We start from the raw sequence: 244347 nt of genomic DNA on the forward strand, positions 1-244347 counted from the left end.
AAATGGATGTGTGTAACATCCAGAAGGAATCGTTTCCGACCCCATAGCCGAATTTCCCGAAGGGATTGCGTGCGACTACCATGAGAAAATCGATCGCTCTAAATATTATACCAACACTATGGTCAAGCGTTGGGGAGGTGCTGGCAAAAACAAATCTTTCGAATAAACCGCTCTATTTTCCATTGGAATTTTAAGTCTACCGTGGTCAAATGCCGTGATTGAACGGGTAGTCAGTCAAATGAATATCGTTAAGATCAAACTTAATATTAAATATATGGTTTGTTTTAGAAATATTTACTTGTTTGATGTATACAACTAGAATTCTTTTGAAATTTAACGAATATGGATTGCGCTGTCATACCAAATGTTGCCACAACCACCAATCACCGGGAAATATTTAAATTCATCACGTTCCAGCGATAAATATACCGATTCGAGTAATAGCGTTTTAGATGAAATAATAACACAATTAGAAATCTATATATCTATTTGTAGCTTGTTCTAGCTTGTATTTTTGTAAGATATAGCATATTTTGACGCTCAGAATCTGGAATCACTATCCCAGAGACCACAGTGTTCCGGAGGGGCCCTTAATAACGATGCAGAATTCACCAGCCTGGGTGGCGGCTGCCGCCGTCGCAACCGTCGCAACCGCCGCAACCGGCGCCGCCAGATAATAATTTTATTTCAATTTAAGCAAATACTTCCGACATGGCCGTAGCACTCTGCTAAAGAATGCCATTAGTATTAGAAAAATAACAATAAGTAAGAGGAAAAGGAAGTGGTCCGAGCAGGTCAAAAATATGCATATAATGGACCGAGAGCGCTTGGTGCCGGCCTTTTTATAGGAAAAGCAGCAGTCGGCGACATAGCCGCGTCAAAATGGCGGAGCCTCTGCTTTGCCGTAATGTATGTATATGTGTGTGTGTATGGGAATGGGCTATGGGCAGCACACATACATATATATGTACTAGAGATGGGCAAGGACTGAAATAGTTTGGCACGACTCATCGTGGCACTGAAGTAAAAAGTTCCAGCACGCACTAACCCGCACCGTTAAAATATTCAAAGCACGGTTCAACACGTTTTTCATGATTTATTTGAACACATGTATGTCCGCTCATTATATTCATATATATTTTTTATTAAACAAAATAAGCATATAAAGCATTAAAATAAAATGATTTTACTGATATATAAATATTTAAATTTTATGCAGCCATTAATAATTTTTCTTCAACATTTGTATACCCGATACTCAAAATGAGTATGGGGAAATATTAGATTTTTGGTGAAAATGGATGTGTGTAATATCCAGAAGGAATCGTTTCCGACCCCATAGCCGAATTTACCGAAGGGATTGCGTGCGACTACCATGAGAAAATCGATCGCTCTAAATATTATACCAACACTATGGTCAAGCGTTGGGGAGGTGCTGGCAAAAACAAATCTTTCGAATAAATCGCTCTATGTTCGATTGGAATTTTAAGTCTACCGTGGTCAAATGCCGTGATTGAACGGGTATTCAGTCAAATGAATATCGTTAAGATCAAACTTAATATTAAATATATGGTTTGTTTTAGAAATATTTACTTGTTTGATGTATACGTCTAGAATTCTTTTGAAATTTAACGAATATGGATTGCGCTGTCATACCAAATGTTGCCACAACCACCAATCACCGGGAAATATTTAAATTCAACACGTTCCAGCGATAAATATACCGATTCGAGTAATAGCGAATTAGATGAAATAATAACACAATTAGAAATCTATATATCTATTTGTAGCTTGTTCTAGCTTGTATTTTTGTAAGATATAGCATATTTTGACGCTCAGAATCTGGAATCACTGTCCCAGAGACCACAGTGTTCCGGAGGGGCCCTTAATAACGATGCAGAATTCACCAGCCTGGGTGGCGGCTGCCGCCGTCGCAACCGCCGCAACCGTCGCAACCGCCGCAACCAGATAATATTTTTATTTCAATTTAAGCAAATACTTCCGACATGGCCGTAGCACTCTGCTAAAGAATGCCATTAGTATTAGAAAAATAACAATAAGTAAGAGGAAAAGGAAGTGGTCCGAGCAGGTCAAAAATATGCATATAATGGACCGAGAGCGCTTGGTGCCGGCCTTTTTATAGGAAAAGCAGCAGTCGGCGACGTAGCCGCGTCAAAATGGCGGAGCCTCTGCTTTGCCGTAATGTATGTATATGTGTGTGTGTATGGGAATGGCCCTGCAGTACCAGCAGTCTGCGATGACGAATGTCATCTACAATGTCATCGAGGCGTTGACGCCAGCCAAATCGAACCCTTTGTTTTTTCTTTTGTTTCTTTCTTTTCCGCGCGTGCCGAACGTAATTCGGTTCTGCCGACCGTGCGCAGTAGCAGAGAACTTCGTTTTATCTTTTCGTCTTCTTTGCGCCTGCGTCGACAGAACTTTTTTGCTTTGTTCTTTGCTATTTGCAATCGTCACACGGAGTTTTAATAAGTGAAAATAAGCAATCTGTGATTATTATTATTATCAGGTAAGTGCAGTTATTAAATAATTAATAATATGTGTTGTACGCGTGTTAAATAAAAAATTATTTCAGCGGCGGTGAAGATGAAAATACCCGACGAGCCAGCAGAAAAAGTGATTCGGAAGGCTATTCACAACATTAAGAATAGTCATTTTCAGAAGACCTCAAGAGAAAAAAAATACAAAGCAGACAATAATGAATAGTAATAAATAAAAATAATTGGAAAAATAAACAATTACAATGTATTACTTTTTATATTAAATGCATGATTTTTCGTGAAAAATCATCACTTATTAAGTGCATGATATTTAGGTAAAAATCATCACCTATAAGATGCATGATTTTTAGGTAAAAATCATCGCTTATTATGTGCATGATCTTTAGGCAAAAATCATGCATTTAATAAGCGATGATTTAGGCCTTTTCATCAGCGAGCGAGACCGGTCGTGTTTTTTCTTAACAGTCTGAAAAGTGACTTTTTCCAAGCAACAAAGGCTTAATTAAAAGTGATTGTAAAAATTGGATCATTGTTTATTTCATACAAATCTTCATCAATATATAAATTATTCCTCTTTTCATTTCCCAAAGGAGAGGTAAGTCTTTGGCAATCTGGTTAAACCAGCAAGTATGGCGGACGCCGGTCACTCGGTGTCTGCCAAATTGAAACCCCCTGATCAGGTGGCAAAAAGCAGCAAAATTCAAACCCAAAAAACAATAGCAAAAAACTTCAGTGCTTTGTGTTCAAGTGTGAAAGAGGACATATGCGACAGCTTGACTAACGAAAAGTACCCAGCAAAAAAGATGCGCAAGGAACAAAAAAGCGACAACACCAATACAGACATAAATAACAAAATGCTGATATACGATGACAGTAAGAAAATGGTGGAGGCTTCTGACGGTGTGACCGTTCACAATTCTCACACAAATGCCATAAATGGTTTTACTGGAAATACTGAAATGACTAAAACACTGAATAAAAATACTAATCCGATTATAAACCCATCAAATGTAGGTATCGAAAGAGAAACAGTGTTGTATAGTGAGTGCCACATCGGCACCAAAACACCAAAAATGGCTTATTCTTTTTTGAAAAAATAAGACACCTTAAAATCAAAGGAATTAAAGAAATCGTAGCTCTTGCGCCTACACTATACAAGATTTATTTTAAGGTTTTCAGCGAAGCAAATGATTTAGTTTTAAATGAGGAGTTAAAAAAAATGAATTTAGTGGTATTTATACCAAAAGACTATGTGGAATCCTATGGAGTAATTAAAGGGGTGCCCCTCGGTTTTTCTGAGAATGAAATTATGGATAATATTACTTCTAACATAAAAATTAAGTCAATTGAAAGATTAGCAAGAAGGCAGAAAATTACAACCGATGACAACAACGAAACATTCAAGCTCATACCATTAGAAACAGTCAAAATTGGTTTTGAGGGTTCAGACATCCCAGAAAAGGTATCTCTTTTTGGGATATGTGGGATGAAAGTAAGCATATATGTTCCCAGAGTAAGGCAGACTTGGTCACACTTCGACCAGATGCAAATCAGCTAGGAGGTGCTATAAATGCGGAGTCGAGGAGTGCACTGGTCTCAAGTGTATCCTTTGCAATGGGAAAAATCACTCAGCTAGGGACAGACTGATGTGCCCAGTATGGGAAAAGGAGATGGACATTAACAAAATAATGACAATCAAAAAAATCGCGCTTAAGGAAGTGCTTAGCACTTACTCAATCCATCAAAACTTTTCGCTGTTAGATAATTATGAAAAAAACTCAGAATCTGGAATCACTGTCCCAGAGACCACAGTGTTCCGGAGGGGCCCTTAATAACGATGCAGAATTCACCAGCCTGGGTGGCGGCTGCCGCCGTCGCAACCGCCGCAACCCTTCCAGGTAACACGCGCAGCGCGGATGCTAAAAACGGAAAATCAGGAGCCCGTGATTCAAAACAACCGCACTTGAAAACGCTCAACTCTGTCCAACAACGCCTTGCGCCCTGAAATCGTATGCAAAATTCAATTTTGTTTTGGAGAAAGAAGAGCATGAAGATGGAAGAGAGAAAGTTGAACTAAAAGACCATCCTATACCCCCCAAGTAGATGCAAATTGTTAATGCATTTTATACCCCCCTAAAGGTGTTACGTTTCATTGAAAAAGTTAATTAAATTTCGGTTTTTATTTGTATTTTTGTGATTTTTTTGTTTGTTTCTCGAATGTTTTCTGTAATTCTAATTTTTCTTGTGACGGCAAGATATGCACACACATATACATACCTTGCCGTAATGTATGTATATGTGTGTGTGTATGGGAATGGGCTATGGGCAGCACACATACATATATATGTACTAGAGATGGGCAAGGACTGAAATAGTTTGGCACGACTCATCGTGGCACTGAAGTAAAAAGTTCCAGCACGCACTAACCCGCACCGTTAAAATATTCAAAGCACGGTTCAACACGTTTTTCATGATTTATTTGAACACATGTATGTCCGCTCATTATATTCATATATATTTTTTATTAAACAAAATAAGCATATAAAGCATTTAAATAAAATGATTTTACTGATATATAAATATTTAAATTTTATGCAGCCATTAATAATTTTTCTTCAACATTTGTATACCCGATACTCAAAATGAGTATGGGGAAATATTAGATTTTTGGTGAAAATGGATGTGTGTAATATCCAGAAGGAATCGTTTCCGACCCCATAGCCGAATTTACCGAAGGGATTGCGTGCGACTACCATGAGAAAATCGATCGCTCTAAATATTATACCAACACTATGGTCAAGCGTTGGGGAGGTGCTGGCAAAAACAAATCTTTCGAATAAATCGCTCTATTTTCCATTGGAATTTTAAGTCTACCGTGGTCAAATGCCGTGATTGAACGGGTATTCAGTCAAATGAATATCGTTAAGATCAAACTTAATATTAAATATATGGTTTGTTTTAGAAATATTTACTTGTTTGATGTATACGACTAGAATTCTTTTGAAATTTAACGAATATGGATTGCGCTGTCATACCAAATGTTGCCACAACCACCAATCACCGGGAAATATTTAAATTCAACACGTTCCAGCGATAAATATACCGATTCGAGTAATAGCGAATTAGATGAAATAATAACACAATTATAAATCTATATATCTATTTGTAGCTTGTTCTAGCTTGTATTTTTGTAAGATATAGCATATTTTGACGCTCAGAATCTGGAATCACTGTCCCAGAGACCACAGTGTTCCGGAGGGGCCCTTAATAACGATGCAGAACTCACCAGCCTGGGTGGCGGCTGCCGCCGTCGCAACCGCCGCAACCGTCGCAACCGCCGCAACCAGAAAATAATTTTATTTCAATTTAAGCAAATACTTCCGACATGGCCGTAGCACTCTGCTAAAGAATGCCATTAGTATTAGAAAAATAACAATAAGTAAGAGGAAAAGGAAGTGGTCCGAGCAGGTCAAAAATATGGATATAATGGACCGAGAGCGCTTGGTGCCGGCCTTTTTATAGGAAAAGCAGCAGTCGGCGACGTAGCCGCGTCAAAATGGCGGAGCCTCTGCTTTGCCGTAATGTATGTATATGTGTGTGTGTATGGGAATGGCCCTGCAGTACCAGCAGTGAGCGATGACGAATGTCATCTACAATGTCATCGAGGCGTTGACGCCAGCCAAATCGAACCCTTTGTTTTTTCTTTTGTTTCTTTCTTTTCCGCGCGTGCCGAACGTAATTCGGTTCTGCCGACCGTGCGCAGTAGCAGAGAACTTCGTTTTATCTTTTCGTCTTCTTTGCGCCTGCGTCGACAGAACTTTTTTGCTTTATTCTTTGCTATTTGCAATCGTCACACGGAGTTTTAATAAGTGAAAATAAGTAATCTGTGATTATTATTATTATCAGGTAAGTGCAGTTTTTAAATAATTAATAATATGTGTTGTACGCGTGTTAAATAAAAAATTATTTCAGCGGCGGTGAAGATGAAAATACCCGACGAGCCAGCAGAAAAAGTGATTCGGAAGGCTATTCACAACATTAAGAATAGTCATTTTCAGAAGACCTCAAGAGAAAAAAAATACAAAGCAGACAATAATGAATAATAATAAATAAAAATAATTGGAAAAATAAACAATTACAATGTATTACTTTTTATATTAAATGCATGATTTTTCGTGAAAAATCATCACTTATTAAGTGCATGATATTTAGGTAAAAATCATCACCTATAAGATGCATGATTTTTAGGTAAAAATCATCGCTTATTATGTGCATGATCTTTAGGCAAAAATCATGCATTTAATAAGCGATGATTTAGGCCTTTTCATCAGCGAGCGAGACCGGTCGTGTTTTTTCTTAACAGTCTGAAAAGTGACTTTTTCCAAGCAACAAAGGCTTAATTAAAAGTGATTGTAAAAATTGGATCATTGTTTATTTCATACAAATCTTCATCAATATATAAATTATTCCTCTTTTCATTTCCCAAAGGAGAGGTAAGTCTTTGGCAATCTGGTTAAACCAGCAAGTATGGCGGACGCCGGTCACTCGGTGTCTGCCAAATTGAAACCCCCTGATCAGGTGGCAAAAAGCAGCAAAATTCAAACCCAAAAAACAATAGCAAAAAACTTCAGTGCTTTGTGTTCAAGTGTGAAAGAGGACATATGCGACAGCTTGACTAACGAAAAGTACCCAGCAAAAAAGATGCGCAAGGAACAAAAAAGCGACAACACCAATACAGACATAAATAACAAAATGCTGATATACGATGACAGTAAGAAAATGGTGGAGGCTTCTGACGGTGTGACCGTTCACAATTCTCACACAAATGCCATAAATGGTTTTACTGGAAATACTGAAATGACTAAAACACTGAATAAAAATACTAATCCGATTATAAACCCATCAAATGTAGGTATCGAAAGAGAAACAGTGTTGTATAGTGAGTGCCACATCGGCACCAAAACACCAAAAATGGCTTATTCTTTTTTGAAAAAATAAGACACCTTAAAATCAAAGGAATTAAAGAAATCGTAGCTCTTGCGCCTACACTATACAAGATTTATTTTAAGGTTTTCAGCGAAGCAAATGATTTAGTTTTAAATGAGGAGTTAAAAAAAATGAATTTAGTGGTATTTATACCAAAAGACTATGTGGAATCCTATGGAGTAATTAAAGGGGTGCCCCTCGGTTTTTCTGAGAATGAAATTATGGATAATATTACTTCTAACATAAAAATTAAGTCAATTGAAAGATTAGCAAGAAGGCAGAAAATTACAACCGATGACAACAACGAAACATTCAAGCTCATACCATTAGAAACAGTCAAAATTGGTTTTGAGGGTTCAGACATCCCAGAAAAGGTATCTCTTTTTGGGATATGTGGGATGAAAGTAAGCATATATGTTCCCAGAGTAAGGCAATGTTATAATTGTGGCAGACTTGGTCACACTTCGACCAGAAGCAAATCAGCTAGGAGGTGCTATAAATGCGGAGTCGAGGAGTGCACTGGTCTCAAGTGTATCCTTTGCAATGGGAAAAATCACTCAGCTAGGGACAGACTGATGTGCCCAGTATGGGAAAAGGAGATGGACATTAACAAAATAATGACAATCAAAAAAATCGCGCGTAAGGAAGTGCTTAGCACTTACTCAATCCATCAAAACTTTTCGCTGTTAGATAATTATGAAAAAAACTCAGAATCTGGAATCACTGTCCCAGAGACCACAGTGTTCCGGAGGGGCCCTTAATAACGATGCAGAATTCACCAGCATGGGTGGCGGCTGCCGCCTTCGCAACCGCCGCAACCCTTCCAGGTAACACGCGCAGCGCGGATGCTAAAAACGGAAAATCAGGAGCCCGTGATTCAAAACAACCGCACTTGAAAACGCTCAACTCTGTCCAACAACGCCTTGCGCCCTGAAATCGTATGCAAAATTCAATTTTGTTTTGGAGAAAGAAGAGCATGAAGATGGAAGACAGAAAGTTGAACTAAAAGACCATCCTATACCCCCCAAGTAGATGCACCTAAAGGTGTTACGTTTCATTGAAAAAGTTAATTAAATTTCGGTTTTTATTTGTATTTTTGTGATTTTTTTGTTTGTTTCTCGAATGTTTTCTGTAATTCTAATTTTTCTTGTGACGGCAAGGTATGCACACACATATACATACCTTGCCGTAATGTATGTATATGTGTGTGTGTATGGGAATGGGCTATGGGCAGCACACATACATATATATGTACTAGAGATGGGCAAGGACTGAAATAGTTTGGCACGACTCATCGTGGCACTGAAGTAAAAAGTTCCAGCACGCACTAACCCGCACCGTTAAAATATTCAAAGCACGGTTCAACACGTTTTTCATAATTTATTTGAACACATGTATGTCCGCTCATTATATTCATATATATGTTTTATTAAACAAAATAAGCATATAAAGCATTAAAATAAAATAAAATCCGACCCCATAGCCGAATTTCCCGAAGGGATTGCGTGCGACTACCATGAGAAAATCGATCGCTCTAAATATTATACCAACACTATGGTCAAGCGTTGGGGAGGTGCTGGCAAAAACAAATCTTTCGAATAAATCGCTCTATTTTCCATTGGAATTTTAAGTCTACCGTGGTCAAATGCCGTGATTGAACGGGTATTCAGTCAAATGAATATCGTTAAGATCAAACTTAATATTAAATATATGGTTTGTTTTAGAAATATTTACTTGTTTGATGTATACGACTAGAATTCTTTTGAAATTTAACGAATATGGATTGCGCTGTCATACCAAATGTTGCCACAACCACCAATCACCGGGAAATATTTAAATTCAACACGTTCCAGCGATAAATATACCGATTCGAGTAATAGCGAATTAGATGAAATAATAACACAATTAGAAATCTATATATCTATTTGTAGCTTGTTCTAGCTTGTATTTTTGTAAGATATAGCATATTTTGACGCTCAGAATCTGGAATCACTGTCCCAGAGACCACAGTGTTCCGGAGGGGCCCTTAATAACGATGCAGAATTCACCAGCCTGGGTGGCGGCTGCCGCCGTCGCAACCGTCGCAACCGCCGCAACCGGCGCCGCCAGATAATAATTTTATTTCAATTTAAGCAAATACTTCCGACATGGCCGTAGCACTCTGCTAAAGAATGCCATTAGTATTAGAAAAATAACAATAAGTAAGAGGAAAAGGAAGTGGTCCGAGCAGGTCAAAAATATGGATATAATGGACCGAGAGCGCTTGGTGCCGGCCTTTTTATAGGAAAAGCAGCAGTCGGCGACGTAGCCACGTCAAAATGGCAGAGCCTCTGCTTTGCCGTAATGTATGTATATGTGTGTGTGTATGGGAATGGGCTATGGGCAGCACACATACATATATATGTACTAGAGATGGGCAAGGACTGAAATAGTTTGGCACGACTCATCGTGGCACTGAAGTAAAAAGTTCCAGCACGCACTAACCCGCACCGTTAAAATATTCAAAGCACGGTTCAACACGTTTTTCATAATTTATTTGAACACATGTATGTCCGCTCATTATATTCATATATATGTTTTATTAAACAAAATAAGCATATAAAGCATTAAAATAAAATAAAATCCGACCCCATAGCCGAATTTCCCGAAGGGATTGCGTGCGACTACCATGAGAAAATCGATCGCTCTAAATATTATACCAACACTATGGTCAAGCGTTGGGGAGGTGCTGGCAAAAACAAATCTTTCGAATAAATCGCTCTATTTTCCATTGGAATTTTAAGTCTACCGTGGTCAAATGCCGTGATTGAACGGGTATTCAGTCAAATGAATATCGTTAAGATCAAACTTAATATTAAATATATGGTTTGTTTTAGAAATATTTACTTGTTTGATGTATACGACTAGAATTCTTTTGAAATTTAACGAATATGGATTGCGCTGTCATACCAAATGTTGCCACAACCACCAATCACCGGGAAATATTTAAATTCAACACGTTCCAGCGATAAATATACCGATTCGAGTAATAGCGAATTAGATGAAATAATAACACAATTAGAAATCTATATATCTATTTGTAGCTTGTTCTAGCTTGTATTTTTGTAAGATATAGCATATTTTGACGCTCAGAATCTGGAATCACTGTCCCAGAGACCACAGTGTTCCGGAGGGGCCCTTAATAACGATGCAGAATTCACCAGCCTGGGTGGCGGCTGCCGCCGTCGCAACCGTCGCAACCGCCGCAACCGGCGCCGCCAGATAATAATTTTATTTCAATTTAAGCAAATACTTCCGACATGGCCGTAGCACTCTGCTAAAGAATGCCATTAGTATTAGAAAAATAACAATAAGTAAGAGGAAAAGGAAGTGGTCCGAGCAGGTCAAAAATATGGATATAATGGACCGAGAGCGCTTGGTGCCGGCCTTTTTATAGGAAAAGCAGCAGTCGGCGACGTAGCCACGTCAAAATGGCAGAGCCTCTGCTTTGCCGTAATGTATGTATATGTGTGTGTGTATGGGAATGGGCTATGGGCAGCACACATACATATATATGTACTAGAGATGGGCAAGGACTGAAATAGTTTGGCACGACTCATCGTGGCACTGAAGTAAAAAGTTCCAGCACGCACTAACCCGCACCGTTAAAATATTCAAAGCACGGTTCAACACGTTTTTCATGATTTATTTGAACACATGTATGTCCGCTCATTATATTCATATATATGTTTTATTAAACAAAATAAGCATATAAAGCATTAAAATAAAATAAAATCCGACCCCATAGCCGAATTTCCCGAAGGGATTGCGTGCGACTACCATGAGAAAATCGATCGCTCTAAATATTATACCAACACTATGGTCAAGCGTTGGGGAGGTGCTGGCAAAAACAAATCTTTCGAATAAACCGCTCTATTTTCCATTGGAATTTTAAGTCTACCGTGGTCAAATGCCGTGATTGAACGGGTATTCAGTCAAATGAATATCGTTAAGATCAAACTTAATATTAAATATATGGTTTGTTTTAGAACTATTTACTTGTTTGATGTATACGACTAGAATTCTTTTGAAATTTAACGAATATGGATTGCGCTGTCATACCAAATGTTGCCACAACCACCAATCACCGGGAAATATTTAAATTCAACACGTTCCAGCGATAAATATACCGATTCGAGTAATAGCGAATTAGATGAAATAATAACACAATTAGAAATCTATATATCTATTTGTAGCTTGTTCTAGCTTGTATTTTTGTAAGATATAGCATATTTTGACGCTCAGAATCTGGAATCACTGTCCCAGAGACCACAGTGTTCCGGAGGGGCCCTTAATAACGATGCAGAATTCACCAGCCTGGGTGGCGGCTGCCGCCGTCGCAACCGCCGCAACCGTCGCAACCGCCGCAACCAGAAAATAATTTTATTTCAATTTAAGCAAATATTTCCGACATGGCCGTAGCACTCTGCTAAAGAATGCCATTAGTATTAGAAAAATAACAATAAGTAAGAGGAAAAGGAAGTGGTCCGAGCAGGTCAAAAATATGGATATAATGGACCGAGAGCGCTTGGTGCCGGCCTTTTTATAGGAAAAGCAGCAGTCGGCGACGTAGCCACGTCAAAATGGCAGAGCCTCTGCTTTGCCGTAATGTATGTATATGTGTGTGTGTATGGGAATGGGCTATGGGCAGCACACATACATATATATGTACTAGAGATGGGCAAGGACTGAAATAGTTTGGCACGACTCATCGTGGCACTGAAGTAAAAAGTTCCAGCACGCACTAACCCGCACCGTTAAAATATTCAAAGCACGGTTCAACACGTTTTTCATGATTTATTTGAACACATGTATGTCCGCTCATTATATTCATATATATGTTTTATTAAACAAAATAAGCATATAAAGCATTAAAATAAAATAAAATCCGACCCCATAGCCGAATTTCCCGAAGGGATTGCGTGCGACTACCATGAGAAAATCGATCGCTCTAAATATTATACCAACACTATGGTCAAGCGTTGGGGAGGTGCTGGCAAAAACAAATCTTTCGAATAAACCGCTCTATTTTCCATTGGAATTTTAAGTCTACCGTGGTCAAATGCCGTGATTGAACGGGTATTCAGTCAAATGAATATCGTTAAGATCAAACTTAATATTAAATATATGGTTTGTTTTAGAAATATTTACTTGTTTGATGTATACGACTAGAATTCTTTTGAAATTTAACGAATATGGATTGCGCTGTCATACAAAATGTTGCCACAACCACCAATCACCGGGAAATATTTAAATTCAACACGTTCCAGCGATAAATATACCGATTCGAGTAATAGCGAATTAGATGAAATAATAACACAATTAGAAATCTATATATCTATTTGTAGCTTGTTCTAGCTTGTATTTTTGTAAGATATAGCATATTTTGACGCTCAGAATCTGGAATCACTGTCCCAGAGACCACAGTGTTCCGGAGGGGCCCTTAATAACGATGCAGAATTCACCAGCCTGGGTGGCGGCTGCCGCCGTCGCAACCGTCGCAATCGCCGCAACCGCCGCAACCGGCGCCGCCAGATAATAATTTTATTTCAATTTAAGCAAATACTTCCGACATGGCCGTAGCACTCTGCTAAAGAATGCCATTAGTATTAGAAAAATAACAATAAGTAAGAGGAAAAGGAAGTGGTCCGAGCAGGTCAAAAATATGGATATAATGGACCGAGAGCGCTTGGTGCCGGCCTTTTTATAGGAAAAGCAGCAGTCGGCGACGTAGCCGCGTCAAAATGGCGGAGCCTCTGCTTTGCCGTAATGTATGTATATGTGTGTGTGTATGGGAATGGGCTATGGGCAGCACACATACATATATATGTACTAGAGATGGGCAAGGACTGAAATAGTTTGGCACGACTCATCGTGGCACTGAAGTAAAAAGTTCCAGCACGCACTAACCCGCACCGTTAAAATATTCAAAGCACGGTTCAACACGTTTTTCATGATTTATTTGAACACATGTATGTCCGCTCATTATATTCATATATATGTTTTATTAAACAAAATAAGCATATAAAGCATTAAAATAAAATGATTTTACTGATATATAAATATTTAAATTTTATGCAGCCATTAATCCTTCTTCTGCTGCGTTTGTTTTGTTTACAAGGGGAGGCGCGCTTTATACAATTTTACAATGAATCCGACGGAATTACTTGATTCTTCCATTGAATCAGACGAGGATAAGATTCGAAAGAGCTACGATCATGAGGACTTGAAAACATTCCTGGCCAAATCGACTATAAAGGATTACTTTCAACGTGCACTGCAAATATCAGATTACTATCAGCTGCTAAGCTAGTTGCAGGCGACTTTGTCCAGATATGTTTGGGCAGATTTTGATCTGGAAGAGAAGCTTGATTTATATATTCTGGCCATAATGATGATGACATACGAACAGGATAATTTTATAGTCATTAATAAACGCTTCACGCTGTTAGATACTGTCTCCAATTTAGTATCTATTCTTTATCCAGACCAGATTGATTTTATTGCCAATGGCTTGTATAAGAACTTTGTGCAAGGCGTGGGAGCCAAGCGTTTGGAAAATTTCTTGAATATGCAGGCGGCCTTTCCCCGTTTAATGCTCTCATCTGGATCTGGCAGTGACATTGCCCTGGCCCTGCTTCTGACCATCTTGAGCAGATACACCAAAGTCCCAGCAAGACTGCAAATTACTGGAAATGCGCGTAATGCATTCGAAATGGCAAAGTTGGTCAGCTGGCAGCAGCTGGCGAACTCTGATCAATACCATGACATGTTCATTCTGATGCGCTCGTTTTTCCTCGTCATAAATATGTGGATTAATCGTCACGAGTTTCTCGAAAGTGATCTTGGAGAGAAAATGCGCACATACTTCCTAACCGTGTGCAAGGTATTGTGTAAAAAAACCGACATCGAATCAGACTTTGCCATGACGCTGGAGCGATTCATTGCTCTCTGCGTTGTACGTGCAGCAAGGATACATGAACCCTAATGGTCCCTAATGCTAAGAGATTACCATAAGTGTATTTTTTTTTATTTGTCGGTCCATATGGAGAATATCCAAGGGGCTGAGTACCAATCCAGCTGCAGATGCATCCGCAATAAATGTTTTTATAAAATTTAAAAAAAAAAAAATTAAAAAAAAAAAAATAATTTTGCTTCAACATTTTGGTGAAAATGGATGTGTGTAACATCCAGAAGGAATCGTTTCCGACCCCATAGCCGAATTTCCCGAAGGGATTGCGTGCGACTACCATGAGAAAATCGATCGCTCTAAATATTATACCAACACTATGGTCAAGCGTTGGGGAGGTGCTGGCAAAAACAAATCTTTCGAATAAACCGCTCTATTTTCCATTGGAATTTTAAGTCTACCGTGGTCAAATGCCGTGATTGAACGGGTATTCAGTCAAATGAATATCGTTAAGATCAAACTTAATATTAAATATATGGTTTGTTTTAGAAATATTTACTTGTTTGATGTATACGACTAGAATTCTTTTGAAATTTAACGAATATGGATTGCGCTGTCATACCAAATGTTGCCACAACCACCAATCACCGGGAAATATTTAAATTCAACACGTTCCAGCGATAAATATACCGATTCGAGTAATAGCGAATTAGATGAAATAATAACACAATTAGAAATCTATATATCTATTTGTAGCTTGTTCTAGCTTGTATTTTTGTAAGATATAGCATATTTTGACGCTCAGAATCTGGAATCACTGTCCCAGAGACCACAGTGTTCCGGAGGGGCCCTTAATAACGATGCAGAATTCACCAGCCTGGGTGGCGGCTGCCGCCGTCGCAACCGCCGCAACCCTTCCAGGTAACACGCGCAGCGCGGATGCTAAAAACGGAAAATCAGGAGCCCGTGATTAAAAACAACCGCACTTGAAAACGCTCAACTCTGTCCAACAACGCCTTGCTCCCTGAAATCGTATCAAAATTCAATTTTGTTTTTTAGAAAGAAGAGCATGAAGATGGAAGAGAGAAAGTTGAACTAAAAGACCATCCTATACCCCCCAAGTAGATGCAAATTGTTAATGCATTTTATACCCCCCTAAAGGTGTTACGTTTCATTGAAAAAGTTAATTAAATTTCGGTTTTTATTTGTATTTTTGTGATTTTTTTGTTTGTTTCTCGATTGTTTTCTGTAATTCTAATTTTTCTTGTGACGGCAAGGTATGCACACACATATACATACCTTGCCGTAATGTATGTATATGTGTGTGTGTATGGGAATGGGCTATGGGCAGCACACATACATATATATGTACTAGAGATGGGCAAGGACTGAAATAGTTTGGCACGACTCATCGTGGCACTGAAGTAAAAAGTTCCAGCACGCACTAACCCGCACCGTTAAAATATTCAAAGCACGGTTCAACACGTTTTTCATGATTTATTTGAACACATGTATGTCCGCTCATTATATTCATATATATTTTTTATTAAACAAAATAAGCATATAAAGCATTTAAATAAAATGATTTTACTGATATATAAATATTTAAATTTTATGCAGCCATTAATAATTTTTCTTCAACATTTGTATACCCGATACTCAAAATGAGTATGGGGAAATATTAGATTTTTGGTGAAAATGGATGTGTGTATTATCCAGAAGGAATCGTTTCCGACCCCATAACCGAATTTCCCGAAGGGATTGCGTGCGACTACCATGAGAAAATCGATCGCTCTAAATATTATACCAACACTATGGTCAAGCGTTGGGGAGGTGCTGGCAAAAACAAATCTTTCGAATAAACCGCTCTATTTTCCATTGGAATTTTAAGTCTACCGTGGTCAAATGCCGTGATTGAACGGGTATTCAGTCAAATGAATATCGTTAAGATCAAACTTAATATTAAATATATGGTTTGTTTTAGAAATATTTACTTGTTTGATGTATACGACTAGAATTCTTTTGAAATTTAACGAATATGGATTGCGCTGTCATACCAAATGTTGCCACAACCACCAATCACCGGGAAATATTTAAATTCAACACGTTCCAGCGATAAATATACCGATTCGAGTAATAGCGAATTAGATGAAATAATAACACAATTAGAAATCTATATATCTATTTGTAGCTTGTTCTAGCTTGTATTTTTGTAAGATATAGCATATTTTGACGCTCAGAATCTGGAATCACTGTCCCAGAGACCACAGTGTTCCGGAGGGGCCCTTAATAACGATGCAGAATTCACCAGCCTGGGTGGCGGCTGCCGCCGTCGCAACCGCCGCAACCGTCGCAACCGTCGCAACCGCCGCAACCCTTCCAGGTAACACGCGCAGCGCGGATGCTAAAAACGGAAAATCAGGAGCCCGTGATTCAAAACAACCGCACTTGAAAACGCTCAACTCTGTCCAACAACGCCTTGCGCCCTGAAATCGTATGCAAAATTCAATTTTGTTTTGGAGAAAGAAGAGCATGAAGATGGAAGAGAGAAAGTTTAACTAAAAGACCATCCTATACCCCCCAAGTAGATGCAAATTGTTAATGCATTTTTTACCCCCCTAAAGGTGTTACGTTTCATTGAAAAAGTTAATTAAATTTCGGTTTTTATTTGTATTTTTGTGATTTTTTTGTTTGTTTCTCGAATGTTTTCTGTAATTCTAATTTTTCTTGTGACGGCAAGGTATGCACACACATATACATACCTTGCCGTAATGTATGTATATGTGTGTGTGTATGGGAATGGGCTATGGGCAGCACACATACATATATATGTACTAGAGATGGGCAAGGACTGAAATAGTTTGGCACGACTCATCGTGGCACTGAAGTAAAAAGTTCCAGCACGCACTAACCCGCACCGTTAAAATATTCAAAGCACGGTTCAACACGTTTTTCATGATTTATTTGAACACATGTATGTCCGCTCATTATATTCATATATATTTTTTATTAAACAAAATAAGCATATAAAGCATTAAAATAAAATGATTTTACTGATATATAAATATTTAAATTTTATGCAGCCATTAATAATTTTTCTTCAACATTTGTATACCCGATACTCAAAATGAGTATGGGGAAATATTAGATTTTTGGTGAAAATGGATGTGTGTAATATCCAGAAGGAATCGTTTCCGACCCAATAGCCGAATTTCCCGAAGGGATTGCGTGCGACTACCATGAGAAAATCGATCGCTCTAAATATTATACCAACACTATGGTCAAGCGTTGGGGAGGTGCTGGCAAAAACAAATCTTTCGAATAAACCGCTCTATTTTCCATTGGAATTTTAAGTCTACCGTGGTCAAATGCCGTGATTGAACGGGTATTCAGTCAAATGAATATCGTTAAGATCAAACTTAATATTAAATATATGGTTTGTTTTAGAAATATTTACTTGTTTGATGTATACGACTAGAATTCTTTTGAAATTTAACGAATATGGATTGCGCTGTCATACCAAATGTTGCCACAACCACCAATCACCAGGAAATATTTAAATTCAACACGTTCCAGCGATAAATATACGGATTCGAGTAATAGCGAATTAGATGAAATAATAACACAATTAAAAATCTATATATCTATTTGTAGCTTGTTCTAGCTTGTATTTTTGTAAGATATAGCATATTTTGACGCTCAGAATCTGGAATCACTGTCCCAGAGACCACAGTGTTCCGGAGGGGCCCTTAATAACGATGCAGAATTCACCAGCCTGGGTGGCGGCTGCCGCCGTCGCAACCGCCGCAACCGTCGCAACCGCCGCAACCGGCGCCGCCAGATAATAATTTTATTTCAATTTAAGCAAATACTTCCGACATGGCCGTAGCACTCTGCTAAAGAATGCCATTAGTATTAGAAAAATAACAATAAGTAAGAGGAAAAGGAAGTGGTCCGAGCAGGTCAAAAATATGGATATAATGGACCGAGAGCGCTTGGTGCCGGCCTTTTTATAGGAAAAGCAGCAGTCGGCGACGTAGCCGCGTCAAAAGGCGGAGCCTCTGCTTTGCCGTAATGTATGTATATGTGTGTGTGTATGGGAATGGCCCTGCAGTACCAGCAGTGAGCGATGACGAATGTCATCTACAATGTCATCGAGGCGTTGACGCCAGCCAAATCGAACCCTTTGTTTTTTCTTTTGTTTCTTTCTTTTCCGCGCGTGCCGAACGTAATTCGGTTCTGCCGACCGTGCGCAGTAGCAGAGAACTTCGTTTTATCTTTTCGTCTTCTTTGCGCCTGCGTCGACAGAACTTTTTTGCTTTGTTCTTTGCTATTTGCAATCGTCCCACGGAGTTTTAATAAGTGAAAATAAGTAATCTGTGATTATTATTATTATCAGGTAAGTGCAGTTTTTAAATAATTAATAATATGTGTTGTACGCGTGTTAAATAAAAAATTATTTCAGCGGCGGTGAAGATGAAAATACCCGACGAGCCAGCAGAAAAAGTGATTCGGAAGGCTATTCACAACATTAAGAATAGTCATTTTCAGAAGACCTCAAGAGAAAAAAAATACAAAGCAGACAATAATGAATAATAATAAATAAAAATAATTGGAAAAATAAACAATTACAATGTATTACTTTTTATATTAAATGCATGATTTTTCGTGAAAAATCATCACTTATTAAGTGCATGATATTTAGGTAAAAATCATCACCTATAAGATGCATGATTTTTAGGTAAAAATCATCGCTTATTATGTGCATGATCTTTAGGCAAAAATCATGCATTTAATAAGCGATGATTTAGGCCTTTTCATCAGCGAGCGAGACCGGTCGTGTTTTTTCTTAACAGTCTGAAAAGTGACTTTTTCCAAGCAACAAAGGCTTAATTAAAAGTGATTGTAAAAATTGGATCATTGTTTATTTCATACAAATCTTCATCAATATATAAATTATTCCTCTTTTCATTTCCCAAAGGAGAGGTAAGTCTTTGGCAATCTGGTTAAACCAGCAAGTATGGCGGACGCCGGTCACTCGGTGTCTGCCAAATTGAAACCCCCTGATCAGGTGGCAAAAAGCAGCAAAATTCAAACCCAAAAAACAATAGCAAAAAACTTCAGTGCTTTGTGTTCAAGTGTGAAAGAGGACATATGCGACAGCTTGACTAACGAAAAGTACCCAGCAAAAAAGATGCGCAAGGAACAAAAAAGCGACAACACCAATACAGACATAAATAACAAAATGCTGATATACGATGACAGTAAGAAAATGGTGGAGGCTTCTGACGGTGTGACCGTTCACAATTCTCACACAAATGCCATAAATGGTTTTACTGGAAATACTGAAATGACTAAAACACTGAATAAAAATACTAATCCGATTATAAACCCATCAAATGTAGGTATCGAAAGAGAAACAGTGTTGTATAGTGAGTGCCACATCGGCACCAAAACACCAAAAATGGCTTATTCTTTTTTGAAAAAATAAGACACCTTAAAATCAAAGGAATTAAAGAAATCGTAGCTCTTGCGCCCACACTATACAAGATTTATTTTAAGGTTTTCAGCGAAGCAAATGATTTAGTTTTAAATGAGGAGTTAAAAAAAATGAATTTAGTGGTATTTATACCAAAAGACTATGTGGAATCCTATGGAGTAATTAAAGGGGTGCCCCTCGGTTTTTCTGAGAATGAAATTATGGATAATATTACTTCTAACATAAAAATTAAGTCAATTGAAAGATTAGCAAGAAGGCAGAAAATTACAACCGATGACAACAACGAAACATTCAAGCTCATAACATTAGAAACAGTCAAAATTGGTTTTGAGGGTTCAGACATCCCAGAAAAGGTATCTCTTTTTGGGATATGTGGGATGAAAGTAAGCATATATGTTCCCAGAGTAAGGCAATGTTATAATTGTGGCAGACTTGGTCACACTTCGACCAGATGCAAATCAGCTAGGAGGTGCTATAAATGCGGAGTCGAGGAGTGCACTGGTCTCAAGTGTATCCTTTGCAATGGGAAAAATCACTCAGCTAGGGACAGACTGATGTGCCCAGTATGGGAAAAGGAGATGGACATTAACAAAATAATGACAATCAAAAAAATCGCGCGTAAGGAAGTGCTTAGCACTTACTCAATCCATCAAAACTTTTCGCTGTTAGATAATTATGAAAAAAACTCAGAATCTGGAATCACTGTCCCAGAGACCACAGTGTTCCGGAGGGGCCCTTAATAACGATGCAGAATTCACCAGCCTGGGTGGCGGCTGCCGCCGTCGCAACTGCCGCAACCGCCGCAACCGTCGCAACCGTCGCAACCGTCGCAACCGCCGCAACCCTTCCAGGTAACACGCGCAGCGCGGATGCTAAAAACGGAAAATCAGGAGCCCGTGATTCAAAACAACCGCACTTGAAAACGCTCAACTCTGTCCAACAACGCCTTGCGCCCTGAAATCGTATGCAAAATTCAATTTTGTTTTGGAGAAAGAAGAGCATGAAGATGGAAGAGAGAAAGTTGAACTAAAAGACCATCCTATACCCCCAAGTAGATGCAAATTGTTAATGCATTTTATACCCCCCTAAAGGTGTTACGTTTCATTGAAAAAGTTAATTAAATTTCGGTTTTTATTTGTATTTTTGTGATTTTTTTGTTTGTTTCTCGAATGTTTTCTGTAATTCTAATTTTTCTTGTGACGGCAAGGTATGCACACACATATACATACCTTGCCGTAATGTATGTATATGTGTGTGTGTATGGGAATGGGCTATGGGCAGCACACATACATATATATGTACTAGAGATGGGCAAGGACTGAAATAGTTTGGCACGACTCATAGTGGCACTGAAGTAAAAAGTTCCAGCACGCACTAACCCGCACCGTTAAAATATTCAAAGCACGGTTCAACACGTTTTTCATGATTTATTTGAACACATGTATGTCCGCTCATTATATTCATATATATGTTTTATTAAACAAAATAAGCATATAAAGCATTAAAATAAAATAAAATCCGACCCCATAGCCGAATTTCCCGAAGGGATTGCGTGCGACTACCATGAGAAAATCGATCGCTCTAAATATTATACCAACACTATGGTCAAGCGTTGGGGAGGTGCTGGCAAAAACAAATCTTTCGAATAAATCGCTCTATGTTCGATTGGAATTTTAAGTCTACCGTGGTCAAATGCCGTGATTGAACGGGTATTCAGTCAAATGAATATCGTTAAGATCAAACTTAATATTAAATATATGGTTTGTTTTAGAAATATTTACTTGTTTGATGTATACGACTAGAATTCTTTTGAAATTTAACGAATATGGATTGCGCTGTCATACCAAATGTTGCCACAACCACCAATCACCGGGAAATATTTAAATTCAACACGTTCCAGCGATAAATATACCGATTCGAGTAATAGCGAATTAGATGAAATAATAACACAATTAGAAATCTATATATCTATTTGTAGCTTGTTCTAGCTTGTATTTTTGTAAGATATAGCATATTTTGACGCTCAGAATCTGGAATCACTGTCCCAGAGACCACAGTGTTCCGGAGGGGCCCTTAATAACGATGCAGAATTCACCAGCCTAGGTGGCGGCTGCCGCCGTCGCAACCGCCGCAACCAGAAATTAATTTTATTTCAATTTAAGCAAATACTTCCGACATGGCCGTAGCACTCTGCTAAAGAATGCCATTAGTATTAGAAAAATAACAATAAGTAAGAGGAAAAGGAAGTGGTCCGAGCAGGTCAAAAATATGGATATAATGGACCGAGAGCGCTTGGTGCCGGCCTTTTTATAGGAAAAGCAGCAGTCGGCGACGTAGCCGCGTCAAAATGGCGGAGCCTCTGCTTTGCCGTAATGTATGTATATGTGTGTGTGTATGGGAATGGGCTATGGGCAGCACACATACATATATATGTACTAGAGATGGGCAAGGACTGAAATAGTTTGGCACGACTCATCGTGGCACTGAAGTAAAAAGTTCCAGCACGCACTAACCCGCACCGTTAAAATATTCAAAGCACGGTTCAACACGTTTTTTATGATTTATTTGAACACATGTATGTCCGCTCATTATATTCATATATATTTTTTATTAAACAAAATAAGCATATAAAGCATTAAAATAAAATGATTTTACTGATATATAAATATTTAAATTTTATGCAGCCATTAATAATTTTTCTTCAACATTTGTATACCCGATACTCAAAATGAGTATGGGGAAATATTAGATTTTTGGTGAAAATGGATGTGTGTAATATCCAGAAGGAATCGTTTCCGACCCCATAGCCGAATTTCCCGAAGGGATTGCGTGCGACTACCATGAGAAAATCGATCGCTCTAAATATTATACCAACACTATGGTCAAGCGTTGGGGAGGTGCTGGCAAAAACAAATCTTTCGAATAAACCGCTCTATTTTCCATTGGAATTTTAAGTCTACCGTGGTCAAATGCCGTGATTGAACGGGTATTCAGTCAAATGAATATCGTTAAGATCAAACTTAATATTAAATATATGGTTTGTTTTAGAAATATTTACTTGTTTGATGTATACGACTAGAATTCTTTTGAAATTTAACGAATATGGATTGCGCTGTCATACCAAATGTTGCCACAACCACCAATCACCGGGAAATATTTAAATTCAACACGTTCCAGCGATAAATATACCGATTCGAGTAATAGCGAATTAGATGAAATAATAACACAATTATAAATCTATATATCTATTTGTAGCTTGTTCTAGCTTGTATTTTTGTAAGATATAGCATATTTTGACGCTCAGAATCTGGAATCACTGTCCCAGAGACCACAGTGTTCCGGAGGGGCCCTTAATAACGATGCAGAATTCACCAGCCTGGGTGGCGGCTGCCGCCGCCGCAACCGTCGCAACCGCCGCAACCCTTCCAGGTAACACGCGCAGCGCGGATGCTAAAAACGGAAAATCAGGAGCCCGTGATTCAAAACAACCGCACTTGAAAACGCTCAACTCTGTCCAACAACGCCTTGCGCCCTGAAATCGTATGCAAAATTCAATTTTGTTTTGGAGAAAGAAGAGCATGAAGATGGAAGAGAGAAAGTTGAACTAAAAGACCATCCTATACCCCCCAAGTAGATGCAAATTGTTAATGCATTTTATACCCCCCTAAAGGTGTTACGTTTCATTGAAAAAGTTAATTAAATTTCGGTTTTTATTTGTATTTTTGTGATTTTTTTGTTTGTTTCTCGAATGTTTTCTGTAATTCTAATTTTTCTTGTGACGGCAAGGTATGCACACACATATACATACCTTGCCGTAATGTATGTATATGTGTGTGTATATGGGAATGGGCTATGGGCAGCACACATACATATATATGTACTAGAGATGGGCAAGGACTGAAATAGTTTGGCACGACTCATCGTGGCACTGAAGTAAAAAGTTCCAGCACGCACTAACCCGCACCGTTAAAATATTCAAAGCACGGTTCAACACGTTTTTCATGATTTATTTGAACACATGTATGTCCGCTCATTATATTCAAATATATGTTTTATTAAACAAAATAAGCATATAAAGCATTAAAATAAAATGATTTTACTGATATATAAATATTTTAATTTTATGCAGCCATTAATCCTTCTTCTGCTGCGTTTGTTTTGTTTACAAGGGGAGGCGCGCTTTATACAATTTTACAATGAATCCGACGGAATTACTTGATTCTTCCATTGAATCAGACGAGGATAAGATTCGAAAGAGCTACGATCATGAGGACTTGAAAACATTCCTGGCCAAATCGACTATAAAGGATTACTTTCAACGTGCACTGCAAATATCAGATTGCTATCAGCTGCTAAGCTATTTGCAGGCGACTTTGTCCAGATATGTTTGGGCAGATTTTGATCTGGAAGAGAAGCTTGATTTATATATTCTGGCCATAATGATGATGACATACGAACAGGATAATTTTATAGTCATTAATAAACGCTTCACGCTGTTAGATACTGTCTCCAATTTAGTATATATTCTTTATCCAGACCAGATTGAATTTATTGCCAATGGCTTGTATAAGAACTTTGTGCAAGGCGTGGGAGCCAAGCGTTTGGAAAATTTCTTGAATATGCAGGCGGCCTTTCCCCGTTTAATGCTCTCATCTGGATCTGGCAGTGACATTGCCCTGGCCCTGCTTCTGACCATCTTGAGCAGATACACCAAAGTCCCAGCAAGACTGCAAATGACTGGAAATGCGCGTAATGCATTCGAAATGGCAAAGTTGGTCAGCTGGCAGCAGCTGGCGAACTCTGATCAATACCATGACATGTTCATTCTGATGCGCTCGTTTTTCCTCGTCATAATTATGTGGATTAATCGTCACGAGTTTCTCGAAAGTGATCTTGGAGAGAAAATGCGCACATACTTCCTAACCGTGTGCAAGGTATTGTGTAAAAAAACCGACATCGAATCAGACTTTGCCATGACGCTGGAGCGATTCATTGCCCTCTGCGTTGTACGTGCAGCAAGGATACATGAACCCTAATGGTCCCTAATGCTAAGAGATTACCATAAGTGTATTTTTTTTTATTTGTCGGTCCATATGGAGAATATCCAAGGGGCTGAGTACCAATCCAGCTGCAGATGCATCCGCAAAAAATGTTTTTATAAAGTTAAAAAAAAAAAAAATAAAAAAAAAATAATAATTTTTCTTCAACATTTGTATACCCGATACTCAAAATGAGTATGGGGAAATATTAGATTTTTGGTGAAAATGGATGTGTTTAACATCCAGAAGGAATCGTTTCCGACCCCATAGCCGAATTTCCCGATTCAATTTTGTTTTGGAGAAAGAAGAGCATGAAGATGGAAGAGAGAAAGTTGAACTAAAAGACCATCCTATACCCCCCAAGTAGATGCAAATTGTTAATGCATTTTTTACCCCCCTAAAGGTGTTACGTTTCATTGAAAAAGTTAATTAAATTTCGGTTTTTATTTGTATTTTTGTGATTTTTTTGTTTGTTTCTCGAATGTTTTCTGTAATTCTAATTTTTCTTGTGACGGCAAGGTATGCACACACATATACATACCTTGCCGTAATGTATGTATATGTGTGTGTGTATGGGAATGGGCTATGGGCAGCACACATACATATATATGTACTAGAGATGGGCAAGGACTGAAATAGTTTGGCACGACTCATCGTGGCACTGAAGTAAAAAGTTCCAGCACGCACTAACCCGCACCGTTAAAATATTCAAAGCACGGTTCAACACGTTTTTCATGATTTATTTGAACACATGTATGTCCGCGCTTTTTTATTAAACAAAATAAGCATATAAAGCATTAAAATAAAATGATTTTACTGATATATAAATATTTAAATTTTATGCAGCCATTAATAATTTTTCTTCAACATTTGTATACCCGATACTCAAAATGAGTATGGGGAAATATTAGATTTTTGGTGAAAATGGATGTGTGTAATATCCAGAAGGAATCGTTTCCGACCCCATAGCCGAATTTACCGAAGGGATTGCGTGCGACTACCATGAGAAAATCGATCGCTCTAAATATTATACCAACACTATGGTCAAGCGTTGGGGAGGTGCTGGCAAAAACAAATCTTTCGAATAAATCGCTCTATGTTCGATTGGAATTTTAAGTCTACCGTGGTCAAATGCCGTGATTGAACGGGTATTCAGTCAAATGAATATCGTTAAGATCAAACTTAATATTAAATATATGGTTTGTTTTAGAAATATTTACTTGTTTGATGTATACGACTAGAATTCCTTTGAAATTTAACGAATATGGATTGCGCTGTCATACCAAATGTTGCCACAACCACCAATCACCGGGAAATATTTAAATTCAACACGTTCCAGCGATAAATATACCGATTCGAGTAATAGCGAATTAGATGAAATAATAACACAATTAGAAATCAATATATCTATTTGTAGCTTGTTCTAGCTTGTATTTTTGTAAGATATAGCATATTTTGACGCTCAGAATCTGGAATCACTGTCCCAGAGACCACAGTGTTCCGGAGGGGCCCTTAATAACGATGCAGAATTCACCAGCCTGGGTGGCGGCTGCCGCCGTCGCAACCGTCGCAACCGCCGCAACCAGAAAATAATTTTATTTCAATTTAAGCAAATACTTCCGACATGGCCGTAGCACTCTGCTAAAGAATGCCATTAGTATTAGAAAAATAACAATAAGTAAGAGGAAAAGGAAGTGGTCCGAGCAGGTCAAAAATATGGATATAATGGACCGAGAGCGCTTGGTGCCGGCCTTTTTATAGGAAAAGCAGCAGTCGGCGACGTAGCCGCGTCAAAATGGCGGAGCCTCTGCTTTGCCGTAATGTATGTATATGTGTGTGTGTATGGGAATGGCCCTGCAGTACCAGCAGTGAGCGATGACGAATGTCATCTACTATGTCATCGAGGCGTTGACGCCAGCCAAATCGAACCCTTTGTTTTTTCTTTTGTTTCTTTCTTTTCCGCGCGTGCCGAACGTAATTCGGTTCTGCCGACCGTGCGCAGTAGCAGAGAACTTCGTTTTATCTTTTCGTCTTCTTTGCGCCTGCGTCGACAGAACTTTTTTGCTTTGTTCTTTGCTATTTGCAATCGTCACACGGAGTTTTAATAAGTGAAAATAAGTAATCTGTGATTATTATTATTATCAGGTAAGTGCAGTTTTTAAATAATTAATAATATGTGTTGTACGCGTGTTAAATAAAAAATTATTTCAGCGGCGGTGAAGATGAAAATACCCGACGAGCCAGCAGAAAAAGTGATTCGGAAGGCTATTCACAACATTAAGAATAGTCATTTTCAGAAGACCTCAAGAGAAAAAAAATACAAAGCAGACAATAATGAATAATAATAAATAAAAATAATTGGAAAAATAAACAATTACAATGTATTACTTTTTATATTAAATGCATGATTTTTCGTGAAAAATCATCACTTATTAAGTGCATGATATTTAGGTAAAAATCATCACCTATAAGATGCATGATTTTTAGGTAAAAATCATCGCTTATTATGTGCATGATCTTTAGGCAAAAATCATGCATTTAATAAGCGATGATTTAGGCCTTTTCATCAGCGAGCGAGACCGGTCGTGTTTTTTCTTAACAGTCTGAAAAGTGACTTTTTCCAAGCAACAAAGGCTTAATTAAAAGTGATTGTAAAAATTGGATCATTGTTTATTTCATACAAATCTTCATCAATATATAAATTATTCCTCTTTTCATTTCCCAAAGGAGAGGTAAGTCTTTGGCAATCTGGTTAAACCAGCAAGTATGGCGGACGCCGGTCACTCGGTGTCTGCCAAATTGAAACCCCCTGATCAGGTGGCAAAAAGCAGCAAAATTCAAACCCAAAAAACAATAGCAAAAAACTTCAGTGCTTTGTGTTCAAGTGTGAAAGAGGACATATGCGACAGCTTGACTAACGAAAAGTACCCAGCAAAAAAGATGCGCAAGGAACAAAAAAGCGACAACACCAATACAGACATAAATAACAAAATGCTGATATACGATGACAGTAAGAAAATGGTGGAGGCTTCTGACGGTGTGACCGTTCACAATTCTCACACAAATGCCATAAATGGTTTTACTGGAAATACTGAAATGACTAAAACACTGAATAAAAATACTAATCCGATTATAAACCCATCAAATGTAGGTATCGAAAGAGAAACAGTGCTGTATAGTGAGTGCCACATCGGCACCAAAACACCAAAAATGGCTTATTCTTTTTTGAAAAAATAAGACACCTTAAAATCAAAGGAATTAAAGAAATCGTAGCTCTTGCGCCTACACTATACAAGATTTATTTTAAGGTTTTCAGGAGTTAAAAAAAATGAATTTAGTGGTATTTATACCAAAAGACTATGTGGAATCCTATGGAGTAATTAAAGGGGTGCCCCTCGGTTTTTCTGAGAATGAAATTATGGATAATATTACTTCTAACATAAAAATTAAGTCAATTGAAAGATTAGCAAGAAGGCAGAAAATTACAACCGATGACAACAACGAAACATTCAAGCTCATACCATTAGAAACAGTCAAAATTGGTTTTGAGGGTTCAGACATCCCAGAAAAGGTATCTCTTTTTGGGATATGTGGGATGAAAGTAAGCATATATGTTCCCAGAGTAAGGCAATGTTATAATTGTGGCAGACTTGGTCACACTTCGACCAGATGCAAATCAGCTAGGAGGTGCTATAAATGCGGAGTCGAGGAGTGCACTGGTCCCAAGTGTATCCTTTGCAATGGGAAAAATCACTCAGCTAGGGACAGACTGATGTGCCCAGTATGGGAAAAGGAGATGGACATTAACAAAATAATGACAATCAAAAAAATCGCGCGTAAGGAAGTGCTTAGCACTTACTCAATCCATCAAAACTTTTCGCTGTTAGATAATTATGAAAAAAAACTCAGAATCTGGAATCACTGTCCCAGAGACCACAGTGTTCCGGAGGGGCCCTTAATAACGATGCAGAATTCACCAGCCTGGGTGGCGGCTGCCGCCGTCGCAACCGCCGCAACCCTTCCAGGTAACACGCGCAGCGCGGATGCTAAAAACGGAAAATCAGGAGCCCGTGATTCAAAACAACCGCACTTAAAAACGCTCAACTCTGTCCAACAACGCCTTGCGCCCTGAAATCGTATGCAAAATTCAATTTTGTTTTGGAGAAAGAAGAGCATGAAGATGGAAGAGAGAAAGTTGAACTAAAAGACCATCCTATACCCCCCAAGTAGATGCAAATTGTTAATGCATTTTATACCCCCCTAAAGGTGTTACGTTTCATTGAAAAAGTTAATTAAATTTCGGTTTTTATTTGTATTTTTGTGATTTTTTTGTTTGTTTCTCGAATGTTTTCTGTAATTCTAATTTTTCTTGTGACGGCAAGGTATGCACACACATATACATACCTTGCCGTAATGTATGTATATGTGTGTGTGTATGGGAATGGGCTATGGGCAGCACACATACATATATATGTACTAGAGATGGGCAAGGACTGAAATAGTTTGGCACGACTCATAGTGGCACTGAAGTAAAAAGTTCCAGCACGCACTAACCCGCACCGTTAAAATATTCAAAGCACGGTTCAACACGTTTTTCATGATTTATTTGAACACATGTATGTCCGCTCATTATATTCATATATATGTTTTATTAAACAAAATAAGCATATAAAGCATTAAAATAAAATAAAATCCGACCCCATAGCCGAATTTCCCGAAGGGATTGCGTGCGACTACCATGAGAAAATCGATCGCTCTAAATATTATACCAACACTATGGTCAAGCGTTGGGGAGGTGCTGGCAAAAACAAATCTTTCGAATAAATCGCTCTATGTTCGATTGGAATTTTAAGTCTACCGTGGTCAAATGCCGTGATTGAACGGGTATTCAGTCAAATGAATATCGTTAAGATCAAACTTAATATTAAATATATGGTTTGTTTTAGAAATATTTACTTGTTTGATGTATACGACTAGAATTCTTTTGAAATTTAACGAATATGGATTGCGCTGTCATACCAAATGTTGCCACAACCACCAATCACCGGGAAATATTTAAATTCAACACGTTCCAGCGATAAATATACCGATTCGAGTAATAGCGAATTAGATGAAATAATAACACAATTAGAAATATATATATCTATTTGTAGCTTGTTCTAGCTTGTATTTTTGTAAGATATAGCATATTTTGACGCTCAGAATCTGGAATCACTGTCCCAGAGACCACAGTGTTCCGGAGGGGCCCTTAATAACGATGCAGAATTCACCAGCCTGGGTGGCGGCTGCCGCCGTCGCAACCGCCGCAACCAGAAAATAATTTTATTTCAATTTAAGCAAATACTTCCGACATGGCCGTAGCACTCTGCTAAAGAATGCCATTAGTATTAGAAAAATAACAATAAGTAAAAGGAAAAGGAAGTGGTCCGAGCAGGTCAAAAATATGGATATAATGGACCGAGAGCGCTTGGTGCCGGCCTTTTTATAGGAAAAGCAGCAATCGGCGACGTAGCCGCGTCAAAATGGCGGAGCCTCTGCTTTGCCGTAATGTATGTATATGTGTGTGTGTATGGGAATGAGCTATGGGCAGCACACATACATATATATGTACTAGAGATGGGCAAGGACTGAAATAGTTTGGCACGACTCATCGTGGCACTGAAGTAAAAAGTTCCAGCACGCACTAACCCGCACCGTTAAAATATTCAAGGCACGGTTCAACACGTTTTTCATGATTTATTTGAACACATGTATGTCCGCTCATTATATTCATATATATGTTTTATTAAACAAAATAAGCATATAAAGCATTAAAATAAAATGATTTTACTGATATATAAATATTTAAATTTTATGCAGCCATTAATCCTTCTTCTGCTGCGTTTGTTTTGTTTACAAGGGGAGGCGCGCTTTATACAATTTTACAATGAATCCGACGGAATTACTTGATTCTTCCATTGAATCAGACGAGGATAAGATTCGAAAGAGCTACGATCATGAGGACTTGAAAACATTCCTGGCCAAATCGACTATAAAGGATTACTTTCAACGTGCACTGCAAATATCAGATTGCTATCAGCTGCTAAGCTATTTGCAGGCGACTTTGTCCAGATATGTTTGGGCAGATTTTGATCTGGAAGAGAAGCTTGATTTATATATTCTGGCCATAATGATGATGACATACGAACAGGATAATTTTATAGTCATTAATAAACGCTTCACGCTGTTAGATACTGTCTCCAATTTAGTATCTATTCTTTATCCAGACCAGATTGAATTTATTGCCAATGGCTTGTATAAGAACTTTGTGCAAGGCGTGGGAGCCAAGCGTTTGGAAAATTTCTTGAATATGCAGGCGGCCTTTCCCCGTTTAATGCTCTCATCTGGATCTGGCAGTGACATTGCCCTGGCCCTGCTTCTGACCATCTTGAGCAGATACACCAAAGTCTCAGCAAGACTGCAAATGACTGGAAATGCGCGTAATGCATTCGAAATGGCAAAGTTGGTCAGCTGGCAGCAGCTGGCGAACTCTGATCAATACCATGACATGTTCATTCTGATGCGCTCGTTTTTCCTCGTCATAAATATGTGGATTAATCGTCACGAGTTTCTCGAAAGTGATCTTGGAGAGAAAATGCGCACATACTTCCTAACCGTGTGCAAGGTATTGTGTAAAAAAACCGACATCGAATCAGACTTTGCCATGACGCTGGAGCGATTCATTGCCCTCTGCGTTGTACGTGCAGCAAGGATACATGAACCCTAATGGTCCCTAATGCTAAGAGATTACCATAAGTGTATTTTTTTTTATTTGTCGGTCCATATGGAGAATATCCAAGGGGCTGAGTACCAATCCAGCTGCAGATGCATCCGCAATAAATGTTTTTATAAAGTTAAAAAAAAAAAAAAAAAAAAAAAAAAAAATAATTTTTCTTCAACATTTGTATACCCGATACTCAAAATGAGTATGGGGAAATATTAGATTTTTGGTGAAAATGGATGTATGTAACATCCAGAAGGAATCGTTTCCGACCCCATAGCCGAATTTCCCGAAGGGATTGCGTGCGACTACCATGAGAAAATCGATCGCTCTAAATATTATACCAACACTATGGTCAAGCGTTGGGGTGGTGCTGGCAAAAACAAATCTTTCGAATAAACCGCTCTATTTTCCATTGGAATTTTAAGTCTACCGTGGTCAAATGCCGTGATTGAACGGGTATTCAGTCAAATGAATATCGTTAAGATCAAACTTAATATTAAATATATGGTTTGTTTTAGAAATATTTACTTGTTTGATGTATACGACTAGAATTCTTTTGAAATTTAACGAATATGGATTGCGCTGTCATACCAAATGTTGCCACAACCACCAATCCCCGGGAAATATTTAAATTCAACACGTTCCAGCGATAAATATACCGATTCGAGTAATAGCGAATTAGATGAAATAATAACACAATTAGAAATCTATATATCTATTTGTAGCTTGTTCTAGCTTGTATTTTTGAAAGATATAGCATATTTTGACGCTCAGAATCTGGAATCACTGTCCCAGAGACCACAGTGTTCCGGAGGGGCCCTTAATAACGATGCAGAATTCACCAGCCTGGGTGGCGGCTGCCGCCGTCGCAACCGCCGCAACCGCCGCAACCGCCGCAACCGCCGCAACCAGATAATAATTTTATTTCAATTTAAGCAAATACTTCTGACATGGCCGTAGCACTCTGCTAAAGAATGCCATTAGTATTAGAAAAATAACAATAAGTAAGAGGAAAAGGAAGTGGTCCGAGCAGGTCAAAAATATGGATATAATGGACCGAGAGCGCTTGGTGCCGGCCTTTTTATAGGAAAAGCAGCAGTCGGCGACGTAGCCGCGTCAAAATGGCGGAGCCTCTGCTTTGCCGTAATGTATGTATATGTGTGTGTGTATGGGAATGGGCTATGGGCAGCACACATACATATATATGTACTAGAGATGGGCAAGGACTGAAATAGTTTGGCACGACTCATCGTGGCACTGAAGTAAAAAGTTCCAGCACGCACTAACCCGCACCGTTAAAATATTCAAAGCACGGTTCAACACGTTTTTCATGATTTATTTGAACACATGTATGTCCGCTCATTATATTCATATATATGTTTTATTAAACAAAATAAGCATATAAAGCATTAAAATAAAATGATTTTACTGATATATAAATATTTAAATTTTATGCAGCCATTAATCCTTCTTCTGCTGCGTTTGTTTTGTTTACAAGGGGAGGCGCGCTTTATACAATTTTACAATGAATCCGACGGAATTACTTGATTCTTCCATTGAATCAGACGAGGATAAGATTCGAAAGAGCTACGATCATGAGGACTTGAAAACATTCCTGGCCAAATCGACTATAAAGGATTACTTTCAACGTGCACTGCAAATATCAGATTGCTATCAGCTGCTAAGCTATTTGCAGGCGACTTTGTCCAGATATGTTTGGGCAGACTTTGATCTGGAAGAGAAGCTTGATTTATATATTCTGGCCATAATGATGATGACATACGAACAGGATAATTTTATAGTCATTAATAAACGCTTCACGCTGTTAGATACTGTCTCCAATTTAGTATCTATTCTTTATCCAGACCAGATTGAATTTATTGCCAATGGCTTGTATAAGAACTTTGTGCAAGGCGTGGGAGCCAAGCGTTTGGAAAATTTCTTGAATATGCAGGCGGCCTTTCCCCGTTTAATGCTCTCATCTGGATCTGGCAGTGACATTGCCCTGGCCCTGCTTCTGACCATCTTGAGCAGATACACCAAAGTCCCAGCAAGACTGCAAATGACTGGAAATGCGCGTAATGCATTCGAAATGGCAAAGTTGGTCAGCTGGCAGCAGCTGGCGAACTCTGATCAATACCATGACATGTTCATTCTGATGCGCTCGTTTTTCCTCGTCATAAATATGTGGATTAATCGTCACGAGTTTCTCGAAAGTGATCTTGGAGAGAAAATGCGCACATACTTCCTAACAGTGTGCAAGGTATTGTGTAAAAAAACCGACATCGAATCAGACTTTGCCATCACGCTGGAGCGATTCATTGCCCTCTGCGTTGTACGTGCAGCAAGGATACATGAACCCTAATGGTCCCTAATGCTAAGAGATTACCATAAGTGTATTTTTTTTTATTTGTCGGTCCATATGGAGAATATCCAAGGGGCTGAGTACCAATCCAGCTGCAGATGCATCCGCAATAAATGTTTTTATAAAGTTAAAAAATAAAAAAAAAAAAATTATTTTTCTTTAACATTTGTATACCCGATACTCAAAATGAGTATGGGGAAATATTAGATTTTTGGTGAAAATGGATGTGTGTAACATCCAGAAGGAATCGTTTCCGACCCCATAGCCGAATTTCCCGAAGGGATTGCGTGCGACTACCATGAGAAAATCGATCGCTCTAAATATTATACCAACACTATGGTCAAGCGTTGGGGAGGTGCTGGCAAAAACAAATCTTTCGAATAAACCGCTCTATTTTCCATTGGAATTTTAAGTCTACCGTGGTCAAATGCCGTGATTGAACGGGTATTCAGTCAAATGAATATCGTTAAGATCAAACTTAATATTAAATATATGGTTTGTTTTAGAAATATTTACTTGTTTGATGTATACGACTAGAATTCTTTTGAAATTTAACGAATATGGATTGCGCTGTCATACCAAATGTTGCCACAACCACCAATCACCGGGAAATATTTAAATTCAACACGTTCCAGCGATAAATATACCGATTCGAGTAATAGCGAATTAGATGAAATAATAACACAATTAGAAATCTATATATCTATTTGTAGCTTGTTCTAGCTTGTATTTTTGTAAGATATAGCATATTTTGACGCTCAGAATCTGGAATCACTGTCCCAGAGACCACAGTGTTCCGGAGGGGCCCTTAATAACGATGCAGAATTCACCAGCCTGGGTGGCGGCTGCCGCCGTCGCAACCGCCGCAACCGTCGCAACCGCCGCAACCGTCGCAACCGCCGCAACCGCTGCAACCAGATAATAATTTTATTTCAATTTAAGCAAATACTTCCGACATGGCCGTAGCACTCTGCTAAAGAATGCCATTAGTATTAGAAAAATAACAATAAGTAAGAGGAAAAGGAAGTGGTCCGAGCAGGTCAAAAATATGGATATAATGGACCGAGAGCGCTTGGTGCCGGCCTTTTTATAGGAAAAGCAGCAGTCGGCGACATAGCCGCGTCAAAATGGCGGAGCCTCTGCTTTGCCGTAATGTATGTATATGTGTGTGTGTATGGGAATGGGCTATGGGCAGCACACATACATATATATGTACTAGAGATGGGCAAGGACTGAAATAGTTTGGCACGACTCATCGTGGCACTGAAGTAAAAAGTTCCAGCACGCACTAACCCGCACCGTTAAAATATTCAAAGCACGGTTCAACACGTTTTTCATGATTTATTTGAACACATGTATGTCCGCTCATTATATTCATATATATGTTTTATTAAAAAAAATAAGCATATAAAGCATTAAAATAAAATGATTTTACTGATATATAAATATTTTAATTTTATGCAGCCATTAATCCTTCTTCTGCTGCGTTTGTTTTGTTTACAAGGGGAGGCGCGCTTTATACAATTTACAATGAATCCGACGGAATTACTTGATTCTTCCATTGAATCAGACGAGGATAAGATTCGAAAGAGCTACGATCATGAGGACTTGAAAACATTCCTGGCCAAATCGACTATAAGGGATTACTTTCAACGTGCACTGCAAATATCAGATTGCTATCAGCTGCTAAGCTATTTGCAGGCGACTTTGTCCAGATATGTTTGGGCAGATTTTGATCTGGAAGAGAAGCTTGATTTATATATTCTGGCCATAATGATGATGACATACGAACAGGATAATTTTATAGTCATTAATAAACGCTTCACGCTGTTAGATACTGCCTCCAATTTAGTATCTATTCTTTATCCAGATCAGATTGAATTTATTGCCAATGGCTTGTATAAGAACTTTGTGCAAGGCGTGGGAGCCAAGCGTTTGGAAAATTTCTTGAATATGCAGGCGGCCTTTCCCCGTTTAATGCTCTCATCTGGATCTGGCAGTGCCGTTGCCCTGGCCCTGCTTCTGACCATCTTGAGCAGATACACCAAAGTCCCAGCAAGACTGCAAATGACTGGAAATGCGCGTAATGCATTCGAAATGGCAAAGTTGGTCAGCTGGCAGCAGCTGGCGAACTCTGATCAATACCATGACATGTTCATTCTGATGCGCTAGTTTTTCCTCGTCATAAATATGTGGATTAATCGTCACGAGTTTCTCGAAAGTGATCTTGGAGAGAAAATGCGCACATACTTCCTAACCGTGTGCAAGGTATTGTGTAAAAAAACCGACATCGAATCAGACTTTGCCATGACGCTGGAGCGATTCATTGCCCTCTGCGTTGTACGTGCAGCAAGGATACATGAACCCTAATGGTCCCTAATGCTAAGAGATTACCATAAGTGTATTTTTTTTTATTTGTCGGTCCATATGGAGAATATCCAAGGGGCTGAGTACCAATCCAGCTGCAGATGCATCCGCAATAAATGTTTTTATAAAGTTAAAAAAAAAATATATAAAAAAAAAAAATACTCAAAATACCGATACTCAAAATGAGTATGGGGAAATATTAGATTTTTGGTGAAAATGGATGTGTGTAACATCCAGAAGGAATCGTTTCCGACCCCATAGCCGAATTTACCGAAGGGATTGCGTGCGACTACCATGAGAAAATCGATCGCTCTAAATATTATTCCAACACTATGGTCAAGCGTTGGGGAGGTGCTGGCAAAAACAAATCTTTCGAATAAATCGCTCTATTTTCCATTGGAATTTTAGGTCTACCGTGGTCAAATGCCGTGATTGAACGGGTATTCAGTCAAATGAATATCGTTAAGATCAAACTTAATATTAAATGTTCAAAGTGACCGCCACGATAATTAGATATTGATCTCTAACAACACTGCGCATGTGCCCTGCTGCATATCGATGTTCTCATAACGATATTCTTCTTTCGGCGTCTGTCTCTTGCGTATGTTACTCGGAAGCACATATAATTCTGTATACTGATCTTCTGCTGTCTTACAAATAAAATAACTTTAACAGGTTATGGGCCCAGACACCAATTCACCCAGAAACAGTATAAAACAGAAACAGTGAGAAACAATAAACATTGTTTGGTGCTTAGTGAAAAGCAGTGCTAAAAAAATGGCATAGACTCATTAGTGTATGTGTGTACATAGAAAGGCAAAAGAACAAGTTGAACAAATTCAACGGAGATTCGCATTGTGTTTTTTTGATTAGAATTTTGCAGCGAATCGGACCGTTGCCGTGGTTTAAAGTCCAAAATAAAGCAGTCCCAACGGATCAAGAAACACAAAAGCGAACGGAGACTCAAGTGTGTATACCAAAAAGTGCGTATGCCAAGTCGCACAAAACCGCGAGTGTGTATACCCAAAAGTGTGTATACCAAGGCATAGAAAATCGCGAGTGTGTGTGTGTAAATAGCAACTCGGAGGGATACTTAAAAGAAAACGAAAAAACAAAAGAAAGACACGGACAACAGTATTGTCGTCGTAGTTGCTTTGTGCATGAGACGATCGACAGTTACAAATTTTGCACTGTGGGACAATAAGTATAAAAAATGAGTGGAAATATGAATTTCAATATTGACAAACTGGACGAAAACAATTATAGCACATGGGAAGTTTTGATGAGAAGTGTTCTCATACAAAATGATTTGTGGCCAATCGTCAGTGGTAAAATTGAGCTTAGTGAAAGTGCAACAAATGAGCAACGTGCAGCTTTTGAACTAAAGGATCAAAAGGCGTTGGCGTCAATTTTACTTTGTGTTAAATCGACCCAACTAAACAATATTAAAAATTGTGTATCGTCGTCGCAGGCATGGCAAAACCTAAATAAAATTCACAGGCCAAGCGGACCAGCAAGGGTAGTGCTTTTAATTAAACAATTGTTGACGTTAAAAATGTCGGATAGTATAAGTGCACAGGAATATTTGCGGAAATTCCAGGTGGTACACGAGGCTTTAGCAGAGGTCAACATAAAGGTTGATGAAAAGATCTTATCAGTTGTGTTGCTAAATGGTTTGCCTAAATCGTATGAAAGTTTTGTTGTTGCGATTGAGACGCGAGATGATTTGCCGAGCTTGAGCATGCTAAAAATAAAAATTTCTGAAGAAGCGAATAGGCGGAACTACACGTCAGTTATGACAAAAACAATTTTAAGAAAAACTTTAAGAAGGGCAAAAAGTGTTTTAAGTGCGGAAAGGAAGGGCATTTTAAATCGGAATGCCGTGCTAAAAGCAAGCAGGAAGGAGCAAACAACAAGGGCGCAAACAGTAAAAGCGGGGAAAGATTGGGTACAATGCTTTGCGTAACCGAATATGCCAAAGTGGAACCAGAAAAATATGTACCAATCCTAAGTTTAGCTAAGCCAAATGACCAGATGTTAAATGCATGGTGCATAGACAGTGGCGCAACGGCGCATCTATGTTGTGACAAGGAACGCTTTGTGTCGTTCACGGAAGATAATCAAAAAGTATTTTTAGCCGGCGGTAAATCACTTATTGCTGAAGGGCATGGAACTGTTCAAGTAAAGTTCGGTGATAGATCCGTTACGCTGGAAAAGGTTATCTTGGTACCAGATTTGCAGTACAATTTTATATCGGTCACAAAACTATTAAAACATGGAAAAAAAGTTGTGTTTGAGAAAAATCAAGCGATGATTTTTGAAAACGGAAAAATAGTTATAAAGGCACATCTGGAAAATGGATTGTTTATGGTTCAGGACAATCAGGAAAAGTGTATGAACATTGTAAATGTTGAGGCAGATGCATTCAAATGGCACAATAGGTTCGGCCATGTACATTTTGACGCACTAAAGGAAATGGTTAACAAGGAGATGGTAATAGGTCTCAAGGGCATATACAAGCCAAAACAAGTGTGTGCAACATGCGCAAAAAGTAAAATTTGCGTGCAACCATTTCAATCGAGCACAAACAGGTCAAAGGGCGTTCTAGACTTAATACATACTGATGTATGCGGTCCAATGCAAAAGCAGTCAATGGGAGGCAATCGATATTTCGCCACATTTATTGATGATTGTTCAAGATATGTATCAGTAAGTTTCCTAAAAACCAAAGATCAGGTTTTCGAGGCTTTTAAAGAATTTAAAAGTCAAGTTGAGTGCCAAACTGGGAGAAAAGTCAAGGTTTTACGAAGCGACAATGGCCGAGAATACATATCAAACGTTTTTGATAATTACCTAAACCAAAATGGAATAAAGCGAAACTTAACAGTGCCATATACACCTCAACAAAACGGAGTTGCAGAAAGGGCCAACAGAACATTGGTAGAAATGGCAAGAAGTATGCTGCTGCATGCTGGGTTAAGTGAATGCTATTGGGCAGAAGCGATTCGAACTGCCACGTATTTGCGAAATAGAGTGGCAAGCAGCTGCTTGAGCGGGGTGACACCTTTTGAAATATGGACAGGTAGAAAGCCAGTGGTATCGCATTTAAGAGTTTTTGGCTCAGTAGCGATAGCTCTAGATAAAACAAAGAAATCAAAGTTCGCACAGAAAGGCTTAGAGTATGGTGGGCTACTCGGATACAGCCAAAGCATACCGTTTGGTCAGTAAAGAAACCAGGAAACTCGTAGAGAGTAGGGATGTCATTTTTGTAGAACCTGAAGGGGGCAAACTAGATGCATCATGTTCCAATGACATGGCATCAATTGAGGTTCAACAAAACCAGGACTCTGAACCCGAAATGGATAGCGAGCAATTTAAAGATCCAGAAAATGAGCCAGAAAATCAGGAGGAGATTAGGTCTAGTAATGACATTCTTGTAATTCCAGAACCAATAAGAGGACCAGGACGCCCAACCATAGTACGGACGGGCAAACCAGGACGACCAAGGAAGCAGTATCATATGCTCAATGCGATACTGGCAGCAGACGTACAAGTTCCACAAAACTACGCACAAGCTGAACGGTCTACTGAAGGCGAGATATGGAAAGCATCAATGAAGGACGAGTACGAATCTCTCGTGAAGAACGGCACGTGGTCGCTTACTAAATTGCCTAGCGGGAAAAAGTCCATTGGATGCAGATGGGTTTATGCAGTTAAGTCCAATCCGGATGGAAGCGTGAACAGGCTCAAATCACGTCTGGTGGCGAAAGGTTGTAGCCAACGCTACGGGATCGACTACAAGGAAACATTTGCACCAGTTGTACGCCACGCAACTATCAGGTTGATAATTGCACTTGCAGTCGAACATGGTCTCCACCTACATCAAATGGATGTTGTCACGGCGTATCTCAACGGCGAATTGGAAGATCAGGTTTTTATGAGACAACCTGAGGGCTTCATCAGCGAAGTTCTCCCAAATCAACTTTTGAGGCTTTACAAAAGTATATATGGCCTAAAACAATCAGGAAGAGTGTGGAACTCTACGTTGGATGCAACGCTGAGACGCATTGGTTTTATACCGACTGTCAACGAACCCTGTCTGTATTGTAAGCCAGGTAAAAATATGTGTCTAATAGCTGTCTACGTAGATGACATTATTTTGGCGTGTAAGGACCTAGATGATATATCTGATATCAAGATAAAGATCGCAGCAGAATTTGATGTGGTTGACATCGGGCCTATGCAATACTTTTTAGGTATTGAGGTGAAACGTGAAGGCAGTACGGGTGCGATTTCAATCAGCCAACGGAAGTATATTAGAGAGTTGCTCGAACAGTACAATTTGAAAGATTGTCGACAGACGTCCACGCCTCTTGAAGCTGGTTACCAGGTGGCATGCAACAAAGAGGACTGCCGCAGGGTCGACATCACATCGTTCCAAAAGCTAATTGGAGAGTTATCTTATCTTGCTGCTATGACTCGTCCGGACATTGCGCATTCGGTGAACAAATTAGCACAACGTAACAAGGATCCTCATTCCGAGCATGAAGCGGCAGCCAAGCACATCCTTCGATATTTGGCAAAAACTATCGACTGGGAGATATGCTACACAAAGCAAGGAAAGGCAATTGAGTGTTTTGTTGATGCAGATTGGGCAAGTGATATGACGAACCGAAAGTCATTCACTGGCTATGTATGCATGTTGGCAGGAGGAGCGGTTTCTTGGGAGTCAAGAAAGCAATCGACGGTTGCCCTCAGTTCCACGGAGGCAGAGTACATAGCCTTATCATCTGCAGCAAAAGAGGCGATATACTTTCGCAGCCTACTGATTGACTTGAAGCTGATGTCCAAGGAGTCAGCTATTCAGATGTACGGCGACAACATTGGAGCACAGCAGCTTGCTAGAAACCCCATGTTTCATACACGTACAAAGCACATCGACGTCAAGATACATCATATTCGAGAGGTTCTCAAGAGAGGTGAAGTCAACATTGCGTATCTGCGAACCGATGAGATGATAGCAGATGTCCTCACAAAGAACTTAGCCAAGGTTAAGCACCATAAATTTGTATTCGCATTTGGTTTAAAAGATCGTTTATAAGTGCTTGACATGTTATTGAATATTAGTTAAGTATATTTAAAGTTTGTAAACATGCGTTGTGTTGAGGAGGAGTGTTCAAAGTGACCGCCACGATAATTAGATATTGATCTCTAACAACACTGCGCATGTGCCCTGCTGCATATCGATGTTCTCATATCGATATTCTTCTTTCGGCGTCTGTCTCTTGCGTATGTTACTCGGAAGCACATATAATTCTGTATACTGATCTTCTGCTGTCTTACAAATAAAATAACTTTAACAATTTCTTCCAAAGGTGTTGGAGAGCTGCGCATTTTCAATGGCATTATGACAAAAGAATTTTATTTGGACATTTTAAAGAATGAATTGACAAAAAGTGCGCAGAATTTTGGCTTCGTTGATCCACAGAACACCAGCAAACTTAAATACAAGCTGTACCAGGACAATGATCCAAAGCACAAATCATTCATTTGCCGCACTTGGCTACTTTACAATTGCAACAAAGTGATTGACACGCCCCCCCAGAGTCCGGATCTTAATCCTATCGAGAATTTGTGGGCCTTGTTAAAGAAAAGGGTGGCCAAACGACGCCCCACCTCAAAAAGTAATTTGATTCTGTGTATAAACGAGGAGTGGCTAAAAATACCCGAATATTACGACATAAATGTCCTAATATCATCGATGTCGCGACGTCTCAGAGAAGTATTGGATGCTAATGGAGGACACACAAAATATTAGCCAAATAGAGCTGCATCATTTAAAGATATACCTTTTTTAAAATTACTGTTTTCATTTTGCAAAGATTTAATAGACACACGATATTTGCTGTTTTTGTTTTTTTTTTATGAATTGTTTATGTTTTTGTTTCTTTTTCATTTTCTTTTGTTAAGAATACACTAAAGAAAACCATTGTATAGGACTGAACATGAAAACAAGTGCCTTTTCTAATAAATAATTATGTTTAAGTTGAACTTTCGTGACTTTTTTCATTTTGCAAACAATTAATAGACATACTGTATTTACAGAATATTTATGGTAAACTACAGCCCTAATAATTTGTATTTAAAATGCTAGAATAGTATCTGTACAATAAAGTCCCCATGGCGTAACGTAACACTGGCTCCCCTATCCTGCTGGAACAGGCGAAGGCTCGAGCTGGGTTACGTTGCGCTATGCTAATTACGTATTGCCGCCGTTGCATACGAAAGACAAAAAGAAAACGCCAGCGCGCACCGCTGACGCCACAGCGACGGCGGCTGCAGCCGAGCTACACAAACACCAACACAAACCACCGCAAATCCCCACAAAAAGGCGCCAAACCCAAAAGGGAACGCCGAACCGACGCCACTCTCACGTCAAAACGGGTGAGGGAGAAGGCGGAGGAGACCGATCAAGCCAACGCCCAGGCGCGGCATGCCATGGAAGCTGACACAAGCCAACCAACAGCCAGAAATAATCCCACACACACACACACACACACACACAAACGCTACTTCGTCTGTGTAAAGTGCGGTGGTTTCGTCCACCACTCCCAGCTAAATGCGAAAATTGCGGCTGCTTAACAACTTCTGTCAACGCGGCTTCGTCTGTGTAAAGTGCGGTGGTTTCGTCCACCGCACCCAGCTAAATGCGAAAATTGCGGCGGTCCGCACCCAGCTAAATGCTAAAGTTGCGGCGGTTCGCACCCAGCCAACGTGATGCTGACAATCAGCCCTGCGCCGCCACTTATATGGAGCCCGCTCCGAGGACAGGAACGGACTGAGAAAACGCAATCCATTGTAAAAGAGAGCACATGTTAATATTAAGTCTAGTGTTACCTTACATTTCTTTACTCAAAATACTTGCATGAAAAAATACCGAATACCTACAACTAGTGTTACCTTCCTATTGTTCAGCTAAAAACACTGCAACTACATGTAAAATGTAAAATATGACATGTATTATTTGAATTTAGTACGGCATAGCGTCATATCTCCGACGACATATCTCCGCCCAGTACATTTTGCCGGCGGAATTATGTCGCTTTTTTTCTGGCGGACTTATGTCGTTTGAAAGCGTCATATCTCCGCTCGGAGATATGACGTTTTGAGACGACATAGCTCCGCCGTGTCACAAACGACATATCTCCGCGCGGAGCTATGACGCTTAGAAGCGACATATATCCGCGCAGCGATTTTGAGCAAATTATGCCGATACACCATCAAAAAATACAAAAAAAAAACAAAACAAAAGGAACAAATAAATTTGCAGTGGCTACGCAGCGCTCGACGACATGTTCTGACTGATTTTCTGTCCCTCTCGCACATACTCTTTATCTTCAGCTGGTTACCTAACTGTAAATGCACCGTAAAAAATATTGTCTTAATTGAGCAAATATAGCTACTGCATAATTTATGAACAGCGTTTTTATTAGGAAGTTAATTTCATTAAACAAAAATTGTTAAAGAATGCCGTGTTGTATTTAATGTAATATAAACGTATTATTTAATATGTAATATGTAGATAATTTATTGTTTTTAAACATGTGCATAGAATAGAATGTTATAAAATATTTTTTTCTGTGCAATAGGCAAAGCGTGCGAGGCGCGCGCAAAAAATATGCCGCATTATTCTGCTGCATTCATTCCGATTCGGTTGCTCAGACAGTAAGAACATGGACTACGAAAATATTAAATTTTAATTCAGAGAAGGAAGCCGAGCGGGCTGCTCGTTACTGTTGTTTTCATTATGCGAGCAACAAATTTATGTAAAAAACAAACAATTAAAACTAAGCGAAACCACATACATATGCCGGGTTAAACTCTGTAAAGCTAGAGTTTATTTAAGTGCAGACAAATCTAGAGTTTACTTAAATCCTGAATATGTTGTGCATAGCCATGGCCCTCAGAGTGATGAAATGGAAAAAATCAGTGCTCTTAGTGAAATAAAACTGAAGTGCGAAAATAATAGCAATTTCGACACCAAAAAAGTATTCAATGATGTTCTTGCTGAGTAAGTTAATATATTAATTAAAATTTTAATAATACATACTGCCTTGCTACATATGTATGTATGTATGTTTGTACAGTGGCTCACAGCTTAAATGAACCAAAGCACGTTAAAAATTTAAAATTTTCATAACTTCTAAACCATCAAACTTACCAATGAAAATCAAATGACAAACAAAACGAACTTCTTATATTTTTTAACATTTTTCTAAGACGTTTTAAATAATAAATAACAAAAATACTGCCTTTTTCCACCCCACAGCTTATTTTGTTCAAAGAGAATTTGAACCAAATAGGCTGTGGGGGTGTTTTCTAGTGCGCATTTTGTTTTTTTCCTTTTTGCGGGGTAACGGAGAAGAATATCGAACTTTTTTTTTTTGGTTGGTAAGATAAGTAAAATTAAAGACTATACAATACCAAGATGTTGCATGAGGAACAAATTCTTTTTCAATTTTTGTTTGACGCTTCATGGTACGGGCGCGCGGGGCTATTACTTGAATTCTCTTTTACGCTACTCGGCTTCGTCAATGCCTCGGTCAGCGTCGAGTCGGTGTGTCTCGAGAGAAAGAATACAAAAACAAAATATGAATCGTCTGCGTGCCGAAACCGTGATCGCTGATGTCTTTGGCGCGGCACAGTGGGGACTCAGCCGAAATAGTAAAAAAAATTGTATGAGTGCTTTAGATAAATTTAATGTACGCATCTAATAGAGAATTTTCCAATCGAATTTTCAAGATTGTTTTAGTTTAAAGTTTAACATTTTTTCAGTGTGCAAATATTTATTGAACTCATATTCACTAACTAATTTAGCAAGCTGAGACGGCCATAGGTCCCACTGTGCCGCTCCAAAGACATCGGCGATCCGCGACCACCGATTCGACGGTGCTGAGGCTCGAGGGTCTAGAATTGCCGAACAGACGAAACCGATGGGCAGCGGGGTCGCGGTAGAGACGAAGTACAGTCGAAAAGGGAATTGAAACCCCGCGCGCTCCCTCGTGCCATTTGGGTTCTAATGTTAGGACCCGCCATAGAACAGCTTTTTGGTCGCTCATGCAACATCTTGGTATTGTATAGTCTTTGGTAAAATCTTAACAGAATTGTATTACAATTTTTTTTATAGGACTGCTCAATTGATTTTTACAGGGGTTTGAAGTTTGAAAAGTGCTCTGGTTCATTTAAGCTGTGAGGCACATACATATGTATGTACATATGTATGTACATATGTACATATATACTTCAGCGGTCGGCACGCACACATTACATTGCGTTTGTGTGCGTTGACAGAAGTCAAACTAAAACAAAAAGTATTATTGTGTTGCTGCCGACCACTGTTACAAACGCGTTGTGCCGGGTCGCAGTTTGACATGATCGTTCATGTTCTATTACGTGATCCGTTGTTTCTTGCGAATCATGCCCCTTTAAGTCCGTTTGCGAGACTTTGGTCGTCGCTCGGTTTTTGACCGGTAAATGCTCGTTTCGAAGTCCGTCTGCGCGCATTGGCCGTGCCGTCCCCTGATGTACATACATACATATGTATGTACATAGGTGTACATGTGTGTACATACATATGTGCATGCGAGCAGACAAGAAATGCACACAGACTGATGTATTATTTTTCTATTCAATTAATTAGGAAAACAAAAGGTGAAGCGGAGATTTAAATAAATTATGACTCTGTCAAACGCACTTTGCAAAGAAAAAGACAGCCTTTCTTGCCAAAGCCTCCATCTTCTGCAGAGAATGTTCTGGAAGCTTTTCAAGACGAAAATATTATGAACCGTTTTGGAATAACCAAGGGAAATACTGCAAATCAGTTCTATAAAAAAGTGTACGCATCGAGCTCGTTTGCTTATTGCATATTTTCATCAGACAAGGTAATCACCTTGATGCAAGCCAACATTCCGGAGCATAATAGGCATTATTTAATTGATGCTACATTTAAAGTGTGCCCTTTTGGAGATTTTAAGCAACTTTTAATAATTTATATTAAATATTTGCAGAAGGTAAATTTCTTCTTATGCTACACTTTATTTACTAACTCTAATCAAAAATTTTTTGTAATTAGATAACCCCTTTTGTTTTTGTTTTGATGACTCGCAAAACGGAGCTGTGTTATCAGCACTTATTCACATATATAGACTCGAACATTTGCTGCCTTAAAGGAGCATCCTTTATATCAGATTACGAAAAGGCAATGCGTAACGCGTTAAAAGGTCTGCATCCCAACATGAATTTTTACGCCTGTTGGTTTCATTTTACTCAAGCATGCAAGAAAAATGCCAAGCAATCGAGTGGTTTTGAAAATACGCTGAAATGCAATAAGAAAGCTTACATGCTATTTATGAAATTTTTGCACTTGCCGCTTTTACCAGAAAGCAAAATTGTCGAAGCATTTAACCTTCTAAAAGGCGAAGCAATAAACTTAAAGAAGCTGTTTTCTCCATTTTTTAAATATTTTAATAGACAGTGGCTTAAAAAGGTATATTTTATTTATTGTTTAATAATTGAGTTGTATTTTACTTATCAATTTTTAACCCTAATTTTATAGGAGGGACCAAAAAGCATATCCGTGTTTAAGAGGTCAACTAGAACCACGAGCTCAGTAGAAGCTTATAATTTGAATTTGGGAAATAAAATTCGAGCAAATGGGCACTTTTGTAAATTTGTTCAATGTCTTATTGATGCAGAAAATGAAAAAAGTCGCGAGTTTGCTTTACTCTTTCAAAATGGTGGTAATGGAAATCAGACACAGAAGAAGAAATTACGTGTAAGTTGAATAAATTTTAAGTTAATCGTTCAAAATAATATGTTAGCTTAATTATTTTTGTTCTCAGGATCGCTCAAAAAAAATAATGGACGCAATGGATCTTTTTGAAAGTTGCAAAGTTGGTCAGCTGGCAGCAGCTGGCGAACTCTGATCAATACCATGACATGTTCATTCTGATGCGCTCGTTTTTCCTCGTCATAATTATGTGGATTAATCGTCACGAGTTTCTCGAAAGTGATCTTGGAGAGAAAATGCGCACATACTTCCTAACCGTGTGCAAGGTATTGTGTAAAAAAACCGACATCGAATCAGACTTTGCCATGACGCTGGAGCGATTCATTGCCCTCTGCGTTGTACGTGCAGCAAGGATACATGAACCCTAATGGTCCCTAATGCTAAGAGATTACCATAAGTGTATTTTTTTTTATTTGTCGGTCCATATGGAGAATATCCAAGGGGCTGAGTACCAATCCAGCTGCAGATGCATCCGCAATAAATGTTTTTATAAAGTTAAAAAAAAAAATAATAATTTTTCTTCAACATTTGTATACCCGATACTCAAAATGAGTATGGGGAAATATTAGATTTTTGGTGAAAATGGATGTGTGTAACATCCAGAAGGAATCGTTTCCGACCCCATAGCCGAATTTCCCGAAGGGATTGCGTGCGACTACCATGAGAAAATCGATCGCTCTAAATATTATACCAACACTATGGTCAAGCGTTGGGGAGGTGCTGGCAAAAACAAATCTTTCGAATAAATCGCTCTATTTTCCATTGGAATTTTAAGTCTACCGTGGTCAAATGCCGTGATTGAACGGGTATTCAGTCAAATGAATATCGTTAAGATCAAACTTAATATTAAATATATGGTTTGTTTTAGAAATATTTACTTGTTTGATGTATACGACTAGAATTCTTTTGAAATTTAACGAATATGGATTGCGCTGTCATACCAAATGTTGCCACGACCACCAATCACCGGGAAATATTTAAATTCAACACGTTCCAGCGATAAATATACCGATTCGAGTAATAGCGAATTAGATGAAATAATAACACAATTAGAAATCTATATATCTATTTGTAGCTTGTTCTAGCTTGTATTTTTGTAAGATATAGCATATTTTGACGCTCAGATTCTGGAATCACTGTCCCAGAGACCACAGTGTTCCGGAGGGGCCCTTAATAACGATGCAGAATTCACCAGCCTGGGTGGCGGCTGCCGCCGTCGCAACCGCCGCAACCAGATAATAATTTTATTTCAATTTAAGCAAATACTTCCGACATGGCCGTAGCACTCTGCTAAAGAATGCCATTAGTATTAGAAAAATAACAATAAGTAAGAGGAAAAGGAAGTGGTCCGAGCAGGTCAAAAATATGGATATAATGGACCGAGAGCGCTTGGTGCCGGCCTTCTTATAGGAAAAGCAGCAGTCGGCGACGTAGCCGCGTCAAAATGGCGGAGCCTCTGCTTTGCCGTAATGTATGTATATGTGTGTGTGTATGGGAATGGGCTATGGGCAGCACACATACATATATATGTACTAGAGATGGGCAAGGACTGAAATAGTTTGGCACGACTCATCGTGGCACTGAAGTAAAAAGTTCCAGCACGCACTAACCCGCACCGTTAAAATATTCAAAGCACGGTTCAACACGTTTTTCATGATTTATTTGAACACATGTATGTCCGCGCTTTTTTATTAAACAAAATAAGCATATAAAGCATTAAAATAAAATGATTTTACTGATATATAAATATTTAAATTTTATGCAGCCATTAATAATTTTTCTTCAACATTTGTATACCCGATACTCAAAATGAGTATGGGGAAATATTAGATTTTTGGTGAAAATGGATGTGTGTAATATCCAGAAGGAATCGTTTCCGACCCCATAGCCGAATTTACCGAAGGGATTGCGTGCGACTACCATGAGAAAATCGATCGCTCTAAATATTATACCAACACTATGGTCAAGCGTTGGGGAGGTGCTGGCAAAAACAAATCTTTCGAATAAATCGCTCTATGTTCGATTGGAATTTTAAGTCTACCGTGGTCAAATGCCGTGATTGAACGGGTATTCAGTCAAATGAATATCGTTAAGATCAAACTTAATATTAAATATATGGTTTGTTTTAGAAATATTTACTTGTTTGATGTATACAACTAGAATTCTTTTGAAATTTAACGAATATGGATTGCGCTGTCATACCAAATGTTGCCACAACCACCAATCACCGGGAAATATTTAAATTCATCACGTTCCAGCGATAAATATACCGATTCGAGTAATAGCGTATTAGATGAAATAATAACACAATTAGAAATCTATATATCTATTTGTAGCTTGTTCTAGCTTGTATTTTTGTAAGATATAGCATATTTTGACGCTCAGAATCTGGAATCACTATCCCAGAGACCACAGTGTTCCGGAGGGGCCCTTAATAACGATGCAGAATTCACCAGCCTGGGTGGCGGCTGCCGCCGTCGCAACCGTCGCAACCGCCGCAACCGGCGCCGCCAGATAATAATTTTATTTCAATTTAAGCAAATACTTCCGACATGGCCGTAGCACTCTGCTAAAGAATGCCATTAGTATTAGAAAAATAACAATAAGTAAGAGGAAAAGGAAGTGGTCCGAGCAGGTCAAAAATATGGATATAATGGACCGAGAGCGCTTGGTGCCGGCCTTTTTATAGGAAAAGCAGCAGTCGGCGACGTAGCCGCGTCAAAATGGCGGAGCCTCTGCTTTGCAGTAATGTATGTATATGTGTGTGTGTATGGGAATGGGCTATGGGCAGCACACATACATATATATGTACTAGAGATGGGCAAGGACTGAAATAGTTTTGCACGACTCATCGTGGCACTGAAGTAAAAAGTTCCAGCACGCACTAGCCCGCACCGTTAAAATATTCAAAGCACGGTTCAACACGTTTTTCATGATTTATTTGAACACATGTAGGTCCGCTCATTATATTCATATATATGTTTTATTAAACAAAATAAGCATATAAAGCATTAAAATAAAATGATTTTACTGATATATAAATATTTAAATTTTATGCAGCCATTAATAATTTTTCTTCAACATTTGTATACCCGATACTCAAAATGAGTATGGGGAAATATTAGATTTTTGGTGAAAATGGATGTGTGTAATATCCAGAAGGAATCGTTTCCGACCCCATAGCCGAATTTCCCGAAGGGATTGCGTGCGACTACCATGAGAAAATCGATCGCTCTAAATATTATACCAACACTATGGTCAAGCGTTGGGGAGGTGCTGGCAAAAACAAATCTTTCGAATAAACCGCTCTATTTTCCATTGGAATTTTAAGTCTACCGTGGTCAAATGCCGTGATTGAACGGGTATTCAGTCAAATGAATATCGTTAAGATCAAACTTAATATTAAATATATGGTTTGTTTTAGAAATATTTATTTGTTTGATGTATACGACTAGTATTCTTTTGAAATTTAACGAATATGGATTGCGCTGTCATACCAAATGTTGCCACAACCACCAATCACCGGGAAATATTTAAATTCAACACGTTCCAGCGATAAATATACCGATTCGAGTAATAGCGAATTAGATGAAATAATAACACAATTAGAAATCTATGTATCTATTTGTAGCTTGTTCTAGCTTGTATTTTTGTAAGATATAGCATATTTTGACGCTCAGAATCTGGAATCACTATCCCAGAGACCACAGTGTTCCGGAGGGGCCCTTAATAACGATGCAGAATTCACCAGCCTGGGTGGCGGCTGCCGCCGTCGCAACCGCCGCAACCAGATAATAATTTTATTTCAATTTAAGCAAATACTTCCGACATGGCCGTAGCACTCTGCTAAAGAATGCCATTAGTATTAGAAAAATAACAATAAGTAAGAGGAAAAGGAAGTGGTCCGAGCAGGTCAAAAATATGGATATAATGGACCAAGAGCGCTTGGTGCCGGCCTTTTTATAGGAAAAGCAGCAGTCGGCGACGTAGCCGCGTCAAAATGGCGGAGCCTCTGCTTTGCCGTAATGTATGTATATGTGTGTGTGTATGGGAATGGGCTATGGGCAGCACACATACATATATATGTACTAGAGATGGGCAAGGACTGAAATAGTTTGGCACGACTCATCGTGGCACTGAAGTAAAAAGTTCCAGCACGCACTAACCCGCACCGTTAAAATATTCAAAGCACGGTTCAACACGTTTTTCATGATATATTTGAACACATGTATGTCCGCTCATTATATTCATATATATGTTTTATTAAACAAAATAAGCATATAAAGCTATAAAATAAAATAAAATCCGACCCCATAGCCGAATTTCCCGAAGGGATTGCGTGCGACTACCATGAGAAAATCGATCGCTCTAAATATTATACCAACACTATGGTCAAGCGTTGGGGAGGTGCTGGCAAAAACAAATCTTTCGAATAAATCGCTCTATTTTCCATTGGAATTTTAAGTCTACCGTGGTCAAATGCCGTGATTGAACGGGTATTCAGTCAAATGAATATCGTTAAGATCAAACTTAATATTAAATATATGGTTTGTTTTAGAAATATTTACTTGTTTGATGTATACGACTAGAATTCTTTTGAAATTTAACGAATATGGATTGCGCTGTCATACCAAATGTTGCCACAACCACCAATCACCGGGAAATATTTAAATTCAACACGTTCCAGCGATAAATATACCGATTCGAGTAATAGCGAATTAGATGAAATAATAACACAATTAGAAATCTATATATCTATTTGTAGCTTGTTCTAGCTTGTATTTTTGTAAGATATAGCATATTTTGACGCTCAGAATCTGGAATCACTGTCCCAGAGACCACATTGTTCCGGAGGGGCCCTTAATAACGATGCAGAATTCACCAGCCTGGGTGGCGGCTGCCGCCGTCGCAACCGCCGCAACCCTTCCAGGTAACACGCGCAGCGCGGATGCTAAAAACGGAAAATCAGGAGCCCGTGATTCAAAACAACCGCACTTGAAAACGCTCAACTCTGTCCAACAACGCCTTGCGCCCTGAAATCGTATGCAAAATTCAATTTTGTTTTGGAGAAAGAAGAGCATGAAGATGGAAGAGAGAAAGTTGAACTAAAAGACCATCCTATACCCCCCAAGTAGATGCAAATTGTTAATGCATTTTATACCCCCCTAAAGGTGTTACGTTTCATTGAAAAAGTTAATTAAATTTCGGTTTTTATTTGTATTTTTTTGATTTTTTTGTTTGTTTCTCGAATGTTTTCTGTAATTCTAATTTTTCTTGTGACGGCAAGGTATGCACAAACATATACATACCTTGCCGTAATGTATGTATATGTGTGTGTGTATGGGAATGGGCTATGGGCAGCACACATACATATATATGTACTAGAGATGGGCAAGGACTGAAATAGTTTGGCACGACTCATCGTGGCACTGAAGTAAAAAGTTCCAGCACGCACTAACCCGCACCGTTAAAATATTCAAAGCACGGTTCAACACGTTTTTCATGATTTATTTGAACACATGTATGTCCGCTCATTATATTCATATATATGTTTTATTAAACAAAATAAGCATATAAAGCATTAAAATAAAATAAAATCCGACCCCATAGCCGAATTTCCCGAAGGGATTGCGTGCGACTACCATGAGAAAATCGATCGCTCTAAATATTATACCAACACTATGGTCAAGCGTTGGGGAGGTGCTGGCAAAAACAAATCTTTCGAATAAATCGCTCTATTTTCCATTGGAATTTTAAGTCTACCGTGGTCAAATGCCGTGATTGAACGGGTATTCAGTCAAATGAATATCGTTAAGATCAAACTTAATATTAAATATATGGTTTGTTTTAGAAATATTTACTTGTTTGATGTATACGACTAGAATTCTTTTGAAATTTAACGAATATGGATTGCGCTGTCATACCAAATGTTGCCACGACCACCAATCACCGGGAAATATTTAAATTCAACACGTTCCAGCGATAAATATACCGATTCGAGTAATAGCCAATTAGATGAAATAATAACACAATTAGAAATCTATATATCTATTTGTAGCTTGTTCTAGCTTGTATTTTTGTAAGATATAGCATATTTTGACGCTCAGAATCTGGAATCACTGTCCCAGAGACCACAGTGTTCCGGAGGGGCCCTTAATAACGATGCAGAACTCACCAGCCATATAAATATTTAAATTTTATGCAGCCATTAATCCTTCTTCTGCTGCGTTTGTTTTGTTTACAAGGGGAGGCGCGCTTTATACAATTTTACAATGAATCCGACGGAATTACTTGATTCTTCCATTGAATCAGACGAGGATAAGATTCGAAAGAGCTACGATCATGAGGACTTGAAAACATTCCTGGCCAAATCGACTATAAAGGATTACTTTCAACGTGCACTGCAAATATCAGATTGCTATCAGCTGCTAAGCTATTTGCAGGCGACTTTGTCCAGATATGTTTGGGCAGATTTTGATCTGGAAGAGAAGCTTGATTTATATATTCTGGCCATAATGATGATGACATACGAACAGGATAATTTTATAGTCATTAATAAACGCTTCACGCTGTTAGATACTGTCTCCAATTTAGTATATATTCTTTATCCAGACCAGATTGAATTTATTGCCAATGGCTTGTATAAGAACTTTGTGCAAGGCGTGGGAGCCAAGCGTTTGGAAAATTTCTTGAATATGCAGGCGGCCTTTCCCCGTTTAATGCTCTCATCTGGATCTGGCAGTGACATTGCCCTGGCCCTGCTTCTGACCATCTTGAGCAGATACACCAAAGTCCCAGCAAGACTGCAAATGACTGGAAATGCGCGTAATGCATTCGAAATGGCAAAGTTGGTCAGCTGGCAGCAGCTGGCGAACTCTGATCAATACCATGACATGTTCATTCTGATGCGCTCGTTTTTCCTCGTCATAAATATGTGGATTAATCGTCACGAGTTTCTCGAAAGTGATCTTGGAGAGAAAATGCGCACATACTTCCTAACCGTGTGCAAGGTATTGTGTAAAAAAACCGACATCGAATCACCATGACGCTGGAGCGATTCATTGCCCTCTGCGTTGTACGTGCAGCAAGGATACATGAACCCTAATGGTCCCTAATGCTAAGAGATTACCATAAGTGTATTTTTTTTTATTTGTCGGTCCATATGGAGAATATCCAAGGGGCTGAGTACCAATCCAGCTGCAGATGCATCCGCAATAAATGTTTTTATAAAGTTAAAAAATAAAAAAAAAAAAATTATTTTTCTTCAACATTTGTATACCCGATACTCAAAATGAGTATGGGGAAATATTAGATTTTTGGTGAAAATGGATGTGTGTAATATCCAGAAGGAATCGTTTCCGACCCCATAGCCGAATTTCCCGAAGGTATTGCGTGCGACTACCATGAGAAAATCGATCGCTCTAAATATTATACCAACACTATGGTCAAGCGTTGGGGAGGTGCTGGCAAAAACAAATCTTTCGAATAAACCGCTCTATTTTCCATTGGAATTTTAAGTCTACCGTGGTCAAATGCCGTGATTGAACGGGTATTCAGTCAAATAAATATCGTTAAGATCAAACTTAATATTAAATATATGGTTTGTTTTAGAAATATTTACTTGTTTGATGTATACGACTAGAATTCTTTTGAAATTTAACGAATATGGATTGCGCTGTCATACCAAATGTTGCCACAACCACCAATCACCGGGAAATATTTAAATTCAACACGTTCCAGCGATAAATATACCGATTCGAGTAATAGCGAATTAGATGAAATAATAACACAATTAGAAATCTATATGTCTATTTGTAGCTTGTTCTAGCTTGTATTTTTGTAAGATATAGCATATTTTGACGCTCAGAATCTGGAATCACTATCCCAGAGACCACAGTGTTCCGGAGGGGCCCTTAATAACGATGCAGAATTCACCAGCCTGGGTGGCGGCTGCCGCCGTCGCAACCGCCGCAACCGCCGCCGCCAGATAATAATTTTATTTCAATTTAAGCAAATACTTCCGACATGGCCGTAGCACTCTGCTAAAGAATGCCATTAGTATTAGAAAAATAACAATAAGTAAGAGGAAAAGGAAGTGGTCCGAGCAGGTCAAAAATATGGATATAATGGACCGAGAGCGCTTGGTGCCGGCCTTTTTATAGGAAAAGCAGCAGTCGGCGACGTAGCCGCGTCAAAATGGCGGAGCCTCTGCTTTGCCGTAATGTATGTATATGTGTGTGTGTATGGGAATGGGCTATGGGCAGCACGCAAACATATATATGTACTAGAGATGGGCAAGGACTGAAATAGTTTGGCACGACTCATCGTGGCACTGAAGTAAAAAGTTCCAGCACGCACTAACGCGCACCGTTAAAATATTCAAAGCACGGTTCAACACGTTTTTCATGATTTATTTGAACACATGTATGTCCGCTCATTATATTCATATATATGTTTTATTAAACAAAATAAGCATATAAAGCATTAAAATAAAATGATTTTACTGATATATAAATATTTAAATTTTATGCAGCCATTAATCCTTCTTCTGCTGCGTTTGTTTTGTTTACAAGGGGAGGCGCGCTTTATACAATTTTACAATGAATCCGACGGAATTACTTGATTCTTCCATTGAATCAGACGAGGATAAGATTCGAAAGAGCTACGATCATGAGGACTTGAAAACATTCCTGGCCAAATCGACTATAAAGGATTACTTTCAACGTGCACTGCAAATATCAGATTGCTATCAGCTGCTAAGCTATTTGCAGGCGACTTTGTCCAGATATGTTTGGGCAGATTTTGATCTGGAAGAGAAGCTTGATTTATATATTCTGGCCATAATGATGATGACATACGAACAGGATAATTTTATAGTCATTAATAAACGCTTCACGCTGTTAGATACTGTCTCCAATTTAGTATATATTCTTTATCCAGACCAGATTGAATTTATTGCCAATGGCTTGTATAAGAACTTTGTGCAAGGCGTGGGAGCCAAGCGTTTGGAAAATTTCTTGAATATGCAGGCGGCCTTTCCCCGTTTAATGCTCTCATCTGGATCTGGCAGTGACGTTGCCCTGGCCCTGCTTCTGACCATCTTGAGCAGATACACCAAAGTCCCAGCAAGACTGCAAATGACTGGAAATGCGCGTAATGCATTCGAAATGGCAAAGTTGGTCAGCTGGCAGCAGCTGGCGAACTCTGATCAATACCATGACATGTTCATTCTGATGCGCTCGTTTTTCCTCGTCATAAATATGTGGATTAATCGTCACGACTTTCTCGAAAGTGATCTTGGAGAGAAAATGCGCACATACTTCCTAACCGTGTGCAAGGTATTGTGTAAAAAAACCGACATCGAATCAAACTTTGCCATGACGCTGGAGCGATTCATTGCCCTCTGCGTTGTACGTGCAGCAAGGATACATGAACCCTAATGGTCCCTAATGCTAAGAGATTACCATAAGTGTATTTTTTTTATTTGTCGGTCCATATGGAGAATATCCAAGGGGCTGAGTACCAATCCAGCTGCAGATGCATCCGCAATAAATGTTTTTATAAAGTTAAAAAAATAAAAATAAAAAAAATAAAAAAAATTTTTCTTCAACATTTGTATACCCGATACTCAAAATGAGTATGGGGAAATATTAGATTTTTGGTGAAAATGGATGTGTGTAACATCCAGAAGGAATCGTTTCCGACCCCATAGCCGAATTTCCCGAAGGGATTGCGTGCGACTACCATAAGAAAATCGATCGCTCTAAATATTATACCAACACTATGGTCAAGCGTTGGGGAGTTGCTGGCAAAAACAAATCTTTCGAATAAACCGCTCTATTTTCCATTGGAATTTTAGGTCTACCGTGGTCAAATGCCGTGATTGAACGGGTATTCAGTCAAATGAATATCGTTAAGATCAAACTTAATATTAAATATATGGTTTGTTTTAGAAATATTTACTTGTTTGATGTATACGACTAGAATTCTTTTGAAATTTAACGAATGTGGATTGCGCTGTCATACCAAATGTTGCCACAACCACCAATCACCGGGAAATATTTAAATTCAACACGTTCCAGCGATAAATATACCGATTCGAGTAATAGCGAATTAGATGAAATAATAACACAATTATAAATCTATATATCTATTTGTAGCTTGTTCTAGCTTGTATTTTTGTAAGATATAGCATATTTTGACGCTCAGAGTCTGGAATCACTGTCCCAGAGACCACAGTGTTCCGGAGGGGCCCTTAATAACGATGCAGAATTCACCAGCCTGGGTGGCGGCTGCCGCCGTCGCAACCGCCGCAACCCTTCCAGGTAACACGCGCAGCGCGGATGCTAAAAACGGAAAATCAGGAGCCCGTGATTCAAAACAACCGCACTTGAAAGCGCTCAACTCTGTCCAACAATGCCTTGTGCCCTGAAATCGTATGCAAAATTCAATTTTGTTTTGGAGAAAGAAGAGCATGAAGATGGAAGAGAGAAAGTTGAACTAAAAGACCATCCTATACCCCCCAAGTAGATTCAAATTGTTAATGCATTTTATACCCCCCTAAAGGTGTTACGTTTCATTGAAAAAGTTAATTAAATTTCGGTTTTTATTTGTATTTTTTTGATTTTTTTGTTTGTTTCTCGAATGTTTTCTGTAATTCTAATTTTTCTTGTGACGGCAAGGTATGCACACACATATACATACCTTGCCGTAATGTATGTATATGTGTGTGTGTATGGGAATGGGCTATGGGCAGCACACATACATATATATGTACTAGAGATGGGCAACGACTGAAATAGTTTGGCACGACTCATCGTGGCACTGAAGTAAAAAGTTCCAGCACGCACTAACCCGCACCGTTAAAATATTCAAAGCACGGTTCAACACGTTTTTCATGATTTATTTGAACACATGTATGTCCGCTCATTATATTCATATATATGTTTTATTAAACAAAATAAGCATATAAAGCATTAAAATAAAATAAAATCCGACCCCATAGCCGAATTTCCCGAAGGGATTGCGTGCGACTACCATGAGAAAATCGATCGCTCTAAATATTATACCAAGCGTTGGGGAGGTGCTGGCAAAAACAAATCTTTCGAATAAATCGCTCTATTTTCCATTGGAATTTTAAGTCTACCGTGGTCAAATGCCGTGATTGAACGGGTATTCAGTCAAATGAATATTGTTAAGATCAAACTTAATATTAAATATATGGTTTGTTTTAGAAATATTTACTTGTTTGATGTATACGACTAGAATTCTTTTGAAATTTAACGAATATGGATTGCGCTGTCATACCAAATGTTGCCACAACCACCAATCACCGGGAAATATTTAAATTCAACACGTTCAAGCGATAAATATACCGATTCGAGTAATAGCGAATTAGATGAAATAATAACACAATTAGAAATCTATATATCTATTTGTAGCTTGTTCTAGCTTGTATTTTTGTAAGATATAGCATATTTTGACGCTCAGAATCTGGAATCACTGTCCCAGAGACCACAGTGTTCCGGAGGGGCCCTTAATAACGATGCAGAACTCACCAGCCATATAAATATTTAAATTTTATGCAGCCATTAATCCTTCTTCTGCTGCGTTTGTTTTGTTTACAAGGGGAGGCGCGCTTTATACAATTTTACAATGAATCCGACGGAATTACTTGATTCTTCCATTGAATCAGACGAGGATAAGATTCGAAAGAGCTACGATCATGAGGACTTGAAAACATTCCTGGCCAAATCGACTATAAAGGATTACTTTCAACGTGCACTGCAAATATCAGATTGCTATCAGCTGCTAAGCTATTTGCAGGCGACTTTGTCCAGATATGTTTGGGCAGATTTTGATCTGGAAGAGATGCTTGATTTATATATTCTGGCCATAATGATGATGACATACGAGCAGGATAATTTTATAGTCATTAATAAACGCTTCACGCTGTTAGATACTGTCTCCAATTTAGTATATATTCTTTATCCAGACCAGATTGAATTTATTGCCAATGGCTTGTATAAGAACTTTGTGCAAGGCGTGGGAGCCAAGCGTTTGGAAAATTTCTTGAATATGCAGGCGGCCTTTCCCCGTTTAATGCTCTCATCTGGATCTGGCAGTGACATTGCCCTGGCCCTGCTTCTGACCATCTTGAGCAGATACACAAAAGTCCCAGCAAGACTGCAAATGACTGGAAATGCGCGTAATGCATTCGAAATGGCAAAGTTGGTCAGCTGGCAGCAGCTGGCGAACTCTGATCAATACCATGACATGTTCATTCTGATGCGCTCGTTTTTCCTCGTCATAAATATGTGGATTAATCGTCACGAGTTTCTCGAAAGTGATCTTGGAGAGAAAATGCGCACATACTTCCTAACCGTGTGCAAGGTATTGTGTAAAAAAACCGACATCGAATCAGACTTTGCCATGACGCTGGAGCGATTCATTGCCCTCTGCGTTGTACGTGCAGCAAGGATACATGAACCCTAATGGTCCCTAATGCTAAGAGATTACCATAAGTGTATTTTTTTTTATTTGTCGGTCCATATGGAGAATATCCAAGGGGCTGAGTACCAATCCAGCTGCAGATGCATCCGCAATAAATGTTTTTATAAAGTTAAAAAAAAAAAAAATAATTTTTCTTCAACATTTGTATACCCGATACTCAAAATGAGTATGGGGAAATATTAGATTTTTGGGGCCCTTAATAACGATGCAGAATTCACCAGCCTGGGTGGCGGCTGCCGCCGTCGCAACCGTCGCAACCGCCGCAACCGGCGCCGCCAGATAATAATTTTATTTCAATTTAAGCAAATACTTCCGACATGGCCGTAGCACTCTGCTAAAGAATGCCATTAGTATTAGAAAAATAACAATAAGTAAGAGGAAAAGGAAGTGGTCCGAGCAGGTCAAAAATATGGATATAATGGACCGAGAGCGCTTGGTGCCGGCCTTTTTATAGGAAAAGCAGCAGTCGGCGACGTAGCCGCGTCAAAATGGCGGAGCCTCTGCTTTGCCGTAATGTATGTATATGTGTGTGTGTATGGGAATGGGCTATGGGCAGCACACATACATATATATGTACTAGAGATGGGCAAGGACTGAAATAGTTTGGCACGACTCATCGTGGCACTGAAGTAAAAAGTTCCAGCACGCACTAACGCGCACCGTTAAAATATTCAAAGCACGGTTCAACACGTTTTTCATGATTTATTTGAGCACATGTATGTCCGCTCATTATATTCATATATATGTTTTATTAAACAAAATAAGCATATAAAGCATTAAAATAAAATGATTTTACTGATATATAAATATTTAAATTTTATGCAGCCATTAATAATTTTTCTTCAACATTTGTATACCCGATACTCAAAATGAGTATGGGGAAATATTAGATTTTTGGTGAAAATGGATGTGTGTAATATCTAGAAGGAATCGTTTCCGACCCCATAGCCGAATTTACCGAAGGGATTGCGTGCGACTACCATGAGAAAATCGATCGCTCTAAATATTATACCAACACTATGGTCATGCGTTGGGGAGGTGCTGGCAAAAACAAATCTTTCGAATAAATCGCTCTATTTTCCATTGGAATTTTAAGTCTACCGTGGTCAAATGCCGTGATTGAACGGGTATTCAGTCAAATGAATATCGCTAAGATCAAACTTAATATTAAATATATGGTTTGTTTTAGAAATATTTACTTGTTTGATGTATACGACTAGAATTCTTTTGAAATTTAACGAATATGGATTGCGCTGTCATACCAAATGTTGCCACAACCACCAATCACCGGGAAATATTTAAATTCAACACGTTCCAGCGATAAATATACCGATTCGAGTAATAGCGAATTAGATGAAATAATAACACAATTAGAAATCTATATATATATTTGTAGCTTGTTCTAGCTTGTATTTTTGTAAGATATAGCATATTTTGACGCTCAGAATCTGGAATCACTATCCCAGAGACCACAGTGTTCCGGAGGGGCCCTTAATAACGATGCAGAATTCACCAGCCTGGGTGGCGGCTGCCGCCGTCGCAACCGCCGCAACCGCCGCCGCCAGATAATAATTTTATTTCAATTTAAGCAAATACTTCCGACATGGCCGTAGCACTCTGCTAAAGAATGCCATTAGTATTAGAAAAATAACAATAAGTAAGAGGAAAAGGAAGTGGTCCGAGCAGATCAAAAATATGGATATAATGGACCGAGAGCGCTTGGTGCCGGCCTTTTTATAGGAAAAGCAGCAGTCGGCGACGTAGCCGCGTCAAAATGGCGGAGCCTCTGCTTTGCCGTAATGTATGTATATGTGTGTGTGTATGGGAATGGGCATGGGCAGCACACATACATATATATGTACTAGAGATGGGCAAGGACTGAAATAGTTTGGCACGACTCATCGTGGCACTGAAGTAAAAAGTTCCAGCACGCACTAACCCGCACCGTTAAAATATTCAAAGCACGGTTCAACACGTTTTTCATGATTTATTTGAACACATGTATGTCCGCTCATTATATTCATATACATGTTTTATTAAACAAAATAAGCATATAAAGCATTAAAATAAAATGATTTTATGCAGCCATTAATCCTTCTTCTGCTGCGTTTGTTTTGTTTACAAGGGGAGGCGCGCTTTATACAATTTTACAATGAATCCGACGGAATTACTTGATTCTTCCATTGAATCAGACGAGGATAAGATTCGAAAGAGCTACGATCATGAGGACTTGAAAACATTCCTGGCCAAATCGACTATAAAGGATTACTTTCAACGTGCACTGCAAATATCAGATTGCTATCAGCTGCTAAGCTATTTGCAGGCGACTTTGTCCAGATATGTTTGGGCAGATTTTGATCTGGAAGAGAAGCTTGATTTATATATTCTGGCCATAATGATGATGACATACGAACAGGATAATTTTATAGTCATTAATAAACGCTTCACGCTGTTAGATACTGTCTCCAATTTAGTATATATTCTTTATCCAGACCAGATTGAATTTATTGCCAATGGCTTGTATAAGAACTTTGTGCAAGGCGTGGGAGCCAAGCGTTTGGAAAATTTCTTGAATATGCAGGCGGCCTTTCCCCGTTTAATGCTCTCATCTGGATCTGGCAGTGACGTTGCCCTGGCCCTGCTTCTGACCATCTTGAGCAGATACACCAAAGTCCCAGCAAGACTGCAAATGACTGGAAATGCGCGTAATGCATTCGAAATGGCAAAGTTGGTCAGCTGGCAGCAGCTGGCGAACTCTGATCAATACCATGACATGTTCATTAATTCATTGGATTAATCGTCACGAGTTTCTCGAAAGTGATCTTGGAGAGAAAATGCGCACATACTTCCTAACCGTGTGCAAGGTATTGTGTAAAAAAACCGACATCGAATCAGACTTTGCCATGACGCTGGAGCGATTCATTGCCCTCTGCGTTGTACGTGCAGCAAGGATACATGAACCCTAATGGTCCCTAATGCTAAGAGATTACCATAAGTGTATTTTTTTTTATTTGTCGGTCCATATGGAGAATATCCAAGGGGCTGAGTACCAATCCAGCTGCAGATGCATCCGCAATAAATGTTTTTATAAAGTTAAAAAAAAAATATATAAAAAAAAAAAAATAATTTTTCTTCAACATTTGTATACCCGATACTCAAAATGAGTATGGGGAAATATTAGATTTTTGGTGAAAATGGATGTGTGTAACATCCAGAAGGAATCGTTTCCGACCCCATAGCCGAATTTACCGAAGGGATTGCGTGCGACTACCATGAGAAAATCGATCGCTCTAAATATTATACCAACACTATGGTCAAGCGTTGGGGAGGAGCTGGCAAAAACAAATCTTTCGAATAAATCGCTCTATTTTCCATTGGAATTTTAAGTCTACCGTGGTCAAATGCCGTGATTGAACGGGTATTCAGTCAAATGAATATCGTTAAGATCAAACTTAATATTAAATTTTCAAAGTGACCGCCACGATAATTAGATATTGATCTCTAACAACACTGCGCATGTGCCCTGCTGCATATCGATGTTCTCATATCGATATTCTTCTTTCGGCGTCTGTCTCTTGCGTATGTTACTCGGAAGCACATATAATTCTGTATACTGATCTTCTGCTGTCTTACAAATAAAATAACTTTAACAGGTTATGGGCCCAGACACCAATTCACCCAGAAACAGTATAAAACAGAAACAGTGAGAAACAATAAACATTGTTTGGTGCTTAGTGAAAAGCAGTGCTAAAAAAATGGCATAGACTCATTAGTGTATGTGTGTACATAGAAAGGCAAAAGAACAAGTTGAACAAATTCAACGGAGATTCGCATTGTGTTTTTTTGATTAGAATTTTGCAGCGAATCGGACCGTTGCCGTGGTTTAAAGTCCAAAATAAAGCAGTCCCAACGGATCAAGAAACACAAAAGCGAACGGAGACTCAAGTGTGTATACCAAAAAGTGCGTATGCCAAGCCGCACAAAACCGCGAGTGTGTATACCCAAAAGTGTGTATACCAAGGCATAGAAAATCGCGAGTGTGTGTGTGTAAATAGCAACTCGGAGGGATACTTAAAAGAAAACGAAAAAACAAAAGAAAGACACGGACAACAGTATTGTCGTCGTAGTTGCTTTGTGCATGAGACGATCGACAGTTACAAATTTTACACTGTGGGACAATAAGTATAAAAAATGAGTGGAAATATGAATTTCAATATTGAGAAACTGGACGAAAACAATTATAGCACATGGGAAGTTTTGATGAGAAGTGTTCTCATACAAAATGATTTGTGGCCAATCGTCAGTGGTAAAATTGAGCTTAGTGAAAGTGCAACAAATGAGCAACGTGCAGCTTTTGAACTAAAGGATCAAAAGGCGTTGGCGTCAATTTTACTTTGTGTTAAATCGACCCAACTAAACAATATTAAAAATTGTGTATCGTCGTCACAGGCATGACAAAAGCTAAATAAAATTCACAGGCCAAGCGGACCAGCAAGGGTAGTGCTTTTAATTAAACAATTGTTGACGTTAAAAATGTCGGATAGTATAAGTGCACAGGAATATTTGCGGAAATTCCAGGTGGTACACGAGGCTTTAGCAGAGGTCAACATAAAGGTTGATGAAAAGATCTTATCAGTTGTGTTGCTAAATGGTTTGCCTAAATCGTATGAAAGTTTTGTTGTTGCGATTGAGACGCGAGATGATTTGCCGAGCTTGAGCATGCTAAAAATAAAAATTTCTGAAGAAGCGAATAGGCGGAACTACACGTCAGTTATGACAACAACAATTTTAAGAAAAACTTTAAGAAGGGCAAAAAGTGTTTTAAGTGCGGAAAGGAAGGGCATTTTAAATCGGAATGCCGTGCTAAAAGCAAGCAGGAAGGAGCAAACAACAAGGGCGCAAACAGTAAAAGCGGGGAAAGATTGGGTACAATGCTTTGCGTAACCGAATATGCCAAAGTGGAACCAGAAAAATATGTACCAATCCTAAGTTTAGCTAAGCCAAATGACCAGATGTTAAATGCATGGTGCATAGACAGTGGCGCAACGGCGCATCTATGTTGTGACAAGGAACGCTTTGTGTCGCTCACGGAAGATAATCAAAAAGTATTTTTAGCCGGCGGTAAATCACTTATTGCTGAAGGGCATGGAACTGTTCAAGTAAAGTTCGGTGATAGATCCGTTACGCTGGAAAAGGTTATCTTGGTACCAGATTTGCAGTACAATTTTATATCGGTCACAAAACTATTAAAACATGGAAAAAAAGTTGTGTTTGAGAAAAATCAAGCGATGATTTTTGAAAACGGAAAAATAGTTATAAAGGCACATCTGGAAAATGGATTGTTTATGGTTCAGGACAATCAGGAAAAGTGTATGAACATTGTAAATGTTGAGGCAGATGCATTCAAATGGCACAATAGGTTCGGCCATGTACATTTTGACGCATTAAAGGAAATGGTTAACAAGGAGATGGTAATAGGTCTCAAGGGCATATACAAGCCAAAACAAGTGTGTGCAACATGCGCAAAAAGTAAAATTTGCGTGCAACCATTCAATCGAGCACAAACAGGTCAAAGGGCGTTCTAGACTTAATACATACTGATGTATGCGGTCCAATGCAAAAGCAGTCAATGGGAGGCAATCGATATTTCGCCACATTTATTGATGATTGTTCAAGATATGTATCAGTAAGTTTCCTAAAAACCAAAGATCAGGTTTTCGAGGCTTTTAAAGAATTTAAAAGTCAAGTTGAGTGCCAAACTGGGAAAAAGTCAAGGTTTTACGAAGCGACAATGGCCGAGAATACATATTAAACGTTTTTGATAATTACCTAAACCAAAATGGAATAAAGCGAAACTTAACAGTGCCATATACACCTCAACAAAACGGAGTTGCAGAAAGGGCCAACAGAACATTGGTAGAAATGGCAAGAAGTATGCTGCTGCATGCTGGGTTAAGTGAATGCTATTGGGCAGAAGCGATTCGAACTGCCACGTATTTGCGAAATAGAGTGGCAAGCAGCTGCTTGAGCGGGGTGACACCTTTTGAAATATGGACAGGTAGAAAGCCAGTGGTATCGCATTTAAGAGTTTTTGGCTCAGTAGCGATAGCTCTAGATAAAACAAAGAAATCAAAGTTCGCACAGAAAGGCTTTGAGTATATAATGGTGGGCTACTCGGATACAGCCAAAGCATACCGTTTGGTCAGTAAAGAAACCAGGAAACTCGTAGAGAGTAGGGATGTCATTTTTGTAGAACCTGAAGGGGCAAACTAGATGCATCATGTTCCAATGACATGGCATCAATTGAGGTTCAACAAAACCAGGACTCTGAACCCGAAATGGATAGCAAGCAATTTAAAGATCCAGAAAATGAGCCAGAAAATCAGGAGGAGATTAGGTCTAGTAATGACATTCTTGTAATTCCAGAACCAATAAGAGGACCAGGACGCCCAACCATAGTACGGACGGGCAAACCAGGACGACCAAGGAAGCAGTATCATATGCTCAATGCGATACTGGCAGCAGACGTACAAGTTCCACAAAACTACGCACAAGCTGAACGGTCTACTGAAGGCGAGATATGGAAAGCATCAATGAAGGACGAGTACGAATCTCTCGTGAAGAACGGCACGTGGTCGCTTACTAAATTGCCTAGCGGGAAAAAGTCCATTGGATGCAGATGGGTTTATGCAGTTAAGTCCAATCCGGATGGAAGCGTGAACAGGCTCAAATCACGTCTGGTGGCGAAAGGTTGTAGCCAACGCTACGGGATCGACTACAAGGAAACATTTGCACCAGTTGTACGCCACGCAACTATCAGGTTGATAATTGCACTTGCAGTCGAACATGGTCTCCACCTACATCAAATGGATGTTGTCACGGCGTATCTCAACGGCGAATTGGAAGATGAGGTTTTTATGAGACAACCTGAGGGCTTCATCAGCGAAGTTCACCCAAATCACGTTTTGAGGCTTCACAAAAGTATATATGGCCTAAAACAATCAGGAAGAGTGTGGAACTCTACGTTGGATGCAACGCTGAGACGCATTGGTTTTATACCGACTGTCAACGAACCCTGTCTGTATTGTAAGCCAGGTAAAAATATGTGTCTAATAGCTGTCTACGTAGATGACATTATTTTGGCGTGTAAGGACCTAGATGATATATCTGATATCAAGATAAAGATCGCAGCAGAATTTGATGTGGTTGACATCGGGCCTATGCAATACTTTTTAGGTATTGAGGTGAAACGTGGAGGCAGTACGGGTGCGATTTCAATCAGCCAACGGAAGTATATTAGAGAGTTGCTCGAACGGTACAATTTGAAAGATTGTCGACAGACGTCCACGCCTCTTGAAGCTGGTTACCAGGTGGCATGCAACAAAGAGGACTGCCGCAGGGTCGACATCACATCGTTCCAAAAGCTAATTGGAGAGTTATCTTATCTTGCTGCTATGACTCGTCCGGACATTGCGCATTCGGTGAACAAATTAGCACAACGTAACAAGGATCCTCATTCCGAGCATGAAGCGGCAGCCAAGCACATCCTTCGATATTTGGCAAAAACTATCGACTGGGAGATATGCTACACAAAGCAAGGAAAGGCAATTGAGTGTTTTGTTGATGCAGATTGGGCAAGTGATATGACGAACCGAAAGTCATTCACTGGCTATGTATGCATGTTGGCAGGAGGAGCGGTTTCTTGGGAGTCAAGAAAGCAATCGACGGTTGCCCTCAGTTCCACGGAGGCAGAGTACATAGCCTTATCATCTGCAGCAAAAGAGGCGATATACTTTCGCAGCCTACTGATTGACTTGAAGCTGATGTTCAAGGAGTCAGCTATTCAGATGTACGGCGACAACATTGGAGCACAGCAGCTTGCTAGAAACCCCATGTTTCATACACGTACAAAGCACATCGACGTCAAGATACATCATATTCGAGAGGTTCTCAAGAGAGGTGAAGTCAACATTGCGTATCTGCCAACCGATGAGATGATAGCAGATGTCCTCACAAAGAACTTAGCCAAGGTTAAGCACCATAAATTTGTATTCGCATTTGGTTTAAAAGATCGTTTATAAGTGCTTGACATGTTATTGAATATTAGTTAAGTATATTTAAAGTTTGTAAACATGCGTTGTGTTGAGGAGGAGTGTTCAAAGTGACCGCCACGATAATTAGATATTGATCTCTAACAACACTGCGCATGTGCCCTGCTGCATATCGATGTTCTCATATCGATATTCTTCTTTCGGCGTCTGTCTCTTGCGTATGTTACTCGGAAGCACATATAATTCTGTATACTGATCTTCTGCTGTCTTACAAATAAAATAACTTTAACAATTTCTTCCAAAGGTGTTGGAGAGCTGCGCATTTTCAATGGCATTATGACAAAAGAATTTTATTTGGACATTTTAAAGAATGAATTGACAAAAAGTGCGCAGAATTTTGGCTTCGTTGATCCACAGAACACCAGCAAACTTAAATACAAGCTGTACCAGGACAATGATCCAAAGCACAAATCATTCATTTGCCGCACTTGGCTACTTTACAATTGCAACAAAGTGATTGACACGCCCCCCAGAGTCCGGATCTTAATCCTATCGAGAATTTGTGGGCCTTGTTAAAGAAAAGGGTGGCCAAACGACGCCCCACCTCAAAAAGTAATTTGATTCTGTGTATAAACGAGGAGTGGCTAAAAATACCCGAATATTACGACATAAATGTCCTAATATCATCGATGTCGCGACGTCTCAGAGAAGTATTGGATGCTAATGGAGGACACACAAAATATTAGCCAAATAGAGCTGCATCATTTAAAGATATACCTTTTTTAAAATTACTGTTTTCATTTTGCAAAGATTTAATAGACACACGATATTTGCTGTTTTTGTTTTTTTTTTTATGAATTGTTTATGTTTTTGTTTCTTTTTCATTTTCTTTTGTTAAGAATACACTAAAGAAAACCATTGTATAGGACTGAACATGAAAACAAGTGCCTTTTCTAATAAATAATTATGTTTAAGTTGAACTTTCGTGACTTTTTTCATTTTGCAAACAATTAATAGACATACTGTATTTACAGAATATTTATGGTAAACTACAGCCCTAATAATTTGTATTTAAAATGCTAGAATAGTATCTGTACAATAAAGTCCCCATGGCGTAACGTAACACTGGCTCCCCTATCCTGCTGGAACAGGCGAAGGCTCGAGCTGGGTTACGTTGCGCTATGCTAATTACGTATTGCCGCCGTTGCATACGAAAGACAAAAAGAAAACGCCAGCGCGCACCGCTGACGCCACAGCGACGGCGGCTGCAGCCGAGCTACACAAACACCAACACAAACCACCGCAAATCCCCACAAAAAGGCGCCAAACCCAAAAGGGAACGCCGAACCGACGCCACTCTCACGTCAAAACGGGTGAGGGAGAAGGCGGAGGAGACCGATCAAGCCAACGCCCAGGCGCGGCATGCCATGGAAGCTGACACAAGCCAACCAACAGCCAGAAATAATCCCACACACACACACACACACAAACGCTACTTCGTCTGTGTAAAGTGCGGTGGTTTCGTCCACCACTCCCAGCTAAATGCGAAAATTGCGGCTGCTTAACAACTTCTGTCAACGCGGCTTCGTCTGTGTAAAGTGCGGTGGTTTCGTCCACCGCACCCAGCTAAATGCGAAAATTGCGGCGGTCCGCACCCAGCTAAATGCTAAAGTTGCGGCGGTTCGCACCCAGCCAACGTGATGCTGACAATCAGCCCTGCGCCGCCACTTATATGGAGCCCGCTCCGAGGACAGGAACGGACTGAGAAAACGCAATCCATTGTAAAAGAGAGCACATGTTAATATTAAGTCTAGTGTTACCTTACATTTCTTTACTCAAAATACTTGCATGAAAAAATACCGAATACCTACAACTAGTGTTACCTTCCTATTGTTCAGCTAAAAACACTGCAACTACATGTAAAATGTAAAATATGACATGTATTATTTGAATTTAGTACGGCATAGCGTCATATCTCCGACGACATATCTCCGCCCAGTACATTTTGCCGGCGGAATTATGTCGCTTTTTTTCTGGCGGACTTATGTCGTTTGAAAGCGTCATATCTCCGCTCGGAGATATGACGTTTTGAGACGACATAGCTCCGCCGTGTCACAAACGACATATCTCCGCGCGGAGCTATGACGCTTAGAAGCGACATATATCCGCGCAGCGATTTTGAGCAAATTATGCCGATACACCATCAAAAAATACAAAAAAAAAAACAAAACAAAAGGAACAAATAAATTTGCAGTGGCTACGCAGCGCTCGACGACATGTTCTGACTGATTTTCTGTCCCTCTCGCACATACTCTTTATCTTCAGCTGGTTACCTAACTGTAAATGCACCGTAAAAAATATTGTCTTAATTGAGCAAATATAGCTACTGCATAATTTATGAACAGCGTTTTTATTAGGAAGTTAATTTCATTAAACAAAAATTGTTAAAGAATGCCGTGTTGTATTTAATGTAATATAAACGTATTATTTAATATGTAATATGTAGATAATTTATTGTTTTTAAACATGTGCATAGAATAGAATGTTATAAAATATTTTTTTCTGTGCAATAGGCAAAGCGTGCGAGGCGCGCGCAAAAAATATGCCGCATTATTCTGCTGCATTCATTCCGATTCGGTTGCTCAGACAGTAAGAACATGGACTACGAAAATATTAAATTTGAATTCAGAGAAGGAAGCCGAGCGGGCTGCTCGTTACTGTTGTTTTCATTATGCGAGCAACAAATTTATGTAAAAAACAAACAATTAAAACTAAGCGAAACCACATACATATGCCGGGTTAAACTCTGTAAAGCTAGAGTTTATTTAAGTGCAGACAAATCTAGAGTTTACTCAAATCCTGAATATGTTGTGCATAGCCATGGCCCTCAGAGTGATGAAATGGAAAAAATCAGTGCTCTTAGTGAAATAAAACTGAAGTGCGAAAATAATAGCAATTTCGACACCAAAAAAGTATTCAATGATGTTCTTGCTGAGTAAGTTAATATATTAATTAAAATTTTAATAATACATACTGCCTTGCTACATATGTATGTATGTATGTTTGTACAGTGGCTCACAGCTTAAATGAACCAAAGCACGTTAAAAATTTAAAATTTTCATAACTTCTAAACCATCAAACTTACCAATGAAAATCAAATGACAAACAAAACGAACTTCTTATATTTTTTAACATTTTTCTAAGACGTTTTAAATAATAAATAACAAAAATACTGCCTTTTTCCACCCCACAGCTTATTTTGTTCAAAGAGAATTTGAACCAAATAGGCTGTGGGGGTGTTTTCTAGTGCGCATTTTGTTTTTTTCCTTTTTGCGGGGTAACGGAGAAGAATATCGAACTTTTTTTTTTTGGTTGGTAAGATAAGTAAAATTAAAGACTATACAATACCAAGATGTTGCATGAGGAACAAATTCTTTTTCAATTTTTGTTTGACGCTTCATGGTACGGGCGCGCGGGGCTATTACTTGAATTCTCTTTTACGCTACTCGGCTTCGTCAATGCCTCGGTCAGCGTCGAGTCGGTGTGTCTCGAGAGAAAGAATACAAAAACAAAATATGAATCGTCTGCGTGCCGAAACCGTGATCGCTGATGTCTTTGGCGCGGCACAGTGGGGACTCAGCCGAAATAGTAAAAAAAATTGTATGAGTGCTTTAGATAAATTTAATGTACGCATCTAATAGAGAATTTTCCAATCGAATTTTCAAGATTGTTTTAGTTTAAAGTTTAACATTTTTTCAGTGTGCAAATATTTATTGAACTCATATTCACTAACTAATTTAGCAAGCTGAGACGGCCATAGGTCCCACTGTGCCGCTCCAAAGACATCGGCGATCCGCGACCACCGATTCGACGGTGCTGAGGCTCGAGGGTCTAGAATTGCCGAACAGACGAAACCGATGGGCAGCGGGGTCGCGGTAGAGACGAAGTACAGTCGAAAAGGGAATTGAAACCCCGCGCGCTCCCTCGTGCCATTTGGGTTCTAATGTTAGGACCCGCCATAGAACAGCTTTTTGGTCGCTCATGCAACATCTTGGTATTGTATAGTCTTTGGTAAAATCTTAACAGAATTGTATTACAATTTTTTTTATAGGACTGCTCAATTGATTTTTACAGGGGTTTGAAGTTTGAAAAGTGCTCTGGTTCATTTAAGCTGTGAGGCACATACATATGTATGTACATATGTATGTACATATGTACATATATACTTCAGCGGTCGGCACGCACACATTACATTGCGTTTGTGTGCGTTGACAGAAGTCAAACTAAAACAAAAAGTATTATTGTGTTGCTGCCGACCACTGTTACAAACGCGTTGTGCCGGGTCGCAGTTTGACATGATCGTTCATGTTCTATTACGTGATCCGTTGTTTCTTGCGAATCATGCCCCTTTAAGTCCGTTTGCGAGACTTTGGTCGTCGCTCGGTTTTTGACCGGTAAATGCTCGTTTCGAAGTCCGTCTGCGCGCATTGGCCGTGCCGTCCCCTGATGTACATACATACATATGTATGTACATAGGTGTACATGTGTGTACATACATATGTGCATGCGAGCAGACAAGAAATGCACACAGACTGATGTATTATTTTTCTATTCAATTAATTAGGAAAACAAAAGGTGAAGCGGAGATTGAAATAAATTATGACTCTGTCAAACGCACTTTGCAAAGAAAAAGACAGCCTTTCTTGCCAAAGCCTCCATCTTCTGCAGAGAATGTTCTGGAAGCTTTTCAAGACGAAAATATTATGAACCGTTTTGGAATAACCAAGGGAAATACTGCAAATCAGTTCTATAAAAAAGTGTACGCATCGAGCTCGTTTGCTTATTGCATATTTTCATCAGACAAGGTAATCACCTTGATGCAAGCCAACATTCCGGAGCATAATAGGCATTATTTAATTGATGCTACATTTTAAAGTGTGCCCTTTTGGAGATTTTAAGCAACTTTTAATAATTTATATTAAATATTTGCAGAAGGTAAATTTCTTCTTATGCTACACTTTATTTACTAACTCTAATCAAAAATTTTTTGTAATTAGATAACCCCTTTTGTTTTTGTTTTGATGACTCGCAAAACGGAGCTGTGTTATCAGCACTTATTCACATATATAGACTCGAACATTTGCTGCCTTAAAGGAGCATCCTTTATATCAGATTACGAAAAGGCAATGCGTAACGCGTTAAAAGGTCTGCATCCCAACATGAATTTTTACGCCTGTTGGTTTCATTTTACTCAAGCATGCAAGAAAAATGCCAAGCAATCGAGTGGTTTTGAAAATACGCTGAAATGCAATAAGAAAGCTTACATGCTATTTATGAAATTTTTGCACTTGCCGCTTTTACCAGAAAGCAAAATTGTCGAAGCATTTAACCTTCTAAAAGGCGAAGCAATAAACTTAAATAAGAAGCTGTTTTCTCCATTTTTAAAATATTTTAATAGACAGTGGCTTAAAAAGGTATATTTTATTTATTGTTTAATAATTGAGTTGTATTTTACTTATCAATTTTTAACCCTAATTTTATAGGAGGGACCAAAAAGCATATCCGTGTTTAAGAGGTCAACTAGAACCACGAGCTCAGTAGAAGCTTATAATTTGAATTTGGGAAATAAAATTCGAGCAAATGGGCACTTTTGTAAATTTGTTCAATGTCTTATTGATGCAGAAAATGAAAAAAGTCGCGAGTTTGCTTTACTCTTTCAAAATGGTGGTAATGGAAATCAGACACAGAAGAAGAAATTACGTGTAAGTTGAATAAATTTTAAGTTAATCGTTCAAAATAATATGTTAGCTTAATTATTTTTGTTCTCAGGATCGCTCAAAAAAAATAATGGACAAAATGGATCTTTTTTAAAGTTGGTCAGCTGGCAGCAGCTGGCGAACTCTGATCAATACCATGACATGTTCATTCTGATGCGCTCGTTTTTCCTCGTCATAAATATGTGGATTAATCGTCACGAGTTTCTCGAAAGTGATCTTGGAGAGAAAATGCGCACATACTTCCTAACCGTGTGCAAGGTATTGTGTAAAAAAACCGACATCGAATCAGACTTTGCCATGACGCTGGAGCGATTCATTGCCCTCTGCGTTGTACGTGCAGCAAGGATACATGAACCCTAATGGTCCCTAATGCTAAGAGATTACCATAAGTGTATTTTTTTTTCCATATCGGTCGGTCCATATGGAGAATATTCAAGGGGCTGAGTACCAATCCAGCTGCAGATGCATCCGCAATAAATGTTTTTATAAAGTTAAAAAAAAAAAAAATTAAAAAAAAAAAAAAATAATTTTTCTTCAACATTTGTATACCCGATACTCAAAATGAGTATGGGGAAATATTAGATTTTTGGTGAAAATGGATGTGTGTAACATCCAGAAAGAATCGTTTCCGACCCCATAGCCGAATTTCCCGAAGGGATTGCGTGCGACTACCATGAGAAAATCGATCGCTCTAAATATTATACCAACACTATGGTCAAGCGTTGGGGAGGTGCTGGCAAAAACAAATCTTTCGAATAAATCGCTCTATTTTCCATTGGAATTTTAAGTCTACCGTGGTCAAATGCCGTGATTGAACGGGTATTCAGTCAAATGAATATCGTTAAGATCAAACTTAATATTAAATATATGGTTTGTTTTAGAAATATTTACTTGTTTGATGTATACGACTAGAATTCTTTTGAAATTTAACGAATATGGATTGCGCTGTCATACCAAATGTTGCCACAACCACCAATCACCGGGAAATATTTAAATTCAACACGTTCCAGCGATAAATATACCGATTCGAGTAATAGCGAATTAGATGAAATAATAACACAATTATAAATCTATATATCTATTTGTAGCTTGTTCTAGCTTGTATTTTTGTAAGATATAGCATATTTTGACGCTCAGAATCTGGAATCACTGTCCCAGAGACCACAGTGTTCCGGAGGGGCCCTTAATAACGATGCAGAATTCACCAGCCTGGGTGGCGGCTGCCGCCGTCGCAACCGCCGCAACCCTTCCAGGTAACACGCGCAGCGCGGATGCTAAAAACGGAAAATCAGGAGCCCGTGATTCAAAACAACCGCACTTGAAAACGCTCAACTCTGTCCAACAACGCCTTGCGCCCTGAAATCGTATGCAAAATTCAATTTTGTTTTGGAGAAAGAAGAGCATGAAGATGGAAGAGAGAAAGTTGAACTAAAAGACCATCCTATACCCCCCAAGTAGATGCAAATTGTTAATGCATTTTATACCCCCCTAAAGGTGTTACGTTTCATTGAAAAAGTTAATTAAATTTCGGTTTTTATTTGTATTTTTGTGATTTTTTTGTTTGTTTCTCGAATGTTTTCTGTAATTCTAATTTTTCTTGTGACGGCAAGGTATGTATATGTGTGTGCATACCTTGCCGTCACAAGAAAAATTAGAATTACAGAAAACATTCGAGAAACAAACAAAAAAATCACAATGTTTTTTTTTTTTCTTTTTTTTTTTTTCCATGGATACGCCACGGCGGGTGAGAATCTCTAAGAGACGCGACCGGCCCGTACCAGTCAACGAACTGGACTACCCCTTCGGGGCTTCCCAGCTAAACTCACCACCACGCACAGCTGCACACCTCATTCCCCGCGGGATCACCGCAAAGTATTACTTCGCGGGGATGGGTTGCCTACGTTAGGCACTCTCCTCTACGCGTCGCTCCCTTTCTCATCTTCTCAGATCGCTCTGGATGGCTATTAGGGTGTTGCTAACGCGCTGCCAGTTCTCGTCGGACTCCGTCATGAACGCCATTAGCTCCTCTGGTCGTGGGAAATACTCTGCACTTGAGCGGTACCTCGTGCAGTGGTAGATCACATGCTCCGGATCCTCGCTCTCATTCGAACACTCAGGACACTCGGGAGTATCCTCGTGTTTGAACCTATGTAGATACTTCCTGTATCCTCCGTGACCCGTCAGGAATTGGGTGAGTATTATTATTATCAGGTAAGTGCAGTTTTTAAATAATTAATAATATGTGTTGTACGCGTGTTAAATAAAAAATTATTTCAGCGGCGGTGAAGATGAAAATACCCGACGAGCCAGCAGAAAAAGTGATTCGGAAGGCTATTCACAACATTAAGAATAGTCATTTTCAGAAGACCTCAAGAGAAAAAAAATACAAAGCAGACAATAATGAATAATAATAAATAAAAATAATTGGAAAAATAAACAATTACAATGTATTACTTTTTATATTAAATGCATGATTTTTCGTGAAAAATCATCACTTATTAAGTGCATGATATTTAGGTAAAAATCATCACCTATAAAATGCATGATTTTTAGGTAAAAATCATCGCTTATTATGTGCATGATCTTTAGGCAAAAATCATGCATTTAATAAGCGATGATTTAAGCCAAAAAATCATCACTTATAAAATGCATGATTTTTCGGCAATGCTCGATGACAATGTCATCGATTATGCCCTAGGACATCTCCATGTTAATGTCATCAGCTCAGCGTATGGCCGGTCATCGACTATGTCATCGGTAGTGACGCGGTCATCGACGTGTCAGCAGCTGAGTCATTAATGACCCGTACTACAGGGCGGCTATGGGCAGCACACATACATATATATGTACTAGAGATGGGCAAGGACTGAAATAGTTTGGCACGACTCATCGTGGCACTGAAGTAAAAAGTTCCAGCACGCACTAACCCGCACCGTTAAAATATTCAAAGCACGGTTCAACACGTTTTTCATGATTTATTTGAACACATGTATGTCCGCTCATTATATTCATATATATTTTTTATTAAACAAAATAAGCATATAAAGCATTAAAATAAAATGATAGTACTGATATATAAATATTTAAATTTTATGCAGCCATTAATCCTTCTTCTGCTGCGTTTGTTTTGTTTACAAGGGGAGGCGCGCTTTATACAATTTTACAATGAATCCGACGGAATTACTTGATTCTTCCATTGAATCAGACGAGGATAAGATTCGAAAGAGCTACGATCATGAGGACTTGAAAACATTCCTGGCCAAATCGACTATAAAGGATTACTTTCAACGTGCACTGCAAATATCAGATTGCTATCAGCTGCTAAGCTATTTGCAGGCGACTTTGTCCAGATATGTTTGTCCTGGCCCTGCTTCTGACCATCTTGAGCAGATACACCAAAGTCCCAGCAAGACTGCAAATGACTGGAAATGCGCGTAATGCATTCGAAATGGCAAAGTTGGTCAGCTGGCAGCAGCTGGCGAACTCTGATCAATACCATGACATGTTCATTCTGATGCGCTCGTTTTTCCTCGTCATAAATATGTGGATTAATCGTCACGAGTTTCTCGAAAGTGATCTTGGAGAGAAAATGCGCACATACTTCCTAACCGTGTGCAAGGTATTGTGTAAAAAAACCGACATCGAATCAGACTTTGCCATGACGCTGGAGCGATTCATTGCCCTCTGCGTTGTACGTGCAGCAAGGATACATGAACCCTAATGGTCCCTAATGCTAAGAGATTACCATAAGTGTATTTTTTTTTATTTGTCGGTCCATATGGAGAATATCCAAGGGGCTGAGTACCAATCCAGCTGCAGATGCATCCGCAATAAATGTTTTTATAAAGTTAAAAAAAATAATAATAATTTTTCTTCAACATTTGTATACCCGATACTCAAAATGAGTATGGGGAAATATTAGATTTTTGGTGAAAATGGATGTGTGTAACATCCAGAAGGAATCGTTTCCGACCCCATAGCCGAATTTCCCGAAGGGATTGCGTGCGACTACCATGAGAAAATCGATCGCTCTAAATATTATACCAACACTATGGTCAAGCGTTGGGGAGGTGCTGGCAAAAACAAATCTTTCGAATAAATCGCTCTATTTTCCATTGGAATTTTAAGTCTACCGTGGTCAAATGCCGTGATTGAACGGGTATTCAGTCAAATGAATATCGTTAAGATCAAACTTAATATTAAATATATGGTTTGTTTTAGAAATATTTACTTGTTTGATGTATACGACTAGAATTCTTTTGAAATTTAACGAATATGGATTGCGCTGTCATACCAAATGTTGCCACAACCACCAATCACCGGGAAATATTTAAATTCAACACGTTCCAGCGATAAATATACCGATTCGAGTAATAGCGAATTAGATGAAATAATAACACAATTAGAAATCTATATATCTATTTGTAGCTTGTTCTAGCTTGTATTTTTGTAAGATATAGCATATTTTGACGCTCAGAATCTGGAATCACTGTCCCAGAGACCACAGTGTTCCGGAGGGGCCCTTAATAACGATGCAGAATTCACCAGCCTGGGTGGCGGCTGCCGCCGTCGCAACCGCCGCAACCCTTCCAGGTAACACGCGCAGCGCGGATGCTAAAAACGGAAAATCAGGAGCCCGTGATTCAAAACAACCGCACTTGAAAACGCTCAACTCTGTCCAACAACGCCTTGCGCCCTGAAATCGTATGCAAAATTCAATTTTGTTTTGGAGAAAGAAGAGCATGAAGATGGAAGAGAGAAAGTTGAACTAAAAGACCATCCTATACCCCCCAAGTAGATGCAAATTGTTAATGCATTTTATACCCCCCTAAAGGTGTTACGTTTCATTGAAAAAGTTAATTAAATTTCGGTTTTTATTTGTATTTTTTTGATTTTTTTGTTTGTTTCTCGAATGTTTTCTGTAATTCTAATTTTTCTTGTGACGGCAAGGTATGCACACACATATACATACCTTGCCGTAATGTATGTATATGTGTGTGTGTATGGGAATGGGCTATGGGCAGCACACATACATATATATGTACTAGAGATGGGCAAGGACTGAAATAGTTTGGCACGACTCATCGTGGCACTGAAGTAAAAAGTTCCAGCACGCACTAACCCGCACCGTTAAAATATTCAAAGCACGGTTCAACAGGTTTTTCATGATTTATTTGAACACATGTATGTCCGCTCATTATATTCATATATATTTTTTATTAAACAAAATAAGCATATAAAGCATTAAAATAAAATGATTTTACTGATATATAAATATTTAAATTTTATGCAGCCATTAATCCTTCTTCTGCTGCGTTTGTTTTGTTTACAAGGGGAGGCGCGCTTTATACAATTTTACAATGAATCCGACGGAATTACTTGATTCTTCCATTGAATCAGACGAGGATAAGATTCGAAAGAGCTACGATCATGAGGACTTGAAAACATTCCTGGCCAAATCGACTATAAAGGATTACTTTCAACGTGCACTGCAAATATCAGATTGCTATCAGCTGCTAAGCTATTTGCAGGCGACTTTGTCCAGATATGTTTGGGCAGATTTTGATCTGGAAGAGAAGCTTGATTTATATATTCTGGCCATAATGATGATGACATACGAACAGGATAATTTTATAGTCATTAATAAACGCTTCACGCTGTTAGATACTGTCTCCAATTTAGAATCTATTCTTTATCCAGACCAGATTGAATTTATTGCCAATGGCTTGTATAAGAACTTTGTGCAAGGCGTGGGAGCCAAGCGTTTGGAATATTTCTTGAATATGCAGGCGGCCTTTCCCCGTTTAATGCTCTCATCTGGATCTGGCAGTGACATTGCCCTGGCCCTGCTTCTGACCATCTTGAGCAGATACACCAAAGTCCCAGCAAGACTGCAAATGACTGGAAATGCGCGTAATGCATTCGAAATGGCAAAGTTGGTCAGCTGGCAGCAGCTGGCGAACTCTGATCAATACCATGACATGTTCATTCTGATGCGCTAGTTTTTCCTCGTCATAAATATGTGGATTAATCGTCACGAGTTTCTCGAAAGTGATCTTGGAGAGAAAATGCGCACATACTTCCTAACCGTGTGCAAGGTATTGTGTAAAAAAACCGACATCGAATCAGACTTTGCCATGACGCTGGAGCGATTCATTGCCCTCTGCGTTGTACGTGCAGCAAGGATACATGAACCCTAATGGTCCCTAATGCTAAGAGATTACCATAAGTGTATTTTTTTTTCCATATCGGTCGGTCCATATGGAGAATATCCAAGGTGCTGAGTACCAATCCAGCTGCAGATGCATCCGCAATAAATGTTTTTATAAAGTTAAAAAAAAAAATAATAATTTTTCTTCAACATTTGTATACCCGATACTCAAAATGAGTATGGGGAAATATTAGATTTTTGGTGAAAATGGATGTGTGTAACATCCAGAAGGAATCGTTTCCGACCCCATAGCCGAATTTCCCGAAGGGATTGCGTGCGACTACCATGAGAAAATCGATCGCTCTAAATATTATACCAACACTATGGTCAAGCGTTGGGGAGGTGCTGGCAAAAACAAATCTTTCGAATAAATCGCTCTATTTTCCATTGGAATTTTAAGTCTACCGTGGTCAAATGCCGTGATTGAACGGGTATTCAGTCAAATGAATATCGTTAAGATCAAACTTAATATTAAATATATGGTTTGTTTTAGAAATATTTACTTGTTTGATGTATACGACTAGAATTCTTTTGAAATTTAACGAATATGGATTGCGCTGTCATACCAAATGTTGCCACAACCACCAATCACCGGGAAATATTTAAATTCAACACGTTCCAGCGATAAATATACCGATTCGAGTAATAGCGAATTAGATGAAATAATAACACAATTATAAATCTATATATCTATTTGTAGCTTGTTCTAGCTTGTATTTTTGTAAGATATAGCATATTTTGACGCTCAGAATCTGGAGTCACTGTCCCAGAGACCACAGTGTTCCGGAGGGGCCCTTAATAACGATGCAGAATTCACCAGCCTGGGTGGCGGCTGCCGCCGTCGCAACCGCCGCAACCCTTCCAGGTAACACGCGCAGCGCGGATGCTAAAAACGGAAAATCAGGAGCCCGTGATTCAAAACAACCGCACTTGAAAACGCTCAACTCTGTCCAACAACGCCTTGCGCCCTGAAATCGTATGCAAAATTCAATTTTGTTTTGGAGAAAGAAGAGCATGAAGATGGAAGAGAGAAAGTTGAACTAAAAGACCATCCTATACCCCCCAAGTAGATGCAAATTGTTAATGCATTTTATACCCCCCTAAAGGTGTTACGTTTCATTGAAAAAGTTAATTAAATTTCGGTTTTTATTTGTATTTTTTTGATTTTTTTGTTTGTTTCTCGAATGTTTTCTGTAATTCTAATTTTTCTTGTGACGGCAAGGTATGCACACACATATACATACCTTGCCGTAATGTATGTATATGTGTGTGTGTATGGGAATGGGCTATGGGCAGCACACATACATATATATGTACTAGAGATGGGCAAGGACTGAAATAGTTTGGCACGACTCATCGTGGCACTGAAGTAAAAAGTTCCAGCACGCACTAACCCGCACCGTTAAAATATTCAAAGCACGGTTCAACACGTTTTTCATGATTTATTTGAACACATGTATGTCCGCTCATTATATTCATATATATTTTTTATTAAACAAAATAAGCATATAAAGCATTAAAATAAAATGATTTTACTGATATATAAAAATTTAAATTTTATGCAGCCATTAATAATTTTTCTTCAACATTTGTATACCCGATACTCAAAATGAGTATGGGGAAATATTAGATTTTTGGTGAAAATGGATGTGTGTAACATCCAGAAGGAATCGTTTCCGACCCCATAGCCGAATTTCCCGAAGGGATTGCGTGCGACTACCATGAGAAAATCGATCGCTCTAAATATTATACCAACACTATGGTCAAGCGTTGGGGAGGTGCTGGCAAAAACAAATCTTTCGAATAAACCGCTCTATTTTCCATTGGAATTTTAAGTCTACCGTGGTCAAATGTCGTGATTGAACGGGTATTCAGTCAAATGAATATCGTTAAGATCAAACTTAATATTAAATATATGGTTTGTTTTAGAAATATTTACTTGTTTGATGTATACGACTAGAATTCTTTTGAAATTTAACGAATATGGATTGCGCTGTCATACCAAATGTTGCCACAACCACCAATCACCGGGAAATATTTAAATTCAACACGTTCCAGCGATAAATATACCGATTCGAGTAATAGCGAATTACATAGATGAAATAATAACACAATTAGAAATCTATATATCTATTTGTAGCTTGTTCTAGCTTGTATTTTTGTAAGATATAGCATATTTTGACGCTCAGAATCTGGAATCACTGTCCCAGAGACCACAGTGTTCCGGAGGGGCCCTTAATAACGATGCAGAATTCACCAGCCTGGGTGGCGGCTGCCGCCGTCGCAACCGCCGCAACCGCCGCAACCAGATAATAATTTTATTTCAATTTAAGCAAATACTTCCGACATGGCCGTAGCACTCTGCTAAAGAATGCCATTAGTATTAGAAAAATAACAATAAGTAAGAGGAAAATTATGTGGTCCGAGCAGGTCAAAAATATGGATATAATGGACCGAGAGCGCTTGGTGCCGGCCTTTTGATAGGAAAAGCAGCAGTCGGCGACGTAGCCGCGTCAAAATGGCGGAGCCTCTGCTTTGCCGTAATGTATGTATATGTGTGTGTGTATGGGAATGGCCCTGCAGTACCAGCAGTGAGCGATGACGAATGTCATCTACAATGTCATCGAGGCGTTGACGCCAGCCAAATCGAACCCTTTGTTTTTTCTTTTGTTTCTTTCTTTTCCGCGCGTGCCGAACGTAATTCGGCTCTGCCGACCGTGCGCAGTAGCAGAGAACTTCGTTTTATCTTTTCGTCTTCTTTGCGCCTGCGTCGACAGAACTCTTTTGCTTTGTTCTTTGCTATTTGCAATCGTCCCACGGAGTTTTAATAAGTGAAAATAAGTAATCTGTGATTATTATTATTATCAGGTAAGTGCAGTTTTTAAATAATTAATAATATGTGTTGTACGCGTGTTAAATAAAAAATTATTTCAGCGGCGGTGAAGATGAAAATACCCGACGAGCCAGCAGAAAAAGTGATGCGGAAGGCTATTCACAACATTAAGAATAGTCATTTTCAGAAGACCTCAAGAGAAAAAAAATACAAAGCAGACAATAATGAATAATAATAAATAAAAATAATTGGAAAAATAAACAATTACAATGTATTACTTTTTATATTAAATGCATGATTTTTCGTGAAAAACCATCACTTATTAAGTGCATGATATTTAGGTAAAAATCATCACCTATAAAATGCATGATTTTTAGGTAAAAATCATCGCTTATTATGTGCATGATCTTTAGGCAAAAATCATGCATTTAATAAGCGATGATTTAGGCCTTTTCATCAGCGAGCGAGACCGGTCGTGTTTTTTCTTAACAGTCTGAAAAGTGACTTTTTCCAAGCAACAAAGGCTTAATTAAAAGTGATTGTAAAAATTGGATCATTGTTTATTTCATACAAATCTTCATCAATATATAAATTATTCCTCTTTTCATTTCCCAAAGGAGAGGTAAGTCTTTGGCAATCTGGTTAAACCAGCAAGTATGGCGGACGCCGGTCACTCGGTGTCTGCCAAATTGAAACCCCCTGATCAGGTGGCAAAAAGCAGCAAAATTCAAACCCAAAAAACAATAGCAAAAAACTTCAGTGCTTTGTGTTCAAGTGTGAAAGAGGACATATGCGACAGCTTGACTAACGAAAAGTACCCAGCAAAAAAGATGCGCAAGGAACAAAAAAGCGACAACACCAATACAGACATAAATAACAAAATGCTGATATACGATGACAGTAAGAAAATGGTGGAGGCTTCTGACGGTGTGACCGTTCACAATTCTCACACAAATGCCATAAATGGTTTTACTGGAAATACTGAAATGACTAAAACACTGAATAAAAATACTAATCCGATTATAAACCCATCAAATGTAGGTATCGAAAGAGAAACAGTGTTGTATAGTGAGTGCCACATCGGTGATGCGGCTGTACTAGTATCGACTAAGAACAGTACCATCTTCGAAAACAAAAACACCAAAAATGGCTTATTCTTTTTTGAAAAAATAAGACACCTTAAAATCAAAGGAATTAAAGAAATCGTAGCTCTTGCGCCTACACTATACAAGATTTATTTTAAGGTTTTCAGCGAAGCAAATGATTTAGTTTTAAATGAGGAGTTAAAAAAAATGAATTTAGTGGTATTTATACCAAAAGACTATGTGGAATCCTATGGAGTAATTAAAGGGGTGCCCCTCGGTTTTTCTGAGAATGAAATTATGGATAATATTACTTCTAACATAAAAATTAAGTCAATTGAAAGATTAGCAAGAAGGCAGAAAATTACAACCGATGACAACAACGAAACATTCAAGCTCATACCATTAGGAACAGTCAAAATTGGTTTTGAGGGTTTAGACATCCCAGAAAAGGTATCTCTTTTTGGGATATGTGGGATGAAAGTAAGCATATATGTTCCCAGAGTAAGGCAATGTTATAATTGTGGCAGACTTGGTCACACTTCGACCAGATGCAAATCAGCTAGGAGGTGCTATAAATGCGGAGTCGAGGAGTGCACTGGTCTCAAGTGTATCCTTTGCAATGGGAAAAATCACTCAGCTAGGGACAGACTGATGTGCCCAGTATGGGAAAAGGAGATGGACATTAACAAAATAATGACAATCAAAAAAATCGCGCGTAAGGAAGTGCTTAGCACTTACTCAATCCATCAAAACTTTTCGCTGTTAGATAATTATGAAAAAAACTCAGAATCTGGAATCACTGTCCCAGAGACCACAGTGTTCCGGAGGGGCCTTTAATAACGATGCAGAATTCACCAGCCTGGGTGGCGGCTGCCGCCGTCGCAACCGCCGCAACCCTTCCAGGTAACACGCGCAGCGCGGATGCTAAAAACGGAAAATCAGGAGCCCGTGATTCAAAACAACCGCACTTGAAAACGCTCAACTCTGTCCAACAACGCCTTGCGCCCTGAAATCGTATGCAAAATTCAATTTTGTTTTGGAGAAAGAAGAGCATGAAGATGGAAGAGAGAAAGTTGAACTAAAAGACCATCCTATACCCCCCAAGTAGATGCAAATTGTTAATGCATTTTATACCCCCCTAAAGGTGTTACGTTTCATTGAAAAAGTTAATTAAATTTCGGTTTTTATTTGTATTTTTGTGATTTTTTTGTTTGTTTCTCGAATGTTTTCTGTAATTCTAATTTTTCTTGTGACGGCAAGGTATGCACACACATATACATACCTTGCCGTAATGTATGTATATGTGTGTGTGTATGGGAATGGGCTATGGGCAGCACACATACATATATATGTACTAGAGATGGGCAAGGACTGAAATAGTTTGGCACGACTCATCGTGGCACTGAAGTAAAAAGTTCCAGCACGCACTAACCCGCATCGTTAAAATATTCAAAGCACGGTTCAACACGTTTTTCATGATTTATTTGAACACATGTATGTCCGCTCATTATATTCATATATATGTTTTATTAAACAAAATAAGCATATAAAGCATTAAAATAAAATGATTTTACTGATATATAAATATTTAAATTTTATGCAGCCATTAATAATTTTTCTTCAACATTTGTATACCCGATACTCAAAATGAGTATGGGGAAATATTAGATTTTTGGTGAAAATGGATGTGTGTAACATCCAGAAGGAATCGTTTCCAACCCCATAGCCGAATTTCCCGAAGGTATTGCGTGCGACTTCCATGAGAAAATCGATCGCTCTAAATATTATACCAACACTATGGTCAAGCGTTGGGGAGGTGCTGGCAAAAACAAATCTTTCGAATAAACCGCTCTATTTTCCATTGGAATTTTAAGTCTACCGTGGTCAAATGCCGTGATTGAACGGGTATTCAGTCAAATAAACATCGTTAAGATCAAACTTAATATTAAATATATGGTTTGTTTTAGAAATATTTACTTGTTTGATGTATACGACTAGAATTCTTTTGAAATTTAACGAATATGGATTGCGCTGTCATACCAAATGTTGCCACAACCACCAATCACCGGGAAATATTTAAATTCAACACGTTCCAGCGATAAATATACCGATTCGAGTAATAGCGAATTAGATGAAATAATAACACAATTAGAAATCTATATATCTATTTGTAGCTTGTTCTAGCTTGTATTTTTGTAAGATATAGCATATTTTGACGCTCAGAATCTGGAATCACTATCCCAGAGACCACAGTGTTCCGGAGGGGCCCTTAATAACGATGCAGAATTCACCAGCCTGGGTGGCGGCTGCCGCCGTCGCAACCGCCGCAACCGCCGCCGCCAGATAATAATTTTATTTCAATTTAAGCAAATACTTCCGACATGGCCGTAGCACTCTGCCAAAGAATGCCATTAGTATTAGAAAAATAACAATAAGTAAGAGGAAAAGGAAGTGGTCCGAGCAGGTCAAAAATATGGATATAATGGACCGAGAGCGCTTGGTGCCGGCCTTTTTATAGGAAAAGCAGCAGTCGGCGACGTATCCGCGTCAAAATGGCGGAGCCTCTGCTTTGCCGTAATGTATGTATATGTGTGTGTGTATGGGAATGGGCTATGGGCAGCACACATACATATATATGTACTAGAGATGGGCAAGGACTGAAATAGTTTGGCACGACTCATCGTGGCACTGAAGTAAAAAGTTCCAGCACGCACTAACCCGCACCGTTAAAATATTCAAAGCACGGTTCAACACGTTTTTCATGATTTATTTGAACACATGTATGTCCGCTCATTATATTCATATATATGTTTTATTAAACAAAATAAGCATATTAAGCATTAAAATAAAATGATTTTACTGATATATAAATATTTAAATTTTATGCAGCCATTAATCCTTCTTCTGCTGCGTTTGTTTTGTTTACAAGGGGAGGCGCGCTTTATACAATTTTACAATGAATCCGACGGAATTACTTGATTCTTCCATTGAATCAGACGAGGATAAGATTCGAAAGAGCTACGATCATGAGGACTTGAAAACATTCCTGGCCAAATCGACTATAAAGGATTACTTTCAACGTGCACTGCAAATATCAGATTGCTATCAGCTGCTAAGCTATTTGCAGGCGACTTTGTCCAGATATGTTTGGGCAGATTTTGATCTGGAAGAGAAGCTTGATTTATATATTCTGGCCATAATGATGATGACATACGAACAGGATAATTTTATAGTCATTAATAAACGCTTCACGCTGTTAGATACTGTCTTCAATTTAGTATCTATTCTTTATCCAGACCAGATTGAATTTATTGCCAATGGCTTGTATAAGAACTTTGTGCAAGGCGTGGGAGCCAAGCGTTTGGAAAATTTCTTGAATATGCAGGCGGCCTTTCCCCGTTTAATGCTCTCATCTGGATCTGGCAGTGACGTTGCCCTGGCCCTGCTTCTGACCATCTTGAGCAGATACACCAAAGTCCCAGCAAGACTGCAAATGACTGGAAATGCGCGTAATGCATTCGAAATGGCAAAGTTGGTCAGCTGGCAGCAGCTGGCGAACTCTGATCAATACCATGACATGTTCATTCTGATGCGCTCGTTTTTCCTCGTCATAAATATGTGGATTAATCGTCACGAGTTTCTCGAAAGTGATCTTGGAGAGAAAATGCGCACATACTTCCTAACCGTGTGCAAGGTATTGTGTAAAAAAACCGACATCGAATCAAACTTTGCCATGACGCTGGAGCGATTCATTGCCCTCTGCGTTGTACGTGCAGCAAGGATACATGAACCCTAATGGTCCCTAATGCTAAGAGATTACCATAAGTGTATTTTTTTTTATTTGTCGGTCCATATGGAGAATATCCAAGGGGCTGAGTACCAATCCAGCTGCAGATGCATCCGCAATAAATGTTTTTATAAAGCTAAAAAAAAAAAAAATAAAAAAAAAAAAAAAAATTTTCTTCAACATTTGTATACCCGATACTTAAAATGAGTATGGGGAAATATTAGATTTTTGGTGAAAATGGTTGTGTGTAATATCCAGAAGGAATCGTTTCCGACCCCATAGCCGAATTTCCCGAAGGGATTACGTGCGACTACCATGAGAAAATCGATCGCTCTAAATATTATACCAACACTATGGTCAAGCGTTGGGGAGGTGCTGGCAAAAACAAATCTTTCGAATAAACCGCTCTATTTTCCATTGGAATTTTAAGTCTACCGTGGTCAAATGCCGTGATTGAACGGGTATTCAGTCAAATGAATATCGTTAAGATCAAACTTAATATTAAATATATGGTTTGTTTTAGAAATATTTATTTGTTTGATGTATACGACTAGTATTCTTTTGAAATTTAACGAATATGGATTGCGCTGTCATACCAAATGTTGCCACAACCACCAATCACCGGGAAATATTTAAATTCAACACGTTCCAGCGATAAATATACCGATTCGAGTAATAGCGAATTAGATGAAATAATAACACAATTAGAAATCTATATATCTATTTGTAGCTTGTTCTAGCTTGTATTTTTGTAAGATATAGCATATTTTGACGCTCAGAATCTGGAATCACTATCCCAGAGACCACAGTGTTCCGGAGGGGCCCTTAATAACGATGCAGAATTCACCAGCCTGGGTGGCGGCTGCCGCCGTCGCAACCGCCGCAACCGCCGCCGCCAGATAATAATTTTATTTCAATTTAAGCAAATACTTCCGACATGGCCGTAGCACTCTGCTAAAGAATGCCATTAGTATTAGAAAAATAACAATAAGTAAGAGGAAAAGGAAGTGGTCCGAGCAGGTCAAAAATATGGATATAATGGACCGAGAGCGCTTGGTGCCGGCCTTTTTATAGGAAAAGCAGCAGTCGGCGACGTAGCCGCGTCAAAATGGCGGAGCCTCTGCTTTGCCGTAATGTATGTATATGTGTGTGTGTATGGGAATGGGCATGGGCAGCACACATACATATATATGTACTAGAGATGGGCAAGGACTGAAATAGTTTGGCACGACTCATCGTGGCACTGAAGTAAAAAGTTCCAGCACGCACTAACCCGCACCGTTAAAATATTCAAAGCACGGTTCAACACGTTTTTCATGATTTATTTGAACACATGTATGTCCGCTCATTATATTCATATATATGTTTTATTAAACAAAATAAGCATATAAAGCATTAAAATAAAATGATTTTACTGATATATAAATATTTAAATTTTATGCAGCCATTAATCCTTCTTCTGCTGCGTTTGTTTTGTTTACAAGGGGAGGCGCGCTTTATACAATTTTACAATGAATCCGACGGAATTACTTGATTCTTCCATTGAATCAGACGAGGATAAGATTCGAAAGAGCTACGATCATGAGGACTTGAAAACATTCCTGGCCAAATCGACTATAAAGGATTACTTTCAACGTGCACTGCAAATATCAGATTGCTATCAGCTGCTAAGCTATTTGCAGGCGACTTTGTCCAGATATGTTTGGGCAGATTTTGATCTGGAAGAGAAGCTTGATTTATATATTCTGGCCATAATGATGATGACATACGAACAGGATAATTTTATAGTCATTAATAAACGCTTCACGCTGTTAGATACTGTCTCCAATTTAGTATCTATTCTTTATCCAGACCAGATTGAATTTATTGCCAATGGCTTGTATAAGAACTTTGTGCAAGGCGTGGGAGCCAAGCGTTTGGAAAATTTCTTGAATATGCAGGCGGCCTTTCCCCGTTTAATGCTCTCATCTGGATCTGGCAGTGACATTGCCCTGGCCCTGCTTCTGACCATCTTGAGCAGATACACCAAAGTCCCAGCAAGACTGCAAATGACTGGAAATGCGCGTAATGCATTCGAAATGGCAAAGTTGGTCAGCTGGCAGCCTCTGATCAATACCATGACATGTTCATTCTGATGCGCTCGTTTTTCCTCGTCATAAATATGTGGATTAATCGTCACGAGTTTCTCGAAAGTGATCTTGGAGAGAAAATGCGCACATACTTCCTAACCGTGTGCAAGGTATTGTGTAAAAAAACCGACATCGAATCAGACTTTGCCATGACGCTGGAGCGATTCATTGCCCTCTGCGTTGTACGTGCAGCAAGGATACATGAACCCTAATGGTCCCTAATGCTAAGAGATTACCATAAGTGTATTTTTTTTTTTATTTGTCGGTCCATATGGAGAATATCCAAGGGGCTGAGTACCAATCCAGCTGCAGATGCATCCGCAATAAATGTTTTTATAAAGTTAAAAAAAAATAAAATAAAAAAAAAAAAATAATTTTTCTTTAACATTTGTATACCCGATACTCAAAATGAGTATGGGGAAATATTAGATTTTTGGTGAAAATGGATGTGTGTAACATCCAGAAGGAATCGTTTCCGACCCCATAGCCGAATTTACCGAGGGGATTGCGTGCGACTACCATGAGAAAATCGATCGCTCTAAATATTATACCAACACTATGGTCAAGCGTTGGGGAGGAGCTGGCAAAATCAAATCTTTCGAATAAATCGCTCTATTTTCCATTGGAATTTTAAGTCTACCGTGGTCAAATGCCGTGATTGAACGGGTATTCAGTCAAATGAATATCGTTAAGATCAAACTTAATATTAAATTTTCAAAGTGACCGCCACGATAATTAGATATTGATCTCTAACAACACTGCGCATGTGCCCTGCTGCATATCGATGTTCTCATATCGATATTCTTCTTTCGGCGTCTGTCTCTTGCGTATGTTACTCGGAAGCACATATAATTCTGTATACTGATCTTCTGCTGTCTTACAAATAAAATAACTTTAACAGGTTATGGGCCCAGACACCAATTCACCCAGAAACAGTATAAAACAGAAACAGTGAGAAACAATAAACATTGTTTGGTGCTTAGTGAAAAGCAGTGCTAAAAAAATGGCATAGACTCATTAGTGTATGTGTGTACATAGAAAGGCAAAAGAACAAGTTGAACAAATTCAACGGAGATTCGCATTGTGTTTTTTTGATTAGAATTTTGCAGCGAATCGGACCGTTGCCGTGGTTTAAAGTCCAAAATAAAGCAGTCCCAACGGATCAAGAAACACAAAAGCGAACGGAGACTCAAGTGTGTATACCAAAAAGTGCGTATGCCAAGCCGCACAAAACCGCGAGTGTGTATACCCAAAAGTGTGTATACCAAGGCATAGAAAATCGCGAGTGTGTGTGTGTAAATAGCAACTCGGAGGGATACTTAAAAGAAAACGAAAAAACAAAAGAAAGACACGGACAACAGTATTGTCGTCGTAGTTGCTTTGTGCATGAGACGATCGACAGTTACAAATTTTGCACTGTGGGACAATAAGTATAAAAAATGAGTGGAAATATGAATTTCAATATTGAGAAACTGGACGAAAACAATTATAGCACATGGGAAGTTTTGATGAGAAGTGTTCTCATACAAAATGATTTGTGGCCAATCGTCAGTGGTAAAATTGAGCTTAGTGAAAGTGCAACAAATGAGCAACGTGCAGCTTTTGAACTAAAGGATCAAAAGGCGTTGGCGTCAATTTTACTTTGTGTTAAATCGACCCAACTAAACAATATTAAAAATTGTGTATCGTCGTCGCAGGCATGGCAAAACCTAAATAAAATTCACAGGCCAAGCGAGGGTAGTGCTTTTAATTAAACAATTGTTGACGTTAAAAATGTCGGATAGTATAAGTGCACAGGAATATTTGCGGAAATTCCAGGTGGTACACGAGGCTTTAGCAGAGGTCAACATAAAGGTTGATGAAAAGATCTTATCAGTTGTGTTGCTAAATGGTTTGCCTAAATCGTATGAAAGTTTTGTTGTTGCGATTGAGACGCGAGATGATTTGCCGAGCTTGAGCATGCTAAAAATAAAAATTTCTGAAGAAGCGAATAGGCAGGAAGATAGCATTAGCAAGGAAATTACAAGTAGCGCGGAACTACACGTCAGTTATGACAACAACAATTTTAAGAAAAACTTTAAGAAGGGCAAAAAGTGTTTTAAGTGCGGAAAGGAAGGGCATTTTAAATCGGAATGCCGTGCTAAAAGCAAGCAGGAAGGAGCAAACAACAAGGGCGCAAACAGTAAAAGCGGGGAAAGATTGGGTACAATGCTTTGCGTAACCGAATATGCCAAAGTGGAACCAGAAAAATATGTACCAATCCTAAGTTTAGCTAAGCCAAATGACCAGATGTTAAATGCATGGTGCATAGACAGTGGCGCAACGGCGCATCTATGTTGTGACAAGGAACGCTTTGTGTCGCTCACGGAAAATAATCAAAAAGTATTTTTAGCCGGCGGTAAATCACTTATTGCTGAAGGGCATGGAACTGTTCAAGTAAAGTTCGGTGATAGATCCGTTACGCTGGAAAAGGTTATCTTGGTACCAGATTTGCAGTACAATTTTATATCGGTCACAAAACTATTAAAACATGGAAAAAAAGTTGTGTTTGAGAAAAATCAAGCGATGATTTTTGAAAACGGAAAAATAGTTATAAAGGCACATCTGGAAAATGGATTGTTTATGGTTCAGGACAATCAGGAAAAGTGTATGAACATTGTAAATGTTGAGGCAGATGCATTCAAATGGCACAATAGGTTCGGCCATGTACATTTTGACGCATTAAAGGAAATGGTTAACAAGGAGATGGTAATAGGTCTCAAGGGCATATACAAGCCAAAACAAGTGTGTGCAACATGCGCAAAAAGTAAAATTTGCGTGCAACCATTTCAATCGAGCACAAACAGGTCAAAGGGCGTTCTAGACTTAATACATACTGATGTATGCGGTCCAATGCAAAAGCAGTCAATGGGAGGCAATCGATATTTCGCCACATTTATTGATGATTGTTCAAGATATGTATCAGTAAGTTTCCTAAAAACCAAAGATCAGGTTTTCGAGGCTTTTAAAGAATTTAAAAGTCAAGTTGAGTGCCAAACTGGGAAAAAGTCAAGGTTTTACGAAGCGACAATGGCCGAGAATACATATTAAACGTTTTTGATAATTACCTAAACCAAAATGGAATAAAGCGAAACTTAACAGTGCCATATACACCTCAACAAAACGGAGTTGCAGAAAGGGCCAACAGAACATTGGTAGAAATGGCAAGAAGTATGCTGCTGCATGCTGGGTTAAGTGAATGCTATTGGGCAGAAGCGATTCGAACTGCCACGTATTTGCGAAATAGAGTGGCAAGCAGCTGCTTGAGCGGGGTGACACCTTTTGAAATATGGACAGGTAGAAAGCCAGTGGTATCGCATTTAAGAGTTTTTGGCTCAGTAGCGATAGCTCTAGATAAAACAAAGAAATCAAAGTTCGCACAGAAAGGCTTTGAGTATATAATGGTGGGCTACTCGGATACAGCCAAAGCATACCGTTTGGTCAGTAAAGAAACCAGGAAACTCGTAGAGAGTAGGGATGTCATTTTTGTAGAACCTGAAGGGGCAAACTAGATGCATCATGTTCCAATGACATGGCATCAATTGAGGTTCAACAAAACCAGGACTCTGAACCCGAAATGGATAGCAAGCAATTTAAAGATCCAGAAAATGAGCCAGAAAATCAGGAGGAGATTAGGTCTAGTAATGACATTCTTGTAATTCCAGAACCAATAAGAGGACCAGGACGCCCAACCATAGTACGGACGGGCAAACCAGGACGACCAAGGAAGCAGTATCATATGCTCAATGCGATACTGGCAGCAGACGTACAAGTTCCACAAAACTACGCACAAGCTGAACGGTCTACTGAAGGCGAGATATGGAAAGCATCAATGAAGGACGAGTACGAATCTCTCGTGAAGAACGGCACGTGGTCGCTTACTAAATTGCCTAGCGGGAAAAAGTCCATTGGATGCAGATGGGTTTATGCAGTTAAGTCCAATCCGGATGGAAGCGTGAACAGGCTCAAATCACGTCTGGTGGCGAAAGGTTGTAGCCAACGCTACGGGATCGACTACAAGGAAACATTTGCACCAGTTGTACGCCACGCAACTATCAGGTTGATAATTGCACTTGCAGTCGAACATGGTCTCCACCTACATCAAATGGATGTTGTCACGGCGTATCTCAACGGCGAATTGGAAGATGAGGTTTTTATGAGACAACCTGAGGGCTTCATCAGCGAAGTTCACCCAAATCACGTTTTGAGGCTTCACAAAAGTATATATGGCCTAAAACAATCAGGAAGAGTGTGGAACTCTACGTTGGATGCAACGCTGAGACGCATTGGTTTTATACCGACTGTCAACGAACCCTGTCTGTATTGTAAGCCAGGTAAAAATATGTGTCTAATAGCTGTCTACGTAGATGACATTATTTTGGCGTGTAAGGACCTAGATGATATATCTGATATCAAGATAAAGATCGCAGCAGAATTTGATGTGGTTGACATCGGGCCTATGCAATACTTTTTAGGTATTGAGGTGAAACGTGGAGGCAGTACGGGTGCGATTTCAATCAGCCAACGGAAGTATATTAGAGAGTTGCTCGAACGGTACAATTTGAAAGATTGTCGACAGACGTCCACGCCTCTTGAAGCTGGTTACCAGGTGGCATGCAACAAAGAGGACTGCCGCAGGGTCGACATCACATCGTTCCAAAAGCTAATTGGAGAGTTATCTTATCTTGCTGCTATGACTCGTCCGGACATTGCGCATTCGGTGAACAAATTAGCACAACGTAACAAGGATCCTCATTCCGAGCATGAAGCGGCAGCCAAGCACATCCTTCGATATTTGGCAAAAACTATCGACTGGGAGATATGCTACACAAAGCAAGGAAAGGCAATTGAGTGTTTTGTTGATGCAGATTGGGCAAGTGATATGACGAACCGAAAGTCATTCACTGGCTATGTATGCATGTTGGCAGGAGGAGCGGTTTCTTGGGAGTCAAGAAAGCAATCGACGGTTGCCCTCAGTTCCACGGAGGCAGAGTACATAGCCTTATCATCTGCAGCAAAAGAGGCGATATACTTTCGCAGCCTACTGATTGACTTGAAGCTGATGTTCAAGGAGTCAGCTATTCAGATGTACGGCGACAACATTGGAGCACAGCAGCTTGCTAGAAACCCCATGTTTCATACACGTACAAAGCACATCGACGTCAAGATACATCATATTCGAGAGGTTCTCAAGAGAGGTGAAGTCAACATTGCGTATCTGCCAACCGATGAGATGATAGCAGATGTCCTCACAAAGAACTTAGCCAAGGTTAAGCACCATAAATTTGTATTCGCATTTGGTTTAAAAGATCGTTTATAAGTGCTTGACATGTTATTGAACATTAGTTAAGTATATTTAAAGTTTGTAAACATGCGTTGTGTTGAGGAGGAGTGTTCAAAGTGACCGCCACGATAATTAGATATTGATCTCTAACAACACTGCGCATGTGCCCTGCTGCATATCGATGTTCTCATATCGATATTCTTCTTTCGGCGTCTGTCTCTTGCGTATGTTACTCGGAAGCACATATAATTCTGTATACTGATCTTCTGCTGTCTTACAAATAAAATAACTTTAACAATTTCTTCCAAAGGTGTTGGAGAGCTGCGCATTTTCAATGACATTATGACAAAAGAATTTTATTTGGACATTTTAAAGAATGAATTGACAAAAAGTGCGCAGAATTTTGGCTTCGTTGATTGACAGAACACCAGCAAACTTAAATACAAGCTGTACCAGGACAATGATCCAAAGCACAAATCATTCATTTGCCGCACTTGGCTACTTTACAATTGCAACAAAGTGATTGACACGCCCCCCCAGAGTCCGGATCTTAATCCTATCGAGAATTTGTGGGCCTTGTTAAAGAAAAGGGTGGCCAAACGACGCCCCACCTCAAAAAGTAATTTGATTCTGTGTATAAACGAGGAGTGGCTAAAAATACCCGAATATTACGACATAAATGTCCTAATATCATCGATGTCGCGACGTCTCAGAGAAGTATTGGATGCTAATGGAGGACACACAAAATATTAGCCAAATAGAGCTGCATCATTTAAAGATATACCTTTTTTAAAATTACTGTTTTCATTTTGCAAAGATTTAATAGACACACGATATTTGCTGTTTTTGTTTTTTTTTTATGAATTGTTTATGTTTTTGTTTCTTTTTCATTTTCTTTTGTTAAGAATACACTAAAGAAAACCATTGTATAGGACTGAACATGAAAACAAGTGCCTTTTCTAATAAATAATTATGTTTAAGTTGAACTTTCGTGACTTTTTTCATTTTGCAAACAATTAATAGACATACTGTATTTACAGAATATTTATGGTAAACTACAGCCCTAATAATTTGTATTTAAAATGCTAGAATAGTATCTGTACAATAAAGTCCCCATGGCGTAACGTAACACTGGCTCCCCTATCCTGCTGGAACAGGCGAAGGCTCGAGCTGGGTTACGTTGCGCTATGCTAATTACGTATTGCCGCCGTTGCATACGAAAGACAAAAAGAAAACGCCAGCGCGCACCGCTGACGCCACAGCGACGGCGGCTGCAGCCGAGCTACACAAACACCAACACAAACCACCGCAAATCCCCACAAAAAGGCGCCAAACCCAAAAGGGAACGCCGAACCGACGCCACTCTCACGTCAAAACGGGTGAGGGAGAAGGCGGAGGAGACCGATCAAGCCAACGCCCAGGCGCGGCATGCCATGGAAGCTGACACAAGCCAACCAACAGCCAGAAATAATCCCACACACACACACACACACAAACGCTACTTCGTCTGTGTAAAGTGCGGTGGTTTCGTCCACCACTCCCAGCTAAATGCGAAAATTGCGGCTGCTTAACAACTTCTGTCAACGCGGCTTCGTCTGTGTAAAGTGCGGTGGTTTCGTCCACCGCACCCAGCTAAATGCGAAAATTGCGGCGGTCCGCACCCAGCTAAATGCTAAAGTTGCGGCGGTTCGCACCCAGCCAACGTGATGCTGACAATCAGCCTTGCGCCGCCACTTATATGGAGCCCGCTCCGAGGACAGGAACGGACTGAGAAAACGCAATCCATTGTAAAAGAGAACACATGTTAATATTAAGTCTAGTGTTACCTTAACTTTCTTTACTCAAAATACTTGCATGAAAAAATACCGAATACCTACAACTAGTGTTACCTTCCTATTGTTCAGCTAAAAACACTGCAACTACATGTAAAATGTAAAATATGACATGTATTATTTGAATTTAGTACGGCATAGCGTCATATCTCCGACGACATATCTCCGCCCAGTACATTTTGCCGGCGGAATTATGTCGCTTTTTTTCTGGCGGACTTATGTCGTTTGAAAGCGTCATATCTCCGCTCGGAGGATGAAACTATCGTCTGTAAGGCAACACAATAGCCCTTACAAAAAACATGTTAATGTTAAGTCTAGTGTTACCTTAACTTTCTTTACTCAAAATACTTGCATGAAAATATACCGAATACCTACAACTAGTGTTACCTTCCAATCGCTAAGCCAAAAACATTGCAACTACATGTAAAATGTAAAATATGGCATGTATTATTTGAATTTATTACATATACAGATAAGTAGATGGCGTATTGGAGTGGTGGCGCTGGAGTTCCTCATGTGGCGCCAAATGTATCATGTAAAAACTGTTAAGGATGAAACTATCGTCTGTAAGGCAACACAATAGCCCTTACAAAAAACATGTTAATGTTAAGTCTAGTGTTACCTTAACTTTCTTTACTCAAAATACTTGCATGAAAAAATACCGAATACCTACAACTAGTGTTACCTTCCAATCGCTAAGCTAAAAACATTGCAACTACATGTAAAATGTAAAATATGACATGTATTATTTGAATTTAGTACATATACAAATATGTAAATGGCGTATAGCCATCCATTTTCACCAAAAATCTAATATTTCCCCATACTCATTTTGAGTATCGGGTATACAAATGTTGAAGAAAAATTATTATTTTTTTTTTTTATTTTTTTTTTTTTTACTTTATAAAAACATTTATTGCGGATGCATCTGCAGCTGGATTGGTACTCAGCCCCTTGGATATTCTCCATATGGACCGACAAATAAAAAAAAATACACTTATGGTAATCTCTTAGCATTAGGGACCATTAGGGTTCATGTATCCTTGCTGCACGTACAACGCAGAGGGCAATGAATCGCTCCAGCGTCATGGCAAAGTCTGATTCGATGTCGGTTTTTTTACACAATACCTTGCACACGGTTAGGAAGTATGTGCGCATTTTCTCTCCAAGATCACTTTCGAGAAACTCGTGACGATTAATCCACATATTTATGACGAGGAAAAACGAGCGCATCAGAATGAACATGTCATGGTATTGATCAGAGTTCGCCAGCTGCTGCCAGCTGACCAACTTTGCCATTTCGAATGCATTACGCGCATTTCCAGTCATTTGCAGTCTTGCTGGGACTTTGGTGTATCTGCTCAAGATGGTCAGAAGCAGGGCCAGGGCAATGTCACTGCCAGATCCAGATGAGAGCATTAAACGGGGAAAGGCCGCCTGCATATTCAAGAAATTTTCCAAACGCTTGGCTCCCACGCCTTGCACAAAGTTCTTATACAAGCCATTGGCAATAAATTCAATCTGGTCTGGATAAAGAATAGATACTAAATTGGAGACAGTATCTAACAGCGTGAAGCGTTTATTAATGACTATAAAATTATCCTGTTCGTATGTCATCATCATTATGGCCAGAATATATAAATCAAGCTTCTCTTCCAGATCAAAATCTGCCCAAACATATCTGGACAAAGTCGCCTGCAAATAGCTTAGCAGCTGATAGCAATCTGATATTTGCAGTGCACGTTGAAAGTAATCCTTTATAGTCGATTTGGCCAGGAATGTTTTCAAGTCCTCATGATCGTAGCTCTTTCGAATCTTATCCTCGTCTGATTCAATGGAAGAATCAAGTAATTCCGTCGGATTCATTGTAAAATTGTATAAAGCGCGCCTCCCCTTGTAAACAAAACAAACGCAGCAGAAGAAGGATTAATGGCTGCATAAAATTTAAATATTTATATATCAGTAAAATCATTTTATTTTAATGCTTTATATGCTTATTTTGTTTAATAAAACATATATATGAATATAATGAGCGGACATACATGTGTTCAAATAAATCATGAAAAACGTGTTGAACCGTGCTTTGAATATTTTAACGGTGCGGGTTAGTGCGTGCTGGAACTTTTTACTTCAGTGCCACGATGAGTCGTGCCAAACTATTTCAGTCCTTGCCCATCTCTAGTACATATATATGTATGTGTGCTGCCCATAGCCCATTCCCATACACACACACATATACATACATTACGGCAAAGCAGAGGCTCCGCCATTTTGACGCGGCTACGTCGCCGACTGCTGCTTTTCCTATAAAAAGGCCGGCACCAAGCGCTCTCGGTCCATTATATCCATATTTTTGACCTGCTCGGACCACTTCCTTTTCCTCTTACTTATTGTTATTTTTCTAATACTAATGGCATTCTTTAGCAGAGTGCTACGGCCATGTCGGAAGTGTTTGCTTAAATTGAAATAAAATTATTATCTGGTTGCGGCGGTTGCGGCGGTTGCGGCGGTTGCGACGGTTGCGGCGGTTGCGACGGTTGCGGCGGTTGCGACGGCGGCAGCCGCCACCCAGGCTGGTGAATTCTGCATCGTTATTAAGCGCCCCTCCGGAACACTGTGGTCTCTGGGACAGTGATTCCAGATTCTGAGCGTCAAAATATGCTATATCTTACAAAAATACAAGCTAGAACAAGCTACAAATATATATAGATTTCTAATTGTGTTATTATTTCATCTAATTCGCTATTACTCGAATCGGTATATTTATCGCTGGAACGTGTTGAATTTAAATATTTCCCGGTGATTGGTGGTTGTGGCAACATTTGGTATGACAGCGCAATCCATATTCGTTAAATTTCAAAAGAATTCTAGTCGTATACATCAAACAAGTAAATATTTCTAAAACAAACCATATATTTAATATTAAGTTTGATCTTAACGATATTCATTTGACTGAATACCCGTTCAATCACGGCATTTGACCACGGTAGACTTAAAATTCCAATGGAAAATAGAGCGGTTTATTCGAAAGATTTGTTTTTGCCAGCACCTCCCCAACGCTTGACCATAGTGTTGGTATAATATTTAGAGCGATCGATTTTCTCATGGTAGTCGCACGCAATCCCTTCGGGAAATTCGGCTATGGGGTCGGAAACGATTCCTTCTGGATGTTACACACATCCATTTTCACCAAAAATCTAATATTTCCCCATACTCATTTTGAGTATCGGGTATACAAATGTTGAAGAAAAATTATTATTTTTTTTTTTAACTTTATAAAAACATTTATTGCGGATGCATCTGCAGCTGGATTGGTACTCAGCCCCTTGGATATTCTCCATATGGACCGACCGATATGGAAAAAAAAATACACTTATGGTAATCTCTTAGCATTAGGGACCATTAGGGTTCATGTATCCTTGCTGCACGTACAACGCAGAGGGCAATGAATCGCTCCAGCGTCATGGCAAAGTCTGATTCGATGTCGGTTTTTTTACACAATACCTTGCACACGGTTAGGAAGTATGTGCGCATTTTCTCTCCAAGATCACTTTCGAGAAACTCGTGACGATTAATCCACATATTTATGACGAGGAAAAACGAGCGCATCAGAATGAACATTTCATGGTATTGATCAGAGTTCGCCAGCTGCTGCCAGCTGACCAACTTTGCCATTTCGAATGCATTACGCGCATTTCCAGTCATTTGCAGTCTTGCTGGGACTTTGGTGTATCTGCTCAAGATGGTCAGAAGCAGGGCCAGGGCAATGTCACTGCCAGATCCAGATGAGAGCATTAAACGGGGAAAGGCCGCCTGCATATTCAAGAAATTTTCCAAACGCTTGGCTCCCACGCCTTGCACAAAGTTCTTATACAAGCCATTGGCAATAAATTCAATCTGGTCTGGATAAAGAATAGATACTAAATTGGAGACAGTATCTAACAGCGTGAAGCGTTTATTAATGACTATAAAATTATCCTGTTCGTATGTCATCATCATTATGGCCAGAATATATAAATCAAGCTTCTCTTCCAGATCAAAATCTGCCCAAACATATCTGGACAAAGTCGCCTGCAAATAGCTTAGCAGCTGATAGCAATCTGATATTTGCAGTGCACGTTGAAAGTAATCCTTTATAGTCGATTTGGCCAGGAATGTTTTCAAGTCCTCATGATCGTAGCTCTTTCGAATCTTATCCTCGTCTGATTCAATGGAAGAATCAAGTAATTCCGTCGGATTCATTGTAAAATTGTATAAAGCGCGCCTCCCCTTGTAAACAAAACAAACGCAGCAGAAGAAGGATTAATGGCTGCATAAAATTTAAATATTTATATATCAGTAAAATCATTTTATTTTAATGCTTTATATGCTTATTTTGTTTAATAAAACATATATATGAATATAATGAGCGGACGTACATGTGTTCAAATAAATCATGAAAAACGTGTTGAGCCGTGCTTTGAATATTTTAACGGTGCGGGTTAGTGCGTGCTGGAACTTTTTACTTCAGTGCCACGATGAGTCGTGCCAAACTATTTCAGTCCTTGCCCATCTCTAGTACATATATATGTATGTGTGCTGCCCATAGCCCATTCCCATACACACTCACATATACATACATTACGGCAAGGTATGTATATGTGTGTGCATACCTTGCCGTCACAAGAAAAATTAGAATTACAGAAAACATTCGAGAAACAAACAAAAAAATCACAAAAATACAAATAAAAACCGAAATTTAATTAACTTTTTCAATGAAACGTAACACCTTTAGGGGGGTATAAAATGCATTAACAATTTGCATCTACTTGGGGGGTATAGGATGGTCTTTTAGTTCAACTTTCTCTCTTCCATCTTCATGCTCTTCTTTCTCCAAAACAAAATTGAATTTTGCATACGATTTCAGGGCGCAAGGCGTTGTTGGACAGAGTTGAGCGTTTTCAAGTGCGGTTGTTTTGAATCACGGGCTCCTGATTTTCCGTTTTTAGCATCCGCGCTGCGCGTGTTACCTGGAAGGGTTGCGGCGGTTGCGACGGTTGCGGCGGTTGCGACGGCGGCAGCCGCTACCCAGGCTGGTGAATTCTGCATCGTTATTAAGGGCCCCTCCGGAACACTGTGGTCTCTGGGACAGTGATTCCAGATTCTGAGCGTCAAAATATGCTATATCTTACAAAAATACAAGCTAGAACAAGCTACAAATATATATATAGATTTCTAATTGTGTTATTATTTCATCTAATTCGCTATTACTCGAATCGGTATATTTATCGCTGGAACGTGTTGAATTTAAATATTTCCCGGTGATTGGTGGTTGTGGCAACATTTGGTATGACAGCGCAATCCATATTCGTTAAATTTCAAAAGAATTCTAGTCGTATACATCAAACAAGTAAATATTTCTAAAACAAACCATATATTTAATATTAAGTTTGATCTTAACGATATTCATTTGACTGAATACCCGTTCAATCACGGCATTTGACCACGGTAGACTTAAAATTCCAATGGAAAATAGAGCGATTTATTCGAAAGATTTGTTTTTGCCAGCACCTCCCCAACGCTTGACCATAGTGTTGGTATAATATTTAGAGCGATCGATTTTCTCATGGTAGTCGCACGCAATCCCTTCGGGAAATTCGGCTATGGGGTCGGAAACGATTCCTTCTGGATGTTACACACATCCATTTTCACCAAAAATCTAATATTTCCCCATACTCATTTTGAGTATCGGGTATACAAATGTTGAAGAAAAATTATTATTTTTTTTTTTAACTTTATAAAAACATTTATTGCGGATGCATCTGCAGCTGGATTGGTACTCAGCCCCTTGGATATTCTCCATATGGACCGACCGATATGGAAAAAAAAATACACTTATGGTAATCTCTTAGCATTAGGGACCATTAGGGTTCATGTATCCTTGCTGCACGTACAACGCAGAGGGCAATGAATCGCTCCAGCGTCATGGCAAAGTCTGATTCGATGTCGGTTTTTTTACACAATACCTTGCACACGGTTAGGAAGTATGTGCGCATTTTCTCTCCAAGATCACTTTCGAGAAACTCGTGACGATTAATCCATATAATTATGACGAGGAAAAACGAGCGCATCAGAATGAACATGTCATGGTATTGATCAGAGTTCGCCAGCTGCTGCCAGCTGACCAACTTTGCCATTTCGAATGCATTACGCGCATTTCCAGTCATTTGCAGTCTTGCTGGGACTTTGGTGTATCTGCTCAAGATGGTCAGAAGCAGGGCCAGGGCAATGTCACTGCCAGATCCAGATGAGAGCTTTAAACGGGGAAAGGCCGCCTGCATATTCAAGAAATTTTCCAAACGCTTGGCTCCCACGCCTTGCACAAAGTTCTTATACAAGCCATTGGCAATAAATTCAATCTGGTCTCGATAAAGAATAGATACTAAATTGGAGACAGTATCTAACAGCGTGAAGCGTTTATTAATGACTATAAAATTATCCTGTTCGTATGTCATCATCATTATGGCCAGAATATATAAATCAAGCTTCTCTTCCAGATCAAAATCTGCCCAAACATATCTGGACAAAGTCGCCTGCAAATAGCTTAGCAGCTGATAGCAATCTGATATTTGCAGTGCACGTTGAAAGTAATCCTTTATAGTCGATTTGGCCAGGAATGTTTTCAAGTCCTCATGATCGTAGCTCTTTCGAATCTTATCCTCGTCTGATTCAATGGAAGAATCAAGTAATTCCGTCGGATTCATTGTAAAATTGTATAAAGCGCGCCTCCCCTTGTAAACAAAACAAACGCAGCAGAAGAAGGATTAATGGCTGCATAAAATTTAAATATTTATATATCAGTAAAATCATTTTATTTTAATGCTTTATATGCTTATTTTGTTTAATAAAACATATATATGAATATAATGAGCGGACATACATGTGTTCAAATAAATCATGAAAAACGTGTTGAACCGTGCTTTGAATATTTTAACGGTGCGGGTTAGTGCGTGCTGGAACTTTTTACTTCAGTGCCACGATGAGTCGTGCCAAACTATTTCAGTCATTGCCCATCTCTAGTACATATATATGTATGTGTGCTGCCCATAGCCCATTCCCATACACACACACATATACATACATTACGGCAAAGCAGAGGCTCCGCCATTTTGACGCGGCTACGTCGCCGACTGCTGCTTTTCCTATAAAAAGGCCGGCACCAAGCGCTCTCGGTCCATTATATCCATATTTTTGACCTGCTCGGACCACTTCCTTTTCCTCTTACTTATTGTTATTTTTCTAATACTAATGGCATTCTTTAGCAGAGTGCTACGGCCATGTCGGAAGTATTTGCTTAAATTGAAATAAAATTATTATCTGGCGGCGGTGGTTGCGGCGGTTGCGACGGCGGCAGCCGCCACCCAGGCTGGTGAATTCTGCATCGTTATTAAGGGCCCCTCCGGAACACTGTGGTCTCTGGGATAGTGATTCCAGATTCTGAGCGTCAAAATATGCTATATCTTACAAAAATACAAGCTAGAACAAGCTACAAATAGATATATAGATTTCTAATTGTGTTATTATTTCATCTAATTCGCTATTACTCGAATCGGTATATTTATCGCTGGAACGTGTTGAATTTAAATATTTCCCGGTGATTGGTGGTTGTGGCAACATTTGGTATGACAGCGCAATCCATATTCGTTAAATTTCAAAAGAATTCTAGTCGTATACATCAAACAAGTAAATATTTCTAAAACAAACCATATATTTAATATTAAGTTTGATCTTAACGATATTCATTTGACTGAATACCCGTTCAATCACGGCATTTGACCACGGTAGACTTAAAATTCCAATGGAAAATAGAGCGATTTATTCGAAAGATTTGTTTTTGCCAGCACCTCCCCAACGCTTGACCATAGTGTTGGTATAATATTTAGAGCGATCGATTTTCTCATGGTAGTCGCACGCAATCCCTTCGGGAAATTCGGCTATGGGGTCGGAAACGATTCCTTCTGGATATTACACACATCCATTTTCACCAAAAATCTAATATTTCCCCATACTCATTTTGAGTATCGGGTATCCAAATGTTGAAGAAAAATTATTAATGGCTGCATAAAATTTAAATATTTATATATCAGTAAAATCATTTTATTTTAATGCTTTATATGCTTATTTTGTTTAATAAAAAATATATATGAATATAATGAGCGGACATACATGTGTTCAAATAAATCATGAAAAACCTGTTGAACCGTGCTTTGAATATTTTAACGGTGCGGGTTAGTGCGTGCTGGAACTTTTTACTTCAGTGCCACGATGAGTCGTGCCAAACTATTTCAGTCCTTGCCCATCTCTAGTACATATATATGTATGTGTGCTGCCCATAGCCCATTCCCATACACACACACATATACATACATTACGGCAAGGTATGTATATGTGTGTGCATACCTTGCCGTCACAAGAAAAATTAGAATTACAGAAAACATTCGAGAAACAAACAAAAAAATCACAAAAATACAAATAAAAACCGAAATTTAATTAACTTTTTCAATGAAACGTAACACCTTTAGGGGGGTATAAAATGCATTAACAATTTGCATCTACTTGGGGGGTATAGGATGGTCTTTTAGTTCAACTTTCTCTCTTCCATCTTCATGCTCTTCTTTCTCCAAAACAAAATTGAATTTTGCATACGATTTCAGGGCGCAAGGCGTTGTTGGACAGAGTTGAGCGTTTTCAAGTGCGGTTGTTTTGAATCACGGGCTCCTGATTTTCCGTTTTTAGCATCCGCGCTGCGCGTGTTACCTGGAAGGGTTGCGGCGGTTGCGACGGTTGCGGCGGTTGCGACGGCGGCAGCCGCTACCCAGGCTGGTGAATTCTGCATCGTTATTAAGGGCCGCTCCGGAACACTGTGGTCTCTGGGAAAGTGATTCCAGATTCTGAGCGTCAAAATATGCTATATCTTACAAAAATACAAGCTAGAACAAGCTACAAATATATATATAGATTTCTAATTGTGTTATTATTTCATCTAATTCGCTATTACTCGAATCGGTATATTTATCGCTGGAACGTGTTGAATTTAAATATTTCCCGGTGATTGGTGGTTGTGGCAACATTTGGTATGACAGCGCAATCCATATTCGTTCAATTTCAAAAGAATTCTAGTCGTATACATCAAACAAGTAAATATTTCTAAAACAAACCATATATTTAATATTAAGTTTGATCTTAACGATATTCATTTGACTGAATACCCGTTCAATCACGACATTTGACCACGGTAGACTTAAAATTCCAATGGAAAATAGAGCGGTTTATTCGAAAGATTTGTTTTTGCCAGCACCTCCCCAACGCTTGACCATAGTGTTGGTATAATATTTAGAGCGATCGATTTTCTCATGGTAGTCGCACGCAATCCCTTCGGGAAATTCGGCTATGGGGTCGGAAACGATTCCTTCTGGATGTTACACACATCCATTTTCACCAAAAATCTAATATTTCCCCATACTCATTTTGAGTATCGGGTATACAAATGTTGAAGAAAAATTATTATTTTTTTTTTAAACTTTATAAAAACATTTATTGCGGATGCATCTGCAGCTGGATTGGTACTCAGCCCCTTGGATATTCTCCATATGGACCGACCGATATGGAAAAAAAAATACACTTATGGTAATCTCTTAGCATTAGGGACCATTAGGGTTCATGTATCCTTGCTGCACGTACAACGCAGAGGGCAATGAATCGCTCCAGCGTCATGGCAAAGTCTGATTCGATGTCGGTTTTTTTACACAATACCTTGCACACGGTTAGGAAGTATGTGCGCATTTTCTCTCCAAGATCACTTTCGAGAAACTCGTGACGATTAATCCACATATTTATGACGAGGAAAAACGAGCGCATCAGAATGAACATGTCATGGTATTGATCAGAGTTCGCCAGCTGCTGCCAGCTGACCAACTTTGCCATTTCGAATGCATTACGCGCATTTCCAGTCATTTGCAGTCTTGCTGGGACTTTGGTGTATCTGCTCAAGATGGTCAGAAGCAGGGCCAGGGCAACGCCACTGCCAGATCCAGATGAGAGCATTAAACGGGGAAAGGCCGCCTTCATATTCAAGAAATTTTCCAAACGCTTGGCTCCCACGCCTTGCACAAAGTTCTTATACAAGCCATTGGCAATAAATTCAATCTGGTCTGGATAAAGAATAGATACTAAATTGGAGACAGTATCTAACAGCGTGAAGCGTTTATTAATGACTATAAAATTATCCTGTTCGTATGTCATCATCATTATGGCCAGAATATATAAATCAAGCTTCTCTTCCAGATCAAAATCTGCCCAAACATATCTGGACAAAGTCGCCTGCAAATAGCTTAGCAGCTGATAGCAATCTGATATTTGCAGTGCACGTTGAAAGTAATCCTTTATAGTCGATTTGGCCAGGAATGTTTTCAAGTCCTCATGATCGTAGCTCTTTCGAATCTTATCCTCGTCTGATTCAATGGAAGAATCAAGTAATTCCGTCGGATTCATTGTAAAATTGTATAAAGCGCGCCTCCCCTTGTAAACAAAACAAACGCAGCAGAAGAAGGATTAATGGCTGCATAAAATTTAAATATTTATATATCAGTAAAAACATTTTATTTTAATGCTTTATATGCTTATTTTGTTTAATAAAACATATATATGAATATAGTAAGCGGACATACATGTGTTCAAATAAATCATGAAAAACGTGTTGAACCGTGCTTTGAATATTTTAACGGTGCGGGTTAGTGCGTGCTGGAACTTTTTACTTCAGTGCCACGATGAGTCGTGCCAAACTATTTCAGTCCTTGCCCATCTCTAGTACATATATATGCATGTGTGCTGCCCATAGCCCATTCCCATACACACACACATATACATACATTACAGCAAAGCAGAGGCTCCGCCATTTTGACGCGGCTACGTCGCCGACTGCTGCTTTTCCTATAAAAAGGCCGGCACCAAGCGCTCTCGGTCCATTATATCCATATTTTTCACCTGCTCGGACCACTTCGTTTTCCTTTTCCTCTTACTTATTGTTATTTTTCTAATACTGGTTCTTATTTCTATTGACTGAACTGAATCCTCCTCAGGTTGCCCGTTGTATTTGTACGTTGTACGTTTTTGATTAAGTATGAGTATGAGAATAAGTATTTTTTTTAGGCGAAACTTTGGACGCTAAAATATTAAGCTAATTTGCAAATTTGCTGTTAAAAGTACAGCGGACCTTCTTGGATCCGTGGTGGTTGCGCGCGCAACGGACCAAGTGAATGGCCATGCGACTTCTTAATAGCACCAAAGACTATACAATACCAAGATGTCGCATGAGGAACAAATGCTTTTTCAATTTTCGTTTGACGCTTCATGGTACGGGCGCGCGGGGCTAGTACTTCAATTCTCTTTTACGCTACCTTCGCCTCCGAAGTGCTACTCGGCTTCGGTCAGCACGAGCTCGAGCCAACCCAGAAATATGCTTGTAGTTGTGTATATGTGTGTATGTCCTAGGTCGGCACAGCCATAAACCGGTTTCGCCCGCAGCATATACGGCTTTTAGCTTCACACACAAGCGCACTGAAAGCATGTCAGTGTCTGCGTGCCGAAACCGTAGGGCAGCGTGGTCGCTGATGTCTTTGGCGCGGCACAGTGGGGACTCAGCCGAAATAGTCAAAAAATTGTATGAGTACTTTAGATAAATTTAATGTACGCATCTAATAGAGAATTTGCCAATCGAATTTTCAAGATAGTTTTAGTTTAGGAGATATAAGCACTCAAAGTTTAACATTTTTTCAGTGTGCAAATATTTATTGACTAACTAACTAATTTAGCAAGCTGAGACGGCCAAAGGTCCCACTGTGCCGCTCCAAAGACATCGGCGATCCGCGACCACCGCTTCGACGGTGAAGGCATTTCCGAAGAGACGAAACCGATGGGCAGCGGGGTCGCGGTAGAGACGAAGTACAGGCGAAAAGGGAATTGAAACCCCGCGCGCTCCCTCGTGCCTTTTGGGTCCTAATGTTAGGACCCGCCATAGAACAGCTTTTTGGTCGCTCATGCAACATCTTGGTATTGTATAGTCTTTGATAGCACTAACCATACAGTATACTAATTGGTTAGTGGTAATAGTCTATGCCTTTTGTCAAATGGACAAATGGTCGCTTGTATTACACTTTATTATCTAAACTGAACAAAACTATAACTACATATATCCCTATTTTGTATATGCGAACATGGGATGTTTCGGTCGTAGTTCATGCCAGGTTCATGCCAGTAGAATTTAGAATGAAATGTAGAACGGCATGTAGATAATGGTAGACTTGCCAAATTCGCCGCCGGGTGTCGCCACCGAAGCATTTAGCGGGGCCGAAAATATTTTCTTGCTAAATGAGAAAATTTGTACATTTTTATACCCGATACCCAAGAGGTATATTAGATTTGTGGTGAAAATGGATGTGTGTAACGTCAAGAAGGAATCGTTTCCGACCCCATAAATTATATATATTCTCGATCAGCATCAATAGCCGAGTCGATTTAGCCATGTCTGCGGTTCCTCGCGAGGAGCGCCTAGATTGCAGAGACTATAAGAGCTAAAGCAACCAAATTTTGTATACAGACTCCTGTGATGTCACAAGATATTACAAGTTTTTTTCCAAATTTCGCCCCGCCCCCAGAAAGGATGAAAATGTATGGCAGCGACAATTTTGAAATTGTCTATATATTGTCTAATATACAATACGGTTTTAGAGAAATGCGCTCGGCAAAGTTGCGTTTGTTTGCCTTAAAAATTGTATATATAGTGACATATCCATAATTCCCCACATCCCATACACATTATGTTTATGTACAATTCATCCACCCCATCCACACAAGTAACAGGACCCCACTCAAGAATCAATAACTGTTTCTTCCCATACTCCAAGCTAGGGCCCCCCATAATATAAACAATGGACCACATTGTTTCATCAACATTAGAATCACGCCACTCTCGAGAAATCGATTCTTTAGAATCACGCCACTCATGAGGACCAATCAAAGCTAGACATAAAACCAAGGAGTATCACATTCCTAGCTCCGTCATGTAATGCAACACCGATCGCCAGCAGTGGATGCCTTTCATCAAAGCCGACGCATCCCCAAATATCGATCCAGGCACGTACGCCACCGACACGAAGATGCAGTCGAGGAAAGCAACGCCCGAAGCCAGAGTCGGGAGTTCCAAGAGAAGGGCTCATGGAAACTAGCCAGCAGCAGAGAGATCAGTTCCGTTTGAGACAAGCAGACCCAAAGTCAAGTCGGGGAATTCATTTAAATCTTGTGACATAAAGATATTTAAGTTGTAAAATAAAAGTCTTTTAAAAAACTTAAAATCGAGTTGCGGATATTTAACTGGCGCAGTCGGTAGGATTTCGTTTAAAATTAACTCCTATATTTCGGTAATGGTCAGCTTGTGTAATTTCTAATTACTGTGATCACGTAAGCCCGGAATCGTTAATAAAATTGTGAAATCCGCCAAAGAACCTATGTGTTACGAGCACATACGATTTGCAAAACTAAAATTAAGTGAACTGAAGTAAGCGGAGATAGTGATCCACCAAGAACAGTGAAACACTAAATACAAAATCAAAAAACTTACAAGTGAACCAAAATAAAGTTAAAAACTATTGAAAACAAAACAAAACCCAATCAACACCAACAACATGGCGTTACCACCACCATCATTGAGCGAAATCCACTTGAACCAGGCACTGCTGTCGATCAGACAAATACCTGCCTATGACGGTTCATCTGGACAGCTAAGCTCATTTATCAAACGAATCGAATATGTATGCGGATTATATCCAACTGAAGATCTTCGCCAACAAAGGATCCTATTTGGAGCGACCGAGATCCAACTGTCAGGAGAGGCACAACGCATATCGCAAATGATACAACCCAACACGTGGCTCGAACTGAAGACGGCGCTGATCAACGAGTTCAAAAATCACACACCATATGAAGAACTCTTACGACAACTATACACCACCAGATTCAACGGCAGTCTTCGTAAGTTTATAGAAGAATTTGAGATAAAAGCATTATTAATAAACAATAAGCTAAACTTAGAAAACATACCAGAAAATAATGTCATTTATAAAAACGCTTTGAACAACACAATTAAAGATGTCATTACTCGAAAACTTCCTGACAGAATGTTCATCACCTTAGCAAGAAAAGATATTACCACATTGTCTAATCTTAAGAAGGCAGCACAAGAAGAAGGATTGTACGAAGCTAGTACAACAGATTCAGGTACAAATAAAGATCAATCGAAATCGTCTCAATCAAATCGAAAGAATGTTGGAAACTATTATCCAAATTATAATACTACTAACTATCACAATCAAACTCAGAGTTCATCTGGAACAGGTCAGACTAATCGAACAAATCAAAATCAAAATTCCCAAAATCCTGGATTATACAATGAGTTCAAAAATTCCTTGAATCAAGGTAGGGCTCAGAATCCATTCAATCAGCAAATATCTCAAAACCAAGCTAGTGGGAGTGGACCCAACCAACCTACTAAAAGAGGGAGGGAGAGCCAGAGTGGCCAAACGAAGATGGACGTAAATTTTCATCAAGCCGCCTCGGAAGAAACCGAGGAGGACCCTATATAAACATTACCATTAATAAAAGAATATTAAGGTGTATCGCTGACTCGGGATCATCGATCAACATCATGAAAGAAAATAATACAGATTCCGAGATAAAAGACGATAACCTTACGGTCCATACCATCAATGGACCTGTCCGTTTAACTAAGAGTATAATGAGGAATGCGAACAAAACATGTCCGTCCGAACAAAAGTTCTACATACATAACTTTTCCGAAAATTATGATATTTTGTTAGGAAGAGAATACTTGATGGCAAGTAAAGCCGTCATCGATTACAGAAATGACACTGTAACACTAGGAGCTAGGTCGTACCCAATCATTCAGAGTGGAGAAACTATTGAAGCCGGCAAGACCGCACAGAAGTGCACTGATCCCTCTACAAAAGAAGAGAAGATCGCACCTAAGTGCCTTGACCCATCTCCAGAGGGAGATCAATACTTCGCTTCCGCTCTAGACAGTGAATTAAGGGAATGTAATCAATTAAGATTGGAACACTTAAACGACGAAGAGAGGGAAGAGTTAAAGAAGGTCTTATATGAGTTTAAGGATGTGCAGTACAGAGAAGGTGACAATTTGACTTTCACAAGTACAATCAAGCACGAGATCAAAACTCAACATGAAGACCCGGTCTACAGACGACCATACAAATATGCCCAGATACATGATCAGGAGGTAAACCAGCAAATCAAAGATATGATCAGGCAGGGAATAATTCGAAAGTCGAATTCTCCTTACTGCTCGCCCATATCTATGGTTCCGAAGAAGATAGATGCTTCAGGAAAGCAAAAATATCGAATGGTAGTAGACAATAGAAGTCTAAATGAAATAACAGTTAAGGACAAATTCCCAACTCCACGAATGGATGAAATCCTAGACAAACTAGGTAAATGTCAGTATTTTACGACAATCGATTTAGCAAAAGGTTTCCATCAAATACCCATGGAACCTAGTTCAATCCCCAAAACTGCGTTCTCCACTAAGCATGGACATTACGAGTTCACTCGTATGCCCTTTGGGCTAACCACTGCCCCAGCTACCTTCCAAAGATGTATGAACAATCTGCTAGAAGAGTTAATCTTCAAAGATTGCTTTGTATACTTAGATGACATCATTATATTTTCCACTTCATTGGAAGAACACTTGTTGTCACTAAGGAGAGTATTTGGAAAGTTGAGAGACGCCAACTTGAAGCTACAAATGGATAAATGTGAATTCATGAAAAAGGAAACTGAATTCCTAGGTCATGTAGTCACTACTGAAGGAATAGTACCAAATCCAGGCAAAATCTCTGCCATTGTCAAATTTCCAATACCAGAAACGACTAAACAAATAAAGTCATTCTTAGGTCTGTGCGGGTTCTACAGGAAATTCATTCCTAATTTTGCAAACATAGCAAAACCCATGACACTCAAACTAAAGAAAGGAGCTGTCATAGACCCCAAGGAAGAAAAGTACGTCGAGGCATTTGAGAGACTAAAAGTACTCATCACCTCAGACCCTATCCTTGCGTTCCCAGACTTTGACAAAATTTTCACGGTAACAACCGACGCTAGTAACATAGCATTGGGAGCGGTTTTGTCACAAGAACACAAACCGATCTGCTACGCTAGCAGAACCCTAAATGAACATGAAATAAACTATTCAGCCATCGAAAAGGAATTATTAGCGATCGTATGGGCAACCAAGTATTTCCGTTCATACCTGTTCGGTAGAACATTCGAGATACAAAGCGATCATAAACCCTTGATTTGGTTGAACAACCTCAAGGAGCCAAATATGAAATTACAAAGGTGGAAAATAAAACTGAATGAGTTTGATTTTAAAATGAAATATCTACCAGGCAAAGAAAATCATGTAGCTGATGCCTTATCAAGGGTAAAGATTAATGAAAATCTCCTTGGAGAAGCTTCCAATAGCGTTGGTGCAACTGTACATAGCGCACAGGAAGACAATCTAAATCACATTGCTATCACGGAAAGACCAATTAACTATTACAATCGGCAAATTGAGCTAATAAAAGGCAATGAAGATAAGGTAGAAACAATTCGTTATTTTCACAAGCTAATCATCAAGATCACGTATAAGGAAATGACTAACACCTTAGCGAAGGATATAATAAAGGAATATCTATGCACCAAAAAGAGCGCATTACATTTCCATAACGAAATAGATTTTCCTCCATTCCAAAAAGCCTATTTAGAAATCATTAATTCTAACAATATAACCAAAGCTATTAAATCAAGCACGAAACTCCTAGATATTCAGAATTACGCTGAATTTAAAGAAACCATATTAAAGAATCATAAAGGCTTACTCCATCCAGGGATAGAGAAAACCGTCAATTGGTTTAGGGGAAAATACTATTACCCGGATTATCAAAAACTAATCCAAAACATCATAAACGAATGTCCTACTTGTAATATTGCCAAAACAGAGCATAGAAATACGAAGTTGGCATTCGAAACTACACCGGAAATACTGAACATCAGAGAGAAATACGTCATAGATTTCTATATGGTTGGTAAACAACAGTTCCTATCATGTATTGACGTATACTCGAAGTTTGCCACTCTTGTAGAAGTAAAAAGTCGTGACTGGTTAGAAGCAAAAAGAGCCATCATGAAAGTTTTTAACGAGATGGGCAAACCAATTGAAATCAAAGCCGATAAAGATTCAGCTTTTATGTGCACAGCATTGCAAGCATGGCTGAATGCGGAAAACGTCAAAATAGAGATCACTTCCAGCAAAAATGGAATATCTGACGTAGAAAGATTTCATAAAACAGTAAATGAAAAATTAAGAATAATATCTAGCGAGGATAACCCAGAAGATAGATTCACGAAGTTTGAATTAATTCTTTATACTTATAATCATAAAACCAAACATAATACCACAAATAGGACACCAGCTGATATATTCATTTATGCAGGCTCACCTGATTATGACACCCAACTAAATAAAGTGAATAAAATCACTCAATTAAATAAAAACCGCATAGAGTATGAAGTAGATACCCGCTATAAACTATCACCTCTAGTTAAATCTAAGGTAACAAATCCTTTCAAAAGGACGGGCGAAATTAGACAGGTAGACGAAAAACATTATGAAGAAAAGAATAGGGGTTGGAAAATAACTCATTATAAATCAAAATTCAAGAAAAAGAAGAAATCTAATAGAAGCAAATATAATAGTTCCAGAGAAGCCGAGGAAGTTAATGGAATCGGCGAACTTCAACACAATTAAAATCCTCATCTTCCTCATAATTACCATCGTAATGGCACAGGGCCAAAACATAGAAATAAATCCTATAAAATCCCAAAACGGATATATGATATTCAAAACTGGATCGATTAACATACCTATCAATTACGAATACCATTATCTAACTGTTAATGTAACTAAAACCGAAGAACTATACCAAAATTTATTAATGCAAGCCACTAAATTCCAGGACATAATCCAAATAAAATATCTAGTAGACAAATTGCAAAGAGAAATGAACGGGCTAAAAATAACCAAAAGAAATAAAAGAGGCCTAATCAATATAGTAGGAACAGCCTACAAATATCTCTTTGGAACACTAGATCAGAAAGATAAAGTCGACTTGGAACAAAAAATAGAAAATTTAGCCAGCCATAGCATTCAAATGAATGAACTAAATTTGGTAATAGATGCAGTTAATAGCGGAATAAACGTTATAAGCCAACTAAATGATGAAAAAGACAGGAATCAACAAATAGAAATTTTGATATTCAATCTACAACATTTCACAGAATATATCGAAGATATAGAACTAGGTATGCAATTAACTAGGCTCGGTATATTTAATCCAAAATTATTAAAACAAGACTACCTATAACAAATAAATTCTGAGAAAATACTAAATATAAAAAACTCCACATGGCTAAAATCCGATACCAACGAAATTCTAATAATTTCCAACATTCCCAAAGACATTACAAAAGTACCAATCTATAAAATCGTTCCGTATCCAGACGAATTAAATAACATGTTAACAGATATGACATACGACAAGTACTACATAAAAAATGAAAAAGTATTTGTTAAAGAAACTAGATTGAAAACCAATGACAATTGTATAATAGGAATTTTAATGCAAATTCCCACTAAATGTCCATATTCCAAACCTTTTCAAAACTTTCAAATAAACTTTATTGAACCCAATATACTAATCACATGGAATCTTCCAAAAACAACGCTAAACCAGAATTGTGTAAACCAAGAAATCATAGCGGAAGGAAATACCATTATAAAAATCTACAACTGTTCAATCCAATTAAATGAATTTACAATATCAAACACAATGTTAGATTTTGCCCAGAATGTTTATGTCAACAACACCATAACTAAAATAAAACCACTGTCGTATGTCCAAACTAATGAAATAATTATGGAATACACCAAATATTACAAATAAGTCTACTAATTTCATTTGTCATAATTATATTAGTACTACTAAGTTATGTAGCTGTTAAATTTAAGAAAACTTCTAAAAGAGTCACGGTTAAATGTATTAACCCTATAATAGAAGCAGAAGAGGAACCAACCTCAGCCACCGCACTTGACACCCCGTCACTATACCCGAGGGTAATCGCCTAGGGACAGGCTAATAACAAACGTTGGGGGAGTGACATATCCATAATTCCCCACATCCCATACACATTATGTTTATGTACAATTCATCCACCCCATCCACACAAGTAACAGGACCCCACTCAAGAATCAATAACTGTTTCTTCCCATACTCCAAGCTAGGGCCCCCCATAATATAAACAATGGACCACATTGTTTCATCAACATTAGAATCACGCCACTCTCGAGAAATCGATTCTTTAGAATCACGCCACTCATGAGGACCAATCAAAGCTAGACATAAAACCAAGGAGTATCACATTCCTAGCTCCGTCATGTAATGCAACACCGATCGCCAGCAGTGGATGCCTTTCATCAAAGCCGACGCATCCCCAAATATCGATCCAGGCACGTACGCCACCGACACGAAGATGCAGTCGAGGAAAGCAACGCCCGAAGCCAGAGTCGGGAGTTCCAAGAGAAGGGCTCATGGAAACTAGCCAGCAGCAGAGAGATCAGTTCCGTTTGAGACAAGCAGACCCAAAGTCAAGTCGGGGAATTCATTTAAATCTTGTGACATAAAGATATTTAAGTTGTAAAATAAAAGTCTTTTTTAAAAAACTTAAAATCGAGTTGCGGATATTTAACTATATGTATATCCGTTCTATGCAAATAATGTGAGGAAAAGCTGCAGGTATTGCTATTGATATTTTTCCATTGGAGCTGCATGAATACAATTTACCAAATACCTTCTAATCTCTTAATACAACTCTTACGAGTACTAATCATACTGGAGCCAAAGACAATATAAATAGTAGGATGAGTAACGACCATTCATATTTTTTTGCACGACTTTTGAAAGTGGACGCAGGCGCTCCAAAATTTGGTTTTTTTAAGCAACAAAACAGCGCTTGGAACCTGAGGCTGAGCTTTGCCTGCTTGTATGGGCTTTATATGACCGCGCTATTGAAAAATGCCCTTTACTTTAAAGTTTTTTGGAGCGCTGTTGAGATTGCTAAAATGTATGGGCGCTACTCAGCTTACTATTACATTGTCTTTGCTGGAACCGCGTATCTTTTGCTCAGGAGAGAATTTTCTACATTGAAAAGATCGCAGACCATTGTCTGTTGGGCCTTTGTAGTTTACATTTTGATGAGAAATTTTACCATTGGAGATTGCTCGAAAATAAAAAATGCGAATATGTATATATTTTTTTTTTTTTTACTATTTTTAATACATTTTCTTTGTTTTTTGCATGCATAAATATGTAACTCGTATAATATTGTTGTTGTTAATACACAGAGAAAGCAATTGATGTTCCGTCTTGCTGATAATTATGCCATCTATATACGTATACGATGTTTCCCGTTGTCGATCGGGGTAAATCCAATACAATATTTGTTGTGTAGATATTTAGGTAAATATATTTCGCGTATACGCGTATATTGATGTAGATGTTTTACTATGCATGTAAGGGAGGGTGCGTTAACGCGTTAACGCACATATGTATGTGTGTGTGATATCAAAAAAGTTACATAATTTCATTATGCTTGACTTACATACATATATCCAAAAGATATCCACCGAAAAAAAAAACAAAAAATATGATTGATTAAACGGATTCATTTCGATTCGATTCGATTCGACCCTCGTTTGTTTTGTGGTTTTTCGCTTTTTGTTGTTCTTTTTCTTTTATCAGATGAATATGTTTTTATTAAACACTCATGTATATTTTTCATATAAGTATTGTATATATATATGTAAATCGTATATAAGTATTGTATATGTGTTGTATATATTTAAGATATTCCTCCTTCTGTTTTCCGTTTTGTGTTTCAGTTGTATATTATTACCAAGTGCCTTAGTTGAAAAAAATCATTTGTTTTACTTGTTTGTTGTAAACGTTTACAAATATTCGTGGACACATAGAGTTCTATAAATTGTTGCCGTTTCCGTGGTTCGTGTGCACATCCAATGCATATAAGAGTATGTGTCCCATAACCCCATAATGGTGGGGGGACAAAGATTCGACTAATTTCGTTATGAAATCGTATGAGGAAATGCCTCCGAATATGTATGTATGTATATTCAATTCAACAAAATTACGACACTGACGACAAGAGGACAAAAGCACGGTACAGTGCGCTACACAACAATATAGAGTATTTAGTATGTGATCCAAAAAATTAACTCTTTCTGAGGCATATAAATACAAATGTACATACATATGTATGTTTGATCCTCCTGCCAGTTCAATAATAATCAGTTCAACAAACACTTTCATCCATATATCTTATAGCACTGTTCCCTCGTTCACACAATCCGGCCAGTCCGTACTCATATGTGTCGCATATGTATATTGTATAGAAACTCTCTTCTCATCCACGCTTCCTATTTATCATTTTCTTTTTCGGTTTCATTCTGTTTCAGCTACTACCTTAACAACAAATGGTTTGTACAGACAACATTTCTCATTTCCCTTAGCTTTGTTGGCTTTGCCGCTCCCTTTTCTTAGCCTAGATCTGTAGATCATAGATATATCCATATCAATATCAATATATATGTATATAGATATAAATGTATATGTATCTGTATATGTATTTGTATATTCCTTAGCACTCTATATAGTTGCTATATAACATGTAGATCTTAAACGACTATCGACAAAAAAAACACGCGTGTATATTTGGATATTCAGTTATTTACTAAATATATAAAAACTAAAAAAAAAACACATTTTCGTATGGCTACTTTAGATATTAAAGAATAAGAATAAGCGAGAAGGAAACAAATGGATAATGTTGATAATGCAGATAGTGCACATAATGGAGTTAATGCATAATGGATCGAGTGTGGGATGGGGCTGGGATGCTGTTTTGTTCAGAACGATTCGCTATATATTGTAATAAATATATTCGATATTTTGGGGAATCCCAAAGCTTCATGGGGAAACCCTTCAAAAAACTACTACACAAGTAATATGTGGCCGCGGACTTTGTGCCTTAAATATTGGCCTAAATTTTACACCAAAAGTGGTTATGTTTATGGGTTATGTTTATGGTTGTGGTTTGTGGTTGTGGTTGCAGGACTCTGTCCCGTTCCATTCCATCCTGCCATTTTAAAACTCCTTCAAGCTGCCGCCCCGCTTTAGCTTCGTGAGCCGCTTCAAGCTGGAGCTCAGTATGCCTCCAGATCCACCGCCGGTGCTGGTGCTGGGACGAAGGGCCCCGCCCTCGTTGCCGGCACTGCGATCGCGCTGCATAAACGATCCGCGGAAGCGGACACGTGCGCGTCCCCGCCGCTGCTGCTGCAGCTGCTGTTGCTGCTGCTCTCCCATGCGGCGCCACAGCTCCGAGAGGGGCGGATGGTGCTGGTGGGGTTGCTGCTGAAGGGTGCAGCAGCACACCAACTCCTGATTTTATAATTTCTTCTCCCACACCACTATGTGGGCATCATTGGAGTTGGCCGTCAGTGACGGACTCGACGGCGATGATCCCCCACTGCCGCCAGCATTCCCCGAGCCGCTCGGTCCGCAGCCGGAGCCAGAGGCCTCGTTTTTGCCACCACTGCCACCCTTGTGGCTGGGCGATGAGTTTGGGCTTTGCCACAAGTGGCGCCAGTAGCCGCGTCCCCCCATCAGGGTGATCACGGTGCGCGGCCCGTCGGCGCTCTGCTGCTGCTGCTGCTTGGTGTTCTGCTTCTGCTTGCGCTTCAGTGTGGCCACGGCAGCCGCTGGCTTGTCCGACGACTGTCCAGCAGCTCCTGCACCTCCTGCTGCTGCTGCTAAGGTTCCTGCTCCCAAGGTGTTCTCCGTTTTATTGGGAGTGCTGTGCTGGGTCTGGGTCTGGGTCTGCTGCTGATGATGATGGATGTCGGCGGTGGTCATGAGGCCGTTCTCGGAGATGTTTCCCAGGTCGCTGCCAGTGCCGGATGTCTTGTGGCTGGCGCTGCTGCTGTTGCGCGAGACGGATCGGCCGCCAAAGAGACGGATGCCCATGCTCTCCTCGCTGCCCGACGACGTGTATAGGCTGGAGGACTTGGAGTCCACGGACCAATTGGAGAGATCGAGGGAACGCGGCCTAGAGGCCTTCATGCGCAGGCGCCGATCCAGGGTGCACACCTTGCCGGGTATTGCCGCCAGTTCGGGATCGGATCGACGCATTCCCTCGTACATCATGTCCATGAGATTGCCCTGCGTCCCCTCCTCGGCATCGTAGTCCTCCTTCACGAAGATCAGCTTGCCATAGAGTCCGTATACATCGCAGTAGCCCTGCTCACTGCCATGCTGGGAGCCCGAGCCGGAACCCCCTCCAGCACTCCCAGAAGCGCCTGATGCGCCTCCTCCAGCCGCTCCACCCGTCGAGCCATGTCCCCGTGGTAGAGTTTTGGACATTCTGGCATCCTGGGCTGCGCCCAGATCTCGGAACCGCTTGCGATGGAACGCCGGCGAATTTGCCAGCGAAGCCCGGATCTTGGCCGTGAAACTCTGGTCCAGCGATCCCTGCTTGTCCAGCTTGGAGCTGCGCGGCGAGGAAGCGGCCGAGGGAACGGCCGAGTCACCGCTGGCGGCTGGGACCTCCGTGCTGAGGTCTCGGATCATGACGGAGCCAGAGGGAATCGAGGAGCTATCCGCCGACTTGTTTAGATCGCGGCGCAAAACAACAGAGCAATCGTCGATCTCCAGCTTCGGATCGGCGTCGATGGCCGGCAGCTGGAGGTCGTCGCCCATACTGGGTACTGTCGGTACAGTAAGCCCGGTCAGCGGCGGCTTGTAGGTGGGATAGACCTTCGGGATGAGTGGTAGCAAGAAGGTGATCGGCCCGAAGTGCGCGTGACACGACATGTTGATGCCGCCGCTGATTATGGGCACCCCCTCGAGGCGGGGCAGCGGAATGGTGACAGCGATGCCCACATTGGTGCCCACCCAGAGGAGGCCCTTGCAGGCCATCAGGGCGGTCACATAGACAGAGGTGTTATTGAGCGGCTGCTCCTTTCGGCCATCGTGGCGCAACACGCTGGACGCGATATTGATATCCTGCAGGTGCTTGAACGTCTCTGTGTGGTAGAGACAGAGCACCGTGGAGTTCTTCAGCGAGATCCACAGGCCGATGCCCGAGTGGGCCATCAGGTTCACCTCCTGGGTGGCCCCGTGCTGCACCTCGAAGCTCCGCTGGATCTCCCCGTTGAGGGCGTTCAGCACGTACACCCGATTCGAGCACGAGGCATAGATATTCATGTTGATCGGCAGCAGACTGGGCACGGGGAAACCCGTTTCGCTCAGCGCAATCAGCTGCGGATCGCGCATCTGCCAGACCCCGTCGAAGGCCCGCCGATAGATCAGGACGCTGGCATTCGAGAGGGCCACATAGATGGCATCAAAATGGTAGAGGATCCGCTTCACGGCACCCGGCACCGCGTAGCTGCCGAGCTGCTCCTCCTGCTCCGGATTGCGGGCCGAAAAGATCAACAGCTTGCGGCTGTCGGTGCCCATCCAAATGAGATCGCCCAGCAGGCTCGCTGCCGGCTCCTCGCGCTGGATCTTCCACTGATCCAGTCCCTTGATAAACTCCAGTGCCGACACCTGTGTCTCCTGCAGATCGAATCCGCCGGCCTCCCTCAAATTGCCCGCCTGCTGCGGATGCTGGGCAAAGATTGCGACGTGCGAGGAGGTACCATCGCTGCTGCACATCCACAGGTAGTTCAGCTGCTTGTGCCGCCGTCGAGCATTGCCGCTCTGCTTCGTGTCGTTGGCAATGCTGTAATAGCATCCACAGCGCACCTGCAATCAAACAAAACAAAGGATATAAAATGGGTAAAATATGAGCATTCCAAGTGCGTTCTTTGGGGTCTTTCGGGAATGCTTCAAAGCAATATCTATGTGTACAGAAATGTGTAACAGATGTGTACAGAACCTGACCAATAGAATCCTTAAAGATGTTCTAACGAAAGGCATTGGATTGGATTGGTTTATTATCGTTGTATCGTGTGAAGTAGTACTCATTTGAAGTCTCATTTGAATTAATTTTGCTATGGCGTGTGCCGCAGCAAAGACGCATCTCTGAGAGAGATACTACGAGTATGTCCATCGTATATTAGGGTATAGATCAGGCTCATTTATTGATGCCTTAAAGAGGTGGACACAAGATTAGCTTATTCTTTGAAAAAAGGAGGGACGGAGGGAGAGTGGAGAGAGGAAGAGTGTGCTGCCATTCTGCCTGCAAAGTCTTCCATTTCCCCACGAGCCCCTCTTAGTGGCTCCCCGCTGGTGGCTCGTGATTCCACGAGATGTACGCACCTCGGATTGATGCTGTGACTTGAAGATGGGCATTGCCTTGACAAAGAGCGGCATCTTGCGCGACTGCTTCTGCTGTATAGCCTCCTGGAGCTGCAACTGCTCGGGTGTGTGATGCGGCACCTGCCGATCGGCGGACTGCATGGCCGGGTGGCCCGGCTGGGAGCCACTACGCTCCCAGGCGGGAGAGTTGTTCGGATCGAGGGCCAGCTGGGCCAGGCGCAGCTCCGTGATCCACTCTTTCTTCACGTGCGGACTCTGCGTCTGGAATGTGAAGGTCTCCTCCTTGCCGGACTTGTGGCGGCCGACCACCTGCAGACAGCACGAGTCCACCCAGGCCATTTCCTCGTCCTTGCGCTGAATAGAGCCCTGTATGGCATTCAGGACGGTGCGCGTCGTGTTGGCATTCAGATCCTTGTAGCTGCCCTTGAGGCTCCCCACCAGATCGTGGATGCGCGAGATCACCTCGTAGTCGTACATCAGAGTGCTCATCTCGCTGCACAGGTTGTCGGCACCGCTTGTCAAAGCCGCGGCCGGCGAGCTGCTGTCCGCTCCGCCATGGCCAGGAAGAGTGCCGTGGGCGTAGGGGCTGCCGGTGGCGTGGCCAGTGCTGCCGTTGGACTTGAGACTGCCGCCGCGATTGAGACCTGCAAGACGATGCAAGATGCAAGATGCAAGATGCAAGAGTTGAGGATTAAGGACTTCGAAAATATAGATTCGATGTACGATCTATTCACCTGCTGTGAGGATTCGCGACAGCGTCGCCGATGTGCTGTTGTCCACAATCTCGACATCGTTGACAGGGAACATCCACTTGAAGGTGAGCTTCTCGGTGGCCCCAAAGTCGTGCGACTGCTTGGGAGCCACGGACACGCAGATGACCTTGTCGTTGAGCAGCAGCAGCCGTCGCTGCTTGCACTTGACCATGAGCCCGGCCTGGTTAAACTCCATGTGGGTGACATTGTCCTCGCGCAGAAGGTACCGGGGACGGGGACCGCTGCCGTCGGCGCTGACGCTGACGCTGCTGAGGGCGCGCGTGTTGAAGGTGCCCGAGATGTGGCCGAGCATCTCCTTGAAGGCCTGATACTGCTCCGCCTCGCGCTTGCTCTCGTTGAGCAGTTCGGCGAGCAGCTCCAGCTGCGAGAGGGCCAGCTGCAGGGACATGCGGTCGTGGTGGCCCTGGGGCGTGTACTTGAGCAGGTCCTGCAGGAACAGTATGAACTGGGGAAAGCGCTGCACGGGCTTCACCATCAGCCCGAAGAACGACAGACGGTCGTGGGCGCTGATCTGCTTCACCTTGAAGAAGTCAGCCAGCGCGGACTTGCGCTTCTCCTCCATCTTGGCCAGCTCCATGGCCGCCGAGAAGTTGTTAATGAAGCCCGAGTAGATCTCCAGCAGCTGCGGCTTCCCAAAGGCGCTCACGAAACAGTCGCCGATCTTCTCGTCCCTGTCCCAATTGCGTACGCACTCAGCCAGCGAGATGCGGAACAGCTTGTGCGAGTGCAGGATGTCCGGCAGGCAATGGAACAGGGTGGCGATCTTCACTGGATTCAGAACGGGTGGGTTGCACTCCTCCAAGGGTTTCTTGTAATCCTAAACATATCCAAAGGACAAAGAACAAAGAACAAAGAACAGAAGAGAGATTCTCATTAGTTGCGTGTTGGGTTCCCCTTCGAGACATTCGACATTCGAGATGATGTGTTGGTTTACCAAAAAAGCTACCTCCGTGGGGATTGTATCTGTTCAAGGACCTGCTCTGGGCTTGTGCTTTGATTTTCGGTTCGATTTTGTGTGTGGTATTCGGGTTATTGTCTTTTGTTTGGTTCTAATTTTGCAACTACTTTGTGTGTACGAGTACGAGTGTAGATACAGATTCAATGTGTGTGTGTGTGTGTGTGTGTGCACGTGTTGGTTAGTGTTAGGTGTTTAGTGTTTAGATTAGGATTACGATTAGTTATGAAGATTCAGCATATGGCATATGGCATATTTAATGCATGGGAACAGGATGGATGGCATGTAAAGAGATCAAATGATTTGACATGAGATTAATGGTTAATGGTTAATCACAGGCGGTTTACACTACAGGTGCTACAGAGGTTACGATAGTTACGATATATCGGTGGGCTCTAGCTATGAGTAATACGGGGAAGGAGTGGGTGTCATGCATTCATGGATCTGGATCTAGAGTCTCGTTTAGCGGTGGGCAGGCCTTTGAAACGAACCTTTGAACCTGGACATGCCGCGTCAAGGACATGCCCACCGCTTCCTTCCTGTAGGTCTAGGGTCTTGGAAGGTCCCTCTTAATTCGTTGAACAAGTACTCGTAAGGGCCCATAAGAGAACTGACTTTTCCCTACTTTGATTTACACTTCATTTGATATTTGATATTTCCACAACGAGTCAGATCAAGTCTGGAGTAATCAGAACCTTACAATCAATCTCATTTTATCCCCACAACCCAAACGGATCTAAAATACATACAAGAATTGATTTTTAGATTCATTTATCATGGCTGATGTACTGGAGGAGGGTCAAGAGTCGGGCAATTCGCTGGCAGAATGGACCCAGCCGAAAACAGAGGAGCAACTGATGGCCGAAGACTTCGGCCAGGTCAAGGTACTGGTGGAGGCTGGACAGCAGGAGGGGTATCTGCAGCTGCACCCCGCGGAGGTGCATAAGTTCGTGGTGGCCAGCTACTACGATGACGTAGTCGAGGAGTTCGCTGAAGCCGACCAGCAGGAGGTCGGCAGGTGGGCCACAGCCACACCCTTGGGCCCGCTGATCAATCGGATCGCGTCGCAGGACGAGAAGCAGTTGGGGAAAATCCAAAGGGATCCGATCACGGGCGAGCGCTACATGCTGGTGCCCATTGAAATCAATCTTCTTATCGACAGCGACAAAATATGCGACATGTTTGATGTGGAATTCGATGGCATGCTGCATCAGGACCTCCAGAAGATTGTCAAGGAGGAGATGCTCGAGAGGGAGACAATTGTGCTCGAGGTGCTTCAGACTGGCGGTCAGCAGGAGATTGTGGATCTGTTAGTAACCTTCAAAGCCTCTTCACAGACAACAGGGGACAATGTGGCGGATCAGGAGGATCCCCCAAAGGAGGAACCTCGTGGAGAAAGACAGCAGCGGCAGCCTCAAGAAAACATCCAGAAGGAGGATCTTCAAGAGGAGAGCCAGAAGGAGGAGCCCCAAAAAGAGGGCCAGAAGGAGAAGCCTCAAGAGGAGAAGCCTCGAGAGGAGAACCAGAAGGAGGATCCTCAGGAGGAAAGCCAGAAGCATAAGCCTCAAAACAAGAACCAGAAGGCGAAGCCTCAAAAGAAGAGCCAGAAGGAGGAGCCCAAAGAAGCGGGCCAGAAGAAGAAGCCTCAAGAGGAGAGCCAGAAGGAGGAGTCTCAGGAGGAGAGCCAGAAGTATAAACCTCAAAAGAAGAACCAGAAGGCGAAGCCTCAAAAGAAGAGCCAGAAGGAGGAGCCCCAGGAAGCGGGCCAGAAGGAGAAGTCTCAAGAGGAGAAGCACAAGGAGGAGTCTCAGGAGGAGAGCCAGAAGCATAAACCTCAAAACAACCAGAAGGCGCAGCCTCAAAAGAAGAGCCAGAAGAAGGAGCCCCAAGAAGAGGGCCAGAAGGAGAAGCCTCAAGAGGAGAAGCCTCAAGAGGAGAACCAGAAGGCGGATCCTCAGGAGGAGAGCCAGAAGTATAAACCTCAAAAGAAGAACCAGAAGGCGAAGCCTCAAAAGAAGAGCCAGAAGGAGGAGCCCCTAAAAGAGGACCAGAAGGAGAAGCCTCAAGAGGAGAACCAGAAGTCGGTGATCATGGTGCCCCCGATAACATTCTCGCTCAAAGAGCGCTTCGTCCTAGGGCCACACCAGAATGCGCGGAGGTGTAGCAGCAGCAGAGAGAGAGGACTCCGCACCACCCACTCTCAATAATTTCGGAGCCTAAGCAGAAGCCAGAGGAGAGCAGAATGGCCTAGAGAGCGGAGCAGAACTGAGTGGAGCTCTAAGCCATTTTGTTGTCCACTAAAAATTCAAAATTCAACTAAAAATTTCGAGTACACAGTGTTTAGAGATCTTTGCTTTTTCTAAATATAAATCAAGCGATCGTTCTATCGTTATATTTGGCTGTGTCTGTGGCTGTAGCTGTAGCTGCAGCTTCCTTCCAGGGGATTCCCTTCCACATTCGTCCCCATGGACCCCTACGGTTCCACCAGCATCATCGGACATCGCCTGGTACTCACATTGACTAGACGCTGGAGGGTAGCCACATACGAGTTCTCGCTGTGCACGATGGCTGCCACAATGTGGCGCCGCTTGAGCTGCTGCTGCGAGAGCCCGGCCGGTGCCGGGGGCAGCATCGGCACGATCAGACGTCCGTGGGCCGTTCGGGTACTCCCATTGGCGGCTCCACGACTGCCTCCCGGTGTCAGCATCATGTCCATGTCGAAGCGATTGCCGGCCACTGCAGCTGCCGCTGATCCCTCGTCATCTTCGTTCTGAAAGAGGGACAAGGCAAGGGACTCCTTTAAGGTGCTTTCCTTCGGATTGGGGGGACTACTTACCTCCGGTACTCCGGGCATCATCTTGCTGGCTCCCAATGTGGAGAGCTTACCGGGCGAGGCGCTGTCCTGCGCGGTTCCTGCCCCTATTTTTGACGAGGCGGTACCAGCCGCCGATGCCGATGCCGATGCCGATGCGGATGCCGTTGCAGCCGCATCTGGGGTGTCGAAACTGGCATTCGTCGACTGGCGGACATCGTACTGGTGCGTGGAGCCGCGACGTATCGAGAACCAGCGCGAGAGCCGTCCGCCTGGGGACTCGCCGGGTGTCGTGAGGTCCTCGCGCTGTGAGCCTGTGCCCCCACCGCCGCCAGAGGCGGGCAGAGTGCAGGCGCTGGCCCTGCGCATAATCATGCTGCTGCTGCTATCAGTGGCTGCCGTTTGTCCGGAGTTAGAAGAAGTGCCGGTTGCTGCTGCTGCGGTGCCTGAACCGGAACCGGAAGCGGGTCCTGTGCCTGTGCCGGTGCCGGTGCCGGCCGTGCGCCATTTGTCAAAGGACAAATGCTGCTTGGCCTTGTTGAAGGTGGAACGCAATTGCGAATTGCGTTGATTGTTGGCGCTTAAAGAACTCACGCTGCTGCTGGTCTGCTCCTCTTCGGTTAATACCTCCTCGTCGGAGTGGCACGCAGTGGGGGGTGCTTCCCGTTCCCGTTCCCTCTCCCTCTCCCGTTCACTCTCACGACTCGGCGACTTGTTGTCCCGCTCGCTGCTGGTGCTGCTGCAGGCGCCGCTGCTGCCTACGACTGCCCCAACGCCAACGCCAACACCAACGGCAGCCTGGCCACCGTTGGCGCTGAAGCTTCCGCCGGCAATTGTGGGGGCGCCGATGTCCTGGCTGGCGCTAGGACTGGCTTTCAGACAGGGATTGTTAAGGGACCTCTGCTGCTGCTGCTGCTCTCGCTGCTGCTCTCGCTGCTCTCGCTGCTCCCGCTGCTCGGCAATGCGTCGACTGAAGGCGCTATGCAGCTGCGCTGTTGTGATGCTGGCGTTGTGCCCCGGATTGATCGACGACGGCGAGTGGATGAACGAGGACGTCTGCTGCTGCTGCTGCTGTTGCTGATCGTCCAAGGTGTCCTCCCATGAGCCGGAGTTTATTCGATGCTCATCTGAAAGATGCAAAAGAACGGCCGGAAAGAGTGTTACTTCGATGATTGATTGGAAAACGGTGTGTGGATGTGGTGTGGATGTGGATCCACACGTACCATGTATAGAGCCATTCAATGGCCAATTACTGTGCGCTTTGCAAGTGAGTTAATTGTGGGCAAACACACACATTGTGGCCCATATGCAGATCAAGTTGGCCAACATTTGACCGAAAACAGGATTTGGCCATGGCCATGTCTGGTTGTGGCAGCAGTGGCTTGCCGCTTGCCGCTTGCTGCTTGCTGCTTGCTGCTTGCGGCGTGGGATTCGCGCTGATCAAAGTGCCAAAGCCGCCGCCGCCGTCGCCGCCAAAGTTCTGGCCAACACTCAAGCACTCACACTCACACTCATGCCAGTGCGAATGCGAATGCGAATACGAGTGAGTGCCTGGTCTGTGCTGCTCCGGAGAGTGTGGGCCAACTGTCAAGTGGTGGCCCTGGTGGCCATGGGGCAACCTCCCACACACAGACACACAACTCCGCCCGACCAGCAGCAGCAGCAGCAGCAGCAGCAGCATTAGAATTCGAATTAGAGGCAGCTATGGGCAGAATATATTTGAATACTCTTCACCTTTCAGGAGGCAATAGCAGCACTACGACTCGTCACGCGTTCGTTGTGCGTATTTTGTTTTTTCACTCTCGGGCATTCCCTTTGTGGCTTTTCGCTTTTCGCTTTTCGCTTGTGCGTCCCCGCTTGTGTGCCTCACGGCAATGGAAGCTCTAAATCTTAATGATACGATGTACCAATCTCGATTTGTCTGGAGACACTAATAAGAAAATATTTGATTTCAATATATGCATTCCATTTATTTCAATTAAATACTTTTTACCAATTAAATATTTAATTATTTTATTTTATTTAGTTTCACTATTTTTTGTTAAGTTTATTCATTGACAAAGCACAGATAGGTGCTCAGGGTATTATATCAATCGTACATTTCAGTACAGTACAGCCATTGATCCTATGCCCAAAGACAGACAGAGAGAGAGAGAGAGGGACCCAGAGGCGTGGGACAAGCCCCAAGACAAAACCTTGGGCCATGGCTATTCTAATTCTAATTCTAATTCGAATTCGAATTATAGTTCTAGTTCCGATTACGATTCCAGATCGGGACCGATTCAGAGACAAGACATGTCCCCTCTCCAGAGACCATTAATCACGTGGCATGGACCTGGACAGCCCTCTCGGTCTTCGGGCTTTGCTTTCTCTGTCCCGAAATCTGCACCCTCCCCCCACCCCTCACTCAATCCACTCTCAAATATTGTGGGTTTGTGTCCCGAAAAAGAGGGAGAAAAATTGTATAAATATTTTGCGCAAATTGTGAAAACATCTTCAGATTACATACATACAGTATATACGAGCGAAGGGAGAGAAGGGGGATGAAATTCGCTTTTACAAAATTGAGTTTGTGTAACTTTTAGGCAGGCAAAAGCCCTGAAAGTCCTCAAAGTCCTGGGCCCCACACTTTTCACATATTGAAAAGAGCGTTGGATGAGGGGAATGGGGCTCGTCCTGGTGCTGGGGCTGGGCATCGTTTAAGTTGATTGCCGGCAAAAACATACATCTTTTTGTGCATTCACTCTGATTAACATAATCTCCAAATACACACGCGACACGCGACTGCTGTGAAGGGGAGGGGAGGGGAGGGGGAGTCTTTATAATTAATCTTAAATAACTTTTGATGGGAGAAGGAGAAAAGGCAATATGCCGATGCCAGACAGCCCCATCCTTGGCGGAGACCTTCAATTCATACACTGACCGAAAAAAAAAGGTATCCTTTGAACTTTCTCCGTTGATTTGCGTTTAATAAAATTTTTCAAGCATTTTTCATTGCCATCCCTGAATGCAGCATCACGAAGAATGATCGAACAGGTTGGGCAATGCAGACACACCCTTGGCGCTGGGGATGTTTGAACACCTGGTGAAAAGCCAGCACTCGTATTTACTGATAGAGCAGCGAGTCCTTAAGCGGCGGATCAAGTTCCAATATAGTACATAGAAACTGTTTAGGTTGTAGCCACCACTCCTTGACTTCCTTTAAGAGATATTCACTTGAATTGAGGCTGGGATTATTATTAATTGAACTCCATCGAACACTTTGATCTAAAGCTAGGTATATGTATCTATTCCAGACATCGATCTGTCTTATAACTAGTTGCTTGCTATTTTTATACCCCAGAAGTTCTGTAATACAAAAGACGCATCAACAGACGAATGCTTCCTTCCCTTTCGAAACATCTGCGGATGCTTTCCATAGGGAGATAGCCTTCTGCAGCCCTGTAGGCCCACTGGGGGGGTACTGCAAATGCGGGTACACCTACGCGAGAGATTCTATTGAGTGCTGCCCCAAATACCGATCCCACTCTATGAAAACGAATGGGTATCCTCTCTCTGCATAGATTTTGGTTTTCGCTTTTTGGATTATGTAACGAAACATCACGTATACGCACTGCACTGCACTGCCCTGCGTTTGTGTTTCGTGAATCGTTTTGCTCATTAATTATCATCATGGATATGGATATGTGTGTGTGCGAGTGCAACAGTTAGCGGAAACCACATGGCACGCAAAAGATATCCACCGCTCCACCGCTCCACCACTCCTTTTTTGCATAATGGAAAATGATTTTGCGAGTCAAAAATTAATCATACGCCATACGCGAAGCAGCAGCCCGCGGGGGAGTCGCCGTCGCCGTCGCCGTCGCCATCTTCCATCTTCCATCTCTCGCGAGATTCTCTCTCATGCAATAGTTTTCGTGAGCTTTTTTGCATAACTATTGCCTTGCTTTGCTTTGCTGCCTATTGGTCCATCAGTCAGTCAGTCAGGCAGGCAGTCATCTAGTCATTCGGTTAGTCATTCAGTCAATCATTCATTCCATTCGATGCCATTTCAGTTGGTCTCTGCGTTTCTGCCAATTGCTGCGAGTGATTAATGAGCCACTCATTAATGCCGAATGCCGAATGCAGAACAACAGGCGAGAGATCTCTGCGAATGCGAATGCGAATGCTAATGCTCCCTCCCTCTCTCCCTCTCCACCCGTCTCCCTTCCCTCCTTCCTTTCCAGCACACTTTAAATTATACAAATTATATACGAGTACTCGGTACATACGTTCTTTATTGTTTTGCCAACTCATTTCACGCCCACAGGTCGAGCAGCCAGAAAGCCAGAACAGGGCCAAAACACACAGAGCCAAAGCCATAGACAGATCCAAAGCCGCCGCCAGAGACAAAAGCAAAGACAAAGAGAGACACGGATCGCGGGTCTCGGGTATCGGGTCTCGGTTCTCGGGTCCATTGCTAATTGAAATGACAAATGCAAAAAAAAACCAAGCGAAAAGCCATGGAGGAGGTTGAGCCCACAGACAGGCAGATTATGGAATACCCTTTTGGCTGTACGAGCATTACGCTACCCTCAAGATCTATTCAAAGTAGATCTAACTCTTCGCGCGCGGCGGAGGAGTAGCTGTTGGTCTCAAAGGTCAGAGGTAAGATTCTTTCTGCATTCCTAATCGTTCGACAACTCTGACTTTGAACAGGCCAGAAGCTGGAGCTGGAACTGGAACTAGTAGAACTTGTCGTTCTACTAGGAAATCATTCTCAATCGAGAGACAAGGTTCTGCCGCACCGCCACCTCATTTGGTACACCTTCAGCACAAACCGAGCCAAAGATACAGATCCATGGAGATCCGTTGCTTGAGAGGTTCCCATCGAATGTTCTGCAGATACTGCGGGATGTCCTGCAGAAGAGGTACTTCCTTCTTCGAGGCACAGGCACTGTTTGGGATTGGGGTTGTCCCTGTCTTTGGTGCTATCTTTGAAGCCTGAAACCCTTCCGCACTCCGCCTCCACTTGCCACATCTCTCACACGTGTGTCTGCCTCTGTAATAAGTGTGGAAATTGCTTTCCATTTGCAATTTTGATGCCGCACATCCCTACCGCCGAGTAGGTGCCAGGTGCCAGGAGCCAAGAGCTGTCCTGGAGTCAAAGTCAAAGTCAAGCGCGTGCCTTTTGTCATAAACTAATTATTATAATGTAAATCACACACGTGGCAGCAGCAGCAGCAGCATCAGTAGATTCCTGAAGGGAAAAGCTAGTGGCATTCCTGCTGCATATTCATGAATGCCACACCAGCAGATTGATGGGACGATGGGAATACCAGACGTCAAACAGGAGTCAAGTGACTGGAGGCAATGAGTTTTACTTATTCACAGAGATTCCCAGGATGTGTTCATCAAACGCTATTCGCATCGCTATTCGCGCTCATTTGAGGTGCAATAAGTATCTCAAGCAAAGGAGGACAATGGCTCACAGATGCTCACAGATGCATTCAAGCAAGCACGAATGACACTCCATGGGGAAGGAGCTTCTTCTGATTCCCGACTCCCGAGAGTGAATCCTCATGCCAAGAGGATGGCTTTTCTCTGGAATGAATCATTGGAAATACTTTTCTCGAATCGATTGGGGATCGATCTTGCACTTGTTCGATTCTTATCGATTGTCAATCGATTGGCTGGAATCGATCGATCAACTGGCGATCGATCGTTTCTTGGCGATTGTCTGTGCTGTTAAGAAGGGAAAACCAGCCCGCGATTGAGAGACAAGGCAGGAGATCAATCCATTCCATTTCTCTCTCCCTCTCTCTATGTCCGTGAGAGTGGCTCTGAATTTTCCCCACTCCCATTGCATTGCGTGTCGGAGTGAAAAAACTGTGCCAAAACCATGGAGAAAACCAAATTGGGGGAATGGGAATGAGAGTCTCGGCGAGATTCCGAGTCAAAATTAATGACATCGAAAATTAGGCAGACCAAGAAAGAGAGTGGGGCACTAGAAACTCTCTCTCTCTCTCTCTCTCAAGAGTGAGAGCCTGCATCTGCCTCTGCCACTACCTCTGTTGCAGCTGCAGTGATAAACTTTTGCAACTTTACGACTTCATTAATAAAATTGAAAACTGTTCGGCCTGTTAACGGTGATCATCGTTGGCCCCATAGAAAGAGATAGAGAGAGTCAGGGAGTAGGGTGCTGGGGCGGTGGGGCGGTGGGGCGGTAGTGGGGGCCAAGCAATTAAATTCTGTTCAATTTGCCAGAGAGCCAGGAAAAAAACGCCAACCAAAAATTGGGTTAAAATGCCGCAGAGTCCGTCCCGGTCGGGGCTCTCGACCGATCGGCCAAATGTTCGTTTTTGGCTAAATGATTTTTCGTTTGTTGACTCAATCAATGAGTCAATGGAGGGGTGGGTGGGGGGTAGGAGAGGTGAGTGGTTGTGCCACAGCGAACAGCAGCAGCAGCAGCAGCTGCCACAGACAGTCAATTTGCCCAGAGATTTGCACTTAATTATGCCCGAAACCACCTCAAAGACAGACACACTCTCAGGGGCGAAAAGTCGTGTATTTCTCCGTGTATTTTGTGGTGTGAAAAGTCCGTGTTTTGTTCTTGTTTCGAATTCGATTTCGATTTCGGTCTCGTGTTCTATTTATTGCGCCTTCGGGCTGGCGGGCTGGCGGGCTGGCGGGCTCCACGAGCAAATTGCTTTTTAAGTTCTCCTCCGACGAACATCGAACATCGCAAACGCCAGAAGAGATCAAATCAAAGACACATTTATATCCCAAATAAAATGGAAAACCTCGCAACTGCGGGAAACGTGTTAATGTGAGGAAAAGCAGGAGGGTCAGATGTGGATACACGGATGGAGGGATGGATGGGATGGATGGGAGGGAGGGGCTCTGCGAATGGTTTCCATGAAAACTTGAGTGACTCAAAAGTTGATAAAGGCGATTGCCAGAGCGCCAGGGAAACTGTGCGAGGGGCGAGAGGCGAGGGCTCTCCGATGACCAGGAAAACACGAGCCGCAAAGAGGCTTGCAGCCAAAAAGCGGCTTACGGCGCACCAGCCTTCGGAGCAGGAGAAACAAAAAGGGGAATTAGTGAATTTTACCTGGAAGCAACTTTGCCCGTGTTGTGGGAATTCACTCCTTTCTTGTGGCAGCACTTTGAATGGCGTTCAAGGAACTGCTCCTGAAGCTGCTGCACTGCATACATGAGCCATCTTTCGCTGGAATTCTGCCACAAAATCTGCACAAGAGGCTAACAAATCTGCGATATTTCAATGCCATGCCGTCGAGAGGCTTAAAAAGGGTTCGAAGGCCACGTGTTCAAGCATCCAAATGGGAGTCCTTACCGAATAGATCTGGGGTTGCACTTCTGCCTTCTGGTTCCATTTGAGGAGAACCGATCCAGACGGGGAACAGCCGAACGACTGCCTGGGCCATTGGCCATTGGCTAGTGTGGAGGCAATCGGCCAAAGGGCCCTCCGCCTGGCGCCTGGCGGCCCCGTTCTGTCCGTCTCCGTTCATCAATAGTTAAGGCATTTGGATTATAGATATTCGATTGCCAATTGCCCCCGGGATGACCTTGTTAATGTCAAGCGGCACGCGTCCTACGTAATCCATTCGCCATTCCGATTCTGCAATCGACACTCTCCCGCTCTCCCTCTCTCCCTCTCTGTGTGTCCCCGTCTCTGTTTGTCGGTCGGGAACTAGTTTTCCCCATTTTCCAGTAGCCGTAGGTGGCAGGAGAGCCGCCACAAAGTTAGTCAGTCAGTGGTACAGATATTCATTGTCCCACATGAATTATTTAAGCGGTGCACCGCTGATTGGATACCTCGGCGTACTCGCACCCATGTGAAAAGCGCCAGATCCAAATTAAACACAGCGCCGCAAAGTGCCACAGAGCGCCGCAAAGAGCGCCGCAAAGAGCGCCGCAAAGAGCGCGTGGCATATAATTTTTCCTCCGCCCGTCCGTCCGTCCGCCCGTCCGTCCGTCCACCCGTGCACTTTTCGTTGTTCTCTCGTTTTTCTTTCAATTGCAACTTTGGCTTCGAGTGGGTCTGCGCTTTTGAGGTATGTCAGAGGAGGCATGCGGCATGCGGCATGGGGCACGGTGCACTGCTGTGGGCTCTCCTTCTCCTACTCGGTGCTATTCATGTGAATGAACAGCCAACCCAACCATCCAAAGCCCGGGAGACGAGAAGGGAGCCATGCCACGCCGCGCCACGCCACGCCACGCCATGGACTCGACTCCAAGTCAACTCGAAGTCAACTCGAACTCAATTGCTTGGGCAACTTGGGGCAGGGCGCTGCTGCTGCTGCTGCTGCTGCTGCTGGTGCTCTGTGCACTTGACGGTTCTGCACTCCCTGGTCTCCCGGCTGTCCTTCGCCTTCGGGATGCCTTCGTCCATGCAAAATATTCCCAGTCCCTGTCCCTGTCCCGTTCCCCTGTCCCCGTCTCTGTGTGCAGCAGTCTTCACTCTTTTGTTGCCTATTTTAAGGCATTTCCTTGCAGGCCGCTTTGAAAAAGGAAACCCGTCTCGTCTCGTCTCGTCATTGTGTGATGGCTTTTTATTTTTCTCCCCCCCCCACCTTCCGAAAGGCACATCCCATTGCTCGGTTTTGGGGCATATCAGTGCGCAGGCAGATCTGTGTCTGATCCGAGATTGAGAGACAAGCGATACTCATCAGAGTTTCGCGCGGAACAGCTGGGAGGAAGGACGAGCCCACCGCTGTCTTGGACGATACGAATTATTCCCCTCGATTGCTCCACTTTGTTCCAATTGTATCACGCGCCCTGCAGCAGCGCCTATCGGTCGAAGGCTTTTCTTTTCACTGGGTATCCGGCGGGTTGTTTCTGTGCTTCCTGATGCACAAAACTTTCCCTCCTTAAACATAGAACGCGAGAAGAAGAGACGTTGGGGAAACATAGCCACAGATGCCGATGTCGATGCCTCGATGTGGCTGCTTGCCTGCCGTTTGGCGATGCAGATGGAGGGCACATGCCTTTGACTATTTTTAGCGGGCGCTGAGCTGAAAACAATGCTGCTGCTGGTGCTGCTGGTGCTGCTGGCGACCGACTTCAAGTGGCCCACACCCCAGTGGCACCATGAAAATGTTCTCCCAGTGGCAACAGCAACAGCAACAGCATCATCATCATCATCATCAGGTCCCTGGCAGTGACACTGCCAGGTCCAGGTTCCAGGTTCCAGGTTCCTGCCGCCCAGAAGAGCCGATTGCCCTTAGAGTTTAAGCCCGTTTTTGTGTGTTGTCTGGCAGTCGCGGCTTAATTGCATTGGCCAATAACTGTGGGGCCTCCGGAGTGCTCAGAGTGTCAATGTCCAACGCCGAATCCACACGGATATTGCCCCGAACAGGAGGCAGGAGGATGTAGGATTGCGGGATCCTTTGTTGCGGCATTTGAAAAGCCCCGAGAGCGCACTCGGAAATTAAATTCTCACCCATGGATTGAACGATGGCTGTGCCAACCCGTGCGAGGGACTGTGTGGCGGAGACTGATGTGATTGTGCGGTTGCAAAGGAAACCCGATGCCCTGCCACGCGCTGCAGTTTTCTTCGTTAATGAACTCCATGCAGCAGCTCGACAAAAAGCGAAAAACAATACAACACCCACAAATGTCGAAGAGCATGCCCCATCAGGGACATTGATTCGCTTAGTTTTGTCACTCGATTGAAGGCTCGGGGGATTCTGCCAAAATTGGTGACCCCGACATCTTAACATCTTAACATGTTTCCCTTTTCTCCCTTTATTTTCTCGTTCTTCCTCCATGGTGTTCGGCATTCCTAGGCATTCGGGTCTTTCGCTTCTCATTTTGGTCAAATCCCAATGTACTTTTACCAAAGGAAACTCTTTTGGATTCTGAAGCTCGTTAACAAAGCGTAGAAGCTTAGCGCCATGAAGGGGATGTCTGCTCGAAGATGGATCCGATTTGGAATCGAAAGAGTAATCTCCTTTGCTTTTCCTGTTTCTCTGTTTCTCCTTTCTCTCTCTTCTTCATTCGATGCAATATTCAATGTTTTCGCTTTTCCCGCTTTTCGTCCAATTAAATTCTGTTATAAGCTCAAATTTCACAAGGATTTTTCATGCAAATTTTGTTGCTAGTTGCTACCTTTCAAGCTCCGAGTCACCAGCGAATGTCGAAAGGATGTCCACGCACGCTAATTAGTGGCCTCTTCATTAGTGGAACACAAAAAGAGGGAAGTATCGAGTGTCGCCCTTCAATTAACGGCGCAAAGGAATGGCCTCGGCCCCTCAACTGTCCCATTTATATTTCTTCTGTAGAGCTAAAGAAATATGTAATGCCCCGGGATGCACACAGCGCATGGGCATTTCTGCATGGCACTGGAAGTCTCACCTGTCCGAATGTTAGATGTTTTGCTGTCTGCTGTCCGCTGTTAATTGCCAAAATTGGTTCTGCCTTTCATTAGAGGTCGAAAACAAAATTTTAGTTCATTTCCTAAGACATTATCCAATCATTTCGCTTAAGTTTTGCACTTGGAGTGCATCAGATTCAGATTGTGTTTTTCTTCCACTTCCTTCCACCCTCACACTCACCCTGTCCCTCCGCTTTCCACAGGTTTCCCTTGAATCCACGTTTTTCCTCTTCTGGAAAATTCTATTTAATTTCGTGCTGCACTTCGGGGAAATTGTTGGCTCATTTTTTTGCCTGTTCTGTTCGGGAAAATTCCTGCTAACATTATTCCCATTTCCCATTGCTCTCCTGGAAGATTGTGCTTTATATTTCCATCTAAACGCAGGACTCCCGGGAGGCTTGGCCATGGCCTTGGCCTTGGCCTTCTTGGTGTTAAATTAATTAGCTCGACTAAAAGATTTGCTGGGCTTCTCCTGCCCCCCGCACAAATGTTGCAACATCATTGCGAAATGCGAGCAAACGAGCGAGCGCCACAGGTAAATACAGTCTCGGCTTCGGTTTCAGCTACAGTTTTGCCTCAGTTTCGTATAGTGTTTTGCCCCTCTTTCCGCTTTTATGGCGGCACTACATTTGGGACTTCTTTTATTTATTTATGATATTTACAAACGGCAAATACTACAACCAATCATCGCCCCCCTCTCCCTCCGTCCCGCCCTCTTTCAGTGGCGGCTTATCTGTATCTTTGTATCTTGTGTGTGTGACATGGTTTCACTTTCATTGGGGGGAGGGGGCCCGGGCATGAGACCCCCTTCTCTTATCAGTGGAACAAGTTTCGTGTTCCACTGGCGGCATTCGTCTGTTCGCCGACAAAGTCGCGTAAACGCAGTGGCCCCCAAGCGCATGGATATATTTTTTCGGAATTTTGGTGTTGGTGCAGTCTTCAGCATTGACTCGTAGCTCGCACTCCGCACCTCGCACCGCTCTCCTCCTGGCTGTGGCACCCAGTTTTCGGGATTCGGCAATTGCAATTTGCATAAATTGTTGTCGTTCAGCGGTCGCTTGGCAGCTGTCGTCACATGCGTTCCAGGCGCCAATTTGTGGACAATTTTTGATTCGAAATATAAACATTTTGTGCACCAACACCAACGCCAGAAACATGAAAGCAAAAAGGTGAAAGGCTAGTCGTAGGAGAGCCGAATCCTTTGATACCGTTCCAAATAGCGTTCGATACATTTCGATACTTTTCGATACTTTTCGATACTTTTCTATATGCTTGCAGAATCATTGCATACCTTCCTTGGGGTATAGTTTTTAGTAATATTTAACACCCACACCATCGATACCATTCGATACCTTTCGATACTTTTCGATACTTTTTTAAAAAGTTGTAGATTCATTGAACATCTACCTCATTCTATAAATGAATATAAACTTAAAAAAGTAAAAGAAATTACACGTTTTTTTTGCCCCCTAGAATAATCAAAATAATCTTTGGGGCGATTGCCATGGCGTCTAGGCACACTTGTTAGATTCTTCAAAGAAATTTTGTGTTTGGATGGCAGCAAACCTCTCGACAACAGCACAATATCCACTCCATTCCAAGGTAAGGGCACAGTGCAGGTACACTGCAGTACAGATTGTAACCGTGGCTTCCATGGCTTCCATGGCTTCCATGGCGCTATAATTACGAGTATGACCGCCGCAACAACATAATTTGGCCGATGGCAGCTGATGAGCAAACCAGACCAGAAAAATACCGAGCCAAAAGCCGAAAACACCAAAAACGCCAAACCAATATATGGCTTTAATAAAATAATAAGCAATATCGATAATTGATCGTAAACGTTGGTCCGCCGTGTGTCGCTATGCCACAAGGAATGCCACAAGTGGCAGCTGAAAGTTGAATGCATCACATCCCCGTCTCCGTCCATATCCACGTCCACGGGGCCGTCATCAATTTGCAGATGGCCATTGGCCAAGAATGCGCCACAAGTTCAGAGTGAAAGTCGTGTGGCATATACAGGTGGCCGCCATCCCCCATCAACACTCTCTCAAAGGCCACAGAAAGCGCACAGAGAAGGGCACGACCACTGGTGCTGCATAAACATTAATCTGGGATCTGTGACTCACTTCTAAGGCAATCTTCTCGCCAGCGAAAGTCACGAAAACCCAAAAGAGACCTCGAAATGGGAATGCCCTATGGTGGCACCCAAGAGCACTCGAGTATCCGAGCTTGTCATTCTTGCATCTCATCGTCTCGTATACCTGAATGCGTTTCCAATTGACTCGATAGATGGCAGACCTTGGGGTTCTAGCACCTCGGCTTCCACGTTGCTCGCGGCTGTACAAATGTCCCCTAAGCGAGCGGCTTAGGCGGTTCTAGATCCGCTTAGGTGCATGTTGGACTGCTTCTGTAAACGTTTCGCATAAACACTCGCAAAAAGCGTTTCGAATGATGTCATCGACATCCATCGCTCCACAATGCCACAATTATTACTTCCTTCATCGTTTGATTTGCATCTCCCTCTTTCTGTCTCTGCCTCTGATGGATTATTATGATTATTTTTATACGATTTGTTTGTTTGTTTTGTTCGCTCGTTGTCGTTGTCGCTGTCGCTGGTTCGGTTCAATTCAATTTGAACATCCAGCATTGTAAGCGGACACCCATCGGAAGTTGGGTCTTTGATCTATCTGTATCTTTATCTGTATCTTTATTTTAGCTCTGCATTTTCTTTGGTTTTCCTTCTTTTTTTTGCACGGCGAGTGCGTGAGGGCGTCGCCTGCGACTTCCCCGTTGCTTGATTACATAATGAAACAACAAACGGATCATAAAAGCAAGGCATCATCGACGACGCGATGCACACATTTCCATATCCATTGAATTTCCCTCCCATCCAGCCCATCGAAGGTGGGGTTGCTCCTCTGCGGTTAGTGCCGCCCCCACCCCACGCCCCCCGCCCCCACCGATCCGATGCGAGAGACACGCAGTCTGTTTGTAGCCAATGCCCTTTACCCATGGGATTCATTGGGGCACGGTCCCCCTAGCCCTCCTTTCCTTTGGCCATGTCTTGCGCTTTTGACTGTTTGTTTGATTTCTGGCTAGTGGCAGAGGCAGAGGCAGAGGCAGTGGCAGAGGCAGAGGCAGTGCCAGTGATCCCTTACAGCCTGATATCATATTTCATATGCCAGCCCATGTCTTTCTGCCATCTCTGCCTCGACTTTGGCTTGAACGAACATTAGCTTAAGCTTCAACTTTGGCTTTCATTCACTTCCAATTCCCCCATTCCCCATTCCCCTTCCCCATTCCCTGCCATTTCCATATTTACTCGTATTTCTCGCGCACTATAATTTTCTGCTTTGATTTGAATTTCAATTTCCTAGCTCGAAAAGTGCGTTCCCCTCTTCCTTTTATACTCACTCGTATCTCGTATCTTGTATCTCGTATCTCGTATCTTGTCTCTTGTATCTCGTATCTCGTATTGTTTTAATCACCAGCGACCAGCGCAGCGTAACAGCAGCTGTTTCGATCGATGCGATCAGAGGCTTTGGCTGGGGCTGGGGATGGGGCTTTGGCTGGGGCTTTGGCTATGGACTGCCACCTCGTTTCTCTTAATTAGCAAATCGTCGTTCTACCTCTCTTCTGGCAGCACATTTCCGCCTCAGGGGGCGGCAGACATGACCGGGCACAAATGTCAGGCACAGAAATCTGAATCGAATACAAGCTCCACAATCGTATCGCATCGCATCGGAGCGGAGCGGAGCGGAGCGGAGCGGAGGGGGGGACATGGGGACAGGGGACGGGGCTACGAATGAATGCCATAAATATTGTTCTTCCATTTATTTAATATTTATTTTTGTTTGTTTGTATTTTGGCAACAGGTTAAGCCGCAAACCCGTTTACGATCTATTAAAAGATGTCGAGTAACTGCCAAAAGAGTGAACGAACAGCCACAAAAAAAAAGCTATTGCTAATATTCATTAATGGCTTTTGGGGGGGCGGGGGACGGAAGGGGGGGCGACACAGTGCGACACATTTGAGATTGTCGTTAATGTTCCACCGATGGATGGATTGTCGCACGGGGTAGATTAGGCAGAGTCCCTCACAAAAGACGCTTGGAATTAGACAAAGAAACCCCAGGATCGTCGTTGGTATCTTTTTTAACATCTTCACAGATCTATGTATAAGATCTGTCAGAAGAGAGTCGAGAATAAGCGCGGGAGAAGACGTTGGCCAGGCAGAAACGCTTAAAAACCGACCGAGGGGCACTGCCGTATGACGCGTGGCACGTCAAAATGTCACAAGCAAAGACTCCCTGGAGACCATTATCCCCTCCATCACTCCAGCTAATATTCTGCGTTACAGGGTACTCCTGGAGCCCCTTCCTTTTCCTCTCCCACTGAATCCCATCTTACAGCATTTTCTGCGACATTTCCGTTTAATGACTGTGCGCGCAGAAGCTGACTTTGAAAAAAAATAGAAGGAACAAGCAGCACTAAAAACAAAGTTAAATTTTTATGATTGATTCTTTGTATCTCGGGGTTTGGGGCATGTGGCGACGACGGCGACATGTGGCTGCCTTTTTGCCGGCGGCGGCGATAATCAAAAGATTGCAACACGCACAAAAACCAGCTACAGATACAGATACAGGCTATGGACTACAGCGACGACGATGGTGATGGTGATGGCGATGATGATGATGATGATGACTTTGTCTATGACGATGGCACGCACAGGCGACAAACTTGACCTTAATTCGCCTATCGCCGCCCCAAGAGCAAAGAGATGCAAAGAAAGGCCACGATAGTCGAAGAAATAGAGCCGTTCGCTTATGCTAACAATGTCTCAGACCTCAAGAGATCTTCCACTCAAATACTGAATCCAAAGAGGCATGAAATATCTGATCCTCTCTGCAGTTTATGCGGGGTATTCGGCACACAGAGACATTGAAGAAATTGCCACATTAGTGGGCCACTTAACCTTTATGGCCTTTGCAGCGGCAACAGCAACAGCAACAGACACCTGTGTGCCTCCTCCGGAGGAGGCTCCGGCTGCTTGAACTGTCAGCAAACGTCAACGCTTTTTGTCTAGAGAGACTTTTTGGCCAACAAGACGTGTGTGTGTGTGTGTGTGGCTGAGGAGGAGGCGGCAAGCGGACGGTGTGGGCCTAAGCACAGCGTGTGGTCAGCACTGGGGACTGGGCCAAGAAAATGTGTAACAGCAGACAGCAGACAGCACAACCTTGGGCGCTTTTACAGGGTGTAAAGAGACTCTTGCATAACTCTTGCAGCAGCGGGAAAGCGGCGGGAAAGGGGCGTGGGGGTGGGGTCTCTGTCTGTGATTTATAATTTTGTAACAAGAATTTCATTTGGCGATAAAAGCATAAACAAATAGACACAAAAGCCAAGCGAGTGGCGCCACAGAAAACACACGAAAAATGAACGAAATGAAACGTAAAAAAAGTCGACTAAAGAATGAGCAACAACAATGGTATCCACGTACGGGCACAGTAGCATGTATCTAGATATAGTGCTACATGTGCAGGTGTGCAGATGGGAGAATCCGATCCACATGGGAAAAGTACTTCTATGAAAAGGCGCAATGGGGCTGCATCCAGCGATCCAACTATTTTCCCAACTATCGAAATTGTTTATTTATTGAGTTGGTAGAGCCAGTAATCGATGGATACATCAATGATCATCCAAAGACACCATTTATGCGATGGATTAACCAACCTAGTCGATAGGTAATCGATAAATAACTCCAACTAGCCGATAGATACATCAAATAATCGAGATTTACTCAGACAATAAAGTAGATTATCGATGAAAAATGAATTGGGATACAAATGGGCTTTAAGCAAAAAGATGCCTCATTTGCAGGCCGCAAACGCTGGACGATTATTTTTGAAAGAAATAAATTAATATAACAACAATTTAATGATAATTAAACAACTTAAATTAGTCAAATGATAACTAGTTCTCAACCAATCAATTGTTGAAAGAAGTCTCTCCAAGATTGGTATCTATGTATCCATCTTTTTATCCATATAGTATGCCATTCCATATGTATTGTGGGAAACAGCATGTGCACCATTAGGCACCGTAGGCAGTGCCGTTGAAAATCTTCTCTTCAAAACCCAATCAATTATGGTGTGTGGAATCACGTCTTTAAACGGTGCTTGGCTACGCACTGAACTCGTACAAAAATAAAATAAAAGCCATGCGATGATCCCCAAATGTGGAGCTCGGGGACCTAGGCGATTATCCCCGGCTGCCGCTGCCGCCGCCGCCGCCGCCGGGGAGGGCAAACAACAATTCAATGCAATTACTTAACATTCATAAGCCAACTCTCTACCAAAAACCAGAGACGGTGGAAAGCGGAGAGGGAGGGAGGGGGCCACAACAAGTTGCAGCAGCAGCAGCAACCGTTTACTTTTCTCATTTCAATCTGGTTGTTGACTTTGAAAGTTGCCGCCACTCGGGAGACGGTGGACGGTGGATGGTGGATGGTGGATGGGAGACCCGAGAGGTGCAGGTGAAGGTGGAGGTGCACGTTCGGGGCAAGCCATTTCACCAAACATGTCAAATGCAACAATGCAGCATCAGCAGCAGCAGCAACAAATCGATTAACATTAATCGACTACGACTCTGCTGTCGCTGCAGGTGCGTGAGTTGATTGAACAATAAAAATCCAATTGACATTGATCACAAGTCGAATCGCATCAAATTGAATCGAATCGATTGGAGTCGAGTGAGTGAGTGAATGACTGAATGGAGTGCCTCTCCTTTCAACATCATTGGGCAGGGCAAATAGTAAATTAAGTCCCTCGGTGGTTACTCGTGTTCTCTTCGCGACGAGAGGTTGCACCACCTCAAACGGGGGTTCAAGACTTGCCAAATGGAACGGCGAAATGTGTGAAATGTACTCGAGGAAAACTGGAACTGTTGGGCTGTTCGAAGTCCATTTTACAGAGTTCTCCGGGGCCTTTATTTTCGCTTTTCTACAAGAAATAAAGCACCTAAAAGTTCGTAGTCGTTAGATCATTCCTTCTACGAGTACTTCTCAAACGAGTATTCTTCCAGCGAGTATTCTTGCAACGAGTGTATGTAATGCGAGTACTGCTCAAGCGAGTATTCCTCCCAACGAGAACTATTTTTACAAGTATATCTTACACGACTGTTCTTCCAGCGAGTATTCTTCCAACGAGTACTCTTCCACCGATTACTCCGTCAATGAATATCAATCCTTCAAAGAGTATCTTTACGCCGTGAATGCCTTTAACGAGTACTCTTCATTGGAGTATTCCTTTAGCGAGTATTCTTCCAATGAGTCTACTTTCTACCTGTATTTGCGTGTTGTCTCTTCCATTTTCGTTTCTCCCAGTGTACCTACACCCATTTCTCCACCCTTTTGCCATCGGGGCTAATTGATTCGGCAAACGTTCGAGACTCCGCTTCGGGTCGCCGCTCCAACGGGTCTCTCTCACACACTCAGACAAGATGTTTAGCATAATTTTCCAACTTTTCTCGCAATTGGCTCGAACCACACAATCCAGGTCCGAAAAAACTTGTTGAATCGATGCGCTAAATGAGCAAACAAACTGTTTTAACGGCGGGGGGTATGGGTCGCATCTGGGGTTTCACGGGTTTCTCGTGGGGTCATCTTTATAGTGTGTGTGGGGGAATAGCTTCATTAGCTACTCGCATGGATCGCATGAATCGCCCGGCCGCCGCATTTGTAGGTAGGGGTTCATGAAATATGCAAATGCGACATTTTCCACATCATATCCGATCCTCCTCCTCCCCCGACGACGACCTCTCTGTTTGGAAGCGATCTGCTTACATAAAAATATCATGACATAATTAACCAGAGACAGAGACAGAGAGACAGAGAGGAGCGCGTAGGAGGGGCTCCGAATCCGTTCGAACGGGGTGTGGCACGACGAGCGGCAGGCTCAACTTCAACAAGTTGTAATCATGTCAATTTCATGGCCTAAATATGTTGCTACTTCTCCCTCCCTGTGGGGGGCGCCGCCCCAGAAAATTAACATAAAATATGTAAAAGTGAACGCATATCTCCAGAGGTTAAAGCCATGTTCCAGGTTCCAATCTTTCGACCAAAATCGAAAACAGAGCAAAACAAAAACTAAATGTTGAGCAACGGAGAATGGAGTCTCTTGAATGTCAGTGGAATGCCTTCGGACTGCTTTAAGAGATGGTCGTCTAAAAATACCACAAAAAAGAAAACTAATTAGATTGGAGCCCTCAGCCACAGGCACAGGCACGGGCATGGGCGTAGCCTTTATCTTGTGCGAGGACCTTTATCCTGGGGGCCAAAGCAGTCCATAAGGACGTGGCGGAGGGACCCGTGATAGTCAATGTCAGTCAGCGTCAAAAACAGAGCCACAGCAGCCCCAGCCCCATCCCCATCCACATCCACAGGAGTCCTCCCAGCCTGCTTAGCCATGTAAATGGTATAAATATTTGAGTTCGAGTTTGAGTTTGGGACCAGGCGAGCGACTGCGATTGACACCGGACTAGGACCTGGACCAGGACTGGGATTGACACCGAGAGAGACCCCCGGTAGCCAGTCGTTTGACAGTCGACAGACGGACACACGACAGCCGAAGGTCGGGACGAATCAGTAACAGATTCAGATTCAGATTCAACTTCAGAGATTTTGGACAGGTTATGTGTCAGCGTCCGCGTCCGGGTCGGCGCCAGCGAGTGGAATATTCGATTTCTATTGTGCGAGTAGTTCGTTCTAAAAACAAAACAGACGCTTAAAGAGTGAAACGAAGGGAAACAACATAGATGCCGTGTGCATGACGGGAATTCGATTGCTGCACGAACGATTCCATGACGCCTCTCGCCTCCACTCCTTCTGTGAACCGATTGCCCAGTGGAGTGGCGAACCCTTTGGTCTAATTAGTCTCATTATAAGTCAATTTCTAAGCGACTTAACCCAAACTAATTTCCACTCGGGCCCGAGACAGAGGCATCCACAGACACACGGCGACTGGCAGATGAAGAGCCCCCCTTCTGCAGCCCGTAAAATGTAAAATAATTTCATATTATGCTTAATATAGAAATCGTATCCATTTCCCCCTCCCGCCCAAAAAGAGGAGGCTGTTTGTAATTTTAGAAAATGTTGTTGCCGCCGCCCCCCTTCCGCACACATCCCTGGGGAAAACACACACACAAAAGTAAGAGGAAATTATTGCAGGCCAAAGGAAAAATACTCTGGCGCTAACAGGGAATCCCTTAAGCTCGGGAGGAGTTAAGTTAACCCTCCGGCCTGGCATGGGCGGAAAGGTAAATTTAGCTGCGAAATTGGATCCTCCGCCGCCCCTGCCCCTCTGGAGTCCGCGACGTCCACAACTGTCGGGTAATCAGCCCAGGTTTCTGGTAGGTTCTCTCTCGATTCTCCTCTGTTCTCTGTGTGTGTTCTCTCCTGTTGTGTCAGGCGTGGCTCGTAATTGAATTTGCCTCCTCCCTGGCAAACACATTCCTCCGCATTCCGTGCCCCATGCCACACTCCACACTCCACTCGTGACTAGCGAGCGGGGACAAGCAGCAATTAAAACATTGCGCCAAACGCACCCACCGAAAAATGTTATTCTTGGAAAATGTTCCCTCTCTCTCTCTCCCTCTCTCTGTCTCTGTCTCTCTCCCACCGACTCTGCAAATGGACAGAGAAGCACTGAAATGAATGGTAATGGAACACGGCACTTACTTTGGGAATATGGGAAAAGAGAGCTTCAGCCACAGATCCACTGAAATGAATGGGAAAGGAACGCGGTAAAGGGAGAACCACTGAAATGTGGACTGGCATTGCGGATAAAGAGCAAGAGATGACAGCTTAAGCTCGGGAGCATCCTTCTCTAAAGGATACATACCTGTATCTGTCTCGCACTCATTTACACTCGTACGAGTATATCCAAACTAGTACAGTCTTTCGTCAATTTGAAGCTCAATTTTTAGAGAAATTCCGAGTCGTAAACAAAACAAAACAAAACGAACCCAAAAGCCAAATAGACCATGACAATGTTGTCTCAATGTTGTAAAGGAGAAACAAGCGTTCTTTTTGCCCTCTGTTGTTGTTGTTGTTGCTTTTGGGTGTGTTTCATTCTATTCGAAAGCCAAAGCCAAAGCCAAAGCCAAACCGAACCCAACCCCAAACAGAACCGAACCGAACCCCATCCCCCAGAACCAGCTCCCTACACGGATGGACAGACAGACAGAAGAAAACACACACGACTTTGGGTTATAGTTAACTAAAGACCTATCCATGACTCCCGTCCCGTCCCGAACCCCTTCCCTCCCATGTAAATGCGTGTAAACAGCAGAGAGAGAGAGAGAGAGAGAGACAGGGGTTCTGCAGACGAAGAAGGTCTTTAATGTGTGTCACAGAGCGCGCAGAGAATGTCTGTCATGGCAACGAGCGCCAGCAGTCAGCAGAGAGGCCAGCGGTATGGGCTTCGGCTTGGGCTTCAGGTTCTTTTCGGCGACGGGGGAAATATCAGTTTTCAAATGCGCAAACATTTAAACGTGCCAAACGACAAACGAAACGAGGCCTAATGGGCGGAGGCCCACGGAAGAGACGAGACGAGTACGGAATGGATGGGGCAGGTGCGTGCTGCATATCTTTTTGGGGCTTGGTTGCAACAAGTGACAAGAGGGACAGGCAGACAGGCAGACAGACAGACAGACGGACAGACTTGTTGACACACGTTGCAGTTTGGCTTAATTAAGATAACCCTCGTGTTTGCCCAACAACAATCCAATCCATTGGATTAGCGTGTGGCTGGCTGCGTGTGGCGCCAACAGTGTGGCAACTGTGGCAACGTTTGCTTGGGCGGGGATCCACGGCAATCGGGGTCCCTCAAATATTGAGCCAAGCAGAGACCAAACGGGGAAAGCGGTGGAGACAGAGGGAGAGGGACAGAAAGAAACAAATGAGAAAGGAACATTACAGAACAGACGCTTCAGAAGTTGGAAACAAATGGGAATGAAACAGAAGGATCATTTCCGATCGATGATTAATCGATTAACAGATCTATATCGATCGATAACAATATTCTTACGGCTATTCCATGCACCGGCAAGTGTCCGGGAAGTGTCCTTTGTAATGGGTTCATTTTTGGAGTGTTTACTGTGTGTGTGTGTGTGTATCGTAGGCCCAGCTAAAAGCTATGACACTACAATAGGTACAAAGCGAGAAGGACAGGAGGACACAGACTGTGATCTACGTATTCTACACTTGCCACACTCAAAAATGACATCCATCGTGACACTCGAACATTTCGACCTCCTCTTCATCAACGAAGGAAGAGCAGCCCTTAGTCCAAGCTCGGGCTATCGACTGGACTGGACACGATTCGACTCACCTGCGAAAGAGAATAAAAAGAAGAGAATACGATTTTAATTAGTTTTACAGCGCATTCAAGATCAAGTCAAAGGTTAAGCACTCGATTATCCTTCGCCCCCAAAGACGGGCGGGCAGACAGACAACCTGCCAATTATGGCTGGTGCCCCAACAGCCCACACTGATTCGACTGCCGCCCACTGATTGGTGCACTGAAATCAATGAAAAGATGAAACGAAACAACACGAAGCGAAGCGAAACAAAACACCAAAACCAAAATGAAATGAAAGCGAAATTTGTGTCTTCTTTTGTTCGGTTTTTAGTTAATAAGATTAATTTTCAGTCGTCATCGGAGTCGAAGTCGGAGTTGTTGCCTAAGGCGCTTAAAGCTTAAATATCTTACGCTTTTCCTCAGCTCTCAGGCCCAGGCCTAGGCCCAAGCGGAGGCCCCCGGAGACAGGCCAGAGACACTCGGAGACGTGGGCGACATGCAAATTGAATGAATGAATGAATGGCAAAGACGTGGATGGTCTGCCGCTGTTGTGGGTCTCGAAACATATGTCATATGTCCAGATGTTTAAACAATTTTCGGGGGGATACTTTGCATATGTAGTACAGTGCGTTTCGCAATCAAAAAACTCACGAGTGTCTGCACTCGGAGAAACAAAAGGCACCCCTCCATCAGGGCTCTTTTCTCCGAGTGTCCCCTACTATGACACGCACTGTACAGGGCACCCACTGAACGCCGGGCTAACACTAGGCCAGGCTATAAATAACCCATAGCCCGGCCACTAACCGGCCAAAAATTAATCACTTTTCAGCCGTGCAGCGTTGACAAATTGCATTTCGGATTGGACTTTAGTTTCGTTTTCGAACAACACTTTTTACAACTCCACTCCAGCGCCATTCGATTGTTGTTAAAAAAGCAATAATAGCAATGAATAAATAAATATTTTATTTATTTGCCGAGAGACAGAGTCCCACGGATGTGAGAGGGAGTCCGAGCGTCTCAAGAACGCCTGAGACGCCCCCGACATTGACATTGAGAGTTTTTTGCTGTCATAAAATACAGATACACAGATACGAGTACAGCAGATACAGAATTAATTGCGAAACATACGGGTTAAATGATTGTAAACTTGACATTCAATGAGCAAAAGCTACTGCGATACATATCGATTGGGCCCGTTTCCCGAGCTGCAATTGAGCTCAATTTCGATGTTGATTGATCGCCGATCGTCGCTCGGTTGAGGAAATGCCTTGTAAACGGCAGTGGAGTCTGGCTATCTTTCGATCGCGCTAGATACTTTCCAGATAGAACCTCTGCGACAAGCATCTGACAATCGTTGGGGATACCATTAGCATCTCCTCAGAGGTGACGACCAGATGTATCTGGGAATATCTGTATCTGTACTGCAGTGTCTATACATTTCCATATCTTTCCGGTTTCCGTACTCAAAGATGGGAACGTACCGATAAGAGGATACAAAAAATACTACCACCTGTTGGTGTCGTATCTCAGGAAACATCTACCCCTCGGTGGGAGATTGCTTGCTAAATAAGTATCTCATAAATGGTGGCTATTCCATTCTTTGGCGTCTATCTTTTTGTATCTTTTTCAAAGCATCTGTCGCTACAGACACAAGCCTAGCTCCCTCGCAGATACAGATGCACAGATACACAGATACAGCCAGAATTTCGGAGCATTTACAACAATTACACAACGATTCCGCGGGCCCGGGCCGCAGGGGCGTGCCAGTGCCAGACTTAACGATGCCAAAGACAATATTCAAATTAAATTCTAATTTAGTAGCTACTAAAGGTCGCCGCAGCAGCCGGGGAGGAGGAGCACCGGAGGAAGCCCCAAAGTTGAAAGTGAATTTTAAGCGTTTACGGTTTATTTCACACAGACGACAGGACAGACAGCCAAAGTCCGATGCTAGCAGCGACTACGACAGCAAATTAAACGCTCATTAGCATATTCAAAGTCAGAGAACGACGGACGGACGGACGGACGGACGGATAGACGGATGGATGGAAGCGAAGGAGAGCCGCCGCACGCACGCATCCACAGGAAGAGGAACAAGGACGAAGGAAAAGGTGAGGGCGCGTATTTCTGGGAATACACTTTTCATTTGTGCGAGTTGTTCCACCTCTTTGTAGAACGAATACCCCTGCTACCAAAAGCTACCATAAGTGAATGGATTCTTAGACCTTTACAGAGATATTTTATATCGGAATCGATGAAGTGCTTCCTCCACCTTATAGAAATGCATCTTGCGGGCACGCGGCACGCGGCAGAAGAAGAGGAGAGGAGAGGGATTTAGGCAGGAAGTCTGTTCCGTTGACGAGGCAGAGAGAGAGAGAAGCAGAAGAAAGAGACGAGAGTAAGTTGACGAGAACAAAGCATCGAGAAGCCGTTGCCGAATCCTAGCTTGCAGGCGAGATGGAGGGGGGTCTGTGGCGGTCTCGGAGGGTGGGTCCAGGCGGCAAAATAAATTTAATTTGCTCCACTCTCTCTGCCCCCAGAGTTCCTGCCGTTCCTTATGGAATCTCTCTCTCGCCGGGATGGGCCCGAAGACAGGATGAACGGTGGAGTAGAGTACAGTAGAGCAGGGGAGCAGAACACTCTCCCTCCCTCCCTCCCTCCCACTTCCACTCCAACTCCGGGTCGAGTACTTTGCGGGCCCCATTGCGTGTCATTCAATTTACATTAATTTAGTTGATGTTACACTCGCGGCCAGCTTAAGAGGAGCGTTTGGGAGGGGGCTTTGTGGTGGGGCACAGGCTCGGGCGAGTGGCTGTGGAGCCTGTGGGGGATGCCTGATTGCGTCACAAGCAATTTGATTAGCCAAAGCAGGCAGACTGGCAGCTCCTCCACCGACGGACAGAGAGACAGCTTGTCCAAAGGACAAGAGAGGCTAACACGAGCACTTGTCTTCCTTCTTTAGCTTCCCTTCATCCAATCCCAGGCCCCAGGAGCGAAGGCTGAATGATCGGTTACCCGGCACAGTGGCAGCACCCTTTTTGCGCAGCCGAGGGTCAATGGCTGTGACCCCTGCCCCTCTCTCTCATGCTCCGTTCTTCTTCCATTATATCAGAATCAGCAAAATAAATAAATGAAAACTAAATTCTGCGAAAGCAAAAAAACGAAGGGAGAAATAACAGAACAGAACAGAAGAGAACAGGGGAATCCATAATACAAAGCGGGAGGGCCGGGGATGGTGGGGGGGGGGGGAGATGGTGATTCGACAGAACTCCACGATTTAGTTCCACAGAATTCTGCTGGGACGAGATCGTTCGGATCGGATGGGATGGTATCCCGCGTTGATTTCGTCAATAAAATGAGTCACAGGGCAACTAACGGTTAAGCGAACGAAGAAACGAAAGTGTGAGAATGGAAAGAGAATGAACGACAACAGAAAAGATGCAAGAAAGAGGAGAATTAAACAAATGGCAAATGATAACAGAAGAACGGAGAAGACACAGAGGCACAGAGGCAGAGAAAGACTGATTACTTTAATCACAGCATCTTCAAGTGGATCTCTGATAGATCCCCTGTCCGGCCACCGTTCAAGCACTGAATTTCGATGTTGTACCCCCCTAATAGGCACGAATGGAATTGAAAAAGAGATAAGAGAGATTGCACTGCTGGATTTATGGTTGAAGGAAGAGAAATAGAGCAAGTATACTGTCTCTCTGTGGAGCCCCTGTGGGGAGTGTTCCACTCCTAGGGTTCCCCAGTGGTGGCTGTTCCCAAGGTTCCATTCCTTTTGTTCCTAAATGGGACACTTGGGCTCATAGGCTGGCGCTAGTGGTACGTACAGTCATACAACATGGAAATAGTAGGAATAAACCATTTAAATCCGTGACGGAAATAACAAAATCTCCTCTTATTCGAACGAATGCAACTTAAGGAGTGTAAAGTCCTACCTATGAGGGGGGAGGGCTTCCTCTACAACCAGCACCCCATCTTAAATAGTAGAACAGAAATGAACCAACTTTTCGCGAGTGTTTTCCGCACCTCGAACATCACTTGCCTCGACCGTTGCCTTTTGGTTTCTGTTTTTGTTTTTGTTTCTTGTTAATGTTAATTTTGTTGTTTGTTGTCGTATGTTGTATTTCTTTGTCGCTTGAGAGAGCCCTGCGAATATTGTATATTTGAGTCAAGGACGTGACTTTTAAAGCAAGTTTGCCCTTCGGCGGCTCGGCGGCTCAGCGGCTCATGCACGCAGTTGGGGTTCAATCCGAAACAAACTTTGGCGATGACGATGACGATGATGATGTTGCAGATGTTTGCTTACTAAAGAGATACTCTTACGCACTTGTAGGTCCAATAATTGACACAACCGCTGGCTGGCGCGCTCTCCACCACAGATCCATTCAAGTTCAAGTCAAAGAAGAAGCCCGAAGCCAAAACTGAAATTGAAACCGAAACACCGAAACACCAAAGCCCAAAAGCGAAGCGAAACTCCAATCCATTGTCACAGTTTGTGCACCTGTGTTTGGCATGGAGTGGAGTGGAGTGGAGTGGACTCCCCATTGAGTTTCGAGATCTATTGGGGTTCGTTGATTGCGAATCAAATTTTTGTCCGAATTTTTGTTCGGGGGTTCGGTCTTCAATTGTTTTGGCGGCAAAATGCAATTTATTTCACATTCCGGACCTTTTGAGGGCAAATCTGTATGGGTGCAGCAGCCATTCATATTGGGGGCAAAGGAGTCGGTCGATTGTGGCAAAGGGTGGGATGTGGGGTGTGGGTGAAGGTTGTGGCTGCCGTACAATCATCAGCGGAACGGAACTCCGCTTCAAAGGATGTTCTGGGAGCACTAACCAAGCGTGTCCACCACTTGACCCCCACCCGCACTCTCCACCCTCCACTCTGTACCTTTCACCATTCGTGACCAATTATATGCAGATTTTTGCGCGCTTCGAGCCAGAAGCATTCTCAGTTACACGAAACCCCAGTCCCAGGAAGCCCTTGCAGGGCCCCCAGCCAGAGAGAACACGAGAGAGAACAGAGAGTATTTACTAATGGAAAATGTCGAGAGCAGAACTCCTCGGAGAATAAATTGAATATTCGCATCCAAACACAGCCGCGGATCTCTCTGCCGGCCATTAGAGAGATACAGTTTTCCTCCTGCCGCAAGTTGTGCAACTCCGCTCTCTATCTGTGGCAGTCACTAATTAGCAGAGATCTTTTGAAATGCTTCGCTCCATTCAGAAAGTCGATCAATCATCCCAGTCGAGTCGGGGGCAAAGAGAAAAGAAAAAGGCAAAAGTTTCCCAGTTGCGTTGGCCGCGGTAGAGAGTGATTTGTTAGTAGATCTAATTAAGATCTCTGGCCCATAAATATAGATGAGTTATCTAACCAAACACGGAGAAAGGGCCAGACTCCAGGCAAAAGACTCCAGAAACACTCCACGAAAAGGTTGGGCGCAACCGCAAACGCAACCAACTTCAAGCCGTACAGAAATCTGAAAAGGTGGCAGCGCCAAAGGACGCCCTCCTGGAAGGCAGCGCGGCCAAAAGATCCTCCATGTGAGGAGTCATTTAGTTGCCCTGAGATTATTTTGGAAGATTATTATTATTTGGAATTCTGGGAGATACATCTTCGACAGACTCTGGCCCACATCGTTTCCTCATAGTAGATGCCCACCTGGAGGGCTGGACTTCCTGGATCTCGTCACGTCAGCAGTACATAAATTTATATAAACATAAATACTTATTGATACAAAATAAAACACATTTTAAGGCATGCCATTCCAAATAAATAATTACAAAATATATTCCTCTGACGAATTCGCACTGACAGAAACAGAGAGACGGTGCGAGCGAGAGAGAGAGAGAAACACATTAAATGCATATATTCCTTCGATGCTGATAAGACAAAACAATACCGAGTTCTGTTTCAAGTGTCGAATGCCTATAGACGCCCATAGGAACCCCACATTTTCACATGGAAGCAACAGCAATGCGGAAACAAAGGGGAACACACATGTCTGATGCGATTTTTGGGAATAATCGGTGCTTCCTTCTGTCCCAAGAGACCTTCAAGCCCGCACCTCCGATTCCTATTCCTATTCCGATTCCGATTCGGAAACATTAGCCAAAGCACTCTGTCCGGCGATGAGAAAGGCCGCCGAGACATTAGGCCCTGACCAGAACGACAGACAGCCTCCTGCGTTCCCAAGAACAAAACAAAAAAGCGAAATAAAACGAGTAATAATGAGAAAATGTGAGCAAAAAAACACCAAATGAACGAAAGAGAAGGAAGGCAAGGCAAGAACTTAATACGCTTTAAATGAGTCGCAAAACTGTCATAAAGTCGAGTGTCAAATGGGTTATCTTCCGACCGATGTGTCGATGTGTCGAAGTGCCTGGGGGCGAGAGGGATCGAGCGAGAGGGAGAGCGAGAGCGAGAACGAGAACGAGAGTTGGCGCAGGCCAACGCAGAGTTCACAGAGAGATCCCCACAGACCGGAGACCGGAGACCAGAGACCACAGATCGCTTCCGAGGTGCCTAGTCACCCAGCAAGAACTTAAAAAGGGAAACACACACACACACAGATGCACAGATACACAGATACTCAGATACGTAGATACATTTACGCGTATGTATCGCTCTGCTCTGCTCTGCTCAACGTTCAAGGTTAATTGTGCAATAATTTATGAAATTTTATGAAATGGCAAAATGCGACAAAACAAAGGCAGAGGCAGAAGCAGAGACAGAGCAGAGACAGAGCCAGAGACAGAGTCAGAAAAGTGAAGCAAATTAACATACAGCTGGAGCGCTTGTCCATATATAGAAGCGATTCAGAGACAGATACAGATACAGATACGCAGCTGTGCAGATGCAAAGATACACATCTAAAGATGATGGAAGAAATCATAGATGAAAAAGTATACACGAGTAATTCTTGAGCTTTTCGTATGGGCAACAATTTAGTCAACAGCAGAGGCAGAGCCTCAGCACAGAGCAATCGTTATTCCGACAATTTACTTCATAAAACACTTTGCCGAGTCGCACACGTACACGCACGTACAGACGGCCGTAAAAATATTACGAGCAGTGTACAGTGCGTACCAGGGGATGTAAGGCTACCAGCTATTACACGAATGAAATGCCTACCCTTTGGAAAGAGTCCCTCTCTGGGGTTCCTTAACTCTTATCGATAGTTCAATCAGTTATCGATCCATCATCAACGCCTGTAATCGAATCGACATCCGTTTGATGCTCTTGAAATCGATCTCAATGGATTCACATGGTGGATTATCGATAACTTCGATAACTATATATTGAACTTAAAGAATTGTACGAAATAATAATAACATGATCGACAAAAATGTATCATCGATAGACTGATCGATAGACGATACGAGCTTTGATTATATCTATCGTTCATGAACTATTTCTAGTGATGGAATCAAAGGCTCTGACCACAGACTTTGTCTTTCCCTACAGCTGTGTACCGCACTGTCCGGCGAAAAGAAGCAACAGCCCACGTGGGGGGCACCTCTCTCGGGGGGCAAGTTCAAGCCAATTAAAGTCACTTGTCGATTGCAGCAGACACCAAATCGAAAAGCAGCGCCACGAAAATGATACGAAAAATCATGGATCGAAATAAACATAAACAATATAGAACCCCGCGAGAAAGAAACAATAACACATATGGGAATGGGAATGGGATTGGTAATGGGAATCGGAGGGGAATATTGTGCACAATATATAAACAAAATATGTGTATACGTATAATGGATAATCATCACAATTTTGCACCATTTAAAAAGCTATGAAAACGAACGAAAACCAGAGGGAGACGAAGAGGAAAAGAACATTTGGACTTCCGGGAATCGCCTAAAGACGAAGAGGCAAGAACAGAGATAGATGGCTATCTGGCGAGACGCAGAGAGGGGGAGAGAGAGAGAGCAACAAACTGCCAAATAAAAAGTATTTTTTTGTGCTTAAAGGTTCAAGGCAATCCACAGAAAAAAAAATACAAAAAATACGCCATAAATGTGGGGTATTTAAACGTATTTTTCTTATTTTTGTTTGCATTAAATGATATTTAATTTTCATTTACCAAAGGAGACAGGGACGCGACAGGGAAAATGGGGGGGAGATGCGGCTCAGTGGGTGGCGATTTTGGGTGCTTTTCTTCCGAGTGGATGCTGTGGCTGTGGCTGCGGCCTGTGGCGTGGGAAGCCGCCGAATGCCCAATTAAGTTTTGACGAGCAGAGAACAAGCGAGGCGACATTCGAGGCGCGAGAGTTCAAGAAACCGACGACAGCTGACGGGCAAACGAAAATTGGTTGGCAGCCAGCCCCACATCCCCACATCCCCATAGCCCCACATCCCCACTTTCCAATTCCGGCACAGTGGTGCCAGAAATCATCTTCGATACTTGATATTCGATTGGAACTCGAATCACTGTGACATCTCGATTGAGGATCTCCTCCCCTCCTCGCTCATCAGTCCTCCAAGGAGACGCCTTCTCTGAAGGTTCCATTCCTCGTTCCCCGTTCCTCGTTCCTCGTTCCACTGTGCCAGTTGGCTCTTGCCCGCCGCGTTTATTTGACAAATTATGAACACGTTTCGTGTGTGGCTCGTCGCCGGCTCTTCTTCGATTGTGGGGCATCGAACCATCCGTCTATTGATAAGATCGATTGACGATTGCCAAATGGTCGATGGCCGATGGTCGATGGCCGATGACGACAAAGGGGGAGAGGTAGTAGTACGAGTGCGACCTTCGGCCCGAGTGTGTGCATGGTGGTTTTTTTGGTGGATTTCTTTTCTTCTGGTGTTGGTGGTTGGCGGGGTTGAGGGTCAAAGTTGACTGAACCCCTCTGCCCCACAGAGATTGCACAATAACGAAGGAACGGGGTTCGGGGTTCGGGGCTCGGGGCTCGGGGTTCGAGGTTCAGGAGCAGCCGCCGCAGCAGCGGTTGACCATTGAATGGATTGTAATCGACGACCATTGTATCTCAAATGCAAAACCCAAATCAAATGATAAAAGTGAAAGGCAATCTGTGAACTAATATTCCAGCGACTGCGACAGAGAGAGAGAGAGGGTGGGGTCACCAAAATCAAACATACAAAAGATACAACAATGTTTTTCGAATCAAAAACTGTGCAAAAGGGTTATGTACGTTGCAGAGGCACAGTTCAGGGGTCCCCTCAGTCAGACTCATCTCTGGGGCTGACGTCATGCAGGTTGCAGCAGAGGGGCGGCCGCTGCTGCCCCTTCTGTTGCACATCTCTAGTCAGATGGATGAGTCAGCCGCCGTCAGTGGATGAGAGAGATACATGTGTACAAATTTGTGTTGTTTTGGTATTTGCCAAGTTCTTTTCAGGCCCCTGGCGGCAATAAATGGCCAAAAGCAGCAGAAACAGAAACAGAAACAGCAGCCGCCATCTGGGGGGAGGGTGTGTTCCGAACGAATGCTTGATACCCTTTCAAAACGATACTGACCGATAAATGTGACCGATAATTTATCGATATGTTTCGATAGATACGTTCTTATGAATGAAATTAATTTAAATGCTCTTAAAGATAATTTCTAGTTCGATAACTGGTCATCGATAGTTCTATCGCACAAAATTCTTCTTGAATGCAATCCAAAAATTATTATCAATATGTTTCGATTGATTTACTAGCTCGATCCGTTAGAATCGACTATCGATAAATATATATTTTCTTCTAAAATACAAAATATTCCGTTTCCATCTGCTGATAATCCGAATATACTCTTCCAAGGGAGAAAACCCAGCGGCAAATCTCTCTTCTTTCGCGTATGTGGATCTGTGAGTCATCTTTTTTGTGTATTCGCACTTATCGTATTGCGCAGAAGAGGGACTGCCGACTGCAGTTAGGCAAAGACGAAAAGAGAGAGATTCGGAGGTCTGTTCTACCACATCGTGGGACTGTGAGACTGTGAGACCCGAGTGACTCACACACCGCGAAGAGCCGTCCCGTCTGACAGGAGGAACACTTTCGAAGATTAATGGGGGGGGGGGAGATCTCCATTCGCATCTCTCCTGCGGACACTGTGCCGGAGCTCTCTTCTTGGCGTTCTTAGCATAACCGTTAGCCCGAACACTTACCCGTGAACCCGCGATCGAAAGATCAAGATTATTGGGACGAAGGAATGGAATGGTATGGACTCCAGCAGGGGCTGCCTGGCGCACTGGCTACGGGATGGATGGATAGATGGATTACTCACCTGGAATGGAACAACGAGAAGATACAAATTAGCACAAACGATAAACATCGGAACACGACGATAAACAACAAAATAAATAACAGTCCAAGAAAAAAGTAAAAGCGCAACAAGTTGCGTGTGGGCGTGTGGGCGTGGCGGCCTTAGCAGCAGCAGCAGCGTCACGAAGGAGGAAGGGAGGGAGACGCAGAGAGAAAAGAAAAGTGAAAAGCTCAGCAAACTAGAGAGGAGGAGGGAGAAAGACACACTGAAACGGGGAGACGGGGAGACGGAGGGGGGCAGCACAGACACAGACACAGATACAGATACAGACGTAAGGAGACTTAGGTGGAACCAAAGTTAATAACTTAGACCCAAATGAAAGTGAAAAGGGCAAATAAAAGTAAAAATAGAAATGCAAATGGGGAAATGGGAAATGTTTAACTGTGGAAATGGTTAACTGGGGAAACGGCGATACGGCGATACGGCAGGGAAATGCGGGGCAATGGAGGGGAAATTGGTTAACGAAATGAGGCCAGGCCAGGCCAGGCCAGACCGACTAAATTACAAATCAATAAACAAATACAATCCAACCCCCCCATAACTGGAGGCAGAGGTGGGGGAGGGGGCGGGGGAGGGGGAGTACTACTACAAAGACAGTGCGTTTCAGAATCGCAGTCACACATTCATGCGTAGATGATCTTATATTTCATTGGGCTGTTCGATATGTTTGTGTGTTCGATATATGACGATATATTTACAACTTGAATTCTGGCTGAGTCGATAGGCAGTTCAATAAATAAATTGATAGATGATAATGTACATATACAAATGTATGCATGATCGATAAGCTTCGATTGTGATAAGCATCGTAGGAATGGAATTTCGACTGTTCTTCAGGATATCATTCATGGATATCACATGATTTATTTTTATTGCTCGACTTTGATAGAATATCAATATAACAGAACCTATAAGTTTGATGGATTATACAAATATATCGATTACTGTAACCGAATATCAACGGCATACTCCACGACTTCCCATAAAAGTGTTTCCAATTCTGGGCTCTCCATCCTCTTGCCTAATGATTTCGTTACACACTGTCGGCAAGACCTTAGCCTATCGTAAACTTGCCCCACACACTCCCCCAACCACTGTGCCTGGCCGTATTCCCTTCAGCCCTCTGCTGCTGCTCTTTGCGGCTTCGATTTTGGTTTATGTGACGCAGAGACATGTAAAAATAGTTGTCAAGTTCTCGCCCACTTTGATGGACTGGCGGATGAACTTGAGAAGAGCAAAGATTTTCTTTCGTCGTCGGACGGAGCATGCACCATGGAACTTGGAATGCGGACCAACTTCTACAGAAGGGCAAACAGAAGGCAGGGCTCCAGGAAGGATGGAGATGAAAGAATAAAAGAATATGTTGTCCCAACAATTTCCATCAGCCATGTGTCAGCCACTCATCGGCGACCGAAGTTCCCCAAGCGGATGGATGGTGATGACAATCCCAGAAGCAAAGGCAGAGGCAAAGACAAGCGCCAAGGAAGTAAAGTAAAGGAAAGGAACTCCCCCCCCTCAAGCCCCACGACGACAGTCAAATGGCAAACAGAAAAACAGGCAAAAATGGCAAAATCCAAAGAGTTTTGACGCTGACAATGCGCGCATAATAAAAATAATCATAATACAAACAGAAGGTTGGGTCCCCCCAATACGAAGGAAAAGCGAACGGGAGAGAGGCAGAGAGAGGGAGAGAGGAGAGGGACAAAATGGATGGGAAGAATACGTGAATAGAATTCGTCATCATCTACCCAGTGGAGATGATGCAACGTAAATGGCATTCATTGGAACCAGTTTCGGTAACAAAAAAGCAACAAATCTTGTGGCAAAAGAATAAAGCACATGCCCCAAGGAATGCCAAAGAAAACTCGAGCTGGATGGGGAACCTCTCTATTAAAGAAACGCTCAAAGGAACCAATCGAGGAACTAGTGTCAAAGAACCAATCGAAACCGTTTCATTCCGTTCGTTCCAATTGCCAATTGACACTGCTTTGGGTCGCATCATCCCTCCATCAGTCAAGCAGATAGAAAGCCTGACAGACAGACAGAAGATCAACACTTAAAGCCAATTCTTGGGCGATTTCCTCAATCGAAACTTAATGAGAGATGAGAGCTCTTGAGCTGACTGTCTTGATAACAAGAAGACCTAGACCCCGACCCCTTTTGTGGCACCCACAATCAAGAGTGCTGCCATCTTAGGGCCCACTTCTCTCTCTCTCTCTCTCTTCATCCCGCTCTGTGGGGCAATCAGAGATGTCGGCTAACTGTGAAGTGAACTCAACTGAAGTAAAGTGAATAACTTATCAATTTGTTAATTAATTCTTGGCATTTTCATTGCCCTCTTTTTCCACTTCTCCAAGTTGCCGACTCCCGACTGCCGGTTGCCTTTTTCTTTTTGCTGTATTTCTGCTGCTGTTGCTCTGGCGGTTGCTTGTGTCTCATATCAAAGGCTGCTGCACCGAGGCTTTTGTCAGATGCACAGGAAAAACCAAATGGGAAAACTGCGTTCCAGCTGCATGCGATTGATACTGGGGATCTCTCGCCGACGACAGCTGCAAGCCGGCGATTACGAGTATTTTTTGCGACGCAGCGCGAGAGTCGCCACAGCAGGCGACACTCTCAGGGGCTGCTCCTAGCGGGGTCGTACGGTTGTCAAGTGAGAACAAAAACAGCAACCAGCCACGGAAATCGCTTAATTGTCCGGCGTTTTGCATTTAACAATTTGCGTGCTCCTTCTCTTGTTTTTCGCATTTCTCTACACAGTACTTGTGCGGCGTATAAAAACGCGTACAAAATCGCCACCCAAGTGGCAGCAGAAAAACAGAAAACAGCACAAGAGGCCAGGCCAATTAATGAGGGCGAAGCATCTGTGAATGATTGATTGACTGCCGGACTGACTGCCGGACTGTCTCGAGTAGCCCTGACTGACTCCCGCAGTGAATGATGGAGCGGCAGACTTGATGGCTTCATGTACGATCATACGTATCATTCAATGGAATTTTTATGGGATTATTCAGATATTATAATCTGCGATGAGATTCTTTGCGGTATTAAGCTGGTATTTTTAAAGAAATTTTAGTTTTTGATATTAGTCTAGTATTATTCTAGAATGTGTTGAGTTTTTTAAACTTATCAGTATTTTTGGTATATTCTAGTATTTTTCGGTATTTATCTATCGTTAGTGTCGCTCTGAATGAAGGTTTGATTCTGGTATTACACTCATATTATTCGTACAGGATTTCCGGTATTATTCTAGTATTTTCGCAAACAGTTCAGTATTTTTCTAGTATTTTTGGGTCGTTTCTAGCAGGCTGATAGACCAAATGTCGCTCTAGATAAAAGACGAACTGAATGACGCTCACGATGACAAATCGAATGCCTGCCCCTGGTGCACTGATCGACTGATCGCCGGAATGACTGACTGCCGCTCTGGATGGATGACACAACAACAAACAGAATGACTGTCGTGTGAGCTCACAAATCGATCAATTGGCATTATTCACATGGGGGCGGGGGCCCGAGGGAAGGCAAATCTATCAGCGAATGAAATTGTCAATTAAACTGCGAGATGCAAGTAATTAGTACCGAATGAGCAGAGTCCACCATCATTCAAATGCGAGTGTATGCCCTGCTGTATTACGTGCACTCATTGGAAGCATAACCCTAACCCCCTCGTGGCATGGCTATCTTCAATCACATAATCAATACGCAATTAGCACTTTTATGAATCTCTATCATTGGCTTCCCTTGGCTGTGTTCGCTGTGTTTGCTGTGCGGCATTCAAAATGTTATGTTCAATCACTTTCAATCCGTCCTCGGTCAAAGGATGGCTTCTGGCTAACAGCCACTTGTGTCCCTCTCCATTCTCCCTTCACCCGAGCATCTGTGTGGCCATCACACAAAGGAGGTATCAACAGGTACAGCTGTGCGGAACACGCCAATCAAGGCGGACAAAGTGCGGTACAGTTGTGCCTGCAGGCCATCCCCAATCGGTGGCTAATGAGCGCGGCCATTCTGTGTGCTGGGTCGGGAGGACGACACTGTGTCCTCTGTTGCCGCACGCCACACATGCCACACATGCCGCACTCTTGTTGATGTTGTCGCCTGTGTGGCATTGATAATGAAACGTGTGTGTGCACGCTTAAATTTGATAAGTGCAGGGCTCTTATCACACATCATTACAATACCATTACTGCCACAAGTGGGGCGGCACTGCCTTTTGTTGACTTTTCCACTGGAAAATCCATCTCCCTCTCTCCACTCTCCACTCTCCTCTCTTGGAAAGTTCGTTCTGCAAAAGTTTGTTCCACGTAGAAGCCATCGAACAAAAGGGAGTGCTAGGGCACCCATCCATTCAACCATCCCTCCATCCATCCATCCATCCATCCATCCGAATCTAGTATTTAGTATTTAGCATTTAGCCCCGACTTGTCGCATAGCTTAGTGCAAAAACATTGTCAATATAAATTTAGATTAAATATCTGAAAATCGCCAAGCATTTGACAGGTTCTGTTTTTGTTCTTCCCGTTCTTCCCTTTTCCTGTGGACACCCTCCATCCATCCATCCATCCATCGCACATTCGCATTGGAATTACCATTCCTACTCCCCCGTTCCCAGTCCCCATTGTTTGTTATTGCTCTGTTGATGCGTGTCAAAGCCCGTTCCACTTTTCCACACACACCACACCACACCACACAGCTCTCTCGCTCCGATTTCCCGGCATTAGCATGATAAATGATATCAGCAGCCCCGATGGGGGCCATCGGGTGCCGAACCCTCTGTTCCCGTTTTGTTTTGGGTTTCTTTTTGGTTTTATTGTACGGTTGTACTCCAATTCGAACACGAACTCCTCCTCCTCCACCTCCTCCTACTCCGTTGTGCTCTTTGCAATGATAGGCACTACTCGCAGCAGTAGTTCTTTCTGTGATTCCTTCTCTCAAGAGAGACTCCGTTTCGATTCCATTTCATGGTGGGAGAGTGGCAGAAAGATTTCCCTTTCGTCATGCGGCAGCGCACATCGGTGGTCCTATAGTTTTTCTCTTACAGATTGTAGGTCTCAAGAGAATGGAAGAGTGTGGGCTGCCGTAGGGTGTTGGCAACTTGGATATCCTTCTATAACGAATCGCGCATCATGCAGCGTCGCCCATCGGTTCGTTTCCGCCTGGCATTACAGTTATCGGGGTGCGGGGTATGGGATATCTATTTCCACATATCTTTATTGGCTCTCCTTTGCCCCCGCTTCAAATCTCTTCCCGCTGTATCTTGTATCTTGCCCTGTTCCACATTTCTATCTATATCTAAATCTATTCGAATTGTTACGAATTGCGTTCCGCATTTCGATTTCGAAATTTGCTTTAATCTTTTACCGAAAAGCTTCCTAAGCAAACAATTCTTGAGAGGGCCCATGGGCTGGGCCTTAAGAGGGTTAAAGGTGCCAAACTTTGAGGTTAGCGTCGCTCTGGAGGTTATGTTTGCTTGGGTCTCGTCCGAAGCTTGAGCAAAGGTCGCATTAGGCAAATTTTTTAGTGTACGAGTATTTACCGAGCATTTATGCAAATCTTTTGAGCAACGCCTCAAACGAAACGAAAAAATAGAAACCCAAAAAATATTCAATTAGTGAGAAAATTGATTTTCCCTCTAATAAACCGAAAATTTATGTAAACGATGGAGGAAGTGTAAAAGGGAGATAAACATAAAACAGAAAACATAATGATTATGATAATAGGAGGGGCGTGGCGTGGGGTGGGTAACTGCGGTGTGCCAAAGGTCAGCCGCAAATAAATCTCCAAAGTCCAGAAGCAACTCCCATTCGAGTGCCATTCCATTCCGCTCGTTTCCATTCAATTGGACTCGTAGCAATCAACAAGAAATCAAGAAACAAATAAAGTTCAAGGGCACTTACAGTAGAAGACGAAGCGAAATAAAAGAATATCAAATGATAGACGAAAAACAACGGACAAGGCCGTCCCATCCATCCATCCATCCACCGCCCAGACACACCAAAATCGTATAAATCAATAAAGAGATTTCGTATTAAATATTGATTGAAAAGTTTGTTTCGGAAATCGCACCAAAGTGACACGGCCCCAAGGGGCACGCAGTTCCCGTCTGACCTCCCTACCTCCCTCCCTCCCGCCGAATGTGCGATAGAGTGGAGTGGAGTGGCATAAACAACGTATCAAGAATTGATTTACACACACCTCTACATTCCCCTAATCGCGGAGCTGCGAAGGGTGCACGGTGGTGCCAGCTGCGGCACATTCGTTGGCCGAATTTCCCATAAGCGAATGGATACACTGCACAGAATAATTAAGATGGATTGCCGGGTAGAGTAAGTGAAGGGTTCTCTATCTCGATGCTTGACTCCCCTCTCCATTCAGGTATCTCTCCTCGCACTTGGGCATCCCCTTCTTGTCGTTTCGGTTGAACTTGAACTAGAGACAAATTGGGAGAAGAAAAGCGGAAGGAGCGGCAGCCAGAATGTGGTGTCGGGAGGGAAGTAGGCGTGTCAATTGAGTCGATTACTGTCCGACTCATTTGGCAGCCAATTAGGAGGAAATCCCCCAGTTAGTCTCTGTCTCAAATGGACAATCAAGAACACGATAAAGACGAAGACCGTGGCAGAGGCAGGAGCAGGAGCAGGAACAGGAACAGGAGCCCAAGGAGGAGATTAATGAAGGGGCTGGGGGGGCATGGCACAGAGAGTGTCGGTAAAGAGGAATCGGGAAATATAAATCTACCCTCCCACAACAACAAGATATGTGCCCTGAGGCACCCTGTAGGCAAGAGATGTAGCTGTTATCGATATAAATCGATAGCAATATCTCACACAAAATCACACTTTTTGCCCATTTTCATTGATTTATGATCTTCAAATCGCCATTAGAGGCAGTCCAGGGTGGCAATGCTTGCTATCGACATGGATCGAGGGATTGTTTTCCTTGTTAGCTCTTCAGAGCAAGACCTTAGCTTTTAAGGCAAGGACTCGCCACCGATTGCAGCGTGTGCAGCGGAATTCCAGGAAACAGCCACTTATTGGCCTTTTGGTCTGCCGCTCCAGGGAGCACACGCTTATTGGAATTATTACTGGTCTCCGGGAAACAAGGAACACACTCAAAGTGTAATGAAAATTCCGAGGAAACCGCACCGAGGACCCCAATATACGAGGAATGCTACTGCTGTCCCTTCCGATGCTGGGCCATAATTTCAGCACGAATTGACACGAGAATTCCACCAAATTTCGATGCCACACAAGGGGCACGCTCAGCACCGGCACCGGCTCGGGCACCGGCACCAGAATCAGGGGTCCCGCTTTGACATATATATTTCCAAGAACAGAACAGGGTGGGATGTGGGGTGTGGGATGTGGGAGGGTGTAGCCAAGCAACCTATTAGCCCCACTATATATGCCTCATCAGAATGGACCATCATTAGCATTCGGCCGGGAGTGTAATTAATGTCTTTCCATCGGCAACGCCACCGCAACAGAACAGAACAGGGGAGGCACGGGGAGAGCTAACAGGTTACCAGAACAGACCTAAAATCGGATGGAACGAGCGGCAGAAACAGCAGGGAGGATGGCCGGGGAGGAGATGGATGCCCCCTAACGGTAGTAGTGCTTGGCAGTAGCTTTCTTTGTCGGCACACACACACACAAATACCGGGCGGGGGGGGCACACTGGCCCCAACTAATTGGTTACATGGGAAACATGCCCCATATGCCCCACAATGATGATGCCGAAGCTGGAGGAGGCAGAGGCGGAGGCGCAAGCGGGGGCTGAGTAGCACTAGATGGAGATGCATTCATCACATTCGAAATTTCACACCAAATATTGTACAACATTCAAATACATTCGACGGGATTCAGCATCGATTATCCCTGACCCAAATTGCATGCCACAAATCGAGTTATATTTTCGGATTTTGATTGCAACTAAAATTCAATTGTGAAAATTGTGTGGAATGCCAGATAGAGAGAGAGAGAGAGAGAGAGAGGGAGAAGGAGGAGGCAAAACCCGTACTAGATTCTTGGCTACAATCGAAGCATCGCATTAATCGATAATCGATAATGCTGGGCATTGAGTTTTTTGGGGCTACTTTAATGCTTCGATTCCCAAAACAAATCCCATATTTCGCCGATGAAAACATCCGATCGATGGTGAATTTTGTTCGACGCTTCATCGATCCTCTAGGAGAGTCTTCCTTCACACACATTTGTCAAACATTCCGTCAAACACTTGGCCTTTGCGCCTGCGCCGTCGACTGGGGCAAGCGAGTGCCATGATTGATGAAGCCTCCCCCGAAAAAAAACAGGAAAAAATACTACATACTCGCATGTGCTGTACAGCGGCCAAAGAGCAAATGAAATGGAAACCGAGAGACGAGACTTTCAATCTGGAGGGAGAGGGCAGGGCAGAGAAGCAGAGTGTCAACGAATTTCGGAATTTATTGTACAATATGCACGGGACATGGGGGACTGGCGAGTACAGTACTCGCTTTCGCACTCGCACTCGTATGTGGAGTGCACTTAGCTCGTTTCCCTGTTTCCTTGTTGACTGGTGCTTTTGTTTTCTGTTATTTGCTATTGGGTTTTATTGTTCGGCCCAGTCCACCATTAACCCATCGACCAACTGACTTTTAGCCGAAAAGAAGAAAAAAAAACAAAAGCAAAAGCACAAATCAACATCAACGAAAATAAGAACGATATACAGGAGATATCATTCGAGTATGGGAAGGGGTGTACCCAGTAATCGATATATAATCGATAGATCATTGCATTATGATCTTCAAGTTGGGCTATCGATACAAATCGATAGATAATCGATAGCAACAGCTCACAGGGAATCACAGCTAATGCATATTTGCTTGTAACACTTTTGTTCCTACATAAATCGATAGATAATCGATAGCGATAGCAATCTTCAATACAAAAAAATGTACTCTCACTCCCACCCAACACATATACCCCCATTGGTGAGGGGTATCTACCCCATAGAGAACTGCAAATTTGTCGTTCGTACGTGTTTGCCCAGTTGGTGGGTTCCCCTGCTGGCCCCGCTGCCCCTGCTGCTGCCCCGTGGGTCTCCCCCTCGGACGACATGCAAAATCACGTAGCCAGCGAGAGCGAGCGAGAAACTGTCATAAAATCTAAGATACAAATCTTTTGAAAATACAAACCGAGTGGAGGAGAGATGGAGTTTGAGATGGAGCTGGAGCTGGATCTCGAAGAGATGGCTGATGGCTGATGGAGCCCAGCGTCTCGTCTCTTGAGCCCGAAGCTGAAGCCGACGCTGAATCTGTATCTGAATCTGAGGGGCTCTAAGCTCTAGCCAAACACACACATTCCGGGTAGCACTGAGAAGATTTACGTACTGTTTTGTGTGTTTTTGTGGCGGCAATAAAAAGTAGTGGAAAACAATTTATAAACAAAGTGGCGGCGCAACTTGGAAGCTGCCACCAGACCAGAGACCGGAGACCGAAGACCGGACCCGCACTCTTTACTTTTTATTATTTTCTTTATATTTTTTATGTGCGAAACATGCAAAAATTTGGCTCCAGCTCCAGTAGCTCCACAGTAGCTCCACAGTAGCTCCAGCAGCAGGAAGGTGGAGTGCGAGTGCGAGTGCGAGTCCGAGAGTGGGGTACAAAATTAAGTGAATTACATTTGAGCGGCGGCAACAGCTGGTCAAGAGTTCAACCAACTCTTGTCCTACACCTCCTCCGCCTCCGCCTGCCTGCCATTCGGCCATGGGAATACGAACTGGGGGAATACCGGGGGCGGGGGGGAAATTTCGACCAAATTCTCTCTCTCTCGCACTCTCTCTCTCTTTCACTCCACCTCTTTAAATGTTCGCTGACATAATGGAAATTTATGTGGGAGGTTGACTCATGGGGATGACCCCTACGAAAGGGTCAGCGGCTGTTGCTGGTTGTCTGTCCTTTTGGTTCCAGGAAGAGCTTTGTATTTTCAGTCGATACCATCCTTAAATTATGGAGCGATAGATCCAGTTATCGAGGGATAGATTTATCGAAGAAAATATCAAAGGAAGTATCATTTATCGAACGAATCGAACGATAGATCGAAGTATCAAAGAATAGATCTATCGGGACATCATAGTGTCATCTTTCGAAGAATAGATCTATCAAGTATCAGTTATCGACCAATAATCCATCGAATATCTATCGAACTATCATTTATTGAACGATAGATCCATCAAAGTATTTATTAAGAAAACTCATATTTTGTTGTATCGAGCTATCGAATAGACAGATGTTTATCGATAATTTATCGATGAGAATCGAAAAATAGCAACTGAAAATCTCTTCGATATGTGCTTTTGATGGATTTTGAAGTTCCCACAGATTTTCCACACAAACACACCATCTTTCCACAATTATTGTTCTCAGGGGGATTGACATTCTCTCTGTGGAGTGTTGTGGGTGTGTGAGGGGGAGGGGGAGGGCGAGGGCGACGGAGAGACAGACATTGTCACTTCCCCATTGTGGGATCGGAATCCCCCCGCCTCGGCTCCCATGCTACAGCCGTGGATGTGTTGTGGTGTGATGTTGATTTACGATTTAGGGCCCTGGACTCGACTCAACAGGCTGCCAATCGGCAGCAGCAGCGGCGCCACCAGGGAGGCACACAGCCACACACATTCTAATGGAGGGAACACACACACACACACACACACACAGTCCTGACCCTTGCCCTTGCCACACTGCCACTGCCACTGCCAGAGTGCGGCACTACAGTGTGCAACTTGTGGAACAATTGAACGTGGGAATTGTGGGGAGCTTCCAGAGCTCTCTATCCCCATCATCATCATCATCATCTTTTGTGTGTGGCAGGCTGGCAGGCAGGCAGGCAGGCAGGCAGGCAGAGGCAGGCATCTTCCATCGTAAATTACAATTTGTTGGCCAATTTTTGCCCGATCTGAGCCAAAAGATTTATCGGCCAAATGACATTAAATTCAAGTTTTCCTTCGAGCAGGCGGCGGCATGAGAACGCTTTTTTGTTTCTTTTCTTTCATTTAATTTGATTTTCATTAAAGCGAATATCGAACGTTTATCGGATCGGGGAACAAAACAATATTTTATTCTCGGTTTAAAAGCTCTTCGCGGCCGTAATAGTACAATAATTGACAAGCAATTACACAACACTGGCGGGGCCTTGGCCTCACGCCTCGAGAGTCCCTGCATCTATGATTTCTCGATATTTATTTATGACCCGCATGGAAGTTTAACTTCTGCTTAAATATAGCATTAACTTAAGCATCCCCATGGATAAATTGCTAGTTTAATGAACCACAAGTGGTCGCTGGTCGCTGAGAGGGGGGGAGGGAAAGGGGGAGGAAGAACAGAAACAAAGGCCAAATTAACTAACGAATTTTGGTGTACCCTTCGGGCAGAGAGACACGATAGACGGATGGATAGATAGAGATAGAGAAGAAGTATATGATCTCCCACATGAAGCGGGATTCTTCCGCCGAAGAGGTTGTTTTTCGATAGAGACAAACTGTCCATCAGAATGATAATACCCCTCTGAATGACGGGATGGCACAGTGGCGGGGTGTACGCGTAGAGAGTGGAGTGCCGGAGTGGTGGAGTGGTGGAACGGCGGTAGAGACAACAGTAAAATCAAATAAAACTAAATTAGTTGTGAGAATAAAATTGTGTGAAGAGACCCTCCCTCTGGCTCCCCCTCTCCTGCTGGAACACCCGCATTCGAATTCGCATTCAAGGGTCGTGCAACACACACACACAGAGGCAAGAGTACGATAAGGATAGGGATAGGAATGGGAATGAGGAATGGGAATAGGGAGTAGAATTTCCCATCAATTAAACGTGACAGCAGCATGAGCCCATTACACGCTCATCAAAACACTTAACACACGCCATCGAGAGTGAGAGAGAGAGAGAGAGAGAGGGACACATTATGTGGCAGAGTGGGTGGTGTGGGTGGCGTGGGTGGTGGCACGTTGCATTTACACGTTGCAGTACAGTAGTTGACCTTTTCCAAGGGATGGATGACCAGAGAGCGGCCACGTTCCGGTTCGTTTGTGTGTATTTCATCTGGTGGTTCCAATCCCTAGTTCTATTTCTAGTAGCCGTTCGCTTATGGGAACTTTTTTGCATCTTCAAATTGCACCTATTCTTTCACGGGTTTCTCGAACTAAATCTTGTAGGAATCCATCCATTAAGATGATTAATGGGGGGGAAACTCGTATCCCCATCGCGTTTGTCCCTGACTGTTTTGAAATCTTTAAGAAATATACTTTCTTATTCCTTGCAAGACCCTTCTCTCGAGCGGAATATAATCCCCTGGACTTGAAAAGAACTTTGTGCCCTTTGCACGCAAGCGATTAATGCGGGTAGAACCCCAGAGAGAGAGAGAGAGAGAGAGAGAGACTAGAGCGCTTTCCCCGCTTTTCCATGACACGCTTTTCGTAGGCTTATCTGGCACGCGCGACTGCCCCAACAAAAGTGCAGTGGTTCAAGTGGCAGCAAGCGTTCAAAGTTCTCTCCATTCGGATTCGCATTCGCGTTCCAAGGGAATGAAGGAACGGAGTGGGAACGGGGAACGGGGCAGGGGCAGGGGAATGAGTGGAATAAACCTCTGACGGTTCAGAGCGTCATTCATCGTTGTTTAGCATTTGATTATCTTTCAATTAACAATTAACTGATTGAGAGATTAACGGCAACAGTAATTAAAAACGGTCGAAAGCCGCGAGAACTCGAATTATTTGGCAGCTGAACCGCGGCTGAACCTGAACTAGTTCGAAAATGAAGATTGAACAGGGGAATTATGGAATACAAATTAAAATAATTCCGATTGTTGGAATATTCTACGAAATCGGCTGTGTTTATAGCCAGAACGGAACAGAAACACACTGAGAGAAGTGCACCTGTCGCTTTGGCTGTTTGAACACCTGGCTGCTGGCTCTCCAGCACTATTAATAGTTCCTTATAGATTGGATCGATGTACTTTTACAGAACCAAAGCAAAAAACTGTCGGAAAATTCCATACATTAGTAGATCTACTAATTATCTTTTCTATCTCTCTCTCTCTCTTTGGGCCACAGAAATTAACTTTGAAGACAATTTTCTCGGTTAAACAACAACAAAAACCAGCGACAACTCCAATTTGTTGTTGTGTGTGTGTGTGTGTGTGTGTGTGTGTGTGTGTGTGTGTGCTTTTTGTTAATGCATTTCTACACGCAAATGAAATCGAAACCTAAAAATCGGGTTAAAAGAGAGGCAGGGAAACCGACAACAACAGAAACAACAAAAGAAAACACACAGGGAAATAGAGAAAAGAAATGCACTGGCCTTATGGATGATGGGGCGGGCCGTGCCGCCGCCAAAAGGGGAGCAAACAGCCGCACACATGTTGCCACACACATGATTTTTGAGAAATGCGAGGGAAAATTGAAAATTGTCAAAAAGCGAAACAACCAACAACAACAGCCGAGAAAATATGTATGTATGTATGTAGATGCAAACAACAGGAAAAGAGCAATGAAAAGACAGGCGGCTACAGCGACGACGACAGCGACAGCGACAGCGTCGAAAACACCGAAAACAAAAACGAAACGAATTAATCAATGTTAACTGCAGTTTGCGATGGCAGGAGGAGGGGAGAAGGGAAAAGGCAGGCACCGAAGAGCAGCCCGAAGAGGGGATCGAAAGGGATCGAAGAACATGGAGGAGACGTAATGGAACGGAACGGGTTGCACTTCAATTTCAAAACGAAACAAAACAAAATCCCAGTTGGTATTTTTCTATATATTTTTTACAATATGCCAAAATACTTTCCGATTAGCATCTATAAAACGGATTTCCCCTGTAGGACGCTTCGGCAAAAGTATTTTCTGGGTATCCAATTAATTCCTGATTTTCCCATTCTAGGCATTTTCCGCATTGCCCCAAAGAAACCTCCCCGCCCCACCCTTGGGTTTGCAAGTGAAAATCAACTTTCCTTTTCTAATTTTTTGTCTCAGTTAGTCGGGCATAAAGCACAGACAAGAAAGAAATAATCATTCATCTTTCTGCGTTTGCTTTGATTTCGTTTTCTTTGCTTTGCTTTGCTTTTCCACAGCTTTTACGGAGAGCGCGCACGGTGGGCCACAAAAAGTGTAGCGGCAGCGTGTGCGGGGGTGGGATCGGGGCTGGGATCGGGGGTCTGTTTGCTTCACTTTCCCTAGAGGGAGGATCGGATCGATTGATTTCAAATCGTCTTTTAAATTCTCGCCAGATGACGCAACTTTCTCTCCATCTCTCGCTCTCGCTAGTGCAGTGCTTTATTTTGTTTAGGTTTTCTATTTATGTTTTCTTGTTCTTCTTCAAATGCTTCCCTTTTTTCTCTTTTTTTGGAAATAGCTCAATTTGTTGTCAAGCGCCTGTCAAACGGCTTGTGTGTGTCCCGTGTCCCGTGTCTGGTGTCTTCTCTTTCGCTCTTTCGCTGCTTAGAGACAAAAGGAGTTCTGTGTGCAGTGCGTGTTTGCCTGTGTGTCTGTGTGTGTGTGATCTCTTCCTGTTTATGCATTTCTCCTCGAACCCTACAAATGCCAAACATGTGTGGCCGATGGATGTGCGACATATTGAGCAGATTCCTCGGAAACACAGCCCCTGCTGCAGCCCCTGCTGTGTGCGGGAGGGAGGGACGGCAGATACATACATAGGTAGCCAGGCAGACCGTCCAGGGGCAGGGGAGGGGGGATTCGTTTAACTGCACATTTCCTGCATTTAATTTGATTAAACCTCAAAGAGAGAGAGAAGGAGCATCAAGCATAGTTCGATCGATCATGACAGTGGGCGCTACAACAAAGCCAACCCCAGCCCAAAACCCCAGCAGCCGCAAGCCAAACTTCAACTCCAACCTCAACCTTCGAAAACGAGCATGCGCGCGCGACGCGACGCGATGCGACAACAACGAATCAAATTGCAATACAAAGAGAGCAAAGAGCAAGAGAGCAAGGGCGAAGCGGGAGCGGGAGCGGCGGAAGAGAGTGCGCGCGCGGATCAATTTGCCGGAGGCCAGAAATTGAAGGCGGCCACGGCACGGCACGGCACGAAGAGAGTCCACTTGATACGCTCTGTGGCTGTGTGGCTGTGTGGCTGAAACGGGGGTTTCGCCTGAACTTGTACGTTTTTTGTTTTGTTTTGCATACATTTTTTTGTGGATTTCTGGCCTACGGCCATGTTTCGGTTTGCCCTTTGTCAGAAGGTGCGGGGTCAGTGCAGGGCAGAGGGTACTGGGGGGATTACAGTGGAGGGCAATTGCAGTTTGATATGTGGCCCCACACACACACAAAGAGGTTGATTTCTTTATCGCTTCGCCTTACCTTCTCTCCACTCCACTCCTCTCCTTTCATACAATTACTGCTTTTTCCGTTCTTCTTCGTTCTCGCTTCATTCTTTGAGAATAGTTCCAGGAATCGAGAGAACAAAAAAAAACCAAAATGTAAATGCAACTGCGTGTTGAATTCTTAAATTTTTTTTGATTTTTGGTTTTTGGGGCTTTAAGGGGTGTGGGGAAGGGGAGGGGATGAGACAAACAATAAATATGCATTGCTGCGGGCGGTGGCGGCGTGCCAGCGGATCACGGGGGTAGGGCAGGGAGGGAGTTTTAAGAGCCACCAGCAGCAGGAAGCAACTCCACCCAACCCGCTCTCTTGCAATGGCTCATAAATTAAGAGAAGCAGAGATCAGGAGCAGGAGCAGAAGAGCAATTATCAATACGATGCAGAAGCAGAAGCAGAAGAAGAGACATTAATTGCTCACGCACACGCACACCGACGCCAAGCAAACTGACTGACGCACACACACACACATTAGTCGGAGTTCGATCTCTAATTCTCCCTCCCGCTAACACACAAAGTCCGATCGACACTTAAATCATATTCTAAGCCTGTATGACACTCGCATTAGATTTGAAGCCTGTATGACACTCATCTGAAAACTCAAGCCAGTATGGCAGCAGCCCCTCCCAACATACGGTAGGTGGTATTTTATCCATAAAGATGTAGCACGTAGATTTGAGGCATGAATTACACTCATATGATGCATGATTACACTAACATGCTGCTTAATGCAATTGAATTTTGAAAACAAAAAACATTTTTTGGCCAGATATCGTTTATGATTACAGCTAGAAGAACTAATAATCAAAGCAAATGATCGTTTCAGCTACGAATATGTAGAAGTGACCGTGTAAGATCGGAAGAACTGTGATACTGCGATTTCCCATATCTATAGGTACCTTAGACGTATTGACAGTATACATTTATAGATCAGTTTTGGTTTTTCTTGCAACAAAATGGGGAGTCGATGCTCCCAAATTTTCAAGTCCAACCCAAAACACACACAAAAAAACCACAGAAAAAAAAGATTTGACAATCATTTAACAACACTTTTTGCCGTGAAATCAGTATTTTGTTCAGGTGTCGAGTGTGTATATTAAATGATATAAAAGTACATACAGTGATTCCGTTCAGTTATCAAGCTGTTTGATCTTCAACTGGGAACTGTGGGCTCCAACTGTGAGGATTAATGAGGATTCATCTGAAAAGCAGTAGAATATTTTTGTCCTGTGTATTCAATGTATTAGCAGTATCATTATTGGCACATTCCACTCCCTTTTGTTTTTTTCATATCCGAAATAACTTCCCAATTTGGTCCTATCTTGAGTGTCATACAGATTTAGCCCAAAAAAAGGGACAGGACAAGCAGCAGAAAAGCAGTACGCGCAGTACCTACAAACACAAGCAAGTGTTTGTTTTTTTTTTGCCCTATAGGGAAGTGTTGTACAGACTTAAACCACCGCTTCATCGAATGCAGCATGCGCAATTCGCTTTGTAATCGTTTACCTTCTTTTTGTTCTCTTTCCTCGTTTTACCGATGGATGATAGGTTGGTTGCTTCTTTCTGTTGTTCTTGTCGTTCTTTCGTGTTTTCTATTCTCCACTAAACACTCACATTCACACAATGTTCTTATTCTTATTCTGTCGTTTCTGTTTCTGTTTCTGTTGATCGCTTTGTGGTTTTGGAGTCACTGCACTTTTGTTTTGCTCTTTCCTTCTTTCGTTTCTTTTGCTATGACAGCTGTTGCTTCTGCCTCTGCTTTATGGCTGCACTTTAGATCTTTGCGTTTGCAGATGCAAAAAACGTATATTTCGAGAAAAGGTTCTCTGGGGCGGCACGTTTTTCAAAAAAACGAACTCTTTCGAGTTTTGGACACTTGTTTCGACACGCACGTCTCAGAATTCCGAAATGTTGATGTTCGGTTTGTTTTGTGTGTGGCACTTGTTGCTTCTGCCGCCCGGCCTGGACGGGGAGGGGGGACACTCACACACTCGCAGAAAGCGGCCAAAATTCTTGGCCAATATAGCACACGCGGCAACACTGTCACTGCAGTTCGCAAAACAAACAAAAAAAAGTGCAACAATTATTCACAAATTTGCAGTTATCTCTCTGTTTCGGGTTGCATTTGGATCACAAAAAGAAACGGCAAACGCCAAACGGTAAAAAAAAGTCAACTCTTCCACTTCCACTGGATCAACGGCAAACGACGATATTCGAAATAAATAAGTTTTTTTTATAACAGATGATATTTATTTATCAATATGGATATTTCCTTCGGATAACAGCGAACTTTTTGAATTACGAAATCATCCGACACTCGGTGTTTCCTTTTCCGCGGTTCATTCGATTTTGGGGGCGGAAGGCCGTTCTGCCCAGTTTGTAAAATGTTTACATTTGCTCAATTTCGTACATGGCAACTACACGGCAACTACACGTTTGCTACAAAAACTGAGTATGAAGAGGGTATGGACAAGAGGCGAAACGGCCAGAAAAGCCAACGCATGAAAGGTGAAATCCACCCCACTTGCTAAATATACCTTGAAGTCAAAATCGGCTTAGCTCGCCACATGCTGCCAGAAACATGCTGCCGGCAAGGAAAAAAAAAGTATGGCCCACTAGTAAAAATACAACGCATGCAAGCTAGATCCACCCCAACTTGACATACTATGTCATGAGAAAACTCACTCAGTAGTTTTGAGTGAGCGAGGAGCTATTTTTGAGTTAAGTCAGAGAGCGATGTTGCCAATAATGTTGCGGCAGTCCGTACTCATGTTGCTTGAAACCGGTTCAAATGTAGCTAGACAGCATCTGAAGGGAATGTAAAAAAGGTATGGCGCACCGGTAACATGCCAGCAGCATACAATGATACCTCACCTCGTTCTCTTTACATACCTTGTTTTTTTTTAAGACACTCAGAGAGCTCTTGCTCTCTCGCTCTTTACAGTGCACGCCTGCAATGTACGCTCTCAATGATACGGTGGATACCATATGTTCATGTATTATATATAAATTTGTACATATGTACATATGTGCTATTTATTTGTATTACTGTCGGCAGAAATGTGATTCCTGCTATGTTTTGCTCCACTGTAGCCGCCGCAACAGCAGAGAAGCAAAGAAGAGAACAGCAACTTATGAATGAAATATTGAGCAATCCGTTGAAGGGGGAGGGATAATCCCGAAGATGCGTCAATTTTCTTATCTGCTCGCACTCTTGTATGATGCACTGTCCGTCCTCTTCCCCACTCTCCCCAATGCACTATTTTCTGCATGACGCACCCGCATATCGCAGCAGCAGAAGCAGGAGTATTGCAACGGTCGCGTCTGCGCAAAACCACAACAGAGGGAGAGAGGGTAGAAGAGAGGTTGAGAGAGAGAGAGAGAGAGAGAGAATGGATGGGTAGGGAGATGGCGTTAGCTGATTGAGAACAATAGGCAGGGCGGCAGCGGCACCGGAAATTACTGCATCTGTTGTTTTGTTGTACTGTCGCTGCATCTGTTTCTGCCTTCTCTGGCTCTTCGTCTTTTCTTCTTCATTTTCTACTTCTTCTGTTACTCCCCCGCTCTTGTTTCTGACGTTGCACTTGAATTGTTTTCCGTGCCTTTGCCTGTGCCTTGATCGCAGTTTCCCCTCCCCACCCCTTGCTGGCTTTTGCTCTCCTTCTCTCTCTTTTCAATTGCAGCATTGCCTACGCCGGCGCAGTGCATAGAGGCGTCGACAGAGGCAGACGAAATCAAGTGCAAAGTGCAAAAGCAGCAACAGTTGCGTACACGTACAGTTGTGTCGTTAACTGTGTGTGCGTGTGTGTGTGAGGTGGGTGGCCAGTTCTGGCAAATGCTCCCACGCAAACAGTAACCGGCAGAATTATGGTCCCCCCTTCTTTCGTATGCTTTGCCGCCTGGTGCTCTTCTGCGCATGTTTGCCAAACATTTTGCCGGTGACTGGTGCCGTTAGGTGCTGCTGTCGGTGCGTTGCTGGGGCGCTGCCGGTGATGAGAGCCTATCAAAAGCCGGTCAGAGTTCTATCTCTTTCTAGGGCGAAAGTTTGCCCAGTGATAACACCTGATTAGAGATAGTGGGTGGCGTGGGAGGGGGGGTTGCTGCTGCCACCATGAATGCACCTGCATTGTTCCAAACAACAAGAGAAAAGACTTCTAGGCCAGGGCCTCACATCCCCAGATAAATATGTATTTAGCAAGAAGTGCAGTTCCTGCTGCTGCTGCTGCGAGGGGAGACGGCGACCGACCCACCTGTTGTGAAGAGAGTGACACTGACAGAAGCAGAGCAGCAGCATCAGCAGAGATGCAAAGAGAGTGAGACAGACACGCTCTTGTCTGCTTTGTTCATTCATGTAATTCGACATATGTGTGCCAGAGGGAGAGAGAAGATAACGCCACTGCTGCTGCTGCTGCGACTGCTGCTGCTGCATTTCTTCTACTTTTTGTTACTGCTTGCTTAAAATTAAAGATAATTATGATTACCAACAGACAGCAGCAGTAGAAGTGGAGGGAGAAGCAGTACTTGAAACTGCCAAGCAGTAGAAATCATTCATGCAGGCATCAAACTGTATGTGTGTGCATGCATGTGTGTTTGTGGTACCTTTGAGATACGCATCGGACATACGCAGCGGGCCAAAGAACAGGAACAGAGACAGCTTCAGTTCACAAATGATTATGATAAAAACACAACAAAAAACGAAAACGAAAAAAAACAAAGCCACAAAGAACATCAGGGGAACAGGTAAAAAACATCCATCTCTATGTTTTTATCCCATTGTAGCTTACGCACAACATAAAACAAATTGAAAATACTAAAAGGGAAAGCTTATCGACCGTGGGGATACCCTTTAAACGCAATGAAACCACAGACTACAAATAAATAAAAACCATTTTAATCAGATCCCAAGGAATGTTAAAACCATATGTAACATTGGTAACACGACACTCCTCAGGGAGGTACATATGAATGTACATACGTCTATAGTGTGTATGTCTCGTGTGTTTACTTATAGGAAAAAACACAAAACATGTGCATATTGATAAATATATTTGTACTTATACCATATGTATCTCAAGTAACGTTTACGAAACATATAGTATCTCAGGAACCATGAAACTAACTGTCCATAGAAGTCATTGAGATGGGAATAACCGCCCAAACACCTGTTTGAATTGCATGCCATGGCCAATGTACCCGCCCTTTGCTCTTTTTAGAGGGCAACAGGCAGTCAGCAGATGAAAAGGAAGAGTGAGAGGGGAAAAGGAGGCACAGACAGGCTCTCGGCTCACATGCTGATGAACTGGCGCTGATAGCGGGACGGGGTCGGACACCCAGACGCACATGCAGGATGCACTGAGAGAAAAGTAGTCCCAAAGAAATGTATCCGACATGTGCTATGTGGACTGTTCAATTTCGTTCTCCCTGTGTACTCGCACACACTCAGATACTCACTCGCTCACACACACAGCCAGCGCCACAGGCGCAATAATGAAATTTTTCGGCTGGTGGAAGAAATTAAGACAAATCAAACAGGTTTCTCCTGGCCCTGGCCCTGGCCCTGGTAGAGCCCTTCAAAAGCAGCGCCGCCTAAACCCTAAAAAACAAAAAAGGAAACACCAGTGGGAACGGGAGAGGAGTACGAACGTGCGGTGTAAGCCCAAGAGGTGGTACTATGACGCAGGTAGGACTCAGGCGGCGGCTCTCGTAACGAAAATGATTTCGTAATTAGAAAATTAACAAGTCATTTTCTTCATTGAGAATGGGACGAACGGAACAGAACAGAACCGCACAGAGAGCGTGTGAAAATGCGTGAAAAATAAGAAGACGGTGGTAGGGTAGGTAGGGTAGGACAACCCCCATCGTTAGCCCTCGAAATCCCTAACGACACAACACAAAAACACCTACCCCTAGAACCCTTTTCCGGGGAAAACCGCAAGCGATGATAAATCAAGGGCAAAAACAATGACAACAATCGGAGTGACAGAACGCTGAAAATCCACTGGATAACACTCGAAATGCGTCATAATCCCACCATCCTACCATCCCCAAGGTTCCACACTGCCTAGGGACATACCATACATAGAGAGATAGAGAGAGAGAGAGAGAGAGAGAGAGAGGGAGGCAGTGGGGACAAGGCGCGTGGTAGGGACCTCCGATGTCCGTCTCTCTGTGTATGTGACAGAGAGCTCTAGCTGTCAATTGGTTCCATTCCAATGCGATTCAAATCACTGGCAACCATATAAACGTCCGTGTAAACAGGAAAACAGAAAAGCAAAACAATCGACAGAATGCTATATATAGTGGGATGTGCCTTGGGACTATGGGATACCTGTTGTGTCTACCAAACTATGCATACCATCGGATGCCTTCTTCCAACTGAAAGATGAATAGAAACTTATGTTTTCCCTACTTGGTAGCTGTTTTTGTATATCAACAGAAGTCGTAAGTACCATCGAAGTGATTGCTATTTTCTATAACAACTCTAAATTTCGATAATACACCCAGAGCCTAAGGCATTTATAGGAAATAAATGTAAATAGCACTAAAACCAATGCAATTTGAGGACAGCGATGCATGTCGTGACCCCTAGCGATGCATTGTTGTGGCACGGGACTGCCAACCTGTCAAGATTGTAGATGGAATCAAGTGTCGTTGTGGGCGGGAATTAGTTTATAGATTAAATAAAGAAATGATGTGTATGAGTATCGGAACTCTTCTCAGACTTTGGACTGCACCAAGAAGAAGGCTCTTATATGGTTGACCCCTTTTTGGTCGGTTGTGGGCTCTGCCATTTCTCATAAATTACTCTCGATCTTGTGAGCGAGGCAAACATCAAAGAAGAAGATTCCTTACGGCTGTGATTAATGATCCGCACCACATCAGCTGTCAATTGGCCATCAAATGGGCCCCCAAAAACAGAAAAAAATCAAAAAACAAGAACCAGCCTACTTGTCAACCCATTTCAGTGTGGTCTCCACAGTCGCAGTCGCAGTCCTGTGCCATAAATATGCATTAATGTTTCGGTGCAGCAAAATGAAGAGCCAAAGACTCACGAAAACTCACGCCCAGAAATGTTCTTCTTTGGATCCACACTGGCCCCGGGGTCCAATCTTTTGTGTACATACATAAAACATGACAAAGGGAATAAGAGTCGAGTCCAGGATGTTGCCACACACACACTCTCTGTCCTTCCCAGACAGGGCAACCGATCCGAGCCCTGAGAGCGCGGTGTCCAAGGCTATGGTCAAAGGTTTATGCGGGCGCTCCGATTACGATCCAAATAAATTTCTCTCCCTTTCAACGCAGCCATCAAGTGGGCCATAAAAAATGCTTCTAGCATAAAACTTTAAATTAATTTCAGATAGAAGATGAAGGAAAACGAATGCTGGAAGGCGGTGCGGTGCCGTTCGGTTCAGTTCGGTTCGGTTCGGCAGATGTCACCTTACATTTCGAATCGAACGCTAATTAAAAACCCATGAAAACTGTGATGGAAATCATGGGTCCACAGTGGGCAATCGGCAGTCGGGGGTCGGGAGTCGGACGGGGACTGGCTCATTATTAACGCGGTCAAGCAAGAAATGATTTTCTCTCTATTTTTCGGGCTGGAAAAACGGGAGGAGGCGCCTTGTCATAATTATAGCCGCCACTTTGGTCCGAATGATTGAAGTGCTGCTGGTGTATGAGCATCTGAGCATTTGCATAATGAAGTCGTCGGGGTCACCACTTAAGCTCCACTTCACGACGCCACACACAGCAAGCGAGAGGCAGGCCCAAAAGTTCTTGGGGCTCTTCCCTATCTCTTGCCACAAAAAAGTCCCCGTTCCCGTTCTTTTGGTTGAGTTTCTATGCATTTTCTAGATGGATGGAGGGAGACAGCTCTCTTGATTTTCCCCATATCTGGCCTTATTATTACCATTGTTATTACTATTACTCGTGGTATTCAAAAATACGGTTCGAGAATGTTTATGTTGGTGGTAGAATTGATTTGGTTTTATGCATTTTTAACGGAGTTTTCCAAGAAATGCTCTTCGAATTATTTCTGTTTTTACAATCCAATAAATAAATGGTCCAGGAGTTGGGGGGTCGGTCTCGGTCGCCAATGAAAGTGTTATAAATATGTATGGCTCGATTGGGCGGGATTGGGCAATCGATTCGATGGGTAGAAGCTTTCCAAGTCGTGACGGAAAGTGAAAATCTTCGTTAATCTTTGATAATGGAGCATGGGTTTCATTTGAGACCCGAGAGAAGACCTTGGCCAACAGTCGAATTGGATCATTGATCATTGATCAGTGCATACAGTGCGTTTCGGGAGTATATCGAATCGAAAGATACTACCTTTCAAAGGAAGCTGCTTATCGAATGTTATTAATTTTCTATCAAATTAACCATCGACTTTTTATCGACTCAAAGCATTGGGATTCAAAAGTCTTGATCATAGACTTGACTATCGCAGGTTATCGATTATCAAAATAAACATTCGATTATTTACCGAATCGAAACATTGTGCGTGTTTCAAAAGTGATGGTTACACATTTGATTATCGAAGATATTAGTTATTAATTCATTATTGATTTAGCTATTGACATAAGTCATTTATTGATTATACTCCCTCATCGAAGTTTATCGAACAGCCATTGACTGGCAAACTCAATGAAAACCAATGTTCGCTCTCCTATCGTTCATACTCCACCATCTTACAGCCTTATAGCCCTAGAACGCACTGCACATCGTTCTATAGCATATCGAACGAATGTATACAGAGATATCTGATGGTGGCAACAGGAAATTTAATGCAATTATACTCGAATGTGCATCGAAGAAGGGAAAAACCTCGCCATCCACTCGACCAAAAATGAGTTCGCATTGCACTTAACGGTATGCGGCGGCGGAGGAATGGGAACGGAGTGGAATGGAACGGAATGCGCATTCCCATTCATAAGTTCTTGAAATCGAAATGCATGTTTTTTTTGTTCGTTTTTCTTAATGAAAATTTGTTTTGCTTCGTGGCTGTTGTGCCAAGGGGATGGGGCATCGCTGCACCATTTGTTTGTTTGCCCAACACTTCCCGATCCGCGCTATCCATGGAACAGAACCGAAAACGAAACCGAACAGAGACAGCCACTGAGCGTGAGGAAAATGCAATACGAATTCCATTGGATACGGATCGCCATCTAATTCAATTAAGATCGATCCACAGACAATCGCAGAGCGTTGGCTGGCGCCGTCTATGAGGGGGGACGGGATGTGATCCCTTTTAATTACAATTAATAGAAACTCTGATGCAAGTTCAGGGCAGGGACTAATCGTTGATCGATCCACTATTAACCATTAGCTCTGTGGCACGCCATTGAAACAAGTCCACTATCCATGGAATCCATGGTTCTGAAATGAGTAACTTTCTTATTTATGAGGAAATAGTTCTGAAAGCCCTGTACTCCTCCTTGCATGCCGGATATAAACAGTTTTGTAGATCTTATACGAGCTATGTACTTATATGTAGTCTTCAAAGTAAATATGTTCCAGTTGATACAGAAATCTGTATCTCCCTCTCTCTCTCTCTGTCTCGTTGGGTTTTCCAACGTTTTCCTGTAGGTGTTAATTCTTCATGGACACAGGCCACAGCACAGTACCTTCATTAGCGACTCTGCCGCCGCCGCCGCCGCCTCCTCCTCCTCATCCTCAGGCAGATTGCCTATTTTGCTGGCATTGTCCTCAACACGACTCTCTTTTCACACCTTTCCACGAGAGCCAGTCCGATCGAGAGCTAGAGAATACCAAACCCAAGAACCGGAGATCCAGAGACCAGAGACTCGACTCAACGCAACGACAATGACAACAAATGAAATCCATACATAATCATAATACATAATACATAATAATGTGGACAAAGGAGGAGGGATAGAAGGGGGACTGGCACAGGGACTGGACTCCATCCTCTATCCACTCACCGCACTCTTTGGCTGTGTTAAGGGCATTCATATTCTAATAGGCCACTTAAGATGCATAAGCGAAAGAGAACCCAATGGCCCAGACAATGCCCCAGACAATGAGCATCAAGTACTGGGCACAGGAGGAGGAGGTGGATAGGAATAGGGACAGGAGTGGGAGTGGGAGTGGGAGTAGGAGTGGGAGTGGGATTGGGATTGGAAGTTGGCAGTTGGAGAAGAAGTCGGCTGCTTCCCAGCAGGAGAGGGAGACTGGGCTGCGGTAACCCAAATATTTTCCACATTAAGACCTAAGTAGCTTTGCTCATTAAGATAACAGACAACAACAAAAATTCAAATGAAATATAAAAGTATCGGCTTTTAATTGCTTCTGGTTCGATGCACTCCCTGGATTATGCAATGCCATCAAATGTCTGTCTCGCATTACCCCTTGCCCCTACCCATCTCCTATATATGCACCCCCCGTTCAATCCCAAATCCCGATTGTAAGGTGTGCATTGTGATCTAATTTTTATATGGGTCACAACGCGGCTGCTGCTGGTGCTGCTTCAACACACAACAAACAATGAAGACAGGGTAGCCAGGGAAGGCACGGAAGTGAGAGGGAACCGCATCTCGGAGGAGCATCTGATCAATATCAAACGAAGCCCAAAAACCATTAAAATCGATTGCGAAATCATCATTGTGCTCCAGCGGGAAGAACCGGGAATGGAATTGGAATTGGAGTTGCAGATGCAGATGGAAATGGTAAGGGTATGGGTACGGGGCATGGGTATGGGGTTTAGATGAGCGCCGCCGTCTGCTTGTGCCACTCAAAAAAAATGTTGTGCAATCTGGTAAATGATATACGAAGTGGTTACCTCAATACATAAATGGAGGAACAAAAAGCGAAGGGAATGCTGAATAGAACGGGTATCCGAATGGAATAGATATGTTGGGGCAACAAGGAAGGAACAAGTAGCGTATTCGAGTCGAATCAAAGTATCACAGATATACAAGGCCCTAAAAGCACCATAAACAGTTCAACAACCAGTCAAATGTCTTTGAAATGTCTCCTGCTAAATGAGACTGGAAGATCTATCCTGTCTGGGTATAAAGTGGTATCCTCCGTTCTGCTGATATTTATATACCAATTCCATGCCAAAGGAAAGTTGTGCCATCGCCATCCATCGCCTGTCATGGCCAATCCAAGCGATTTGCCAAGTCCTTGCCACGCCATCCTCTTCGAGACTCCCCCATTAACTTGGCAACCTGTTGAGGCCTGACCATTTGAATGTCAAACAGCCTTAAGCCTGTCGGCAATGGAAGGAACACTTCTTGGGGAGGGCGGGGGGCGATGTTAGTTGCTAGAGGATGCAAATTTTCCATTCGATTGTTTGTGGCACGTGGCTGGGGCAAGTCTGGAGGGGGACGACCGGCAAGCGGCAAGACAGTTGAATGCGCATCGTTCACGTGCGCCTTGTGGCCCCCGGACACAAACGACAGTCGCCCCAGCCCCAGCAGTAGAAGCACAAGCGACTGACTCTCCAAGTGGCTCCTCCCGTTGCCTGCCACAAAGTAAACAGCTTAAGCAGGCCAACGCCCACACACACATTCAAGGCATCCAATTATCCTTTTCTTCCTGGAAAAGAGTCCGAATAGAAGCGAACCTCCAAATACCCTAGAAGACGAAGACTCTACCAAAAAGGCATAAATAATACTATGTGCGGAATATACCAAATATACTAAATATACCGAAAATACTGAAACTAAAGAAATGCCAACGTCGAACCGAAAACCAACAAAAATAGCCACTGGAAAAGTCGATTAAATTAAAAGCTCGTGTTTCACTTAAAGCACGCTCCCCCAGTGGGAGTCCCAGTCGAAGAGAGGCAGGGGAGTGGCAGTGGGAGTGAGGGGTGGGGTTCTTGTTGCTGTGTGGCAAAGAAAGGCCTTGTGGCATAATAAGCATAGAATAAGCAAACGACAAATTGCTCTTTTACGCAATGAATCGAAGCCCGAGCAGGGACATTGATACACGTTGCAAGGACACGTTCCGTAAGGCTGGTGAGTGCTGCTCCCAAAATAAGACCAAATGATGTAAGATATTCATCCGATTATTAAACATAATAATAGTTTCATAATTTCATTGGCAATGCAAAGGAGCAGGATACCTATCTCTGTCATATTTTGCATATTTATAGATGGACATAGAACCAAGGATCATCCAGATACAGATACTCCTTCTGTCAATGGAGGATCGCCCTGAATCGCGGAATTCTTTCCTTGATTCACAGAATCTTCACTGTACATTCCACAAGGGCAAAAACGAGGGACAACAACATGTATATAGTATGTAATGTGTTGACAGTTCCTGGGCGCAGGGATTATGCTGCAAAATCCAGCAATTGCAGAATAAAAATACTCGTAATAATTACATATGGCAACCAAAACAAGGGACACGCAAACAAACATCAACAACATGGATTTCATGGATATATCTGTACTATATATAAAGAGTGCGAGTACCAGTACCAGTACCAGTACTCGTGCACTTGTACGAGTATCTATCCACATGAAACTGCAACTGCAACTGCCTGCATTTGGCATTTGTTGCAGAGTGGCACTGGCACTGGCAGTGGCAGTGGCAGTGACCGACCCGCAGCACAGCAGACCAGATTTCTTCTTATTTTCTTCTTTCGTTTCGTTCTTCAGAAAAGTTCAATGTGCCCCCTGACAGACCCCATCCCATGCCCTGCCCCTGCCCTGTCCCCCACTGCACCCTTTGTGGCGGACTGGCTGTTCAGTTCCGCATAGTTATGCCTTGATTACCAATTGTATGCGGAGTGTGTGCCCCCTCGGGTATATCGGTTCGATGGAATCAATGGTTTGTAGAAAGAGGGATACTGAAATCTCGGGGAGTCTTTAAGCATCGTCTTATGGATCTATTAGAGCTTAACGAAAGCCTGTTTTCTATCCAAGAAGAAGCTTTCACTGAAGTTCTCATTTATTGAAATGATTCGACTTGGGATTACAAGGCCTAAATCCCTCCAAAAAGGAGCAATCTATAGCCTATGTTTTCCCATTTTCCTTTTTTAAACATGTTTCGCTCACTGCTAAGCCACACTGGGAAAGGGAGAGAGAGGAAGCCCGCCTCAGGGCTATGCGACTGCCCGCCAAGGGGCATCTGCTAGTCGATCCCCTGCCTCACGGAATATGTGTAATTTTTGTCGTTTTGTTGCCTTGTTTGTTTGGTGTCACAGCAACAGCAGCAGCAGCAGCAGCAGGTTGGCTCTTTGGCTTTCTGGCTCTCTGGCGGCTTATCATCCGTCGTTGAGTTGAGTTGAGTTGGGGCTCTGTGGTCTGGATAATTCCCTGACTTCTGATTTCTGTTGAGCAGCAGCAGCATCGGGCTCTTGCATGCCCCAGCATGGCTGATGGCTGATGGCTAGGGCGCTGGTGGGCTGGGGGGCTGCTAGGTAGGTGCCACATACAATTGTTGGTCGACACGCCTTGAGGTAATTATGTAAATTACCTATCAACAACCCAAGCAACAACAACAAACACCACAACAACGACAACGACGACAACAACTTATCAACTTTTGTTGCTTTCTTTGTGTTGGGGCCCCTGGGGGCTACCAAGGGGGCGGGGCCCAGAGAGAGGCTGCGGACAGGGAGTATCGAAAACTTAGATAAATCTCACTCTCGGGCACTGGCAAAAGCTAAAAAGCCTGGCCAACAAAATTATGACTATGCATCGTTCATGTCCGCTGTATCGAGTGTATCGGACATTCAAATCGCCAAATTGGCAAAACATTTTCTTTGCCAAAGGCAACCACAGCAGAAGAGGGGTGGACGCGGCGAGGGGTGGGGCAGGGGGCAAAGAGAAGGTCGCGGAAAATCCAAAAACAGAAAATGCATTAAATGTATACAGAAATTGGGGAGGAGAGGGAGGTAGAGAGAGATAGAGCCCAAGATCTCTCATGTGCAGAAAAATTAAAAATAAAATTTTAATTTTTTTTTTTTTTTTAAATGCAAATTCCTGAGATCTGGAAAATCTTCCAAAATATCTATAAACAAAATAGATACTACGTATTTATATATTCTAGCGGGCTGCAAATTGTTGTTGCCCACACAAAATATTCATTCAAGTGGATCTCAAAAAAAGAGAGAGACAGACAGGGAGGGAGAGTATGAGTATGGGAGAGAATCCATAAAATAATTGAAGAAGCCACCAAAATGTCTTTCAGACACGCGATTTCAGAGCGATCATCAACCGACGGCTGGATGGATCCATTGACCAACTTTTATCCTCCTCTGTCTATGGGCCTCCCCTTCCTTCTGTCTCCATCCATCTGGCTCTCTTTCCTCTCTGCTTTGCTCCCTCGGTTTATTTATCTGCTCTTCACCCGCTGCTTCGCTTTAATCTGCCACCAAACGAGGCGTGAAATTGTTCATGTTAACTAATTGATCCTGACGGTCAACGGACAGTCACACAGTCCCTTACCCGTACCCCGTCCATCGATCGGTTTTATCTACAGGCAAACAGTGATCGCAGCAAGTATGCAGTCCGGCATTTGCATATGTATATGTATACTCGTGCCTACAGTGAGTGTTCTGCCACAGAGAGAAACCAAATCAACAACCAATTATTCAATATTCAATGCCAGAATTGCTAGGCCGAGGGGTGCAGCTGCATGACGCGTGATTGTGCCAAAGTTATGCGCTAAGAACTTCCATCTCCATTACCACCTTTATCTACGATCTCTCTCTCAAAGGTATTATTGACTGAAACCTCTATGTCTGTCCTCTCTCTTCGGGTCTATTTTTTCATCCAATTCTCAGCATTCATGGCTTGCTTTATGGATTGATGGGTAATGCTTTATATTTAGGATATATGTACCTAAGAACTATCCATCGTATCGCATCTACCGCTCTCCCCAACCATCCCAATGTGAGAATGGAAGGTATTGCTTTAGGGGAGAGTCCATCCCATCCCATTCCATCCCATGCCATCCAGTGTTTACTCTGCGGCTTGGGCTACCAGCTGTCATATGCCATATACTCGTATAATCGTACTCTCGATATAAATTGCAGACAATTAGCGGGTGGGCTGCCGCGGGAAGGGGGACGGGGGACGGGGGAGGGATTTGCTTAAGCCCAAAGTAGGGCGATAGATGCCTGTGGCAGCTGCTGTGGCAATTTGCTTGAACGATTCTGAAAATCTGTTTCTGTTTCTGTTACTGTTTTTCCACTTGTAAACAATGACATTTCTGTTTCTCTCTGTTTCTGGTCTCTGTGGCTGTGACTGTGGCTGTGACTGTGGCTGCAACGCCGTGCCTGCAGCGCTGTGCCTGGCGCAAGGTTAAGTTTTTGTTCCACGTTTAGGGTTACACTCCTCCTCCGATGAAGTGTTAGGTGCGGGCGGGCGGGACAATAACGAAGGTGGGGAGTGGGGGTTGGAGCATGGGGGTGCCTAACACCTTTTCGGGGACCACCCGTGAACGTACGGGGCAGGCACCGAAATCGCCGTCGTGTGTGGTGTGAGGATGCCACACATTGAGGTAAGGCGCGGTGCCATCCATTCAAGTGGCACCGCCGGCGTAAAAGGAGACAATTAATTTCATCGTTCGATTGAAAACAACAATCCCAACAACAGCGCAACAGCGCAACAGAGCAACAACAAACGTTAAGCAGGAAAACGCTTGAAACTTGAGTTTCATCTCGGGCTCAAAGAGAGTATCGATATGTGGCATATGTGGCATGTGGCAGGGGTACGGCCAGTGTGTAGTTCGAAAAGAAAAACTAAAGCTTTAAATACTCTTGAGAATCAATAGGAGCTCTGGCTCAAAGATAGTATAACTAACTGGCACAAAGTCCCTCCCCCCCCCCCCCCCCAAAGTCTTGTTTCCTGGAATCGTTTTCATTTCCCTTCTACCATATTCTACCATAATCCCAAAGACTATACTGGGTCCCTCCCTTTCGTTAGAGAAACCATCTATGGCTCTATCTAGCCATTAAATCCAATCTTCTGGCACCCTCCACCCCTCACACCGAAGTAAAACTCACAGATTGCCATCTCGGGGATCGTTAAGTGAATTACGGTATTATTTATGACCCATCGAGGGGTTATCGATGTTTACAGTAGTGATATCAATATTTATAAACTGTTTTTTGGGGGTGTGTATTACAACGAAACTCTAGCTTCCAGGCCATTGAGCCCATTCCGCAAACCGCAAACATTTTAACCAAGATCAACTCTATCCGTCGCTCCATCGTGCAGATGTACGTAGAGCACTCGTAGAGTTACCCATTTACCCTTTTGACTTTAGGAGAGCATCGCTCTCTCCCTCCCTCTCGCCGCAGGGAGACGCTGCCATGCAAATGCAGCCAACCCCCGTTTGGAAGTCCTGCCATAAAATAATTTCGTGTAATCCAGTGCGCGTGCTCTCAATTATTTTCAAGCGATTTTCACGAATGTTTGAGTGTCTGTGAGTGCACACTATGGAGCCATCCATCGGTATAGGTATACGGATAGGTATAGGGGATGGGGTGGGGTGGGGATGTCCGGAGTGCTCGTGCACTCTCTCCGTAATACGCAGTTTGTACATACCCTCTCCTCGCGGGCTCGAGTCGCAGTCATTGCCTTTGTCCTGGCAGATGGTAGATTTTGGCAGCGGACGATGTTTGATTCTTTGTGAAACAAATAAACGATTGCTGGAAATCTACCAGGGAAACCTGAACTCATGAACGTTTGGGAGAAGATACTAGCCCAAGAGCAGAACTTTGCAAAATTATCGATAAAGATCTTAGGAAGGTAAAACTTTGTCTGAATTGCTATCGATTTCAATTTATTGCCTATCGAAGCTGATTTCAGTTTCAAAGTCAATCGCTTGACACTGACACTTCAAGCATATGATACTATCCTTCCTATCGTTTTCCATTTATTGCCTATCGAAGCTTATCGCTTCACACGACCACCTCTAGCCCCTCGACTACTGTGATAAATACAAACCTCTCAAAGAGCTTCTCTCAATTACCGTGTGGACTTTTCGTGGAAATTGAGCGCCCAAGCTTATCGTTGCGTTGCATGCCATTCAGATGCGAAAGTTTCGAAATATGTACTCACACACCGAGCACCGAGCACCGAAGCACTGAGAACACAATACAGTATATGTATGTGGGTATGTACGAGAGCATTTGCATACAGACTTCCATATATCATTTTCGTGGCCTGGCCTGGGCCTGGGTCTGGGTCTGCACTTTTAGCCGCTTCTGTGGGGTTTGGGAAATTCTATGAACAATTTTGAATGGAAGCGCAACAGTGAAATTTCCTCCTGTTAATTACGTTCTATTTCTGGCAAGAAATCTGGCAGCAGGCGGTGAACATCAGAACAATCGGAACCATAATCCATCCTTCAGGACAAAAGCCTCTCATCTTCTCTCTCACCTTTTCCTGTGTGGGCCCTGCCCTCTACTCCTGCTCCCCCCTTTTCTTTTGCGGAGGGGCAGATTGTATTTTTGGGTGGAAAATGCAAATCGCATTTCATGCAAACTGATTTCGCCTTTCATCCCGCTCTTCATGGGCTCTTAAAAGTAAGTATTCTTGTGGGCAGAGACAGTGCGGCAGAGGCTTTAGGTCTTAAGCCCCGGCCTGCGATGGGCTTTAAGAGCCGGTTCGAAAATTAATTTGCCTGTTTCTGTGGCGGTCTCTGTATCTGATGCATGCCGCAATTTCGTATGCCCCCCGAATTTTCGACACTTGACATGGCACCAAAAATCAGCCGAAAAGCAGCCTAAAACCCAAAGATTTTGGAGCACTCAAAAGGGCAGCCATTAGTACAGTGAGCCATGGCTATGTGCAATAATTTTGGGGCGTTCAAATAAGTTTAAAGTTTGGAGTTTCCATGGAGGAAGCAGAGCCCTTTTTCTAATGCAAAATACATAACCATCTTCCCCAATGAAAGATTTCGAATGTCTGAAATTCTGAAGAGAAGTCTTGAAATCTTTGAAGAAAGATGTGTGTAGAAACCGTCTCCGTTCTCTGCTACGAAAGAGTAACTCAATCCTGTCTGTAGCTTCTAAATTCTGGCTATGGCTACTGCCTGAAAGGGGATCTACTTGGCCCAAGTAGTGTATATTCTAGGACATCATTGATTGATTGACCTTATGATTGACCGAGGGAGCAATACGCATCGTCATGCGTCTCGCATCGTATCAAAGGATAGTCTTCTTGTGTTTTTCTCGTTGCTTATTGAAATCAATGAACGAGTGCAACTTTCTTGGGGATACAGCCCATTGAAAGTTCCTCCATCTTTTATTGGAAATGCCTCACAGCTCAAATACACTCGTATCGCGCAGATACACTGCCCCACTCACGTGCCGTAATCACTCACCAAACGACAGACGACAGACGACAGAATGCCAGACTTCTAGACGACCAGCTGCCCGAATGGACTCTAGACTCTAGAGTGCGGGGTAGGAGCTTTCGAGAACAGCAAAAACAACAAAAATAACCACAGAAATGAACAGAACAGAACAGAACAGAACCCTTTTCCTCAATGGCACACAACCCCCAGAGCCCCGAGGAGATTGTTTCGAGTGTTCCAGAGACGTCTCTCTCTACTCTCCAGCCTTCCCCCACGGCATTCATCTCTAAAAAAAGATCGTGTTACAGGCGTGCTTTTGACGCGTTTCAATCTCAAAATAATAAAATGTGAACACCACAAGAAGGAAGCCAGAGCCAGGCCAGGCCAAGCCAGGCCAGGCCAAGCCAGGCCAGAGCCAGCTCCTTCTGAGTGGGTTATGTGAATGTGAATGGAACTGGAGAACTGGCGAACTGGACCCACGTTTCGAGTCGTTTCAGACATTGAGAACAAAGGAATAAATCGCACTGGATTTATGGATATCGAAGGTTTCGCACATTCTCTGCCATAAGCAAAAGTGAACAGCAGCATCCATCTGTCAGTCATCCGTTGATCGAATTGTTTGGAAACTAATTAAAAATAAAAGCTGTACACATAAACAAAAGTCGTATTTATGGGCCTCGGGTTTCCCTTTTCTTTTTAAGGGTACGACTTTTGCGGGGCAAAAGGTAAAAGTACTTGTAGATTTCCTTTCGAATGGGGCCACCAGCAAATGAAGTGTCAGGCACGTTCGGAGATTATTTCTATTTAATATTCCCCATTTGATATCCATTTGGACAGAGGTTCAAAGACCTCAGGATATTCAAGTATTGCCGATAAATATTCAACTATTAAAATTCCTAGAATTTCTGATAGATCATACAAAATGTCAGGTTTATCTCGATAATATTCAAACAATGCTCAACGTTTCGTACGTTTTCAGCTCTTTTGTACAATTTAATTTCGTTTTTAGTCGATGGCTATCCGCTCCACTTGACCCTCCTCTTTCTTCCTTCTGCTGTGCAAAAGCAAAGAGCGGTAGGTCAAGGCTTACATTAGTCGAAGCATTGAGCACCCTGCAACGACCACCTTTTGCAAAAACCAAGAGGGGCTCAAATCTTCGAAGTATTCAAACACTTTATGGTTTTCCTATTGCCTTTCTTTACTAGAGAGTCTTAACGTCTTTGTCGAGGCACATGGGACACCAAAGAAGGTAAAGAAAGGGTTCAGAATGCATATCTTCTGCACAATTACTCTTGCACAATTACTTGCACAATTACTGAAGCTTCTCTAATGAGCGATTGCTCATGGGAATGTAGGGTCCACATGGGGTATATATAGGTCATTATTCTGGTTATGGATAGGAAGACATACGTATATCTAACTGAAGAACTGCTTTAATCTGCTTCTCATTCCCTGTTCTCCCTTGTCCTCTGACAAAATGGGCATGCTCTTGTTGCTCGAGAGGGTATGTGGGGAAATATTAAAGGCAACCCAATTGTGGAGGTGGCTGGCAACTGGAATCGGCTGTCCGGACCAATGGATGCAGCTCCTGTGGCTGGCTGGCTGCTCCTCTTGTTGCTGCACTTTATGCTGCTGCTGCTGCTGCTGTCGCTGCAGTTGTTAATTCATGGAAATTTATGTTTAATGACGACAAAAGCAACAAAAGCAGGAGTGGAGTTGCACCAGCGACAGCGGCGGCCTCCCACCAGCTGCAACTTCGAGGCAAATTGTGGCGGTGGCGGCTACGCTTTTCGGCTTCTCATTAAAAGCGAATTTGGCTGCCACCAGAACTGACCAACTGAACCACTAGACTGTGTTAAATAAGCACCAAAGTGGGCAATGTCCCGCGTTGCCCCAGTTGCCCCACTTGCCCCACTTGCCCCCTGCCGTTGTCGTTGTCGTTGTTGGACTCTGTCGCGTCGCGTCGTCTGAGAATGCGGGCGGAAGAGTGCGTGGGCACTCGACACCACCACCACCACCACCACCGAATCGTAAGCAAAACCGAAACCGAAAGTGCAACTTGCCACAAAATACAACGAACAAAAAAGAATTGGATCTCGCCCAGGCCCCACCAAAAAAAGAGTAACAGCACACACAAATTGCAAAGAGCTTTATGACACCTGGCATGCAATTACATGGACATTCCATTCTTGTCCCCCGCACAGTCCGCAATCAATTATGCAATCCGAGTGCGGAACAGAGAGCATGCCACACGATAAATGGCTGAATGAATGGATTTATGTAGATGTTTTTCCCCCGATTCCCCTCGATTACTATATTATTTTTCGGGCTGATTTTGTGGGTTGCTGCCATCCGGTTGGAGTGGAAACAGACCTGCAATCGATGTTCGTGTTCTTACAACCAGAGAGCAGATCAATCAGTGTTTGAGGAGCATTATAGAATGATCAATAAGAGATATAGTCTGTCAGAGTGTGATCAATATATCATTAAGATATTATACCAATACTCAGCGGTTCTCTTTTAAGCGAAGAGCGACTGAGAGGGTATTCGCATTGTAGCTTCGATCTTGCAATTCATCCTCAGACTTTACTCTCTAATTATTATCATCAGAAGAAGAACTCCTTCTTGAATGTGAATATCATGTAGTTACATCCGAAAAAACATGAGTTCGAAATAAGTTTAAGCTTCAATATTGTGATGCTAATTCCCATTTCTCTCATAGAACTGATCCTTTGAGAAATCTTTCTTCTTCGTCTCGAAATTTGTTCAAATGTAAATTCAAAAACGTATTTTATAGCTTTTTTCTGTCTGTACTATTAGCCTCTTTTATTGTTTGTTTGCTTTGTTTTCTCTGTTGGCTCATTCTGTTTTTGTGGCCAGGGACCCAGCCATCCATCCCCTGTCGATCTGCATCAGAAGCGACAACAAGCCAAAGGGTTAGATTTATTGATTAACCCACAACAAAGGGAAAAGAGTGCGAATCGCGATCGTCAGACATGGGACAATGATATGATCTTTGGGTCTCGTTTCCCTTTTGATCCTCTGTTTGCTCTGCTCTCAAAAGACAATGGCCAAGGGGAATATGCAAAATAGAGAGATGAAAGGGTATCAGCAGTATCTTAACCGATTTGCTGCAGGATTAGATCATTATCCAATAGATCCCTGTATCGGAGAGAAACCAAATTTAACGGCAAACGGAAACGAAGTTCAGTATTAATTTGCCTCCCGTGTGCAGTGCAGTCTCCTAAGATTTTTCGCGAATTTTTCTTCTCAAAATATTCCGAAAAATTCCCAGCTTTTGTGTCTGGATTTTGGGGTAATTGAGTGATGATTCGTCCCTAATTTGACTGAAGATTTAGTGCCAGTTGGTTCAACATTCCCCCGGCACTCTCCTTTCCTCTCAGTTTGTGGAAGGAAACTCCCTTACGATTAGATCTTTGGATCCGCTTAAGACAACGAATAGGGGTATGCTGCGGACCTTTGTTTTGGTTCTGGGCTTATTGTAAGGAACGGATCGCTGACAGGAGAGCCAGCGAGCATTCGTTTCGCCGCAACAAAGTAAGGAGCCCAAGAAGATCATCGGATGCGGAGCTTTGCAGAGACCTGAAGAGCACTTCTAAGCAGGAAATGATCATCTTTTGGCTGTGGTTCTCTGCTGCTGCGGTTTCTGTTTCGGTTTCTGTTTGTGTCGCTTGTGCCTGTGAGATTCTGCGGCAAATGTTGTCTGGAGCATGTCTATCATCCTCGGCTCGCGTCTGTCCAACATCGTCTGCTTCCGGCTCACAGCTCTAGGCCACGCCCAGGCTCAACGCTTGGCCACATAAATCATGTTGTTGACCAACGGCCAACGGCAGCAGCAGCCCACTGTCATCGCTGGCAGCAGCACCAGCAGCCCCAGCAGCCCCAGCAGCCATAGAATGCGTGCCAAAAACGTTTTGTGCCACAAAATGCTGGCCATACGCTTTTTGGTTAGAGATACTCATACGCTCTTTTTGCCATTTTTCCTTTTTGTTTATTGCAGTGCGATTTCAAGTCAATCCAGTTGCTGACAGTCGAACATAAAAACTTAATTAAGCGACAGAGCACACAGTGACACAGAGAGTGGAGTGGAGTGGAGTGGAGTGGAGAGGCAGTGGCAGAGGCACTTATAAGTGGCAGTGGCAGTGGCTGACGGGGGCATGCATTCATTCGGCAAAGTACACTTGTTTGCCCCAGATTCTGCTGCTTGGGATTCTAAATCGAATTTTCGGTTTCTGAGGCGAAAGTAATGCGGCTGGGTCAACGGTGCGTATGCGCAATGCGGCTATGGACGGATGGACGGACGGACTGACTGGCTCTCAGCCAATTAGGGGGGGAGTAGGGGGTGTAGGTGACAGATACTTGCCGTACCGCACACAATCTCAGGCGACTGATCAGTGGCATGCAATGCATTGCAACAAAAACCGTCAACCGACAGACCGACAGACCAGAGGGAAGACACATCGCTTGAACTTTTCTCCCTCTCTCTATCTGTATCTCTGTCTCGTATTTTGCATCACGTAAAGTGGAGCAATCCCATGACGGGGCAAAGGAACAATTGGCCAACTATTTGGTGCACTTTAATTGGCTTTTGCACAAAGATACGATACACACGAGACACTCAAAAACAAAAACGAAAACGAGGGAAAAGAGCTGTCGCTGTAGATAGTACAACTCCTTGGAGATCCATCATACCGTTTGGGGTATAGTAATAGAAGATATAGGATATGATACAATATAGGGGATACCTCGATTCGATATGAAAATAAAATATTTCACATACAAAAACTGAAGTACATTACAATACATGACACATCGCACTTGTGGTCGGAATACTTTTGAGGGTCGGAAGTGCTTCCTTCTCTGTGGCAGAAACGTATGTACATGTGTGTGGAAAGTGCTATCTATTCGTATGGATCAGCAAGCAGATCGTCAGAGGAAGTGAACAAAACCAAAGGTTAAGGAGGAACAGCCACAACAGCCGAGGAGAGTGAGGAGGAGTGAGGACTGAAGAGCCTTCAGAGCAACAATTGCGACGTTGTTTGATGGCAATAATTAGTTATATATAATTTTCATATCTTTTATGATAAATTTGTGAAAAATTGAACATAGATAATCGATAAACAATCAGTAAAACATCGGATATTTATCGATAATAAATAGGTTATTAATCTGTTATTAAAAGACTATAAATCTATAATAATTAGACAATTTATCGAGCTTAAATAGATACAAATGTTATTAATCGTTCATTAAATAAAAGAAATATTCTATTAATCGGTAAATAGTACAAAAAACTAGTCGATAACTAATCGATCAATATTTCTAAGTAGTATAGCCACTAAAACTTCGGCTGGCTTCACTGTAGAGGTACCAATACCAGTACGAGTGCTCCCGTGCAACCCATGCAACGCGGCCATGCAACGCGAGCGCCCCAATGGTGCGGCCTAATGGTGTCAACACCGAAAGCCAATTGGCAAATGTAGATCTCAAGGAGTCGGCGCTCAGGCCCGCAGGCGCGCAGGCGCCCCGCCCCGGTCTTCTTTCTCTCTCAAAGGAGGCTCACAAATTTATTTATGGCTTTCAATTGGCATTGACAGCGATAATTGGCCGCGTGTGCCGCCGGTTCGAACTAAGCCAAGTTAAGAGAGAGAGAGACAGAGAGGGAGAGAGCACCACTCGTAAAATACTGTCCACGATGTACGTATATTGTATGTATATTTCGGCCATTAATCATCTTGGCCATGGCCTACAAAAGTGATGTACAGAAACAGAAACAGAAGCAGAATCCAAGCAAAAGAACAGCAACGGCAACACGGTTCCACTTTCCTTTCGACGACAAGGTCTTGCAATATTTATGGATTAAAAGACAGGGAACAAGACTCTCGCACTCGCAATAAAAGCAAACACTTTTCATATGCAAATAGTACGAGTAAGTAACAATAATTGCAGTTCTATCCGTTAAATTCAATTCAAGTGGAACTGCTAATGGAGGGGAAAATACACTCTCATTTGCAGGACGCAATAAAATATTCATTGGGGGAAAACTTTTCGCAAGAAAATTGACAGCTGTGTGGGCGGGGGGATGAGAAATAATTCTAGGATAGCTAACAATTCGATTATAATTCGATGACAAAGAAAAGCCATTGGCAAATTGCAATTGCAGGTCACACAGAATTGAAAAAAATTCAGTGGAAAAGGCAGTTCTCCTTTCGATTTGATGGGGCAACAAGCCCATTTCCATGAATCAATTTTATATGGAAATAGATTGTCCAATTATTCAGATAAAATGTTGACAATGGAAGTGCAACATAACCATGATTTGTTATCTTTTTGATTGGGCAACCGATGTGCAAAGTAATTGCAATTCGAACTGTTTTTCATAAGAAATGGCAACACTTTCGTTGGAACTATAGAACGTGAGCAAATCTGCATGGGAAATGGGTACGACACAGCTAAGAGCACAATGTAACTGATAGATATCTGAGCACATCCAGTACTACTATAAGACATAAAAGGCAGCAACAATCCAGCTATTTATCGCTTATGATGTTCGCTCCTTAGTAGAGGAGTAGAATAAGGACTACGACTGTTTGTCGACTGTTTTCAAGGGTATATTCAATTCGATACATGAGCAGACACAACATAAACTTTAATTGCATAAAAGTAACCGCTAGAGGAAACAGAAACCCTTCAAATCCGCTCAAATAAAGGGAATTGTTTTAATTAGACAGAATTTTAATATGCTGAAAAATGAAAGTTTTTTTTGGCTTCCTTCCTCCAAACAGAGAAGAGAGACTGCCAAACGCCAGTGCTCTTGCACTTTTGGGAGAATTTTCAGAATACTGAATACCGAATACAGAGTACGAGCTCGAAGCACAGACCGCACACAGTAAAACTTTTCCATGCAGAACAAACCCACAAAAACTGAACACGACGAGCCTGAGAGGAGAGCAGAGCCGTCTGCACTCGAAGAAACGATTCGCGATATCGCGTCGGGCAATTAAGAAAACTTTTCGTTACACTAAGTGCGCCAAGAGAGTGCGTGGTATTAATTTGGAATACCTCCTGTGTTGACGATTAATACGATTTACGATAGTTGGTTATGTTTTTCCTAAAATCATTTGAATTCAAGCTCAGAACGTTTAACGAGTCTTCAAAATTGATTCAAGAAAACCAAGCTTAAGAGAGTGATGTCCCAAAGATTTCCACGAAACTATAGTAAGATCAAAGTATTTTCCAATAAGGAACGATAGGTATTTTCATACTCAAAAATAATCCATATTTAAATACAAAAAACACCGTTCTAAGAGATAAATTATACAAAAGAAAGAAATATAATGCAATTGGAATCTAATGGTATTTTTGGAATTTGTACAAAAGATTTATTTAAATAAAATATACCACCATTGTTCGAAGAGTAAGAACGATAAATTTTCATACAGAAAGTGATTGCTATTTAAAAAAAAAACCATTATTCAAGGGATATGATGCGAAAGAATATTTTGAAATAAAAATAATATATTTGCAATGTAGATTTTCGAATCAGTCAGCTCTATTTTTAGATATTTAATAGGATTCCCAACAAGGGGCACCTCCTCGCTTGGCCCATCCAAAAACTGTAGTGCCGTTAAAAATGCAGGAAATTCTTCTGTTTCTCTGTCTGTTCCGTTCTGTTATATTTCCCATTGGTAAAACATTCACAAAGAGTGTCTGTAGCCGACCCTAAGGAAAAAACCTAATCAGCCGAAAGTGTTTCCATATCTCAATGGAAATTAACCGATGCCACTTTTTCGAGCACTTTTTCGGGCACTTTTTTTGGGTGGTTTTTTGTTGTTGTTGTTGCAGTGAGTACAACAGTACGTATGAGCATTGTTTTGGGGGACTGTTTGTTATAATTTTAGATAAGTTTCAGATCGACGATTGTCGGTTGTTACATTGTTCGCTGGCTGCTGGCTGCTCGCTGCCCGGTGCTGTTGTGGTTTGTTATTATGCAAATTTTGGCCAACAAATGCCACAGAAAAAAAACAGCAACAACACCAAAAAAAAAAACCACGCTGCTGTGGCTGTTCCTTCTCTTTTTTTTTGGTTTGAATTTTAATTAATGTTGCGCATACGCCGCGGTGTACACCCTGCAACTCCCATGCCCCATGCTCCATGCCCCATCCCCAACCATCCCATCCGATCCCATCCCGAGGTGTGTTCGATGCCGCTGCTGCTGAGCAAAAAGTATGCCAAGTAAATACTGTTTTCAAAAATTAAATAATGAGCACATTTGTTTTTGCCTTTGGGTTTTTCGGCTGCTGCTGCTGCTGCTGCCGCTGCTTGTTTTTAGATGCAGGCAAAGTCTAAACACTTTCACTAAGCAGCAGAGACACATAACAACAACAACAACAAAAACCCAATCCACCAAAGGCTACACGAATTTCGTGTCGTACATGACAAACTCTCAGCTCCCTCTACGTCTCTGCCTGTGCCTCTGCCTCTGCCTGTGTCTGTGTCTCTGGCCTAAAGGGGGGCTAAGGAGTTGGCCTATAATGCAGGAATGTTGGGGGAGACGGAGACGCAGTGCCTGTGGAAGTGGAAGTGGGAGGACAACAAACTGGCTCATCTTAGCCCTGGCTAACAGCCAAAAGTACAGTGTGTACTCGAACGCCATAAAAGGGTATTTTTCCCTCCCATTTCATAATTATTACTTCCTGTAATTCCTTTAACAATGTATCCAGTAATGGCATTAAATATATGTAAATATCCAATGCCATTTTGCCTCTTTTCTTTATGCCCAAGGAACAGTTTATGGAACACACATTAAAATACTACATTCCATCCACGCGCCTGATTTTAAATTGATTTTTGCTAAAATATTGCACCGATTATAGTGCATGTTTTTGTTAATGATTATCCATTGCAGCCAATCATAATATTTCACCTAATATTTGTTCTTAAATGATCCAAATATCACGTACTATGTGCCACTAGAGAAGCCAAAGACTGAATGGCACGTGTTAAATGATCATTCTATCATTATATTTAAGGAACTTGGAGCATCCATTAAACTTTCAATCGATTAATTATTCATAATATCCGATGGTTGGAAGCTCATCGATATACGTGATCGAATTAGGATCGAACTCATCTCTGAGATGGAATGAACGCTTTAAAAATATACCAATTGAACGTCACTTGAGAGTAAATTGGAACCCCTTGAAATCTATTGATTCTATCTATCGATCCCCAGATGATGAAGGAGTTAGCAAACCATCGCGAGCTTTGAGAGAGTTTATTGCCTCTGGGACTGGAATTGCGGTTGGGGGACTGGCACCGAGGACTGGGCACTGGGACTCTGTGGCGACATTGATTAACGAGTGCTTAGTTAAAGCGGCACTCAGACACGCGCTGCTAATGCCACAATGCCACCACAAAACACCAGACACATACATATTTGAAGATACACCAACGATACAACAGCACAGCCGACAGACACCCAACAATCATCAATGATGGACCACAACAGCAGCAGCAAAAGTCAACAGCAATTGCGACAAAAGCGGCAAAATACTGCAATAATAATTCTCTCTCTCTCTCTCTCTCTCTCACTCTCTCTCTCTTTATTCTCCCTACTGTTTTGCTCTTTTCTTTTGCATTTTTTATGATGAATAATTGAATGGGATTCTAGGAACTAATTTGAGGAGAAGAAAGGAGTGAAAAGAAACAGAGAGCGAGCCCCAAGAACTATTTGGCATTTATTTGTCTTTTATTTGTTTATTTCCATACCCTGTAATCGCTGAAAATATTTAATGATATTTAATTTCAAATTGTTCGAATATTTTGTATGGCGATGGCACTCGAAGTGGGGTCCAAATGAAGATACAAAAGGGTGGGGAAGCATTCAATATATCATTGCTCTAATTGTAAATTGTACCGCTCAATACAGGGTATCTCTTCGGCGACTACAGCATTGTTGCATGTGTTTTTGTTTTTCTGTTTTTTGGCTGTGCTCTCCAGGCATCTGTATAAATACTTTGAAGTACTGTTTTTAATTGGAAACTGAAAACCTTGCGCCACCCCCTCCTGATGATTAATTTTTGGACAGAGAGAGAGAGAGAGAGAGAGAGAGCAAGGGAGAAAGAGAGTGCATAGGGAAGGAAAGGCAGAGGAGAGGAGTGGTACTAGATCAACAACAATAAAGAGCTTTGACAGCTTTAAGTAAACGCATTTATTTCGAATTTATTTCAAGTTAGTCTGTTGCACTCCGTCGCTGCGGCTGCTCTTCTCTCTCTCTGTCTCTGTCGATGATCGAGAAATGGAGAATATTCGCATACTATATAGAGACATACATATGATATACACAGATGCAACAGAATGTGCGTGTCACTGGGCATTGACCCAACTCTGGTACTAAAATGTCCCCATAGTACGGATCTCGGATCTCTGCCTGAACCAATGTCAGTGGATGTTGCTGCTACTCTGTGATGTCTTGCTCTTGAACTCGTGCTGTGAAGTTGTTGCTTTCAATGGAGCTGCAAATGTTGCAATTGTTGATAAATATAGTACACACTCCAACTCCACAACCGACTGAACACATCCTCAACCTACGTCCTGCAACTATCTTCAAAAACCTTCACAGTAAACAAACAACTAGTGACAGAATACCTAAATGAGACAAATATATGCCACGACATCTAAATACTTGTTTTAACTCCATCTAATATCTGTAAATATTTTAAATAATCTAGACTTATAATATACATACATTTAAATAATTCTATAGTCGAAGGCCCTGGCAGCAGCTTATCTCGGACTAGGCAAATCAAATAAATAAATAGATCTAACTTTTTGAAGTCTTTCATGTTTTTGAGCTACGAAAAAAGTCTTTCTTTTTGAATTAATCTTTTAGCCCTCATATTATTTTCCTTGAAATTTATTATAATTTATTGATCACAAATGAATTTCTTTGTGGATGTATCTTCATCTCCTGCTTTAAAGGAATTCCTGAGAATTCTTTGATTGAAATTGAAGTTTGATTCCTGATGAAAGTTTCTTTGGTACTCTTTCTATCTATATATTTATACATGAATCTCGGTATCTTCTACTCCCCTTATACCACCATTGCTTCCTTAGACCCATAGCTGATGTCCAGTTATGGGAAACCGATCCACTGAGCATTAAACGAATTCGTTCATTTCCTGTATTTTGTTTGTATCACCTTTGCCCTTTTTTTTCTATAGATTTAATCTTAAAAAATAACATATAAATAGACTGAAATTCGTTTATTTTTGTCCCGTCTCGGGGCCCGTCAAGAACAACTACAAATCATACTATTAGTGAGTCATTCCAATCCAAACCAAACCAATAGCGAATTACGCACAAAAATAGCTTCAGCAACATTTGGCAACACAACAAAAATTGCGGCGACTGGCAGGGAATGGTTATGGGGGGTGATATGGGGAGGTATGTAGCGGGGGCATGGAGTGAATCATCTGGTCAACAGCTGTCCAGCCGCATTGCAATGCCCCGATCCGTATTTAAGTCGCCATCCATCCACTTATTTTGGAAGGTTTTTTAGTAGAAATAGTAGTAGTAGTAGTAGTAGTAGTAGTAGTAGTAGTAGTAGTAGTCGTAGAGGTGCTTTGTTTTGTTTTGGTATACGTTTACCCACATTTTAGAAGGACAACTCCTGTGGCGTGCTGATGGGGCAGACCCAGATTGCAGTGGCGCCTCAGCGATTGCTGTTGCTGCTGCGTAAGCTGCTGATCCAAAGCGGACTTAATCAATTGAAATGCCATCTCTCGCTGCTGTGATGTCTCTCTTTCTAGTCATGGATCAATGGATCATCCGTGGGTCGATCGCCGGACAACAATTGCATCACTTTTTCCCGCTCGTTCTGTCTCGTCTCGTCTCGAATCGTCTCGTCTCACAGCTAATTATAGCCCGACGAAAAGACAACGCGCACACACATTAATAATTTAATAGAATTTTTAAACAAATCGGTCGCTGATTAACTCAACATTTCGGGCATCATTTGGGCATTATTTATAAATCAATACGTGAACGAGTGCGAGTGCGAGTGCGAGTACGAGTCAACGCCTCCCTCAAAGCTGAAGCTGAATTTGAATTTGAATCTGAATCTGAAGGAATCCACAATTACAATTTCTCTTTCTGTGTGTGTGTTTATTCTGTGTGTTCTGTGGAGTTATCAAACGCACACACGCAAAAAGATACGCGCACAAACACACAGATACTCTCAGATGCTTGATACTCGGACACAGGTGCCTTAACAATTATTCTTTCTATTCATTCACCCCACTTGCACTTGCACAAAGAACCAAAAAAAATTGTTATTACAGAAAGTAAGTTTTATTTTGTGTTTTGTGTTTTTTTGGAACCGGCGAGCGCGCCTCGAATCACTTGGGTAGCGGAATGGCACAGAAAAAAGCACGCGGCATGCCCGACAAGATCGATTCTACTGAAACCACATCCACATCGAGTGCGGGAACGTGAATGTGAATGGAGCAGCAGCCCCAGAGCTCGAGTCAGAGCCAGAGCTCGAGTCAGTCAGGCAGTGAGTTTGCGAGCAGCGCGAAAATACAATCGAGAAACCGAACGCGAGGGTTTGTCCAAGCACTGGGCAAAAGCAAAAGCAAGAGCAAAACCAAAGCCAGCGCCAGCACAGCCACCAGAGCATGTGCCACAAAAATCATGGATCGTTGCCTGCCTCGTTGTGTTGTGCATGCAAACAGATGCGAGTGAGCTGCTGATAAAAATAAAAGAACGCTCTACGCTGCGATAGAGACCCGTCCGGGGGGCAGACAGGCAGGCAGCGTGCGATAAATGGGACGATGCTCCAGTACGAGTAGCTGGCGGCGTCTGTGGGGAAAAGCCTGCACATAGCTGTTCGATCAAGCAGTGGCGACATCTGTGAGGCACACAAGATACCGTTTCACGCCACCTAGCGGCAGAGAGCCGAAGTTCAGAAGCGAAGCGACCAACTTCTGCTGCACGCCTACAGGTGGCGCTAGCCTGCCACCTAGAGGGTGTTTAACCGATTGGCGGTTTTTTTTTTATATTTGAATTCCCTTAATCTTTAGTTTTCCACTCACCTTGCAGGCCCGCATCGTTGATGCTCGATGTGGATGTGGAGAATCCGGGCAGCTTGCGCCATCCCTTGCGGTTCCAGAAGCTGCGCGCCTTCGACTCCGTCGTAGTTACTGGCATCATATGCACCCCCGTACCCGTTCCCGTTCCCGTCGCCGACACCGTTCGATGATTTAAATTTTGATGATGATTCGGCCCTGGATCCTCGGCGGCCCGTATCCGGGCGCAGCTGAGGATGCGACGACCGCAGGAGGCGCGCGTAAGGAAGGTGCTGCCGCTGCCCATGCCCATGCCCGCCTCATCGTAGACAGTGGCCGCCCGCTGGAAGGACCGACAGCTCTGTGTGGCCATCGTGGACATCGTGGAGGCGGCGGCCGTAGGCGTCTGGCGGGCGCACTTGATGTGCTGCGTCTTGGTGAGGCGCAGGCTGCCAATATAACTGGCGCCGCTGCTGCCGCTGAAGCCACTGTCCAGGTCGCATGCGGTTCCAAGGCCAGTCCCGCCTGCCCCCGTCGACGGAGCCGTCTTGAGCGTTGCCAGCAGCTGCTCCACGCCGCTGCTGCCGGTCTCGCTGCTATCACAGATGTTGTCCGCCGATGTGGAGGTCAGTCGCGCCAGCATCATTGACGGCTGTCCGCTGGCCGCCGTCACGCAGACAGTGGGCTTGGGGGGCGTGCCAGAGGCAGAGGCAGAGGGAGTGCCAGTGTCGGCGAGGGGATTGCTATTAGTTTCCCCTCCGCCACTGGGCTGCTGTTGCAACACTTTGGGCGGACTCTCCGGCATGAGCATGGCCTCCACGCTAAGGTTCAGCTCGCCCAGGATCTTGTGGTGGCGACTCTGTACGCGACGCAGTTCCTCCTCGACCAGCGTCTGATTGAGGGACCCCGCCGAATGGGAGCCCACAGTGCCCCTCAGCTGCTGCTGTTGCTGCTGCTGCTGTTGCTGGTGGGTGGAGGAGGATGGCTTTGAGATGATTGTTGAGGAGGACTGGAGGGCGGCCGCGTTGATCTCCTCGTAGAAGTTCTCGCTCTGCCCCAGCCCCAGCCGGGATGCGGTGGCCAGCTTGTGGTAGCGCGTCTGGTAGGACTGCAGGGTGGCCGGGGAGACGAGCTGTTTGTTCTTCTTGCCCTTGGACAGGAGGGCGCGTATGGAGTTGGGCGGCGGAGGCTCGCCGGACGACGATGACGAGGAGCAGGAGGAGGTGGAGGTCCCAGCCGTTACAGCAGATCCTGACGCTGAAGCGGCTACAGCTCCTCCTCCCTTGCTGGCTGCCGCCGCTCCCTCCGGCCGGGGCACGTTCGAGTGGCGCATGGCGGCCCCCGGCTCGTAGTAGGCGTAGGAGTAGTCGTGGTGCACATGGTGCTGCTGCAGCGGATGCTGCTGTTGCTGCTGCTGCTGCTGCTGCTGCTGCTGCTGCTGATGGTGCGAGTGCGTGTGTGTATGGGTGTGGATCCTGCCGAGAGTCTTGCTCTGGCGCGCCGCCAGCTGTTTGAGGTGGTGCGGTGAGGTCTCCTGTTCGTTGCAGATCTCGATGGCATCCGGATCGGGGTCGGGGTAGCGGGGCAGCAGCTGTCGTCTGCCCCCATTCCGCTCCTGCCCTCCAGTTGCCGCTAGGGAGGCTGCTGCTGCCGCTGCTGCTGCTGGCGGCGGGTAGTCCGGTGGCGGCGGGAACTGCAGGCAGTGCTTAGCCACACCCACACCCACACCCACTCCGTGAATCCCCTCCAGTTGTTGTTGCTGTTGCTGTTGCTGGAGCTTCTGCTGCTGCTTGAGTCGCTGCAGCTGCGTCTGCTGCTGCGTGTAGTAGTTCTGATTGGCGGGATGCTGATGCTTCATCTTCGAGTGGACCAGCACCTTGCCCAGGTGATGGCTGTGCCCTCCACCCACTACCACTCCCACTCCCCCGCCCACTGGCACGCCCACTCCCGCACTGCTGGCAGTGGAATTCACAGGGGAAGCAGTGATGATGCCCGTCGTAGGACCCGCGCTGGAGTTGCCGCTGTTGTTGCGTCTGCTTCCCAGGCCCAGGCTCTCCATGGCACATGGTTGATGCTACTCCTCGCTCTGCTCCGACCTGCAAAAAGAACATGCAAAAACGTGTTTGGTACTCATTAGATGTGGAATTTAAACTGTCATCAGAAGTATTCAAACATCTGACACCTCCTTAAAGTTATCTTCAATTATTCTGCGCCTTTCTTTGCGAAGTTTGTGGCGGATCTGTACAAGACACATCCTTCTACGAGTATTACAAATAATGGACGGACCTTGCTGGCGAATCGGACCTTCTTTCTCTACCAGAGATTTGTTAATATTAATCGCATCTAAAATAATGATAGTACCTCTGATTCATCTACTTCCAGCAGGAATCCAGGGAATTCTTATAGACATACTTGTGTACACCTGCATGAATGCCATCACTCTCTCTCTCTCTCCCTCTTCATACAAATAGGAGCAACAACTGCCACAGCGCCCAGTCGGTGGATGTGGACGGATGGGAGGTTGATTCCCGGAACTTTGACCGTTTGGCGGCACGCTCGAGTGCGGCAAGTAAATGCCGCATTCAGAGCTTCGGCTTTCAGCATGCCACAATCCAGCCTACCCATCCACACATGTCGCCGTGATTAATTGCCACTAATTCAACAAAGTCATTGACTTTGACTCTGACACTGCCACCGTGGTCCACAGCCAAAGGGTTTTTCCTCTGCTTGCCTCTGGTTTTCCTCTGTTTTTTTGGCTCACTCTTCAAAGGTTTAGCCGAGCATTAATTGAAAAGAGTAGAGCAGAACCAAGAAAGGCGTCTGGCTGATCCGAAGATGCAGGGCAGGAGAGCAGAGTACTTCCCCCCCGGAAGCCTTTGCTGATGGATGAACAGCTGTCAGAAATAGTACACTTACCAGTAAAGAAGTATACCCAAGACTTGGATCGATTTCATACACTCTATTGGTTAGGAACTAGTATATATACTATATTGAAAATAATCACTTTAGCAAGAGCCGTGTGGATCGTGAGAGCGAGCGCTGTTAAGAGTGTTTACATTACAGTTCGCTGTAACAGGGAACGGCCACTGGCTGTTAACGTTAGCGGTAACAGGCTGTTAACCAGGGCTCTGTTACAGCACTGCACCGAGCAAATGGAAGCGTTTGGAGCGACGCACTTGCCGCAACTCTATGATACAAATAATATCTTATAGTTTATATAACCTATAAAATATATTCCTGCACTCCGAGTAGTGCTCTTTGAGTACTGGCTTTAATCAGGTAACCGACGGGCTATAATCTGATCACATTTTCCGCTTTAAGAGCTTTCCTCCAGGAATGTGTTAGCCGCTTTTGTACGAGCCTATTCTCATCATAATTTCAGCTATTTTACTACCGTCTAAGCCTCTCGCCGAAGTCTGGCTGCTGGCCTGGACAGAGATGATTATGTCAGTGGTTTGGCAAGATTATTATCCAGATAAAGGACAGTGGAGGGGGGCAGAAAGCAGAGGAGGGCGAGGGCGAGGGCGAAGGCGAGGGGAAGGAACATAATAAAGTTGACGATGATAATGCCACCGAAGTTATTGCTCTCTCTCTTCCGAGTGAACCCAGGGATCCTTCCAGCAACAGCCGAAAGACAGACGAAAAAATTCATCTGGTAATTTGAGTAGATGTCTGTCGGACCGTCTAACCGTCTATCCGTCGGTTCTGTTTCGATTCGGGCATGTCTGTGCTGGGCGGGAGGAAGGAGGGGGGAGGTGTAACCCGAGATGAGGCTGAGAACTGGGGAACTGGACACGAACGATCACGTCGGCACACACACAGCAGGTCCCCAAATTAGCGTCTAAATTTAGCTACTCAACAAATCTCTCTCTCTCTCGCTCTTTGGCTTCGCTTCTCTGCCTCTCTCTCTCTCGCACTGAGCTTCTTTCTGCTTCTGGAATTTTTAAAGCTCTGCGTGCACTTGAATCTCCAGGAGGCAGGGTTTCTGTGTTTGAAGGGGAGATTAGGGTTTGGGGACGCTGGGGAAACATCAAAAACCCCTAACGCATGGCATTGTCAACAGCCAGATACAACAAGGGGCGCAGCCAGAAGGAAGTGGAGTGGAGTGGAGTAGAGCTGGGAGCCGGTAGCAAGGGTACAGCAGAAGATGGAGCTGGGAGCAAGGGTACTGGAGTGGATGGGGGAGCAGGGACCCAACGAAAAACGAATGAAAAGACCAGGGAGAGCGTAGCACCCGTAACCCTGGGCACAGGACTCTTGGGGGCTCCCTGGACTTCCCTTGGGCGTAGGGACGGAACGGGACGGCACCCTCTTGAGCTACCGTCTACAAGTCCTAGGGTAAACTTTCCGCTCTGCTCTGCTCTGCTCCGTTCTGTTTGCTGCCTTAAACAACATCCATCCCGTACCATAGCTCTTCGTATGTGCGTAAGCTTCCCCTTGCGTTAGTTAGTTTGCTTGCATTTGTTGTGTCTCCTCTCCTTCTGTTTTTCTCTACTGTTTGATAATTTTAAGAGCTACCCATCAGTGGCCGATGGGGCATAGGGTATGTCGGTTTGTGTCACAGGTTTGCTACCCCCTCGATGTGCAATGATTCCACAGTCCAGTGCGCACCGAGGTGTGCTTCTGCATGACGCGATAAACTTAAAGCCCGTCTTATAGCTAGGACAATCGATTGATATAAGACCCCTCGGGATCTTAGGGATTGCGATTCATGAGAGGGCCTACTCTTGGATTACAATTACTTTTGCAGTCAGGCCTGCATTTAAGTGTTTTTGATGTTCTCTGAATATTAAGGGGCATCTTTAAGTCGAGTTTTTTTGTGTGGGCCTGAAAGCCGATTGTGTTTTGTCTCTGTTTTTTCATAATTTTCCCTGCAGCCCCCGGGGGCACATTTTCCATCCATGGTGCACTCCGCAGTGTGCTGAAAGGAAAGTGAAGTGAAGTTGCCACATGGTGAGGATGGTGACGATGTGAGGCAATGGGGAAGCAATGAGGAAGAGTGGAAAATCCATCAAGCATCTTCCCTGACGATGCGATGCGTGGCGGAAGTCTTTGCTTCCTTTCTCAATCTCAAGTTCCTGCATTCTCCTCCTCTCTCTCCTTATCTCCTGCTCGACTTCTCTGTTTTTTTTTCTCTCACTCTCTCTCAAGTGACTTTCGCTGATTGATTGGGTGGTGGCTGTGGCTGCTGCGGTGGCGGTGGCGGTGCCGGTGCCGGTGGTGACCCCGATGGGGCACTTAATTAGAGACACACGCACGCACCGCACAACACACAGAGAGGACAAGCCACTGCAAAAATGTTGCAGCTGCAGCAGAACTTTAATGGGGTAAACAGAAGGAAGGCCATTCCTGCACTCCACTCCACTTCACTCCATTCCCAGTCTCCACTCCCCGTTCCCAGCCGCGAGTGTCGAGTGGCTGCATGGCTGCGTGGCTGCTTGGCGCGTGTGCTCTCTGCAAGCACGGGGCATGCAACAGAAGCTGCAGCAGCAGCAGCAGCAGCAGTAGCAACAACAGAAATGCATTGCGATAATTATATGCTGAAATGCTGGGGCGTGGAGGCAGTAACAACCCCAGGCAGAAAGACAGCAAGGCAGCAAGGCAGGCAGCAAAAAGTGTTGCATGTTCTTCTATCATATTTACAATTTATGTGTCGCCAATTCACTCAGCCTCCGAGACAACCCATTCCCGACTCCATTTCCAGTCGGAGATCGCAGTCAGTCCCCCCTCCCATCCATGCATCCATACATCCATGCATCCATCCATTCTTCCGTCCATCCATCCATTGGATGAGGCACGAGTGCGAACAAGTAATTAGAAAACATATCTCGAATTTAGTGCTCGCCTTCCGTTTGTGCAACTCCAAAGAGTGGCTGCTGCAGCTGCTGCAGTTCTCTCCTTCATTTCGAGATTCCTTGGGAATCTGAGATGCTTTCTCAGAATTTCCTTGATCGAAGTTCCCTCAGAGTTTTTTCAGAGTTTGCTACAAGCTGCCTGGGAGATCCTCCAGTTGCTTCTAGGGAGAGTGTTTACCCCAGAGCTCTTAGAGCTTTCAGAGCGGTAGCTGGATGTCCAAACATTGAGAGCTTGACCAATTAGGGACTCTGTGCCAGTGTTTCTACCCCCAAAGAGCAGCATCTCCTCCTCCTCACAAAAAGGCAGCAACCCTTCAGCGAATGTGTATGTTTCCCCATGTTTTTTTTTTGATGGATTCTACTCTGAGTCTGGTTCTGGGGTTCCCTTGTTGTCACTCGCTTTCGTTGATTGTGTCGGATGGGTGCATTGACTTGGGAGTGTCCTGGCCCTGTCGCACAAGTGCCCCCACTCCTTCGCATTGTCAACAAGTGCGAGTGAAACGAGGAAAAGCGGGAAAAGCGTTCCAAAGTGAAAGGAAGCCAAAATGCACCAACGTGCACTCAAGAGTGTGTGGAGAGACATAGACACAGAGAGAGAGAGAGAGAGAGATGGAGGCTAGTTTCCCCACTGCCACCCCCTCCTAAGTTGCATCTTTACATCCTTCAACATGATTTGCCTGCATTTTCCACATTTTTCTCATTTTTGTTTCATTTTTTGCCAGCAAGAAAGTAAAATGAAAACATCAGGAGCATCAGGCTGGAGTGGGTGCGGCAGCAGGGATAAAGGTGAAGCCGTGATGTGCGCTATCTCTCGCATCCCATGCTGCATATCCTCTTCCATTCAGCCAGCCGCCCCCTCTCCCCTCTCCTCGCTCTCGTGATAAGCTTCATTGGATGTGCATGTGCAATGCTGGCTTTCCCTAATAGCGGCTTCTTTTAGGCCTTTCTGGTCTCTGGTCTCTCGTCTCTGGATCCTGGATCCTGAATCCGGGTCCCTGCAGCTGGGCTGGGGCAATTCTGTTTCTGGGTGCATGCTAAAGTGTCGTTTTCATTTGTGAACATTTTTTCAATTGCTTCGCTTTCACTTTTCACACACACAGACACACTTTTCCCCCCTGGAGTTGGCTTTGTCTTTGGCGTTCGATTTTCAAGCATTCACACGTTTGTATTTTTAGAAGCAAAATTTAAAGCCGAAGCCCCATCCAAATTGAGGGATAAGTTGTGGGATTGCTAACACCCATTTCGAAGGCCCAAGTCTCACGAATCCAAGTTGTATTCCGCCCCATCCGCCAAGGATCAATCATGGCAGTGAGAGCTAAACACATTATTCGACTTTTTCGGTTGACTTTCGGCAGTCTCCTCAAGTTGTTTCGTCGTGGAGCTGGTCGTGGATCCAAGCAGCATCATTATGTCTCATTCAAGATGCAGGATGACGAGGAGAGCTGCGACGGGAGCGATATAGAACACTACAGTGTCATCAGTACTCAAACACAGAATCCGTTCTAGGCGGAGAATAAATTACTGTGCATATGATGTGCGTTGATCTTACAAAAGTGTTGGCTTTAATTGGAAATCAATGGGGTTGGGGATAGGGTCTTTCCGAGCGACAACGAATCCCCACGATCTGTGTGTTTTGTCTGTGGGAATAGCCGATTGAAGATTGTAGTTTAACTCAAGGCGTCTTCTCCTTCACGAACGTAAAGAACATCGTATCATATGTTAGTCCTTATAGGATTCCTTGGAACCCCAAGCTCACTCACTTATTCATAATTTTTCCGATTTATTATATATGAATTTAGTTTAATTTGGGTATTTGGCTGTGCATGAACAAGATTGTTCACAGTGTATGGTCCTCTGCTTTCTATCCACCATTTGGCTGTCCGTTACTCTTGTCGTTTCTGCCCATTCTATTGCTGGTCTCTCGATCATAGAAGCCAGATGATGGGGAGCTTTATCCTTGGTGTTGCTGAGTGCGAGTAAAAGAGAAATGTATGTATGGCCCTGAATATCATTGTAGGGAATATGTGGCATAGAAAGATCATTTCTTTCGCAAGGCTTGAAATTCAGTATCTATGTGTGATTATGATGAGTGGATTGTGGGGGAAACCTTGCAATTATTAATCGAAAACCCGACACGTACTCTTCCATTTAATGAAGCTCTTAAGGCTCTTAAGGATCTTAAGGATCTTTGGGCTGTAGGTTGAGGCCCCCTTTTGCAAAGGGTCAAAGATCTCTCTGTCTATTTATCATGTTTTCTCCAACTCTCGAATGTATTTACACTTGACAGCAAATTATGCAAAAAAAATCCCAAAGTCACCCCAAGAGAATCTCCGCGCCAGGAGCAGGACTTCAAGATGCCGGATTTCTGCCCGTTCGTGCTTCTCCCCCATGATTTTGTGAAAAGCAAACTACATCCAGGACACATGCTCCACATAATTACATGGATGGATGGAAGGATGGGTGGAGGGGTCGGTGCTGGTGTCGGTCCGTTGGGGCACCCAGGGATCAGGAGGCGGCATTCCAGGTCCATTGTTTCGTCTCCCCTCAGCTGCTGCTGCTGCTGCTGCTGCTGCTGCTGCTGTTGCAAATAGAACAATGCCACATGCCTCATGCATCTAGCATTGGGCATGGGTCACCTTTCTCCTTCATCATCGTCATCATCAAGAGATGCAGAGCCGGGCGGCTCGGTTCGGCTCGACTCGGCTCCATCTTCTTTATTTTGTTCACTCAAGCGCCTTTTACTTTGTGCATAATTTCTTAAGCCTCTCCCCCATGCATGGGGAGTGCTCCCGTGTTCCAGGAGGTCGTATCTGGCGTGGAGGGTGAGTCACAAGGTCACTGCCCTTGCCGCATTGTGGCGGGGCAAGCGAGCGCCAGTAGCCTTGGAGTCACATATCATTCAAAAGATGATCCATCCACTGGTCAATGCAATGCAATTCATTAACGTTTTTCCCATTCCCTAATTTTCATTAGAGCCAAGGAAATGAAAGATTGATTCCCGTGCCACAGCCAACCCCTCGTCCCCGTCCGTCCAGCCATCCATCCTCGAGGATTCTCTCCAGTGGAGCAGATGGAGCAATCCTTTCCCTCGCAAGTACGTGTATCTTCCAGCGCCTCACTGCCTCCCTGCCTCCCCTGCCCTGTTTGTGTGTTCCATTAAGAGTAGCTCTTGGGCATGAATGAATGTCATCATCATCGTCATCCATCCCCCCGTCGCCCCGTTCGCGCATCTCCATGGGGACAAGTGGCGGGGCGGCTCACATGGGAGATCCCAATCCCAATCCCAGTCCCAGAGAGTGGAGGAGGCTAGGGTGAAAGTAAAAATTACACTTGCAACGCGCGCCCCACCCACAGATTCATTTTGTTGGGTTTTTTGTTGCATGAAGCAAACGTCAAAGGCAAAACAACAACAACAGCAACAGCAACAGAAAGAGAGAGAGAGATAGAGAGAATGAGAGAAACGTTGACGTTTGTGGTCCTCATATCCCGGGGTCCTGGTCCTGGTCCTGGTCCTGGTTCTCGTCCAGGCTAGCAGCTTGACTGACAGGGGAGATTCCCGCCAGAGCGAGGGAGAGAGAGAGTTCGTTAAACCTTTAAGCATCGAAGTTTTCATTTCTTCACACAAAATGCAGCAGCAACCCAGCACCCAGAAGGAACTACAACCGGAATGGAAAGGGAAATTCGGGTACGGGCTTGAAGCGCGCGAATCCTTCCATGGCCCCTGCCCGGGGCAGGTCGCGACTCTCTCTCTCGCTCTCTCGCTCCCGCTCTGTGGCAGATACTTTGATGCCAAGTGCGACTCCATAGGCAGCTCCTGGGTTACACTCCAAAACTTAGTGGCGCTGACAAAGCTCACACGAATACTCCAGCTCCAACTCCAAACTCCATTCCATGGGGCGTTGACAAAAGTCAATGACTGTTTGGCGGATTGTCGCATGGGGTTCCAGGGGTTCTAGGGGTTATAGTGGGGTCGAGGGGGGTGTAGGGGTGAATCAACCCAAAAGTGCGTTGCGTTAAAATTTAATTAACAAGCGTCACATCACATCACGTCACGTCACTTCACGCACTTTTCTATGAGGCCCTGAACACTTGACACCTTGAACCTCCAATTGATATTCCAACTGAGATTATTTCGAGGAGGAGGAAGCCTTAGGCTTTAGCTTTCCATTTCCATAGCCGCCGAAGGTTCAAAGATTCTTCCCTCCTTTGTTGTCTGGGGAGTGTGCAGTTCTTTCCACTGATTTCCTATCTCGGATCACACACGATCCCAAGGTTACGTTTTCCTTAACTGATCCGATCTGATCCTCCCCCCCTTGCCAACACTGATCTTCTCTACTGTGCTGTGCTGCTAATTGAGGCTTGTAAGAGTGTTTTGCTACACAGCAGAAAAAGGTTAGATTGCCACCGCTGACAGCGACACCTTTCCAAGCGATGCCACAATCTTCTTGCCTCAGAGATCACACGCGATCGATCTCTGCCACGAAAGGTGCTGCCTTCCCTGGAAGGTGTTTCTCTGGATTCACGGTAGCCGGAGAGTAACTGGGAAGCTTGACGGCTTTACTTTCTCTCTCTCTCTCTCTATCTCTCGGACATGCGATCGTGAACCCCAAAGGAATTTAAAGAGAGCTCTCTGTATTTCTCTGAGAAGTGATCTTCACTCGTTTTACAGGATCGGATCTTTCAGCATCACACATCACTATCCCCGATTCACTGATGCCATTGGTGGTTGTCTGGGAATGTTGGGGCTCCCCTTCACTTGACACCTCTTCAATGATCGAGATCAGGATGGGATCGCCAGCGAGGAATTCGTCGGAGGAGGAGCCCTCCTTGAAATCATCTGCGGACATTGTCCGCTAATTGATTTTGCCGCTTAAGTTTACAGCGCGTAAATTTCTTGCTGAAATGCAACCGAAACTGAAACCGCATCCACTGTCGTGTATCAGAGACTCCAACAGTGTTTGTGCGACTGTCCGACTGTCCGACTGCTGATGTGCCTGACCTCGAATGTCCTCTGTCCTCTGTCCCATGTCCACTGTCCGCGGGTTGATGGTAATCGGCTTATGACTGCCTGGTTTCATTGTGGTTTACCCACTGTTTGGGTTTGGGGTTTGGGGCTTGGGGTTTTGTTTTTGTAAATGATATGCGTGTCCAGCGGCAAAAGTGACAGCGCTAATGGGCAGAGATGCAGTGATGCAGAGGCTAAGGCGGAGGCTAAGGCAAAGCCCCCCATGCCATGCCATGCCACGCCATGCCACGCATAGCTAAGCTCCATCTGTTGCAGCCCCCGTGGATGATGATGAGGCTGAAGCAGAAGCTGTAGATGACGATGATGATGATGATGCGCTCAATCAGATGCGCTCAATAAACTTTGTAGCTACTTGGCATTGTTCGAATGCCAAACTGCAGTCTGGGGAGTTGCTGGGAGTGCTCAAAGGTGGGAAGCTTGGGAGCTCCGGAATCCCTCACTAAGTGGCCAAAGTGTGTCGTCGTCGTCGTCGTCGTCGTCGTCGTCGTCGTCGTCGGGAGTCGGGAGTCGGAGTCCTCTCGCTGCACGTCCCACAAGTTGTTTGTCGGTTGATTGCTGTTATGTGCTGGTATGCAACGCTTAACACGCCAAGTCAATTAAATGTTCGCTTCCGCAACTCTTGGCCTGAAAGGAAAGTGTAGCAGCAGGAGTTGTTGAAACTGATGCGGCTCCGATGATGCCTCTCCTCATCCCTCCTCTCCTCGCCTCGCCTCTCCTCTGTAGGAGGAGCAGTGGAATGGCCACTGGCACTGGCCACCAACCAGCCAACAATAAGCTCTGTTTGCAGCTCATGTTTGATGTATCGCACACACTGGGACGCAGACGCAGACGTGAACGTGGACGTGGACTCGGACTCGGACGCGTGGATGTGGACGTAGGACGTAGGACGTAGGATATGGCCTGGGGTTGGGGTCGGGGTTAGGGCTGGGGTTCGGGCTTGAGGTGGCTACGGATAAAACTGGGCCTTTGGACGGACACTGGGCAAAGTGTCGATGAAGTGTTTATGGCAAAACAGCAAACATCACAGGAGATTCCACGAGGGACACGTCGAGGGGAAAGCCGCTCGGGCAGATGGCTCCCTTTATTATTCAGTCCATTGTCTTTCTTGTCTTTAATAAAACTCTAGAATCCTTTTAAAAATATGTGCAAGTGGATCTGTTTTGCTTTGGAGAAAGTAAGTTTCAGCAGACGACACTTCTTTACAAAAATTTTAAGTGGTTTTTGAATGGTTCTTTCTTTGTTTTACAATTTAGTCACACTTACTATCAGAGTGCATGTTCTGCCGAGTTTGAGGGTCTTTTAAAATTCGTTAGATCAATAAGTTTAAAGAATACAGCCCAATTCCACAAAAATACTGGAGAATACCATAAAAAAAGCCCAACAAAATATTGAATATAAACTCAGTCGAATTCATTCGCATTCGCATTCGAAACACTCATTAATTTTGCAAGAAGGAAAGCTTGTTTCAATGTTCCAGCTCCTATGTACATCAATGAAGATACAGAGCTTATTCAGAACATATTCTTCCATTAAATAATTGTGCCGCAACTCACCGCTTTCAAAACTCTTTTTGTGAGACATGTCCCCTCTGATCCACACACGTAGCTCTCTAGGACCTCTGGCATTTAAATAATGCGTGATCACTCGTCTACGAACTGCCACATAACTGACAGAGCGGTATACATAAATTTGTTCTTTAATGTTTGGGGATACTGTAGGCTCTAAAGAGACTCTAAAAGAGTCGTTTTTTGCATGCCAACTCGATTTTCAGTCAACTTTTTATAGTTATTTGGGCTATATGCAATTGTGAGAGTGCATAAAACTCTTTCATATATCCATTCACGTATTCATACGTTCCTTCAATCGAATGCCCCTCCCTTGGGGCAAAGCCCCACCGAAAATGTTTGATGATAAATGATGCAACATGGAACATCAGCCATAGGTGAAATTGCGGCCATTTTCGTAATCTATTTGTGATTTGAAGCTAATGCTTCTGCTTGCTGGCCCTCCTGGCACTCCTCATCCTCGTCCCCCTTCAGCTCCATCTCCATGGAGAGGCATCCCCCAGATGGGGCAATGACTCGACAATTGCCGCACTGCATTGGGGCAGGCATCATTCAATTCGCGCCGCGTCATCGTTTGCATCCATTTGTGCGCGCGGAGGCTGCCGTTAGATGCAGAGTTGCAGTTGCAGTTGCAGTTGAAGCTCAAGCGGCAGCCGGAGTCGGAGCCGTAGTCGTAGTCGTAGCCGAAGTTGAAGTCATCGCTGTGGCATTAACAATTAATGTGCCACAGCGCTACTGCGCTGCTCCACTTTGGCATGCCATGCCACGCCACCCAATCTGTCCCGTGGCTCTCCTCCTGCTCTGCGGCCAAGACGTTCATTAAAAACGTTTAAGGCGGCGGGTAAATTAAAGTAATTGCGCATACGCCGTGTTAGACGAGGGAATGACAATGGCAAATTGTTTGGCATATGACAAAATGAGGCACGCCCCCCCCCCCCCCCCCCTGCCACCCATCGTCAGACATCAGACATCAAGCTTCAGCCATCTCTCGCATCTCCCGGGAGTTCGTTCTTAGAAGAAGCAAAAGAAAAAGAAGAAACATCTTTCCATCATCGCAGCCGTCATTGTGTCGGGGGGAAAGAATGCCGGTGATTGGTCGAACAAATTCTGACAGTTCTCGGGGAAGTCGGAAGAGCCTAAGGAGTGGAAAGAAGGAGCGGATCGTTGTGCGTATAGAGATGAAGTGTTCAAAGAGATTGAGGGAACATCACAGCAAGCAAGATCGATCAAATCAGATAGCGATATAGGGGCGATAGGGAATAAGCCGAATCAGAGAGAGTTGACATCCCCTTATCGACTTCAGCAGGAGCAGCAGTAGGGAGGAGAGACCAAGGGATAGTAGGAATGTCCTTCGGTAGGACAGAGCCCTTGAGAAGAAAATGCCAAGCAATGGAAGCACTGAATGGAAGGAAAGTCAATGAATTTTCTCAAGTCAGTTGCTGCCCCAAAAGATGCCATAAAAAATCGTACGCCACTCCCCCTGCGATGCAACATTACTTTCCCACAATACAATTTACACACAAAATAAAATCCCTTATTTATTTGCAACAAATACTCGCACTCGTACGAGTGTGCACTCCCCCTGTGGCATACATAAATTAGCCGGCACTAAAGCGAGTCAATTTCGTTGCACATTATGGCTCAAATTATCAATGCCCATAAAGTATTTCCTCTCCCCCTCTCCCTCTCTCCGTCTGTCTCTATCTGTCTCTCTGGAGAGCAGGGGGGCATGCAGCAAGCGCTAGAGAGCCATGTCCGTGCCGTGGTTCCTCCACACAAAATGCGTTCATCACGACGTTTCCTCTTTTGCTTTTCTCCGCCGTTTAGTACGATATAAATTTCGCGAAAATTTCACAGGGAGAGACAGGGACAGAGCTAGCGAGGTGTGGGAGTGGAAGTGGAAGAGGAAGAGGATGCTGAGACGCCCACAAATGCTAACAAGAGCGAGCGAGAGGGAGAGAGAGGCAGCATCTCTTGAGAGATTTTGTTTCGCTCGCTTCACGCTTCGAACTTTCCACCAAAAACGAAACAAAAAACTTTGCGGCAGAGCCTCTCTTTCCCCACTTTCTGTGGCAAGATCTCTTCTGGTCGCCTCTCATCTCTGGCCTGGCCTGGTCTGGCCTGGTCTGGTCCATTACACCGTTATAAATAAATGCACGTATTGCCATTACATTTCATTGTTCAACAGCCAACAGCTGCCAGCGTGCCCCAAGCCTCATCCTCATCCCCATTCCCATCCCCATCCCCATCCTCAATCTCTCTCTACTCCTCCTCCTCTCTGGATGCTCCTCCTCCTCGATGTGGCATCCCCATCCTGTTGCCTAAATGGCGTTAAATATGGCATTGATGATCATTATCAGTGAACCGAACGAATCCGCATCCCGTTTTTCTCTCCACCTTTCATACCCTTTCCGTTGGGGTGTTCGCGTTTTTACTGCACTCACACCCAAAACCGAGGGACGCTGCCGCATGACGCGCGATCTTTCGTAAACGAGATTCTGTACATGAAATGATTTTGGAATTTGAAGAAGATTACAACTGTTAGGTGTCCGCCAAGTCACTTTGCAACGTCATGCGGCAGCACCCCTCGGTTCTTCCAGGGTATTCGATGCTTCGATTCGCCGCAGTCCAAGCCCCATCTCCTGTTTCGCTTATGTTTTCCGTCGGTTTCCGTCTTGTTTCTTGTGTCTTTTGCTTTTCTTCTCTTTTTTTTTTGGTGTAATCCAATAGCCCCATCACGTCCCTGCTCCACGTTGAGGTGTTAAAAATGTTTCTCTCTTTTTTTCGGGATCTTTTCTTTCGTTTTTGTCTCTGGCTTGTGGGGCACAGAGGCACAGAGGCGCTAATGAAGTGAAGAGGCGGCGGGAGCACCGGTAAAAGCACAATTCAAATCTGACCGAAAGGCGAGAGGAGAAACCGTAAAGAAAAAAATATTAAAGAACGATTCTCGTCACGAATTAATATTTGCCATTCCTGCCGCACCCACCAGCACCTACCTCCTTCGCACTGTGCCACATGCCCTCCCTCCTTCGCTTTGGGATCCTCTGCGCCTCCTCGTTGCGGCTGCAGTCGTCTAATGAATGCCTCCAACGCCTGCCTGGTTGCCTGGTTGCCTGGTTGCCTGGTTGCCTGCCTGCCTGGTTGCCTGCCTGCTGTTGCGGCTGCTGCTTCATTCGCGATATCGGCAACGCCTACCCCAAGACTCATTTATAATTTTACGCGAATTGCCAAAGAGAGATCCCCATGGCACATCCTCATACTGCCATTGCGGTTGCAGTTGCAAGTTCTTCGACTTTGGATCCCTCGCCAGTTCATGATCGTGCTGCACGTTTTGTGGCATTATTTACGGATATACACACACACACACACACACACACTCAGTCCCTGTCCCCCCATACCCCTAATCCACAATTGACTAACAAGTTGCCGATTGGCCTGCTCCTGCTCCGGCTCCTGCTCCTGTTCCCCAGTCGTTCCCTCCCATCGCATCCCCTCCCATCCCATCCCATCCAACCATCCATCCAATTCCATGCCCATTTCATTGCTGGTTGTTCTTGCACATTAACTCCTCTGCCAATAATCATAATAATTTACGACCACCCAACAGCGACCGCGCTCTGGCTCTCTGATCTGCGAGAGAGCTCTGGAGCATCTGGAGTGGAGGATCGGAGGATCGCAGATCCCAAGGAGAAACATTTTGTAAGCGTTTTGTTGCAGGCTGCTGGGGCGTGGCTCATCTGCATCTACATGGAGGAGCAGACGCAGACACATCTATAAATGAATTCACAGTAAATTTAATCGCCGATCACTGAATTGTGTTACCTGCCACGCGACTCCAATTCGTTCCCATAGGGAGACGGAGAGGCCACGACATATGAGGCAAGTACAGGGAATGCTCGTTGGATGTCCTCTCCAATGGCAGAATGATCCTCAGATCTGCCACAAGTTTCAAAGGGAGAAGATCTTTTAGGAACTGGGGAAAAACGAGGTTATTCGGAGGATTTACTCGATGAACGGATTTTCCTGCTCTTATTATTTAAATACCATCCAGAGTAAGTTTTTTCTGGTCTTATAGTATCTTTAAGCACGGAGAGTACCTTTTTAAACATCAAACATTAGCCCTAATGAAGGCCCCACATTCAACCAAGTTTATGGTCGACTCCACCTGATAATTGGGTCGACTCTCAGCCCAAGCGTGATCTCCACGAGTGGCTCTCACTCGCCGGCTCACCGCTCCCGTTCCCATCATGAAGAGCGGCAGAAACTAAAGTAAAACTTTGGCCCCCACTTTTAGTTTTTGTGCACTCGATCGACATCGTCTAGACATCCATCCCCAGCCAGCAATAGAGAGGGCTAAATAAATATACGAGTACGAGTACGAGTGCGAGTACTCCTATATGTAAAATATAGTATAACTTTTCCGATTGATTCTGACGGGCAGGGGCTTTGTGAGTGGTTTTCGGGCTTGGGCACAACTTTCGCACATATTCGTAGTCGTTTGAATGCTGATTCCTAGCTTTGTTTTGTGGCGAGGCTTTTCCATTTGCCATTTTCCCATTTCGGTATTTGTTTAATTGTGCATAATTAATTGATTTATAAGCTCTTTGGGGGCCCCAGGGCATTGTTTGCGAAGAGCCCCGTCCGTTGGTTTTTTTGTGCTGTCTGCAAACAACCGCAAAATTCATTTCAATTTGCGGTCAAAAGGGGGGATACACCAGAAGCGCCAGACACCTGCTGACCCATGCTTCAAAGGGTGCCCGCCTCTTTGCCTCCTCACCTTCTCCCCGCTTGATTGTGCGGTCAGTGCTTTGGATCCGTAATTAATACAATTATGTACATAATATGTATGTACGTTGCATGCCCTAAACCTAAACAACATGCCCTAAACAACAAATTGAAATCGATTTCGTCTGAGGATTGAAGAAACAAGGAAGCAGGAGAACCAGAAGATTCAGAAGAATCAGGTCAGGCGGCAGCAGTTTTTGTATCTTTTGGCAGATTCCCAACGCAAAGAAATTTCATGGAGTCCCACACTCCACTCGTCTGTCTGTCAGCAGGAAGCGGCAAGTGCCACGGGATTTGTTTCCTCTTTTCGGTTGAGTGCGAAAATAATATTTAAGTACTCTCCCGAGAGAGGGACACAAGAACTGGGATGATGGTGGCTGGACAATGGGGATATCCTGTAACTCCTGTCTGAGTTGGAAATGGGATAGATAGATAGAGTAACGCTCATACATTTCAATGGTAAACGACTTTCTTAGGCTGGCTCTAGAGCAGGCTCCAGGCTCTCCTAACAACTCTGTGTTTGCAAGCACCGAAGTGACCGCTCAAAAGCTAGTTCTAGCTAGTCACTACAGTCTGTCTGTTCCTCAGTGTGGATCAAATCTCTCTCACAGAGTAAAGGGTCAGATAATATGGCTGGTCTCAGACTTATTCTTTCCACAAAAAGCTCTCTGTAGGTGAGTTTTCTTTTGCTTTAACACTATTGATTACCAATTTCGCTGTTGTTTATCGCCATGGAACATGGATTCATAGTTCACTGATTCCTCTCTCAAGAACATAATCGTCTGAAAACAATCAATGCTGTTAGCAAAACCTACTGGACTTGATTTCCATTGATTTTACTTCCTAAAAATAAATGTTTTTTGTGCGAAATTGTTTTTGTTGAAACAATGGACAAATGACGATAGTTGCGGGACAGGCAGCCACATTCGCCAGCGCAAAAACAGCAGCATCCGAGCGACTGACTCGCCCACAAGCGTCCGTCCACAGGGAGAGAGTCAACAAACCAAATTGCCAGAGTGTATGAAAAGTGTTGACAAACACGCTGATGAGTGGACAGAGAAAGCCAGTGGGGAGGAGGGGGGTAAATGGGTGGAGGAGACAGGCCGGCAGGCTGGCAGGCTGGCAAATAGTAAACAAACGCAACAATAAAAGAAAAATCAAACAAACGAATGGAGAAAAGAAAAACAAAACGAAACGAAAGCGATTACATAAATTCATTAAAATTAAAATGTTTGCAAAATGGAAGTCAGACAAACAGCAGCCACAAACAAGCCAACAGAGGGGATGGACTGCACCGGATAGGACACAGGACATGACAGCATCGGACACACGACAGTCCATCCAAACATTGAACGGGCTATCTCTGCGAGTAGATGCGGGAGCCAGCCGTTCACATGGCATATCGCGTATATGCCAGATGTCAGTTGTCCGGAGACGAAATGGAACGTGTGCCCAAGGAGACACGACTGGCAAGCGCGCTCTCTCTCTCGCTCTTAGCCCAAAAAAGAAAATCTAAAATGGCAACAGTATGCGGCAGTAGTGCCTCGACCCTTAGATACCCAGTGGAAAAATGTCCGAGGGAGGCACACACCCTTTGAAGCACCAGTTTGAAGGTTTAATTTGAGTTTTCTTGTCACTTGCTACTCGCCACTCGTTACTTGCTACTCGTCACGCGTTACTTTCTACTCGTTACTTTAGTTTACATTTAATTGGAATTTAAATATTTCCTAAGTATTCAGGGCAGAGCAGAAAAGAGAATGGGACTGAGTATGAGTATGAGAATAGAGTCCATTTCGAAGTTTAATCAAACACATACCGGCAATCATTCCGAATGCCGATTGTCTGCTGCTCTACTGCTACTGCACGGGGGATAAATCTGCGTACGAGACCTGAAGGATAAACCTCTGGCTCTGTCTCTGTCTCTGTCTCTGGTTCTGGTTCCGGGTCTGATTCAAGCAAAGGAGTCGCTAACCCAGTCGCTCGAGTCGGTCTGTCATTCTGTCTCTCACTTTGGCCAGTCATTCAAGCTGCGCCGAGGAGCGGCAGTGCTGCCGCTGCCGCTGCTGCTGTTGCATGATGATAATGCAGCATGACAATGCTAGGCCTATTCCAGGGGCCTCTCTCTCTCTCTCTCTCTCCCTCCCTCTCCCCCCGCTCATGTATTGGCAACAATAAAACACTGTGAATGACAGACAGAGGAGTTCACAAGTTCAAATGCAGACTTGGCTTAGACAACAGTCCAGCCAGCAGCCAGTCCAAGTGGTACGAATGTCCGATTCGAGGAAGAATGATGTACTGTACACTGAGGGAAATAATCCATCCCCTTTGCATCCACATTTTTTGGTTTTCTTAAAAAGGGAGATTGAAGAAGGATTTATTTAGATCACGGATTATACATAGAAAAAGCCTTTGCTTTGCTGAACCGATCCATTGTCCCTCACCTGTTTGGGTATTAGGTTTCCGGTTGCTTCTGGACCTTGAGACTTTACTAAGGACATCATTCCAAAAGCCTTCGGCTTCCATTACATAGTGTTTCTGCATAGCGTATAGTCTCTAATTGTTCGCTTTAAGGTCGAAGATTCATACATCGGATGAGTATTTTCTATAGTAACGATGGATCTCCCCTTTTGTGTACCCGATACTCAAAGAGTGTCGCGGCTCGTGTGCCTCGACTCCAAATATTTCACCTGGGTTTTTGTTGGTTTTTCTCAGTGTATGAAGGTCTGAATGACTACCAGTACGAGTCCGTGGGCCAAATTGCACTGCCATTTACAGCAGCAGAGGCCCGAACAGCAACAGCAACAGCAACAACAACTGCAACAGCAGCAGTAGAAGACTTCTTTTCAAAACCCTCATCCTTCCACCCTCCCCTTCCCCTCCTCTGTTCGCTTCATTCGCACAAAATGCTGCGTATAAAATGCGCATAAATAAAACGGTTGGTAGCCCACAGCCCGAGCAACAACAAAAACCAAGAAGAGATGAAAAAAGAAAAAATATATTAAAAAAACGCAGTGAAGAACACGACGAAGCAACGAATGCCCTACGCATCGAGAGAGAAGACAACGACGCAGCCTACGGTCTAAGCGAGCCTCCAGGGAAAAAAGAGAGAGAGAGAGAGTGAACCCTCTCTCGAAATCCGAACAGAACGAGAGGGTGAGCGCTCTCCTTTGGCTCCCCTCTAATGTGCATATGTAGTGCATGTTTAGAGGAGGTGGTTCCCCACAGGAAAGGGTATCTGCGAAATCAGCGAAAAAGAGAATGAGAATGAGAACGAGAACGAGGCTTAAGCCTAAACGGTACTTTTTCAAAATACTCTCAAAGAAGAAGACGACGATTGAGCCAAAACAACAACAAAGAAATGAGAAACGAACGGATAAAAAATGCCTTCGAAGCGCTGCGCATGCGTGGAGCGGAGCTTAAATGCTTTTGGCATACGTCAAGTGCCAGGCGAGCGTCGCCGTAGCCGTTGCCGTTGCCGTTGCCGTTGCCATCTCCTTCTCTTCTGTCTCTGTCTCTGTCTGTTCCTGTCTGTCTCCTATCCCTGTCCCTGTCTCCTGTCCGTGGCCGTGTCCATGTCCGCGTCGGCGTCCGTGTCTGGGATGTGGCCCGTGAGCTGAAGTGACGTCTCGTTTTCGTTGCTTCTGCTTCTGCTGCAGCCCTTTCCCTTTTCCCGTTTCCCGTTTCCCTGCTCCTTGTCTTCTTGCCACAAAATGTCATTCGTTGCGCCCGTTGCACGCATTCCTGCAGCTCTACCGCCGCCGCCACCGCCACCGCCGCCGCACCTTTCCCATCCTGGGGCATGCATCCTCAAGCCCATTGCCATTGGCATTTCGCATTTTTCGTTGCGTTGCGTTTCGTTTTCTGGATCTCTTTTTTTGCGGCTGGCATTCGGCATTCGGTTTCAATTAGAAATTCATGATTCCGTGTTCCCGTGCCCGTAACGGGCTTTGATGAGGCAGCTCTGCTGCTTTATTTTCCGCGGGGCATTAGAGCCTTTTGCCCACAGGCGAAATCGCACCTCCCCTTATTGATGATATTTTTTTGGGGAGTGGCCCCCCAATCGAACATTTACAAGTATCCCCCCACTGTACGAGTGTACGACTGTACGACTGTACCTCCTCGTTGACATCATTATAAAGTTTAATTTCGTGTCCGTTAGGATACGTTCTGTGGTCTGTTCCCTCTCGTGGGATTATGTGTCGAGTGTGTGTGTGTGTGCAGGGGGGGAGGGGATATATGGTAAGAAGACGAAAGGAAACCTATGGGAACCATACGATATAATTTTTCCCTTGGGTAAGGGCATCTTTCACCTCAACTTGACATTCATTTAAAGAATATTTGATGTTCCTGGAACCACGCGAAGACCCAAGGAAATCTTCGACTTACAGGAAGGAAATTTAAGGAGCACGATTGCAAAATATCCACAAGGCAAAAGTGCATTCCAACAGGGAAAATGTGTTTGAGTGGAGATATGTATGTATCTTTCAAATCGTGGAGCATAATGCAGAACCGCAGCACTTAGAACCCAGAAGTTGCCACCGATACCGTCTCCATTCAACCGACACTTTCCCGGGGATCTTGGAGTCTTCTCAGCATCAAGGATACCAAGATTCTCTCTCTCTTCCTTTCAGCCATTAATATCTAAATCGTAAAATGACAAATGCAGGCTACCTGCCACCAAACTACCACCAAAACCGCTTCTCTGTCTGCCTGCTAATGCTGCACTTGCATCATTCTGTTGCATGTGGCAAATTGCATTTAATTAACACACACAAGCACACTCTTTGGCCTGTCAACGGACGTCACCATCCATTATCATTCGCATTCAGATTCTCATCAGCGTTTTGCATTTGAAATGAAGTCGTTACAATGACGAGCTCCCTCCACTCTCCTCACTCTCTCCTCTCGCACTTGCCCCATTCATTGCCTCACTTTATGAGCGACATAATCGACGAGACGACGATTATATAATGCTGATAATTTCATTAAACACAGCACAATCCCTCAATCCAGCCACATCCATTGCAATCCTCAACTCAACCCAAATCTCATTTCACTCCACTCTTCAATTCCTTCGTCAGACAAAAAAAACAAAAACAAAATGACATGGACGCTTGCCTCTTTTTATACCCATTAATCGTCGTTGTAGAGTAGCTATCTATCAAATTGGGGGAGTTTTATTCTAATGAAAGCTAGCTGGATATTATTCAAATCAATTTTTTAAAGTCAAAATATATCGAGAAAAAATACCATCAAAAACTCAATGCTTTATATTCTTCATAACTCTAAAAAACCTTCCCAAAAAATACCGAATATAAATTGAAAATTGCATAACAGAAATCAGCAGAACATATAGTACATTTTTTTATTGGTAAAAGCTTCACTATCTCTTTTTTTAATATTTTGTGAAATATTTCATGAAGTTTACTATTCTGTTATCCTATCAGATGCCATTAATCCTTGAGGCGTATGATCCCTCGTTCTCTATCTGAGGATATAGGGTATCCCTATGGTGGGAATCAGTATCTGAATCTGCATCTGCATCTGCATCATATCTGTCTGTACTTGTTTCTCATTTAATGCTGATGAAGTGGAAATGAGATCTGACTTGCGACTCCTCCTCCAGGCACTCCTCTTGGCCTCTAGTCCCCAATCCCCTGTTAATTTGTCGCGCATTTTTTATGGCGCAAATTGTTGATTAATTTTGTTCCTTTTTTTCCCTCTGCCTCTGTGCCTATCTCCGTTGGATTAGGAGTCTGTGGAGAATGGGGATCGGGAGTCGGGAGTCGGGAGTCGGGGGGAGCCTCGTTAGAGTGCCTCCACAATGTTGTTTCTTGGCATTAGAATGGCATGTAATTTTATGGCCAGAAGAACAGAACAGAAGAACAGGCGCATAAACAACCAGAGGAAAACCATTTAAATAGTACAAATTGATAATTATTCCTCTAGCTGGGGCTGTGGCAGTGACTGTGTGGCTTAAGAGAGAACGAACCCCAGTTGGCCAATAAACAAAGTTGGGCCACAGAGACGGGTCCCGGCCCGGACCCCTCTTAAGCCACGGCCAAGAGGCAGAGCTGCCGCAATAAAAACGCCATTGAAGTCAACTCTAGTGCAAAAGTCAATGAAACTTTTATTACCAACATGCCACACGCACCCCAACCGTTTGCGAGGGCAGCAGCAGACCAGTGGGGGAGACGGGGGCGCCACAAAAGAAGTGCAACAAACGACTTTTGTTTCAGGCAAAAGTTGCGTAAAGAAGGAAAAAAACAGAAACCAGAGGAGTAGGAAAAATGTGCAGCCTCAGTGCATCGTGGGAGCACCCAATCCCCAATCCCCAATCCCCACTCCACGTTGAATGTCAACTCGGAAAACTCGGAAAGCTCGGAAAACCCCTCTTTTGCGATTAACCAAAGGGGCCACAAAGTGGCCTACTTAGCGATCTGCTCCACAGGCTTCCCCTTTGGCTGCTATTTATTGAACTGTGTTCTGTGTGGCACAGGAAGGAAGAACGAAATGAAAGGAGTTTCCGGAGCATAGCCCACGCCCTGTGGCAGGGCCTATATAGAATCCTTTTCTGGTGCAATGCATCCTTAGAACGTTCCATAATTCCATAATCACAAAGGGTATAATACTATTTATATGGACTCTTCTGACTCCTGACTCATCTGATCTCTCATTTCATTACCATCTTAAATATCTTAAGTACATAGGGACCCCCGCTGATGGATTACTTAGTTTAATTTAATCTAACGATAAAATCTATAATCAAGACAGTTGGAGGGGCTTTAGGTGCACTCCATTAAGAAGCCATAAAAACCCTTGACTTTATACGATAATAAGTGTCCCCTTCTGTACTCAGATCGGGGCCTGGCCCTTAAAAGCCATTCAACTTACCAGAAATTAATATCTAAATTTGTCTCCCGTTGGGAGATCGGAGATCGGAGATCGGCGTTCGGAGTCGTTGTCTGGTGGCAGCTGCGTTTTGGCGTTAGATTCCTCCTAGCACGTGGGTCGTTCAACTCTTCTTTGGCTCCAGATCCCAGGTCCAGCGGAATGGCAATGGCAATGGCACGGAATATATATAATTTAATTGCGTAATTAAGCGCCGACTATGAATCCTAATTCTACACCGAATTAGGTTTCGCACATCCTCTCAGGGGTGTTACCCGGGTATAATGGACACACGCGTTGCCGGTTGCAACTATCTCTCTCTCTCTCTCTCTCACTCTGCGGGTGCTGCTACCTTAGTTGTTTTTGCTTTTGCATTCAAGTCCCAGCGGAGTCTCCCGCTCTCTTGCTACTGATTTGTTTTATATTTTTCTTAGTTTAAGATGAGCTTTAAAAACGAATTTTTTGTTTGAATTGGCATCACATTGAATAGCATACGGCACTTGGTAATACCCTTGCAGATGGTATACCCTTCGAAACCCCATCAAGAATATATATTCATATATTTTACCGCAGATGCTTTAGTCCAAGATCCCACCAATCCAATCTATTTGGAAAGATTTCTCCATTAAACATTGTTGGATTACGTTCGATGTCGATTTTATATAGACCAGTTTATGCGATCTTAGATCGCGAAAAGTGCTTCATATTTATAATAATATATTATATATTATAAAACAATTCAATTAATTAAATCCTTGTCCAAGGATAATAAGGATAATGTAGTATGGAAACGTGGACTTTCCTCACTCTAAGCATCAGTAATTTCTTTGAAATAAAAAAAATACTGGCAAAACAAATTAGAAATCGGAAACACACAAAAATGCCCTAAATCGATCTGCAAGGGTATTAAAAGCTTCGATTTGTTTTCGTTGTTGTTTTCAATTGAATATTTTTAACGTTTTTTCACCTATTTTTTGTTTTTGTTTTTTCGGCTGTAAAGAAAAGAAGGAAAATCGAAATAAGTTTAGATATTGAGTGGTTTTCCGAGTGCATATTTTCCCATCAAAGATTTCACGAGTGCTTATACCCTTATAAAAATGCAAGGGTATTAGCAGCTTCGGCCACAGCGGAGAGCATGGAAATGCCAATTGATTGGTGGAGTCTGGGAACGGGAGAGATGGGGGAGGAGATAGGAGTGGGGCGGCAGGGGGTTGAACCGCGAAACACTTAAAGGCCACTTAAGAGCCATGGACATCTATCTAGCCCCCTCCACCGCCGACTGCGCACTGCCTTTTTGCTTTTAACTTTTATCAACATTGTAATTTCTGGCTCTTCATCTTGCTCTCTCTCATACTCATATTCTTCAGGCTAGAAAGCAAAAGAACGAAGTCCTTCCGTCTTCGACTAGCAGGTACCCTCTGTTCTGTGGGAATCAAAGCCGTGTGGCCTCACCACTAAGAGTGCTCAGAGGCCAGGTGTTCAAAGAGCTTTAACATTTTTGAAGATTTGAACAGATGGAAAACAATCGGAGCTCCGATTAGTTGGAATTATATATATCTTGGCCCCTCGGACTTCCTTGAGCTACCATATACCATATGCCCTTCCCCATCTACGATTGGTGGATCCATAGAGAGAACAAGAGTCAAGTTTTATTCGAAAAGCCGGGATTACGAGTGGGTAGATGGAGGGTAAGCTTACGAGTGAGATGAAATAAAAACGGCAGAAAATAACGATGTTGAAATCACTTAGCTTACAAAATGCAATAATACGTACAGCACTCTTCCGCCTCTCCAGCCATCCTCTGTCTCTGTCTCTGCCTCTGCCTGCCGCAGTGCAACATTAGTAGCGTTTACAGTCTTTTGTTGCTCGCTAGTTCTTCCTCGACCCCCCTTTCCTTTTCCCATTCCCTACCCTTCCCCTTCCCCTTCCCCATCCCCTTGCACTGCAGCCACACTTCCTCTTCGTCTTGTGCCCTGCCCCTGCCCCTGCCCCTGCCCCTGCCCCTGCCCGTGCCGTTTTTTATCTGGGCTTTTGGTATGAAAAAAGCCAAAGGGCATGTGTACAAGATATGCAAAATACGGGGAAAGGGAGAGCTCCTACATGGGATACACAGAGCAGCACAAAGAGAGAGAGAGAGAGGGGTAGAGCTTTCGAAGGGGGAGAGGGGAGCAAATTGAAAGCCAAAGCGGATTGCCATTACTTAGAGGCGCGTTGCAAGCGCTTCATTGAGCGGGAATTTGGAATGGTACTCGCGGCAGGGGGGTGGCAGGGTAATAGGCTATTCGAGCAACAGAAAGAATGAAAGCACAGCTCCATGGAACTGACGGAACCATTGCATACCCTGTCAGAGCCATTGCCATAGCGAAATTGGAGAAAATTCGGCAAAAAAATCTAAAGAAGAGAATGTGGCCCAGGTAGGTCTGAAACGTATAGAACAACAGATACCCTGCCATGGCATGGGCTCTTCTCCTTTGCAGTGTAGAGCATTTGCCCAGTCGCCCCTTATACATATGTATATCGTGTTTTGCAGTGTCAGTGTGGCATGCAATATAGCGAGATGCCCCACAGTCCATCCAACTGCCGCTCTGCCCCCGCCCCGAAAGGCCCTCCCCCCAAAATGCTGCTAGACTTCAACCAACTTTCCGTTGTGCAAAAAGTCAAATGCGCTTATAACACTACAAAATACAAAAGCCGCAGAGTCTCGCATTCGCTTGTTGCAAGTTCGAAGTTGCAGCCAGCCGCCAGCTAGAGTTGTGCCAGTGGCGGTGGCAGGGGCAGGCGGCAGGCGGCAGGCGGCAGGCGGCACTGGGGACTGCGACTGAGACTGAAACTGAGGCTCAGGTTTTGGGGTTAGAGTTGCCTGGCACTGACAGCGATGGCGACAGTTGCACTGCGGAGGTGGAGGTGGAGGTGGAGGCGACAGCGACAGCGACAGACATGGCTTACAATTGCAAGGCGACTAATTGGTTTACTTATGGCCTTTATTCCGCTGGCTCCCCTTGCAGCCACACTCGCCGCATGCAACACTTTTTGAGGCCCCATAATTGTGCGAGGGGAACACCTTCTCGGCGATGCCTGGCAACGGCGACTCAATTTGCCGGCCAACGAGTCTGTGGCCTCACACACACGAGAGTTAACAATCAATTATGGTCCGGCCCGGTCCGGTCCGGTTCGGTCCGGTCTGCCCCGCCGTCTGGGGCAGGCCACAGGGTGGTCAGTTTTTTTTCGGGAATAGGATACCCTGCAGTCGCCCGAGTTCATCAAAGGGTCTATCCGGTCTATCAAAGACTACAGAAGATAAGATTACGTGTGAGGAGAATGCGAGCATTGCTCTAAAGTTTCACTAAAACATTGAGTGGGTATCCTTGTTGCAGATTCGACTTCTGCAGCCATGGCCTTCCATCACCATTCCATTCAATTATTACCCCGCCAAACTTACGGCATTCTGTGGCGGCAGTGGAAAAGCGGGAATCGGGAAAATCGGGAAAGCGGATGGGAGAGAGAGTTTAGGGTCGTTTGAGTCGCTGTTTGTTTTGACTTTCGGAGGGGGGGAGGGGCAGAGGTTCGCCGTTAAGCGATTGCCTTTTGCCTTTGAGCGGACCCGCCGAGGAAATTCCTTCCCTGCCACACTGCCACAAGCAGCAGTGGCAAGCAGGCAGGCAGCAACAACAAATGATTACTTATTTAAAAACTCCATTAGAACACGTTCATTTTCAAGAGGAGACCAGCGCCGATGACGACAACGACGACGAGGAGAAGGAGAATGAGATTTCCGACGACGTCCACGGCCAAGAAGGATGAGGAGGATGAGGCTAAGGAAAGGGTTATAGGACCATACAGTGCGTCCCCATTGATGTAATTGAGTTTAGAGAATGCTTAGAGATGTTCAGCGAGAGTGTATTACAGCGAGTAGAGATGATAACGAGAAGATACTCGTATATATGGAGAGTATTGCTTCGGACAGTTGATGCATTTCCACAGGTGAGTAAATTTGGTTCCCGCGTGACTACCTCAGTGGAAATACTCCTTCGTTTTCGTATTGGGTCTGTCTTATACTTTCGTTCTGCACTGTATGCGCCGTTGAGACTAACTCATTTCTCATTTTCCCATTAACTTGGGCAAATACTATGTCATCATCAAACAAGCCCAAAGACCAAACGCCGGACGATGGACGACGGACGACGAACGATGAACGGCGGTGGCGCACGGGGGACTGAAGGGGGTGTAAGGGTCCGTTGCCGCTGCCAGGCAGCAGCTTCAAACTCAATTTAGTTAAATTTTCTTCCCATATAACTCGTACATTTTTTGTTGGGAAATTAATTTTCGTTTTGGGGGCATGAAGCGACTTCATGCTCAGGCAATTAGCTTTCAGTAAAAGGTTGCAGGAGGACCCACAAATCAAAGGCAGAAAGTATCGTAGCCATCATGCGATACGATAGTCTATACGATAGATCAATGATAGACAGAGAGGGGCAAAGGGTGCATTTGGGAGAGGATACATGGAGATACATGGGGGTGTGGGTGTGGGCCCATCCACATGAGTGTCTTCTAAATTGTGGTTCTTCTTGTTGCCGCAATGATGCGTTCCCGCTTCGTATTGATACCTTGTACGTAGGAGATTTCAGCTTGAACATCAATTTGGTACCAATTAACATCAGCTGTTGCTTCTCGGTACTATATATTCTCGCTAGCATCACCACTCGTTATCATCGCTACTCGGTATCAGCTCTTACATCTATCGATGCAATGCTAGGTGCAATCTTTTGATGGCTCGATCATCAACAAATCTGTATAGAGTAGAGGGTATCCTTTAGTCCAAATATATGAGCTTCTATCAGCTCTAGCGTCTGGGGGCAGTGTCTTCTGCTTCAGCATTTTCTATTTGGTGATTTGGTGGGCAGCAGGACAGCAGCAGCAGCAGCAGAAGACTGGGGGCTGGGGCTCTGGAGGCTTGTTGGTGGGAAGGGAGGCCAAACAGCTTTAGACACTTTAACACATTCCACTGGGAATGAATACCCACACACACAAACACACAGATGCAAGCTAGAAGAAGATAAACAGACAGACAGACAGACACTTTGGGGAGACTTCAGCATCGACATTGACTCCGTCTTGGACTCGGACCTGGACGGGGACTTGGACTGGGACTGGGACTGGGATAAAAAGGTTGAACAGCCAAGAGAAACATTTAGACGACTTTCCAAGACCGGTTCTTTTGGCTCTATGAACTCGCTCCTCGGCTCGCCTCCTCTCGCCTTGTACTAACTAGAACTTGTGGCCAAAATAAAAAGGCACTGCACTGCACTGCAAAATGGTCAGCTTTTGTTGGCCAGTAGCACTTGGCCACCGGCCCCATCATCCTTCTGCACCTTTCGTTTAGACGGGAATTACTTTGGTTAATAAGTGAAATCAAGCTCCGAAATTTGGTTTTTCTTGTCAGTTTTTTTTGCGGGTAATCTTCTTGTTTTTGTTGTCTTTGTTGGTAACAAGAGCTGACACCAAAAGCCAGATCCAGAAAACAGAAACCAAGTGCCAAGTCTTTTCATACTCTTACGAAAGGGTCCCAACTTTTAACATCCTTTTGGGATCGTTGATTTTAAGACCATAGAAAGTATATCTTAACAGAGGAAGCGAGAGATGATAACGAGAAGAAGTGAAAGAAGAGATGATAGCGAGAAGAGATGATAGCCACATGAGATGATAACGAGAAGAGTTGATAGCGTAAAGCGATGATGGCGAAGCGACACTACCGAGCAGATCTGATAGCGAGAAGCAGAGAGAAAAGCTATAAAATTTAAAAGAAAATTTATCACACAACTTTAGCTCCACGAAATACTCGAATCTCCACGAACTTGATCAATAATTTTTGCTGATCTATCACCCAAAAAAAAGCATCGGCAGAGTACTTGAAAATTCGGGAAGATTTAAGCACGCCATTTCTTTGTTTTTATCCCAGCTGCTGTTGAGTCCTCTACCTTCCTTCCCTTTTCCCCCTGTGGCAGCCAATCCTCCTCCTTCGCCTTTTCCATATGCCACATGCCGCATGATTACAGGAGACGACAATGGACGACATTGACGTTGACTTTGACGGCGTTGGCGGCCACTAACAAACTCCAGTGTGTCGCTGCCTTCTGTGCCACCTCCTCCTTCCCTTCAAGTGCCCCTGCAGGCTGCAGTGGCATTGCTGCCAAAACATTTCGACGGTTTAGCATTTGGATTTTAGCCGCCTTTTTTTTGTTGTGCCCCGATTCGCTCTGCAACTCTGGACTGGACACTTTTTTGTGGCTGTTGTTTTTGTGCGTGGCAGCGGGCAGCGGGCGTCGGTCTCTGCTTCGGCCTCGGCCTCGGCTTCGGCGGCTGGGTCCTTTGATGATCGATCGCTTTGTGGGGCAATCAGGGGCTGCCACTCTTGTTTTTGCCTCCAGCACTGCAGCGCTCTGGGGCGAAAACCAACCTCAGCCTCAACTAATTAAAAGTCTTGAGCTTCGTTTGCTAACTGAAAGGTTAAGTGCGTGTTGACCTGCTTCAGGACTTCAGAACTTCAGAAAGTGGAAACTTTTCTTCTGACGAGAGGCTTTCATTTGTGGGTTGAATGAGAGATACCTTCTTTCCTCCCCTACGTCTCTCACTATGGTTTTCCTTTTCAAAAGAAGATGTATACTGAAGTCTACATTTACTATCCAGGTCCCTAAGAAATAAAGAGTTGAACGAGTAAAGATTTAATGATGAAAGGTTTATCCTTTTATAGATTCCAAGATTGAAAGAATATACCCTGATTTTAGAGCTCTCTGACTTCTACGACTATACAGCGAGTGTGTTGATAGCGAGAAGAGATAACAGCGAGAAGAAATGTTAGCGAGGGAGGTGTAGCTTCTGGATAATGCCTAAGAGGATCTTTCTTTTCCTAGGCTGGATATTGATAGCGATGGCTCGCTTCAAATCGATAGACCGCACATATCGCTCGATGACACTTCATGCTAGAATGACCTGGAAGGGCAACGGGACTCCCTCTCTGCTCAACGGACAACGCCCCACGTCTGTCGCATTGTGTTTTCTTTTCTTTCTTCGCTGGAGAGCACTACGGAAATTCCTTCATCTTAATTAGAAGGGATCATTCCATTCCGCATTGTGACAGACACATTGGGTTCTGGATGCCCTAATGGCCAGGGGCTTAGACAAAAGGACTCACCATACCGCTGACGGGGAAGGCGACGTGCGACGAACATTGAAGCCAATTGCAAGCCAAACGGACAAAAGAGTGGCGCCACCGCGCCCTCTCAGAGTCAAGTTATTGTTGTTAAAATACAGTATATATGTATATATAAATAGAAGGATTCCTTAGCTATTCCTATGGACAGAACAGAGAACAAGCGACTCCCGCTGGAAACACTGGCAACACAAACACAGAAGTGACTGCAGGCAACGAGGATTCACTATTCTGACAGTTATTATTCTATGACAACACTCGAAGGGAGCGGACAGGCGGAAAGCGAGGCGTGCCACAAAAAAAATACAGAGTTAAAGGGTCAAAAATTGCGACTAGAGGATACCCTCGATGATAATTATCCTCCTCGTATGAATCAATGATGAATGCACTCGTATTACTCGTTTAAGTCCATCTGAGAGATAAGATCTCTAATGGCGATGACTGTGGAGACTGGGTACGAGTATTTTGGGGATACAAAAGCCCAAAGCTTTAGTTGGCATTATTTTTGGTGTATTTTTAAGGAGTTTTCTTGTTGGTTTTTGGTTGGTTTTGTGGTTTTTTGTGTTTTGTTTGGCTTTCGGTTTTGATAGTCTGCGGTGACATGCCCTAATTTTGTGGAATTGCATTGCAGCGCGCGCGCCGTGCCAGCTGCCACGTGACCGCACGTCCTATGGACGGCTACCCCCGCCACAGCCCCCCTAGAAATTCCCGCCCCGGGAATTGGGTGGTGCACTTACATTAAGTCACTCTGCTGCAACTGCTGCAACTACTGCAACTGCGCTCTCTGGGCCGGACACGTTCCGACGTTGCGACGATCAAACAGCATTTTGTGCAAATTAGCTTCTGGTCTGGGCTCTTGCCACTGCCACTGCCTCTGGCCTCAGCATCTGCCTCTGCCGCTGCCTCTGCGTGGCGTCTCTCTCTCTCTCTCTCTGCAGCGTGCAGGAATGGACCAAAAATACGAAATACGAACGAAAAATACGAAAAAAAAATATTCAATTAACTCGAAACTAGTTTTGGCACTAAAACAAAAATCAGGAAAAAAAGAACCGCACACACACACGCGCGGACACGCGGACACGGACACGCGGACACGGACAGAGACACAGATACGGATGCGGATTCGTATTTGCGGATTTGGAGAGAAACTGAAAATGCATTTGCGCTCCTCAAGGGTAATGCGGGGGGATGGGGTGGGAGTTGGGTGGTAGGCACAAAATTAAAATGTAATATTTCACTTTTTGTTGTTGTTGTTGTTGTTGCAGATGTTTTTGCAGAACTGGAAAGAACGTTCACTCTTTAGTTGTTGTTTTTGTCGCCCCGAAGATCGCCGCCACGAAGCCAGCGCCAGTTCGGTTCGGTTCGGGCCGGGTCGGGGGCTCTAAGCCTGGCTCTGAGTCTTGCTATCAGTCTGTAAGCTCCTCTACAGAGCGCGAACCGAAATCGAAAACGAATCGCGAGCGAAACGAAACGAACGTGGACAAAAACACAACTCTGTTTCGGATTTTTGCTTTCGTGCGGCAAGATATGCACGTCCTCACGCGACCAGCACACAAATTCAACTGTGGCAGAGGCGACTCCAGCGATGCCGCATGCGGCAGCAGCAGCACCAGCACCAGCACCAGAACCAACTGCGGCTGCATGCAACTGCGGCTCATGCATACACCGAGAGAAATACATATTTATATTTCTAAATACAGCTTGGTGGAATTTATCATGTTAAAAGCCCAAATCAAACCACTTTCGAGACCCAGTAAGGTCAAGGTATTTTCAATTATTGAGAACTTTAAGCAGGACTAAAATATAAAACAGGGACGGTGCTAAGCGCTTAACCTTAGACCATATATTAAATGTGTCTAAACCTATATGTTCTCTGCCAAGAATCTAAATATTACAGATCACTCAAGGAACGATCAAAGACTGAGAAAAGTTCATATGTTTCTTCTACGACAGAACCACTTTTCTATTCTATCAAACTTATACAGGAAATTCTCTGTAATTATTCTGTAATCATTACATATTCTAGCGCTTTTTTCTCTCAGTGCCTGTGTGCGAATAGAGTGCAGAAGGAACAAGAACAAGCAGCAAGCTGTGGCTGAGGCTGAGGCTGAGTCTGACAAACAAACGAACGAGCGAACAAACAAACAAACTACATGAACAGCGCTTACAGGAGGAGGCATCATGCAGCAGCAGGCATCAGACAGCAGTCAGCCCGTCCAACACGACCAGCTAGCGACGCGCGCGCTCTACTCTCTTCAGCAAACATCAGCAGAGAGAGAAAGAGAGAGAGTTTCGGCATATTACGTATACGCAACGTAACGTAGACGTTAAACCGGCATTAGTAAGACACACATTTCGGGCCTAAGACAGAGGGAAAGACAGGGCCGGATCGGTAGCAAAGAAAAGATGATAAAGAAGATTACAAATCGCATTCGCAATACGAATCCCTGTGGCTACGATTCCTGGCGCCCGTTTCCCCGTTTCGCATTAAATGCGTCACTGCCCTTTTAGAACTTTTGCGCGTGCAGGTTCGGTTCTAGCATGGGGCCGGAGCATAGCAGAGCAGAGCAGAGCGGAGCGGAGCAGAGATGTCCCAACATTACGTTACAACCAACTGCAACCCCATCACAGGCAGGGCGGCCAGTGCGCACAGTGGGAGAAATTTCCCAACTGTCACAACAATGGATTGTTTTCAAAGGCAAGTGGCATCATGTGCAGTACGATACCCCCATTCATTTATTATTTATTCCTGGTGCAAATATTTATTGCGTTAAATGAATTGCGCTGTCAATTTATATCGGGGGAGGGACATGAAGCACTGAAGGAAGCATAACACAAAGATTAATTCTTCAGGGATAGGTCGTACTTTTTTGTAGATTTAATTTTTCGGTACGGCTATCCCAAGTGGATGATAATTTCGGCTACAAAATTATAAAATAATCATTACTTACGGTACCTGGAAATAACTTGTACGCTCTATTGTCTTCGTCGAACCCTGGTACATCCTTGTAGGCACCTTTCAAACAGTTATTCTTTGCACAAACAAATTTATACAATTAAGTTGGATTTTCACTATGCGCACATCCGCTTGTTGCAAAGGCAACTCAAAAGGACGTTATTTATTCCACTGTGCAGCGAGCGGGCGAATGTAACGCCACTGAGAGAGTGCACTCTTGAGCAGCACACTCTCTTTCTGTGCGACGGTTTGTGAGAGCGAGCTGCAGCTGGCAGCGAGCTTCCTACTTTATTACTGGTTTCCAGCTTAATAAAATATGTGGAGCGTCGACGTCGCCAGCTTGATTTACTTTTAATCCAGCAACGAGAAGGTGCAGCGCCTGGAGTGGGGCGAGGGGAAGGGGGATTGGAATTGGAATTGGAAGGAGAACGGCAGTAGCAGCGGGTGACTTTCTTCTGCCAGCTGTTTCTGCTGCTTCTGGTCTCTCTCTCTCTCTCTCTCTCACCACCAGCTGTTGCTTGCCTAAGCGCCAGCGTGCCTGTGCCAGGGTACACACTCATGCAAGGTAAGGTCATCTCAGTGAGCGGCGTTCGACCGAGTACTGGAGAAGGAGAGAGCGGATGAGAGAGGCTTACCTTGCACTAGAAACATATCCTGCTCATGACCACAATAGGAGTGTGTGCTTCAGAGAGAAGGGGGGTGGAGGAGGGTGAGCGTTGGTATGTCTTGTAGTTTATTGCAATTTCTTATTAATAAGCGCCTTTTATGTGGAGCTGGGAGCAGGCGTTAGTGCCATCATCCCAGGGGCGACATTAACGTTAATAATAATAAAATGTGTAATTGCATAGAACGAGAATGCAGTGGCTGCTCCTGGTCCTCTGTGCCACTGCAGCTGTAGCTGTAGCTGTAGCTGTAGCATCTTCTTCTTCTGTTGTCCCGACCGGTGCCAAGTCATCGGCCAGGCCTTCCATGCCATTCCCCTTCCCTCTCCCTCTCCCGCTCCCACTCACTCTCTCTCTGTTTCTGTTTCTGTCTCCGTCTCTGGCTCGACGCTTCTGCCAGAGGTGTAAATCATTTTCTAATCGCAGCAAACAGATCACATGCACACGCATCAACAAGCACAGACACGCACACACACAGTTCCAGAGCAGAAGAGTGCAGGAGAGAGACAGAGCAAACAGTTGGACACTCGAGTGGACTTGACTTTTGTTTTTAAATACCCTTCCCCAGAGAGAGGGTATCACGATTTGCATCAAAATTATACATATGAATGTATATATGTATGTCATGTGGATAGAAGCGGGATAGCTTTCGTACTCGTATTACATATTATGTTTGTCTTAGCAGAAATTCTCTCTATATCCTACCGGAACAAGGGAGATCTGCAAGGGTATCAAAGTGCCGGCTACCCGGAAGCTGGTCATCCTTTCTTGTTTTTGGCATTGCATTGCATTTAGTTTATGTTTATGTTGCAGGACTCAACTTTCAGTTGGGGCCAGAGCCAGAGCCAAAAAGACAATGTCGTAGAGCTTATTTCGGGTGTGGGCGTGGGCGTGGGCGTGGGTGTGGGTGTCGGTGGGGGAGTGCAACTAAAAGTCCCCCACCGGATGCAGAGCACTTGCCACTCTGTCATCTGCAACAAAACGGGGAAATGGAATATGTAGGTCCTGGCATCTCTCTATTTTTGTGGTTTTTTCTCGGTGGCAGTATTTTTGTGCATTGTGTTTGAAAGATTTAATTCAATAAATTCATCGAATGTTTTGTTTTCTGCACTGGTGCTGGCGTTTCCTAATCGAAGTTGCACGGAAAAATCATGGTAAAATATTGCTTACATCCACCGTCTCGTCCCGTCCCATCCCGTCCCGTCCCGCCCTCAGGGGCAAGCGGGCGGAGTGCCGCTGCCGGATGGCATGATGGAGTCTGGGCGGAAAAGTTTACGACGCGACTTAAAAACTTTGCTCATTCTTCTTCTGGTATTTTGTGTCTTAATTTCTACATTATCCTTGCAATCTTAATTAAGCTGCCTGTCAGGCCACGCCCCCGTCAGCCAGTCCGCCTCCTTTTTGGCTGCCGCTGCCCCTGCCCCTGCCCCTGCTGCTGCTCATTTGTTTGCCGCCATTTTCCTCCCTTCTGCTGCTGTTGTTGTTCTTGTTCTGCTTCGGCCCCATGCATTTCTTCTTTTTTCTTTTTGTTTTTTTCAAAGTCAGTCCGCATCCGGCTCCGCCTGCGGCACATTGCGTATCCGCGTGAAAAACTAGCGCCGCCGCTGCCACAGCCGCCTTTGCCGCATTGTCCTTGCCGCAAGTCACAAGCTCATTTGCTTTTGGCCCATTCCGAGCGAGAGTCCCAGTCCGTACCAGGGTATATTGGATTCGTTCAGCGCCAGCACAGCCATAAATTGAGCGTATGGATTCGTGATCAATCATAGTCAATTATTCATGCATTCAGAGCCACTTCCTCTACAGAGAAGTAGGTACCACGATCCATACAAAGTGGAGCCTATGGTAAATCCAAAAAGATTTTCAGCCTGGTTTTCATGCCGGCCTTTAACAAATTTCTTGGGCTACTACTCGCACGACAATTAACATCTTTGCATTAAGTCTCTTAAAAATTCAATTAGTTACCTGTTTTGAAATGGGTTTTCTTTTTTATGCAACTTTTCAAAGGCAATCAACTGGGTTTTTGGCCGTATCATTAAGGCTTTATAACACTTTTATGGGCCATTTTAAAAATGCAAATTGAAAAGCAAATATGTTGTGTGTACATCGGGCAGCAGTCAAAGCTGATTGGTGGGTTCTGCGCCTGGTTCTGTGCCTAAGTACACGGAAAACGAAATGCGAAAAACGGAATGCGGAAGAGATCTCCACAGACACAGACACAAACACAGACACAGACACAGTGTGTCAAAAGAGTCTCACTCTCCATGTTGGCCAAATCCTGAATCAATTAATTCCATTCGACTTTATTTCGTTTTATATTAGGCCACAGGCGAGAGAAAATTTCACAATTTTTATATGATACTAGCTGTGGCGCTCATTGGCCTGGAACGGATAGGAAATGATTGTTTCTCGATGGAGAATAAAATCTCGAGTTCTAAAATATTTCGCGATCCCAATTAACGATTCCTCGTTAAAAAGTTTTGATCACTTCCATACCAATTTTAAGCGGGGAGATTTTAAGGGTGAGATAATCAAAAATAATGGTATGATTCGCAGCTTACAAAATCTCTCTTTTCCTTTCTCTCTCTCTCTCTCTCTCTATCTCTCTATCTCTAGCAGTGTGGCTTAGCTTTTAAGGGTGGTTACTCCAAAGAAGCACGAATCAATCCATGATATCAATGAATATCAATCCATAATAGTCTCTCTGTCCCTCAATTAATTTGAAGCCTTTTAAAGCTTCAGTTCGAAAGGATTTTATAGATATCTAAGACTATATCGTTATTTACTCCATCGACAGTTGTGTGGCCTTAATAGTACAGACATATCTCTTCAAGCTAGACACATACATAAGGCAGTCGATTGCATTTGTGTGGAAATGCTGTTCGTTTTTGATATTATCTCTTCTATTTGTTGTTTGCATGGAATTGAATTATTCTTTTCGAGGGTTTCGCCGCCCTTGACGAGAATATTCAATTGTGCCTCAATTCTAGCCTCTGCATCTTCGACTTCCAACTGCTGGACGTCCTGTAAAAGGCGCCTACCGCCTAAAATAGGAAATATATGAAGATACAAATTCCAGCAATTAAAAAATATATTTACCATTTTAAGTACCATTTTATTTACCATAGGAAATGTAAGATGGCATTCATTTTTTTGTTGTTAAATTTTCAGTATTTATAAACATCTGTGATTTTTTGGAGGCAGTCTATCTTTTAAGAAGTTTTATACAGAGTGTTTATGGATGATTTATAAAAAGATGACTTAATTTGAGATTTGTATCCTGTAATGCCACGAGTGTATCCATATAGTAGGATCTGCAAGGGTATCAAAGTCTCGGTACCCCGAAAGACAGTCAGTCTTCCTCTCTTGTTTCAATTAACTTTTCTAAATTTATTTATGCATGCGCCTAAGTATACATGCATACATATATGCATGTGTGTCTGTTTGTTTGTGTGTGTGTGTGTGTGTGTGTGGGCGTTGAGGGCGTGCCGTGTGTGTTTGCATCGTCAACATTCCCGTTAACAGGCCCTAATTGTTTTTCTTTTTTGTTTGGTTTTCTTTCTTTGGTTCTGTTGTCAGGGTTTCGCTTCCATTTTTGCTGTCGGATTTAAAGACGGAGTTGGCTTGGTAATCCCGTCCCCCGCTCCCCCGCTCCCCGGTCGCTGGAGA

The 244347-nt window shown here is 43.1% G+C and overlaps 19 protein-coding genes, 5 long non-coding RNA genes and 1 pseudogene across 32 annotated transcripts; 20 read left to right on the plus strand and 5 right to left on the minus strand.

Moving 5' to 3' along the window:
• The first annotated feature begins 2261 nt into the window (after window positions 1–2261).
• Window positions 2262–2683, plus strand: LOC117192216. Its single transcript, XR_004474252.1, has 2 exons — window positions 2262–2527; window positions 2594–2683. It is a non-coding gene; the product is annotated as an uncharacterized LOC117192216 (long non-coding RNA).
• A 3460-nt stretch (window positions 2684–6143) lies between these two features.
• Window positions 6144–6581, plus strand: LOC117187325. Its single transcript, XR_004472040.1, has 2 exons — window positions 6144–6425; window positions 6492–6581. It is a non-coding gene; the product is annotated as an uncharacterized LOC117187325 (long non-coding RNA).
• Window positions 6582–13692: 7111 nt separating this feature from the next.
• Window positions 13693–15379, plus strand: LOC117191270. Its single transcript, XM_033396181.1, has 3 exons — window positions 13693–13816; window positions 14033–14502; window positions 15260–15379. Exons 1-3 carry the CDS (start codon window positions 13693–13695, stop codon window positions 15377–15379), a joined length of 714 nt encoding a protein of 237 aa, XP_033252072.1.
• A 3192-nt stretch (window positions 15380–18571) lies between these two features.
• LOC117187326 lies at window positions 18572–19009 on the plus strand. Its single transcript, XR_004472041.1, has 2 exons — window positions 18572–18853; window positions 18920–19009. It is a non-coding gene; the product is annotated as an uncharacterized LOC117187326 (long non-coding RNA).
• Window positions 19010–24150: 5141 nt separating this feature from the next.
• Window positions 24151–24990, plus strand: LOC117191278. The gene has a single exon (XM_033396191.1). The coding sequence runs from the start codon at window positions 24151–24153 to the stop codon at window positions 24988–24990; it is 840 nt and encodes a 279-aa protein (XP_033252082.1).
• Window positions 24991–26873: 1883 nt separating this feature from the next.
• On the plus strand, window positions 26874–27294 carry LOC117187324. The gene is made up of 2 exons (XR_004472038.1): window positions 26874–27138; window positions 27205–27294. It is a non-coding gene; the product is annotated as an uncharacterized LOC117187324 (long non-coding RNA).
• Window positions 27295–30919: 3625 nt separating this feature from the next.
• LOC117191289 lies at window positions 30920–31759 on the plus strand. The gene has a single exon (XM_033396198.1). The coding sequence runs from the start codon at window positions 30920–30922 to the stop codon at window positions 31757–31759; it is 840 nt and encodes a 279-aa protein (XP_033252089.1).
• Window positions 31760–33281: 1522 nt separating this feature from the next.
• Window positions 33282–34121, plus strand: LOC117191298. The gene has a single exon (XM_033396207.1). It carries the CDS (start codon window positions 33282–33284, stop codon window positions 34119–34121), a length of 840 nt encoding a protein of 279 aa, XP_033252098.1.
• A 1530-nt stretch (window positions 34122–35651) lies between these two features.
• On the plus strand, window positions 35652–36293 carry LOC117191307. Its single transcript, XM_033396214.1, has one exon. It carries the CDS (start codon window positions 35652–35654, stop codon window positions 36291–36293), a length of 642 nt encoding a protein of 213 aa, XP_033252105.1.
• A 7884-nt stretch (window positions 36294–44177) lies between these two features.
• LOC117193441 lies at window positions 44178–47843 on the plus strand. 5 transcript variants are annotated; one of them, XM_033398193.1, is made up of 5 exons: window positions 44186–44559; window positions 46189–46558; window positions 46621–47034; window positions 47104–47322; window positions 47390–47843. In XM_033398193.1, exons 2-5 carry the CDS (start codon window positions 46328–46330, stop codon window positions 47471–47473), a joined length of 948 nt encoding a protein of 315 aa, XP_033254084.1. In that variant the 5' UTR covers window positions 44186–44559; window positions 46189–46327; the 3' UTR covers window positions 47474–47843. The 5 variants fall into 5 exon arrangements, 3 of the variants coding, with proteins under 3 accessions (XP_033254084.1, XP_033254096.1, XP_033254089.1); XM_033398205.1 differs by lacking the exon at window positions 44186–44559 and adding an exon at window positions 45778–46018; XM_033398198.1 differs by lacking the exon at window positions 44186–44559 and having other exon boundaries at window positions 46129–46558.
• Window positions 47844–53609: 5766 nt separating this feature from the next.
• Window positions 53610–54383, plus strand: LOC117191313. The gene has a single exon (XM_033396217.1). It carries the CDS (start codon window positions 53610–53612, stop codon window positions 54381–54383), a length of 774 nt encoding a protein of 257 aa, XP_033252108.1.
• Window positions 54384–55937: 1554 nt separating this feature from the next.
• LOC117191322 lies at window positions 55938–56777 on the plus strand. The gene has a single exon (XM_033396226.1). It carries the CDS (start codon window positions 55938–55940, stop codon window positions 56775–56777), a length of 840 nt encoding a protein of 279 aa, XP_033252117.1.
• A 2215-nt stretch (window positions 56778–58992) lies between these two features.
• On the plus strand, window positions 58993–59832 carry LOC117191330. The gene has a single exon (XM_033396235.1). It carries the CDS (start codon window positions 58993–58995, stop codon window positions 59830–59832), a length of 840 nt encoding a protein of 279 aa, XP_033252126.1.
• A 2170-nt stretch (window positions 59833–62002) lies between these two features.
• Window positions 62003–62647, plus strand: LOC117191335. The gene has a single exon (XM_033396242.1). It carries the CDS (start codon window positions 62003–62005, stop codon window positions 62645–62647), a length of 645 nt encoding a protein of 214 aa, XP_033252133.1.
• Window positions 62648–69872: 7225 nt separating this feature from the next.
• Window positions 69873–74129, plus strand: LOC117188628. 4 transcript variants are annotated; one of them, XR_004472752.1, is made up of 5 exons: window positions 69873–70240; window positions 72526–72896; window positions 72959–73375; window positions 73445–73663; window positions 73731–74129. It is a non-coding gene; the product is annotated as an uncharacterized LOC117188628 (long non-coding RNA). The 4 variants fall into 4 exon arrangements; XR_004472750.1 differs by lacking the exon at window positions 69873–70240 and adding an exon at window positions 70506–70896; XR_004472749.1 differs by lacking the exon at window positions 69873–70240 and adding an exon at window positions 72115–72355.
• A 2657-nt stretch (window positions 74130–76786) lies between these two features.
• LOC117188627 lies at window positions 76787–77536 on the plus strand (annotated as a pseudogene).
• A 1502-nt stretch (window positions 77537–79038) lies between these two features.
• LOC117191343 lies at window positions 79039–79680 on the plus strand. The gene has a single exon (XM_033396244.1). The coding sequence runs from the start codon at window positions 79039–79041 to the stop codon at window positions 79678–79680; it is 642 nt and encodes a 213-aa protein (XP_033252135.1).
• A 7083-nt stretch (window positions 79681–86763) lies between these two features.
• On the plus strand, window positions 86764–87603 carry LOC117191353. Its single transcript, XM_033396250.1, has one exon. The coding sequence runs from the start codon at window positions 86764–86766 to the stop codon at window positions 87601–87603; it is 840 nt and encodes a 279-aa protein (XP_033252141.1).
• A 1502-nt stretch (window positions 87604–89105) lies between these two features.
• LOC117191361 lies at window positions 89106–89729 on the plus strand. Its single transcript, XM_033396258.1, has one exon. The coding sequence runs from the start codon at window positions 89106–89108 to the stop codon at window positions 89727–89729; it is 624 nt and encodes a 207-aa protein (XP_033252149.1).
• Window positions 89730–97904: 8175 nt separating this feature from the next.
• On the minus strand, window positions 97905–98744 carry LOC117191370. Its single transcript, XM_033396262.1, has one exon. The coding sequence runs from the start codon at window positions 98742–98744 to the stop codon at window positions 97905–97907; it is 840 nt and encodes a 279-aa protein (XP_033252153.1).
• Window positions 98745–100280: 1536 nt separating this feature from the next.
• LOC117191381 lies at window positions 100281–101120 on the minus strand. The gene has a single exon (XM_033396268.1). The coding sequence runs from the start codon at window positions 101118–101120 to the stop codon at window positions 100281–100283; it is 840 nt and encodes a 279-aa protein (XP_033252159.1).
• A 763-nt stretch (window positions 101121–101883) lies between these two features.
• LOC117191388 lies at window positions 101884–103621 on the minus strand. Its single transcript, XM_033396275.1, has 2 exons — window positions 102812–103621; window positions 101884–102021 (listed from the first exon to the last, which is right to left on the minus strand). Exons 1-2 carry the CDS (start codon window positions 103619–103621, stop codon window positions 101884–101886), a joined length of 948 nt encoding a protein of 315 aa, XP_033252166.1.
• Window positions 103622–104230: 609 nt separating this feature from the next.
• On the minus strand, window positions 104231–107408 carry LOC117191394. The gene is made up of 3 exons (XM_033396278.1): window positions 106599–107408; window positions 105675–105808; window positions 104231–104354 (listed from the first exon to the last, which is right to left on the minus strand). The coding sequence occupies exons 1-3, from the start codon at window positions 107406–107408 to the stop codon at window positions 104231–104233; spliced, it is 1068 nt and encodes a 355-aa protein (XP_033252169.1).
• A 10554-nt stretch (window positions 107409–117962) lies between these two features.
• On the minus strand, window positions 117963–207135 carry LOC108158321. 2 transcript variants are annotated; one of them, XM_017290565.2, is made up of 6 exons: window positions 205762–207135; window positions 127005–128107; window positions 126684–126938; window positions 123175–124030; window positions 122441–123084; window positions 117963–121924 (listed from the first exon to the last, which is right to left on the minus strand). In XM_017290565.2, the coding sequence occupies exons 1-6, from the start codon at window positions 207065–207067 to the stop codon at window positions 119564–119566; spliced, it is 6525 nt and encodes a 2174-aa protein (XP_017146054.2). In that variant the 5' UTR covers window positions 207068–207135; the 3' UTR covers window positions 117963–119563. The 2 variants fall into 2 exon arrangements, with proteins under 2 accessions (XP_017146054.2, XP_017146061.1); XM_017290572.2 differs by lacking the exon at window positions 205762–207135 and adding an exon at window positions 204321–205072.
• Window positions 124813–126569, plus strand: LOC108158339 (putative mediator of RNA polymerase II transcription subunit 26). The gene is made up of 2 exons (XM_017290581.2): window positions 124813–125439; window positions 125506–126569. The coding sequence occupies exons 1-2, from the start codon at window positions 124945–124947 to the stop codon at window positions 126373–126375; spliced, it is 1365 nt and encodes a 454-aa protein (XP_017146070.1). The 5' UTR covers window positions 124813–124944; the 3' UTR covers window positions 126376–126569.
• Window positions 207136–244347: the final 37212 nt, after the last annotated feature.

Source organism: Drosophila miranda, chromosome XL (genome assembly GCF_003369915.1).
Source record: "Drosophila miranda strain MSH22 chromosome XL, D.miranda_PacBio2.1, whole genome shotgun sequence".
Taxonomy (NCBI): Eukaryota; Metazoa; Arthropoda; class Insecta; order Diptera; family Drosophilidae; genus Drosophila; species Drosophila miranda.

Coding starts and splice junctions, on each gene's coding strand:
- LOC117191270 (XM_033396181.1), top strand. CDS start 13,693: ATGAATCCGACGGAATTACTTGATTCTTCCATTGAATCAGACGAGGAT. Junction 13,817..14,032: donor TATAAAGGATTACTTTCAAC/GTGCACTGCAAA, acceptor TTCTTTATCCAG/ACCAGATTGATTTTATTGCC. Junction 14,503..15,259: donor GATTCATTGCTCTCTGCGTT/GTACGTGCAGCA, acceptor TTTGACGCTCAG/AATCTGGAATCACTGTCCCA.
- LOC117191278 (XM_033396191.1), top strand. CDS start 24,151: ATGAATCCGACGGAATTACTTGATTCTTCCATTGAATCAGACGAGGAT.
- LOC117191289 (XM_033396198.1), top strand. CDS start 30,920: ATGAATCCGACGGAATTACTTGATTCTTCCATTGAATCAGACGAGGAT.
- LOC117191298 (XM_033396207.1), top strand. CDS start 33,282: ATGAATCCGACGGAATTACTTGATTCTTCCATTGAATCAGACGAGGAT.
- LOC117191307 (XM_033396214.1), top strand. CDS start 35,652: ATGAATCCGACGGAATTACTTGATTCTTCCATTGAATCAGACGAGGAT.
- LOC117193441 (XM_033398193.1), top strand. CDS start 46,328: ATGAACCGTTTTGGAATAACCAAGGGAAATACTGCAAATCAGTTCTAT. Junction 46,559..46,620: donor ATATTAAATATTTGCAGAAG/GTAAATTTCTTC, acceptor TTTTGTAATTAG/ATAACCCCTTTTGTTTTTGT. Junction 47,323..47,389: donor CACAGAAGAAGAAATTACGT/GTAAGTTGAATA, acceptor TTTTGTTCTCAG/GATCGCTCAAAAAAAATAAT.
- LOC117191313 (XM_033396217.1), top strand. CDS start 53,610: ATGAATCCGACGGAATTACTTGATTCTTCCATTGAATCAGACGAGGAT.
- LOC117191322 (XM_033396226.1), top strand. CDS start 55,938: ATGAATCCGACGGAATTACTTGATTCTTCCATTGAATCAGACGAGGAT.
- LOC117191330 (XM_033396235.1), top strand. CDS start 58,993: ATGAATCCGACGGAATTACTTGATTCTTCCATTGAATCAGACGAGGAT.
- LOC117191335 (XM_033396242.1), top strand. CDS start 62,003: ATGAATCCGACGGAATTACTTGATTCTTCCATTGAATCAGACGAGGAT.
- LOC117191343 (XM_033396244.1), top strand. CDS start 79,039: ATGAATCCGACGGAATTACTTGATTCTTCCATTGAATCAGACGAGGAT.
- LOC117191353 (XM_033396250.1), top strand. CDS start 86,764: ATGAATCCGACGGAATTACTTGATTCTTCCATTGAATCAGACGAGGAT.
- LOC117191361 (XM_033396258.1), top strand. CDS start 89,106: ATGAATCCGACGGAATTACTTGATTCTTCCATTGAATCAGACGAGGAT.
- LOC117191370 (XM_033396262.1), bottom strand. CDS start 98,744: ATGAATCCGACGGAATTACTTGATTCTTCCATTGAATCAGACGAGGAT.
- LOC117191381 (XM_033396268.1), bottom strand. CDS start 101,120: ATGAATCCGACGGAATTACTTGATTCTTCCATTGAATCAGACGAGGAT.
- LOC117191388 (XM_033396275.1), bottom strand. CDS start 103,621: ATGAATCCGACGGAATTACTTGATTCTTCCATTGAATCAGACGAGGAT. Junction 102,022..102,811: donor GATTCATTGCCCTCTGCGTT/GTACGTGCAGCA, acceptor TTTGACGCTCAG/AATCTGGAATCACTGTCCCA.
- LOC117191394 (XM_033396278.1), bottom strand. CDS start 107,408: ATGAATCCGACGGAATTACTTGATTCTTCCATTGAATCAGACGAGGAT. Junction 105,809..106,598: donor GATTCATTGCCCTCTGCGTT/GTACGTGCAGCA, acceptor TTTGACGCTCAG/AATCTGGAATCACTTTCCCA. Junction 104,355..105,674: donor AACCGCCGCAACCCTTCCAG/GTAACACGCGCA, acceptor TTTGACGCTCAG/AATCTGGAATCACTATCCCA.
- LOC108158339 (XM_017290581.2), top strand. CDS start 124,945: ATGGCTGATGTACTGGAGGAGGGTCAAGAGTCGGGCAATTCGCTGGCA. Junction 125,440..125,505: donor GGGAGACAATTGTGCTCGAG/GTGCTTCAGACT, acceptor GCCTCTTCACAG/ACAACAGGGGACAATGTGGC.
- LOC108158321 (XM_017290565.2), bottom strand. CDS start 207,067: ATGCGCCACTCGAACGTGCCCCGGCCGGAGGGAGCGGCGGCAGCCAGC. Junction 128,108..205,761: donor CAACGATGCGGGCCTGCAAG/GTGAGTGGAAAA, acceptor TGCATCTTTCAG/ATGAGCATCGAATAAACTCC. Junction 126,939..127,004: donor TGATGCCCGGAGTACCGGAG/GTAAGTAGTCCC, acceptor TCCCTCTTTCAG/AACGAAGATGACGAGGGATC.